The sequence below is a fragment of the Schistocerca cancellata genome, chromosome 2, assembly GCF_023864275.1.
Source record: "Schistocerca cancellata isolate TAMUIC-IGC-003103 chromosome 2, iqSchCanc2.1, whole genome shotgun sequence".
In the NCBI taxonomy this organism is placed as follows: Eukaryota; Metazoa; Arthropoda; class Insecta; order Orthoptera; family Acrididae; genus Schistocerca; species Schistocerca cancellata.
In genome coordinates this window covers 1,009,553,444-1,009,841,801 of record NC_064627.1, presented here as the reverse complement: position 1 = coordinate 1,009,841,801, position 288,358 = coordinate 1,009,553,444, and the positions used below count along the sequence as shown (strand labels likewise).

At 39.7% G+C, this 288,358-nt stretch overlaps 2 protein-coding genes across 4 annotated transcripts; both read right to left on the bottom strand.

Annotated features, from left to right (window-relative positions):
- Nucleotides 1-1,883: 1,883 nt before the first annotated feature.
- Nucleotides 1,884-28,611, bottom strand: LOC126162979 (NADH dehydrogenase [ubiquinone] 1 beta subcomplex subunit 10). Of its 3 annotated transcripts, none has more exons than XM_049919829.1 (4): nucleotides 28,406-28,611; nucleotides 28,107-28,242; nucleotides 14,599-14,738; nucleotides 1,884-2,273 (listed from the first exon to the last, which is right to left on the bottom strand). In XM_049919829.1, exons 1-4 carry the CDS (start codon nucleotides 28,494-28,496, stop codon nucleotides 2,149-2,151), a joined length of 492 nt encoding a protein of 163 aa, XP_049775786.1. In that variant the 5' UTR covers nucleotides 28,497-28,611; the 3' UTR covers nucleotides 1,884-2,148. The 3 variants fall into 3 exon arrangements, with proteins under 3 accessions (XP_049775786.1, XP_049775787.1, XP_049775785.1); XM_049919830.1 differs by lacking the exon at nucleotides 28,107-28,242 and adding an exon at nucleotides 21,922-22,057; XM_049919828.1 differs by lacking the exons at nucleotides 28,107-28,242; nucleotides 28,406-28,611 and adding exons at nucleotides 21,922-22,057; nucleotides 22,221-22,420.
- A 22,415-nt stretch (nucleotides 28,612-51,026) lies between these two features.
- LOC126162977 (meiosis regulator and mRNA stability factor 1) lies at nucleotides 51,027-282,410 on the bottom strand. Its single transcript, XM_049919825.1, has 28 exons — nucleotides 282,283-282,410; nucleotides 281,967-282,113; nucleotides 266,166-266,416; nucleotides 265,829-265,972; nucleotides 255,824-255,984; nucleotides 235,450-235,570; nucleotides 215,233-215,402; nucleotides 214,228-214,334; nucleotides 213,700-213,906; nucleotides 205,248-205,367; nucleotides 203,631-203,797; nucleotides 201,239-201,346; nucleotides 200,812-200,967; nucleotides 182,009-182,184; nucleotides 165,765-165,984; nucleotides 164,863-165,029; nucleotides 162,225-162,400; nucleotides 146,502-146,719; nucleotides 117,501-117,827; nucleotides 108,274-108,429; nucleotides 105,674-105,904; nucleotides 105,314-105,511; nucleotides 99,526-99,790; nucleotides 98,842-98,979; nucleotides 91,435-91,556; nucleotides 90,398-90,493; nucleotides 67,143-67,287; nucleotides 51,027-52,290 (listed from the first exon to the last, which is right to left on the bottom strand). Exons 2-28 carry the CDS (start codon nucleotides 281,983-281,985, stop codon nucleotides 52,241-52,243), a joined length of 4,416 nt encoding a protein of 1,471 aa, XP_049775782.1. The 5' UTR covers nucleotides 281,986-282,113; nucleotides 282,283-282,410; the 3' UTR covers nucleotides 51,027-52,240.
- Nucleotides 282,411-288,358: the final 5,948 nt, after the last annotated feature.

The following is a 288,358-nucleotide window of genomic DNA, read 5'->3' as shown; positions in this document are numbered from 1 at the left end:
CAGGTGTTAGCTATGATTAAGTTATGCTCTGTGCAAAATTCTACCAGACGGCTTCCTCCTCCATTTCTCTCCCCCAATCCATATTCACCCATTATGTTTCCTTCTCTCCCTTTTCCTACTCTCGAATTCCAGTCACCCATGACTATTAAATTTTCCTCTCCCTTCACTACCTGAATAATTTCTTTTATCTCATCATACATTTCATCAATTTCTTCATCTGCAGAGCTAGTTGGCATATAAACTTGTACTACTGTAGTAGGCATGGGCTTCGTGTCTATCTTGGCCACAAAATGTGTTCACTATGCTGTTTGTAGTGGATAAGCATTCCTATTTTCCTATTCATTATTAAACCTACTCCTGCATTACCCCTATTTGATTTTGTATTTATAACCCTGTATTCACGTGACCAAAAGTCTCGTTCTTCCTGCCACCGAACTTCACTAATTCCCACTATATCTAACTTCAACCTATCCATTTCCCTTTTTAATTTTTCTAACCTACCTGCCCGATTAAGGGATCTGACATTCCACGCTCCGATCCGTAGAATGCCAGTTTTCTTTCTCCTGGTAAGCAAGTGTTGGGACCTTACAAAAACTAAATTGAAATTGACATTAAAACCTCTATCTGAAACGCAATGGGAAAGTAGAATCGGAGCTGTAAAAGCGATTTTTTTGTGTGAGTGACCTGAAAAATAGAACTGACGATTCCAAAACTCTTAGCGACTATGAAGGAGTCTTGTAGGAAATGTTAACTTTTGAGTTAACTGTCACAGTACACATGTGGTATGGGATTTTACCATGTGTCAACAATATAAGCAAACTATAGCAACTGGTTCACGCAAACTTGAAAGTCGTTACTGATACTTTACGTTTATTTCGTGACTGGATTCAAGAACTCCGTAACACAGGACTTGAAACTAGCGTTGCAGAAGCTCCATTGTTTGTAGAAATAAAAGCAGTTACACAACTGAGTCTCCGTTTCAAGAAAAACACATAGCACAGAAAAAACAAATGTTTGGTTATGAACAAATTGGTGAACCTATACTATCTGCTGAAATGCAGTACAGAGTTAGCTTTTTTAAAACAATGATAGACGCTGTAACAGTCGACACTGAATGTCGATTCAAAGCCCTCAATGAATATTTTGAATAATTTGGTTTTATTTACGATATGAATTATTTGCAATTGTTATCCAAGGACAACCTTCGCTAACATTGTAATGATTTAGGTGCAATATTTCAAGAAGGTGAAAATAGAGACATACAGCCTTTTGAACTTTATGAGGAACTCCAACTTTTAAAATCCAACCTAAAGGACTCAAAGATGCAAAACAACATATTCAGTACAACTTAGAAAATAATTTGGAAGAAGTATATACAAATCTTTACATAACAATCACAATAATGCTCACAGTTCCAGTCAGTACAGCTTCTGCCGAGAGAAGTTTCTCAAAGTTAAAATGGATCAGAAGCACGATTTACCAAGTAAGACTATCTGCATTGTCAGTACTATCAACTGAAGCAGAAATAGCGGCTGATATAAATTACAATGTAATCTTAAAAAAATTCAGTGATGCAAAAAGCCGGAAGGTTCATCTATTTTAATGTCTTGTTTGTTTAATGTAACTTTTGTCACTGCAATAATCTTTGTATATTATAATAACAAAATGTCTATCATTATTATTAGTGTATAATTCAGCTCATTTAATTTAACATTTTCTTTCTGACTGCAAAGTGAAACGGGCCTCGCAAAGCCGATTCATCGCTGATGTTCTGCTTTCACCTAGTGCTGCCACTGTTTACTGTCCTATATGGTTCTGAGGGCTTTACTAAGAATGACATCAGAACCAAAAGAAATGTTAATACTTTTTTTCAGTTGCAAATGTTAGAATTTATGACAGACTCAAATATCTGTGATTTAATCTGCAAGAACAATACAGCACATACAAACACCCAATCATAATATGGCAACTGTGCAGTCGGTACAAACAGTAATGAGCATAAGGCACATATTTTTCAAAGGTCAAAGTCAATGTAAACTATTGTTTTAGCTATCAAATCAAGTATATTTATTATCATCATTTTGAAAACTCAAAACAACTTTATTAATAATTTACAACAAGAACTACACAACTGCACCAACACATCATTTATGCTGGCACATTTGTTTCTCGCATCCCTGAACCCACTGGTCCATGTCTGCGCTCCCATACCATTCGGTGTTTCTGCTTCATAAAGGCATCCCTGACATCTCCAACGAATCCAAGGTCACCATCTGTGAGGAAGCCAATAAGTGCTGTTACGTACACTACCACAGGAAGTGCTACTGCATTTTGCATAACAAACTACCCTAATTAGCAACTAAATTAACACTAAAACACAACTTATGTCTGATACCAAACAATGAAGAATGTTACAGAAATATCTCTGTATTCATACTGTTTACAGCACACAGATTAACATCATCAGATCAAAGATAAAGATCAAACTGGTAACTCAATAAAATGTACATATTAATAACAATATCACATAATTTGAGTTCTAGGCAATATCCAACTTGTGCACATTTTGTATGCAACTATACAACTAGCATGCATAAATAATGTTAATTTTTCCATTTAACACTGTCTGGCTACAACCACCCAGGAATTATTTAAATAGTTTAGTATGTTAATATGCATACACTACATATTTACTTAATGTGTTATTTTACTAAATTTAAATGAAAACAGGTGTGAAACTTTATTTTTGTGGGCAAGTGCTCTTTGTAGAGCACTTACCCACAAAAGGCACATGTCCCGAGTTCGAGTCTCGGTCCAACACACAGTTAATCTGCCAGAAAGTTTCATATCGGCACACACTCCGCTGCAGAGTAAAAATTTCATTCTGAATACAGGTATAGTGTATTTCACATGTTCCAAACCCATCTCATTACTATGGATCAACAGACTGAACATGTAACCTTAAAGGGAGAAAGAACAAAACTAACCCAAATGACCAAGATATTCAGATTCACAAGTTAAAGAAATACAGACGGCTACCAACTGAATGGAAATCTTAAAATGAAAGGAAAACTTTAAACAAGCTCTTATACGCAAGGATGGCTACAATTGTGAGAGAAGGGATACATCTTGAGGAAGAATGGTGAATAAATATAAATGAAAAGGATAGATTGCTACTCACCATATAGTCGATATGTAAATTCACAGATAGACACAACAAAGAGACTGTTAAATAAGCAAGCTTTTGGCCAAATGGCCATCTTCCCAGTTAGATATCACTCACTCAAAGACACACACACACACACACACACACACACACACACACACACACACACACACACACACACACACACACAAAAAAAAAAAAAAAACCACTGTCTCTGGCTGCCAAGGGCAGTTTGTGCTGATGAGAGAAGCAATCTGCGTGGTAGGATTAATGTGGAGGCTCAGACGGGGAGTGGGATGGATAGCAGGGAAGGGGTGAGGGATGGTAAAGTGCTGCTGCAATCAGGAGGCTGAACAGAGTGTGGGTGGGGGGTGGGGGGCAGAAAAGGAGAAGTAAGAAGACTGTGGGTGCACAGGTGGAACAGAGAGGGCTGTGTAGTGCTGGAGTGAGAACAGGGAAGGGGACATATGGATGAAGGGCAATGATTAACGAAGGGTGAGGTTGGGAAGGTTAAAGGAATGTTGGATATATTGCAGGGAGAGCTCCATATTGGGCAATTCAGAAGAAACAATGTTGTATTGCGCAGTGTGCAGCAACTCGTTGGTCCAGCTGTTTCTTGGCCACAGTTTATCAGCAGCCATTCATGCGGACAGACAGCTTGCTGGTTGTCATGCCCATGTTAAATGCAGCACAGTGGTTGCAGCTTAGCTTGTAGGTCACATGACTGATTTCACATATAACCCTGCCTTTGATGAGACAGGTGATGCTTGTGACCTGACTGGGGTAGGTAATGGTGGGAGGATGTCTCGGGCAGGTCTTGCATCTAGGCATCAGAGATATGAGACCATGAGGCAAGGGGTTGGAAGCAGAGGTTCCATCCCTAAACAACCACTGGAAGATCGCGATGCAAACAAATATATTACTTTAAATGTTTTCAATCCATACTTAGTTATGGCTTAAACCCCGGGAGACAAATGGACAGAATATATTACACTTACGCTAAAAAAAGTGGGGGGGGGGCGTACAAATTATCACAAAAAGCAGCAACAGTACTTATTGCACTGTGTCATTTACCAACTTGACTGTACTGTGTGAATACACTTTGCAATCTGTGATCCACATCAAGAAAGAAATCGACCAGCATGCAATGAACAGGTCTCTACACAAACATGAACCCAGATCCAGCTACCACTTACACCTCACGAGGAAAAACAAAACAAAAACCCAAAATAGTGTGTCACACAATGGATTTAAATCGCACAATGAACTTCCACAATTTATCAGACTAAAGTGAAATACATGCCTTCTGAAATTCCTTAAAAATTAACTGTTAGAAAAATGTTTTTACACTATCAAGGATTACCTGAAATGATAAATTATGTTGACAATTATGCCAATAATTAACTGGTATGATTAAAAAGTATTTCACAACACATGCAACAGAGTAAAATAAGGGAAATATTGGGTAAAAATATGTAACATACTAAAGCAAATAATGAATGTACCTATTTTGTCATCTGCATTTATATACATTCATGAATGTGTGTTTCTGTACTGCCTATACTTGTGTGTTAAGGACATCCATACAAAACTTGTGTGTTAAGGACATCCATACAATTCCTAATGTCTACAGATGTTTGGATAAGCAAATAAATAAATACATAAAATAAAAAATATCTTGTTTAAATTATTCTCATCCTTCATGAACTCTTCCACATAGTAGTAACATTTTAACAAAACCAACTGTATGAAAAGTACTGGAAGGCGATTAAAGAAGATTCTGAATCATGGTGGCATGTAACTTCTTTTCAATGTATGGAATGTTCTTAACTTTTAGGCTTTTGAAAAAGTTTTGTTTGCATATGCTGGGGAATTTGGCAACATAATTTCAAATAATGAAAAGGAAGCATAAAATTACCTTGTGTCATATGAATAACCAAATCAATTTTCTATGAATAACTGTGGTTTGCTGCATAAAATTTTATTATGTCTTAGATGTATAGATAGGGGACTATTTAAAGCTATAGGGTTTCATTAGAATTCCTTGAAAGAGCCTACAAGGCGGCCATGGATGAACAGTACACTACTTTCATTGTTCATTTCGGCAAAATAAATAGTTCCAAATGACAAGTCACCCCAGAATTAGGCTTATTATATTTTTTTGGGTAAAACTCAAGACATATTATTACCACATTTTTTGTATCCAATCCTGGACTTAGTTTTTCAATATAAATAACTTAGAAAGGCTTAGCAGTTAACTGAAATATTAAACTTACTTTACTCAGTAGTATTTTTCTCTAGACAAGAACTTTTTCAGAAATGGATAGTTTGTTTTAATGACATCATAAAATTCACCTCAAGAAAGTTCTGAATTAAATTATTATCCTTTACCCGAAGTTTCACTATTGATACAGAAAGTCTACCCCTTTCTTTCTGCAGTCCAAATGCTCGCCATAATTGAAAAAATGCTCTCAACTAGAGCAGATGCACTTAATATCAACCTTTCCTTTATGTGCACCAGAACATTCTCCAGTACATGTTCATTGTTACTGTCATTACACAATTCCAAAATTTTGTGTTTCTGTTACACATTAACACTAAACAAGCACTTTCATTTGTCAAGAGCTGAACCATGAGACTTAAGACGAATAAGATGAGTTTTGTTGTTAAGCTGCAAAGTGAAAAGTTGTGGTGGAACCAGTAGCCAGAAACATACCCAGAATATAAAACAATAATAAATTAATTAGTAGGTTAAGATATCGACAGCACTATACTGGGAAGTCCTGAATGGCATATAGATTACGGAAGAAGTAGAGGCATTAAGTCGAACACACACATAAAGATTGCACACACGAGTGAGAACATGCATCTACATTCCCTAAATACTACATTGGCAGGATGGAGGGGAGGGGGGAGGTATCCTGGGAGAGAGGCATTGAGAGAATGAAATAGGAATATGGAACCAGTGGTTCCACACTGGCACAAGCAGGGAAAATCACACAGATCACATGAAGTGGAGGAGTTTGATGGGAGGGGGTAACGTATAACAGAGGAGAAGGGAGCTCATGGAGAGAAAAGTGGAAAGGTAGAAGTAAGTGTGAGACATGGGGGTGTATGTGGAGATCAGTATAGTTCAGGGGCTACCAGGGAACAGGAGGAATGAGGAATCAAAGGATGTGTTCTAAGTCAGTTTTTGCCATCATAATTGATGCAAACAAAGAAATTAACTTAAAAAGCTTCTGTGTGAACCTAGATTTGTTGACTCTCCAAATGGTAACTTTGAAAATTTTCTCACCTAAATGGAATCTTACCTATGCCACTCACTTAATGCACTTGAAATCAAAAATTGAACCCTGTGATGATTTCAGCGTGTTTTTGTTGTTGTGGTCTTCAGTCCAGAGACTGGTTTGATGCAGCTCTCCATGCTACTCTATCCTGTGCAAGCTTCTTCATCTCCCAGTACCTGCTGCAACCTACATCCTTCTGAATCTCCTTAGTGTATTCGTCTCTTGGTCTCCCTCTACGATTTTTACCCTCCACGCTGCCCTCCAGTACTAAATTGGTGATCCCTTGATGACTCAGAACATGTCCTACCAACCAATCCCTTCTTCTAGTCAAGGTGTGCCACTAATTTCTCTTCTCCCTAATTCTATTCAATACCCCTTCATTAGTTATGTGATTTACCCATCTAATCTTCAGCATTCTTCTATAGCAGCGTATTCCGAAAGCTTCTATTAGCTTCTTGTCTAAATTATTTATCGTCCACATTTCACTTCCATACATGGCTACACTCCATACATATACTTTCAGAAACGACTTCCTGACACTTAAATCTATACTCGATGTTAACAAATTTCTCTTCTTCAGAAACGCTTACCTTGTCATTGCCAGTCTACATTTGATATCCTCTCTACTTCAACAATCATCAGTTATTTTGCTCCCCAAATAGCAAAACTCATTTACTACTTTGTGTCTCATTTCCTAATCTAATTCCCTCAGCATCACCCAACTTAATTCGACTACATTCCATTATCCTCGTTTTGCTTTTGTTGATGTTCATCTTATACCCTCCTTTCAAAACACTGTCCATTCCGTTCAACTGTTCTTCCAAGTCCTTTGCTGTCTCTGACAGAATTACAATGTCATCAGCAAACCTCAAAGTTTTTATTTCTTCTCCATGGATTTTAATTACTACTCCTAATTTTTCCTTTGTTTCCTTTACTGCTTGCTCAATATACAGATTGAATAACATTGGGGAGAGGCTGCAACCCTGTCTTACTCCCTTCCCAACCACTGCTTCCCTTTCATGTCCCTCAACTCATAACTGCCATCTGGTTTCTGTACAAAGTGTAAATAGTCTTTCGCTCCCTGTATTTTACCCCTGCCACCTTTAGAATTTGAAAGAGAGTATTCCAGTCAACATTGTCAAAAGCTTTCTCTAAGTCTACAAATGCTAGAAACGTAGGTTTGCCTTTCCTTAATCTAGCTTCTAAGATAAGTCGTAGGGTCAGTATTGCCTCATGTGTTCCAACATTTCTACGGAATCCAAACTGATCTTCCCCGAGGTCGGCTTCTACTAGTTTCTCCATTCATCTGTAAAGAATCTGCGTTAGTGTTTTGCAGCCGTGACTTATTAAACTGATAGTTCGGTAATTTTCACATTTGTCAACACCTGCTTTGTTTGGGATTGGAATTATTATATTCTTCTTGAAGTCTGAGGGTATTTCGCCTGTTTCATACATCTTGCTCACCAGATGGTAGAGTTTTGTCAGGACTGGCTCTCCCAAGGCTGTCAGTAGTTCTAATGGAATGTTGTCTACTCCCAGGGCCTTGTATCAACATAGGTCTTTCTGTCAACATAGGTCAACATAGGTCTGTCAGCTCTGTCAAACTCTTCACACAGTATCATATCTCCCATTTCGTCTAATCTACATTCTCTTCCAGTTCCATAATATTGTCCTCGAGAACATCGCCCTTGTACAGACCCTCTATATACTCCTTCCACCTTTCTGCTTTCCCTTCTTTGCTTACAACTGCATTTCCATCTGAGCTCTTGATATTCAAGCAAGTGGTTCTCTTTTCTCCAAAGGTCTCTTTAATTTTCCTGTAGGCAGTATCTATCTTGCCCCTAGTGAGATAAGCCTCTACATCCTTACATTTGTCCTCTAGCCATCCATGCTTAGCCATTTTGCACTTCCTGTCGATCTCATTTTTGTATTCCTTTTTGCCTGCTTCATTTACTGCATTTTTATATTTTCTCCTTTCATCAATTAAATTCTACATATCTTCTGTTACCCAAGGATTTCTACTAGCCCTCATCTTTTTATCTACTTGATCCTCTGCTGCTTTCACTATTTCATCCCTCAAGTTACCCCCATTCCTGTCAATCGTCCCCTAATGTTCTCCCTGAAACTCTGTACAACCTCTGGTTCTGTTAGTTGATCCAGATCCCATCACCTTAAATTCCCACCTTTTCGCAGTTTCTTCAGTTTTAATCTACAGTTCACAACCAATAGATTGTGGTCAGAGTCCACATCTGCCCCAGGAAATGTCTTACAATTTAAAACCTGGTTCCTAAATTTCTGCCTTACCATTATGTGATCTATCTGAAACCTTCGAGTATCTCCAGGCCACTTCCATGTCTACAACTTCTTTTATGATTCTTGAACCAAGTGTTAGCTATGATTAAGTTATGCTCTGTGCAAAATTCTACCAGGCGGCTTCCTCTTTCATTTCTTATCCTCATTCCATATTCACATACTACGTTTCCTTCTCTTCCTTTTCGTACTACCGAATTCCAGTGACCCATGACCATTAAATTTTCGTCTCCCTTCACTATCAGAATAATTTCTTTTATCTCGTCATACATTTCATCAATCTCTTTGTCATCTGCAGAGCTAGTTGGCATATAAACTTGTACTACTTTGGTACGCGTGGGCTTCGTGTCTATCTTGGCCACAATAATGTGTTCACTAAGCTGTTTGTAGCAGCTAACCCACACTCCTATTTTTTTTATTCATTATTAAAACTACTCCTGCATTACCCCTATTTGATTTTGTATTTATAACCCTGTATTCACCTGACCAAAAGTCTTGTTCCTCCTGCCACCGAACTTCACTAATTCCCACTATATCTAACTTTAACCTATCTATTTCCCTTTTTAAATTTTCTAACCTACCTGCCGGATTAAGGGATTTGACTTTCCACACTCCGATCCGCATAACGCCAGTTTTCTTTCTCCTGTTAATGACGTCTTCTTGAGTAGTCCCCGCCCGGAGATCCGAATCGGGGACTATTTTACCTCCGGAATATTTTATCCAAGAGGACGCCATCATCATTTAACCATACAGTAAAGCTGCATGCCCTCGGGAAAAATTACAACTGTCATTTCCCCTTGCCTTCAGCCGTTCGCTGTACCACAACAGCAAGGCCGTTTTGGTTAGTGTTACAAAGCCAGATCAGTCAATCATCCATACTGTTGCCCCTACAACTACTGAAAAGGCTGCTGCCCCTCTTCAGGAACCACACGTTTGTCTGGTCTCTCAACAGATGCCCCTCCTTTGTGATTGCACCTACGGTACGGCTATCTGTATCGCTGAGGCACGCAAGCTTCCCCACCAACAGCAAGGTCCATGGTTCATGGGGAGGGGGATTTCAGTGTACACTTTGGTAAAGATTGCACTAAAGAGACAGAATTTATAAACTTAACAACCAGTTACTGACTGCTTGTAGATAACCATCTACCAACTAGAGGTGATGCCTGCCCTTATACTGCCCTCAAATCCATATAGTTAGGACTACAAGACGACTGTAGTTAACCCAATTATCTATGATACAAAACAATTTAATAAGCAACAAGCTGTTTCCTGGAATTCTAATTATTTATTCATAAAAGGGTCATAAATAAGGTAACATTAATTGCTTTTCAACCAGCACTATCAGCAGTAGCATGGCAGCCCAGACTACAGCAAATGGCATTTAAAGAGTTCTTCCTGACCATAAAAACCAAATTTGACTATATCTATCTAAAGAACATCAAAAAATGTCCTGGAAACACATCAACTGATGTTTCCTTTTAAAAGTTGAATTATTTCTGTAAATATTAACAGTTCCATTTTTACTATAATGTATTCACCTATTTTGATATACTCCTAGGAAGTGATCATGGTAGTGTGTATTATATTCAAATGTTTTATGTTTTTCATGTTATATTTTCTGACTTGTTCCAAATGCACGAGTATCAATTCATCTTTAGGTCTATGGAACAAACACTGAATCTAATCTAATTCATAAATTGAATATAATAGAGGGAAACATTCCACGTGGGAAAAATATTTCTAAAAAGAAAGATGATGAGACTTACCAAACAAAAGCGCTGGCAGGTCGATAGACACACAAACAAACACAAACATACACACAAAATTCTAGCTTTCGCAACCAACGGTTGCCTCATCAGGAAAGAGGGAAGGAGAGGGAAAGACAAAAGGATTTGGGTTTTAAGGGAGAGGGTAAGGAGTCATTCCAATCCCGGGAGCGGAAAGACTTACCTTAGGGGGAAAAAAGGACAGGTATACACACACACACACACACACACACACACACACACACACACACATATCCATCCGCATATATGCGGATGGATATGTGTGTGTGTGTGTGTGTGTGTATACCTGTCCTTTTTTCCCCCTAAGGTAAGTCTTTCCGCTCCCGGGATTGGAATGACTCCTTACCCTCTCCCTTAAAACCCAAATCCTTTTGTCTTTCCCTCTCCTTCCCTCTTTCCTGATGAGGCAACCGTTGGTTGCGAAAGCTAGAATTTTGTGTGTATGTTTGTGTTTGTTTGTGTGTCTATCGACCTGCCAGCGCTTTTGTTTGGTAAAACTAATTCATAAATTCTTATACGACTTCTGATAGAATATACATGGAATGTCCACGAAAGTTTTCAAGAAAACTGTCTATAAAACTGCTGACATATTAACTACGGTAATTAATAAGTGTTTCTCCGTTGTTATTTTCGGACGTTCTGAAACTTACACGGACAGTACCTGTTTGTAAAAAGGGTGACTCAGGCATGGTAGCAAGCTTCAAACAAACCTCAATAATTCCAGTCTTTGCTGAAGTCATTGAGACTGGAATAAAAGACCAAATCCCAAATTACTTTGAAATTAATGAACCCTTTACAGATGCACAGCACAGTTTCTGGAAACACAACTCTTCAACAATAGCAACACAAGGTCTGGTTACTAGGATAAAGCACAGTTTTGAAGAAAAATAATCTTTAACACTAACAACTTCATGACTTAAGTAAGGTGGATGACTGCATTCCTCATACGGTCCTTCTAAACGAACTGAACCTTGCAACCCTCATTTCTTATTTAGAAAACACAAGGCAGAATGTATCTGTCTAATATTATATGCACAGGGTTCAGTAATGGACCATTCTTTTTCCAAGTTTTTGTAAATGATTTAAGCTCTCGCAGACAGTTCTTGCAGTTTGCAGATGACACAATTTTGTACTCAAAACACACCAGTGCTTGCATAGCTCAAGAAGAAGCAGATTTTTGTTTGGTGTGACAAAGGAATGGTTTGCTATAAACAAAATGAAGATCAATGAAGACAAAATCCAAAAATTGGTATGTAGCCTTAGTGGCAAAGGACAACTGAACTGTGAAAGGGCTGTGAATCTTCTGTGCTTTATGGTGATAGTAAACTTTGGCAACGACACACCGAGCATGTGTGTGAAAAACTCTCACAAGTCATAGATCTCCTGAGAAAACAAACATGAGACAACTTATCAGTACCCACTAATACTATGTTATTCACTATTTTGTAGCCATATCAGCTATGGCCTATTGCTATGGGATCAGCTTGATAAGCATCCGTCCTCATCAAACCCACTAACAAGCAACAGTACCACCATTATGACAGCTGCCACCCATTCCATATCAAACGGTCTCTTCCCTACAGCTTAGGTCTTAGTGGCAAACGAATCTGCTCCAGTCCTGAATCCCTGAACCATTACACCAATAACCTGAAAACAGCTTTCCCATCCTGCAACTACCCTCCCGACATGGTATAGAAGCAAATAGCTAGAGCCACTTCCTCATCCCCTCAAACCCAGAACCTCTCACAGAAGAACCCCAAAAGTGCCCCAGTTGTGACAGGATACTTTCCGGGACTGGATCAGATTCTGAATGTGGCTCTCCAGCAGGGATACGACTTCCTCAAATCCTGCCCTGAAATGAGATCCACCCTTCATGAAATCCTCCACACTCCACCAAGAGTGTCTTTCCGCCGTCCACCTAACCTTCATAACCTCTTAGTTCATCCCTATGAAATCCCCAAACCACCTTCCCTACCCTCTGGCTCCTACCCCTGTAACCGCCCCCGGTGTAAAACCTGTCCCATGCACCCTCCCACCACCACCTATTCCAGTCCTGTAACCAGGAAGGTGTACACGATCAAAGGCAGAGCCACGTGTGAAAGCACCCACGTGATTTACCAACTGACCTGCCTACACTGTGAAGCGTTCTATGTGGGAATGACCAGCAACAAACTGTCCATTCGCATGAATGGACACAGGCAGACAGTGTTTGTTGGTAATGAGGATCACCCTGTGGTTAAACATGCCTTGGTGCACAGCCAACACATCTTGGCACAGTGTTACACCGTCCGGGTTATCTGGATACTTCCCACTGACACCAACTTATCAGAACTCCGGAGATGGGAACTTGCCCTTCAATATATTCTCTCTTCCCGTTACCCACCAGGCCTCTACCTCCGCTAATTTCAAGTTGCCACCCCTCGTACCTCACCTGTCATTCAACAACATCTTTGCCTTTGTACTTCCACCTCGACTGACATCCTTGCCCAACCTCTTTGCATTTACACATGTCTGCCTGTGTCTGTATATGTGCGGATGGATGTGTGTGTGTGCACGCACGAGTGTATACCTGTCCTTTTTTCCCCCCTAAGGTAAGTCTTTCCGCTCCCAGGATTGGAATGACTCCTTACCCTCTCCCTTGAAACCCACATCCTTTCGTCTTTCCCTCTCCTTCCTTCTTTCCTGATGAAGCAACTGAATTTTGTGTGTATTTTTGTGTGTGTATCGATCTGCCAGCACTTTTGTTTGGTAAGTCTCATCATCTTTGTATCTAAACATGCCTTGGTGCACGGCCAGCACATCTTGGCACAGTGTTACACAGTCCGGGTTATCTGGATACTTCCCACTAACACCAACCTATCCGAACTCCGGAGATGGGAACTTGCTCTTCAATATATCCTCTCTTCCCGTTATCCACCAGGCCTCAATCTCCGCTAATTTGAAGTTGCCGCCACTCATACCTCACCTGTCATTCAACAACATCTTTGCCTCTGCACTTCCGCCTCGACTGACATCTCTGCCCAAACTCTTTGCCTCTGTATATGTCTGCTTGTGTGTGTGCGCGCGCGCACACACACAAGCAGACATATACAGAGGCAAAGAGTTTGGGCAGAGATGTCAGTCGAGGCGGAAGTGCAGAGGCAAAGATGTTGTTGAATGACAGGTGAGGTATGAGTGAGTATACCCGTCCTTTTTTCCCCCCTAAGGTAGGTCTTTCCGCTCCCGGGATTGGAATGACTCCTTACCCTCTCCCTTAAAACCCACATCCTTTCGTATTTCCCTCTCCTTCCCTCTTTCCTGACGAAGCAGCCGTTGGTTGCGAAAGCTAGAATTTTGTGTGTATGTTTGTGTTTGTTTGTGTGTCTATCGACCTGCCAGCGCTTTTGTTTGGTAAGTCTCATCATCTTTGTTTTTAGATATATTTTTCCTATGTGGAATGTTTCCATCTATTATATTCATATTATTAAGTATTATAATATACTTATGCTAACTTGTTATTGTATTGGAAATGTGCATAATCTCAACTTAGTAACACTGACACAGTCTGTCCAGTCATGACTGAAGAATAGCATAGGTATACTGATAGAAGTTAATAAAAAAAATTCTCTTGGTCGCAGATGGTAGTGGTCATTTATTTGGGTGCCCACATAAAAACTGGGTCTTATGCATCCGTGAAGTCTCCCCTGACCTGGGGGGTTCTCAACTTCACCCCCTTTCCTAAACCTCAACAGCACTTTTCCTTCATCCTCCCTTCCCTCCCACCTTTCTGCCAGAAGGAGCCACTGGCTCCAAAAGCTTCCAAACTATAATACCTTTTATATGTGCATTCTGTCACTGCTTGGTGAGTAGATTTTTTTTATCAATCCAATTACATAAAACAGGTTTTGAGATTGTTTTCTCCAGTTTAGGCTGAAATACATTTCCACTCAATAACATTTTCAAATTGGGCAATACAAAAACAAAAAGCTATGTTCGATGTTAATGATATATTTACTATTCGAGAGCATATTTAAATAAAGTTATGGGAAAGCAGTAATATTAAACTCACATTTAATGAACCAATTTTCTGCAGCCTTGTTGTACTGATCCAGAAGCAGTTTACATTTAGGCACATGATCTGGAGTTTCATAATGCACACAGTCCTCATACCTCTGTCTCAGTATGCTCAAGATTTCACTCTCCACCATTCTAGAAGAAATAATACATTCTTTGTTGAATTTCACATGCCAGACACAGAAGAACGATAAGGTGAACACAAGCTGAGCATCCTTAAAGTTAAATACAATTCCATACATAATTTAATTTAGGTATACCTTTAAACATAACCTTTTATTAATTCCCTCAAAGACCACATACTGTGCCTCTTTTTCAGAACAGAAACCATTATTAAAGCAACTACTCCAAACTGGTGGTGCAACTCAACATCAGAAGGTAGTTCAAATCATATAGTATTTTTAAAATGTTGCTATCTCGCTTTCAGCTGTTTGCATTTTATTTCACGATTGCAGTTGCAGCATTAAGAGATTTTCAAGCGTAAGACTTTGACATGCAGGTTTATGTTACGCCTTTATGTCAAAACCCTGCACCTGAAAATGGCTCAATGTCGAAATTTCACCCATAAAACAAAAATTTAACAGCTAAAAGCAAGATGGCTACATTTAAAAACTTTGTAGAAGTTGTGCACCTATATTACAAGGCAGTGATACATTATTTTAGCATGAGTGGTGATGTGATAACCAAATAACTATGTGCAAGAGACAAAGTAATATTGATAACCGTTACCACCACTATCCATCCATTAGGAAATGCAAGAGCTGACAAAATCATCACAACTTCTCACTTGATTGTAAACAGTGCATGGAATTAAGAGCCTGTTTCAAAGGAAAGCTTTTATACCACACTCTTGCCTCCCAATTGTCCACACTCACTGGCACAGACGGGCAAACAGCTGACGCACAGGCAGTCAGGTCATAGCCCACGCCATCCTCCTGGATTCTCTGTGAGGTAGCCAAATACGTCACATATGTGCAGTATGCATGCAAATGGACTGCCTATACCAGATGCTCCCGCCTGAAGGTGGAATGGGGCCATCGGGGAGTGTCATGCCCTATGGGGCTGTGTTGGAACATCCTGTTCTATACCACACCACAGATTGTGAGATAATAGTGCCACGCCTATGCACTGCTTAATCTTTGCCTTTTGAAAGCTATCACATAATCAGAGAATTGTGTCAGAATGTCACTTTAGAACAAATTATTGCATTTTGCAATATTTTATTCTTTCTTCCTTTAATAGCCTAAAATAATTATTTGTTGCCCATTACCATGATGTGTTGTCATGATTTGTTATTAGGTTCTACATACTCTGTATGTATTTATAGATACCTGTTTCAATCAAGAGATGTACCACTTTTGTAATTTGGTCATGGGTGCATGGCATGTAGACCAAAGGTCAACACAATAAAATAAAATCAAAGAATATGGACCCTGCACGCATTACCTGATTTTTACAAAAATAAAATCAAAGAACATGGACTCTGTGCACAATAACTGGTTTTTAAGGCTTAAATATTATGAAAGCTTGGCACACTGCAAAGTGAGGTAAAACAAAGTTAGTAAATAAATCAACAGGACACAAATGATGTACCCAAAACTCCCCATGAACAACGTAGAACAGACATTTGGAAACATATTGCAGCAGCCACATTTCTCAATTTTGGCCTTATCGTCTATTGTGTAGCAGTTGCTTGCACCCAGCTGCCACATTGCACGTACAATGCAGTAGCAAAAATGTGGAGATGGTTTTGAATGGTAATGCTTCTCACATATTTTAATGCAATCCAGCTGTATTCATGATTGATCACTTGCATTATGGTTCATACAATGGTATTAATTTTCTGGGCTTGCTGATGACAACAGCTGCCGTTCACTTGTTATAATGGAAGAACAGCTCATAGGCACTGACATTTTATTCAAATCACTGTCCTCACAACACACAATAAATTATATGTTGCAGGAATCTTAACACTTCTAACAAGCCTTGTGCCTGCACAACTTTGGAGATGAAGTGTGCTAGAAATCTAGTACTGGTAATTTGACTGTAGTAAAATGTATCATATTCTCACTTCTTACCCATTCTGTGACAGTGACAATTTAGTTTACTTTTAGATAGAATGGAGGACGCTCGAGGTCTTAAAAGTCAGATGTACAGTGGTAACTGGATCTGCATCACAAGAGCATGGAAGGAAACTGGCCTCGCTCTTCTTAAAGAAACCACCCCAACATTTGCCTTTAGCAATTTGAGAAAACCACAAAAAAGCTAATTCACATTGGCCAGAAGGTATCTGAACTTTTTTCCTCCCAAATAAAGTCTAATATCTTAAAACTTCACCTTAAGAGAACTACACTGTGAGTAATGGCGCATAATTATTCTTTTTCTTGTGCCTGTGTTCCATATCCATGCTGGGTCAGCACGGTTATATGAACTGTAGCAGTTACCGCATAAGGTAATTTTAGTGTGAATTTGTGGCAGTGGATGGCAGCCACAACTGTAAGTCAGGTGCGGGCTTGTTGATGATAACTTTGTGCAATGTGAAGTAGCACAGTATGTCGGGCTGACATGGGTGCAAGAGTTGCCAAAATGGCATGCTCAGCAGGACTGCAAGTAACTCTTGCCACAAACCAACACTGAAATCAGCGCACTGGCACTAATCTAATATGTGTCAATACATGACTTGAAGAGGTATATTTGCAAAACGTATGCGCACTGCTAAGTATAAATAGGAGGAAGTCAAGTAATGCCAGTGTCTTTAGTGTTATAGCTCTCATTGACAATGGGGCTGTGCCACATGGGCGGCCACATGAAGCTTCTGATGGGGGACCACAGTTCCAGTCTGTGACAGGACCACAATTCAACCCCAAGATTGCACGGGACTCCAAGCTAGTCAGGAGCAGGCCAGACCAGGTCTCCTAGCAGCTTGGTTGAGTCCTGCCTGTAGGCAGGGGATTGCATCCCAGCTGCTGCAGAGGACATCCATACAACAGCATACACCTTCCGCCATCTCAGAGAGCAGATCAGCAGGGCGTCAGTTCCACTTGTCACTGGAGGCCAGCGTACAACTGCCATCAAAGAGTTCATTGCTGGGGTAGTGTGTCTTGCTGGGGCTGTCGCAACTGGACCACAGGCAATAGAGCTGTATCCTCAGCAAAGTACATCGACCAAACAGCCAAGGGAGCGGAATTCGACACGAGTGCAATGATGGACACCTGTACTGTCTGGGGCAAAAGAGAGAAAATTTTTTACAGATTGGCCCAGCTTCTCTCTGTAGCTGTGCACTGCCCTGTGCCCTGGCCCGCAGTCTACACCCCAGCATCCCCATACCTCTGGCGACTTCAGAATGCATATGACAGGTTATGTTTAAAGGGTGGTCTGGACGCCCTTCCAGTCACCACTTCGATGTTATCCATTACTCTAGATTTTAAAATTTCTAGACAGAATGTAATGTAATTTCTAGACAGCATGTAATGTTCATTTTGTGCCCATCTCATCTTTAGCATTCTCCTACAGCACCATATTTCAGAAGCTTCTGTTCTGTTCTTGACTGAACTGTTTATTGCTCGCATTTCTCTTCCAAACAAGGCTACATTTCAGGCAGATATTTTCAGAAGAGACTTCTTAACTTTGAAATCTATATTCAAAGTTAGAAAATCTCTCTTCCACTTTTCTTGCCACTACCGAGTAGAAGAGCTCATCCACTGTTAGTGTCTCATTTCCTAATCTAATTCCCTCAGTATCACCCAATTTAATTCGACTACATTCCATTACCCTTCTTTTTCTTTTGTTAATTCTCATCTTATATCCTCCTTTCAAAACACTGTCTATTCTGTTTAACTGCTCTTCCAAATTCTTTGGAGCCTCTGACAAAATGACAAGGTCACAGCTTTTATTTCTCCTTACTTGAACTGTAATTCCCTTCCCAAATTTCTGCTTTATTTCCTTTGCTGCTTGCTCCTTGTATAGATTGAACAACATATGGTCTCATTGCCTCCTCTAGCACTGCTTCGCTTTCATGGCCCTCAACTCATAACTGCCATCTGTTTTCTGCACAAGTTGTATTCACCATTTCACTCCCTCTATTTTATCCTTGCTACCTTCAGAATTTCAAAGTGTGTATACCAGTCAACAATGTCAAAATCTTTGTGTGTACAAGTGCTATAAACATATGTTTGGCTTTCCTTAACCTGTTTTCTAAGAAAAGTTGTAGGGTCAGTATGGTCTCGTGTGTGCCAACATTTCTGCGGAATCCAAATTGATCTTCCCCGAGTTTGGCTTCTACCATTTTCTCCATTCTTCCGTAAAGAATTTGCGTTAGTATTTAGCAACCATGACTTATTAAACTGATAGTTCAGCAACACTCAGACCTGTCAGCATCTGCTTTCTTTGTAATTGGAATTATTACTCTCTTGTTAAACCATCTCTTACATCTTGCACACCAGGAGGAATAATTTTCTCATGGTTGGCTCTCCCAAAGATATCAGTAGTTCTGATGGAATGTCCTCTATTCCAGTGGCCTTTTATTGAATTAGGTCTTTCAGTGCTCTGTCAAATTATTATTGCAGTATCTCCCATCTCTTCCTCATATATGTCCTCTTCTCTTTGTTTAGCACTGATTTTCCATCTGAGCTCTTTATGGTCATTAGATGGTTCTCTTTTCTCCAAATGCCTCTTTAGTATTCCTGTAGATGGTATCAGTCGTTCTCCTAGTGACATATGCTTTTATGTCCTTACATTTGCCCTCTAGCCATTCCTGTTAGCCATTTTGCGCCTCCTATCAATCTCGTTTTTTAGACATTTCCGTATCATCTTACAAATGCCAGACAATATACTTCTATTTTAAATCTTCCTAATTTTATCCGTTTTTACTACAGTTTTTGTCATCTTGTTCCTATATCTCTTGCCACCTTTCCAAATCCAAAGTGAAAGAAATCCCAATCCCTTTGTCGAATGCCGGTTCATATTACCAACAGTTGCACGAATTTGACTTGTTCCAGTGAAAATATCTTCTGACAAAGTCTTGGTACTCTTCACCCAGATGAAGCTAAGCTTGTAGGTGGTAAATAGCACACTAGCTTAATACTGACCACACAGAGGGTGATACTGTATAATGGAAGTGGAAAGGTGAATAGCTATGTGATATAGCACTTGCTAAGCTAAATTTGAACACTCCTGATAAAGTCAAGAGAAATTTTATTAGCCTGGTGGCACCTATTTTGCCATTACACAGTAGTGGTTCAAAGTTCCACTTCATCTGAAAGGTTCCATATCGTAATTTAATTGTCATACAGAAATTCCTTGTCAAGTTACATGAGAGAGCTGCACAAGATATTACCAATATGGTACTCTTTCTAATGCTAAAATGTAATTGTTTGGATTAAGACAATACAAGGATATCACCAATGTTTACATAACATGAGATCCACAATTTTAACACACGTTAGTCCATGATCTGCAACTCTATGGTGAATAGTTCAATTTTTTCAGATCGTAACCCAGTTCTCTAGAGCTCCTGTATAAAAATTAAGTAGAAGTCCCAACCTTTGACAGCACTACTGATTTGTTTAAACAATAAGGACCATAAAACCATTCTCTTCAGTTAAGATTACTGTATGGCAACATTGGAGGTTAGCAGTTCCTGACCAATCAATTATTTTGGAAGGAAAATAAATTGAGAAGTGTTTGTTGACATTCTGAGATAAATTTTCAGTATTTTCACAAAGACAAAAATTTAGATACGGTACTCCTTAAAACAATGTGTCGCATTTAAAAGTTCAATTTACTAATAATGTTGTACTGGACTGATCCATGATATTGTATGTAGTAAAGCCAATGAAAAAGATCAATCCCCAAGTGTTAATGTTAAGGAGGGGCGTGTAAGACTGGTACCATAGTATTATTTTTTCAGAATGAGTTAGAAACATATCAGTGAACAAAATTAGTTACATTATGAATTTTGGTTCCAGCTTTAACATGATACCAATCACAGTAATAACTGGCTGTCAATAACTGGAGCATCTTGTCGTTAAGTATGGGGTCCCAAGAGAAATTAAAAGCATGAACAAACAACAATAGTTACAGAAGCTGTCCAAGCGGGCACTCCAATAGCTACTGCAGCCAAAGATTATGGTGGGCCAGTGGGTAACATTGTGATACAGACTGAGTAACAAGTCCCAAATTATTTAATTTTAGTCCTTCAACCATATGGATGAGAATGAAAAAAATATTCCAGTCCAGTAGCTTTTGTCAACTGCAACAGAGCACTATCCAGTAACAAAAGAAATACTGCTGGGCAGTGTACAGCAAATAATTAGTAAAATGAGAGGACAAAATCAATTTACTAACAAAAGACTAGACACAATGGTCACACCATTTTTTGAATAAGGAAGGGAAAAAAAACACATCCCCTTCTAAATGACAAAAATTTGACTACTCCCACGGAAATGTCACTGAGCAACAAATTTGTAACTGGTTTGCAGAAATAGAATAGCCTTTGGGAAAAAATAAAATAAAAAAAACAAAACTTGAGATTTCGATTTAGATTTGAGTGCGCTTTTTTCCTTTTCTTCTTCTTCATCATTTTTTTCCCCCTCCTCCTAAAGGGAGGAAATGATCTCATGTATGAGGAATAAAGTTGTAGACAGTGTTGCTAATGATGGTAACGATAAAGCTGACTACACCTTTAACAGCAAACCTACTGGTAAGCTTGCTCCACTTACAACTGTTATTTCATTTGAAAGAACTGGTAGTGCAACAGCTAACAGCATACAAAGAGGGAGGGGTAGTGGTCAAGCACAAAGCTCTGTTTTGCCCGGAAGTGTCCAATCAGAAGACTCTGTCGCAGAGTGAAAATTCATTATAGAAATAAGTTGTGAATCTTTTAAGAAGTACACAAATCTCCTCACTATACTGTCAAAGTGTGGTGTTTCTGCCTTAATACAGCACATAAATAGGGAGTCTCAGCACGAGGATGCAAATGTTGATAAATTATATTTTAACAATATTATACGGCTATCAATTTACACAAAACACTGGTATGGGTGAAAATACTGATTTGTACAGCTCCCTTTCTCAATTCAACATTATCCAATGACTCCTATTAGATTGTTAGGATGTGTTTCAATGTTACTCAGAATAAGTGTTCCATTCTTTATGTGTCTGGGGTATAGTCTTATTTGGAAGTGAAATGTGGGCAATAAACAGTATGGCTAAGCAGAAAGATAAGCTATTAAAATATGTTGTTATAGAAGAATGCTATTAAGTGTGTGTGTGTGTGTGTGTGTGTGTGTGTGTGTGTAATGCTTTGCGACATACATACTTGTCTCTCTTGAACTGTGCATTAGCCTCTAAGTAGCACACAGCGTCGTCCGTATAGCATTCATCTATTGTTGGGACACGTCTCATTTTACGATGATACCAATAATAAGTGGGTCGATTTGGTTCGACTACCTTTTCTAGAAAAATAAATAATAATTATTTTTCATTATATGGGAAAAACATAAAATTATGCAAAATTTAGTGCTCGTAAATCTCATTCCCTAGCAAACAACGAACTAATCTAACATTATTTGCATTGTTATTAACGTCAAAACAAATGCTCAAGATTATTTCGAATACCTCTAAACCATATTACGGGGCCTTCAACTACTGATGAAACTGCATTAGCAAATCTTTGCATCGGATTTCTTCCTGGTGGATTGTCACCCATTATAATTTGATTTGTGTACACTATCCTACACTTTAACCCGACACCTTCAACTTCCACCTTCACCTACTGGTCTCCTGCAGACGATCCGCAGATGTTACGTAATAATTACACTGTAGGTCCAGAGGTGTTACAAACAGAGTAGTGGCGTTCGTATTTTTTGAGTGCTTGTTTGATAATAAATCTGTCGTATTAAATTCCTTCATTGACTGGAACTTGTATGAATAGAAAACTCTGGAAGTTGATGAGACTAATAACACTGTCTTCTCATATATTTAAAATACACATATTTTTATTTCGAAAACCGTCTTATATGTCGCCGACATATTTTAGTAGATAATTTTGTACACACCTATTCACGGAATTTGTGTGCAAATAAATTGTTTCCAAGATCTCTGCATTTGCAGGACTGGAAGAAATTCATTAAACTTGATTTTGTTCGAGGAAGACTGAATTACACCACAAAGCAATGAAAACTTTAGTTCAAAAGCAATAACCTAAAGTGCCTTACGAGGCCTGCAAGGAAGACAGGCCGCGGCACGTACGTCACGAAGTTAGGCCGAGCTCGCTCGCTCAACTCAGCAGAAAAACTGCGCTTCTATACCTGCTAACTCGTAACTGCATGTGTATGTACAAACAAGAATTGCATCTTCTACTGGAACCCATTATTATGGACCCCGAAACAGTGAAACATTATAAAAACTACTGCACTGTATTAAGAAAAGTTATTAAAAAAGTCCAGAAGCATGTGCATTATGTCTGAGATTAGCACGTTTGATAATAAAATTAAAACAATTTGGAATATTGTTAAAAGGGAAACAGGGCAACCGAGAGCACAGGAAGACTGTATTTCTATCAAACACAAAGAAGTCAGAAGCAGAAAATATTTTTAATAATCATTTTTTAAGTGTTGTAGAGAAAATAGAATCCAGTTATTCATTAGAAAATGCAAGGCAGTGTATGGAAGAGGCAGTTTCTATGCAATTTGATAAAACTGAAATTCAACCCACCTCTCCTACTAAAATTAGGAAAATAATAAATTCAGTCAAAAGTAAAGACTCACATGGAATTGATGGCATTTCCAACAGATTAGTAAAAGCATGTTCCCAACAAATAAGTAGGATTCTCAGCCACATATGTAGTAACTCACTGAAAAAGGGCATTTTTCCATATAGACTGACATACGCTATTGTTAAGCCATTGCATAAAAAAAGAGGATAGATCTGATGCTAACAACTACTGCCCAATCTCACTTCTGACAGCTTTATCCAAAATCCCTGAAAAAGTAATGTATTCAAGAGTAGCATCACATATTTATAAAAATGAAGTACTAAGAACATGTCAATTTGGTTTTCAGAAAGGCTTTTCAACAGAAAATGTACTTATGTATTCACTAATCAAATACTAAATGCATTGAACAACAGAACATCACCCATTGGGATATTTTGTGATCTCTCAAAGGCTTTTGATTGTGCGAATCATGAAATTCTTCTAGATAAGCCTAAGTAGTGTGGTATGAGAGGGACAGTGCACAAATAGTTTAATTCATACTTACCTGGAAGAATGCAGTAGGTCGAAATTATCCATCTGCAAAAATCAACAGAGTCGTCTAACATGGAAGGTATCAAGAATGGTGTCCCACAGGGTTCAGTCTTGGGTCCGTTATTGTTCTTAGTATATATTAACTACTTACCACTCTATATTCATGTAGATGCAAAGCTATTTCTTTTTGCTGGTGATATACGTATAGTAATCACACCCAACAAACAAGAATCAGCTGAGGAAATTGTGAATAATGTCTTTCAGAAAATTATTAAGTCGTTCTCTGCAAATGGACTCGCACTGAATTTTGAAAAAACACATTTTATACTATTCTGTACAGTAAATGGCATGACACTATTGATAAATATAGACTATGAGCAGAAGTGTGTTGCTAAGGCAGAATACTCAAAGTTTCTGGGCGTGTGCATTGATGAGAAACTGAACTGGAAGAAACACATCGATGATCTGCTGAAACGGTTAGGTTCAGCTACTTATGCTATTAGGGTTATTCCAAATTTTGGTGATAAACATATCAGCAAATTATCCTACTATGCCTATTTTCATTCACTGCTTTCATATGGCATCGTATTTCGGGGCAATTCGTCATCAAGAGAGAAATTATTCATTGGACAAAAGTGTGTAATCAGAATAATAGCTGGAGTCCACCCAAGATCACCTTGCATACATTTATTTAAGGAACTCTGGATATTCACTGTGCCTTCGCAATACATATATTCACTTATGAAATTTGTCATTAATAACCTCTCTCAATTAAAAAATAATAACGAAGTGCGTCGCTACAACATGAGAAGAAAGGATGATCTTCGCTATTCTGGATTAAATCTCGCTTTGGTACAGAAAGGGGTGAATTATGCTGCCACAAAAATTTTTGGTCGTTTGCCAAATAGTATTAAAAGTCTGACAGATAGCCATCCAACTTTTAAAAGCAAATTAAAAGGATTTCTGAATGACAACTCCTTCTACTCAATAGATGAAGTCTTAGAAATGAAGTAGTAAAAAAAAAGAAAAATTATTTTGTGTAGAGAAAACTAATGTGAAAGTGACTCATTCCACATCATTACGAAATGTCATATTCATGCTCTATGAAACAAGGATTAATGTATGTATGCATATGGACCCTTTCTGTTATTAGTCCTACAATAATAGAAAGTGCTAAAGCCTACTAATAATTTGTTACAGCTGTACAAGGGTACAATAAAATTAAAATCATTTCAAAATGATTATCAGTTGCATAAGGCACCACATCTTGTATGAAATGAGTACTGTTACGCAAATGCTACAAACAAGCTGTTATACCATTTATGTTGAGAATTTATTTTAAATTTAGTTGTACAAATCACAATCAGTAAGATTCCAGTAGAAGATGAAATTCTCATTAATATGCACATCCCAGTAGTTTTAGGAAAGCATTTTGTCTGCTGAGTTAAGCAAGCAAGCGAGCTCAGGCCTACCTTCATGATGTACCCGCCATGGCCTGCCTTCCTCATAGGCCTCTAGTGCCATAAAAATGACATTTGTTTTATAAGAACCTGGAAATATGTGTATGTTCATGGCCATGGTCTATTTCACGTATAAATTAAGAAAGTTGCCAGAGGAACAAATCTCAGGCTAGCCATGATGCTTACAATGAAAATAAGAGCGGGTACAGAAGACTGATAAAAGGGTGTAAAACTATTTTTTTTACAAAAAGGATGCTGCTACTTCAAATAATATTTCTAATATAACTTGGATTACATGAAAACAAAAAAGTTTCAGCTTTGGCAGAAAGGGGAAACAACCTTACCTAATGATGATAGAAGGAAAGAACTGAGATCCAACTGAACGTCAGTTACATTTTTAATCAGCGTTATCTTAAGGTAATGGACAAACTCATAAATCACAGTAATCGAATAATAGAGAGATCAAATAATATCCCCAGTATGGTAAAAAGTTGTTTTTGGTTTCCAACATAATAAGTCAGAAACAGCTACAATAATACATAGACTACTACCAAAAATGTTAACACCTAGGGCATAACTACAGTGATAGGATCCTGGAACAAGTATGACGTCTGCTCACTTTCCCAGTTCACCAGAATGCTGTCCACACCTCATATTTACATCAGACAGCCAGCCATCCAAACTCCAGTGTCTTACAGACAAACTTAGGAATGGAAGAAAAATATTACCATAGTAGCTAACTTCAATGTAAATGTGAAAAGACATGACTTTATCTCAAAACTGTGTATTGTCTTAGTTCAGAACTCTGGTGTTAAACTAAACTTTTCTACATTCTGCAGAGAAAATGCCACTTCAGCTACTTGTATAAAAAATATGTTAACTAATTACATGCTTGAACAAAGTTATGTTTAGACTTAGAAATTTCTGAACATTCTGGATTCTTTATTCAGGAATGAATAAACCATATGGTAAGTCAGACTAGTACATAAAATAACTTGAACCTGTTCCATGACAAGACAGATGCAATAAAATGGACTGGGGTGTGGTGTTAAGTCAGCATCTGCGAGTTGTGAGGGATGACGGTCATTGTCACTGGCTGTTGCTCGTGTATTGTGTACATGTAGTATGTTGCGACTCATTGCGCGAGGTGATCTGGTTGGCCATAGCGGGAGATGGTGGTTGTTGACATTGGTTGTTACTCTGCTGACAACAGTGGTGAATCATCTGTCAGTGGTGGCTGATGACGAGGCATAATTGGAATTGGTGAGCTACTCAGCATAGTAACTGTCAGAGTAATAGTGAGATCACCTGCTAGGGAGATTCATGAAAATACTTCCATGAAATTCACCATAGTCTCTAAGTGGAAAGTCCTGAAGTGACTAATAGTAAATTGCCTAACTTCTGGCTTGCAGCATGGCATACCTTGCTTCCACCATAGACATTGGTGTCAACTAGTTTGACTGCAACTTCATCTAGTTAGAAATCTCAGATAATGACCATGAGTGTTTCTGGTTCCTTGAGTCACGATCGGGTTTCATGACACTCCTGGATTGTCTTCTGTAAGGGCGTTTGTATCCACCCCAACAACGAGGTTCCCATCAGGTTTTAGTCTGTTAATGGAGACTGTCACAGGGATTCTGTTGATATCAATATCGAATATGTGGCTGCCATGTTTTAATACTCGAAATTTCCATTGTAGGGAGGCTATAAGACTGGCAGAATAGTGATGTCATGGAGCATCACATGTGTGCAGTCCATAGTCTCTTTTGGGTTAATGGGTTTGGAGCCAAGTGTGCTGATGGATGAGGCTCCAGCAGATTGTGGATGTAGGTTTTGACCCAATGCACCATCGTGGGAAGTTCTAGTGGGTTTGGTGTAGGAGTTGGTAAAACAAATTCGGGAGGCAGTATGAGCTACTTGCCGTAAAGATTGTCCACGAGCAAGGCTTGTAACTGGTTTGCAGAAATAGAATAGCCTTTGGGAAAAAATAAAATAAAATAAAAAAATTTACAAAACTTGAGCTTCCGATTTAGATTTGAGTGCACTTTTTTTTCCTTTTTTTTTTTTTTTTTTTCCTCCTAAAGGGAGGAAATGATCTCATGTATGAGGAATAAAGTTGTAGACAGTGTTGCTAATGATGGTAACGATAAAGCTGACTACACCTTTAACAGCAAACCTACTGGTAAGCTTGCTCCACTTACAACTGTTATTTCATTTGAAAGAACTGGTAGTGCAACAGCTAACAGCATACAAAGAGGGAGGGGTAGTGGTCAAGCACAAAGCTCTGTTTTGCCCGGAAGTGTCCAATCAGAAGACTCTGTCGCAGAGTGAAAATTCATTATAGAAATAAGTTGTGAATCTTTTAAGAAGTACACAAATCTCCTCACTATACTGTCAAAGTGTGGTGTTTCTGCCTTAATACAGCACATAAATAGGGAGTCTCAGCACGAGGATGCAAATGTTGATAAATTATATTTTAACAATATTATACGGCTATCAATTTACACAAAACACTGGTATGGGTGAAAATGCTGATTTGTACAGCTCCCTTTCTCAATTCAACATTATCCAATGACTCCTATTAGATTGTTAGGATGTGTTTCAATGTTACTCAGAATAAGTGTTCCATTCTTTATGTGTCTGGGGTATAGTCTTATTTGGAAGTGAAATGTGGGCAATAAACAGTATGGCTAAGCAGAAAGATAAGCTATTAAAATATGTTGTTATAGGAGAATGCTATTAAGTGTGTGTGTGTGTGTGTGTGTGTGTGTGTGTAATGCTTTGCGACATACATACTTGTCTCTCTTGAACTGTGCATTAGCCTCTAAGTAGCACACAGCGTCGTCCGTATAGCATTCATCTATTGTTGGGACACGTCTCATTTTACGATGATACCAATAATAAGTGGGTCGATTTGGTTCGACTACCTTTTCTAGAAAAATAAATAATAATTATTTTTCATTATATGGGAAAAACATAAAATTATGCAAAATTTAGTGCTCGTAAATCTCATTCCCTAGCAAACAACGAACTAATCTAACATTATTTGCATTGTTATTAACGTCAAAACAAATGCTCAAGATTATTTCGAATACCTCTAAACCATATTACGGGGCCTTCAACTACTGATGAAACTGCATTAGCAAATCTTTGCATCGGATTTCTTCCTGGTGGATTGTCACCCATTATAATTTGATTTGTGTACACTATCCTACACTTTAACCCGACACCTTCAACTTCCACCTTCACCTACTGGTCTCCTGCAGACGATCCGCAGATGTTACGTAATAATTACACTGTAGGTCCAGAGGTGTTACAAACAGAGTAGTGGCGTTCGTATTTTTTGAGTGCTTGTTTGATAATAAATCTGTCGTATTAAATTCCTTCATTGACTGGAACTTGTATGAATAGAAAACTCTGGAAGTTGATGAGACTAATAACACTGTCTTCTCATATATTTAAAATACACATATTTTTATTTCGAAAACCGTCTTATATGTCGCCGACATATTTTAGTAGATAATTTTGTACACACCTATTCACGGAATTTGTGTGCAAATAAATTGTTTCCAAGATCTCTGCATTTGCAGGACTGGAAGAAATTCATTAAACTTGATTTTGTTCGAGGAAGACTGAATTACACCACAAAGCAATGAAAACTTTAGTTCAAAAGCAATAACCTAAAGTGCCTTACGAGGCCTGCAAGGAAGACAGGCCGCGGTGCGTACGTCACGAAGTTAGGCCGAGCTCGCTCGCTCAACTCGGCAGAAAAACTGCGCTTCTATACCTGCTAACTCGTAACTGCATGTGTATGTACAAACAAGAATTGCATCTTCTACTGGAACCCATTATTATGGACCCCGAAACAGTGAAACATTATAAAAACTACTGCACTGTATTAAGAAAAGTTATTAAAAAAGTCCAGAAGCATGTGCATTATGTCTGAGATTAGCACGTTTGATAATAAAATTAAAACAATTTGGAATATTGTTAAAAGGGAAACAGGGCAACCGAGAGCACAGGAAGACTGTATTTCTATCAAACACAAAGAAGTCAGAAGCAGAAAATATTTTTAATAATCATTTTTTAAGTGTTGTAGAGAAAATAGAATCCAGTTATTCATTAGAAAATGCAAGGCAGTGTATGGAAGAGGCAGTTTCTATGCAATTTGATAAAACTGAAATTCAACCCACCTCTCCTACTAAAATTAGGAAAATAATAAATTCAGTCAAAAGTAAAGACTCACATGGAATTGATGGCATTTCCAACAGATTAGTAAAAGCATGTTCCCAACAAATAAGTAGGATTCTCAGCCACATATGTAGTAACTCACTGAAAAAGGGCATTTTTCCATATAGACTGACATACGCTATTGTTAAGCCATTGCATAAAAAAAGAGGATAGATCTGATGCTAACAACTACTGCCCAATCTCACTTCTGACAGCTTTATCCAAAATCCCTGAAAAAGTAATGTATTCAAGAGTAGCATCACATATTTATAAAAATGAAGTACTAAGAACATGTCAATTTGGTTTTCAGAAAGGCTTTTCAACAGAAAATGTACTTATGTATTCACTAATCAAATACTAAATGCATTGAACAACAGAACATCACCCATTGGGATATTTTGTGATCTCTCAAAGGCTTTTGATTGTGCGAATCATGAAATTCTTCTAGATAAGCCTAAGTAGTGTGGTATGAGAGGGACAGTGCACAAATAGTTTAATTCATACTTACCTGGAAGAATGCAGTAGGTCGAAATTATCCATCTGCAAAAATCAACAGAGTCGTCTAACATGGAAGGTATCAAGAATGGTGTCCCACAGGGTTCAGTCTTGGGTCCGTTATTGTTCTTAGTATATATTAACTACTTACCACTCTATATTCATGTAGATGCAAAGCTATTTCTTTTTGCTGGTGATATACGTATAGTAATCACACCCAACAAACAAGAATCAGCTGAGGAAATTGTGAATAATGTCTTTCAGAAAATTATTAAGTCGTTCTCTGCAAATGGACTCGCACTGAATTTTGAAAAAACACATTTTATACTATTCTGTACAGTAAATGGCATGACACTATTGATAAATATAGACTATGAGCAGAAGTGTGTTGCTAAGGCAGAATACTCAAAGTTTCTGGGCGTGTGCATTGATGAGAAACTGAACTGGAAGAAACACATCGATGATCTGCTGAAACGGTTAGGTTCAGCTACTTATGCTATTAGGGTTATTCCAAATTTTGGTGATAAACATATCAGCAAATTATCCTACTATGCCTATTTTCATTCACTGCTTTCATATGGCATCGTATTTCGGGGCAATTCGTCATCAAGAGAGAAATTATTCATTGGACAAAAGTGTGTAATCAGAATAATAGCTGGAGTCCACCCAAGATCACCTTGCATACATTTATTTAAGGAACTCTGGATATTCACTGTGCCTTCGCAATACATATATTCACTTATGAAATTTGTCATTAATAACCTCTCTCAATTAAAAAATAATAACGAAGTGCGTCGCTACAACATGAGAAGAAAGGATGATCTTCGCTATTCTGGATTAAATCTCGCTTTGGTACAGAAAGGGGTGAATTATGCTGCCACAAAAATTTTTGGTCGTTTGCCAAATAGTATTAAAAGTCTGACAGATAGCCATCCAACTTTTAAAAGCAAATTAAAAGGATTTCTGAATGACAACTCCTTCTACTCAATAGATGAAGTCTTAGAAATGAAGTAGTAAAAAAAAAGAAAAATTATTTTGTGTAGAGAAAACTAATGTGAAAGTGACTCATTCCACATCATTACGAAATGTCATATTCATGCTCTATGAAACAAGGATTAATGTATGTATGCATATGGACCCTTTCTGTTATTAGTCCTACAATAATAGAAAGTGCTAAAGCCTACTAATAATTTGTTACAGCTGTACAAGGGTACAATAAAATTAAAATCATTTCAAAATGATTATCAGTTGCATAAGGCACCACATCTTGTATGAAATGAGTACTGTTACGCAAATGCTACAAACAAGCTGTTATACCATTTATGTTGAGAATTTATTTTAAATTTAGTTGTACAAATCACAATCAGTAAGATTCCAGTAGAAGATGAAATTCTCATTAATATGCACATCCCAGTAGTTTTAGGAAAGCATTTTGTCTGCTGAGTTAAGCAAGCAAGCGAGCTCAGGCCTACCTTCATGATGTACCCGCCATGGCCTGCCTTCCTCATAGGCCTCTAGTGCCATAAAAATGACATTTGTTTTATAAGAACCTGGAAATATGTGTATGTTCATGGCCATGGTCTATTTCACGTATAAATTAAGAAAGTTGCCAGAGGAACAAATCTCAGGCTAGCCATGATGCTTACAATGAAAATAAGAGCGGGTACAGAAGACTGATAAAAGGGTGTAAAACTATTTTTTTTACAAAAAGGATGCTGCTACTTCAAATAATATTTCTAATATAACTTGGATTACATGAAAACAAAAAAGTTTCAGCTTTGGCAGAAAGGGGAAACAACCTTACCCAATGATGATAGAAGGAAAGAACTGAGATCCAACTGAACGTCAGTTACATTTTTAATCAGCGTTATCTTAAGGTAATGGACAAACTCATAAATCACAGTAATCGAATAATAGAGAGATCAAATAATATCCCCAGTATGGTAAAAAGTTGTTTTTGGTTTCCAACATAATAAGTCAGAAACAGCTACAATAATACATAGACTACTACCAAAAATGTTAACACCTAGGGCATAACTACAGTGATAGGATCCTGGAACAAGTATGACGTCTGCTCACTTTCCCAGTTCACCAGAATGCTGTCCACACCTCATATTTACATCAGACAGCCAGCCATCCAAACTCCAGTGTCTTACAGACAAACTTAGGAATGGAAGAAAAATATTACCATAGTAGCTAACTTCAATGTAAATGTGAAAAGACATGACTTTATCTCAAAACTGTGTATTGTCTTAGTTCAGAACTCTGGTGTTAAACTAAACTTTTCTACATTCTGCAGAGAAAATGCCACTTCAGCTACTTGTATAAAAAATATGTTAACTAATTACATGCTTGAACAAAGTTATGTTTAGACTTAGAAATTTCTGAACATTCTGGATTCTTTATTCAGGAATGAATAAACCATATGGTAAGTCAGACTAGTACATAAAATAACTTGAACCTGTTCCATGACAAGACAGATGCAATAAAATGGACTGGGGTGTGGTGTTAAGTCAGCATCTGCGAGTTGTGAGGGATGACGGTCATTGTCACTGGCTGTTGCTCGTGTATTGTGTACATGTAGTATGTTGCGACTCATTGCGCGAGGTGATCTGGTTGGCCATAGCGGGAGATGGTGGTTGTTGACATTGGTTGTTACTCTGCTGACAACAGTGGTGAATCATCTGTCAGTGGTGGCTGATGACGAGGCATAATTGGAATTGGTGAGCTACTCAGCATAGTAACTGTCAGAGTAATAGTGAGATCACCTGCTAGGGAGATTCATGAAAATACTTCCATGAAATTCACCATAGTCTCTAAGTGGAAAGTCCTGAAGTGACTAATAGTAAATTGCCTAACTTCTGGCTTGCAGCATGGCATACCTTGCTTCCACCATAGACATTGGTGTCAACTAGTTTGACTGCAACTTCATCTAGTTAGAAATCTCAGATAATGACCATGAGTGTTTCTGGTTCCTTGAGTCACGATCGGGTTTCATGACACTCCTGGATTGTCTTCTGTAAGGGCGTTTGTATCCACCCCAACAACGAGGTTCCCATCAGGTTTTAGTCTGTTAATGGAGACTGTCACAGGGATTCTGTTGATATCAATATCGAATATGTGGCTGCCATGTTTTAATACTCGAAATTTCCATTGTAGGGAGGCTATAAGACTGGCAGAATAGTGATGTCATGGAGCATCACATGTGTGAAGTCCATAGTCTCTTTTGGGTTAATGGGTTTGGAGCCAAGTGTGCTGATGGATGAGGCTCCAGCAGATTGTGGATGTAGGTTTTGACCCAATGCACCATCGTGGGAAGTTCTAGTGGGTTTGGTGTAGGAGTTGGTAAAACAAATTCGGGAGGCAGTATGAGCTACTTGCCGTAAAGATTGTCCACGAGCAAGGCTTGTAACTGGTTTGCAGAAATAGAATAGCCTTTGGGAAAAAATAAAATAAAATAAAAAAATTTACAAAACTTGAGCTTCCGATTTAGATTTGAGTGCACTTTTTTTTCCTTTTTTTTTTTTTTTTTTTTTTTTTCCTCCTAAAGGGAGGAAATGATCTCATGTATGAGGAATAAAGTTGTATACAGTGTTGCTAATGATGGTAACGAAAAAGCTGACTACACCTTTAAATGCCTTGCGGATGCCAAGAAGCACCCACAGAAAGGCCTTTGTCTATGTGTCCTCGTGGCACATGAATGCTGTCTTCATCATGTAATGCCATTGCTCTGGGGATGGTATGCTGTGGTATGACAGTGGTAAATGCTCCAGTAGATGCAGAGGACAGTGAAGAGTTCTGATTCAAATTGGTGCACCTGATCCATGGTATCAGTATCTGGGATTCAAATCGTGATATCCAAGCCATAATGAAAGCCTTGCGATGGGTTCTTCCATGATATCTGTCAGCCAAGCCGCTTCTACCCACTGTGAAATTTGGTCAACAATGGAGAGATGGTATTTGTGACCTTCTGACTCCGGCAGATGTCCCACGAGGTGGAAAAGTAAAGTCTTAGACATAAAATCTGGGTGCTGACCAGCCACCACATAGAATAAGTTGAAATCATTCAATTAAGGTGGTCATTATAACCGTCCACCCCTCAGAATTAAAATCCAGTGATAGGCACGATCTGCCAACACTGCATCATGCTGAAGTGTGTGGAGGAAGTGCTGTCACTCTTCCTGAGCTGCTACAGAGCTGTATCCACTCATGGTCTAATGATAAATGTTGCGCAGTGCACATATGAGGTCATGAGATTGAGACCCGTCATTGCATTATTTTTTAAAATTGTATTTCAAGTGTTTGCTAAAGTTCTGTTTGATGCAACCCCAAAAATAATTTGATTCACTGTCTAACACACAAGTAACAGCAAAAATTTACAGAAACTAATTCCACCAAACTGCTTGTGTCTGCACCAAGATGAGAACAGTTCATGCTCAAAAGTTTCCTTACCCTATAGCTGTCATCAACCAACAGCTACTAGCCACACACTACCCGCTGCCTAATGCCAGGCACGTTCCAACCGACTGAACATGGCACAGTGCTGTGAGTGTATTATCAACTGTCATTTTCCGATTTGCAGTTCTAGTATTTATCTTTCAGTTACATAAGGGATTTTGCATGCTTAAAACTTATGAATATCATTCAAGATGTGTAAAATAGTGTCGCAAATGGAAAAACGTCTTAACATTTGAGACATACTCTTCACTATTGGTTTAATATAGGGATGAAGCCAACAGAGGCAATATTGTGTGTGAGGTGAGTGCTTTTGGGAAAACATGCCATTTAAATGTTGTGTGACATTGGATGCTTCAACTCAAAGCAACAAAAGTTGAAGGAATGACTACTGCGGCATTTTGCATGAACATCAACAGTTTGCTCATTGAAATTTCCTATGCAATATTCTTACTAGTGATGTGTTATGATGCAATTATGTTAGCTTCTTAAGAAGAAATTAATGGTTGAGCCCTAACAAAAGACAAATACTTGAGCAAAGGTCTGTCAAACACACTATTTTGCATCTGGTGGTTCAAAAAGGATGTTGTGCACAGCAAACCACTCCATTGGGGCATGTCTATCACAGCTGGTATTTGTTGCCAACAGCTAACACATCTTTCAGCTGCTATGTAGTAAAAACAACCTGCAAAACTGCATCATATGTTGCTGCTATAACATAATGCACTCTGCTGATTTCTCAAACAACATAATCCAGGAGTTTGTTTTAAAATTAATCCCTCATGCACTTATTCTTCTGATATTATACTCTCAAATGTTTACCACTCTTCCTCCTGATTGACAAACCATCACAAAAATACATTTCTGAATGAAACTGCACTTCAAACCTCATTTGATGACATCTTTAACTCAGATCCCTTAAAATTTTACAGATGTGGAATTGGTAAACTACTTGAGAATTGTCAGATTGCTTTTGATAATGCGCGTGAATGATCTGTCGATGATCAATTTGTATCTGATGTAAAGTAATAGATGCTATTAGATTATGCACTGCACTAATACAAATGAAATGTTGCTTACTGTGAAAACTGTATACTGAAAGTTTATAATAATAAAACTTTAGGTAACTGTAACATGAATGAGCCTATATCAGCACAAATTAGTAAGATATTATTTACACTGATCTTCAAAACCGTCTATGTTTACTTGTTGCCCCTTGTCACTCTCAAGTAGTACAGAAATGTGGCAGTTCACAAATAAAATAAAAACAGATAAAAATATGGCCTTCAGCGAGACTGGGGATATGAGCCAAAGCAGACATCACTTCACAAATACCCTTGTTACCATTGAGCTAGCTAGGTGCTTTACTTTTGGGACATGACATAGCTCATGTAACATCTGCAGCATTCTGTACAATATTTACAGGTTATGTCCAAGAAATACAACATGGATATTAACAAAAAATAAAAGAAAATATATAACACATACAAAACTATGGTCTTCTGTAGAAAATACTAAGTACAAAGTAAGATCTATTTGAACAACAAAATTCTAGTGTGAGTGAACACATTCATATCAACTATCCTTTCTGTAAGAAACAGAGCTATATGAAACAACCACCAGGTATATAAAAGCAATGGGAGTCATTAATAATGTAATGAAACCTTTCCTAGTCCAGCACATCAGAATACCTGTTGAGTTGCAGACAGGCATTACAAAAAGACTTATATACATGGAGCTTTCAGCCAGAGCCTTCTTCAGAACGGAAAAAGACACACTCACACAAACAAGCAAGGACACATAACCCCTACCTCCAGCTTCTGCACACAGATGTAATGTGTGTGTGTGTGTGTGTGTGTGTGTGTGTGTGTGTGAGAGAGAGAGAGAGAGAGAGAGAGAGAGAGAGAGAGCTCAATGTGTATCAGTCTTTTCGTTATGCGTATCTGCAACTCAATATGTCATCTTTACAGCGAGTAGCAGTATATCTTTTCATAATATTGTTGATATTACAACTCGTACTTTCTAAGATCATATAAAGGTGTACTCTGGTGTGCTGAATTAGGGAAGATTTCATTACATTATTAATGCCTCCCAGCGTTTTTGTATACCTGATGGCTTTTTGAGATAGGTCTGTTTCTTACACAAAGGATAGTTTATATTAATGTGTTTACTCTCTTTAGAGTTTTATTTTTCAAACAGAGCTTACTTTGTACTCAGCATTTTCTGCAGAATGCCGTAGTTTGTGTGGTATTTTTTCATTTGTTAATGTTCATGTCCCCCCATGGACCATGGACCTTGCCGTTGGTGGGGAGGCTTGAGTGCCTCAACGATACAGATAGCCGTACCGTAGGTGCAACCACAATGGAGGGGTATCTGTAGAGAGGCCAGACAAACATGTGGTTCCTGAAGAGGGGCAGCAGCCTTTTCAGTAGTTGCAGGGGCAACAGTCTGGATGATTGACTGATCTGGCCCTGTAACACTAACCAAAGACCTTGCTGTTGTGGTACAGCGTACGGCTGAAGGCAAGGGGAAACTACAGCCGTAATTTTTTCCCGAAGGCATGCAGCGTTACTGTATGGCTAAATGATGATGGCATCCTCTTGGGTAAAATATTCTGGAGGTAAAATAGTCCCCCATTCGGATCTCCGGGCGGGAACTACTCAAGAGGACGTCGTTATCAGGAGAAAGAAAACTGGCGTTCTACGGATCAGAGCGTGGAATGTCAGATCACTTAATCGGGCAGGTAGGTTAGAAAATTTAAAAAGGGAAAGGATAGGTTAATCTTAGATATAGTGGGAATTAGTGAAATTTGGTGGCAGGAGGAACAAGACTTTTGCTCAGGTGAATACAGGGTTATACATACAAAATCAAATAGGGGTAATGCAGGAGTAGGTTTAATAATGAATAAAAAAAATAGGAGTGTGGGTAAGCTACTACAGACAGCATAGTGAATGCATTATTGTGGCCAAGATAGACACGAAGCCCATGCCTACTACAGTAGTACAAGTTTATATGCCAACTAGCTCTGCAGATGATGAAGAAATTGATGAAATGTATGATGAGATGAAAGAAATTATTCAGGTAATGCAGGGAGACCAAAATTTAGTAGTCATGGATGACTGGAATTCGGTAGTAGGAAAAGGAAGAGAAGGAAACATAGTAGGTGAATATGGATTGGGTCTAAGAAATGAAAGCGGAAGCCACCTGGTAGAATTTTGCACAGAGCATAACTAAATGTCTTGGTTCAAGAATCATGAAAGAAGAAGAACCCTGGAGATACTAGAAGGTTTCAGATAGATTATATAATGGTAAGACAGAGATTTAGGAACCAGGTTTTAAATTGGAAGACATTTATTAGGGGCAGATGTGGACTCTGACCACAATCTATTGGTTATGAACTGTAGATTAAAACTGAAGAAACTGCAAAAAGGTGGGAATTTAAGGAGATGGGACCTGGATAAACTGACTAAACCAGAGGTTGTACAGAGTTTCAGGGAGAGCATAAGGCAACAATTGACAGGAATGGGGGAAAGAAATACAGTAGAAGAAGAATGGGTAGCTCTGAGGGATGAAGTAGTGAAGGCATCAGAGGATGAAGTAGGTAAAAAGATGAAGGCTAGTAGAAATCCTTGGGTAACAGAAGAGATACTGTATTTAATTGATGAAAGTAGAAAATATAAAAATGCAGTAAATGAAGCAGGCAAAAAGGAATACAAAAATGAGATCGACAGGAAGTGCAAAATGGCTAAACATGGATGGCTAGAGGACAAATGTAAGGATGTAGAGGCTTATCTCACTAGGGGTAAGATAGATACTGCCTACAGGTATACTAAAGAGACCTTTGGAGAAAAGAGAACCACTTGTATGAATATCAAGAGCTCAGATGGAAACCCAGTACTAAGCAAAGAAGGGAAAGCAGAAAGGTGGAAGGAGTATATAGAGGGTCTATACAAGGATGATGTACTTGAGGACAATATTATGGAAATGGAAGAGGATGTAGATGAAGATGAAATGGGAGATATAATACTGTATGAAGAGTTTGACAGAGCACTGAAAGACCTGAGTTGATACAAGGCCCTGGGAGTAGACAACATTCCATTAGAACTACTGACAGCCTTGGGAGAGCCAGTCCTGACAAAACTCTACCATCTGGTGAGCAAGATGTATGAAACAGGCGAAATACCCTCAGACTTCAAGAAGAATATAATAATTCCAATCCCAAACAAAGCAGGTGTTGACAAATGTGAAAATTACCGAACTATCAGTTTAATAAGTCACGGCCACAAAACACTAACGCAGATTCTTTACAGACGAATGGAGAAACTAGTAGAAGCCGACCTCGGGGAAGATCAGTTTGGATTCCGTAGAAATGTTGGAACACATGAGGCAATACTGACCCTACGACTTATCTTAGAAGCTAGATTAAGGAAAGGCAAACCTACGTTTCTAGCATTTGTAGACTTAGAGAAAGCTTTTGACAATGTTGACTGGAATACGCTCTTTCAAATTCTGAAGGTGGCAGGAGTAAAATACAGGGAGCGAAAGGCTATTTACAATTTGTACAGAAACCAGATGGCAGTTATAAGAGTCGAGGGGCATGAAAGGGAAGCAGTGGTTGGGAAGGGAGTGCGAAAAGGTTGTAGCCTATCCCCGATGTTATTCAATCTGTATATTGAGCGAGCAGTAAAGGAAACAAAAGAAAAATTCGGAGTAGGTATTAAAATCCACGGAGAAGAAATAAAAACTTTGAAGTTCGCCAATGACATTGTAATTCTGTCAGAGACAGCAAAGGACTTGGAAGAGCAGTTGAACAGAATGGACAGTGTCTTAAAAGGAGGGTATAAGATGAACATCAACAAAAGCAAAATGAGGATAATGGAATGTAGTTGAATTAAGTTGGGTGATGCTGAGGGAATTAGATTAGGAAATGAGACACTTAAAATAGTAAAGGAGTTTTGCTATTTGGGGAGCAAAATAACTGATGATGGTCGAAGTAGAGAGGATATAAAATGTAGACTGGCAATGGCAAGGAAAGTGTCTCTGAAGAAGAGATATTTGTTAACATCGAGTATTGATTTAAGTGTCAGGAAGTCGTTTCTGAAAGTATTTGTATAAAGTGTAGCCATGTATGGAAGTGAAACATGGACGATAAATAGTTTGGACAAGTAGAGAATAGAAGCTTTCGAAATGTGGTGCTACAGAAGAATGCTGAAGATTAGATGGGTAGATTACATAACTAAGGAGGAGGTATTGAATAGAAATGGGGAGAAGAGGGGTTTGTGGCACAACTTGATTAGAAGAAGGGATCGGTTGGTAGGACATGTTCTGAGGCATCAAGAGATCACCAATTTAGTACTGGAGGGCAGCGTGGAGGGTAAAAATTGTAGAGGGAGACCAAGAGATGAATACACTAGCAGATTCAGAAGGATGTAGGCTGCAGTAGGTACTGGGAGATGAAGAAGCTTGCACAGGATAGAGTAGCTTGGAGAGCTGCATCAAACCAGTCTCAGGACTGAAGATCACAACAACAACAACAACAACAACAACAATGTTCATGTTGTATTTCTTGGACATAATCTGTTAATTGTGTACAGAATGCTGCAGTCCATCCTTTGAAGATGTTACAAGAGGTAAATCATCTCCAAAAAGTAAAGCAGTTAGCTCTTTCGGCCAATGAAATGACAGCGGGAGAACTTCTCAATGAGACCATAACAGGTCAGGAGGACACTGATGATAGTGTCAATTCTGCTTCTGTGTGTTAACTGTGACCAGCACATATGCAGTGTTTCAAATATTGCAGTTCAAGATATGAGTTAATGGCTTGCAGAAAATTGATGCAAAGTCACAACACCACTCAGTATTGAAAGTTTCTTACACACAATTCTACTACAACTGGCATTCTGACTACACATAATGAGCCCACAAGTAGCGAGTCTGAACAGTTCGAATTCCTAGTTGTTCGGATAGATAGTAAGCTCTCATGGGAAACCTACATTCAAGATCCTGCTCAAAAACATCAGAACAGCATCTGCAATAAGTTATATTCCAGCACAAAAATTAGGCTACTTTGCTTATTTTCATTCGCTTATGACATACAGCAATATATTCTGAGGTAACTCTTTCCATTCACAAGGCTATTTTTGTCTCAGAAATGGGCAGTCCAACCAATATGTGGTGTTACATCCACGAAGCTCTTGTTGACCCCTGTTCAGGAGTCTGGGAATTCTGCCATTGGTGTCTGCCCCCGGTAGCTGAGTGGTCAGCGACTCTCAATCCTAAGGGCCCGTGTTCGATTCCCGGCTGGGTCGGAGATTTTCTCCGCACAGGGACTGGGTGTTCTGTTGTCCTAATAATAATCATTTCATCTGCATCGACGTGCAAGTCGCTGAAGTGGCGTCAGATCGAAAGACTTGCACCCGGCGAACAGTCTAGCTGACGGGAGGCCCTAGTCACAGGACATCTCATCTCTCTCTGCCACTGGTCTCTCAATATTTATTTTCTTTAATGTCATTTGTTGTTAACAATATGAGCTTATTCCCATGTACTAGCAGCTTTCACTCAGTTAATACTAAGCAAAAATCTAATCTGCATTTGGGTCTCATCTCCTTGACTCTTGTTTAGAAAGGCTTGCAGTATTCTGCTGCATCTACAAGTATTTAAAAAATCCTGACAGTAATCCTCAAACTTCCAAGTTTAAACTGATGAAATGCCTCGTTACTCACTCTTATTCTGTCTGGGAGTTCCTTGTTGATTATGCTAATATCTACTCACAGCTTGTCATCTAGATAGGATTTGGGTACATTTTATTTGATCTATTATTACTCTTCTGATGTTAATTTCATCTACTGGCTCATTCCATGACCTTAGATATTTGCTCCTCAGTCTGGTCTGGACTAGACATGTAAAATAAAATTAAAAAATATATAAATCTGGATGGATACAATAATCGGGTGTGGATCAGTGCTGCAAAGGTCATCATGAATGCTCTGAAGGATCAGAGATGTTAAGTTACGATTGTGGGTTGTCACATCTACTGCAAAATGGGTGTCACAGGTGGCACTGAAGTGTGCTGAGGCTCATATTCGTAAGAGGTAAAGATTTCAGACTGATCTCTCTAGTAGTTGCCCTCTACAATCTATTATTTCACTGCCCATATATAATTACAAGCATTAAAACTGCCTAATATGACAGTGATGACTAAGGTGGCAGAAAAACTGGAGAAGATAAGACAAAAGCAATGGTCTTTATGGATGGCTTTATGATCTGGGGAAACGGAGATTCAGGAACAGCTGGACGGTTGGGAAGAAACAGAAATATGGGATGAAATTTAATGCAAACAAATGAGAGATTCTAGTTACAACTAGAAATAAAGATGGACCAACTAGTGAAATATGGACTGGAGGTGAAGAAATGAAAGTGTGAAGTGTCAAGTAATTGGGAGGTGTGACAGAGGAAAATGGAAGAAATGAGAGAGAGAGAGAGAGAGAGAGAAAGCATGGATAGGCAGAAATATTTCTGAGAAGTATTACGAGCTTGGATAAAGATAAGTAGTGATATATACCGTATTTACTCGAATCTAAGCCGCACTCTAATCTAAGCCGCACCTGAAAAATGAGACTCGAAATAAAGGGAAAAAAATTTTCCCGAATCTAAGCCGCACCTGAAATTTGAGACTCGAAATTCAAGGGGAGAGAAAAGTTTTAGGCCGCATCTCCAAATCGAAACAAAGTTGGTCCATTGTAATATGATAGACAATTTAGGTCGAATGAATGACGATACAGCTACAGTAGTTTGGTTCGAGTTGTAAGCTTAGCAGTTAAGCTTTACCACGTAGCCATTGCTATGCGTCAGGCGCTCCGTCCGTATTTATACGGATACCCTTCCTTTTTCACGTGCTTCGTCTGGTTTGAATCGATTGCTTATTTTGCTTTGATCTGATAAATGCCGTTTTCTTTGTTACAGGTGTTTGCGTCACTCTTAAGCTGAAAATGCATTACTGCACTGTGTCATGCATTGTTTGTCGCATTCTGATAGTGCGTGTTTACGGCCAGTCGCGGCTCGCAGCATGGCTTGCTTTTGTGCGCGCTACCACCGCGGACAATTAAAAAAAAGAGAGAGAGAGAGAGAGAGAGAGAGAGAGAGAGAGAGAGAGAGAGAGAGGAATCGTCTCATTCGCGAAACAATGGCAAGAGACTGCTATTTGTTGTTACTTACACTGCTGCTTTCTTTGATAATGATCAACAAGAATCAAATAATAGACTGCGTATGATAGAACATGTTCTGAACGAGAGTTTGTGAAAATTTTTCTCCGTTTGAAAATCTTTGCGGCCGGTTCTTTATTACATCAAATTCTGCACAGAAATTACAGTCATCTTAGATTTAAAAATCTAGTCACTTGCCGTGCTTCATTTCTGACTGTATCACTATTAGACATAAGAATAATACGAATATAAACATGACATGATATGTATATTCTTTCACGTTTGCTGTTGTCTCACTCTATAGTTTCGTAGTTTATTAGGCAGACAGGATTTAAATGAGATAGCAGCAAACACGAAAGAATACATGGCAAAATGTTTATATTCGTATTATTCTTATGGTGAAGAGAATACTGTATGTGATTCAAATTTCATCAGGTTCCTATTAGCAACCATCTCTTCTCACAGATAGGAAAAAATTCAGAACGTAGTTGGCCATATTGACAAACATCCCAAACAGTCTTGCCAGTCAGATTTTCGTAGTACACTGAAATTGTGCTACATTCGAAGATGAACAATACGGAATTTGTATTTACTTCGTTGGATAATGTATGAAAATCCAGTGGTCGAAACTCGCGGCGGAGAAAAAAAATCTCGTCTTCCACTTTTTAAAAAAAAAAAAAATTATTTACTGACGCAGAGGTTTTGGCGCCAGTATTTATCTTTGTGCCTACAAAGTATGCTTGCGTAGCGCTACATGTATTCGCCGGCAGAAGTTAGTTGTGGCGGCACGTAGGAACATTTTTCATAACTTCCGCTAGCTTTGCACTCGATTCTAAGCCGCAGGCGGTTTTTTGGATTACGAAAACCGGAAAAAAAGTGCGGCTTAGATTCGAGTAAATACGGTAGAAGTTACTAGAACCCAATATTGACCTATGTATCTGAAACATTGCTAATGAAGAAAAGACATGTAAGCGAACTACTGGCATGTGAAATGAAGTTTCTCAGAAATAGGAGTAACAAGGGGAGACAGGATGAGGAATGAAAGGGTAAGGGAAATAGTGAAAGAGAAATCCTTGCAGAGCAGGATAGAAACATCAAGGCTAAGATGGTATGGGCACTTAAAGAGAATGGAAAACAAGAGGATTCCCAAGAAAACACACAAAATGAGATGTGAAGGAAATGGCCAGGAGGAAGACCAAGGGATGGATGGTTGAAAGATGTGGAGGAGTGAGTTGAAAAAAGAAGAGAAGATTGGACCAGAGACTGCAGAAAGATGGGAAAACAGGACTAGATGGTGAGGCTTATGTTCCAAACAGACCCAACCTGGGGCTGGAAACTATTCAAGAGGACGATGACGATATGAAAAAAAGTGATTCTTGCAGTATGATCCCTGTTGTGGAACAATTAGTTATTACATCTGTTTCTTCTGGGAGGTGATAACCATCATAATTTCTTTGCAAAATCAATGAAAAATGGAGGTGGTCAGTGAAGATTATACTCGTTTTCAGATTTTTCCAGTGCCTCCTGTGTGGTTGGCTTAGTATCCACATATTTTCCTCTGCTGGCAGAAAGGACTCATTCTTTCAGAGCCATTGAATTTGAGTTTTGTCTTATTCTTGTCAGTTTTCATGTTTGTCATTTTTTCTTCATTCATTTTTCAGGTTGTAATAGTGATTAAGAAGATAGTTTTACGGTTGGATGTCCTCTTTTTATCCACTGGTAACATTTGGTTCTGAATACATTGTCTTTTGGGATGAAAACACCAACTTGGCCTGCCCCTAATTTGATGCTGGAGAGACAGGCAATTCTCATGCTGTACCAGCCGCAAGGCTCCGGCTTGCTTGTAAGACTGGCAAATCGAGGACTGGGGTGGGTGCAGATCTTTCGAACAATTTTTTTTTTTATTTTTGCTTATTCATAGTTTATAGCAGGTGGTATAAATGATATAAATGATTTTGGAAACATTGGGGTAATTGTGGTAAAATCTGTGAACATAATTTGCCATAATACCAACTATATGCAGGCATTCTAACTTTTTCTTTCCTCAAGATATGACAGGTAGTTATTTCACATTCTTTTATTTTTTATTTCCAATATTGGGCAAACTGGTAAAAGTGGAGGATGGTGTACAGGGCAAGTTACAAACAAAGGCTGTTCACGATGATTGCCATTCTGCAGTGATCTTCCACAGTTCCCAAACTTCTGCTGCTCAGTCATATGACATGCCTAAGCTGTAAACATCAAACACTTCATGGGTGGTTGAATGTGGACACCATAACAAAGTTTTTCTTCAAAAGTTAAGACTAATAAGCCTCTATCTATTCAGTTGTCTGTCGCTCCTTTTTTAACACACGGGATGAAACTTACTCACCACCACTCATAGTGAGCTCATTGCTCTTTGCCTGTCTGAAGTATATGGTCTCTGTGAAAGATAACTCCTTGAATCATATTCAAAATTTTAAGTAGAATAGTATTAACAAGTACGTGTCTCCCAACTTTTCACACATCTGAAGTTTTCTACACTGTGCAGCAGTTGATTCTTTATGCAAAAGAAATTCATTCCATATTTTTCCAACAAAACTACTTCTCCAAATTTATCTTTTATTTGATCCACTAAAATAACTATATAGTCATTGAAAAAGCACCTCATTTTTTTCTAGTGCACAGCAGGTACTAAATAAATTGTTTTGTCATTTTCTTCTCATTGGTCCCTCTTGCCATGGGATAGACAGTATAGGAAAACCAACTGCATTATTTTCTCCACTGAAATTTCTAAATCTGTTAAGACAGCTGGATCAGTACAGCCATTATTCATCTGCAAAACATTGGCCTTGATCCCACCAGCCCTCACTGCCCTTTGCCTTGTTACTATATGTACTTACAACATTTTAAAGAAGTAGTACTTTATTAGTGACAATTCTAAAATAAACTTAGAGGTCTGAAACTATATGCTATTTTAAAAGGTTTGAAAAAACAGAATTAAAATTTTTTGATAGCCAAAATATTTTATTTTTTCATGTACCACAACTAAACAACAACTATTTTCAGACATACATCTTTTTGATTATAGTTTTTAGAGCTGCTACTTCAATTTGTGTGTGTTTCACAACCATAACATGAAGGTGCATTATAAAATACAGTTAAACAAGTTTATTAACAAAGGTGGTGGTTCTTAATGTTTACAAGAATTCATGCATACATAAAGTTCTCATTAGTAAAGAGCACAAACACATCTAAAAACCCATGCACATAACTTTCAAGAAACAATGAAATAACAAGATTTACTTAACAGGAAAAACAAATTAAAATGAAAAATTCTTTGTGGGTGCTATGAAGTCTACTGTGACACAAATATAATGTCCTTAACTCCTCGGATTTGTACATAGAATCAGTTTTCCAGATTTGCATATCTAAGCTCGTATCAGTGATTATTTCAACTACAAAAATTCATACATTCAGACCAATTTCTAAACATGTAAGATTAAAAGGAGCATATCATTCATTGAACGTTTGGAATTTTCTTTCCTTTCACATTCAACAACTAGAAAATGCAAACTGTACTCCACTAAGCTTACATAAAGCAAAGAAATTGCCGTTTCTTTTAACATTTGAATGTCACATACTTCCACTGAACAGATAAATACTTTCCATGAGTATGTAGATTTTATACTGCAAACTGGATCCACCTACAGCCATTTATGTCTCACAGCAGCCATGTTAAAAAAACTGATATGTAGTAGTATTGATTACGAGAAAATAATTTTTCTATTATATTTATTACTTTTTTTCTTCTAGCCCTTGCCAGGAAAAAACACACACTGTATACCGAATTTTCTTACTTAATTTAACACTACGGTGATTCTTATTACAATTCAATGCCTGCTAAGATCAGCTAGGAAGAGCACACGTTAATGCAAAATCTACACCTCTCACTTTCACATTCAAAACCACTGCAGTAGCCTCTTGATACTTCATGTACCAATGAGGCTGAAACAGTTATATTCGCTATAACTGTTCTTATCAACTTGCATATCCGAAACAAAATACAGAGTAGCTTCTTATCTACGATACTATCTCAAAAAGTATTTTGTTTTTGTAGATATGCAACAATCGTGTCAGACGAAATCGCTACTTCAAGTCTTCCAGTGTGATGGTCAGTATCTATTACAGATAGCGATAATTCCATCATTTGCTGGAAAAATGTGCAGTTAAACTACACAACTCCTTGCACATTAATCTTCCTAATCTACTGATCATAACATGCATTCCATTACATAAGGTTGCAGAACAACATAAATACAGTAACTTTTTGTTTAGCCTCTAACAGATCTGATTTCGTGAACACACAAAAAAGCAAGTAAATGTTACATGAGGAAATAAGTCAGCATTTGGTCCATTCATATTTGTATCGTTCACTTACACTTATTTGTCACCTTCAACTTCATGTTACAGCATGAAAAAATTAAATTTATATGAACACAAAGCCAGCTGGTTCACAATTTTGATCAGATGTAACAATGTCAGTACAATGTGTATTTCCTGTCATGAAACTGATATTAAACAGTAAAAATGTCGACCATTTACCTCTTTATAGGATAAAAGGTATAATCTAACTCGTGTACACTGCACACTACTTATCATATATTCTTTTATCAATGAGCACATGCAAAAACATTTCAAAAATGGTTAAACAATCAAACACCAACTACCCTTACACAGTTGTTAAAAGAAAATTGTTTGGTACAAACTACATTCACCTGGTGTTATTAGCAAATACTTAAATTTGAAATGGGATTCCCCTCCCCCCATCAAAAACAATGAACAAATTCTATCCTATCTGCAAATGAAAAGCACGAGAACATTTATCCACTAATCTGCTTTCCAGCAAGGATGTCACTACAAATAAATTAGTAGTACAGCAGAGCCACCGTATTAGAAAACAGTAAGTGGTGCCCGCCCTCTTCAGTCTGTAAACTCATTATTTTATAGTACAAAATGATGAATAAATAACCAAAGTTGTCATGATTGAGTGAGCACACCTAGGTAAAAAAATACTTAACTTTCTACACAAGCTGTCAATTTCAAGAGAGTTGACATTAATTCAAATGCTATGACTAATGGATTATGATTCTTTATGTACAAGCAAGATACTAACTTATATAAAATGTTTTAGGTATTAGACCAATACATACTTCGTAGAAGACTGTTCAATACAGGTAAATTGTGCAACGAGCGCAAATCTTATCAGAAGCGAAACAATGGTGAACAAACTAATTATTAATGAGCAGAGACTTCGATATTATGTCATATGGCCTTTCTAAAACCATAATATTAAATTATTTGTGGTTTTCAGTTGATACAGTTGCCATTCTTACCCAAAGATGACAGCACTGATATGACATTTTTGGTAGAATATCTAATGAAATGCGGGAGCATCTCAGCGATTTTTTGTCCCTGGAAACATATTTGAATTTTTGTTTTGTAAAAATTGAGAAAGATTGTTGCAGTACGAAAATACAGATGGGTTCGTAATGAAATTAGAATATTTCAGCAACTTATAACTGTGTTTAAAGTTTACTAGGGTGGTGCTACTGTCAATTATCTTTCTGTTTAATGGATACAGGTTGGATATTATGTTGTTCATGTTGCATGAAATAAGTTGAAATAAACACTTTTCCACTTTTGGAGACATTCCATCTAGAGAAATAGATACACTTCAACAATTTGACGGCACAGAAGCTTGGACCACACCAAGAAATTACCACCAGAATTGGAACCTGCAGACATCTTGCATTCATCACTAAGTAAACACCGAATATGATCAGCTGTTTGAAGATGAATCTAATGCTTCAAAGATAGTAACAAATTTTAGCAATTTAATAACTGCCGTTATTACCTGGATACTGGTTTTATTTCAGTAATACTTCACCCCATGTGTTGTGTTATTATCAAAATGGTGTATGAGTAATGGAAAGCGAAGTTTCAGAGGAAATTAAAAATGAAGTCTGCAACAAATTTTACATAGCTGAGCTTGTAATGGAAACTACCAAACTCATAACCAATAGCAAATCGAAGTAAAAAGAATACCAGACATCAAATTTGGCAGAACTAACTTCAACATGTACATATATTACTTATACACTATATTTATTAAAGACTGCAGATGCTGGAAAGGGCCAAGAAGAATAATTGAAATAGCAAAATGCATTTTACGGGAAGAATTTAATGAGCAGTGAATAAAGTCTTATTATGGAAAGCATGAATCGGTTTATCATGATATTCACAAAGGTGTGGAAACTTAACAACAGACAAATTCTGCAGAGAAACAGACCAACTGGAAAACCATACTGGTCACTCATCTAGTTATTAACAAACATGTTTTATGAAAATAATCTAGTAAAATTAGCCATAGTAGGAAACAGAACACTTTGTAAATACTTCCTTCACTGTCAGCAGAAGACATTTCTTCATTGAAAATAAGCAAATTATTCTTCAGATGGCAAGCAAGAAATTTCCGCTGTTGCATTCTGTTATCTACTCCAAATAATGACATTTCACAAATGTGAATATAAAATAAATCATTACGTAGATATTACAGGTAGTCATGATTCATGAGCTGTAACACCTTAATTATTAACTGTATTCTAGTCACTCTTATGTTAAAAATGGAAGATTTTATGGACATCATAAGCAAATGTACTTCAGGAAAGGTACACCAGATCCTTTTTATCCATGTCTCTTAAAGCAAGTGCTTAGCAAGGGAATAATAAGGTATAAACAACACAAGAAAGGTTCAAGGAAAAACTGTCATATGTTAGTTTCTTGTGAGACAAACATACAACTGTTTTAACAAAATAGACCACGAGTGTCATTCTGAATTAATGGTGACAAGAAGCTTGAATCTAGTGTAATCTCATTACTTTTACACCATGCTGTATCAACACTGTCCACATACAATAAATTTTGAGTTCCAATTATGAGCCTGAACAATGGCATAGGTGAATGAGTTATGATATGGAAAGGAGGAGGCAAGAACTTGCACCTAGACAAGTGCAGTCTTATAATTAGACTGTCAAGTGCTAAAAATAGGCAAGCACATAACAGGTCTCCCTTACACTATTAATATGTATGATATTATTGGAGTTACTTGAATCTTTTGAAGAATGGCAGTGAAGAGGGAAAAAGGCATCAGGTGTCAATACCAGCAAATCTATACGGAAGTTATAATATGAATGCTACACTTCCATTTGAAATTTTGTGTATTCCAGTTGAATCTATAGTAGAGACTTTCCTTTGTGATGTGAAGGTTGATGGGCAACAGCATAGAATGCCAAACAACCAAAGAGAAATGTTCATATTAGAAGACAGTTCACATGAATATCAAAATAAACACCAAATTCCAAAAGGCAAGACTTAATGCATGTTGCAAGCAGTATAATAATTATAGTCACATAATTACTTTTTTTCTTGTCCCAGTTCACACATTAAACATTCATGTATGCAAGAATAAGGAACTTTGCGTCTGTAAGTTGGTTAAAAGCCACAATCAGTACTACAGGATAACATCTTGCTAAATTCCACCAATTTTCATCCACTCACTACATGTGTAATTATGACAAATGATCAAGTGGAGTAATTTTGATTTATGCTTTGCTGAAAACTGCAATTTTGAAGCAGAATGTAAAGAAAATATCAACACAAGCCTTGGTTTAAATGCAAAACAACAAACTGATTGAATTAAGTAACATGAAAACACCACCTTCTTGTTTAAAATAATGATTGCAGTTCCAGCAATACTGAATGTCTTCTGTAGCAGACAGATAATTCACTAAAACATTTTGTTGTAAGAAAAACCATGATGAGGATAGTTCTACTTATAGTTTCACAGAAAACGAAGTATTTAAAAAAGACACACAATTCCCCAAATGGATTTCTTTCACTTCAACCTGACTAACAAACAAATTAACAGAGAAAAACAGACACAGTACAGAAACAGTTAACTAACAACTGCTATGCAATTCAACAAGTAGTAAACTCGTGTCCTCATGAAATGATCATGAGTACATTCCTAACTAAATCTGGAGCAAAGGTTAGCATTTTTCTAATGAAAAAACTAATATGAACGTAAGTAATGATAAGGTTTAGCTATTTTCAATCTAGCTGTTTCAATGTTAAGTATTCCTACTGAATTCCACAATTAAGTAGCATACACTGAACAAATTGTGTACCTTTTACCTTAATAAAGAGGGAATGGAGAAGTGGATAAGTCAGTATGACACACACACACACACACACACACACACACACACACACACACACACACGCGCACACACGCGCACACACGCGCACACACGCGCACACACACTACTTCACTGAAATACTTTACAATTGGTACAGTTTTAATTCAATGGAAAAATAAACTTCAAGATCAATAAAGACAAATTGTCTATAAAAATATTCATATATAAACATTTCAAAAATTTTACACTCACAAAAAGCTGAATAAATAAAACAATTATTAAAATAAAATTTGTATTACAGAAGTAATGGAATGACTTTAAAAAATTTATTTCTATCTGTGAAAAGACCTTAACAAAGAAATACTGTTGTAAAATCTTGAACTAAAATCATAATATAATTTTACATTCTTTCAAAATAGCTGAAACAACATACAGAATAATTTTAATATAATGCTTGTAAACAGAAGTAATTTTCTGTCCTAAAACCATATAACACAATTAATAATAATGGCTATTAACATAACATTTATGAAATTAACAGTTATGTAGGTTTAAGCCTGGTAATTAGTTGAGAGTTTACTACCGACCCTAAATAATGGCAACAATTATTGTTTACAATGAATCCGAGACCAATGTTGAAAGTTCTGCACTTTCAGAATACAAATATATCAGAATACACAAGTATTTTGCTTACATACAGGATCTACAGCTCTTACGGACACTGAATAACTTTTATATTAATTACCGTTTCCATTTCTGAGCTAAATAAAATGATGCTGACAATAAAGACATGGCTGAATGTGTTGTGCATTAACAATTCAACTTTAAGTGAGAATGGGAGTCAGACACATTCCATACACATCACAAACACAGTAGTGACATGAACCAACACTCTAAAGTTGTCATTAAAACTTTCCGATGATCTAACATGGTGGTCTAATGTGCGGAGTACTTGTCCATCATTGTGCTACAATATTAAAACTTATTGAATACGTTCATATGATATTAAAACAAATGTGTCCACTTCTCAGTAAAAGACAGTGGCTAGGTGCCAACTGCAGCAATACACAAAAACTATGGACATTTGTTTGGTCTTTAAAACTAAATATTAATTTTTCTATCTCATAAAAAGAGATGTTGTGATGTTGCCATTCACTTTATATAAATACTTTGGTATTCTCAAAGATAAAAATGCATGCAGTTCATACATACACAACAGAAACTAACTACGATGGGAGTATCAAAACCCATCTCTTTCTATGGATGGCTGCTTTTTCCTTCTCAGGTACAATGAAACCAGTATACCCACTCATGGCATCTCCAGAGGATTGCTGAACTGTGCTGCCAGCCTCTTCTTGCCTATTTTCAAAACAATAAAAGCAAAACATTACTACCAATCAGAAGGGGAGAGGGGGGGGGGGGGGGGGGGGGGGGAATTAAGTATCATACTACTGACGGAATTGTTGGTCAAGGGGTAACTACATATTGTTGGAAATAAGCTACTGCAATTTCAATGTAAATGCAGTGTTAATTTCTTTCAACAGCAAACTGAAATGCAAAGCATACTCTCATTTACATGCAAAAGATTTTGTATCCATAAGTAACTGCACCAACATGCATCATCAATTAATTGCAGATCTGCCACATGCTAGTCACGTATTTGATGCTCTTTATTTTAGTTAGTGGCTGTGAACTCAATTAACTAAAAATTTTAAAATAGCTGACAAATGGCTTCAGTGTCTTTTGTTTGCTTCAATATATAACGGAAAAACACAAAAACACAAAAATATTTACAAACTTAACCAGGAAAGCAATTTAGACAAAATATCAAAGCTGACTGAAGCAGCATAACTACAGAGTGCCATCACAGTGCACACACGGCACTTACAAAATTTGTGGCTCACAGCTATAGGCATGGTAAAAAGACCAACACTGCACTGCTTCTGACAGTATAGTGAATGTGTTGCTGCTGGACTTCAGCTGCCTGTACAGACTCATCAAGTCTCATGGAGCACCTGCTCTATTTTCAGTGTTTTAAGTTTGCCTCCAAGTTTTGGTGGTATACTACTGGTAATAATTGTGTGCTTATTGCAGAAAGAAAGCTTGAGATCTGTTTTGAGTGGAATTCTCATGAGAGCAGTTAAAAATGTGATTGTCCCAAGAGTTCAGTAATTATCACCAGGTCTTTACTATTTCTATCCATTCGAAGTATACCTCATGCTCAAACCTGCAGCTATACCTCACTTCGCTGATCTCTTCTACACCTTAAACTGACCTCATGCAAGAATTTTGCAATTTGGACACGAAACAACCAAACCCGCTTTCAAGGCCAAAATACCGCAATTTTCACTCAGATGCACCGCGTTCTAAATTTGTAGATTTTTTCTGCAGGCTTGACACCTATTTTCAGCTTTTACGGGAGGTGCCACACCAAATTATAGTTACCTATACTCCCCTTTGGACATCATAATTACACAAGTTCATACTCACAGCACTGGTGACACCCACAATTTTTCGAAGTTCTCAAGACACCTAATGAGCAATACATCCCATACTAAAAATGGCCTTTAAGATATACGTAAACCAGGCCCAGTCTATGGGGCTACTAAAATAACTTAGCTCTTTCTCCTGCCTCTGAGACACACATCTTTCAAAGGACTTAAACAAGTGTAATTTTTCAAGGAACAGGTCGAGCATTTAAATCTTGCATTCAGTGGTGGCTGGAACAGTGCCCATGCAACAGCCGGCAGCCATAAACATGCTATTATAATTACACCATAGAAAGCTTTTGCAAGTAAAATATATTATTACATTAAATCCAAACCCCTGACTGCCACCCGTGCTCATTGTGAAATAAAACTGTAAAGGCTTTGTGCAACAATTTACTATGTCGGCGATTACTTAGATCTATAAAAAATATTCACATTACTTGTTTTTGCAAACAATTACCATCTTCAGATGTGCTCAAGCCACTAAAAGATTCATACAGACACACAAAAATAGTTACCGTATTTACTCGAATCTAAGCCACAATTTTTTTCTGGTTTTTGTAATCCAACAAACCGCATGCAGCTTAGAATCCAGTGCAAAGTAAGCGGAAGTTTTGAAAAATGTTTGTAGATGCCGTCACAACTAACTTCTGCCGTTGAATATATGAAGCGCTAAACAGGCATGCTTTGCAGGCACAAAGATAAATGCTGGCGCCAAAACCTCTGGTTAAAAACAAAAATAAATTTCTTTACAGAAAAATATTAACAAAACAAGGCTTTAGGATTGTTGCACGAGATGATACGCTAGGCCTCATTAAGATATCACATAGTGGCATCTATTGCTTCATAGAATTTTGTGAAGTGCCTGTTGGTGTTAGTGAACCATAATGAAGCGCTTTCATTATAGTGCCAAATTCAAGATGGGAGTTATTTCATTTGCAGAACAAAGGTGCTGCATGTTTGCAACACAGGATTGATGAGAGCAATGTCAGGTGAGGCGACTGCAGAGAGACAAATTATTTAAATGTTAATTAGCAGGAAAGCATTTAGTGGGCCAAAGTGTGGCCAATATCATGAACTAGAAGTGATTTTAAATGAATTTGTTAAGGAACAGCGTCAGAAATTCCTGCCTGTGAATGCCGAAATTTTAAAAATTAAGGCACATGAAATTGCTACAGAGCAAAAAATCAAAATTTTAAGGCTAGTCACAGCTGGACTGATCTGTTTATCAAGCACTGGGGTTTTTCACTTCGGAGGCGAACTTCAGTTGCGCAGAAGCTGCCGAAAAATTATGAAGAAAAACTTGAATTTCAGCACTTCATAATTAGGTGGCGTACAGAAAATCAATACCTTCTTGGTCAGATAGGAAATGCTGACTAAACTCCCATATATTTTGACATGCCGTCAAATTATATGGTTGACACCAAAGGAAAGAAAGACAAGTGCTCTTGCACCAGGGGGTGAAAAACAGCGGATGTCCATCATGCTTGCTTGCACAACACATGAACATAAATTACCCCATTCATAGTTTTCAAGCGGAAGACTTTACCGAAATCTGAAGTGTTTCCAAAAACTTTAATTGTATGAGCAAACGAAACTGAGTGGTTTTCGGAGGACATGGTGCTGGAATGGATTAGGCATGTGAGGAATCGTCGTCCTGGCGCAAAGCTTAGTTTACGCATTCTGTTGGTATTAGATGCGTACGCAGGCCTACAATGCCTGCAGTAAAATGAGAATCGGAGGAAAGCACAACAGACTTGCCAGTCATTCCAGGCGGGATGACGTCAATTCTGCAACCAATTGACTTCTGTCTCAATAAACCATTTAAGGACAAGCTTAAACGCATGTACACCCACCGGCTTTCAAAAAGTGACAGACAACTGACAACAACAGGACATGTAAAACGCACAAGTTTGTCGCAAGTGTGCCAATGGATTTATGATGCATGGAAGTCTAGTTAAACGTTGATTAACTCTCTTTAGTAAATTGATTCCTTAGGATGGATAGGATGTGTGACTGCTTTGTACGGACGCAGGAGGAGCTGGCCACTGTTCGCGAACAGCTGAGCGTGTTGATGGCCGCTGTCAGCCATCTTCAGGCTGCTGCCTCGGAGTGTAGCGGCAGTGGGGAGTCTGGTGCGTCGCAAGGTACACCCCAGGTGTTACATGCTTCACCCACTGTCCCTGCTGTCGAGACATCTTCGCGGGTAGCGGGCGCGGTTGGGCCACCCTCTCCCCAAGGGGAGTGGCGGGTTCAGTGGCGTTCGCGGCGCACGAGGCGGAGGGTCAATGTGGAGGCTGGCCGTGTGGCATCGCCCGCTCTGCCTGTGAGTGGACATGTGGCTGCTCCTTCAGCAAGGTCCGAGCAGGCACACGGGGGGAGGGGTTTATTAGTTATTGGGAGCTCCAACGTTAGGCGAGTGATGGAGCCCCTTAGGGAAATAGTGGGAAGGTCGGGGAAGAAGGCCAGTGTTCACTCTGTCTGCTTGCTGGGGGGTCTCATCCGAGATGTGGAGGAGGCCCTACCGGCGGCGATAGAGAGCACTGGGTGCACCCGACTGCAAATTTATGCTCATGTCGGCACCAATGACTCCTGCCGTCTGGGTTCAGAGGTCATCCTCAGTTCGTATAGGCGGTTGGCGGAATTGGTGAAGGCGGAAAGCCTCGCTCGCGGGGTGGAATCAGAGCTAACTATTTGTAGTATCGTTCCCAGAACCGATCGCGGTCCTCTGGTTTGAAGCCGAGTGGAAGGCTTAAACCAGAGGCTCAGACGATTCTGCGGAGATCTGGGGTGCAAATTTCTCTACCTCCACTATCGGGTGGAGAAATGTAGGGTCCCCCTGAATAGGTCAGGCGTGCACTACACGCTGGAAGCGGCTACAAGGGTAGTGGAGTACGTGTGGAGTGCACATGGGGTTTTTTTAGGTTAGAGAATCCCCTCCATAGGCCCGACAAGACGCCTCCTGAGACGCGGCAAGGTAGGAGTAGGCAAAATGCAACAGGGAATAACAATATTAATGTGCTAATAGTAAACTGCAGGAGCGTCTATAGAAAGGTCCCAGAACTGCTCTCATTAATAAACGGTCACAACGCCCATATAGTACTAGGGACAGAAAGTTGGCTGAAACCAGACGTAAACAGTAATGAAATCCTAAACTCAGATTGGAATGTATACCGCAGAGACAGGCTGAACAGTGAAGGGGGAGGCGTGTTTATAGCGAAGAAGTGCAATAGTATCGAAGGAAATTGACGGAGATCCGAAATGATTTGGGTGAAGGTCACGGTTAAAGCAGGCTCAGACATGGTAATTGGATGTCTCTATAGGCCCCCTGGCTCAGCAGCTGTTGTGGCTGAGCACCTGAAGGATAATTTGGAAAGTATTTCGAGTAGATTTCCCCACCATGTTATAGTTCTGGCTGGAGATCTTAATTTGCCGGATATAGACTGGGAGACTCAAACGTTTATAACGGGTGGCAGGGACAAAGAATCCAGTGAAATTTTTTTAAGTGCTTTATCTGAAAACTACCTTGAGCAGTTAAACAGAGAACAGACTCGTGGCGATAACATATTAGACCTTCTGGTGACAATCAGACCCGAACTATTTGAAAAAGTTAACACAGAACAGGGAATCAGCGATCATAAAGCGGTTACGGCATCGATGATTTCAGCCGTAAATAGGAATATTAAAAAGGGTAGGAAGATTTTTCTGTTTAGAAAAAGTGACAAAAAGCAGATTTCAGAGTACCTGTTGGCTCAACACAAAAGTTTTGTCTCAAGTACAGATAGTGTTGAGGATCAGTGGACAAAGTTCAAAACCGTCGTACATTATGCGTTAGATGAGTATGTGCCAAGCAAGATCGTAAGAGATGGAAAAGAGCCACCGTGGTACAACAACGGAGTTAGAAAACTGTTGTGGAAGCAAAGGGCACTTCACAGCAAACATAAACATAGCCAAAGCCTTGCAGACAAACAAAAATTACGCAAAGCGAAATGTAGTGTGAGGAGGGCTATGCGAGAGGCGTTCAATGAATTCGGAAGTAAAGTTCTATGTACTGACTTGGCAGAAAAATCGTAAGAAATTTTGGTCTTATGTCAAAGCGGTAAGTGGATCAAAACAAATTGCCCAGACACTCTGTGAACAAAATGGTACTGAAACAGAGGATGACAGACTAAAGGCCGAAATACTACATCTTTTTCCAAAGTTGTTTCACAGAGGAAGATTGCACTGTAGTTCCTTCTCTAGATTGTCGCACAGATGACAAAATGGTAGATATCGAAATAGACGACAGAGGGATAGAGAAACAATTAAAATCGCTCAAAAGAGGAAAGGCCTCTGGACCTGATGGGATACCAGTTCAATTTTACACAGAATATTCAAAGGAACTTGCCCCCCTTCTTGCAGCGGTGTACCGTAGGTCTCTAGAAGAGCGTAGCGTTCCAAAGAATTGGAAAAGGGCACAGGTCATCCCCGTTTTCAAGAAGGGACATCGAACAGATGTGCAGAACTATAGACCTATATCTCTAACGTCGATCAGTTGTAGAATTTTGGAACACGTATTGTGTTCGCGTATAATGACTTTTCTGGAGACTAGAAATCTACTCTGTAGGAATCAGCATGGGTTTCGAAAAAGACGGTCATGTGAAACCCAGCTCGCGCTATTCGTCCATGAGACTCAGAGGGCCATAGACACGGGTTCACAGGTAGATGCCGTGTTTCTTGACTTCCGCAAGGTGTTCGATACAGTTCCCCACAGTCGTTTAATGAACAAAGTAAGAGCATATGGACTATCAGACCAATTGTGTGATTGGACTGAGGAGTTCCTAGATAACAGGATGCAGCATGTCATTCTCAATGGAGAGAAGTCTTCCGAAGTAAGAGTGACTTCAGGTGTGCCGCAGGGGAGTGTCGTAGTACCGTTGCTATTCACAGTATACATAAATGACCTGGTGGATGACATCGGAAGTTCACTGAGGCTTTTTGCAGATGATGCTGTGGTGTATCGAGAGGTTGTAACAATGGAAAATTGTACTGAAATGCAGGAGGATCTGCAGCGAATTGACGCATGGTGCAGGGAATGGCAATTGAATCTCAATGTAGATAAGTGTAATGTGCTGCGAATACACAGGAAGATAGATCCTTTATCATTTAGCTACAAAATAGCAGGTCAGCAACTGGAAGCAGTTAATTCCATAAATTATCTGGGAGTATGCATTAGGAGTGATTTAAAATGGAATAATCATATAATGTTGATCGTCGGTAAAGCAGATACCAGACTGAGATTCATTGGAAGAATCCTAAGGAAATGCAATCCGAAAACAAAGGAAGTAGGTTACAGTACGCTTGTTCGCCCACTGCTTGAATACTGCTCAGCAGTGTGGGATCCGTACCAGATAAGGTTGATAGAAGATATAGAAAAGATCCAACGGAGAGCAGCGCGCTTCGTTACAGGATCATTTAGTAATCGCGAAAGCATTACGGAGATGATAGATAAACTCCAGTGGAAGACTCTGCAGGAGAGACGCTCAGTAGCTCGGTACGGTCTTTTGTCAAAGTTTCGAGAACATACCTTCACCGAAGAGTCAAGCAGTATATTGCTCCCTCCTACGTATATCTCGCGAAGAGACCATGAGGATAAAATCAGAGAGATTAGAGCCCACACAGAGGCATACTGACAATCTTTCTTTCCACGAACAATACGAGACTGGAATAGAAGGGAGAACCGATAGAGGTGCTCAAAGTACCCTCCGCCACACACCGTCAGGTGGCTTGCGGAGTATGGATGTAGATGTAGATGTAGAAGTGTGTTCCAAATCAGACTGTGCAACAAGTGTTTAAGAAATGTTCGATATTCAATGCACTAGATGGTTTGGAGGACGATGCACTGTGTGAAGAAATGAGCAACAAAGAATCGAGTGGTAGTGGTTCAGAATCATGACTGATATTTTAAACATTACAGATAAGATGTATTACAAACCTAACAAAATTTTTTTTAAATTTCAGCGTTTAATTTCTAAGTTATTTTCATTCTTATTTTATAAGTGTTGCTACTCTACATTGCACAGGATAGGAAAGCATGGAGAGCTGCATCAAACCAGCCTATGGACTGAAGATGATAACAACACACATTGCATTTGAAGTCATTACTAAAAATCTACTACGAAAATCCGACTGGCAAGACTGTTGGGGCTGTATGTCAATATGGCCAACTCAATGTTCGTAATTTTTTCCTACCTGTGACAAGAGATGGTTGCTAATATGAACTTTTATGAATCTTGAATCACCTGCAGTATTCTCTTAACCATAAGTAATGTAAACATTACGCCATGTATTCTTCCACGTTTGCTGCCATCTCATTTAAATCCTGTCTGCTTAATCAACTATGAAACTAGAGTGAGACAACAGCAAACGCGGAAGAATATACGTATCACGTCATTTTTATATTCTTACTATTCTTATGCTGAATAGTGAGACAGTCAGAAATGAAGCATGGCAACGGACTAAACTTTTAAATCTAAGATGACTAATTTCTGTGCAGAATGTAATGTGTAAAGAGGCAACTGCAAAGATTTTCAAACGGAGAAAATTTTTCGCTAAACTCTCATTCAGAACATCATCTATCATACGCAGTCTATCACTTGGTTCTTGTTGATCATTATCAAAGAAAGCAGCAGTGTACACATCGCCCATCGCTCTCATTATTGATTATTCTATTTTATTATTTTAATTTAGCTTCAATTTAGATGAGATAAGTAACAACATATAGCAGTCTCTAGCCATTGTTTCGCTAATGAGACAATTCCTCTTTTTTTATTATAAGTGGCAGTAGCACTCACAAAAGGAAGCCATGCTGCGAGCGGCAACAGGTCGTAAACACTCATTATCAGAATGCGACAAACAATGCATGACACAGTACAATAATGCATGACAAACACCTATAACAAAAAGAAGTGCACTTATCAGATCAAAGCAAAATAAGCAATCGACTGAAAACAGAGGAAGCACGTGAAAAAGGAAGGGTACTCATAAATAAGGGCGGAGCGCCTGAGGTATAGCAATTGCTGCCAGGTAAGGCTTAACTGCTAAGCTTACGACTCAAACCAAACAACCATAGCTGTTTATTTTTCAGGTGCGGCTTAGATTCGAGAGCGGCTTCAATTCAAGTAAATATGGTAGGCACTTTCAATATTGCCACAGTTATGTTACAATATGTACATTCGTTCAAATGTTAAATGACATTATGATGTTCAAAGTGCCCAACTATATTTGGATGTCTGTACAAAGCTTTTTGTGGGTTAAGCACACCTGAAGATGGCCATTATTTGCCGAAACCTGTAATGTGAATATTTTCTGTACATCTATGTGATCACTGACGTAATAAATTTTTATATAAACATTACAAATGATGCATACTTCCAGTTGGCGATATGCCAATTTTTAAAAGAAACATAGTGAAGGCACTTATTATCACTGGACACCTGATTGCATTTTACTTGTTAATGGCCCCAGTGTTGCACTGGTGTCATTGTCGGAGGACAGAAATTCCAATGGTGCTAGAGAACTTGCGCGCACATTCAAAAGCTTTAATCAGTATCAAATAAATCATTAAAAAGTTTATGGGGGTGGTTTATGTAGTCATAGGTGTAAGCAAGAAAGGTGGGGGAGAATGTGAGGCAAGAGGGGTCACTTGTCCCATCCTGGAATCTTAGATGTAGCCTTGTTCATTACGAATTCTCTTACATTTTTATATATGAATATCTGCAATTTTACAAAACCGTGTATCTAGCACTGAGAAGTTTATTGTTTTCTTTATTGTGAGGAACAATCTATCTTTTTCATAATATGGAAAATTGTGGCTTCAACAAATACTATATAACTTAGGTTTGTTTAGTTGCCAGGTAGTTCATTTTTTTCCCTCGTGAATTTCAAAATTGGTATGTCTTTCCCTTATCATACCAGTGTTTTTGGCACTGTCCAGCAGTCAGGACAGTTATACAGAACATTGCCAAACTGGCTGTGTGTTCTCCCTTTCTTGTACACAGCTTACTGAGGTGCAAGGAGACCATTGCAGCATGTTGCTGCACAGAATCTGGTACCTATTTGTGGCAAAAAAGTAGATGTAACTGTAGTATACTTGTCCACCACTCATTCCCACTTCCCAAAAGCTCACCCCTTCCTCCTGCTGCTGCACAACTTAATCAAAACTGTAATTTGGCCCTTGTCTGCAGTCAAGTGAGACCCTTCAAGACTTTCCTAACTCTTGTTCAATCTTGTGAACTGCAGAGTGATAGTAGTAAGCTACAAAGAACACATTCTTGCTGTACCACGGATTTATCGATCTATGTTTCGTTTATGGACCAAAAGGAATCAAGTGAAAAGCGAAAATACAATTTTCTGTGCAAGAGAAAAAAAGGGAAATTTCAAGGTCAACAAGATCTTCTCACCATTAATTGGGACCTTTGTGTGCTCCATGGGGTATGGTTGATGCCAATATGCAGTCATCTAATTATGAATTCAGCAGTCTAGCAGGCACAGGGCACAATATTGTACAAACTGCACAGACAAGGATCATTTCAATTCAGTCCTAGGCAGCTAAATATTCTTGGATGTGGTGGTGAGGATATGGACAGGAAATCTGTTTGTGGACTAGTTTTGAGGGGTAGTGCCAGTCTACGAAGGCTCTCTTGAGACCTTCAGCATACTGCGCAAGGGAATTCTCGTCACTGCAGATACTTCATTCGTGGTCAGCCAGATTGTATGTGACAGATTTTTTGTGCAGAAGGGATTACAGATGTCAAAATACAGTTACTGTTGGTGGTTAGTGCATTTAAATGATGAAGAATGTGGATGGAGCCATCAGAGAGGTAGAGGTCAATGTCCACGAAGGTGGCACTTTGGACTGACGTGGACCACATGAAGGAGACAAGGGAGAATTTGGTAAGATTATGGAGGAATGAATACAGGGTGCCCTGGCCCTGAGCCCAGATCATCAATGAACCTGAACCAAGGGGTGGCTAGGCAAGTAGGAGGGGTGGGGGAAAATCAGGTTGGATGGTAGTACATACTGGGAGAGGCAGGGTTCAATGTTTGGATTAGGTTGGCTTTTGTTTTTGGGATTAGTGGCAAAGGTGCTTCCATTCCTGGGATTGGGAGAAGTAGATTAGATCTCTAACCAGTCCAAAACGTTTAAATTTGGGTGTAGGACTCAAGGTGAGGCCTTTGGATAGGACAAACTTCTGTGGGCTGAGGATTTTGGCAGAAAGTGGTAAATTTCTATTGATTCCTCTCCGTGGTTGAGCTCTGATGCAAAGGTATTCATTGCTACTGTGCGCAAGATAGAGTGTGGCACAGCCAAAAGGGGGATACTAATAAGGGTGCTAGTATGGAATGGGTTGGGTAGGATAGGTGTTGCGAGGCAGTAATAGGATGTCAGCAGGCTGGATAACTTATAGAGCTCGTGTCTTGAATGCCCTTCTAAGTGCTGGAACACAAGAGATTAGATTTTGGAGATGTGATTGTACAGAAGCAGCATTTTGCTGAGACAGCAGAGATGGTGCTGGGATGCCTGTGCCACGGAGATGGGTATTTGCAGTACTAGATTTATAGGGGACAGGGTCAATAATATTATGGAAAGCATACATTGCTGCTCTCTGTAAAGATGACATGCTGAGTTGGAGACAGGCTCGTGCTGTGTGTGTGTGTGTGTGTGTGTGTGTGTGTGTGTGTGTGTGTGTGTGTGTGTGTGTGTGTGTGTGTGCGCGCGCGCGTGTGCGCGCGTGGGGGGGGCACCCTGTTTTCAACTCCACATGTTTTCTTTATTGTGAGGAACAATCTATCTTTTTCATAATATGGAAAATAAATGATGGAATGTAACAATATTGTTACTTTTCACAATACTGATGACTTTTCAACCTGGTTTTTCCAGTGTTTGAATTTGCCTAGCACTTGCAGTCTACATTCCCCAGATGTTTTTAAGTTGTTACTATTCTCTAAACCATTATTCAGTGCAAATTCTCTCTCCCTTTCTTGTATTTTTGTATCACCTTCCAAACCGTACACCCGTTGCATCTGAGCCACAATTTATCCACGGTCTCATCTGTGCACAACACATTTCTATGTGACTGCATAGATTATTGATGCAGCATCTCATGCCCTAGATTCCTCTCACTGATTATTCCTATTTATCACATTTCCTGCCTCGCCACACATATTTTCAGGCATTATTTTTGACATCTACCTCTGCCGTAAGACCTTGTGAACCTCTACCTAACCATCCCCCCCCTTCCTCTCTCTCTCTCTCTCTCTCTCTCTCTCTCTCTCCCTCCCCCCCCCCCTCCCCTTATCCCAACATGCACTTACTCCTGTAGCTCAGCCGTTTCATCCCGTTTTACTCCCTTGTCAGCTTACAGAAATTCCTTACCTTCAACTTGGCATTGCCATCCTTCGCCAGGTCCCTTCCCTAAGAACACACATGTCAGCAAAAGGCAGGACAGCCATACAATGCCTCAAAACAGGTCTCAACCTAATTGTCCTACCTGCAGATGAAGGTTATAACACAGTGAATAAAATAGAAAGAAACATTCCCCATGGGAAAAATATATTAAAAACAAAGATTCCATGACTTACCAAACGGGAAAGCACTGGTAGACAGACACAATAAAAAACACACACACACCCACACACACACACACACACACACACACACACACACACACACACACACACAGAATTTCAAGCTTTCGCAACCAACGGTTGCTTCGCCAAGAAAGAGGGAAGGAGAGGGAAAGACGAAAGGATGTGGGTTTTAAGGGAGAGGGTAAGGAGACATTCCAATCCCGGGAGCGGAAAGACTTACCTTAGGGGGAAAAAAGGACAGGTATACACACACATATCCATCCACACATGTACAGACACAAGCAGACATACTAAAAAGCAAAGAGTTTGGGCAGAGATGTCAGTCAAGGCAGAAGTGCAGAGGCAAAGATGTTGAATGACAGGTGAGGTATGAGTGACGGCAACTTGAAATTAGCGGAGGTTGAGGCCTGGTGGATAACGGGAAGAGAGGATATACTGAAGTGCAAGTTCCCATCTCCGGAGTTCGGATAGGTTGGTGTTGGTGGGAAGTATCCAGATAACCCGGACGGTGTAAGACTGAGCCAAGATGTGCTGGCTGTTTTGGTTCCATCAGATTCACCTGGTCCTACTCCAAATCCCATGCCACTTTCCTTGACGTTGACCTCCATCTGTCCAATGGCCAGCTTCACACATCCATCCACATCAAACCCACCAACAAGCAACAGTACCTCCATTATGACAGCTGCCACCCATTCCATATCAAACGGTCCCTTCCCTACAGCCTAGGCCTTCGTGGCAAACGAATCTGCTCCAGTCCTGAATCCCTGAACCATTACACCAACAACCTGAAAACAGCTTTCGCATCCCGCAACTACCCTCCCGACCTGGTACAGAAGCAAATAACCAGAGACACTTCCTCATCCCCTCAAACACAGAACCTCTCACAGAAGAACCCCAAAAGTGCCCCACTTGTGACAGGATACTTCCCGGGACTGGATCAGGCTTCGAATGTGGCTCTCCAGCAGGGATACAACTTCCTCAAATCCTGCCCTGAAATGAGATCCATCCTTCATGAAATCCTCCCCACTCCACCAAGAGTGTCTTTCCGCCGTCCACCTAACCTTCGTAACCTCTTGGTTCATCCCTATGAAATCCCCAAACCACCTTCCCTACCCTTGTAACTGCCCATGCACTAACTGCCCATGCACTAACTGCCCATGCACTAACTGCCCATGCACTAACTGCCCATGCACTAACTGCCCATGCACTAACTGCCCATGCACTAACTGCCCATGCACTAACTGCCCATGCACTAACTGCCCATGCACTAACTGCCCATGCACTAACTGCCCATGCACTAACTGCCCATGCACTAACTGCCCATGCACTAACTGCCCATGCACTAACTGCCCATGCACCCTCCCACCACCACCTACTCCAGTCCTGTAACCCAGAAAGTGTACACGATCAAAGGCAGAGCCACGCGTGAAAGCACCCACGTGATTTGCCAACTGACCTGCCTATGGAAAGGCAAAACAGATTTCCAGTGCCATTTCCCTACACAACCCCAATCCTCCTACCACACTCAAGAACCAGCAACAAAGAAGTGGCCCTTTTGTCACCCAATACCACCAAGGATTAGAACAACTGAGCCACCTCCTTTCTCACAGCTTTAATAATAATAATAATAATAATAATAATAATAATAATAATAATAATAATAATAATAATCATCATCATCATCATCCCCCCCTCATGAAATAAGGGGTTTGGTGTTCCGTCACTCACCCTACTTCCACAAAATCCTGGTCAATCCCTATGCAACTACCAATCCCAACCCCCTTGCCACAGGGATCATACCCCTGCGCAAGATCCAGTAGCAAGACCTGCCCACATCACCACCCACCACATCCTATTCAAGACCTGACTTACAGTTTGTCCTACCCCATTAGAGGTTGGGCCACTCATGAAAGCAGCCATCCCATATACCAGCTCCTCTACAACCAATGCACAGTTTTTGTAGTGTATGACTACCAACCAGCTGTCCACCAGGATGAACGGTCACCATCAATCTGTAGCCAAGAGCAAAGGGCACCACCCTGTGGCACAACATGCAGCTAAACATAACATGCTTGATATTAATGGTTGCTTCATAACCCAGGCCACCTGGGTCCTCCCCTCTGCCAACGGCTTTACTGAACTATACAGACTGGAATTATCCTTGCAACACATTCTCACTCTCGAAATCGTCCTGGCCTCAACTCCCAATAATCTATTGTCCCCAGACCCTTCATGCAACGGTTTCAGTTCCCCGTCATACCACCTTCTCCCAATTCACGTCCCCTCACCATCACTGGGATCCGAGTTTTGCTATCGCACCCCCTAGTTTTTTCCCTGCTCTGCTCCTCTACTTTTCTATTCCCCACACCCTCCCTCCCTCACAGCCTCCCAACACTGGATCTGGCAGCCTTGTCTTCCTTCCATCTAGCCCCAAAATGGTCTGCCAGACTGCACTGACTCCTCTCCCTCTACCCCTCTATCTTCCCTACCAAACTCCAGATTGCTCCCTTTTGATGCAACTCCATTGCATTCTGGCAGGAATAATGGTCACATGTGCACGAGATGTGCTTGCTTTCGCGCACGCCTGCTGTGTTTTGTCAGGAATTTGTCATCTTTACAGTGAGCAGCTATCTATCCTTTTTAGATAGATTAAAAAATCTACTCACCAAGTGGTGGCTGTAGCACACAAATATTAAAGGTATTGAAGTATGGCAGAAAAGTTGAATGGGAAGGAACAGGGGTGAAGGAAGAGGATGGGTGAGGATTACGGAAAGGGGTAGAGTTTGGAGAGGTCACCCAGAACCCCAAATCAAGGGGGACTTACCAGATCAGATGAGAAGAGGAAAGAATCCTTTTCCTTCATCCCTCTTCCTTCCCCTTCAACCCTACTGCCAGATGGATGAGCCACTGCCTCCCGTCACTTGGCGAGCTTTTTTTTTTTTACTATCCAGTTAAATTATATTTTCAAAAATTGATTGTTTTAATTGACATTCCAAGCTGGACTTTTCAGAAGTTGAAAGGTGATAGTTCTTGACCACTGTGGATGTAAAATTAATATTTAACCTTAAACAAGAACAAAAAGTTACTTACGCTTTTGTTTTTCAGAAGAATCGTTCTCCTGTAACAGTGTGTCGGCGCGCACAAGGCAAGGTGAGGGCAGAGGCAGTTCGCTTGGATGTGGTGGAACGATGTTCTCTGGCCAGTTGCTGTTTTCTTTGTTGCTTTTATTTCCACCCTGACAAAGAGAGTGCAAACTTTAAAAACTATATAAAAGCAGAATTAAACATACCTGGAAAAGAACAGAATAAACAAGCAATGAAAGAGTGGCAGTTCATGAAAAACAAGGTATTCCACACTATTTTGTTTGCAGTGGTGTCCAGCCCTTATATAGACATAGCACTTAACAATGGAACAAGTCATTTTAAAAAGGAAAAATACATTCAACTTTGCTTATGTGCTGTTATTCAACAAAGCACCAAAATGAGCAAGGAGGTATGTACATCTCAGCAATGACAGAACGCAGAAACAATCCCAGAATTGGCTTTGAGAAATTTTACCATTATAGCTAGGTGAGAAGGCATGCTGTAATGCTCACTACTATTAATTTCTTTGAGTTGCAGTAAACATAACTTAGAAAACTTCAAAATCAGAAGTGCCTTCAATGCATAGGCAAGCCTATTTCTTAGCTTATAATGAAATAAAACAAAATTGGTTGGTGAGTTCACTGTGAGCTGGATCTGTGAGGCTCAATCTAATACCGACATAAGTTACCCAATAAAATAGAGAAAAACCATAACAACCATAGGAAACACTCTAATATTGTGAAACTTCCTGGCAGATTAAAACGGTTTGCCCGACCGAGACTCGAACTCGGGACCTTTGCCTTTCGCGGGCAAGTGCTCTACCATCTGAGCTAACGAAGCACGACTCACACCCGGTACTCACAGCTTTCCTTCTGCCAGTATCTCATCTCCTACCTTCCAAACTTTACAGAAGCTCTCCTGCGAACCTTGCATGAAGGTTCTGGGGACAACAGATTATTGGGAGTTGAGGCCAGGACGATTTCGAGAGTGAGAATGTGTTGCAAGGATAATTCCAGTCTGTGTAGTTCAGCAAAGCCGTTGGCAGAGGGGAGGACCCAGGTGGCCTGGGTTATGAAGCAACCATTAATATCAAGCATGTTATGTTTAGCTGCATGTTGTGCCACAGGGTGGTGCACTTTGCTCTTGGCTACAGATTGATGGTGACCGTTCATCCTGGTGGACAGCTGGTTGGTAATCATACACTACAAAAGCTGTGCATTGGTTGTAGAGGAGCTGGTATATGGGATGGCTGCTTTCATGTGTGGCCCAACCTCTAATGGGGTAGGACAAACTGTAAGTCAGGTCTTGAATAGGATGTGGTGGGCGGTGATGTGGGCAGGAGGTCTTGCTACTGAATCTTGCGCAGGGGTATGATCCCTGTGGCAAGGGGGTTGGGATTGGTAGTTGCATAGGAATTGACCAGGATTTTGTGGAAGTAGGGTGAGTGACGGAACATCAAACCCCTCATTTTATGAGGGGGAGGAGGGAGATGATGATGATGATAAAGCTGTGAGAAAGGAGGTGGCTCAGTTGTTCTAATCCTTGGTGGTATTGGGTGACAAAAGAGCTTCTGTAAAGTTTGGAAGGTAGGAGATGAGATACTGGCAGAAGTGAAGCTGTGAGTACCAGGCGTGAGTCGTGCATCGGTAGCTCAGATGGTAGAGCACTTGGCCGCGAAAGGCAAAGGTCCAGAGTTCGAGTCTTGGTCAGGCACACAGTTTTAATCTGCCAGGAAGTTTCATATCAGCGCACACACTGCTGCAGAGTGAAAATCTCATTCTACTCTAATATTGTGTTATTTAATTTTATGACACACACACACACACACACACACACACACACACACACACACACACACACACACACACACACCTACCTTAACCAACCACCACATTATTACTCACAAAATATTTAACATCGAAAGGAAAGAAGCAGGATCATTTCCGAAGTGCTGACCAAAAGACTTAGGTTTATCTTATCCATTCCGCATGCCAATTACTGGAACCGTTTTACAGTAACGAATGACTGCAGTAAAAATTTTGCCATGGGCTATACAATACAGACAGCATTACACAGAGTTGCTGTTTACCAATAATTACTAATAATTTAACTTCCAATTAACTTCAATTAAAATTTACTAGCTTTATTGAAAGGACTGATGAATTACTTACTCATGCAGGATATCACAGGAAAATGAAAATAGTAGCTGTTTGGCAGTTCAGACTGGCTACTTGACTATACAATTAGTACTCAGATTATTTTTGTTTAGAAGGACATTTTAGTACGAACAAGCCATGTCTATTCTGAATGGGGTAGAGAGAGAGAGAGAGAGAGAGAGAGAGAGAGAGAGAGAGAGAGAGAGAGAGAGAGAGAGAGAGAGGTCATCAAACCATGGCCCGAATAAGGTACTTGTGCAGCCCATGGTTCTCAGCCGTATCTTATAGTAATATACATGTAGCAAGCTGAATCCACAAACATCAACTGCCCTTAAGAGTTTAAGAGTGCACTTTTACAGCTCACTAAAAAAGGAAGACATACAGTAATATTGCAAAATGTGATTTATTTTATTTGACAATTGTCAATTCTGCCACTTATCTCAGGGGTATAGGGTTACATAGTGCAGCCAATACAGGGGTAGAGAATGTGAGGGGGGAAATGTTTTCTTGTCTGTCTTCCAGTACTGAAAACTAACAGCTGTGTGCTACTTTCACTCATCAGTTGCTGTAGTATAAATTTCAGATGGAAGTAACATGGATCTGTGAATGCACATTATTAGGGATGTGTCGTCTTTGAATGTGGTATATACAGGATGATTGTGTGACATTACAAACTTTCAAGGATGATGAAGCATAAACGCATCAACCCAAGATAAGGTATTTCTATGTACTTGAAGAGTTACAGGCACTTTTAGAGAGGTGGGTTTTACAGTAGTGAAGATGATGAAGTGCTCATAGTTCTGAAGTTGTGTTTTTTAGAGCCCATTTTTCCTGCACTTTGTTTCTTGGTTTTGTCCACAGTACCACTTGCGCAAGTTGACTACCCTGTAACCTTAGCACCAACAGTGCCAGTCATGTATTCCACTGTCATAGGTCTTTGAATTATTTTCACTTGTAACAATCGCTCAGTCATTTGCAGACCAGAATCTCTTACCTCAAATTGACACATTTACCCTTCTACATCATTCTTTGAAGTTTGTAACATTGTCATGGAACCACCCTGTATTTGCAGCGAGGAATATAAAATTAAATTAAGGTTGGCGTAATACAATGTAATGGGTAGAAGAAAAAATGACATTCAAAACAAATGTTATCTCTCGTAGCGCATACTGCATTGAAATATAATTAATATTATTTATCAACTATGCATCTGCTCACACAGACAACACAACAATACTTCATCAGTCCTTTACAGTTTTACAACTCTGGAGCTGCTAAGGTTGGCAGGGACCTCCAACAGAATAATCTATCTGAAGTGTTTCAAATGGTGCCAAGTTAATGCTAAGTACTTTGGGGGGTGGGTTGGGGGTGGGGGCTGTTAGCTAACTTATGCTACAAATGCTAGTCTACTGAGGACTCTTGACATACTAATTTTCATACGAACTGATAAATTCTGTTCTTGAACTAAAACTTCTGATGACCACTAAGCTATATGGGTGTATAGGGTAGGGCCCCAGGTATAACATGCTGCAGTCATTCACCCTTATGAGACCTCATTTGTGAGTAATTGAAGAAAAAATTCAGAATTTTACATGATGCTCTAGAACCTTGAAAAAGTACCAATGCACAGACTGGTAGCATAGTGTAATTGTTAAGGTGCATTCCCCACAAGCAGGACAGACTGCCATATGGATGACAGTGATAAGCATCCCTGGCATACAGAAACATCTGAAAGAGTTCAAAATAAATAAGTCACCGGGTCCATATGGAATACCATTTCAGTTTTTCAAAGAGTTCTCTACAGCATTTGCCCCTTACCTAGCTTATCACAAATCTCTCGCCCAGCGCAAAAGTCGCGAGTGACTGGAAAAACGTGCAGATAGCTGCTGTATATACAGGGTGTATACATGGACAAGGAAAAACATTCCCGGATTTTTCCTGGATTTATCGGTTAAAAATACACTTTCTCCTGGGTGTAAACACACTTTTTCCGAGTTAAGTGACAGTATATTTTCCCCCGGAACTGCAAAACTTATCAATCCTTTGAATGGTTATGGTTTTATACACGGGCATAGAATTTTTCAGCACTTCAGAAAACGAAATTAGGGAAGAAGACCCGTTTTGGAAATACCTTTGATGTGCAACAACGTGTACGCTGCGTATTTTCGTATTACGAAAGTATACATTCAAATTACACCTCACCGCACGTTACTTTCCGAATCACTGAAATCGAGATTGCGATGAGCTTTTGTAAGCCAGTCACAGCTCATGTCGCTGTCGCCAGCTGATGACAGCGGATATTTAGAGCATAGGACACATGATGTAGTCAGCCAACAGCAACATCACTGTTAAGTAAGCATGAACACACAAACAGGAAAAGGTTAATGGTTTAAATTAATATACATCGTGTTGCTAAAAGAAAAGAAAAGCTTTCAAATGTAATATTGGTCTCTAAGGTTAATAAGCTGCAAGCTTTCGTATATAATGTTTATCTTTTTGCACATGTTACACTTTCATATATATCACACAAATGTGCCAGTAAAATTTTTATTACTGACATAAATGTCTGATCTTCAGGGTTATAAATTCTTCTAAATGGATCATCATTGATTTTTAAACGAGAGTCAAATGCTCGTGATTTAAGAAATTCATGCTACATTCTTGCACATAGTTCAACTTACGTAAAAGGATATTTCCTTTGAAAGTAATGCCTTTCAAACAAACATTCGCATTTTTTCCCACAAACTGTTAGAAATAGGCTCATTTCAGCAGTTGCCACACAGCGCTGGTAACAGGTGACACGGGGCTTGCACAGCTACGAAGACGCAGAAAGCCCGTATGTACGTACGTGTAAAATGTTGAACGATCATACATTATGTCATAAAAGAAACAAGACATCAGAGGATAATCCAAGAGCATCGGAACTTCGTGAACCACACTAAAATGCGCAAATTTAAATTGCATACTTAAAGTGCATATTCGTATGTCCAGATTCCCAATGAAGTAGACCTCAACCTGATGTTAAGCTTTTCAGTGTGGTTTTCGGGATGTAATAAATTTTCTTGGAGCACCAGTATTGTATCATCTCATGTTTGGTTCTTTATTACTGCATAATGCCACACGTTTGAAGATGAAAACATCCACTTGAAAAGCAGTGAACAGTTTAAACTAGCCAGTACTGTGGAATTAAACATTTCGTTTCAAATACATTGACTACCTCTGTGGAAAAAGTTAATAAAGGTCAAATTTCTTCAGCAAACAGACAAAAATAACTTCCTTGTTCTGCAAGGCGATTAATGCTGGACTGTTAGAACGGTGGAAATGAAATAAAATCTGAAACTAACAAAATATTTTAGCCTTCTGTAATTGTGTGAATGTATTTTAATTCACTTGATAGCTCCTGACGGGAGATTAAATGAAGGGGAAGCAGCAAAATCACTAAATGTATGGGTCACGTGGATACTACCCACTATAACAGACTGCTCTGTGCATCAGCCCCGGATCTATGATATTTGCGAATCAGGTCAATACTAAAAAAATAGAATTTTGAAAAATATGTTCATCTTGTAGCGCACAGCTTTCTGGAAAGTCTGAAACATAAAACATACGTGTTGGAGGACATGTAGGACACGTTATTTGGTCATAAGTGTGCCAAAGTGCAGTGCCACACCTCTTTAAACAGCATTCTTCTATCACACGTCACAGTATTTTGCTCTGTGGAATTGAAATGTGTATTTTTTTTTTTTTAATGGATGCCATCAAACTATATTCAGGACAGTGGAAACTGAAATGTCCTGTGGTGCCTCTCCTGCTCCCTGTCTACCAGTTTGACAGCCTGCCCTTTTTTTTTAAAAAAAATCTTGCAATTAGTAGTGGATGAGATTATTTGTGATCAGGAGAACAAGAACTCTTCAGAAAATTTGCACTCTCTATGGCCTATTAGCTAATGACTTGCTATTTTGTGACAAAATTAAATGTAGGCTACATAAAACCAATAAAGGCAAGAGACAAGCAAGAAAGTACACATTTCTTCAGTCCTTAGCTCCTAGAATTTTTTCTCTCTGATCTTGCTACAGCTTTACATGGCATGCTTCCCTTTCTGTGAAAGAATTTATTACCTCAAAGTTCGTCAAATGTTTTGCTACATGAAAAATCGAAATGCGGTTATCTAATACTGAAAAACCTGTTAATAAAATAATACCCAAGATTGGTGTGGTATTTGATCTGATTAAGTCTATTTTGTCACTGTCTGCTAGATAAAACAAAACAGGCCTTTCTACTATGGTCATCTTTATAACACGACAGAATATAATTCACAAAGTACCAATATCAAATGCCTATTAGGCCTACTACAAGCAAAAAGGTTTATGTTAGGAAATAGTTTCATTCAGACGCACCAGTTTCTGAAGCAGGAGATCGAAAAGTAGTATTACGAAATATTTATATAAATTTGGAATTGTCATTCTTCCATAATTTGTGTGATGTCCCTGCTTCTTATCCTTCCTTATTCTAAAAAACAATCTTGTCATCACCAATTCTGTAGCTATTCCTCACATTGTCAAAATTTGTTTGCTGATTAACTTCACTAAACCTGCCAGAATCACTGGTTTAGTTATCCCGCGATTATACTCCAATTAGGCGTTGTTACATGTTCGTACAACACATTTTCCGTGTTACTTCGAGAATAGAACTTACGCAGCTGCTAGCTGGGGACTGTACAACTGGTCCTTACTAGTGTAGCGTCTGGCCAAAAATTTTCTGTCAAAACTTCATTTTCTTGGATACACCGAGAAGATAATACGTAATCTTTCTCATCTGTTATTCCTGTTAGTCGTTTATTTCCACTCTGGTAATCTGAATCCATGGATTTCACTAGTAATTATAACAATGCTGATCATTCGCAAAATCCAATCAACCACATAAGCAGACAGAGATTGGCATTCATCTGTTCGGCTTTACTCTGCTTAGCTCGTATAGCCCCGTCCCCTTTTGTCTGTGGGAAGTTTATTTCTAGATGCGACAAGGATTCTCGTGACATGAGATATCACGTACACTACACACGCATTCAAAAATTAACATATGATTCATTCAGAAACCAACTTAAAATGTGTTCACAAAAACCAACAGGGATGTGTTTCAAAATCGCATGAATAATCGATAGACATGCGCTGGATGCTAGGTGCTTTGTGAAACAAGTTTTTTTCATCATCAAGAATATGAATTTTGCGCCCCCTTTTTCCGGTAGCATCTAGCTGCTCGCCGTAACTGCTTGCACATCAACAGCCACATTCCTCTAGCCAGAAGTGGGAGAATCTACTACTCCTTAAATGAGACAACTGCGCATACGCATGAGCCCGCTCACAACTGCTAAAATGAATCTAATATAAACAGTTGTGACTTCACAATCATCGGAAGCCATTTTTTGTTATGAAGCATTGCATGGTCTTCCTAAAGCCTCTGACACATTTTGCTGTTGGCAGACTTTTGTATGAGCACTGTGTGTGTGTGTGTGTGTGTGTGTGTGTGTGTGTGTGTGTGTGTGTGTGTGTGTCGTTGCATATGGCACATTTCCTTTGCAATTTAAGTTTTTTTTTTTTTTCTCTCGTTAAAGTTTTATTGCTGAAGTATTATTCTGCAATAGCGGGATACAGTAATAACCTTTGTTAGAGTATCGGTTCTTACCAGTCAAAATTACAAAAATTTAACTAAAAACTAAAACAATAAGTAATTCCCAGAATTCTAAAATATTCCGGGGTTTTCCCTGGTTTTCTACTGAATGAAAAAATTGCCGGATTTTCCCGGATCTCCAGGGTCGTATACACCCTGATATAAGGAGAGTGAAAGAACGGATCGCAAAATTCCAGATAAATATTCCTAACATCTGTCTGCTGCAGAATCCTTGAACACATTCTCAGTTTGAATAAAATAAATGTATTGCTCGTGTGAAACAACTTACACTTTTCTCTCATGATATACTGTGAACTACAGATGAAGGGCAACAGGCAGATTCCCTATATCAGGAAGGTGTCTGGCACAGTGTCCCATTGCAAGCTGTTGAAGGTATGAGCATATGGTTGATTGGTTGGATTAAAAGGACCAAACTACTAGGTCATCAGCCCCTTTTCCCTCGAAGATATAGGTGTACACAACTGTACATCAGAGATGGCCTACCATGCAAAGCCCTCGGGCGGAAACCCAAGGTCTACCAAAGGTCAATGAAGACCACATAAGGGACAAAAAAGAAGAAAGGACGGATATATGAAGAAACAAGATGCCCTATCTAGGGTGGAGCCAGAAGCCCCCAAAACAGAATGCAATGGGGGTACATATATCCCGACCCCACCACCACTTACCAGAGGTAACCACTCAGCAATTGTCTAGGAAAGACTATCAACATGCACAGGGCAAAAGAAGCATACATACATACACAAGATGAACGAATCAAACAGACCATGCAAGAGAGTGGGAGGAAGAGTAAAAGATCAAGTAGGGTGAAGGCTGAGGTGGACCGCCAAGCCCAGACAGCCAAGCCGCAGCCGGCCTGGGCAGAGGAGGTTACAGAGTGTTCTGCCAACTGCTCAATGGGCCAATGAGTTTAAGAGGTCCTCCCTAAAAGGGAGTGGTAAAAGCCCCCTTCACACATAAAATGTGAAACTAAGTCAGACAGTGAGGTATCATCTTCCAGTGCCAAGGGTAGCAAGTCAAAGTCCGTCGCAGGGCAGCTAAATGTGGACCACCGTCAAATGGGAACCACAATGACAGTGGGGGTGGGTCCTTGTGGTGAAGGACTTGATCGCGAGTCAGCCGATGAAGGACTTGATCGCGAGTCAGCCGATGAAGGACTTGATCGCGAGTCAGCCGATGAAGGACTTGATCGCGAGTCAGCCGATGAAGGACTTGATCGCGAGTCAGCCGATGAAGGACTTGATCGCGAGTCAGCCGATGAAGGACTTGATCGCGAGTCAGCCGATGAAGGACTTGATCGCGAGTCAGCCGATGAAGGACTTGATCGCGAGTCAGCCGATGAAGGACTTGATCGCGAGTCAGCCGATGAAGGACTTGATCGCGAGTCAGCCGATGAAGGACTTGATCGCGAGTCAGCCGATGAAGGACTTGATCGCGAGTCAGCCGATGAAGGACTTGATCGCGAGTCAGCCGATGAAGGACTTGATCGCGAGTCAGCCGATGAAGGACTTGATCGCGAGTCAGCCGATGAAGGACTTGATCGCGAGTCAGCCGATGAAGGACTTGATCGCGAGTCAGCCGATGAAGGACTTGATCGCGAGTCAGCCGATGAAGGACTTGATCGCGAGTCAGCCGATGAAGGACTTGATCGCGAGTCAGCCGATGAAGGACTTGATCGCGAGTCAGCCGATGAAGGACTTGATCGCGAGTCAGCCGATGAAGGACTTGATCGCGAGTCAGCCGATGAAGGACTTGATCGCGAGTCAGCCGATGAAGGACTTGATCGCGAGTCAGCCGATGAAGGACTTGATCGCGAGTCAGCCGATGAAGGACTTGATCGCGAGTCAGCCGATGAAGGACTTGATCGCGAGTCAGCCGATGAAGGACTTGATCGCGAGTCAGCCGATGAAGGACTTGATCGCGAGTCAGCCGATGAAGGACTTGATCGCGAGTCAGCCGATGAAGGACTTGATCGCGAGTCAGCCGATGAAGGACTTGATCGCGAGTCAGCCGATGAAGGACTTGATCGCGAGTCAGCCGATGAAGGACTTGATCGCGAGTCAGCCGATGAAGGACTTGATCGCGAGTCAGCCGATGAAGGACTTGATCGCGAGTCAGCCGATGAAGGACTTGATCGCGAGTCAGCCGATGAAGGACTTGATCGCGAGTCAGCCGATGAAGGACTTGATCGCGAGTCAGCCGATGAAGGACTTGATCGCGAGTCAGCCGATGAAGGACTTGATCGCGAGTCAGCCGATGAAGGACTTGATCGCGAGTCAGCCGATGAAGGACTTGATCGCGAGTCAGCCGATGAAGGACTTGATCGCGAGTCAGCCGATGAAGGACTTGATCGCGAGTCAGCCGATGAAGGACTTGATCGCGAGTCAGCCGATGAAGGACTTGATCGCGAGTCAGCCGATGAAGGACTTGATCGCGAGTCAGCCGATGAAGGACTTGATCGCGAGTCAGCCGATGAAGGACTTGATCGCGAGTCAGCCGATGAAGGACTTGATCGCGAGTCAGCCGATGAAGGACTTGATCGCGAGTCAGCCGATAAAGGACTTGATCGCGAGTCAGCCGATGAAGGACTTGATCGCGAGTCAGCCGATGAAGGACTTGATCGCGAGTCAGCCGATGAAGGACTTGATCGCGAGTCAGCCGATGAAGGACTTGATCGCGAGTCAGCCGATGAAGGACTTGATCGCGAGTCAGCCGATGAAGGACTTGATCGCGAGTCAGCCGATGAAGGACTTGATCGCGAGTCAGCCGATGAAGGACTTGATCGCGAGTCAGCCGATGAAGGACTTGATCGCGAGTCAGCCAAGTATGGCTTATGCAGAGGCAGCAAAGGATGGTAGCATCCTTGCAAGAGGCCTGCATGGAGGACCTCCACAGATTTTTAGTGTCCTTTATCAATAGTTCATTTGGTGAAGTCTGAATGAGCCACTCCATATTCAAGATCCCTAAACTTGACGTTTTGTCTGTTTCCAGAATACCTATCTCCAGTGTTGGTTTATTAGTAGCCAGTTTGGCTAATCTATCAGCAAGTTCATTTCCCGGGATCCCAATGTCGTCCAGGGTCCAGGCAGACGTGTTGTTCACGGACATACAGGGGACCCTGGATAGCCATGACCAAGTTTTGGCGCAACGCCACAGTGAAAACACTGCAGCCATACAGCAAGGAGTGCAGTTCAGTATGTCCTGCTTGAGTATAAGCAAAGCCTACATGACCAGCAAACCACTACCTCTGAATCCCAGGATGCACCAGGTATGGACCTCGTGATAGGTCAAGATGAAGCTGTGGCCAAAGGATGCTCCACAGAGCTATACATGAGTGGGCCTGGACGAGGAATGGTAGAGAAACAGCTAGAGTTCAGACAGGAGGGACTGGATGCAGATTGCAATCGTAACCCGTGATCTGGGTCACCATTGCAGGAGATGGATTTCCTTGTTTGGAAAGAGGAACGTTAATTTGGATGCTTAGAGGAGCTGCAAACATGTGTAGCCTAATTAACAAGCTGTTGCTGGCACGTGATCCGCAAGGGAGGAACCCCAACCTCCACGAGTAAGCTGTTCACATGGTCAGTTCAAAACGCTCCTGTTGCAAGTTGAATCCCGCAGTGGTGTACTGGATCCAGTGTCCACCATGCTGAGGTTGATGCCATACCTTGTACCTGACTCCCATAATCAAGACGAGACTGTATCAGGGCTCTGTAAAGCTGCAGAAGGGTAGTGTGATCTGCACCTCTTCGTGAGTTTCACCAAGAATTTGTAAATAACTTTATTGCTCACTATAATGTCAGTGAATTTGTGACAACTGATTCAAATGCACAGAGATTTCAAATAGAAAATAAAGAAAAATGGGAGCAAATAAAAAATTAAAACAATGATTAAAAATAAAAAGTTACATTTAATCTAATTAATAGAATAAAAATGCTGAAAAAATTTATACAGATTTAAAAACAAAAAATTTCAAGGTTCCTGACGTGATATGAACCCGCAAGATTCTGTAATGTAATGTACTTTAACCATTACACTGCACCACTAGTCTGGGTAATACTTCTTTATTTAAAGCTCTCGGAGCATCGCACAAAATTACAAAATATTATTTGTCTATTAGTCGCAAATGAGGACCCACCAGGGCAAATGGCTGCTGGGTGTGATGCCAACATCACCATATAGATGGTAAAAAAACACCCAGATGCCAGCCTTGGGGACCTCTCCTTGCGAGAAAGTTTACAATTCTGAAACTGCCTCATTCCTTCCATATCACTGCGAAATAGCACAATCATGATACAAAGAACATAAAATAAAACTAATGAAGGTCAGTCCAAAATACTGTAATCGTACATTTGTCACTCCAAAGTAAAAGTTCTTACTGTCATAGTAAACCAATACTGTGTTTCAAAGAGTACTGAGTAAGGACTGTAGCATCTTCACCTTCAGATGTAGTAAGTTGGAAACTCACCATCTGTTATGTCTTCTACTCCCATCAATAACATTTTCCCAAATATTTCACTGTATTTTTAATACAGTTGCACAAAAAATTATTAACATATACTTTCATATTGCAAAGTGTTATTTAGGTGAAGTTCTATTTAAATTCATTATCCAGATCATTATATTGAACATGCTGATTTCAATGATGCAGCTAATTTTACTAGAAGTTTTATTATTTGGAAGCGATGGCCAATTGAAGGTTCTACTACAATATACAATGCGCTAACTGGCGCAATCTGAAATATTTTTACAACTCATTTGAAATCAGTATCCCATTCTTTCTGATAATGTACTTTGATACCTGAAACTAACTAACTTGCACGATAAATGCTATTTAAACTTAAGATATCCACAATTTTCCCTTTGGGTTTGTTAGATTCTGAACTTTGACACTATTTTTGTTGCTCTGTTTTTTCCAAACCAGATGGCATCCCTGATTAACTGACCGATTAAGCCACTAATTAAGATTTTAATGTACTATAAAATAAACTCTTCCATCTGGTGAACAAGATCTACGAGATAGGTGAAATACACTCAGATTTCAAGAAAAATGTAATAATTCCAATCCCAAAGAATGCAGGTGTTAACAGGTGTGAAATTTACCAAACTATCAAATTAATAAGTCAAAGTTGTAAAATACTAACATGAATTCTTTACAGACAAATGGAAAAACTGGTAGAAACCGACCTCGTGAAGGATTAGTTTGGATTCCGTAGAAATGTTGGAACATGTGAGGCAATACCGACCCTACGATTTATCTTAGAAGATAAATTAAGGAAAAGCAAACCTACGTATCTAGCATTTGTAGACTTAGAGAAAGAGTTTGACAATGTTGACTGGAATACTCTCTTTCAAATTCTGGAGATGGCAGGCGTAAAATACAGGGAGTGAAAGGCTATTTACAATTTGTACAGAAACCAAACGGCAGTCATAAAAGTCGAGGGGCATGAAAGGGAAGCACTGGTTGAGAAGGGAGTGACACAGGGTTGTAGTCTACCCCTGATGCTATTCAATCTGTATATTGAGCAAGCAGATAAGGAAACAAAAATTCAGAGTAGGAATTCAAATCAATGGAGAAGCAAGAGAAACCTTGAGGTTTGCTGATGGCATTTTAATTCTTTCAGAGACAGCAAAGGACTTTGAAGAGCAGTTAAATGGAATTGACAGTGTATTGAGAGGAGGATATAAGGTGAACATCAACAAAAGCAAAACAAGGATAATGGTTCAAACATGCCTCTAAACACTACGGGACTTAACATCTGAGGTCATAAGTCGCCTAGGCTTAGAACTACCTAAATCTATTGACATCACACACATCCATGCCCGAGGCAGGATTCGAACCTGTGACCGTAGCAGCAGCACAGTTCTGGACTGAAGTACCTAGAACCACTCGGCCACACCTGCCGGCCAAGGATAATGGAATGTAGTCGAATTAAATAAGGCAATGCTGACTGAATTAGATTAGGAAATGAGACTCTTAAAATAGTAAATGAGTTTTGCTATTTGGGAAGCAAAATAACTGATGATGGTCAGAGTAGAGAGGATATAAAATGTAGACTGGCTATGGCAAGGAAAGCATTTCTGAAGAAGAGAAATTTGTTAACATCGAGTATAGATTTAAGTGTCAGGAAGTAGTTTCTGAAAGTATTGGTATGTAGTGTAGTCATGTATGGAAGTGAAACGGATGATAAATAGTTTCAACAAGAAGAGAATAGAAGCTTTCGAAATGTGGTGCTAAAGAAGAATGTTGAAGATTAGATGGGTAGGTCACGTAACCAATGAGGAGGTACTGAACAGAAATGGGGAAAGATGAATTTGTGATAACTTGACTAGAAGAAGGGATGTGTTGATAGGACACGTTCTGAGACATCAAGGGACCACCAATTTACTTTGGAAATTTGTGGTAAGGTCTTATGGGACTAAACTGCTGAGGTCATCGGTTCCTAAGCTTACCCACTACTTAATCTAACTGAAACTAACTTACACTAAGGACAACACACAAGCCCGTGCCCGAGGGAGGACTCTAACCTCCGACAGGGGGAGCCGCGTGGACGATGACAAGGCGCCCTAGACCGCACAGCTCACAAATTTAGTACTGGAGGGACGTATGGAGGGTAAAACTGATAGGAGGAGACCAAGAGATGAATACACTAAGCAGATTCATAAGGATGTAGATTGCAGTAGTTATTCAGAGATGATGAACCTTGCACAGGATAGAGTAGCATGGGGAGCTGCATCAAAATACACTCTGGACTGAAGGTGACGACGACCACCACCACCACCACCACCACCACCACCACCACCACCACAACAACAACAACAACAAAATAATTTTCACAGTGGATGCCATACTATTAAGGTATTTCCAATGTGGCTGCATAAATCTATTCTATAGATCTATCTAAATTTCTTGACTACCCAATTTCTTGTAAATCAAATTTTTATCATGTTTATAGTCCATTCTGAATAGAAAAAAATTAACCTAGCTGATTTTCAAATGACTCTGAAGTTTATGAAATAATTTGTTCACACAGCAGTCTTTAAACAGTTGGACATCACTCAGTCAACAGTCTGTACCCAGTCCCAGTCCAACTAGTAAGCGTGTAACACCTATGCTTCAAATATTGACTCACATTAAGCAATGTGCTGTTTGTTTGCTGAAATGTGTGTACTTACAATGGGGGAAATTAAACTTCGAAGTGATTTCTGTAACTCAAATTAATGAATATTTTGACTTAAATGTGTTTTGTAGAAAGCTTATGCTGTAATTGTCACTTAAAAGAGCTGTTGTTGAACATCCCCCAGGCTGTGGCTAAGCCATGTCTCCGCAATATCCTTTCTTTCAGGAGTGCTAGTTCTGCAAGGTTCGCAGGAGAGCTTCTGTAAAGTTTGGAAGGTAGGAGACGAGATACTGGCAGAAGTAAAGCTGTGAGGACCGGGCGTGAGTCGTGCTTCGGTAGCTCAGATGGTAGAGCGCTTGCCCGCGAAAGGCAAAGGTCCCGAGTTCGAGTCTCGGTCGGGCACACAGTTTTAATCTGCCAGGAAGTTTCATATCAGCGCACACTCCGCTGCAGAGTGAAAATCTCATTCTGGAAACTGTGAAATTAGTTACTGACCAAACTACGTTAACAACTGCAAGGTACTTCTAGTTGAATACTACAGGACAATATGTAAACTGTGGCCTTTTTTATGCAAATATGGAGTGTTTTTGTGCCACACTTTATTACTTTGTTTAGTGACTTATTACTGAAGCATTGTCGAGTAATGAATGGTAGTCTAATAAATATTTTGATTATTTTGCAATTCACATGAGTAATTCTGGCGATGAACCCACAGTTATTTGTTAATGCTGATATGATTGTACATAGTAATATTTTCACAGAATAGAAAAATTGGTCATTGTCCAAACAGTATAACAGAGGCAAATAAAATGTGTGAAAAAGTGCAACCTAAATTGTGGCATTCACTATGAAAAATCAGGTTGGTACTTTACAACATTTGACCACATACGCAAAAAATTTAGAGTGTTATAAAACATACTGAAATATACAACTTTATCATTAATGGCAGAAGTACCTAACGTTTTACAGGAAAATTTAAAACTAATAATATTTAGGAATTAATTTTTTCATTTGTTCAGTTTCAGTAAACTGTGTACTAATCATAAAAATCTTTCCACTTTTCACTATAAACTGCTAGAACTGGCAGTTGGTAATTCTAATCAGTCACTAAGAACAGCAAAGGGCAAATTGATTGAATTACTATTACTTTAAACCACCACCAAAACAAAATATGAAATGTTATTAGCAAAACTATTATGAGCAATTAGTTACACCTTATTTTCCCTAAGTAATCATCACACAATTAACCATCATTTGCAAAACTTGTGTATATAGTAACAGGTCTTTTGGTGAGTACAGGACTATCACAAAATCAGACAGTAATAATGCAGGATTATTTCTCATAATTACTAAGAAAATAAGAATGAATAGCAATGAAGGCATTATCATAGCCAACATTAATATGAAACCACCACAGTAATAAATGTTTAGAAGCAACTAACTCTGCAAACACCTATACACCGAAAGGGTGTATGGAAGATACGGAAACTGAGACTTAAGAGGAACAAAAATTTAACTGTTATGGGGGGACTAGATTTGAGAATAGGAAAATGAACAACATGAAAAATAGTAGGAGAATATGGTCAGGGATAAATGCAATGAAAGAGGAAGTTGCCTGAGAGCAATGATTAAATGCACTCTGTAAAATCATAATACTTTGTTTAAGAACTATGAAAGAAAGTTACACACACTGAAGAGACCTGGAGGTACTGGAAGGTTGCAGATAGATTTATATAATAGTAAGACATATTTTGAAGCCATATTTCTAATTGCAATATATTTCCAGAGTAGATGTAGAGCACCAAAATTTATTGGTTATGAACTACAGATTAAAACTGAGGAAATTCCAGAAAAGTAGAACATTAAAGACAAAAATATGAATAAGCTTAAAGAACTAGAGGATGTTGAGATTTTCAAATTCGAGTGTTATGCAAAGATTGACTGAAACAGAGGTAAAGTACACAACAGAAGATCAATTGGCTAGCCTTCAGAGATGTCACTGAAGTCGGCAGAGGATCAAACAGGCAAAAAGACAAAGCTCAGAAGAAATCCTCGATAACACCAGATACACAATCTAACTGATGAAGAGAGAAAATACAAAAATGCAGCACATGAAGCAAGCAACAGGGGACTACAGATAGTCTTAAAAAATGAAACAGGCATGTACTGCAATATGGCAAAGCAGGAATGGCTAGAAGAGAAATGCAAGGATTTGGAAGCATTCATGACAATGAGATAGACATCTCTGTAGGAAAGTTAGATCTTTGGAGAAAAAAGAAGCAGATGTGCCAAAGTTAAGTGCTTAGATGGCAAGCCAGTATTAAGCAAAAAGAGGGAAAGTTGAGAGCTCGAAGAAATATATAGAGGGTCTATATAAGGTGAATAAACAGGAGGACAATTGTGTAGTAAGTGGAGGTAAGTAAGATGGGAGACAACACTGCAAAAAGAATGTGACAGAGCACTGGAAGACCTAAGTCAAAATAAAGCCCTTTGGATAGACTGCATTCCCTCAGAATTACTGTCTTGCCAAAACCATTCCAAATTGTGTGCAATATATGAGACAGGTGAAAGCCTTGGACTTCAAGAAAAATAAAATAATTACTATTCCAAAAAAGATAGGTGCTTTCAAGTGTAAGTACTAGCAAAGTATCACCATCAATTACTACAAAAGAATGGTAAAACTGGTAGAGGCTGACCTCAAGAAAAATCAGTTTGGATTGCAGTGAAATGTAGGAACACTTTATGAATAACAGACATTATCTTAGAAGATAGGATGAAGAAAAAAAACCTTTGTTTACAGTACTTTTAAGATTTAGAGAAAGCTTTGGATAATATTAAATGGAATACACCACTGCTAAATTTATTATTTTTCCAGTTTAGAATACATTCATGGTTTTGTTCTCTCAATAGGTGGCTACTAATTTTTGATCTGTCACAACACTGTTCAAGTTTAATTTTCCTTAGTGTTCACTACACCTACAAACCTATCCCCTCCTACTCCTCTAAAATATTTGACCACTATCTCCTTTATTTAAATTTGTCTTTGTCATTGTGCCTGTCTTGACTAAACTACACCCAAATCAGAATAACAAAGCGAATGACAGCTAATTGTCTACGAAAGAGCTATCACAGACACAAGAAAGGAATGAGCTTTGTGTGCCTTCTATTTTGCTCGACGTATTCATACCGAACTGCGAACAACAATGATGGCCTCTAATATAACTTGTGGTACTTTTTCCATAATGCGCTTTGTTTCTCTGTGTTGATTTTTTTGTAATATTTAAAAATATCTGCAGCTAATTATGAAGGTGAGCACCAAAGTGTTGAAGCTACAATGTGATATCAGTACTACATGTTACAAGGAAATGCATGAAAGAATTACGAACTGAATTCCACTGCTGTTACTGTTGCAGAGACAGGGGTGAACAAAAACAGCTAACCAACACCACTGCTTTCCATGACTAACTCAGTCACTTTGTTATTGTGACCCAGGTGTACATACAATTTCTTATTGCCTCATAATCCTATCTACCTCTTAAAGGGTCTTCTCCTAACATCTGATACACAAATAACCTCATAATGCCTGATACACGGATACCAGGAATATCACTACCCTAAATCAACTGCCGTCAATGGAGGAGCAATGTGCGTTCCAATTCATACAACATGAAAATTTACAGTCTCACTTGTATTATTGGTATAATAATTTTCAGAGCAAACAGTAAACTAGATCAAATGTTTCTGAAAGAGAATGTTCTGTGAACATTGTACAGAATATATATTATTTCCTTTGTTAATGCCAGCATTAACATGGTTATTCTCCAATCTGGTGTGTGTCACTTTTTATGCCAGTAAACACAAGCTAATGAGAATTCTCTGGTGTAAATGGTAAGCAAGTGCAAGCGAAGAGCATCTAGTGATGTTCACTCGCATTGCTTCTGCTCACTTTGCTTCCTCTGGTTGTCAATCTTTTACCAACCACTAAAGGATGTTCATGTACTCTCTTGACAGCAGTAGCACAAAGTATTCATTTGCTTTGTAAACTATTTTTGTTGTTGACAAGTAGTATGCATGATGGAACAGTCTGAAGAGAATGTAATGTTGGTGATATAAGAATGTAGATATCGAGAGAGAGAGAGAGAGAGAAAGAGAGAGAGAGAGAGAGAGAGAGAGAGAGAGAGATTGCTAGTTGCTGAGGCACTCAAAAGCCCGAACTGGGGATGTCAGAAAGGCAAATTCATTAGTTGCTTGCATTGTGAGAACAGAGTGAAGAGGCACAATCTTTGTATTTCGTTTTATTAAAAAGGACTAGCACCACAAATTTCCTGGAGGGCAAACTACTAAAAATATGTGTTTTATACTGATTAAAATTAAAAATACACAGAAGAGCTGATCATTCTGGTTGCTTTTGTTCATAGTAACTGTAATTACGTAACTGAGGTGCCACCGTTGGTTGCAGATTTTTGATGCAATTTTCAAATAAAAATCTTTTACCACAATCGCACTATATATATATATATATATATATATATATATATTTAAAAACAAAGATGATGTGACTTACCAAATGAAAGTGCTGGCAGGTCGACAGACACACAAACAAATATATATATATTTAAATATGTCTGCTTGTGTCTGTATATGTGTGGATGGATATGTGTGTGTGCGAGTGTATACCCGTCCTTTTTTCCCCATAAGGTAAGTCTTTCCGCTCCCGGGACTGGAATGACTCCTTACCCTCTCCCTTAAAACCCACATCCTTTCGTCTTTCCCTCTCCTTCCCTCTTTCCTGATGAGGCAACAGTTTGTTGCGAAAGCTTGAATTTTGTGTGTATGTTTGTGTTCGTTTGTGTGTCTGTCGACCTGCCAACACTTTCATTTGGTAAGTCACATCATCTTTGTTTTTTAGATATATACACATACATTTAAAAAGAAAGATGATGAGACTTACCAAACAAAAGCGCTGGCAGGTCAATAGACACACAAACATACACACAAAAATCTAGCTTTTGCAACCAACGGTTGCCTCGTCAGGAAAGAGGGAAGGAGAAGGAAAGACAAAAGGATATGGGTTTTAAGGGAGAGGGTAAGGAGTCATTCCAATCCCGGGAGCGGAAAGACTTACCTTAGGGGGAAAAAAGGACAGGTATACACTCGCACACACACACATATCCATCCGCATATACACAGACACAAGCAGACATTTGTAAAGGCAAAGAGTTTGGGCAGAGATGTCAGTCGGGACGGAAGTACAGAGGCAAAGATGATGTTGAAAGACAGGTGAGGTATGAGCGGCGGCAGATACACAAATGTCTGCTTGTGTCTGTGTATATGCGGATGGATATGTGTGTGTGTGCGCGAGTGTATACCTGTCCTTTTTTCCCCCTAAGGTAAGTCTTTCCGCTCCCGGGATTGGAATGACTCCTTACCCTCTCCCTTAAAACCCATATCCTTTTGTCTTTCCTTCTCCTTCCCTCTTTCCTGACGAGGCAACCGTTGGTTGCGAAAGCTAGATTTTTGTGTGTATGTTTGTGTGTCTATTGACCTGCCAGCGCTTTTGTTTGGTAAGTCTCATCATCTTTCTTTTTAAATGTATTTTTCCCACGTGGAATGTTTCCCTCTATTATATATATATATATATATAATAGAGGGAAACATTCCACGTGGGAAAAATATATTTAAAAAGAAAGATGATGAGACTTACCAAACAAAAGCGCTGGCAGGTCGATAGACACACAAACAAACACAAACACACACACAAAAATCTAGCTTTCGCAACCAACGGTTGCCTCGTCAGGAAAGAGGGAAGGAGAAGGAAAGACAAAAGGATATGGGTTTTAAGGGAGAGGGTAAGGAGGGTAAGGAGTCATTCCAATCCCGGGAGCGGAAAGACTTACCTTAGGGGGAAAAAAGGACGTATACACTCGCACACACCCACACACACATATCCATCCGCATACACACAGACACAAGCAGACATTTGTAAATATATATATATATGTATAATAGAAGGAAACATTCCACGAAGGAAAAATATATTTAAAAACAAAGATGATGTGACTTACCAAATGAAAGTGCTGGCAGGTCGACAGACACACAAACAAACACAAACATGCACACAAAATTCAAGCTTTCGCAACCAACGGTTGCCTCGTCAGGAAAGAGGGAAGGAGAAGGAAAGACAAAAGGATATGGGTTTTAAGGGAGAGGGTAAGGAGTCATTCCAATCCCGGGAGCGGAAAGACTTACCTTAGGGGGAAAAAAGGACAGGTATACACTCGCACACCCACACATATCCATCCACACATACACAGACACAAGCAGACATTTTTATATATATATATATATATATATATATATATATGTCTGCTTGTGTCTGTATATGTGTGGATGGATATGTGTGTGTGTGTGCGCGAGTGTGTACCCGTCCTTTTTTCCCCCTAAGGTAAGTCTTTCCGCTCCCGGGACTGGAATGACTCCTTACCCTCTCCCTTAAAACCCACATCCTTTCGTCTTTCCCTCTCCTTCCCTCTTTCCTGATGAGGCAACAGTTTGTTGCGAAAGCTTGAATTTTGTGTGTATGTTTGTGTTCGTTTGTGTGTCTGTCGACCTGCCAGCACTTTCATTTGGTAAGTCACATCATCTTTGTTTATATATATATATATATATATATATATATATATATATATATATATATATATATATATACGGTAGCAGGTGTTTATGAAGTAGTCTATCCGACAGGTTATAAGTATATTTCTCATTTCATTAAGCATATTTTATTGACAATATCTTCTTGATAATACATCACTAAAATCCATGAAGCACTTTGCATATGTCAGTGATCAGAAAACTATTTTAGATATTGTGACTACAGAACTGCTGCAAATGTTTTGGAATTTAAAATCTGGTTTTGAAGACTGTCTTACCATTACATCTTCTACTAACAAATCCGTTAAGTGCTAATAACCAGAATGAAAATGCTAGTCTTTCTTCACGTTATGTTGGAAGCCTGTAATTAGTATTTCACTTTTAAATTTCCTCCTCAACTATAAACAGAAAGTGTCAGCTGACATGTGCGCAGTTTTGGAAGAATGATAAGAAAAGCTGGGGGCTGCAATTGCCAAGGGAACGTGCATGCCAATGTGTGTGTGATAAGTCTCCCCTGACCTGGGGTTCTGGGTGACTTTCCTGAACTGTACCCCTTTCCCTAAACCTCTCCAGTGCTTTTCCTATGCCCCTCTTCCTCCCTCTTCAACTCTTCTGCCAGGAGCAGCAGCCAATGGCTCTGAAAGCTTGTAAAAGTTAAACCCGTGTGTGTGTGTGTGTGTGTGTGTGTGTGTGTGTGTGGTGTGTGGTGTGTGTGTGTGTGTGTGTTTGTTCCCTGCCACTGCTTTGTGAGTAAATGTATCCATTTACAATATATGTCAATGTGAGTACTTTGCAAGAAAAACAGCTAATGCTCAAAAGCTAGTGCAAATGCTGTTTTCTGTTACGTGTTACACTACTCCCTGCACTAATCTGCTATGGGCGATACTTTATGTATTGCTCCATCCAGGAATTTCCATTATTGTTATAAATTATTTTTTTCCTAGACTATTTTGCTTTCTTCATCAAAAACAGTGCTCTGAATATCACAGTTTTGCATCATGGTGCTAATTATGGTTGTATCTAGTGAAACCTGTGGTTATTATTAGCACCAAGAAGCAACAACACAGTCCATATAGCTGTTAACTACGCTCATTCTCTTATGTTTTCTGTTGTTCCCTCCAGTGTAAACATTTGTTGACAGAAATGAATTGTAGTGAAAGCTGGCGACTCATCTGTGAATGCTGGTTTGCATTCATTCGCTCCAGTGTAAGAGACTTCAGATGTAATGTAATATCTGTAGGTTTAAAGCTATGAAACTCTCCACAATGGAAAACTTAATAAAACGCTGTCAACAAACTAACAATCTGTTTTCAATTAGGCTTAAAATAAATCCATTATTTCTTTGAAATATAGCAAATGTTTATTCACACTAAAAAGTTGTTCTGAATGAAAAATTGCAAAAGCATCTGAGTTGCATACATCATTGTCATGTTTAGACAGACTGAGTAGCAGCTTTGACATGACATGTCCATGTACAGGAAATCATTTGCCTCATGTAATTTGTGGTGGTAATAACAGACCTACATTTGGATGGCTGGATGGGGAATAAATTCTGATCCAAATACAAGTCCAACTACTTAAAAGTTCAACTCTGTGTACCTACTAATTTGTGAAAAAAGGAAAGCAGGTTAACAATCAAATGCACATACCTTGTACGGGCTAAATGCTGTATTGAGACAGTATGGAGCATATGTTGGAGGACTCTGTCCACCCCAGGCATAGACAGACTGGTTTGGTGTTAATGTCTGCAGGCAGGGAAGTACAGTAAAATTAATCATGCGTAAGTAGACCATACTAATATGCATGTAGTAATAAAAGTTTGTATCAAAAGAAAAATTATATTGAGGAAACAAATTATGAGCCACAATTGTTGGCCAGTACTTACCAGGAAAAGTCAGGACTTCAGATATACACAAAAATGTAAACACACACACACACACCAGCTTTTGAAATACTAGTTCCTTCCTCAGGGAGGAGAAAAGGATGAAGTGGCAAAGGTTAAAAAGGAAAGGAGGCCAAACAGACCTCAGGATGAGAGGAACCCACCTCATATTCAAGAGGTTGGTGCCTGTCATCCTTGTCATCCTCAGGGCCTTAGTTACCTGCCCTTCCTTTTTAACCTCCTCCAGTTATGGTTTTCTCCTACCTGAGGAAGGAACTGTTAGTTCTGAAAGCTATGGTAGTGTGTGTGTACATTTTTGGGTATATGTGAAGTCCTGACATTTCTCCAGTAATTTTACCTTAATTTTGAACATCGTTAAGTGCAAATAGTGTACATTTACATTAAAGCTGCCGAAGTATAATCTTACATCAAAGTAATCTAGGCAGTTTACTTTCTTCTCTTTTTATTCTTGTTAAATGTTCAGTCAACAAAAAGAGAAACATTAGCATTAATAAATTATTTTATTTATTAGAAGATGTTCTACAGTATGCAGAAAAACTGAAGTATATACATGGTGTAGTAACTGATTTCATAATATCAAGATCAGTATGCGCTTCACAAATCAACATCAGTGATCGCACTTTGGAGGAGTTAATTCTCAACTCTCAGTGCATCACATTCAGATTCAGCCTTTTGTTTTGTCATCATTTCTGAGTATTATGAAAATGAATGAATTTGAACATCGAAGATAATAAAGAATGCTTTGTACATTAGTAGTATCACATAGTAGTAATATATACTCACATAAATATCAGACTTCCTGGTCTCCTTCAGCCCAAAAACATTTTGCAGATTACTGCCCACTTTGTCATTGAGAAGATAGTCTGCTGAGAATGGGGCAGTTGCTTTGTGTGTTAAATCAATATCTGAAAATATTAGCATCTGTAACTAATTTATCACACACAATTTTCACGTATTTTCAAATTCTGAGTACATATGTATCCAGAGAGAAAGGGTATTATTGTGAAGAAAAACAATTGAAAGAAAAATGGCAGGGTGGCACAGTGTATAGTGATGATGATGGAATGTCTGAAACAAGCTGCATAATATTCAGTCAGATCTTGATAAGATTTCAAACTGTTGCAAAGATTGACAACTTTCTTTAAATGTACAGAAATGTAAAAATTGTGCACGTCAGAAAAGAAAAAAAAAGTGATATCCTATGAATATAATATCAGTGTCACTATTGGAATCTACCAACTCATACATATACTGGGTGTAACACTTTGTGGGAATACGAAATGGACTGATCACATAGACTTAGTCTTGGGTGAAGCAGGTAGCAGACTTCAGTTTATTGGTAGACTACTGGGGAAGTGCAATCAGTCCACAAAAGAGACTGCTTACAAATCACTTGTGCGACTGCTTCAAGAATATTGCTCAATTGTGTGGGACCTGTACCAACTAGACCAACGGGGATAATGAATGTATATAGAGAAGGGCAGCACAAATGGTCACACAGCACGCGTGCAGAAACAATTGCTCTTCCTGCACTCCATATGTGAATGGAATGAGACGAGAAACCTGGACCTTATGGTAGTTTGCGGAGTACAGATGTAGATGGGTGCATGCCAGTTACAAATCCAAAAGCCTGGGGTCTTACCCTCAGCCAGTCCTAGGATTTTGATTTGTAATTTACTACATCAAAATTCTAGGACTGGCTAAGGGTAAGACCACAGGCCTTTGGATTTGCAAACTGGCACTTGATTTGTCACTTAATACATCCCCCCCCCCCCCCCCCCCCCCCCCCCCCCCCCCCCCCGTGAACCACAGACCTTTCCGTTGGTGGGGAGGCTTGTGCGCCTCAGCAATACAGATAGCCATACCGTAGCTGCAACCACAACGGAGGGGTGTCTGTTTAGAGACCAGACAAACATGTGGTTCCTGAAGAGGGCAGCAGCCTTTTCAGTAGTTGCAGGGGCAACAGTCTGGATGATTGACTGATCTGGCCTTCTACCTACTAACCAAAACGGCCTTGCTGTGCTGGTACTGCGAACGGCTGAAAGCAAGGGGAAACTAGAGCCGTAATTTTTCCCAAGGGCATGCAGCTTTACTGCATGGCTAAATGATGATGGCGTCCTCTTGGGTAAGATATTCTGGAGGTAAAATCGTCCCCCATTCAGATCTCTGGGCAGGGGCTACTCGAGAGGACGTCGTTATCAGGAGACAGAGAACTGGCATTCTACGGATCGGAGCGTGGAATGTCAGATTCCTTAATCGGGCAGGTAGGTTAGAAAATTTAAAAAGGGAAATGGATAAGTTAAAGTTAGATGTAGTGGGAATTAGTGAAGTTCAGTGGCAGGAGGAACAAGATTTTTGGTCAGGTGAATACAGGGTTATAAATACAAAATCAAATAGGGGTATTGCAGGAGTAGGTTTGATAATGAATAAAAAAATAGGAGTGTGGGTAAGCTACTACAAACAACATAGTGAATGCATTATTGTGGCCAAGATAGACACGAAGCCCATGCCTACTACAGTAGTACAAGTTTATATGCCAACTAGCTCTGCAGATGATGATGAAATTGATGAAATGCATGAAGAGATAAAAGAAATTATTCAGGTAGTGAAGGGAGACAAAAATTTAATAGTCATGGATGACTGGAATTCGAGATTAGGAAAAGGGAGAGAAGGAAGCATAGTGGGTGAATATGGATTGGGGGTAAGAAATGAAAGAGGAAGCAGCCTGGTAGAATTTTGCACAGAGCATAACTTAATCTCTTGGTTCAAGAATCATGAAAGAAGGTTGTATACATGGAAGAACCCTTGAGATACTAGAAGGTTTCAGATAGATTATATAATGGTAAAATAGAGTTTTAGGAACCAGGTTTTAAATTGGAAGACATTTCTTAGGGGCAGATGTGGACTCTGACCACAATCTATTGGTTATGAACTATCAATTAAAACTGAAGAAACTGCAAAAAGGCGGGTATTTGAGGAGATGGGACCTGGATAAACTGACTAAACCAGAGGTTGTACAGAGTTTCAGGGAGAGCGTAAGGGAACAATTGACAGGAATGGGAGAAAGAAATACAGTAGAAGAAGAATGGGTAGCTTTGAGGGATGAAATAGTGAAGGGAGCAGAGGATCAAGTAGGTGAAAAGATGAGGGCTAGTAGAAATTCTTGGGTAACAGAAGAAATATTGAATTTAATTGATGAAAGGAGAAAATATAAAAATGCAATAAATGAAGCAGGCAAAAAGGAATACAAAAATGAGATGAACAGGAAGTGCAAAATGGCTAAGAATGGATGGCTAGAGGACAAATGTAAGGATGTAGAGGCTTATCTCACTAGGGGTAAGATAGATACTGCCTACAGGTATACTAAAGAGACCTTTGGAGGAAAGAGAACCACTTGTATGAATATCAAGAGCTCAGATGGTAACCCAGTTCTAAGCAAAGAAGGGAAAGCAGAAAGGTGGAAGGAGTATATAGAGGGTCTATACAAAGGTGATGTACTTGAGGACAATATTACGGAAATCGAAGAGGATGTAAATGAAGATGAAATGGGAGACATGATACTGCATGAAGAGTTTGACAGAGCACTGAAAGATGTAATGGATCTGGGAGATGTGTTATTTTCTACCAGATTTGTTGATACCAAGTCGAATGAGGGAGGTTGTAAATGTTTTCTTATGTGTTTGTCAGAATATTTTTTTGTGAATTGTAATCTGCCTTATTTTATGCTAATTTGCTTATATGTTTGAGAGTGACAGCATATTGATTAATATTAGTAGATGTGAAGAAGAACATCAAAGAAACTGGATACAAGTGGAAGCTTGTGTGTTGTGTAAAATGTTTTTGACGCTGGAGTCGTCTTTAACCGTAGTCAGTTGGCAGTGAACTCTCGTTGTGTGTGATGGTGAAACAATGTGCAGGTCGCTGTTATAATAATTTGCAAGTGAACAGTAAAAATGAATTATGTTACTACAGGGTGTCTACGTGGACAAGAAAAAAAAATTCCCGGATTTTTCCCGGATTTCCCGGTTAAAAGCACAATTTCTCCCGGATGAAATTGCGTATAAAGCGGGTGAAAATACATCCGGGTTAAGTAACAGTATACTTTCCCTCGGAGCTATAAAACATATCAGTCCTTTGAATCGTAAAGGTCTTATACCGACGGAGGACGTCCCACCACTTTAGGAAACGAAATCCTGGAAAAACAATGCGTTTGGAAAGTTGTTTGATGCGAGACAATTATTTTCGTATTGCGAAAGTATTTACACAAATTACAGCACGGCAGCTTCCGAAACTCTAAAATAGAGATTGCGTTGAGCGCTACACTTTTGTCAGCCAGTCATAGCTCATGTCACGTGACATCGCTAGCGAATGACGGCAGTTATTCAGAGCACGAGGCCTACGAGAAAGACAGGCCGCGGCACCTACGAGAAAGACAGACCGCGGTGTACGTTACGAAGTTACGCCGAGCTCGCTCAACTCAGCTAAGTGCGTTTCTACACCGGTTAACTCGCAAGCAGATGTGTATGTACTAACGAGAATTGCATCGTCTATTGGCATCCACTGTTATTAGTCCTACAATGATAGGAAGTCCGTAGGCCTACTAACAGGCTCTAATTTGGCAATTATAATCGTGCCAAAATGATTATCAGTTGCGTAGAAAAGTCGAAGTGTTCTGGCATGAAGAGACTTGTGACATTGCTCAGTAACACATTATGCACATTTTTTTGAAGATCAATTACACTTTTTGGCATCGATTGCATAATTTTTTATCTATGAAAGAACAACATTAAATATGAAAACTAACCTGAAGCTCGGTCTTTTTTTAGCGTGCGTTACATGTTAAGTCATATCAAATACAAATGTGCCGGTAAAATTTTAAACAGTGGCATAAATGACTTTATCTTCTGGGCCCGACATTTTTCAAATAGTTGATCCTCAAAGTGTTACGTTTTGAATGAGAGTTATAAAGCCCTGTGATTTAAGAAATTCACTGCACATTCTCACACGTATCATAAATCATCTTGCATGGAAATTTACTTTGAAAGTAACGCATCTCAAGCCACTATTCGTAATATTTTCTGGTGATCTGTTAGAAATTTATACAGTTGTGACGTCACGCACATTGAATGCACGTTAGTTGTTACTGACGTACTGCATAATCTTCGACCTAAAGCCTTTGACACTTTTCGGTGTCGGCAAACTGGTCTGTGCATTGAGTAAATTACCCATTTTCTATCCAACTAAACTTTTATTTTGGTGTTATTCTCTGATTTATGTTTCACTGCTGCAGTATTATTCAGCAGTAGTGGACTGAAGTTCTTTGTCAGCGTATCTGATCTTACACGTCAAAACTACAAAACTAACTGAAATCTAAAACAATGAAAAATCCCGGAATTCTAAAATTCCCGGGTTTTTCCCGGATCTCCTGGATGTCCCGGGCCGTATACACCCTGTACTACTTTTTTATATAAACAACAAGAAAGAACCACATTCGAAGAAACGGTATTTGGGGCACCAAAAATGAAGCAAACGCATTGAACCAGGTCATTTCTGCAGCCGATGAAACAGCACTGTGGAATCATACTTTCACTAGACGACTGAAGCCAACACAGAAAAGTCAAATATCATCTCGTAAACATTTCACGGAAAAGTGAGTACTGTCACGAAATATGCTAAATTCAAGTATATAAAAATAGCGAGCATATTTCAAAGACCTAAGTCAAAACAAGGCCCCGGAAGTAGACAACATTCCATAGCCCCGTGAGTAGACAATATTCCATTAGAACTACTAACAGCCTCCTTAGGAGAGCCAGTCCTGACAAAACTCTACCATCTGGTGAGCAAGATTTATGAGACAGGCGAAATACCCTCAGACTTCAAGAAGAATATAATAATTCCAATCCCAAAGAAAGCAGGTGTTGACAGATGTGAAAATTACCGAACTATCAGTTTAATAAGTCACTGCTGCAAAATACTAACACGAATTCTTTACAGACGAATGGAAAAAGTGGTAGAATCCGACCTTGGTGAAGATCAGTTTGGATACCATAGAAATATTGGAACATGTGAGGCAATATTGACCCTATAACTTATCCTAGAAAATAGATTAAGGAAAGGCAAAGCTATGTTTCTAGCATTTGTAGACTTAGAGAAAGCTTTTGACAATGTTGATTGGAATACTCTCTTTCAAATTCTGAAGGTGGCAGGGATAAAATACAGGGAGCGAAAGGCTATTTATAATTTGTACAGAAACCAGATGGCAGTTATAAGAGTCGAGGGGCATGAAAGGGAAGCAGTGGTTGGGAAGGGAGTGAGACAGGGTTGTAGCCTCCCTGATGTTATTCAATCTGTATATTGAGCAAGCAGTAAAGGAAACAAAATAAAAATACAGAGTAGGCATTAAAATCCATGGAGAAGAAATAAAAACTTTGAGGTTCGCCGATGACATTGTAATTCTGTCAGAGACAGCAAAGGACTTGGAAGAGCAGTTGAACAGAATGGACAGTGTCTTGTAAGGAGGATATAAGATGAACATCAACAAAAGCAAAACTAGGATAATGGAATGTAGTGGAATTAAGTCGGGTGATGCTGAGGGAATTAGATTAGGAAATGAGACACTTAAAGTAGTAAAGGAGTTCTGCTATTTGGGGAGCAAAATAACTGATGATGGTCGAAGTAGAGAGGATATAAAATGTAGACTGGCAATGGCAAGGAAAGCGTTTCTGAAGAAGAGAAATTTGTTAACATCGAGTATAGATTTAAGTGTAAGGAAATATTTTCTGAAAATATTTGTATGGAGTGTAGCCATATATGGAAGTGAAACATGGACGATAAATAGTTTGGACAAGAAGAGAATAGAAGCTTTCAAAATGTGGTGTTACAGAGGAATGCTGAAGATTAGATGGGTAGATCACATCACTAATGAGGTGGTGTTTAACAGAACTGGGGAGGAGTTTGTGGCACAACTTTACCAGAAGAAGGGATCGGTTGGTAGGACGTGTTCTGAGGCATCAAGGTATCACCAATTTAGTGTTAGAGGGCAGCGTAGATGGTAAAAATCGTAGAGGGAGACCAAGAGATGAAGACAATAAGCAGAATCAGAAAGATGTAGGTTGCAGTAGGTACTGGTAGATGAAGAAGCTTGCACAGGATAGAGTAACATGGAGAGCTGCATTGAACCATTCTCAGGACTGAAGACCACAACAACAACTTACTACATCCTCAACTTTGACAATGACTTGTTACTGTGAAAATGCCGAGTTGCACTGTGGTTCTGAGTCTGTATTAAACTGCAAGTTAATCCCAGCCCCCACATAGCTTGATGAGTCAGTTCCAAGGTCAAATACAAGGAAAATACCACCACCTTCAACAGGACCACAATCAGTGGAGAACAGAGATTTTTTTAAAAAAAGCATTTGAGCACTTGACTGTTTCACTTTCAAGAGCTGAAGCACAGTATGGTATTTTTCTTGTAGACAAAATACATTTTTCACAATTTATGACAAACCCCAAAGGTTCTGATTCACCGTCACCAAAACTGACCGTGTTTCTGATCTCAAAAGTATCAGTTTAGAATCATCTGTCTTTATAGTTTCAACACTAAAGATTTGGAGATCCTGCACAACAAATTTTAAATATCTAATAATACTAAAGTCTAAGTCATGGCACTATTGATTCATGACCCACAAGTCAGTTGCTCAGTGTGATATGCTAAGCACCAACATAAGAGTTTTATACACAATTTTGAATGATCTACTCATAAAATAGGGCCATTTGGAGGAAATGATCCCAACATATGTAACACAGGAATTATAAAAAGCTGCAGCATCTAACAGAATATACTGCTACCAACTGACTAAAAAATGAAGCCATAAGTACACACACACACACACACACACACACACACACACACACACACACACAAACCGAAAGTAAAATTTTTGTACAAAAGATGATGCAAGTGTACAGATAGAAACAAAATGTTTATCAGTAATATATTCTGGATCAAAGTGATTTATTTATTTAGGACATGCAAGGGAAGGGGTGAGGATGGCACACATGGGTTTCTTTTTATATCACAAACAGCCATTGTTCTGCACACTGAGATCTTAGAAGACAGAACTATAATAGAAAAGGGGTGGGAGGAGTCATCAATATTGACTAATTACTGTACAAACTAACACCACTTACTGGAAATTTGAGAGACTAAGTCTTGGTTCCCAGCTGATGTGGTAGTGGCACTAAATGAATGTTTCGTGCTTGAAGAATCAGTTTGTTCTGAAGTCGTAGCTTCCACAGCAACTGGCAGTGATAAAGGTAGACCGACTTCTGTAAAATGACAGTAATAAAATCTTATTTTTATGTACAGCATTGTGAGGAAATTCAGAAGGTTGTTGAAAATAAGTTACTGCTTCCATCAAATAGGCATTAGGGTAGTTCTGAAAATCTGTTGACAGCCCAACAAAAAAGATCAGCAAGCATGGTACTTGCTTCTGAGGTGTGAAATGTGTATAAACCAAGATAATGCTCTAGCTTTACTGTTAAGTTCCACTAGTTTCTTTCTTCAGCCCTGCAACAGTACCTGGTAGAGTACATAATAGGAAATACTCCAACCAGCCAGAAGGTTGTTTTTTTGTTTCTTTGTTTTTAATGAGAAGGAGGGGTTTTTAGGATGTAAGTACAATGCACAGAGCATATTTTAGTGTAACTATGTAATCACAAAAACCTTTGTTATATTTTGTGACACAAAAGTAAAACTTACAAAGAAGTCAACACTACCAATTGACGGGCTCACGTCCGAAACTAGTAATATATATGATTTTGGCTACAGTGTTAAAATCAGTTTACAGATTATGATCAAAATGCTGCACTTGCCTGCCAGCTGAGGATTTACTGCGATGTAAGGATCATTGTTGCAGTCATTTTCATATTCCAGAGTCAGAACATCACCGGCAGCAATTATCAAAGAATCAATGCTTGAAAATCCAAGACTTGCTGCTTGGATGGTTGAGTGATATGTTGTAAAGTACAACTTATTAAGAGATGACAATAGTAAACGACCACCGCTGCCTACCACCAACCAATACACACGCCTTGCAAATTCATATACAGGCTGCAGTATTACATGTCCATTCTGCACCTGGAAAAAGGTATATTTTGAATTCCAATAATCAAGTAATATATATTCTAGAATACTATGAAACGAACATTATGGTTTACATAATTTTTTTTTATAAGAAATGATGGTGGGTACTGAGGGGGAGGGGGGGGGGGAGAAAACCATCACCACCATCACAACATTCTCTGCCCATGGATGTGCACTTTAATGAATTTCAAAACATCATTTATGCACCATATTTCTTGACATGAGTCAATACGTACATCAAAGAGAAAAGTATTGAGAATTGCTGTAGCTTATTTTGCTTAGTGAAACTAAATTTAACACAGTAAAATTAGCAGAAATGCAATTAGTTATTACACAGTGTGGAGATTTTTGGCAGAAGTGAATTCTTACAAGGGGTAATCAAAAGTTTAAGCTACACCTCAATACAATTAAGATGTATAATTAATTTTTTGGTTGTTTGCTGGTACACATTGAAATCTCCACACCACAGTATCATAACAAGCTGCTTCAAGAGCCAAAACAAAACACTGCAGCCCATCACCACTTTAGTAAAGGGCTGCACCATGTTGTTTGGCCTCCTCCACCAGTGTGCTATAGTGCTGTGGTACAGAAGATACTACGAGTACCAAGACTGCAGACGTGTCCTTGCAAATAAAAAAATAATTAAAATTTTATGACTTTCCCTTGACTCCTCTTTTACTGTTATTGTTCTCAATATTATTTTTATGCTGGCATTTAATGAATCCAACAAATTTTGTACGTTATGATTAGAAACTGGAAAATGTAGCATCTATTTCCGGCGAAATTAATATTTAAAAAAAATTTTTTTTAGTGATTATAAGCACACATTTAGAAATGAAGACAAAGCATTAGTTCTTTGAAACTTACTTTAAAAAAGTCCTGGTTTAGAGCTTTGTGACTGGAATGTTTGCTTTTGCAGAACTTCAACACCTTATACTTCCAAAATGACCTCTGTTTTCTTCTTTTGGCTGTATTTGAGCTTTCAAAAATGACTGATCTGTTGAAATACAGCAACATTTTCCCATGGGGGAAATGAATGCATCTTCGGTTCAACATGTTTCTGGACATTATCTGTTTCTTCCTGACCAATTTGATGATTACAAAAACTGCAGACTTAATTTCAACCTTTTGTGGACTTTCATAGCCTTGCGACCCATATTTGACAACACTACAGACAGAACTGACAAGGCAGTTAGCAGAGAAGTAGAACCGAACATATAACTATTTTAACATTAGGGGAAGAATTTTGTTGCAGTCAAAAAACATTACAGATTTTGTTTTCCAATCACTATACTGCAAAGTGTGAGCACTATAAGCTATAATGGCAGATGGTTGCAAGTATAAACAAACAAGAATTTTGACCACCAAAAGGGACAGCAGCAGTGCAGGGAAACAACCCCACCTCCCTTTCGCAGAGCAGCAGCCTAAAGTAGAACTGACACATTGTCACAGGGATAGCCCATCTCTTCTAGTGTTTTAAGGGTTGGAATTGAAGTCCAGGATGGATCATGATGAGCCACTTCACTATTTAAAAATAATAAAAAACTGTGAGTACTGCATGACACAAAGCATTCTGAACGGTTACTGCCCAACTACTTGTTGAGGTTAGCTGAGTACTGTTGATGATTTTGTTCAGATCCGATCTCTAGCAGTATTCAATGCAACCACATTCGAAACATCCACCATCTAATTTGCCACGTTAAAAGTGCCTGCATTGGACTGCCCTCTGAGCTTTAGCTAACAAACATGCGTGTTTCTTTGTTATACAAATGCTAGGTCCCACGGCTGCGTACTACATTGGATTACATGGCGTGTATCTTAAACAGACCATTTAACTGTCCACAATTGGCATGGCATCAAACCATTCAATACATTGATACGTCACTGCATCCATACAGTTTTTATATTGCAAACAGGTTCTTATGCATATTATATTTCCAAACTGGGCTTCACCATATCGCTTACAATACAAGGAACTGAAAACTGTTTACATTTTCAATATTTAGATGCAGAAAATAAAGCTATTTCAAACTCATTCTGATAAAATAGTTCATATGGATAAAATTTACTACAAAACAGCATCTATTAAGGGGAGTTAGAGCGGAAAAACTTCTTTCACATTTTTTGATTTTTATTTCATTATAAAATTTGCGATTTTCTGAATAAAATTATATCACTTATAAACTCACATGGGAAGTATTTTATTTTATTTTTTTAAAAATATAATCTGCACCAGTTGAAAATGTTAAAATTTTTACATGCATTACTTCAAGATCTAATAAAACCAGTAGTTTTTTATGTAGAAGGCTGTGGATTGCTGTGTTGTACAGGTTAACAATGTTGGTCATGTCCAGAAGAGGATGGGAACCAGGTTGAGGAACTTTAAACCAAGTTTGAGAGACAAGAAACTTTCTTGTGGTAAAACCACAAGAGGCAGGCTGACAGACAAAATGATTGATGAACTACAGCAGTATTATGGGAAGGCCATTAGAAATAATACTGAGGATTTGTTGAAAATGAAGCAGGCACTATGGGCTACCTTCTTCCACAGACTGTCAACTGATGAAAAACCAGTACACCGCCTTTGCTTCCTGGACCTGATTCATGGTGCACTTACCGCAATGCCCAGTTCTCAAATGGTTCATGCAGCCATAAACATTCAATCCCAGCATCAGTCATGGATATCATAAAACCTATTTACAGAGACCTGGCAAATACCATATTACTGAAGAAGTGTCTGCATGGTCAGACTCAAAATCCCAATGAGTCATTCAATAATCTTTTATGGACTCACTCACCAAAATATGTTTTTGTTGGAATGAAGACACTAAAGTGTAGGGTCAGTGATGCTGTTATTGCTTTTAATGATGGAAACATTGGTAGGGTGAAAGTGCTACAGCATATGGGAATTAATCCTGGAGCAAACTGCATCAGAGAATTTTAACTGATGGACAAGGTTCACATTGATAAAGCAGAGTATGCAGCACAGTTGACCACCAAGGAGTCCAGATAGAAGAAAAAACTCTGGAAAAGATCAAGAGGATGATATACAGTATGGTGCAGGGTGCTTCTGAGTGACTAAAAACAAAAAACTAAGCATATATTGAGTTACAGCCTTTTGAAACTTTAGAAGCCATTCCTGGAAATGTACATTTTCTGTTGCATTTTTCCCTAAATCTCGGAAACCACCTCGAGTAGAGTATTCATATTTTTAGGCAGTATTACATACATATCCTGAGTCTTCTGAACTGAAAGAAGAACATAAAATTATGTATAATTCAAATTATTTAGGATAATATACAAAAGTACACAAAATTTTAACAGTGTAATTAAAAAAATTGTATTTCCAAAAGCAGTGGCTAAATGCAATTATTGTAGTTCAATAGACTCAGAACATAGAGTTTAATGTCCTGTAAAAGTCTCATGTTAATGACTACAGCGGACCCCGAAATACAGGGAAGCCAAGTCACTAAATTTAACAGTCGGGATAGGGCATTCCAACTCCCCTTAAGTAATTGAGTGTATTTGCATTTTGAGGTAGAAATCACACTTGTTTTGCATTTGTCCCAAAAAAGTTTTCTGGGCCCTCATTATGATGTATCCCACGACATAACTGACATGTCCAATTTGCCAAACATGGCAGAACAATTCTTTGTTCTTTAAATATTACTATTTCCTGTATTTTTGCATTTTATAGTGTTCCTCACACTTCATTAATAAATAACTACTAATTTTTTTTACACAATTATCTATGTAGTTTAAAAATATTTGTAGATTTCATCCTTAAAGTGGACTCACGGTGTTCTGGTTTTGTAATCAGGCATTCATCTTAAGTGTCAGTCAGGAAAATTTTCAGCGTTTATATTACACTCTCCTGCAAATCTAAGTCTGAACACTTATCACCCTCCTTTACATGCATACTATGATCCCTACTAGTAAGACCTGACAGATGCTATCCTCGAAACTGGATGTCATTTGGAAGGCGGACCAGTTCAAAAGGCATCTCCACAGTTCTCTCATGCTAAGCTTAATGGATGACTACATATACTGTACTCAAAAGCTATTTGCAAGAGTCAATACAAGTCAAGAAACCAAGAGATTTCAGTCCAGAAAAGCAATCATTAATAAAGTCCAGGAGACGCATTTTGGCAAAGACACGTGGTTGTTACTTTCCTCGCATACTAAAATTGTGTGCTGGACTGGGACACAAAACTGAGGTAGGTGATGATGGGCAGATGTAAAGCTGTAAGGGTGGGCTGAGTCATGCTTGTCAGTTGGTAGGGCATTACTCCACAAAAGGCAAATGGCCCAGGTTCAGATCCCAGACTGGCATAAAGTTTTAATCCACCATGAATTTTCAAATCAGTACACACACTGCAGCAGAGTGAAAATTCATTCTGAAACAAGGTGTGTATGTAGACAAGAAAAAAATTCTCAGATTTAACCTGGATTTCCTCATTAAAATCACACTTTCTCAGGTGAAAATACATGTTTTTCCTGGTGATAATTCACTTTTCCCCAGGTGAAAGTACATTTTTCTGGGTTATGTGACAATGTATTTTCCTTTGGAGCTATAATCATCACACATTCTCATACGTAACCTAATTCATCTTGGGTAAAAGAAAATTTACTTTGAAAGTAATGTAAACAGTTGTGATGCCACACACATAGCAACAAGGCCCATGGGAAAGATACATCAACAGCACTTTGTTGTTACCAAGTATTGCATAGTCTGATGTTTTGCTCTCAGCATACACTTGTGTGTGCACTGTGTTGTTTTGTCGTAAATGGCTTATTTTCCCTGCAACTAAAGTTTTATTTCGGTGTTATTCTCTCATATGTTTTATTGCTGTCGTGTTATTCTGCAATAGTGGACTAAAGTAAAACTATTTGTTTAAGTATCAGTTCTTACAAGTCAAAATCAGATAAATTTAACTGAAAACTACAAAATTCCTTAAAGTGTAAAAGTTCTCGGTTTTTCCCAGATTTCCCAAAGGCGTGTACACCCTGTGAAAAGGTATATGGCTGTTCCGGGAGACAGAACCTACAAGATCTTTATTCTGTCAGAGCTTATTAGGAAAGAATGTTTTGTAATTTTCTATCTACAATGCTTTGCTTTAAAGCCTTACAAGGAGTAGATTTTGGGCAGCTGGTGATCACAGTTTAACACATTTGGTGTGGTCTTATATGCAGTATGATTATTAGCTTCAGTTTATGCCTACAGGACAAATCACTGAATGTATATACACTGTTAAATACATGGCACATTGTCGGGTTTTTGAGTGAACAACAGTTATGAGAGATTTTTACCATGGCTATACAAAAATTTCATTCTACATACTTTCCTGTGCATCTGTTGATAGTGAATTAATCCCAAACATGTCCAGGTGTTAAGATATTCGTGCAGCTATATGGTATTTTTTAAGATGTTGGATTAAAATTGGATGAAACTGCTTTGAAATTCAATACTATAAACAAATAAGTAATAACTACATTACAATTTCGTTAGCTACTAACCATCAAAAGAACTGCAATGTCTGCAGTCTGCAAATAATCTTCAGATACTGATATGGAATAGAGTTTGGTAAAAAGCTTCATGAATTCTGGTATCCTCATCATACCATCACTGGTGTTAAGTAGAATGCGCAAAACACGAAGTCTCTCAAGATTGGCAGTGATCTGTCCAGCCAAGTATAGCCGTAATCCAGGAAGAACCTGCAAAAATTTGGATAGGCACATATTACTGTTATTCACACGCTACCCTGAAAATTCACAATACTAATCCCGTAACTAAAATGTGCACACACACACACACACACACACACACACACACACACACACACAAAGCTTTTATGATATTATACATCTGCCACGAACCTTAATTGTGGGTATGAGCAACGAAACCAGCTGCTCAATACTACTGCAGTTGAAATCTTCTGGTCGCAGTGTATGGCCAAAGTGTTGGAGATATGCTGATGGCAATTCTTTCAGTGGTAAAACAGCAGAGCCACTACTGCGCAGGAGTTCTGCCACTTGGTTTGTCAGCACACGGACCGCTACAGGTTGTGTTAACATCACACGTCGTTCACCATCCCCAGCATCCTCCACCTTTTTTCATACGGGAAAAAAGATAAAAAATAAAGATGTTGACACACATGTAACGAAGTGAGCTGCCAATGTGAAGAACACATTGTCTTATGCATTGTGTTTAGTACAACATCATTTAATTTTTCTATTAGGACATTGGTGGCCGAGGATGCAGGCCTTTGGAGGAAATGGATAGTTGTTTAACAAATTGAGATCCAGAGGACCGCAGCGCATTCTGCTTGTGTACATGCACACTCCCTTTTTTTATCAAGTCTCTAGGCTCACAATTTTTTTTCTCTCTCTAGAAGGACAAGTCACGTGAAAACCATAAATATTTTTTATATGTGATTTATTGGCTGAAAGAGGAACAAGAGTGTAATGTTTTTTGACTGTCTCCCTGACAAACACTTCCTCCAATGCCCAGCGTAAAGGTGGTGTATCTGATTGCATGCTGAAGATCAATTTTTGAACAAATCTGAATATGGCACACTGATGGCATGTAGTGTTGCAAGGTAACACTGCCTTCATCCCAAAAGAGTGTTAGTGTAACATTCCCTGCAGATGTTTTAGTTCTGAAGTCAAATGTGATGGCACTCAACTTGCACACACTTTGTATTACCTAAGCATATCATGAATAATGTGATGTGACGAGACATAGCTAATGCTCAGATTTATATTTATTTCATCCAACATCACACAGATATCATCCATGACAATGGCTTCAGCAGCTGCATTACACTGGTGTCACAACACAGAATGTGTGACCTATGAGGTGAGCAACTGCTACTAAGTCACACCGTTTCTGAACCTCTACTCCACTTGCTGTAGTGATAAACATGCCTCACCATGCAGCACTTTCATTTCCTGGTGGATTTCAATAGATTTTGCATCTCCGCTGCTCAACAAAATTTCATGATAAAATAATGCTTTTGGTTGGTGCATGTCATGAGCAGGGCTGCCACTGAAACTGGTGTTGTGATAACATTTTACTTTTCTTCAGTATGTTGCCATCTGTTGGGCATTCTTTGAAGTGCTGGTGACTGTACTGTGAACGTACAGAACAATGGCATAAGAAATTAGTGTTTATTACATTTTCAAGGTTTTCACTCAACTCCTTTTATCCAACATTTAAAACTCTCAAGAAAAACCACCATGGATCACTTTCATTCTCTACATTAATCACTTTTCCAAACTGATGTAAGTTTTCACAATTGCTTTTCAGAAACAGTTCCTAACAGACTAACATTTTCTGCATGATCTTAAACATGGCCGCAAAACAGCAACTGTGTAATTCAGAAGAGACTGAAAAATCAGCCAACCAGTTACAAATAAAGGGTTATTATCCATTGACTATGGTTTCTATATTTGTAAAAATATCTTCTTCAGAACTATTGGCCTTATTACATCACATGATACAATAGGCGTCACAAGATAAAATATTTCCATGCTACATGTACCTTAAGTCAGACTAAGGCCAACTGCTCGTCAGCAGGTAGTCTTTTCTGAAAGTATTTGTATGGAGAGTAGCCATATATGGAAGTGAAACATGGACAATAAATAGTTTAGACAAGAAGAGACTAGAAGCTTTTGAAACGTGGTGCTACAGAAGAATGCTGAAGATTAGATGGGTAGATTATGTAACTAATAAGGTGGTACTGAATAGATCTGGGGAGAAGAGGAATTTGTGGCACAACTTGACTAGAAGAAGGGATCGGTTGGTAGGACATGTTCTGAGGCATCAAGGGATCAATTTAGTACTGGAGGGAAGTGTGGAGGCTAAAAATCGTAGATGGAGACCAAAGTATGAACACACTAAGCAGATTCAGAAGGATGTAGGTTGCAGTAGGTACTTATAGATGACGTTTGTGTAGGATAAAGTAGCATGGAGAGCTGAATCAAACCAGTATCTGAACTAAAGACCACAACAACAACAACGCCAATCAACTTTTCCACTGTTTCAACTCCCATTGAATTCTATATGAAAGCATACTTTCTATAGATTCTTAAGCACAATGATACTGATGCAGGCCCCCACTGATGGAAGTTATTTTTTATCTTTGACAGTGAGATAACTTATTCGAAATTTGCCATCCACTCAACTGCATACTGCATTGGCTGTCTTAACCAAATACTCTCACACCTTTCCCTTACTGAAGTTATCCAACCCATAAATATGTTTTTATTATCCTTTATCAAACTTTACAATTTAATTATTGACTGGTACTTTTTGAATAAACAAGCATATTCTCTCTCTAAGCCAACAGGAAAAAGGAAATCAAAGGTCTAACTTTTGATGTTTTTTATTTAAAATATTTGATATAATACACTGATCAGTTCGAGTAATTTACTAATTTACTGAAAGCAACATGCTACAGTAGCCACAAAAATACCTTGATAACTTCCGGAATTGCTTCCAATAGCTCTATAAGCTTTGTAAAACCAAAGTCAGCTACACGGCACTGGCGTCCAAAATGGTGGTGGTAGGCAGGAATCAACTTGTTGAACATCAGCTGACATTGTGGTGCATGGCTCAAGAGTTCCACAACCTGATAACACAAATCTCTTAACTACAAATTCCAGAGACATTTTATTAGAAGTTGAAATATCACAATATCCAGTGGGAAGTAAACAAAATTCTGAAGTGGTTGTAAATGTCCAACTGACAGCTCCTTTGATCCGTGTTAATCTTAAATTATTCAGACATTCAAATGCAAAAATTGTTCTGGGTATGTAACAGCTAAAATGTAGGTCATTAATTGGGGTGCACATATGTTCATTGCCAATCGTTCAGGGAGAAAAATTGCAAATGCCTGAAAGTTGGGGAGGGTGGAGGGTGGGGGGAGAGATTGAAGACAACAACAGACTTCCAATTTTAACATAACAAGGCTTGTTGCATGGGAATAAAAGATGGGGTAGACTGGGGAGAGGGCCAGGCTGACTACTAATCCTTTAACTACAGTTGACTTCAGCAGGTCCACAGTAACCAGGACCTGCAGATTATGGACTGCTTTACAAGTCAGCTGAGAAAAAAAAAGAGACATTCCCTCCAGTGGGCTGCTGTCGCAGTCCAGCCTGCTCTGCATGTTCATGTTCACTGTTTTGCTAAGCTACACTGTTGTGGAGGCAACATCCTTGGTGCTATCTAGTGGGCTTCCTGGAAATTTTTAGTGCAATATATAGCTGCTAGATACCAGGGGCTTCACTTAGCATTGAGGTACATACAAAGGATTTTGAGCATTCAGTTAGCAGTGTGCTGTGAGCTGAGCACATTGTTGTCCACACACTCGTCGTGTATGGCCTCCTCTGGCTGCACACATTTCTGTGTAAGATTTTATTTTGAAAACTAGTGATCTTTTTTTTCAGCTGAAAAGCCTTTAAGCTGATATCAGACAGCGATTTTGAGGTCAGCACTGAAAGTGAATCTGACAGTGATTCATTACCACATTCAAGTGCTTCAGCACAACAATCAACTTCTGCAGACCAACTGATGACTTCAGACATACTGAAGTCCTCAAGCACATAGGTTTTTTCTGGACCATTAACAGTACAAGATCTAGCAAAATCTGATGACACAAAGAAAGCAAGGAGGAGAACAAAGAAGGACCCCACCTCACGAGATAGGCATTTGTCGGTCCTATGATTTTATAGTTCAGTGATAATATTGTAAAAACAAAAGACATTTTGGATCACTTTCCTAGTGTTTTCAAACAAACTTTACATCCATTTCAAAACCTATGTGTGGATGATTGTCTCCTGTTCAAAGTGACACAAACTAAAACACTATGTTCCAGCGAAGTGAAATTGTTTTGGAATCAAACGTTTTTTGATTTGTGATGTTCGAACGAATTATATTTAGTATTTTATCATTTGCTATGGTAGTGACAAAGATGTCACCAAACAAAACCTCTGGTCTGTGGAGGAGTCATCATAACTCTGAGCCATATTTGCATAAGGGGCATACATTATTTTGTGGTAATTGGTACACAAACTCAGTACATTTCTGTTGACTGTATGATCTGACAACTAATGTGTGTGGCACTACAGAAAATACATCCCAAAAATAGCAGAGAAACTGTAAAAAGAAGAACTGATATTCATGTCTGTTACAGGACTAATGGTGGAAATGAAATGGTGTGACAGAAGGGCTGTGACTTCTCATTCAGCAGACATGCAAGAGAACTCTAGAATGGACTCTAGACTACAGAGAAGGTGTGAAATGTATGAAATCTTTGGTGATAACTGAACTGAAAGTTTTCTTCCACCTAATAGACAGGACTTTGTTCAATGTTTTTGTCTGTACAAACTGTCATCTGATAAGCTGCCTTATGTGAATTACCAGTTGGGGGTGTGATTAAGGAAATATTTGTAAAAACACAATCAACAAAAGAAGTTGAACTGGGGGCTGTAGCCGAACTAGCAGCCTGCAAAGGCTGACTGCTGGACTTCATTCTCCTGGACAACAGCCAAAGTACACAACAGGTATACTTGCAGGAAAAAACATAGCAAACGGAATCGGACAAGAATTTTCTGTAAAGCCTGCAAGCACACATCGTGTGAATTTTCCTGTTTTGCTACGTATCATAAAGTCAAAAACATATTCCCTGGTGCTGACACACAAGTTATAGCTTTTTTTTTTTTTTTTTGTGGTTTTAGGGCGCACAACTTCAATGGTCATTAGCGCCCTGACTACTCTAAGAATGCACCGCGAGGCACAAGTTGACAACAACAACTAAAAGGGAAAACACGATAAAAGACAGACTGACAGGCATAGGATTAAAAAACAGCATCATCAAATGTCCTTAGCGAGGTTTGTCAAATTGATAAAACGAAGAACACGAGCAGCTGCTCGTGGGTCATCCGCTAAAATGGCATCGAAAGTATTTGGCAGGTTAAGATCGAGGCGCAGTGTGTAAAGATCTGAACAGGACATTAAAATGTGTCTAACCATCAGCAAGTGCCCACATGGGCAGAACGGCGCCGGCGCAGCCGTCAGCAGATGGCGATGGCTGAACCAGCAGTGTCCAATTCTTAACCGGGCTAAAACGACCTCCTCCCGCCGAGAAGGGCGTGAGGAGGACGTCCAAGCCACGGGAAGAGGTTTTAAGGCCCGAAGCTTGTTGTCGGTAAGTGCAGCCCAATCGGCATGCCACAGCGACACAATGTGCCGACAAATGACCCTGCTAAAATCAGACGAAGGGACACAACAAGAAGCTGTCCGAGGCTGGAGGACCGCAGCCTTGGCCGCGGCATCTGCAGCTTCGTTCCCAGGGATACCGACATGGCCAGGAACCCACATAAAGCTAACCGGAGAACCGACGTCCACCAGCTGCTGAAGAGAGCATTGGATCCGGTGTACGAAAGGGTGAACCGGGTACGGATCACTGAGGCTCTGGATGGCGCTCAGGGAATCTGAGCAGATGACATAAGCAGAATGTCGGTGGCGGCAGATGTAAAGAACAGCATGGTAGAGGGCAAAGAGCTCAGCTGTGAAGACCGAACAATGGCCATGGAGCCGGTATTTGAAACTGTGTGCCCCGACAATAAAGGAACACCCGACCCCGTCATTGGTCTTAGAGCCATCTGTATAAATGAAAGTCATGTTGATGAACTTCGAACGAAGTTCCAAAAAACGGGAGTGGTAGACCGAACCGGGGGTGACCTCTTTTGGGAGCGAGCTGAGGTCAAGGTGAACGCGGACCTGAGCCTGGAGCCAAGGTGGCGTGCGGCTCTCGCCCACTAGAAAGGTTGCAGGGAGTGAAAAATTAAGGTGTTGAAGGAGGCGACGAAAGCGAACTCCAGGGGGTAGCAGGGCAGAAACATACAACCCGTATTGACGGTCAAGAGAGTCGTCAAAAAAGGAACGATAAGACGGATGGTCGGGCATTGACAGTAGCCGACAGGCATACCGACAAAGCAGTATATCGCGCCGGTAAGTGAGTGGCAATTCGCCAGCGTCAGCATGAAGACTCTCTACGGGACTGGTATAAAATGCTCCGATCGCAAGTCGTAAACCCCGATGTTGTATGGAGTTGAGGCGGCGTAAGATGGATGGCCGTGCAGAGGAGTATACGAAGCTCCCATAATCCAGCTTGGAGCGGACGATCGACCGATATAGACGAAGTAGGACGGTTCGATCCGCTCCCCACGACATACCACTGAGAACACGGAGGACATTTAAAGAACGGGTACAACGGGCGGCCAAATATGACACATGTGGAGACCAGCTAAGTTTCCTGTCAAATGTAAGGCCTAAAAATTTGGTTGTCTCCACGATTGGGAGAGCAACGGGACCGAGTCTTAAGGACGGTGGGAGAAACTCTTTGTAGCGCCAGAAGTTAATACAGACCGTCTTCTCGGCAGAAAAATGGAAGCCATCGGCGACACTCCAGGAGTAAAGACGGTCAAGAGAACGCTGAAGACAGCGCTCCAGGACACGTGTACACTGCGCGCTGCAATAGATGGTAAAATCGTCCACGAAAAGGGAGCCCGATACATCAGTTGGGAGGCAATCCATTATTGGATTGATCGCGATGGCGAAGAGAGCGACGCTCAAAACTGAGCCCTGTGGCACCCCATTCTCCTGGCGAAAGGTGTCGGACAGGACAGAATCCACACGTACCCTGAACTGTCGATCCATTAAAAAGGAACGAATAAAAAGAGGGAGGCGACCGCGAAGGCCCCATGTATGCATGGTGCGGAGAATGCCCGCCCTCCAACAGGTGTCGTAAGCCTTCTCCAAATCAAAGAACACAGCCGCGGTCGGGCGCTTCCGCAAGAAGTTATTCATAATCAAGGTCAACAAGGTAACCAGATGGTCAACAGCAGAGCGGTGCCTACGAAATCCACATTGTACATTGGTAAGTAGGCGCCGAGACTCGAGCAGCCAAACCAATCAAGAGTTAACCATTCGCTCCATCACTTTACAGACACAGCTGGTAAGCGAGATAGGTCGATAACTGGAAGGCAAGTGCTTGTCCTTCCCCGGCTTAGGAATCGGGACAACAATAGACTCGCGCCAGCATGCGGGAACATGTCCCTCAATCCAGATGCGATTGTATGTACGAAGAAGAAAACCTTTACCCGCAGGAGAAAGGTTCTTCAGCATCTGAATATGAATAGAATCAGGCCCTGGAGCGGAGGACCGTGATCGGCCAAGTGCGTTTTCGAGTTCCCGCATGGTGAATGGGGCATTATAACTTTCACAATACGAGGAGCGGAAGTCAGGTGGCCTAGCCTCCTCTGCCTGTTTGCGGGGGAGGAAGGCAGGGTGGTAATGAGCGGAGCTCGAAACCTCTGCGAAAAAGCGGCCGAAGGCATTGGAGACAGCCTCAGGGGCCACAAGGACTTCATTCGCGACCTTCAAGCCAGAAACTGGGGAGTGGACCTTAGTGCCAGATAGCCGGCGCAGGCTACCCCAGACAACAGAAGAAGGAGTAAAACTGTTGAAGGTGCTTGTGAAAGCAGCCCAGCTGGCTTTCTTGCTTTCTTTAATAATACGACGACACTGAGCACGTAATCGTTTATAATTAATACAATTCGCCACTGTAGGGTGGCGTTTAAAGGTGCGTAAAGCACGTCGACGAGCACGTAAAGCGTCTCTACATGCTGCAGTCCACCAGGGGACCGGTACGCGACGTGGAGAAGAAGTAGGGTGAGGGATGGAATATTCAGCAGCAGCGAGAATGACTTCCGTGAGGTGTGCGACCTGACGATCGCAGCTTGTGAAGGTTTGATCCTGAAAGGTCGCCCTGGAAGAGAAGAGCCCCCAGTCTGCCTTGGAGATGGTCCAACTAGAGGAGCACGGAGAGGGAGTATGCTGCAGGAGATGGATAACACACGGGAAGTGGTCGCTCGAATATGTATCAGCAAGTGCATACCACTCAAACCAGCGTGCAAGTTGGAGAGTACATATAGAGAGGTCTAAATGGGAATAGGTGTGAGATGTGTCCGAAAGAAAAGTAGGGGCGCCAGTATTGAGGCAGACAAGATTGAGCTGGTTGAAAAGGTCTGCTAACAAGGAGCCCCTCGGGCAGGATGCTGGTGAGCCCCAAAGGGGATGGTGGGCATTGAAGTCTCCAGTTAACAAAAATGGTGCAGGTAGCTGAGCAATAAGTTGTATCATGTCTGCCCTGGTAACGGCAGATGACGATGGAGTGTAAACGGTACAAAAGGAAAACGTAAAAGTGGGGAGAGTAATGCGGATGGCAACTGCCTGCAGGCCGGTGTGCAACGTGATGGGATCGTAGTAAATATCATCCCGGACCAGCAACATAACCCCTCCATGAGCTGGGATACCTACCACAGGGGGTAGGTCAAAACGCACAGAGGTGTAGTGTGCCAAGGCAATTTGATCGCATGGGCGTAGCTTCGTTTCCTGGAGGGCTACGACGAGCGGACGGTGCAAGCGGAGCAGCAACTTCAAGTCCTCTCGGTTGGAGCGAATGCTGCGAATATTCCAGTGAATAAGTGCCATCGTAAGAAAAGGCAGATGAGAGGAGGGGTCACCTCGAAGGCCGCTTAGGGCCTGGCTTCGAGCGAGCACTGCCGCCGCTATCAGTAGGCGCACAGTCATCGTCCATGGGGTCTATAGGGTCATCGGCCATCTCGGGAGGATGGCCGGGAGGGGGAGCTTCCTCCGCCAGTGAACGGCCAGATGTACGGCTACCAGCGGTGCGGCCAGGCGAAACGGATGACGGCCTGGGGCGGCAACCGCTGGGTGGCGCAGGAGAAGAAATGCGCCGTGGCAGAGAAGGAGAACTGTGCTTCCTATGCGCCTTTTTGGAAGGACGTTTGGTGGAAGTACCGGTCGAAGGCTGGGAGGTCGAGGGACGGAGGAAATCTGCACGGGATGGTTCCTTCTTGAAGGCCCGTGCATCTGACTTCGGGGTCTTCGACTTAGCAGAAGCTGAGGAAGGGGCTGGTGTCTGTGGGGTGATGGGAGGAAGAGGAGACGTCGACCGCGCGATCTTAGCACTGGCCGAACGGACGACCGTGGTGCTGAAGGTCAGATCGCATGTCTGGGTTGCTACCTCCCGGGTAGTCCGAGGAGAGGCGAGGACAGTACTGTATTTCCCCGCTGGGAACAGCGTGGGCTTCCTACTAGCCAATAGCTTGCGAGCAGCCGAGGTGGACACTTTCTCTTTGACCCGAATTTCTTGGATACAGCGTTCTTCCTTATAGACAGGACAGTCGCGGGAGGATGCGGCATGGTCACCCTGACAGTTCACACAATGAGGAGACGGAGGTGGACAGTCACCCTCATGGGCATCCCTGCCACAAGTGACACATTTAGCCGCATTGGAACAAGACTGTCGAGTGTGATTGAAACGCTGACACTGGTAGCAGCGCGTAGGTGTCGGGACATAGGGGCGAACAGAAATAACCTCGTAGCCCGCCTTGATGCGCGATGGCAGCTTAACACTATCGAAGGTCAAGAAAAGTGTCGGGGTCGGTACAAGGTCATTGTTGACCTTTTTCATGACCCGATGGACAGCCGTCACGCCCTGCTCAGCGAGGAAAGATTGAAGCTCCTCGTCAGTCAATCCGTCGAGGGAGCTAGTATAGACTACACCACGAGACGAATTCAAAGTTCGATGGGCCTCCACCCGGACAGGGAACGTGTACAGGAGGGTGGCCCGAAGCAGTTTTTGTGCCTGAAAGGCACTCTCAGTTTCTAGTAATAAGGTGCCGTTACGCAACCTGGTACAAGATTTGACAGATCCGGCTATAGCATCTACGCCCTTCTGAATAACGAAAGGGTTGACAGAGGAAAAATCCTTTCCGTCCTCAGATCGAGAAACTACGAGAAACTGTGGGGCAGGTGGTAGTACTTTTGTCACTGTTGGCTGGTCATGTTTCCGTTTTTGGGTCGAAGTCGAGTGAGATGGAGTAGAATCCATTGCGGAGGAATCCCCCATGATTGCCAGCGTCTCCGATGGCGCGCTCCTTCCTTGTGGGGACCCTCTCAGAGGGCACTCCCGCCTTAGGTGAATGTTTACACCTCAGGTCACACCTCCCGAGAAACAGATGGAGGGACCAATCGGCATGGTCAGAAGGTATCAGCTCAGGCAATCACCTCTCCCCGGGCCTGGCCTTTACCAGGGGGTACGCGCGTGCCTTACATGTCTACCCAGGGCGGGGACTTACGCGTTACCCCGTCACCGGCTACGCGTGCGAACGCGTGGGTCGGCCTTCAGGCACGCACAGGGAGGAAGGAAGAAGAGGAAAAAGAAGAGAGAGAGGGAGAAAGAGGACAGACTGTCTCAAACGCCAAGGCGGAGACCAGAGAAGGCAAGGAGAAGAAGGCAATGAGAAGGCAAGGAGAAGAAGGCAATGAGAAGGCAAGGAGAAGAAGGCAATGAGAAGGCAAGGAGAAGAAGGCAAGGAGAAAAGGCAATGAGAAGGCAAGGAGAAAAAGGCAATGAAAAGGCAAGGAGAAAAGGGCAATGAGAAGGCAAGGAGAAGTCAAGGGAAAGAGTAAGGAAGACAGTGAGGTGGAGAAGAGCAAAGAAAGGAACCAACAAAAGGAAGGAAGAAACGAGAAGTGAAAAACCAGAAAGACCACAATTAGAGATCGTGGAACCGTCCGTCTCCGGACGCAGGCGCTAACTACCCCCGTGAGGGGGATGGACTCCTTTTAGTCGCCTCTTACGACAGGCAGGAACACCTCGGGCCTATTCTAATCCCCGGACCCGCAGGGGGACAAGTTATAGCAACACGTGTGTACAAATATTACACCTATATCTGTGTATAACAACCAAAGGTAAGCAGCAGCCACTGTGTTTGTTTCAGCATTGTCAAACAATACATCACTATGTGAACAACGTGAGTAATCTTACTGCAGGAACTGAGTTCATTGCTAATGTGTCAATTCACAAATGGGGTATGTAATACACATACCCATTGTTTGTTTGAAATGGAAACAAAATGAAAATGTTCATTTTCGCAAGTTGCGAGATTTCTTACGCTTTGTGGAAAATGTTGTACTTGATACTGATTCAGCAATAATAAAATGCGTGTAGTATGTAATTTAATTTAATTTTTGATAGTTTTCAAAAAGAAAGCATAGAAGTAAGCACAAGAATTATGTTTATTTCTGTAATATCATTGGTTTCACAACAAACAGTGCATCATGTCACTACAATTTCCACTCCATATTTCTGTGGTACTAACGCAAGGACAAAATAAACAGTGTGGAATTATAATTTAGCATTTACAGTGGTGAAAGCAATAATCTATAACAGAAATATTAAATGTGACCACTATAAAAGACCCAAGAACCAGCAATCAGTGTATACATCAGCAATTATGATGGCAAAATCAAACTGGGCAGTACACGGCAGAGATCCACCTCTTTCTGGCCAGCCAGCCGCACCTCCCATCCGCAAGGTCATCCACTGTACACTCAGACCCATTATTAAAGGGTTAAGGAAACAATGCAACAAAAAAGCTATGTGCACATGTCTATAAACTTAATAGTGACATCCAGATAGAATTGTGAAGCTGGTAGAAAGCAGAGATTATTGAATTCTGTACCAAGTGATTTACTATACAGGAACAAACCTTTCTAAAACTAATCCAAAGCAAATTTCAGTACCTAATAAAGGTTGTCACATACCTCTGCAGCAAATTGTTTAGTTCTTTTAATTTCTTCAGGTGTCTGGTCTCTTCTAGGAAGTGCAACTGTTGCCTCTCCATCTGCTGACTGCTGCATAACAATGACATTTTCTGCAACTTCACTGAGTAGATCTTCGAGCTCACATACACCATAATCTTGTACAGCAAATGGTCGTCCTAAGGTACGTGAAAAATGTGCTGGTAACTCTGACACCAAAGCTTGCTTGCTAGCTTGCGACTTAAGGACACGTAGAAGATCTGAAGTAAATCGTCTTATTTGAGCTCTGTGTGCCAATGTAACTATGCGGCGAGAGCCTTCTCCCATTACCTGTCACAAATAAAGCTGACATTACTAAATAAATACAATGAAACTGTTGAGACAACCACCTTTTGAAACAGTAGGTTTGCAGCCAAATATCTTTTTTGGGGTTAACAAACTAATTTCTCTTACCATAGAGAAGACAACACAAAGCTGATTGTATTAATAGCAATGAAGAATGGTAGAGAAATGTACATGAAAATTTAACTGTACACCTTTTCAGAAAAGTTCTTGCATGACCATCATGGGTTTTGCAGAAATTGTGTGTGAGAATTCGCACATGTTCCCAGTAAATACTGGTGAATTTTTACTTTTGCCAATTTAATACTTGTGGAGATCTAGGCATTTGTTTGACCACATAGTGCAGCTATCAACAGTGCAACCATGAGTTTTCAGCAGCTTTAAGACATAATACCTTCAGTAATATTTTCTTGAAAGAAGCATGACTAGGTCATCTTGTAAAAAAAATTGTGCTGTCTTAAGCAAAGGAATAAAAAGAAGATTTCCTGAGAAATTTGCATTTTGATAATTTGAAGCAAAGCTGCCCAAAAAAGACACACTAACCTGAAGTTAAGCTTTTTATATCTCCGCAAGTAATTGTGTGATATACCTGAAAACATGCATTCTAATAAATTACCAATATAAGATCTTACAAAATAAAATTTAATTCTCCTACAGGTTTCCAATAGTTTATAAATTTAGGACAAACCAGAATATTTTTCCAAAACTTTGAAAAATAGATATTTTTAGTGCACTTTCACAAAAATTCTTCTTCTGCAAACACTCAAACCATTTTAATTAGAAAGATTACATTCTAAACAACTTAAAACCTTATACTTGGTTTTCCAATGGGAGCATATAAGGCCCTAAAAACAAGGTGAAAGTGCACTGGAAAAAAAAATATGCCCCCGGTACTCAAATCTAATATCTTTCATTATGTTCTACAATTGTTTAGTACTCTCAGGAAAATAATATCAGAAGTCCCAATGACTTGGAAATGAGCTTGAGACAGAAAAACTACAAGTAAGGTTTTCTTTTTTTTTTTGCAGCTCCCAGTTCTACAAATTTCTTTTCATAAAAAATGAAATGGAATATGGAATCCAATAAAAATAACTGTTCTCTCTTTTTGTGGCTCTAATAATAAGCCGTAATCACATTTGAAAACTTTAATTTTTTGTTCTGTCTCATTAAAATTTCTTCCTACACAATACCATGAGTGACAATATGGCCGGCAGTACAGATTTCCTCATGACATTCTACAGCAAATTAATGAAACCTGTAGAAAAAAATCAAGTAGCTTAGGATTTTAAAAGACACCTCTTCCACCTTTGGCCTCTGATGATTATAGAATTGTATTAGCAGCTTGGGATTGTGTGTCAAGAAAACCATATCAGATTTGGAAACCTGTCGTAAAGTAACTTGCCTGTGACTTCTGTTGCACAGTTATCCGACATGGCCTCTACTCGATGGGGATACTTGCTTTCTCACTTTTAAAGGAACCAGCAGTGGTCAAGCCATCTTGTACAGAACAACATTTACACAATCTTCCATGAATATTAATTGAAAAGTATGCTAACACAAAGTACACATTATACCTTACACCAGAATTAAAGTAGCACATAAACAGCATTACACAATGAAAAGACATACTAATAATTCTCTATAGCATAAGCCCATTCCAAAAAATGTCACGAAAACCTGCAGTGAACTTCAACAAATTTTACAGAATGTGACAGTGTGTAAAACACACAGGCTGCTTACACGATGTGTGCTGCAGCTATTATGTAACAATTTTACCATCATGATCTTCACTGCCCTGATAACGCACAGTCAAAATCTGAATGTTTATAACCAATTTGATTCTGTAGTTATAGCAGAAAAATAGGCCAATATATGTAATGATGAGTTGTGACAAACACTTTGAAATTTTTTGAGTTATCCAGACTTCTCACTTCCTAGTCGTCAAGACTTGATATGGCCTTCCCCAGAGAACATAACAAAAGCTGTCAGATTTGAGTACCAGCAGAATATGCGCCCCATTTTCAATGCACCTCCATCTTGTCACACTGCACAACCAAATATAATTTTTAGGTGTTTTAGAACATGGTCTTCCTAACAGAAACAGTTTAAAAGCATTTGTAGAAGAATTTTTTGTGGAAGTGGGTCAAATATAGTAACTTTTGGCACTGAGAAATATTGTCAATTTTGCCCTCAATCTGTAACTACTGGGAAGCACGAGGAGAGTAACATTTTATATTCTAAGATGCTGTATTACTAAGCTATTACATGCAAGTTTTCAGATGTATCTTGCAATTACTTCCATAGATGTATAAAGGTAAACTTCGTATTTTTTTTCGAGCATCTTTCCTCCTCTCCTCCAGTCAGGACATACAAATTTGTTTCTGAAGTTAACATTCTTCGGGAGCTCAAGGATAGTGCTCCATGCACTGTGTCCATTTCTCTGTTAGTCTTCAGAGAAATGAGCACTGCAGAATTTGCAGTCAGTGTCTTCTTCAGATTGCGCGTCCTCAAATTTGTACCACACTACAAATAACGAAAAAAAAAAATTCCTGCATTGTTCTCTTTTTCTTTCTTAAAAAAGAGATTTGCTTGTGTCCTTCGATTTCACTACAGCTTTTGTCTCTGAATTGTTTCAAACATTCCCTGTCTGGAGAGGTTAGTTACCTAACATATTCAGAACACCCTGATTTTACTGGACCTGTTTGATCTTTATGTGGCTTGCTGATTTTGGGAGCTGGCCAGATGCCAATTGGACTCATTTACTCCACTGTTTTCATATTGTATGTCAAACACATGGTCTTTGCAAAACTGTTGTCCCTAAGTATATGCCTGTTACTTGGGAAGAGACTCGTGTTCCAGAAATCATTTATTGCATTTTCCATTGTTACTGCTCAAGTAGATCACACTAAACAACCTTGTAACAAAAAATGAGGTTGCTACTTGACCTGGGTTGTTCATGCTCCACATTTCTATTTATTGGGGATAGTGCGCTTTAAATGGTCCCATGAATTCCACACAAGATGCTGTATTTTATGTGTAGAATGGGGTGATAAGTAGATGATCTGGATGCAGTTTTCTCTTGCTTTGTTTCTCATACAAATGTGGTATGTTGCCCATCAAGTATTAGCACAACAGGTTCATCACTGCTGTATCCTATAACTAGTGCACGTTAGTCTGAATGTACCAAGTATAGTGTTGCCCCATAAGTGTGCCTGCGTGCACGTGTGTGTGTGTGTGTGTGTGTGTGTGTGTGTGTGTGTGTGTGTGTGTGTGTGTGCGCGCGTGTGCGTGTGCGCACGTGTGTGTGTTTAAATTGGCCGCCAACTGTATCAGCATGGTCCGGCCACTGGAGGCCACCTGTGGGAGCGGTGCATGTGGTGCGGTCTCTGCTGCATCGTTTGCCAGCGAGTCGCCCATCTATAAGCATGGAGCAGCGGCAACTGACTCTTCTGTCCTTCCTGTGTACCATTCATCAGAATTCTGTGTCTCGTTACTGGGGATCCAAGAGTGTGTTTTCTGTTATTGTTCAGAGGAGCATGAATAAAGCCATATTTGTGTTATTTGGACCAGTACTGTATTGTGTATTACTTGACGACTACAATCATCAGACAGCTTCATGAAGTTCACGAAATTGTCAAATCACTTAGAATAAGTATGAGTCTGATGCCAGCTACTAGGGTGGCAAGATGAACATCAAATGATGCACTGAGTCCTAATATGTGATAGTCATGTATTAAGGTACTATCTTTTGCTAGAAACAAAGCCCGAGTTATGCTGTTCAGTTTGAAGGACAATTCATTATAGTGAATGAAAGAGTACTTTGTAATGAATATAACCATAAAAATATTGTTGCAACAGTTACTCAACCTCAGATATCAAAAGCACGCACACACACTCAAACTTGAAAGTCGACACTTTTAAAATGAAGGATTCCTGAAAATATCCAGCTCCATAATGGTCTCATTGTCACTTCTCCATGCTTCAGGAACTGTGAAAATTAAGTTCCGATACCTCCCAACAGAGCTCAGGACTTTGGTCAGAATTTACCTTTCTCAGGTTACTGTACTCTCCCATAACTAGCACCTTTCCTCTACATTCAAATAATTTTAGGTAATGATAGCGTCTTTTGGGTAAATTAAAAGCAATATCAAATCAGAACATAGTCATTTTCTCAAATTAAATTGTACTTGCAGAAAGGGAAAGAGTAGAGCATTCAATCATTTGGTGTCTGCAGTTTTGTACCGACAGACCACTGACATTATCAAGCTCAATTTTCCTTTGAAGGCTATGGTGAAATGAATCACTGGAAAACTATATTCTACACTTTCCCAGCCAACTGGAAGTTTGTACAGTTTTATACCTGATTATCTCTTTTGGATAGTTACCGACACCTAACTGGATTTTAATAAACATTGTCTGACAGAATTAGATGTCTTATTCAGACCCATTACTCTGAATAGCTGCAGTTATTTTTTCCAGCATACTTGCAATTTGACTGAGAGCAAAATTTATGAGCTCATTTTTAAATGTGTTTTCTCTTAACGATTTTTCCTTCTGGATCTTCTTTCTCATTCTGCCTGCTACTGAATAGTTTTATGCACACAGACAAAACTTTCTATTTAGCAACTTAATTTGGATCTGACTTTCCAAAATTTGGAGTGATAATGAATTTTAGTGTTCTTGAATGAAAGGGCAAAAGGATTGTTGGTGAGTTTGGCACTTACATTCAAGTGCTCAATGTCACAAAAAGTAAATCCTGACCAGTTTCATTTGTCCCAAATAATCAAATAATTATTTAAGTAATTACTCTATCTTACCTCTGAAATATGAGCTTAGCACAAGAAATAATTTTGCTAGATTTATGACTGATCTGAAATCAGTTACTCCTCAACATAAGAACATTCTCCCATTGCTATACAATGAATGCCCTTAAAATAATTTGGATAAATTCTGTTTAATTTTTTTTTTAGTTTTTTGATATAATTTTCTTTTGCCCATATTACAATATTTCTCTTAAAGACTACAAATAATATCCATCAGTGTTTTACTCATCAAGACAAGAGAAGCTACCGGACTGGCCATTGGCACCTTACACAGTGGAGACATAAAAAAAATTCGCCAAATGGTGGAACCAAACTCAGTTTAAACGAGTGACAACCAGACACTTTGACCATGCACTACTTGCACAACAATGCTAACATCTCCTTCGGACTATGTCTAGGGCTCCAGGTCAAATCACTATACATTTCACAATCACTGTCAGTTTTCTATACTTAGGTTTATAATGTTTAACTGATTAATTTCCAATCTGGAGTACAGTACGTCTCATTGGTACGATAACATTTTCCTACTACAACACAACACGTGCACCAACAGGATGTAAGTACACATTGAGACTGCCCGATGTGGGCTAGCTTTTCTCTTCTCACTTTATAGTACCATCACTTCTAAAAAATTTTACCTTTCATCAGAGGCCTATCACCTCTAAAGTTGCCATATGTTCTTCTTTGCATCTGCTTGCTGTCATTGTTTCAGCAACAAACAACTTCACATCTTAAAACACTTCACTAAGCTTTAAGTGCTAAAAGGACACACAGAATATTTTATCATCTTCCTCTTTCACCTTATGGCCACTACATACATCTTGCTACCCTTTATTTTTGCATAATATTTTTCAAAGACTGTCAATTTCCACAACATATTACACTGCTTTCTTACCAGTTAATTATACCATATCATGAAATCCTGCATAGTTTATCTTTCTAATCATCATCATCATCATCATCATCATCATCGTCATCGTCATCGTCATAATCCTGACAAAAAGCAGCTTTTCACATGGTAGTTCTCCAGGCTGTCCAGTCTTCTGCCATCCTCTTCAAGTCTGCATAATTTCCTCTTCCCTTTATGTTATCTATCATCTTGTATCTCCTCCTCCCTCTCAGTCTTCTCCCACAAACCAATCCTTCCGAAGCATTTGCAAGCAAGCACTCCCTTCTCAAACAATGTCCCAATGAGTTCTCTTTCCTTTCTCTTACAACCTTCAGCAGACATCATCTCACCAACCTTTTCCAATACTCTTTAATTACTCATTCTCACTCTTTCCATCCAACTTATTCTCGCCATTCTCCTCCACATCCACATCTCAAATGCTCCTAACCTCCTTTCATCCTTTCGTCTCAGCATCCATGTTGCTGCCCCATATACTGCCACACTCCAGACAAAACATTTGCCAGCCTTTTCCTTACACCTTCATCTAACTTGCCACATAAGTGTCTCCTCTTTCTGTTGAATGCTGCCTCCTTCGCTATGGCAATTCGAGTTTTCAACTCCTGGTGACATCTCAGTCTTCAGTTACTGTGCTTCCAAGATTTTAAATGCACTTACTTGGCTAATGGTAGAGTGTCCTATTTTAATATTGGACAGTCTGCATCTAGTACTGATAACTATACTCTCTGTTACTGCTGTGTTTATTTGTATCCCATATTCCACACAAGCTTCATTCAGATCTTTCAGCATGTTATTCACTGTCCGCTCACTTTCTGCCACTAACACCATGTCATCAGCAAATCTTATATATTCTATGCTCTTCCCACCAATACATATTCCTCTTTTCCCATTTAATCCTTTTGCACATAATCTCATCAAGGTATGCGTTAAACAACAGTGGGGAAAGGCAAAAACCTTGTCTAACACCTCGTCCAATGCTGCTTCCTTCTGACAATTCATTTCCAATCCTTATCCTTACTTTCTGATGTAAATATGGATTCTGAATCAGTCGTCTCTCTTTCCAATCTACTCCTTTCCTCTTCAAAATACCTATCAGCTTGTCCCACTGAGCTCTGTCAAAAGACTTTTCTAAAAACAGCAACGATTTCTCTACCTTTTTCCATACATCTTTCCCCTATAGCTCTTAACAGACCTATAGCATCTCTTGTTCCTTTTCCTCTTCTAAATCCGAACTGCTCCTCTGCAATCCCTCTATCCAGCTAGCCATATAGCCTTCTATTCAACACTCAGCAAGACTTTAGCTGCATGAGAAATTAGACTGACGATCCTAAGCTCTTCACATTTTTTTAGCGTTTCTCTTTTTCTCTATTGGTATCATAAATGTTGCAGGGAAGTCCTCAGGCCATTCCCCTTTGTCATATCTAGTTACAGAGGTAGATTATTTCTTTTCTTGTCATGTTTCCCAGACTCTTTAACAGTTCTGCCGACAAATCATCACTTCCACCTGCCTTCCTATTCTTCATCTGCTTCAATGCCTTTTCTACTTCTACTTCCAAGATGGTGAATCCCTTTCCAACTTCTGACACATATTGCTCCTATTTCGTTTTTTATTTCATCCCCCTTATACAGACATCCAATGTATTCTTGCCATCTGTTCAAAACCTCCTGTGGTTCTGCTAGAGTACCATCAGCTCTTCCATGTTATTCCTCTTTCTTTTACATTCAAAAACTATCTCAGTAGCCAGTCTATACATCATTTCATACTTTCCCTCTTTCTCCATTTTCTCTATTCCATCGCATTTTTGTTTGATCCATTTTTCCATTGCTTCTTCAGTTTCTCTTCTTAATTCATTGTTCAGTTTTCTGTACCTCTTTTTGTCCTCTTCAGTTTCTACATTTTTCCACTTTCTCTGCTCTCCGTATTTTTCAATATGTTTTCTGTTTACCATTCTTTCCTAGTACTTTGGGATACTCTAATTCCTAGTACTTCTTTGGCAGAGTCCATGAGTTCTTCCCTCATTTTTATCCATTTGTCATTAACACCCATCAACACTACCTCTTTCCCATTTTTCCATAAATCTGATGCCTTTCCTACCTCTTTGAATCTTTCTATGTTTAGTCTTTCTTTTGCTTTACCTCTCCAGACTTTTTTCAACTTCACTTTTATTTCTCCCACTAGTAGGTTGTGGTCTGAATTTATATCCGCTACTCAATAAGCTTTGGCATTCTTCATACAGTTCCTAAACATTTTTTTTATCAGGATGTAGTCCAACTGATATCTTTCCCTATTCAAATCTGATATCCATGTGTAAGGTCTCCTTTTGTGGTGTTCAAATAATGTGTTACTCACCGCTAATGAATTTTCTTTACAGATACTAATTAGTCATTCACCTCTCTCAGTTCTTATTCCTAATCCAAATTTTCCTACTGTATCTTCATCTTCTCCTTCACCCACCACTGCATTCCAGTGATAATGCTGAAAAAATATTTTTCTTGACTACTGCTGCTAAACTGTTTGCCAATGTCAGTGAAATGGCTTCTCCTACTTTCACCTAAAGCTTAATTCTCTTCAATTCCTTCTCCAGTTTTTATTTTTTAGTTGCATAAAAAACAATTTGGGCAAAATAAACCTGGTCCAAAAAATTTACACAGAAGAGTGATGCATAACTGACCACTGTTAATGAACTAGAGAGCTACCCATAACAAAGTGCTTGAAACAGAGATTTAGATGCATCACTTGGTTGCTATCACATGTCTGCACTTTCAGATCTCCCTCCACACTTCTCGACAACTTCACTGTCTCGTTAAGTTTTAGTGAGTGAGAGGAGCATATGTGTTTAGTGACCTGCTCAATGCAGCACAAAATGGTGCTCACAATAAAATGACAAGTTTTCAATACAGAGTGCTAAGCAAAGCACAATTTGAGGGAAACTTGCAGATTTGTTGGGGCAAGAGTTAAAAACTAAGTGTTTTGGCAAAACCTCCATCTAAGTGTTTTGGCAAAACCTCCATCTAAGTGTTTTGGCAAAACCTCCATCTAAGTGTTTTGGCAAAACCTCCATCTAAGTGTTTTGGCAAAACCTCCATCTAAGTGTTTTGGCAAAACCTCCATCTAAGTCTCCAGTTCAAAATTTAGTGGCAAAATGATAGAAAACAGACTCTGTAGCAAATAAAAACTAACTGTTCGAAAAGAGTAACATTAGCAAAACAGTGCTTGAATGAAGGAAAGCCTGAACCAAAGCCCAACAAAATCTCTATGCCCTTTAATTGTGCACGTGGGAATTAAGAGATGATCAAGTCCTAACATTATAAAAAAGAAAACCTCTGCATCTATAGTCTTACAAATTTATTGTCATTTACGAGTTAATGCATCTAGACAAACTTTACTTTCAGGTGTTTAATTCTGCTGGCGGGTTCTGACTGAAGTGGAATCAGGACTTAATGGATCCTAAGTCTTTCATTTCTTCGGATGAGTTCTGGTTAATGCTAACCTGTATGTCAAGAAATTAATCCATATGTGGATCAAGTCACACAAGATTAACAACTGAATAGCTATTTTCAGCAAGATTGAGTAACATCATACACTACCTTGACAATGTTGACATAAGGGCATGAGGTTTTTGGTGAGGAGAGGACAACCAACAGAGACAGCACAATCTCCTGGCCGCATCTATCACCTTATTTCTCTCAATGATTTTTATGTGCATGGCAAATTGAAGGGTGATGTGTACTCAATTCCACACACCGGAAAACTTACAGCAGAGCACTGAAAAGTGCTACTGCTGCTATCCCTCAAGCCGAGTTGCTAAGTATGTCTATGTTGCACTACTGCTGCTATCCCTCAAGCCGAGTTGCTAAGTATGTCTATGTTGCAAAGTTTGATAGATGAAGCACAGTGCTGCATCAAGAGGTCACTTACAACAATATGTAATGTTGATTAATAAGGGTAAATCCTGCATCACTCTTATCGTAAATACTTTCAGGGCCAGGGTTATTCTGTCCCCTGTACAAGTTACCTAACAACTTATTTTCTTCAGATCCACTTCATCTTCTATATGACTACCATGAACTTCATTTAACTATCAAAGTAATATTTCCAAATCCTAAGCATTACATGAACAGCCTCATCTCTCTAGGCAGCTCATGAACTGTTCTTCAAAAACCAGTAGCCTTAATTTCAGTTTTTAATAACCAATTTCCATATCTGAAAATTTATTATTATGTTGAGTTGCAGACAGGCAAAACAAAAAGATTGATACACATTTAGTTTTTGACCAAAGCGTTCTTCAAAGAAATAAATGTGCACGCACTCACGCACATTCATTTTGTTGTGCCTGTCTGCAACTGAATGTGTTATGTTTACAGTGAGTAGTAATCTATCTTTTTCCTTGTTGTTGTTGTTGTTGGTGGTGGTGGTGGTGGTGGTGGTGTTGTAGTCTTCAGTCCTGAGACTGGTTTGATACCGCTCTCCATGCTACTCTATCCTGGGCAAGCTGCTTCATCTCACAGTACCTACTGCAGCCTACATCGTTCTGAATCTGCTTAGTGTATTCATCTCTTGGTCTCCCTCTACGATTTTTACCCTCCACGCTGCCCTCCAGTACTAAATTGGTGATCCTTGATGCCTCAGAACATGTCCTACCAACCGATCCCTTCTTCTAGTCAAGTTGTGCAAATATTGTTGATATTCCAACTTGGAATTTCCATTGATTTATTATTATTTTATTTCTCATTAGTGCCATCAATGTCAAATCATCGCACCATTCTCCCTTCTCCATATTGACAGATATTTCCCTCTTTCTTTGATTAAGCTCTTTGCTCAGTTGACTGAAAATTTAAACTTAACCAGCAGCTTTTTTGTTTCTTATTTCTTTTAGTAAAACTGGAAATCCCATGCAATCACATATGAGTTCTCCTCCCTCTTACCTTTAATTGACATCTAGGTGATTCTTCATTATAAACAGTTCTGCATAATTTGACAACTTATGCATTGTTTTGTTATTTCCATATATTCTTCGACAACCCACTTTGTTCCACATGATGTTATTTTTTTCAGTCCAGCTGATTATATCTCAGTACATCAAATTATACTACCCTTATCTTTCCTTTATAGGTTACTTTACAATGGAACTAGAATTAAGCTGTGTGCTGGATTTGTACTATAACTCTCACACAACAGTCTCCAATGGGCAATGCTCTTGCTACATTGTGAAACCACCAGTTTAAGATTTATCTCGTCACCTTCATTGTTTTTTCATGTCACTAAAATGAACCATCTGAATACACTAGGTTACTTAAAGTGTGCATCTCAATTCTGATTTAAGTGAGCTGTAAACACAGTGACTACGACAAAAGAGAACAATGGTTATTTCTGTTTGTGCCTGTTTCTCATTTTGATAATGAGTAAAGGCAGCTGTAGCTGTAGTTGTAGCTGTAGCAACTGGAATTTGTGGAAAATTTTGGAAATACGCTGTTTGTTTCATCGCAGCAAAGGTAGGATTACTACGCAACCACTTGCTTAGCTATGCTTGATAGTATCTCCTGCATAATACTTAGAAATACCTTTTCTTAATTTTCTTTCCTAAATGCATTGTAGTGAATTTTTCAGAAATTTTGTGTCATAACATTTTGTGCATCACAGTAGTTGATAAATAACACTTGACACGTAAATCACATGTTTAAATTTACAAAATAATATATTTAAATTTTCTGTTTTCCAAAAATTTTAATTGTAATATTCAAACAAAAATGGCACAAAAATCAGTTTCTATTATTGTTGACAATGGCGAAAGCACAATGAGCCAAGATGGCGTACAACTGCAGGATAGAACATCTGAAGTACCAGTACACAATTAGTCGTATTAAATAGTTCAGAGATGAAAATGACGGAAATGACAAGTGCTAGTGAGCTTTCACAGAGCTCTAACTTTAATGATACGTTGATGATAATAGATGAAACTACATCACGTATCTCTGTGAGCAACGTTCTGTTCACACAGGAAAACACAGAAAGCGCAGATATCATGATTTTTGACGACACTTTACTGTCACCCATCACACGAAATTCAACCACATAAAACAAGAGCAAAAACCAGTTTTAAGAGATTTTCAGGATACAGTCACACAGCAGATCAGTGATTTGGCAAAGAATTTTCGCGAGGAAATGAATGTAAAATTTAAAGACACGGAGAAACAGCTAAAACAAGATGGACTTTCTGAAGTAAACAATGACATTACGAGTATAAAATAGAAATTAGACACTCTTAACGAGCAGAATGATACTGTAGAGTAGCAAATAAAAGCGATGAAACACACACACACACACACACACACACACACACACACATACACACACACACACACAAACCTGGAAACTACACAAACACAATTAACTTCCACAGTAAAGAACATCTCTACTGTAGTAAACAAACTGCACAAGGATTACGCAAATATACCAGCAGCGATAGATGAACTCACTTCAAAAGTAGCATCACTTGAAATCTAATCAGTCTGTGCCAAAAAGGAAAGAGACAAAATTAATGAAAATTAATCTGACATAATATCAAAAGCTGAAGGAGGTACTTTAGACAAAACCAGTACTGCCGTGGAAAAGGTAGTGAAGGAATGTAAATTAATGAATGATGTAGTTGAAAAAGTTATTCAGCAAAAGGAAAATGACATTATCGACAAAGTGAACAATTTGCAAGCTACAGAGCACAGGATACGCAACTACTTAGGTGAAACTGATACAGAGACACAAGTTGTAAACATAAACAAAGTGCCAGCCACAGCAAACAAAAGTAATGTATGCACACAGATCACTGCAAACCCTACAAACAATCCCAATAGTAATGACAGACCACCAAGTGTAAGTTTACATGGCATGACACCAGAACCAGTAACTACGAAAAATGTAAACAATTATGACAGATATATAAACAGCACAAAATGCACACAGCTTTCCACTATATTTGCTGACAAAGGTCTACTGACACCGTCAATTTCCAACATTTATGAGTGAAGGTAAGAAGATGAATCCTGTTGTGTTTATTGGAGCTTTTCGACATGTGTTTCCTAGAAACTGGACGGAAGCACAAAAGATCAGGTTTGTTGTTGGGAACATGCAAGGCGATGTACTTTTGTGGGCGACCGAGGTAGCTGAGCGTTGTACCACATATTTACAATTTGAACGGCCATTTCTTGACAAATATTGGTCAGAAGCTGTACAGGAGAGATTTAGGCGAGGTTTTTAACCCGCCCCTTTTAATAGCAAATATGGTAGCTTGCGAAGATATTTTGGGAAGTATCTCAGCAAAACACGTTTTTGGAAGAATCCTATTTCTCATGTGGATGTTTTAAATATTTTAGAAAGTCGTTTGCCATCACACATTCGTGAAAAATTAATTACTACACCTGAGCACGCCAAAGAATATTTTCTATCCATTTTAGATTCAATCGACCTAATATATGAAGAGAAAGTAGTAACAAATAGGGCGTCACACAGCCAAACACCACAACAATATAACTTGAATGGTCAATACAAAAAGCCAGACACGAACACACAGCAAAGCTGGCAACTGCATGGATACATTAATCATGGTAATGGATACGGGAATGGAAATGGTACGAACAAGAGATTTAAACAAAACTTTCCGTATAACAGGAACGATCACCATCCCCAAGCTAATTTCAATCCCTCCTCTCAAAATTATGCACCACATGTATATGGAAACAGTCAGCCGCATCGGTGGCCGGTGCGTGGCAACAACAATAACGTACAACACGCCGTACCGCAGCCAACCTTTGCGCAGCAAAACCACAATACCGCAACATTTCACAACAGCCATATGAACACACAAAAAAGCACATTGCGAACTGGAAATGACACACATTGGAGAAACAATCACACCGTACAACTGACAGAAGTTGTCCCGTGTACCGAAGTAGATCAGACTACACCGCAGGAAAACCCAAACTGGTCATAGTTGAGCCCCATACTATAGACCTTGTAAGTGATGGGGGCAAACCAGATTTGCAAACATGTTTCGTACAATTCGATGAACAAGGAGACATGAAAGATGATCTATACCAACATTAACTAAAATCGGCGAAAAATACACTGGAAGAACAAGTACGAGTAGTAATCAGAGTGAAAATTTTTGGTATAGACACACAGTTAATACATGATACAGCGTCCATGACTAATTTAATGTCTGAAGCATTTTTCACTGAATTAAGAAGACTGAATGAATTTCCCATTCCGCCAGTGCAAAACTGTGAAGTACAAACCGCTACATGCGGCAAAACCAAATTAGTAAAGCACCAAGCTCTTATCACTGTGAACATTGAACAATTCTCTGTGCAGTGTAATTTTTTAATAGTAGACAAACTTATAGCCAACTGCTTGATAGGTATGGACACATTCAGAACCTACAAAACTCAAATAGACATAGGTAATGGCAAGTGCCATTTCTTTGTGAAGGACAAAAGATTTTCCATCAGCGTGATTACCACACTGGAGCGGTATGACAAAGTAAACCCAGAACCCCGTCACTGTACAGTATTCATATACCACCGTGTATTTTGTGAACAGGTGGGATAACTAACACAAGACCGACACTGAAGTTAACCAGGAATTAGTAGAACAAAAATTGAATGAATCAAATATTCTAGATGCTACACAACAAGAGCTTTCTGACTGACTTTTTGAATATGCAAATGTTTTTAATAAGAATCCAGGAGTAATCAAAAATTATGAACATAAACTTAATGTCTATCCTCACAAAACATTTTATGTTATGTCTTACCCTATACCGTGGGCAAAGCGTGAAGCAGTTAAGCAGGAAATCAATAGAATGTGCAAATGGGGAATCATACAGCCATCATTTTCTCCATATTGCAACCCAATACTACCAGTTAGCAAACCCAATGCATCAGTATGTCCAGTTTTAGACGCTAGAAGCATAAACAAAATCCTATTACCAGTAACAAAAAGCCAGTTATTTAGATGAACAATGGCTAAAATTTCATAACACCAAATATTTCAGCACCCTTGACCTTAAAAAATCTTGCTGGCAAATAAAGTTACATGAAGAGAGTAGAAAATACACAGCATTTGTCTGCAATGGCAGGGGTTATGAATTTCAAGTTCAACCCTTTGACTTAAACACAACCCTTTGACTTAAACATTAGCACAGGCACATTTGTATCAGCCTTGGACAGGGTCTTAGGACCTGAATTGCTCAGTAAAGTTACCATTTATGTTGGCGATATGTTAATAGCCACATCAACTTGGGCACAACACATCAGTATAACAGAAAAGGTATTTCATAGATTTACAAAGTACGGAGTAACAGCAAATCTAAAGAAAACTAACTTGGGAAAAGAACAAGTGAAATTTTTAGGACATATCAGAACAGGGTATATTACCAGACCCAAAGAAACTAGATGCTGTACATAATTGCCCACCCCCAAGGAACAGAAAACAATTGAAAGCATATCTAGGACTAACTTCCTTTTTCCGAAAATTTATATCACAACAGCTTATGAATAGCGATGCCCTACTTAACCTGTTGAGAAAGAATAAGCCTTGGTTATGGGATGAGAGATGCCGGGAGGACTTTACCAAAATTAAAAATGCATTAATATTACCGAACATTTTGAGTCATCCTGACATGTCCAAAGACTTTTGTTTAAGCATGGATACTGTCTTGAGGGCTGGGGGCATGTTTGTTCCAGACACAAGAAGTAGAAGGAAAAACCGTACCAAAGTCATCAGCTTTGTCAGCAGAACTTTATCAGAGGCAGAAAGATCATATTCCATATCAGAACTGGAAAGTTTAACAGTAATTTAGGCGTTTAAGAAATTCGAGTATTTTCTAAGGGGTTAAAAAACACTAAAGTCTATTGTGATCACCAATCATTATCTTTTCTCTTAACATGTAAACTGTTACACACGAAGACTAGCGAGGTGGTGCTTGTACCTGCAGGAATTCAATTTTGAAATAATATACATAAAGGGCAGTCAGAATGTTATTGCAGATGCATTATCCAGATTACCGCAGGGTTCAGTGAACTGTCTGAGCACGATTCAGAAATCCGTACATTATTGATGCAAAGTAGTACACAAAAATCAGATTACAAAGAATTTTGTAAAAAAATGGGAATATTTCAACAGCAAGACAACAGGTGGAAAAAGGTAATACAAAATCTTTACCGGAATGCAAACCACAAGGTAAAGAAATGGTATCAGTTACGCTAAGGCGTTTTGTTTCACCGGAAGCATGAAGTTCTAACCATTGATGTGTATGCCTTCCAGAGGAATATATCTATGAATTTATCAAACACACACACACACACACACACACACACACACACAATGGGGATGCTACAGAGTAACAGACAAGATTTCCATACTTTGTTACTTTCCTAATATACGACGATGTGTTTCACAGATATCAAAAAACTGTGCTATTTGCCAAAGAACAAACCCATCCAGTGTGTCAAAGTTTACAGAACTACACCCCATACTAACCAAAGCTCCACTGGAAATGGTTTCTCTGGATATCGTAGGACAATATCCTAGAGAAAATGGTGGTGTCGGATACATAATAGCTCTTTATGATATTTTCACAAAATACATCAAACTCTATGCTATCAAAACCACTACAGCCAGTAGCATCGTAAGGAGAACTGAAGAGGATTATTTACAAAGAGTAGGGAAACCCAAAGTCATGTTAACAGACAATGTAGCCTATTTCGTAGGAAGAAAATGGAAACCATTCATGAGTACACAGGGCATTAAACACATCTTGGTAAGTGTTTTCCACCCAGAAGCAAGACCCGTGGAGAGGGTGTTTAAAGAATTCAATAGATTTATAAGGACTTATGCTCATAATAAACATTCACAATGGACTGAATAGTGACTCCATTTATGCAAACAGTAAACAATCTCCCCCACAAGTTTCACTCCTAATGAACTACTTAGTAACACCAAGCAAACTGATGAATGGAAATCACCCATGCCAAAATTACCTACTAAAGAGTTAATTTCACAGGATAAAATCAAACAAGTAGTAATTACACTAGACAATAGAGCAGAGTACAGAAAGAGAATATACAACAAAAAGTTAAAACAAGTTACACATTTTTTCGAAGGGCAATGAGTCCTCTTGAGAACACATCCCAAATCGACAAAGATCGGTAAGTTGAACAAAAAAATGGCAATTACTATACTCAGGGCCCTACATTATTGCAAAAATACCTTATCCTGGAACTTATAGATTAGTATATGAAAGAACAGAGCAAGACAAAGGTCTTCATCCTCACTAAAGCTTTTCACGAGTACTGACAATGTCACAGCAGTTTTGTGAGAAATTTTATTATGTGTATTTTAAATGAAATGTGTATAAACTCAATTTTCTTGTTTTGTAAGCAAAGACAAACCTTTGTTTGGGAGGAAGTGAAAAAACACAGCTTCACACGAAGCAAAATGCAAACTGGAGCAGCGTATGACTCAGCTGTGAGCGCTCAACAATGCATGTTTACGTCAGTACTAGGGAAGAGACGTTCACCTTGCGCAAGTGCAACAGGGTAACTTGCGGCACAACCAAATAGAAAAGCAAAGCTGCACAAGTATTAAGCCCAATTTCAAAATAAATAATAACATGTAACAACTATATTTACTATCAGGGAGCGAAGGAATATAATATTACATTTATATCAATATGCGAAGTTGCGCCAATACTAAAATATATACATTGTAACTAGAATTAAAAGAAATCATTACAATGAAACATACAGGACATGGTAGCTAACAAAAGGATAAGATACCATAGGAGGTGTCAAAGTAACTTTCTTGGCAGGGTAAATGAATAAAAGGTATACAAATGCAAGTAGATAAATACATAAGCCAATAAGAATGAAATATGAAAAACGTCTGCAAACGAATGTGATGACCAAGTATATGAGTAGCCTATGAGCTACAAAACACAATTAGTTTTTAAGCTAGTTATAAGTTTTTTTATATTGCAGCAAACAGTGGATTGACATTGTGCAAAAGAAGAGATTTATGACGGGTGTTATAGGTACCAAATGAAAAAAATAAGCCACACCTCAAGGAAATGATTTAGTTGTTAGTATGTCTATGGGCATATTTTGGTCATGAATCAAATGAAGAATAAGAATATACATCGTCGCAGTGCAAATACAAAACATTTACCCATACCTACTGACTACAAAGTGCATTTGAAGACGGAGGCATGTTATGTCAAATAAAACTAATCATTCATATCTCGTCACATGCGAATATAAAGATGACATTTCCACATAATCGTAAAGAGGTAAGCATGACTTAACGCAGAAACTTTTGCGTTACAAACACAAAGCTAGACGTAAACAATTATAAGCAACACAATGGTATATAGTACATGAGTCGTCAATATGTTTCAGTTCCATGAAAAGGGAGTTCCCTGATAAGTGACGTAAGAAAGGACAAATAGCATTTCCTTAGAAATCCATAAACCAGTAGAATAGTATTCCTTGTTCCCTCCCCAATGCAGCAGGCGGCAGCAAAGCATAGTTAAGCCAGCAACGCGTAAACTAAAATCCTGATGTAAATGTTTTTCTGTTTCTCCCTAGGGAAATATTAAACTCTCATAACTCATGTATGCATGACTGGAAAATAAAATGCGGATGCATTAAATGCACTTATAGTAACACGATGTAAAGGAATGTAAATAAATTACTTGTATTTATGTACAAAGGAATTATTATTATTATTATTATTATTTCTTTCTATTCTGAGACGTTATGTCTGGTCAAAAATGGACAGTGACGCGGACCTTGATCAAGCGTGACTTCCTTTTAACTGTACGGTATATGTTATACTGCATTTAGGAACTTTCGGGTCATTGAACACGTATCAATAATTACAGATTTTTGTAGTTGTATATATATATGTATATGTCTGCTTGTGTCTGTATATGTGTGGATGGATATTTGTGTGTGTGCGCGAGTGTATACCCATCCCTTTTCCCCCCTAAGGTAAGTCTTTCCACTCCCGGGACTGGAATGACTCCTTTCCCTCTCCCTTAAAACCCACATCCTTTCGTCTTTCCCTCTCCTTCCCTCTTTCCTGATGAGGCAACAGTTTGTTGCGAAAGCTTGAATTTTGTGTGTATGTTTGTGTTCGTTTGTGTGTCTGTCGACCTGCCAGCACTTTCATTTGGTAAGTCACATCATCTTTGTTTTTAGGTATATTTTTCCTTCGTGGAATGTTTCCTTCTATTATATATATATATATATATATATATATATATATATATATATATATATATATATATATATATATATATATATATATATGAGAGAGAGAGAGAGAGAGAGAGAGAGAGAGAGAGAGAGAGAGAGAGAGAGAGAGAGGGGGAAACATTCCACGTGGGAAAAATATATTTAAAAAGAAAGATGATGAGACTTACCAAACAAAAGCGCTGGCAGGTCGATAGACACACAAACAAACACAAACATACACACAAAATCTAGCTTTCGCAACCAACGGTTGCCTCGTCAGGAAAGAGGGAAGGAGAAGGAATGTATGTTTGTGTTTGTTTGTGTGTCTATCGACCTGCCAGCGCTTTTGTTTGGCAAGTCTCATCATCTTTCTTTTTATATATATATATATATATATATATATATATATATATATATATATGGTTATAATAGAAGGAAACATTCCATGAAGGAAAAATATACCTAAAAACAAAGATGATGTGACTTACCAAATGAAAGTGCTGGCAGGTCGACAGACACACAAACGAACACAAACATACACACAAAATTCAAGCTTTCGCAACAAACTGTTGCCTCATCAGGAAAGAGGGAAGGAGAGGGAAAGACGAAAGGATGTGGGTTTTAAGGGAGAGGGTAAGGAGTCATTCCAGGCCCGGGAGTGGAAAGACTTACCTTATGGGGAAAAAAGGACGGGTATACACTCGCACACACACACATATCCATCCACACATATACAGACACAAGCAGACATATTTAAAGACAATATGTCTGCTTGTGTCTGTATATGTGTGGATGGATATGTGTGTGTGTGCGAGTGTATACCCGTCCTTTTTTCCCCATAAGGTAAGTCTTTCCACTCCCGGGCCTGGAATGACTCCTTACCCTCTCCCTTAAAACCCACATCCTTTCGTCTTTCCCTCTCCTTCCCCCTTTCCTGATGAGGCAACAGTTTGTTGCGAAAGCTTGAATTTTGTGTGTATGTTTGTGTTCGTTTGTGTGTCTGTCGACCTGCCAGCACTTTCATTTGGTAAGTCACATCATCTTTGTTTTTAGGTGTATATATATATATATATATATATATATATATATTTAAAAAGAAAGATGATGAGACTTACCCAACAAAAGCGCTGGCAGGTCGATAGACACACAAATAAACACAAACATACACACAAAACTCAAGCTTTCGCAACAAACTGTTGCCTCATCAGGAAAGAGGGAAGGAGAGGGAAAGACGAAAGGATATGGGTTTTAAGGGAGAGGGTAAGGAGTCATTCCAATCCCGGGAGCGGAAAGACTTACCTTAGGGGGAAAAAAGGACAGGTATACACTCGCACACACACACATATCCATCCATACATACAAGACACAAGCAGACATTTGTAAAGGCCTTTACAAATGTCTGCTTGTGTCTTGTATGTATGGATGGATATGTGTGTGTGTGCGAGTGTATACCTGTCCTTTTTTCCCCCTAAGGTAAGTCTTTCCGCTCCCGGGATTGGAATGACTCCTTACCCTCTCCCTTAAAACCCATATCCTTTCGTCTTTCCCTCTCCTTCCCTCTTTCCTGATGAGGCAACAGTTTGTTGCGAAAGCTTGAGTTTTGTGTGTATGTTTGTGTTTATTTGTGTGTCTATCGACCTGCCAGCGCTTTTGTTGGGTAAGTCTCATCATCTTTCTTTTTAAATATATTTTTCCCACGTGGAATGTTTCCCTCTATTATATTCATATATATATATATATATATATATATATATATATATATATATATATATATATATATATATATATGGTTATAATAATATGTCTGCTTGTGTCTGTATATGTGTGGATGGATATGTGTGTGTGTGCGAGTGAGTACCCGTCCTTTTTCCCCCCGAAGGTAAGTCTTTCCGCTCCCGGGACTGGAATGACTCCTTACCCTCTCCCTTAAAACCCACATCCTTTCGTCTTTCCCTCTCCTTCCCTCTTTCCTGATGAGGCAACAGTCTGTTGCGAAAGCTTGAATTTTGTGTGTATGTTTGTGTTCGTTTGTGTGTCTGTCGACCTGCCAGCACTTTCATTTGGTAAGTCACATCATCTTTGTTTTTAGATATATATATATATATGTTTGGATGTAGCTGTATTGCGTTGATGTACTGGTGGATATTGTGTGGTATGACTCCTGTAGTTTATAGTATAATTGGTATAATGTCAATTTTATCCTGATGCCACATGTCCTTGACTTCCTCAGCCAGTTGGATGTATTTTTCAATTTTTTCTCCTGTTTTCTTCTGTATATTTGTTGTATTGGGAATGGATATTTCGATTAGTTGTGTTAATTTCTTCTTTTTATTGGTGAGTATGATGTCAGGTTTGTTATGTGGTGGTGTTTTATCTGTTATAATGGTTCTGTTCCAGTATAATTTGTGTTCATCATTCTCCAGTACATTTTGTGGTGCATACTTGTATGTGGGAACGTGTTGTTTTATTAGTTTATGTTTTATGGCAAGTTGCTGATGTATTATTTTTGCTACATTGTCATGTCTTCTGGGGTATTCTGTATTTGCTAGTATTGTACATCCACTTGTGATGTGATCTACTGTTTCTATTTGTTGTTTGCAAAGTCTGCATTTATCTGTTGTGGTATTTGGATCTTTAATAATATGCTTGCTGTAATATCTGGTGTTTATTGTTTGATCCTGTATTGCAATCATGAATCCTTCCGTCTCACTGTATATATTGCCTTTTCTTAGCCATGTGTTGGATATGTCTTGAGTGATGTGTGGCTGTGTTAGATGATACGGGTGCTTGCCATGTAGTGTTTTCTTTTTCCAATTTACTTTCTTCGTATCTGTTGATGTTACGTGATCTAAAGGGTTGTAGAGGTGGTTATGAAACTGCAGTGGTGTAGCCGATGTATTTATATGAGTGATTGCTTTGTGTATTTTGCTAGATTCTGCTCGTTCTATAAAGAATTTTCTTAAATTGTCTACCTGTCCATAATGAAGGTTTTTTATGTCGTCGAATCCCCTTCCTCCTTCCTTTCTGCTTAATGTGAATCTTTCTGTTGCTGAATGTATGTGATGTATTCTATATTTGTGGCATTGTGAACGTGTAAGTGTATTGAGTGCTTCTAGGTCTGTGTTACTCCATTTCACTACTCCAAATGAGTAGGTCAATATTGGTATAGCATAAGTATTTATAGCTTTTGTCTTGTTTCTTGCTGTCAATTCTGTTTTCAGTATTTTTTTTAGTCTTTGTCTATATTTTTCTTTTAGTTCTTCTTTAATATTTGTATTATCTATTCCTATTTTTTGTCTGTATCCTAGATATTTATAGGCATCTGTTTTTTCCATCGCTTCTATGGAGTCACTGTGGTTATTCAATATGTAATCTTCTTGTTTAGTGTGTCTTCCCTTGCCTATGCTATTTTTATTACATTTGTCTGTTCCAAAAGCCATATTTATATCATTGCTGAATACTTTTGTTATCTTTAGTAATTGGTTGAGTTGTTGATTGGTTGCTGCCAGTAGTTTTAGATCATCCATGTATAGCAAATGTGTGATTTTGTGTGGGTATGTTCCAGTAATATTATATCCATAATTTGTATTATTTAGCATGTTGGATAGTGGGTTCAGAGCAAGACAGAACCAGAAAGGACTTAATGAGTCTCCTTGGTATATTCCACACTTAATCTGTATTGGCTGTGATGTGATGTTATCTGAATTTGTTTGGATATTAAGTGTGGTTTTCCAGTTTTTCATTACTATGTTTAGAAACTGTATCAATTTAGGATCTACTTTGTATATTTCCAATATCTGTAGTAACCATGAGTGGTGTACACTATCGAAAGCTTTTTGGTAATCAATGTATGCGTAGTGTAGTGACCTTTGTTTAGTTTTAGCTTGATATGTCACCTCTGTATCTATTATCAGTTGCTCTTTACATCCTCGTGCTCCTTTGCAGCAGCCTTTTTGTTCTTCATTTATAATTTTGTTCTGTGTTGTATGTGTCATTAATTTCTGTGTAATGACTGAAGTTAATATTTTGTAGATTGTTGGTAGGCATGTTATGGGGCGATATTTAGCTGGGTTTGCTGTGTCTGCTTGATCTTTAGGTTTCAGATAGGTTATTCCATGTGCAAGTGTATCAGGGAATGTGTATGGGTCTACAATGTAACTGTTAAATAATTTAGTTAGATGTGAATGTGTTGAGGTGAACTTCTTTAGCCAGAAATTTGCTATTTTATCATTTCCAGGGGCTTTCCAATTGTGTGTAGAATTAATTGCTCGGGTGACTTCATGTTGCAAAATTATCACTTCAGGCATTTGTGGTATCATCTTGTATGTATCTGTTTCTGCTTGTATCCACCGTGCATGCCTGTTATGTTGTACTGGGTTTGACCATGCGTTGTTCCAGAAGTGTTCTATGTCTGTTATGTTTGGTGGATTGTCTATTTTAATGTGTTCTAAGTCGTTTGGCCAATGCTTGTAATTTCTGCTTCTTTTCATCTAATTGCTCTATTGCTTCTTGTTGTGAGATTTTACCTAACCTTTTTCGTTTTTTGTCTGATATTTCATGTCTTATAAATTGTGTTAGCTATCCGATGTCTTTTCTCAGTTTTTCTATTCTGATCTGTAGCCTGTGTTGCCATGCTGGTTTTGTGGGTTTCTTCTGTGTGTTGGTTTGTTCTGATCTCTGCCTAGTGTGTATATTTAGTGTAGTGAGTGCTCCTATATAAATCAGTAGTTGTAACTCTTCCATAGTTGTATTTTCATTTATTTTGTTGTGTATGAGTGTGTTGATAGTTTTTATTGTTGTTTTGACTTGTGGGTTATTTGGCGGTCTATGCAAGAATGGTCTAATGTCTGTATTTGTGTCTTTGTATTCTATATATGTCAGCTGAAATTTCTCTTCTATATCTAACACGTGTGTCTCTTCGTGTTCTATTTGTGCTTGTTCTGGTGGCTGTCTTAAGATTTCGTTTTCCTCTGATTGTTTAATTGATGCGTGTTGGTCTTAGTTTGTTTGCTCGGGGATGTTTGAGTCCATTACTGCATTTTCTTCTTCTTCTGATTGCACATTATTTTGTTCCAGTATTTGTTGTACTTGTTGTTTGATGTTTTCTAATTATGACTGGGGTATCCTGTTATTTTTTATTATTACACGGATCTGATCAGCTAGTCGTTGTTCTGTTAAAAATTTTAATTCCGGGTATCTGGTAATAAATGTTGTGTATACTTGTGATCTGTATCCAGTTGTGTTGGTTCCTAGGTTTGTTGCTTGGTAATAACAGAACATGAGGTGTCGATTAACTTCATCTGACCATCTCATCCTCTGTCTTTGGTTTCCTTCTAGGGTGGTTGCAGGAAGCATATCCAGCAAAACACCTCTATTTGGATTTAAATCATTTTCCAGTTGGCTAGCAGTGTCGTTACCATTGTGGGCGGGCATAGGGTTCAAGCGTCGTCCCCAACCATGACGGCGCTTGTCCAAGGCTTCTTTAGTTCTGTCCTGAACCAAGTAATCACACTAAAAGGGGGGTTAGCCCTATTAGTGGTTTGTTCTTTTCGTCGCCTTTTACGACTGGCAGAACATACCGGAGGCCTATTCTTTTCCCGGGCCTCCACGGGAATTATTATTATTATGTTAAGTTAACAAACTGTACTATGGTTAACTGTAATTGGAGAAGGAATTTGTAATTTTTTAGTATTTAAGAATTTTCTACATTTGATAAAAATAATGGGTGTAGTGTCAGCCTTAGATGTAAGCCCTTGTAATATGCATTGTTATGTCAAAATGTTTATGCGAATTTTATGTATATATCAAGCTATATGTAAAAGATGAACTTGAAAAACTAACAGAAAGGGGAAAAACTCAAGGACTAAAAACAATTCTCATGCCAAAGCGGACGACGAAATACACTCCTGGAAATTGAAATAAGAACACCGTGAATTCATTGTCCCAGGAAGGGGAAACTTTATTGACACATTCCTGGGGTCAGATACATCACATGATCACACTGACAGAACCACAGGAACATAGACACAGGCAACAGAGCATGCACAATGTCGGCACTAGTACAGTGTATATCCACCTTTCGCAGCAATGCAGGCTGCTATTCTCCCATGGAGACGATCGTAGAGATGCTGGATGTAGTCCTGTGGAACGGACTGCCATGCCATTTCCACCTGGCGCCTCAGTTGGACCAGCGTTCGTGCTGGACGTGCAGACCGCGTGAGACGACGCTTCATCCAGTCCCAAACATGCTCAATGGGGGACAGATCCGGAGATCTTGCTGGCCAGGGTAGTTAACTTACACCTTCTAGAGCACGTTGGGAGGCACGGGATACATGTGGACGTGCATTGTCCTGTTGGAACAGCAAGTTCCCTTGCCGGTCTAGGAATGGTAGAACGATGGGTGCGATGACGGTTTGGATGTACCGTGCACTATTCAGTGTCCCCTCGACGATCACCAGTGGTGTACGGCCAGTGTAGGAGATCGCTCCCCACACCATGATGCCGGGTGTTGGCCCTGTGTGCCTCGGTCGTATGCAGTCCTGATTGTGGCGCTCACCTGCACGGCGCCAAACACGCATACGACCATCATTGGCACCAAGGCAGAAGCGACTCTCATCGCTGAAGACGACACGTCTCCATTCGTCCCTCCATTCACGCCTGTCGCGACACCACTGGAGGCGGGCTGCACGATGTTGGGGCGTGAGCGGAAGACGGCCTAACGGTGTGCGGGACCGTAGCCCAGCTTCATGGAGACGGTTGCGAATGGTCCTCGCCGATACCCCAGGAGCAACAGTGTCCCTAATTTGCTGGGAAGTGGCGGTGCGGTCCCCTACGGCACTGCGTAGGATCCTACGGTCTTGGCGTACATCAGTGCGTCGCTGCGGTCCGGTCCCAGGTCGACGGGCACGTGCACCTTCCGCCGACCACTGGCGACAACATCGATGTACTGTGGAGACCTCACGCCCCACGTGTTGAGCAATTCGGCGGTACGTCCACCCGGCCTCCCGCATGCCCACTATACGCCCTCGCTCAAAGTCCGTCAACTGCACATACGGTTCACGTCGACACTGTCGCAGCATGCTACCAGTGTTAAAGACTGCGATGGAGCTCCGTATGCCACGGCAAACTGGCTGACACTGACGGCGGCGGTGCACAAATGCTGCGCAGCTAGCACCATTCGACGGCCAACATCGCGGTTCCTGGTGTGTCCGCTGTGCCGTGCGTGTGATCAGTGCTTGTACAGCCCTCTCGCAGTGTCCGGAGCAAGTATGGTGGGTCTGACACACCGGTGTCAATGTGTTCTTTTTTCCATTTCCAGGAGTGTAGATAGTGGTATCCAAATGCGTGTGCAGTAGTGCAACGAATCATACATGGTAATGTCATGCTACGCAATGACTGATACATTAATCAGCAAACTAAAATTGTGCAAGCGTCACTACCTTGACGTTGGGTGTTTATGAGCAGTGTTCACCCCACTGAATTACCAACTTCATCCTCACCCATAATTACTTCACTTTTGAAGGCCAGACCTACAAACAAATCAGGATGGCTCCGTCCTATGCCAACCTCTTCATGGGCCGCGTGGAAGAGGCTTTCCTGAAGCCCCAACAGCTGCTTCCCCTGGCCTGGTATGTGTTTATAGATGATATCTTTGTGGTCTGGACTCATGGTGAAGAAACACTCCTTAATTTCCTGCGTAACCTCAACTCCTTTTCGAATCTGAATTTCACCTGGTCCTTCTCCAAAACCCAAGCCACCTTTCTGGATGTTGACTATCTTGTTGAAGCTCACATCCACACCTCTGTCCACATCAAACCCACAAACAAATAACAGTACCTTCACTTTGATAGCTGCCATCCATTCCATATCAAACACTACCTTCCCTACAGCCTAGGTATTTGTGGCAAACTTATCTGCTCCAGTGACGAATCCCTCAACAATTACACCAATAACCTGACCAGCGCTTTCCTCTGCTGCAACTATCCTGCAGACCTTGTCCACACACAGATATCCTGAGCAATAAATTCCTCCCTGTCCAACAATAATGTTCCTACCCCCAGACCACACAGAAGCATTCCCCTTGTACCCAATATTATCCTGGCCTCGAATACATCAACAAATTACTCCGCCCTGAAATGAGATCATCCCTTGACAATATTCTCCCCACACCACCCAGAATTGGCTTTCTTCGCCCCCCCCCCCCCCCCCCAACCTCCGTAACATCCTTGTCAAACCCTACAATATTCCTAGACCACCTTCTCTACCCAGCGGTTACTACCCCTGTAACTCTGTAACTGACCCCACTGCAAAACCTGCCCCATGCATTCCCCCCCCAACCACCTACTCCCCGCTACTGGTAAAACACACACAATTCAAGGCAGGGCCACGTGTGAAACTACACATGTCATTTATCAGCTGACATACCTGCACTGCACAGCCTTTTACATCGGTATGACAACAACTAAACTGGCTGAGCGCATGAACGGACACAGACGAACTGTCCGCCTAGGAGATGTCCAATACCCGGTAGCGGAGCATGCCCTCCAGCATAATTCTAGGGACCTAGGAACCTGCTACACCATATGTGCCATTTGACTTCTCCCACCCAACACCAGTCCCTCTGAACTGCGGAGATGGGAACTTGCACTCCAACACATCCTTTCATTCCGCCATCCCCCTGGACTGAACCTACGTTATCCAACCTCACTCCCATTTGCTCTTCAGTCTTCTCTTCTTTCCCTTTCCTCTTTAGTCATACATCTTTTCATCCTACATAGTTGTGTTTATCTTTATACTGTATACCTCTACTTCTGTATGCATCCTCTTTGGTTTGAAGCTGGCACAGTACTTACAGTAGAATATCTCTGGCTTCCCTCTGACACCCATGCCCTCCATCTTTGCTACCCTCCCTGTTTACCTTTCCTTTGTTGCTTCATAATCTGGGTTGTGAGTAACTGAATCCACTTGCCCTTCTTCCTCTTTTTCCCCCCTCTCCTCCCTGACAAAGGAACAAAGTTCCGAAAGCTAGGATATGTAAATTTTCTGTGCTGTTTTGTGTATCTATCGGTTGTACTGAGCTGAGGTAAATACTGGCCAGCCCCTCTCTCTCTTTGTTAGTATTTCACATCTTTATATGAGATTTTCCATTACTCATTCTTATTATTGTTTTATATTTATATGTATACACATATATAAATTTGCACAGTTACTTTATGATGGAACTAGAATTAACCTGTGTGCAGGATTCGTACTATAACTCTCACACAACAGTCTCCAATGGGCAATGCTCTTGCTACATTGTGAAACCACCAGTTTAAGATTTATCTCATCACCTTCATTGTTTTTTCATGCCAGTGAAATGAACCAGCTGAATACATCAGGTTACTTTTTAAGTGAGCTGTAAACACAGTGACTACGACAAAAGAGAACAATGTTTATTTCTGGTTGTGCCTGTTCCTCATTTCGATAATGAGTAAAGGCAGCTGTAGCTGTAGCTGTAGCGAATTCATGCACCATTCACAGACCTATGTTAATGGTAAAGTACTTTACAAACTTTTGAGCATCCACTGCCACATATAGCCAATCACATGCACAAAGTCTTGGTCACTTACGTTAATTTAATTCAAATAAATAAGTCATTACCTGTACAATGGAGGGCATGGCATCAAGAAGTTCCACTAGTTTTGTGAAACCATAATCTGCAACTCTTATCTGCCGACCAAAATGATGATGGTATGCTGGTACAAAACGTCCGAAGGGTAACTGACAGCCAGGTTGTATCTTCAGTAAATCTACCAACTCTCTGCTCAGTAGTGCCAAGTGGTTGGCAAGTGGTGGGCTCACACTTTTCTCTGGTGCTTCTGCAAACATAAAAAAGAAACTTCCAACTGGAGAGTAATATATGCAAAATTGTCCTGAAAATTTTATGATGTTGTATTGCACATCTTACAACCCTAGAAAATAAATTAGAGCACAAGCTGGAATGTGCGAAAGCAAAAATTTATCTTCCATTTTAGTAAGAAATCCTATCAACAACTACTAACACAACTACAAATTGGCCAAATAACAATTTTCACTTAAAATTGAGCAACTAATAAAGCTATAAACTGAATATAAAATGATAAAGCATATGTCACATACAAAAACTAAGTTAGATGAAACAATAGATTTCATCTTGCTTTTACACACTGTGGTTGAATGCACTGGGCCCACAGCTGTGATCTTCCCTGCACAAAGGACAGAAGTTTCACCATGATACTAATAAATCTGTTTATGTTGGAGTAGAATAAAACTATTACCACATAAATTAATATTTATTGATAGAAAAACTGCTTACACCATTAAAGCAGAGAAAACAAAACCTTTTTTACAGAACAAAGTCTTAATTCATCATTGTCTTTTCAAGCAACCTCAAAGATAATCTATTTTTTCTTTTGTTATGTACTTTCATTTCTTCTATTTACATATGTGAATTTGCCATTAAAAAGATCTTTGAATATACTGTCCCTAGATAACAAAAAACTTTCATTTCTGGCATGGACATCCCTTGTCAATGGTCATACAAAGAGTACCCAATAAGAGTGTGTATTTCTGCCCATGTGTATAACTTGGAACAAAGTCTTTCTTTGGGAACAAACGAAAACTTTGAATCCTATCGCACGTAAATGACTTACACAAGGCATTATACCTGTCCACAATTCATAAAACATTTTTTTCGTACTGTGGCTATTTGTAACGATTTCCTACATACGCAGCAGTGTACTTCAGATCAGACCATAACTCTTGGGTTAACTGCATCCTAGCAACCGTTACCCTACCATATCCAGAAACATTCTATTGAGGTATTCAGCTATAATATTTTGCTCTGGTATACATGTCATAGTTAGTTAATGTCAAAATCCCTCAAATTCATAGAAGAGTGACCATTTTCTTGAACAGAATTCTAAGTCATAACAGTGCAGTTGACCCACAAGTAGTCCCTGGTTTGTTTTCCTGTTCAAATCTTCCATTTTTTAATTGTTCATATACTTTATCCTTTTTTTTTTTTGAAGGAAATCACAAATATTTATCTGCTTGCATCAGCCATCATACTCATTAAAATATCTGTAGCCTCTCAATCTCTTTCTTTCCTTCAAATTTTTCGTCAGTTTTCAGAAACGGTCTTCTTGTCAGTCACGGGGGTTCATTTCACCTTTTTCATAGCAATTCCAGGACTGTGTCCTTTTTATTCATGTTGCTGATTGTACATCACAAGTCTAGTGATTTTGTGTTAAAACTTATTTCTCAACACGTTTACTGATGTCTGCACATGACTACTTATTTACATAATATGACATTTGTCGAGTTTTAATGAAAGGTCTTTCAGAATCATCTTAGATCTTGCAACCTTCTTTATTGAAAATAAACTTTCTATTGTTTTCAGTGATCTGCCTCACAGATGAAACAGCATGGTCAATCTTAGGCTCAAGTAGTTATTTTTAACTACAAAGTTTTTAGACAAACCTTAGTTGTGAATTGTTTGCCCTTACTGCAGATTTCCCCATGGCCTCTGTTTTCCTGCCCAGCTAATGTTACAATTTGAACTAAAATATTTTTTTTAACAGCTGAAAAATAATTTCATTTGGAACCATGTGATGAGATGTCCTGGAATCCACTATCCACTTATCATAGGAAGTACTCCTAACTGCACCTTGTTGCTTTTGTTTTAACTTTCGCCTTTTCAGAGCACTTTCTGGATATGTGACATTCTCTGACAGCTGTAACAAACTACAGTATGTTTTTGTGTTTCAGCTGTAACAAACTACAGTATGTTTTTGTGTTTCTTCTTTCTCCATTTGTTCCTTCTCTTTGTCCTGTTAAGTGACTTTCAGTACCTTTGATAACTGGTATTATCTTTCAAGGACATCTAACTATTTTTATCTTCATTACATTCATGACATCTAGCATCCTCAACAAGCAGACTCCTTTCAACTGTAGCACATTTAAAATTGTTTTCTGGCAAATTGCACAAAGCTGTAACTACTGCACTTCATTTAACCAGAAGTTCTTACAGAATAGTCACTGCTAGAGCTTCATCTTCAATTTTGTCACCATTGTTTGCTAGATCTGCTACAGTTTTATTTATAGCCTTGGATAATTTTCCGTGGATTCACAATTTCTGGCTTACTTGCACGGTGTGCTACCCTTTGGGGCTATAATTTTTTTAAAGTTCTTCCCAGACTGTTTAGGGCCTTGTCAAACTTTGTATATGCATTTGCTGCTCATTGCAATGTATAAAGTACAATTTTTGCTAGCACTTTACCTTAATGTAATATATATATTACATTATAGGCATATATGCCTTTTCATCTGTAACTGATGCACCTTCATCAGGCTCCATTGTAGTCCACTAATCAGAATCTACTAGAATTTTCATTTTTACAGCTAGGAAGTGTAATTCACTCCACTTTATCAATGTTGTTCTCCATTGTCTCTCTGTATGTCACTAATTGTCTTACTATTTTTAAAAGGACACTTTCTTTCACATGAAACTGTTGAAAACAAGGCTTTTAACTATCTTCAAAGATAATTCAGCCATGCCACAAGAATAAAATAAACTAGCTCTAGTCCACCCATTAACTTAATGGGTTACTATGTTTCAGGGAATTTTAATTCCTTTTTTAGCACAAAATCATTCACCTGAGATTGTGCAGCTAGTATACAAAAGCTAGGTCAGGGCACTTCCTACCAGCTTATACCAAAGATATGGCATGGAAGAACATAAAAGCAGATGAAACACTGATGGCTAATCCCAAAAGTCTGGTGATAAAGGTTGATTCCTCCTCAGGAATGCTTCAACTTTTGTCTGGAACTTTATCTCAAGCAACAGTATATTGTTTCACAGATAAGGGGGTTAAGTAGTCAATCTTGGGCCATCCAATTACAATAATATGTTTGTCAGATAGAACAAAGATGACGAAAGTACAGCACCTGCCTAACCAAAGGTGTGAGTAAAGCACTCACCCAACCAAAGGTCTGATGCGATCTCTACTGATGGGTGTGTGACACATAAGAAGTGTTGTGGACAGAGTGTCAGGGATATCAGGTAACCTCCAAGAGTAATTAACCTCATACCAGTGAGGGGCTCTGCTGTTGTTGACTAGTGTACAATAAATGCTCATGGGACCAAAAATGGAGAATACTGCAGTGAATTAAGAAAGACTTTACATACAAGATATCGCTAACATTCAACTTTGGGCACTGATCCAACGGAAACTGTTCAACTGTATCAGAGGTTAGACCAGTCCAAGAAGTGGAAAATATTACCAAAACATTTGACCAGCTGAAGCTTAAAGTCTTGTCTGAGACAAAGAGGACCCTCAGAGGACAAAGGAAAGAAGAATATACAGAACAGCTTCCTAAGATCAAATGTAGGGAATTAAAAGGTCTTGAACCAAAGTCCTCCAACAAACTGGCTCACATTGAAGGAAGTAAACCAACCTCATCTACTTCTAGTATGATGAATACAAAATAAAGAACTTCATGTTTTCAGGATGAACGAATCTAGAAAAAGCTGAGGCATGACACAGGATAACAGACCTACAGTAGTGCAGTCTCACTTTTTAGGATGGCAATAACCCAAGAAGAATGGAAATTCCTGGCTGGAAAAATATATCAGATAAAGGAAAGGCAACTAGTTAGCATACTGTTTTTTCAGTCACTCCTTTTATGTATGTCCTGACCATCCAACTATGAACCACTGCTCCTTCTACTTTCACAAATTTCGAAAACCCTCCTTTGCCCCAGCAGAACTCAAAACATACATCCTCTTTGTGAAATCTTGTCTGGCAAACTGTATTTGCCGAATGTTGTTACCATTAAAATTGGCACCTCTGGCTATCACCCACCTTACTGCAAAAACTTTCACCTTTTCCAATTCAATCAGTCCCACCCTCACCAAGTTGGTCCTTCAATCACACAATTCAAACTGAAATCTCATTTCACGGCCGCAATGACTTTCAAGAAAATCATTGTACTCTACAGCTGCAACTTTCTTAATTCTACTGTGTATGTGTGTGTGTGTGTGTGTGTGTGTGTGTGTGTGTGTGTGTGTGTGTGTGTGTCCTTTATAGGTAAGTGGTTGCCTTTCCCTTATTTTAAGTATTTCAACAAGAATACCCTCTTTGAAGTACCACCTTGCAGTGCAAGGAGCTAGTCCAGATGGCTCTCTGGAAAAACTGATAAGGATGCAAGTGAAGGCTACAATTTTTTTTTAGGAGGGCCAACCAGGACAAGGGTGCTCTAATCTGCCTGAGGGATGGGGGGACAGTGGATTGGCTAAAGGAGATGGTGCTCAAGGTATCTCTGTGGGATGAAATGAAGCTGCTGTTTAAGAGCAGTGGAACTATTCAAGACAACTAAATATCCGAGCACAAGAGTACAGAAAACTACTCAATGATGTTCCTCCAAAGACTCACAATAGAAAGTCTCAATAGAGAATTGGAAGCTCATTTAATAGAAGGTTGAAATTTACTGCCGAAACCTGATGGTAGTTAGAGAAAAAGCCCTGCAAGTATGGCAACAGCAATACCCAACAGTATTTAGGGTTCTCACAGGTTACTGCCAGTATTACCACGGACATTAGGGAAGACAATGGCAGCAAGTTAGTGGCTGGAAGCGTTGCAGACAAATCTACAGCACAGTACAGGGACAAATGCTGCCTTTTATCACCTAGGAAGACAGTATGTGGACATGGCCCTGATCCCAGGACACTAGTTACGTAAAGAGGGATGTATCAGACCTTGAAGGAACTGGAGGCAAGTTTATTATGTCAAGATCGAAAGCCCTCAAACATGCATATTTTAAGAACGGACTTTCATTTCTGCCAATGGAAAACTTATTTCCCAGAGATAAAGTGACCTAAATGAAGCAGCATATTGGCCTCAGCATACCTTCCTTACCATGGCAGTACTGCTCCTACTCAGGAAATGAAGAGACCGGCAAACAGCTGCTTGCACCTAAACAAACAACTGCTTGAAACTTCCTGGCAGATTAAAACTGTGTGCCCGACCGATACTCGAACTCTGAACCTTTGCCTTACGCGGGCAAGTGCTCTTCCGTCTGTCTCATTCTGGAAACAACTCCTTGTTGGCCCAAAATCTGGTATGGGGAAGCAGCAACAGCAGAGGTAAGTATCTACTTGAATATCTATTGGCAGGGGTAAGGAACGTACCTTCAGGAATAGAAGGAGGGAAGAAGTAACAGACCCGGGGTTCTGTGTGACTTTTCCGAATTATACCCATTTTCCTAAATCTCACCAGTTATTTTCCTTCGCCCTTCTTGCTTCCCCTTCAACCTTCCGGCCAGACAAAGGAGCCACTAGTTCCAAAAGCTTGCAAGCTGTAATACCTTTTACACGAGTGTTCTCCTGCCACCACATTATACCTTATCTACCAACACCCAACCTATAGCTCCAAACATCAGGAGTTTCTTATATGCTGACGACCTTGCTCTAGTCACCTAGAGTACAGATTTTGAATCAGTGGAGAACAACCTCACAAATGCCCTTGATCTATCCAGATACAACAACACAAACCAGCTTAAACCAAACCCTTCAAAGACCGAAGTATGTGCTTTTCATTTTCGAAACAAGGAAGCCACTCGCGAGTTGAAAACAGTATGGTCGGGAGGTCGAACTGGAACACTACAGGACTCCAAAATACCTAACAGTGACACTTGATAGATCTCTCACTTTCAAAAAGCACTGCATGAAATGCACGTCAAAAGTTTCCACCAGGAACAATCTTCTATGGAAACTGGCTGGATCACAGTGGGGTAGTCAACCTGAAAAATCTGAACATCTTCAATGGCACTATGCTATTCTGCGGCAGAATATGCCTGTCATGTTTGGTATAATTCAACTTGTGATAAACAGGTGTACGTAGCTCTCAATGAGAACTGCAAGAATTATAACAGGTTGCTTGAAATCCTCTCCAGTTGAATGGCTATACCAACTCGCAGGAACAGCACCACCACCTGTTCGAAGAGAGATGGCTGCAAACAAGGAAAGGAAGGCAGTGGAACAGGAAATTACCCAGCCTCTGCATGGGCATGAACAACATCGGCAACAACTGAAGTCAAGAGAGAGTTTCCCTAGGGTATCAAAGGAACTCAGAACCACTGCTGAAAAAGCTAGGTTACAACTATGTAGGGCTACGACGTACCTTCCCCCGATTGGAAAAGAGTTGTTGAAGCTTAATCTCCAGACCATGATGGGGAACGGACAATTTCAAAGTCCCTGAATAGACTGAGATCCGGAATTGGGAGATCAAAAGTGAATTTGGCAAGATGGGGACACACTGATCCAAATGATATTCGGTGTGACTGTGGAGAAGAACAGAAAGTTCAGCACATGCTTCAGTGTCTATTGTGCCCAGTCTCCTATATAGAAGATGATCAACAAGTAATGGAAAATGCACAAACAGGAATTGGAAAGAAAGCAAGTGAGAAGACTATTTAACTTTGCAAGAAGGAAACAACAATCGGCAAAATATTGGGAAGCCCTTGCTAAATAAAATCTTGCTATTAGGCAAGCGAAACAATCATCCTGGATTGTACTCTGTGAGGAGATGGAAGGTACAGCTCCCAGAGCCAGCCTTCACAAAATCCTCACAAGGATAGTACCAAATCCAGCACACACACTAAGGAAGGAGGATGTTGAGTATACTAGGTCAGCACATGAGACTGGATGAGCTCCTCAAGACTCACTTCCCCAATGGACTCTAGCACATTATTCAAAACAAATGTCAGCCCCTGTGAGGTAATTTTTTTATGGGTAACCAATGGGAGAACTGGGAATCTGCCAAAGAATGTGTTGATTTCAAAAAATCCAGTACGCAATGACAATGTTTCCTCCATTCAGGTCACCAGGTCCAAACGAAGTCTTTCCAGGTTTGCTGCCAGAAGCACGAGAGCGATTAGATTCCTCTGCAGACTTTTTACAGTCTGTCTAGCTGCACGAGTCATTCCTAATGCTTTGAGAACTGTGGGGGTTCTTTTCATTCCAAAGCCAGGAAGAACTTATCATATCTATATATAATAGAGGGAAACATTCCATGTGGGAAAAATATATCTAAAAAGAAAGATGATGAGACTTACGAAACAGAAGCACTGGCAGGTTGATAGACACACAAACAAACACAAACATACACACAAAATTCTAGCTTTCGCAACCAACGGTTGCCTCGTCAGGAAAGAGGGAAAGACAAAAGGATTTGGGTTTTAAGGGAGAGGGTAAGGAGTCATTCCAATCCCGGAAGCGGAAAGACTTACCTTAGAGGGAAAAAAGAACAGGTATATACGCGCGCGCGCACACACACACACACACACACACACACACACACACACACACACACATCCATCCGCATATACACAGACACAAGCAGACATTTGTAAAGGCAAAGAGTTTGGGCAGAGATGTCAGTCGGGGCGGAAGTACAGAGGCAAAGATGATGTTGAAAGACAGGTGAGGTATGAGCGGCGGCAAATTGGAATTAGAAATTAGCGGAGATTGAGGCCTGGCGGATAGCGAGAAGAGAGGATATGCTGAAGGGCAAGTTCCCATCTCCGGAGTTCTGACAGGTTGGTGTTAGTGGGAAGTATCCAGATAACCCGGACAGTGTAACACTGTGCCAAGGTGTGCTGGCCGTGCACCAAGGCATGTTTAGCCACAGGGTGATCCACATTACCAACAAACACTGTCTGCCTGTGTCCATTCGTGCGAATGGATAGCTTGTTGCTGGTCATTCTCACATAGAACGATTCACAGTGTAGGCAAGTCAGTTGGTGAATCATGTGGGTGCTTTCACACGTGGCTCTGCCTTTGATCGTGTACACCTTCCGGGTTACAGGACTGGAATAGGTGGTGGTGGGAGGGTGCATGAGACAGGTTTTACACCGGGGGCAGTTACAGGGGTAGGAGCCAGAGGGTAGGGAAGGTGGTTTGGGGATTTCATAGGGATGAACTAAGAGGTTACGAAGGTTAGGTGGTGTCTTTCCGCCGTCCACCTAACCTTCGTAACCTCTTAGTTCATCCCTATGAAATCCCCAAACCACCTTCCCTACCCTCTGGCTCCTACCCCTGTAACCGCCCCCAGTGTAAAACCTGTCTCATGCACCTTCCCACCACCACCTATTCCAGTCCTGTAACCCGGAAGGTGTACACGATCAAAGGCAGAGCCATGTGTGAAAGCACCCACGTGATTTACCAACTGACCTGCCTACACTGTGAAGCATTCTATGTGGGAATGACCAGCAACAAACTGTCCATTTGCATGAATGGACACAGGCAGACAGTGTTTGTTGGTAATGAGGATCACCCTGTGGCTAAACATGCCTTGGTGCACAGCCAGCACATCTTGGCACAGTGTTACACCGTCCGGGTTATCTGGATACTTCCCACTAACACCAACCTGTCAGAACACCGGAGATGGGAACTTGCCCTTCAGCATATCCTCTCTTCTCGCTATCCGCCAGGCCTCAATCTCCGCTAATTTCTAATTTCAATTTGCCGCCGCTCATACCTCACCTGTCTTTCAACATCATCTTTGCCTCTGTACTTCCGCCCCGACTGACATCTCTGCCCAAACTCTTTGCCTTTACAAATGTCTGCTTGTGTCTGTGTATATGCAGATGGGTGTGTGTGTGTGTGTGTGTGTGTGTGTGTGCGCGCGAGTGTATACCTGTTCTTTTTTCCCCCTAAGGTAAGTCTTTCCGCTCCCGGGATTGGAATGACTCCTTACCCTCTCCCTTAAAACCCAAATCCTTTTGTCTTTCCCTCTCCCTCCCTCTTTCCTGACGAGGCAACCGTTGGTTGCGAAAGCTAGAATTTTGTGTGTCCTTTATATATATATATATATATATATATATATATATATATATATATATATATACCTAAAAATAAAGATGATGTGACTTACCAAATGAAAGTGCTGGCAGGTCGACAGACACACAAACGAACACAAACATACACACAAAATTCAAGCTTTCGCAACAAACTGTCGCCTCATCAGGAAAGAGGGAAGGAGAGGGAAAGACGAAAGGATGTGGGTTTTAAGGGAGAGGGTAAGGAGTCATTCCAGTCCCGGGAGCGGAAAGACTTACCTTATGGGGAAAAAAGGACGGGTATACACTCGCACACACACACATATCCATCCACACATATACAGACACAAGCAGACATATGTCTGCTTGTGTCTGTATATGTGTGGATGGATATGTGTGTGTGTGCGAGTGTATACCCGTCCTTTTTTCCCCATAAGGTAAGTCTTTCCGCTCCCGGGACTGGAATGACTCCTTACCCTCTCCCTTAAAACCCACATCCTTTCGTCTTTCCCTCTCCTTCCCTCTTTCCTGATGAGGCGACAGTTTGTTGCGAAAGCTTGAATTTTGTGTGTATGTTTGTGTTCGTTTGTGTGTCTGTCGACCTGCCAGCACTTTCATTTGGTAAGTCACATCATCTTTATTTTTAGGTATATTTTTCCTTCATGGAATGTTTCCTTCTATTATAACCATATATATATATATATATATATTTAAAAAGAAAGATGATGAGACTTACCAAACAAAAGCGCTGGCAGGTCGATAGACACACACACAAAAACAAACATACACACAAAATCTAGCTTTCGCAACCAATGGTTGCCTCGTCAGGAAAGATATATATATATAGAGGGAAACATTCCACGTGGGAAAAATATATTTAAAAAGAAAGATGATGAGACTTACCCAACAAAAGCGCTGGCAGGTCGATAGACACACAAATAAACACAAACATACACACAAAACTCTAGCTTTCGCAACCAACGGTTGCCTCGTCAGGAAAGAGGGAAGGAGAAGGAAAGACAAAAGGATTGGGTTTTAACGGGATTGGAATGACTCCTTACCCTCTCCGTTAAAACCCAATCCTTTTGTCTTTCCTTCTCCTTCCCTCTTTCCTGACGAGGCAACCGTTGGTTGCGAAAGCTAGAGTTTTGTGTGTATGTTTGTGTTTATTTGTGTGTCTATCGACCTGCCAGCGCTTTTGTTGGGTAAGTCTCATCATCTTTCTTTTTATATATATATATATATATATATATATATATATGTCTGCTTGTGTCTGTATATGTGTGGATGGATATGTGTGTGTGTGTGCGAGTGTATACCCGTCCTTTTTTCCCCCTAAGGTAAGTCTTTCCGCTCCCGGGACTGGAATGACTCCTTACCCTCTCCCTTAAAACCCACATCCTTTCGTCTTTCCCTCTCCTTCCCTCTTTCCTGATGAGGCAACAGTTTGTTGCGAAAGCTTGAATTTTGTGTGTATGTTTGTGTTCGTATGTGTGTCTGTCGACCTGCCAGCACTTTCATTTGGTAAGTCACATCTACTTTGTTTTTAGATATATTTTTCCTTCGTGGAATGTTTCCTTCTATTATAACCATATATATATATATATATATATATATATATGAAGATGGTATCTGTTCTTTCGGGCATTACGGGAATCGGCAGAAAGCCGTGAGTAATGAATATAATGGGCAGGAGCACTATCAATATAGTGTGGGATAACAAGTTGGGAATGTGGGTCTCACGGGATGCGTGCCAGAGATAAGTCCCTGCAGTTGCACTATCCTCTGTGGCTCAGATGGATAGATCATCTGCCATGTAAGCAGGAGATAACGGGTTCAAATCCTGGTCAGGGCACATATTTTCAATGGTCGCTGTTGACATATCAATGCCTGTACACAGATAGGGATATTCATTTCACTGTAATAGTTAATGTGCACATTGGGGGATAGGGGATATTCCTCTGCACACTCAATCACACCAATCATGTGAAACAGCACTTCAACTTGGGAAAGTAGAAAAAGCACTACACCTTTTAGGAGACCTCTCCATCTTCCCAGATACTGAGGGGGCTTCTATTAACGAACCTTCATATCCATGTTTAGAGCTCAGAAGAACACTATATGTATGCAGATTAAGACCATGATGAGTAGACAAAAGGTAGAAGCTACAATAATGGATGTGGAAATGATCAACATCACTATAGGGCATCTGCAAGGTGGATTTTGTTATGTTTCAAGAGCAATAGGGACAGAAAGGTTACAAAATCTGAAATCCTCAGGAGAGTGAATATCTTACACTAATATAACAACTGTGGTACACATAAGGATGGTCAGGAAAATGCCAGCTGACTATACAACTTCCACTTGCTTCAGTACACCTTTCAATGTAAGAACAGGAAGCAGGCATTATTGGAAGAAACCGTTTAGATGAAAGTTGGAGTTAATGATGGGCTGAAAACAGACAAAGCTGCTGAGGGTGGGATACACAAGGTACAGTGTAGACTAAGGAGTGGAATCTCCCTCAAGAGCTGACTATAGTATGCCAGGCAGATATATTTGCTATCCAAGCACGTGTGGAGGAGAATCTGCATAGGTGTTACAAGGATTGTAGCACCTACCTTCATTCAGCCGCCAAACATTTCAAACCTTTATGAGCCTCTGTAATGGGATCGAAGATCATTGCAGAATACCATGAAACTCTTTTTATGCTAGGGGAAAGCAGCAGGGTAAACCTACTGTGGGTCCCTGATCACTGAGGTTACTATTGGTTTGTTACTGATACTGATACTCCAACCAGGACAGGGATGATGACTATTTGCATGTGGAACAGGAAAGGAAATGACTAGTAATGGTACAAGGTACCCTCCACCATGAACTATATGGTGGTTGGCGGAGTATATATGTAGATGTAGATGAAGATTTGTTAGAATGGAAACTACTCTACCTGTCACTAAGACAATGGTAAAACATGAACTATGTAGCTGGATCGGGAGACAGCCTGTTAAACAGTGGATTAGAACTCAAAAAACCGTTTTTGAAGAGAAGTTCTGTAATCCTGGACTTGAATATGACGCAGATTAAAATCATAGGAAGTGTCATGACTGGAACTTCAGAAAACATCTTTACACGTGGGAATAGAAAAAGAAGCCCTAAGTGCAGACTACATGGTATGGGAAATGAAATGTACCACATTTAATCTTTCAGTGCAAAGTTCTGGAAGCTGAAGACAAATTATATGTGCCACTAATACCTGAAGAAATTGTGGAAGAGACCTCATAAAGAAACACTCACTATTCTTTAATAGTAATGGTTGGCTTTATTAGAATGACGGAGAGAGATACTCAACAATAAAAACTTCCTGCTTAAATCAAATCAAGACCTTTAGTCGCATGTGAACAGCAGAGGATATCCACACTATTTGCACTTTTTTATGATAGAACACTGTCCCAGACAGAGTGTGTGTGTGTGTGTGTGTGTGTGTGTGTGTGTGTGTGTGTGTGTGTGTGTGTGTTTTGCTTGCTAAAGAAGGCTTTGGCCAAAAGCAATAATGCGCAATAGTCTCTTCACTATTTATTGTGCCTATCTGCAACTCAAAGGGCCATCTGTACAGTGAAGAGTAATTTGTCCTCCTGCTAATATTATTGATTTAACAATCTGAAGTGTCCACTGTTTGTAAGAGAACACAGGATGACTTAGACAAAACTTCTGCTTGGTGTGATAAATGGCAGCTTGCTTCAAATGCAGAAAAATTTAAGTTAATGGAGATGAGTAGCGAAAACGATCATAAAATATTTGAATACATTATTTGTGGTGTGCTGCCTGGCACAGTCACATTGATTAAATATTGAGGCACAACAAGGTAAAGCAATGTCAGACTGGTTGCAGGGAAGGAGAATGGTCACTCTGGTTTACTGGAAGCATTCAGAGAAAATGTAGCTCATCGAGAAAGGAGAAAGGTTATGAACACTTATGCAACCAATTCTTGGGAACTGCTCAGGTGTTTGGGGGCCCTGCTACATCAGATTAAAGGAAGACATCTAAGCAATTCTGAAATGTGCTGATACACTTGTTACCAGCAGATTTTACATGTGATCATTACAGAAATGCTGCTTGAACTCAAATTTGAATACCTGGAGGGAAGAAGACATTCTTTTCACGAAACACTATTGAGAAAGTTGAAAGAACCAGCATTCATGATGGACTGAAGAACAACTCTACTGTCACCAATATACATCTCAAAAAGACAAAATAACAGAAACCATGGCATGTCCAGAAGCATATAGGCAGTTGTTTTACCTTGGTCCATTTGCAAAAGAACCTGTTCACCTAATGCACCTTGAGGTGTTTCCATAGCTCACCAGTCAAACAAATTAAAAATTTAAAAAATCTGGTTCAAAATGTGCCTTTTTGCCTCTGGCTAGTCTGGAGAGAGAGAGAGAGAGAGAGAGAGAGAGAGAGAGAGAGAGAGAGAGGTAGGTTACAATTTGGTGGACAAAGGTTGGTTCAATAACTCTTGTTGCTGTAATTTTTTTCAAATCATGTGCATACTCTCTATGTAACTGATGATTTTCCAGAACTCCTTGTTGACTTGTTCTGCAAGTTCACATACCCTAATTAAAACAACCATTATTCACCAGAACAAAAATTTGTATTTCAATATAAACCTCTTAATTTGGCACAGATTGCAACATCCAGCTTTACTGCCACTACCCTGTAAGTTTGTGTGCAGCTCCGAGTAGATACCAGTCTGAAGTGCTAACTGACACACTGATTTTTTTGGGCATCTTGCCAAGAGTATTCTCAACTTCACTAAAACCGATACACCACTTGCCCAAGTGCAAGGGATGGCCTGAAAGTTTGTGCCAATCAAAGTCCACTTCCCTCTAGGTCATTCTTGTGCAACTCTGGACATGGCACCAGTATTTCTACATCTACATCTCCATCCATACTCCGCAAGCCACCTGACAGTGTGTGGCGGAGGGTACCTTCAGTACCTCTATCGGTTCTCCCTTCTATTCCAGTCTCGTATTGTTCGTGGAAAGAAGGATTGTCGGTATGCCTCTGTGTGGGCTCTAATCTCTCTGATTTTATCCTCATGGTCTCTTCGCGAGATATACGTAGGAGGGAGCAATATACTGCTTGACTCTTCGGTGAAGGTATGTTCTCGAAACTTTGACAAAAGCCCGTACCGAGCTACTGAGCGTCTCCCCTGCAGAGTCTTCCACTGGAGTTTATCTATCATCTCCGTAACGCTTTCGCGATTACTAAATGATCCTGTAACGAAGCGCGCTGCTCTCCGTTGGATCTTCTCTATGTCTTGTATCAACCCTATCTGGTACGGATCCCACACTGCTGAGCAGTATTCAAGCAGTGGGCGAACAAGCATACTGTAACCTACTTCCTTTGTTTTCGGAATGCATTTCCTTAGGATTCTTCCAATGAATCTCAGTCTGGCATCTGCTTTACCGACAATCAACATTATATGATCATTCCATTTTAAATCACTCCTAATGCGTACTCCCAGATAATTTATGGTATTAACTGCTTCCAGTTGCTGACCTGCTATTTTGTAGCTAAATGATAAAGGATCTATCTTTCTGTGTATTCGCAGCACATTACATTTGTCTACATTGAGATTCAGTTGCCATTCCCTGCACCATGCGTCAATTCGCTGCAGATCCTCCTGCATTTCAGTACAATTTTCCATTGTTACAACCTCTCGATACACCACAGCATCATCTGCAAAAAGCCTCAGTGAACTTCCGATGTCATCCACCAGGTCATTTATGTATATTGTGAATAGCAACGGCCCTATGACACTCCCCTGCGGCACACCTGAAATTACTCTTACTTCGGAAGACTTCTCTCCATTGAGAATAACATGCTGCATCCTGTTATCTAGGAACTCCTCAACATGAAACATACTAGGATCAGGTTACGAAGACAGCTAGCAAAATGACTGTGAAAGCAAAATAAGAGAAGAAAACAAGCCTATAGCTAAGCACTGAGATGAGACGCAGTGGAAACTAACACACACACACACACACACACACACACACACACACACACACAAATCCACTAAAAACTGCAAGAAGGTAGAAAATACAAAAATAAAAATACAATTTAAAATAAAAGGGAGAAATAAGGCAATAATAAAAAATGAGAAAATGACAATACTAATTCCTAGGAAGTTTTAGACAAAAAACAAATGGAAAGTACAGCCCGAAATTGACTAAAGAAAAAAGAACAAAATGCAGTGAAGAAAAAAAAATTCATGGAGAGAAAATGATAACTGCAAGGAACTCAAAAGACTCAATAATAAAGCTTTCCATGAACAAATACAGTCCTATCATGCTAATAACAACAATAACATCCCAACAATAATTTTACTGCTTAAAACTAGAAAGGTCCTAAGCAATTAATGACAGAAGGGAGAAAATACTTCATTGATTCATGGAATATTTGACAAATGTAAAATTTACATGTAACTAATATATTTATTACCTTGAGAAAAAGAAGAATCTGGCTGCAAATCTGGAGACCAAACCAATTTTTTGACACATCCTGGTGGGCCAGGAATAATCTTCACATCGTGCAGACAACTAACGAGATGTTCCAAAGGTACTCCAGTATCTGACACTTCCAATTTATCGAACACTGCTAAATAGCAGTATGGCAAGCTGCAATTACCAACACTGTCAATTTACATTAACTAATAAAAACATACAGAAAATAAGATTGGAGCCCATGTTTCAAAGAAGCTTATAAGCGTCAGGAACAAAAAATAATTGCAATCTTTCCAGACTGCTGTAGCAGAAGACAGTAAAAATAAGGGAATGATGGGGAAAATATCTCAAATGAAAGAGGGAAATTTGAAGAGACAAAGAAGAAATTAAAAAAAGTAAAACAAAATAAGTAGGTTAAATAAAGAATGAAACAAAATTCCAAATTTACAGAGCAAGGAAATAAACTTTACTGGTTGCAAATTAAAAGTTTTACTAGATCATTACTGACATTAAAGACTGACAAAGGATTGTTGCTGTTTGTTCAGATGTAAAATTCTGATGGAGAGTGTCAGCAAATTTGATATGAAATTATATGAGGGCAAACCAAACAAAACAGTGTTTTGGTTTTCACATGAATTTAAACCCCCCAATCCTATACAACCCCCTCTCACTCTTGAATGGAACAATGGATAAAATAGAACTTTTCTGCAGTTTCTTTCCAACAGTTCAGATTATGAAGTATTTCATGCATATTTTATGTCTCTTAACAGAAAAAGCAACCGAATTCCACAGGGTGTCTACGTGGACAAGAAAAAAAAAATTCCCGGATTTTTCCCGGATAAAAACACAATTCCTCCCGGATGAAATTACGTATAAAGTGGGTGAAAATACATCCGTGTTAAGTAACAGTATATTTTCCCTCGGAGCTGTTAAACCTATCAGTCCTTTGAATCTTAAAGGTCTTATACCGGCGGAGGACGTCCCAGCACTTTAGGAAACGAAATTCAGGAAAAACAATGCGTTTGGAAAGTTGTTTGATGCGAGACAATATGCACAGAGTTTATTTTCGTATTGCTGAAGTATATACACAAATTCCACAAATTACAGCACGGTAGCTTCCGAAACTCTAAAATAGAGATTGCGTTGAGCGATGCACTTTTGTCAGCCAGTCATAGCTCATGTCACGTGACCTCGCTAGCGAATGACGGCAGTTATTCAGAGCACGAGGCCTACGAGAAAGACAGGCCGCGGCGCGTACGTTACGAAGGTAGGCCGAGCTCGCTCAATTCAGCAAAGTGCGTTTATACACCGGTTAACTCGTAAGCAGATATGTACGTACGAACGAGAATTGCATCCTCTATTGGCATCCACTGTTATTAGTCCTACAATGATAGGAAGTCCGTAGGCCTACTAACAGGCTCTAATTTGGCAATTAAAATTGTGCCAAAATGATTATCAGTTGCTTAGAAAAGTCGAAGTGTTCTGGCATGAAGGGACTTGTGACATTGCTCAGTAACACATTATGCACATTTTTGTGAAGGTCAATGGAACTTTTTGCCATCGATTGCATAATTTTTTATCTATGAAAGAACAACATTAAATATGAAAACTAACTTGAAGCTCGGTCTTTTTTTAGCGTGTGTTACACGTTAAGTCATATCAAATACAAATGTGCCGGTAAAATTTTAAATAGTGGCATAAATGACTTATCTTCTGGGCCCGACATTTTTCAAATGGCTGATCCTCAAAGTGTTACGTTTTGAATGAGAGTTATAACGCCCTGTGATTTAAGAAATGCACTGCACATTCTCACACGTAACATAAATCATCTTGTGTGGAAATTTACTTCGAAAGTAACGCATCTCAAGCCACTATTCGTAATAACTTCTGGTGATCTGTTAGAAATGTAAACAATTGTGACGTCACACACATCGAATGCATGTTAGTTGTTACGGACGTACTGCATAATCTTCGACCTAAATCCTTTGACACTATTTACCCATTTTCTATGCAACTTAACTTTTATTTTGGTGTTATTCTGTGATTTGTGTTTCATTGCTGCAATATCATTTAGCAGTAGTGGACTAAAGTTCTTTGTCAGCGTATCAGATCTTACACGTCACACCTACAAAACTTTAACTGCAATCTAAAACAACGAAAAATCCAGGAATTCTAAAAAATTCCCGGGTTTATCCCGGATGAAAAAATTCCCGGGTTTGTCCCGGAATTCCCGGGCCGTATACACCCTGTTCCAGAACTGGACATTTAATGGTTGGTTGGTTTGGGAGGTAGAGGGTTAGGTGTGTCGTTCAGTGTCTATTTGGAGTTGGTAACATTAGCCAAACATTTGAGCTAATTGTTATTTAGGAACAATGAAATCAAGGCATTTAAAACACTAATCCCAGAGATGATAAAAAACTGAAAGACAGGTAAAAGTATATGGGTCAGGTCAGTCTGCAGGTCAGAGGGCAAACGAGGATTCACCATGGCTCAGCTGCAGCAAGGGGCACCTCCTCTACATTTGCCGCCCCCCCCCCCCCATCCCCCCTGATATACACACAACTGTGTGTTTTATGTTCTTTGTTATCAAACAATATAGCAAGTAATTTTACTTGATACAATGAGTGAGAACTTACCTTGGTAATGGAAGGCTGCCTCCATGCGACAGCAGCAAGGCCTTAATACGATTACTCAGAAGCTTCAGTCCAATATTTACAGAAGGTAATGCAGAAAGCTCCTGCTCTGCCCACCCTCTGTCTGGTTGTGGTTTCATTGCATGCAGAACACAGTATGGCTGATTTTCCTGCAAACCCGAAACACCAAGTTAACTTTCCTAACACACTAATACAAAGGTATTAATTCAACAAGAAATTTTTCCGGCAAAAAAATATTAAATTTGTGACAATATTATGAAAAGGATACAAACAATGGAAAATCTGCGCATGTGTGCATTTCTGACGAAGGCCTTATTGGCCGAAAGCTCACTTTCTGACAGTCTTTTTGTTGTGCCTATCTGCAACTCCACATCTCTGGTGTAAGGTGAGTGGCAACTATCCTTTTCTTAATACAGTTTTGAAAAGTATAGGTTGCTACTCACCATACAGTAGAATGGTTGAGTCACAGACAGGCACAACAAAAAGACTGCTGAACAAGTAAGATTTGGCCAAGAAGTCTGGCCTCGGCAGCCAGAGACAGTGGTCGAGCATGCGCATGTGTGTGTCAATACTGCACGAATTTTTGCTAATGAGATATTATGTAAACTTCAAATGACTCTGTATCCCTAATCATCACTTACTAAAATGGGCCAGTTAAGAGGAGACATAACATTAAATACATCTCAAGGACAGAACGTTAGGGTTTAAGGTCCTATAGACACAAATATGTTTCTGTCAAATTGTCTTAGCTGTCATTTACACTCACAATGAAAGAATTTTACTAACAGAAAACCGTCATGGCAATTTCTAGTCAACTCAACAGAAAATTTACTAATAGCATATCATTTGGGGATACATACCAAATTTAGTTATACAGAGCTTACCTGTCCCGATACCAGGCACGGAGATGGCGTATGTCGGTGATCTGGATTAAGTGTCACCATCCTTCCATTTGGTCCATCTGAGACTACACAGACATCACGAAGTTTGTAGATATCTGAGACACTGATTGATGCCAAATATCGTTTCTCAAACATCTCTCTGAACTTGAAAAGAGGTAATCGATGGTCTGGCACTTCTAGAAGAAGTGTAATGACCTGAGACCTGGAACAAAAAACAAAGACAAGTGAGATCTCAGCCATTGCAGGAATTAACCTGAGTTGTATGATGTAGAAAGAAAAATTGAATTGTGAGTGGAATACTAAAATATCTACTGCAGAGCAGAAGTAAAAACATGAATTACAGTTAACAGAAATGCTATGATACAGCTGTTAATCTGACACCATGAATTGTAAGTGGAAACAGCAATCTGTGGAATCCTGGCAGCTTTTGTTTTACTGGGAAAATTTTGAAATAGCAATAACTATTGAGAGAAGCTTGAACAGATCAATGGTACAAAGTGAGTGGCAGATCACAACTGTTACGTGATGGTGAATTCTGAAATGGGCATTCAATAGTGGAGTAATGACAACTCATATGAAAATCTCTCTATATTTTGGAATTTAATCTGGTCACTGCAAGTAACTGAACAGTTGGTAAAAGTCAAAGAAAGGGAAAAATACAATACGTCAGTACTGAGGAGTGATGTTGCCATCAAGATGACTATTTGTTACTGCTACAACTGCTAAGATAAAGATTCTCAGGACACTCATAGAATTTTGGACACAGGCATTTTTGTTATTAATACTTGCAAACACATTAAGAACTTTAAATAATATTATGTACAGAAAGTTAGGGTTTACAGAGGGACTCAAATATAATTATGAAATACCTAATGTATATAAAACAGACTGATGACATCTGTTGGCTTCACAACTGAACAACAAACAATAACCTTTAACATAAGACCCGGGCTGTCCCACAAATTATCCAATCATTACAATCTTTATTTCAGATGAAGTAGTGCCAACACCGATTTCACTTGTCAAAAAATGTCAGTGTTCCACATTTCAAGGAAGTGCTAAAACAGTGACAAATTTGGTTTAAAATTTTAAATTTAGACTACAAGTTCATTTTTAAAATCTGATTGACTCTCACAGAATAATACAAAATTAAGACCTCACTGTGAAGCCTTCTATATATCATTTGTTAAAAATGCATACATTAAAATAACAATTTGTCCATTATATTTGGACTGTTGAGCTCCGTGGACGTGGATAATGATATTTCACTGTAAAAATACAGCAACCAGCCTCTTTTTAATGCGTTTTATTTATGCCAATATGCATTTCGGGTTTGCACCCATCTTCAGCTGGCAAATTACATGGATCTTCAGTTACTACAGCAGTACAATCTCGACAGCAGTTTGGATGCTGCAGCAGGCCTGTGCAAAAGCAACGATTCCAATCATTTACTTCAATTTCGCGAGTTTAAAGTTACGCACTATCAGTTGTTCATTTTACTTACATTCTCCTCTCCTTGTTTTTCTTAGCTTTTCTTCTTTTTTGCAACAACACAAACACTTTTTATCATATATTTTACACAGGCGCACTGCATTATCCGCCATTTTGTCGACTGACAGTTTTTGTTCACATACAAACGGTTTATCTATGGACAGAGTTACATTTTTCTAAAGTTTTGAGGTTATAAGATAAGCTACTGTTTTCTAAACATTGACTTGGGTGACAGAAGTATTCTAAGTACGATGTATACAATTTTTTTTTTTTGTAGTATTGAAGATAATAAACTAACATAACACATTTATACAACGCAGTAATTCATACATTTACAATATAACAAAGATAGAATAAAGATTTTTATGTTTTATACTATTACTTGCATTTGTTGGGTTTATATTAGATTATGTTATTTCTTAATTGTGCTTAGTAAGTGGTTTGATAAGTAGAGTGTGGAAGTTTTTCAGAAATATTAGCTTTGGTAGCTCTGTTTGGTCGTTAAATATGTCAGAAGGGGATGCATGTTTATGTGAATAAATTTCAATTTCTTCTAGGAGGTTCATTCTTTTTCCTTTGTTGGCTAGGTGGAGAACTTTTAGGTTATGGGATATGTCTGTTACTTGATGTTCTTCTTCTGCTACATGTTGGGCGAATGTGGATTTATTTAAGTTTTTTAAACGAAGAGCATCCATGTGTTCTCGAAACCGTATGCTGAAGTTTCTCCCTGTTTGGCCTATGTATGTTTTTGGACATGAGTTGCAGTTAAGTTTGTATATTCCTGATTGATTGTACGGTTTGGTATTATTTTTAATGTTATGGATAGATTTGTCCTTTATTTTGTTATTTGTATAGTAGCTGATTTTGATATCTGTTCCTTGGAACAGCTTTGCTATTTTAGATGACAGCTTTCCTACAAATGGCAAGCTTACATATTTTTCTTTTGGCTGTGTTGTGGTATTCTTTAATGTTTTGTTATTGTATTTGTTTATGTGGGGATTTATCTTAGAGTTTAGTTCATCTATTAATTTTGGATTGTAACCATTATTGTAAGCAATTGCTTTGATGGTGTTTAGTTCTTCTATTTGGTCAGCTGGTTCTAGTGGTATTTTGTGCATTCTGTTTAGCATTGCTCTGTATGAAGCAGTCTTATGTTTATCCGGGTGACAGGATGATTTATTAATTGTGTTATCTGTGTATGTTGGTTTCCTGTATACTTGAAATTTGTGTTGTTGGAGCTACTTATGCAGAGATCCAGAAAATTTAAACCTACTTCTGTTTGGTGTTCTACAGTGAAGATGATGTTCTGATGCATTTTATTCATTTCTTTTGCAAGGTTATCAATTTCTTCTGCTGTGCCATCAAATAAGATTATTATATCGTCAACATACCTTTTGTAATAAATTATCTTGTTTACTATCTGGGGGTTTTCTTTAAAAAATTTACATTCTAAGTTATTGATGAAAATATCTGCAAGCAAACTGGCAAGGCAGCTACCCATAGCCAGGCCCTCTTTCTGCTGGTACATTTTGTTATTAAAAGAAAAATAGTTGTGTGATAGTACTAGTGTTACTAGATCAATGAAATCATATTTCTGGTAATGCCAAATTTTTATGTTTAAGTAAATTGTTTTTAATTATTTCTATTGTTTCTTTGACCGGTATGTTTGTGTAGAGGTTTGTGATGTCAAGTGATGCAAACCTAGCAGTATCAGGAATCTGAATTTCCTTTAGACAATTAATAAGTTCATAACTGTTCTTTACTGAGTATGTCTCTTCAAATTTGAATGTGTTGCTAAGGATCTCATTCAGTTTCTTGCTGATTTTATAAGTTGGGCTGCTCCGAGAATTAACAATTGGACTTATGGGACAGTTAACTTTATGGGTCTTGGGTTGTGCTCGTAGACGTGGTGCATAAGGGTTCATAACAGTGCATTCATGTGTATCTTTTGCATTTAAGAGGAAATCACTTTTTTTCATCATATTTTTAAGTTTGTTCTGTAACTTAAGAGTGGGATCAGATTGAATTTCTACTATATTATTGTTACTGAAAAATTCAATGGTTTTTCTTACATATTCACTTTCATACATTACAACGATAGCATTGCTTTTATCTGCTTTTACTACTAAAGCTTTATTGTCGCTTAGTTTCATATTAACACTTTTAAGTATTGTAGTGTCATGGTGCTTTATACTATTATTATTATGTGCTTTCTCTATTTGTTTGGTGATAAAATTGTTAACTTTGTGGCCTATGGCAATCTGATCATTCTGAGTTAGTTTTGCAGTATCACAGGCTATTTTGGTACCTACTATTAATTCTTTAATATTATTTTCAGTCAGAGATAGGGTGATATTATGTTGAAGCCCTTTATTCAGCAAACTTACTTCTTTATCACTGAAGATGATGTTTGTTGAATTTACTAATCGTTTGGAGAATTTATGCTTAGTGGAAGGTACATTGTCATTCACCTTTGGAATTTGTGACATAAGCTTTTTCAACTTATTGTTATGCCTAAATCTGACTTTATGCTGATCTTTCATAGCTATTATACTGACAAAATCTAATGCATGGTTGAATTGTGTGGGAGTAAGTTGTTTACCTAGCTCTAAATGTAATCTATATAACTGGTGGTTTAAAAACTGCTTCTTTCTGTGTTGGTTTCGGATTTCGGATTGTAGCCATATAATTTCACTTCTTTCTTTAGCTATTTTCGCTGCTTTGCTTTGACTGTTGATGTTCACTTTGACATATTTTGGAGTTACATTCGTACTTAAACACTTTTTATTGAACTTGATACTAAGAATTGTTCTTTCTAACTTAATTTTGTACTTTCTGAAGTCATGAAAAGCTCTTAGTAACTGGCTAGGTAGTGTCAATAACAATTTGTCCATTATATTTGGACTGTTGAGCTCCGTGGCCGTGGATAATGATATTTCACTGTAAAAATACACCAACAACAAATGCATGTAATAGTATAAAACATAAAAATCTTAATTCTATCTTTGTTATATTGTAAATGTATGAATTACTGCGTTGTATAAATGTGTTATGTTAGTTTATCATCTTCAATACTACCAACAAAAAAAAATTGTATACATCGTACTTAAAATACTACTGTCACCCAAGTCAATGTTTAGAAAACAGTAGCTTAGCTTGTAACCTCAAAACTTTTGAAAAATGTAACTCTATCCATAGATAAACCGTTTGTATGTGAACAAAAACTGTCAGTCGACAACATGGAGGATAATGCAGTGCGCCTGTGTAAAATACGTGATAAAAAGTGTTTGTGTTGTTGCAAAAAAGAAGAAAAGCCAAGAAAAAACAAGGAGAGGAGAATGTAAGTAAAATGAACAACTGATAGTGCGTAACTTTAAACTCGCGAAATTGAAGTAAATGATTGGAATCGTTGCTTTTGCACAGGCCTGCTGCAGCATCCAAACTGCTGTCGAGATTGTACTGCTGTAGTAACTGAAGATCCATGTAATTTGCCAGCCGAAGATGGGTGCAAACCCGAAATGCATATTGGCATAAATAAAACGCATTAAAAAGTGGCTGGTTGCTGTATTTTTACAGTGAAATAGCATACATAAAAATATTAAATTACAAAATTTGGTTTGGCCTCTAGTTAAATGAAACTATAACAGAACTGGTAAGTATACACTAAAAGCTCTGCTACTAATTTAGACAGGAAATCAAAACTGTTTCCACTTTCAACTTATTACCAACTAGACTGAAGAGCCAAAGAAACTGGTACACCTACCTAATATTGTGTAGGCCCCCCACGTGCATGAAGTGCATGAAGAAGTGCTGCAACACAATGTGGCATGGACTCTACTAATGTCGGAAGTAGTGCTGAAGGAAACTGACACCAGGAATCTTGCAGGGCTGTCCATAAATCCATAAGAGTACAAGGGGGGTGTTGATATCTCTGAATAGCATGTTGCAATGCATCTAAGATATGCTCAATAATGTTCATGTCAGGGGAGTTAGGTGGCCAGCAGAAGTGTTTGAACTCAGAAGTGTTCCTGGAGCCATTCTGTAGTAATTCTGAATGTGTGGGGGTGTTCAATTGTCCTTCTGGAATTGCCCAACTCTGTCGGAATGCACAATGGACATGAATGGATGCAGGTGATCAGACAGGATCCTTACACACGTCACTTTTCAGGGTCATATCTAGACTTACCAGGGGTCCCATATAACTCCAACTGCACACACCCCACACCATAACAGAGCATCCGCCAGCTTGACCAGTCCCCTGCTGACAGGCACGATCCATGGATTCTCGAGGTTCTCCTCATACCCATACACGTCCATCTGCTCAATACAATTTGCAACAAGACTCATCTGACAAGGCAACATGTTTCCAGTAATCAACAGTTCAATGTCGGCATTGATTGGCCTGGGTGAAGTGTTAAGTTTTGTGTTGTGCAGTCATCAAGGGAAACACAAGTGAGCCTTTGGCTCCAAAAGCCCATATCAATGATGCTTCATTGAATGGTTTGCACGCTGACACTTGTTTTTTCTGTTGGAGATCTGATGTTTTACCGGATTCCAGATATTCATGGTACAGTCGTGAAATGGTCATAAGGGAAACAACCCACTTCACATCACTACCTTGGAGCTGCTGTGTTCCATTGTTTGTGTGCTTACAATAACACCACATTAAAACTCAATCAAATCTTGATGAACTACCATGGTAGCAGCAGTAACCAATCTAACAACTGTGCCGGACGCTTTTCTTATATAGGCTTGCCAACCAAAGTGCTTTATTCTGTTTGAATATGCATGCCTATACCAGTTTCTTTTGCACATCAGTGTCTATTGGAGGGCACATTAGATGTTTAATCTCTACTATGATATAAAGACAAGTTTTAGTTTAACATAGTTACCAAAAATCTTGAACCAAAAGTTCTTGACCAATTTACTTCAAATTTTTACAAGATACTGCAATAAACATTCAGACAGACATAGGCTACATTCTTTAAAATGTATGTGGTATATTGTAATATATAAAGAGGAAACGTTAGCAACAATCTCAAAAAGTTCTTGAGTGTTACTTCAAATTGTTACACAAACTATTGCTGCACTACGAATACGTATAGGCACTGATTTGGGGAATTCTTGAAAATTTCGCACAGCTATTGCAAGAAGAAAGAAGTTAAGGGACCAAGGAACACACTGTGAAGTGGGCACTAACAATTTTGTTGAAAGCAAGTGGTTCTGCAAGGCAGGTTTATGACACCTCTCGCAGGTGAGGAAGCGTGGCCTAGCAGGCACTATAAACAAGTTTGGAGATGGGTGTGAAGTAATCAGGCACAACACAGGGCACTTATGTGCTATGAAAAATCCGTATGTTGCAGTTACAACAGCCCCTAGTAACCTGAACGTGGGGACCGAGGCGGGCTAAAAGAAGCTGAGAAAAAAGCTGACATCATAATTATTAAGAAACACTTCATTCATTTCCTCCAGAGGGACTATGCCAGAGGCATATGAAAAGAAGAATAACTAAGGGACCTCAGAGGCTCAAGGTAGGCAGTAGTGTCTCCATTCTGTCTGCATCCAGAATCGAGAGAATGGTGATTGTGTACGTTTCCAGGCAACCATGACAACCATCTGGTGATGAATTTTGGCAGCAACTGGCCTGTTGAACTGACCACCAAGTTCTGCTGAACAGAAGTGCCACAGTCCTGACAAGTTGGGTCTGAAACTTGGTGCTGCATGGGTGTGGGCAGCAGGGAGGCAGCCAGCCTCAGCTCTCTGAGTGACGATGTCTGACGGAATGCAAGCTGCCATCCACAAGGCTGCAGCTCCAGGGTCTGAGGCTGTCCTCAATCACAGACATAGTTGCCCTGGGCAGGTGACTACCTCTTGAGGCTCTAATAGAATGATGGCTGCTGGCTTTTTTTTTGTGGTTTTAGGGCACAAAACTGCTAAGGTCATTAGCACCCGGTCTATGACTTAGGAAACAGTAAAAAAAACGAAAACGGAAACTAGCAGCAATGGGAACGAAAGTCATAAAATTGGAGAAACTAAAAGCAGAAGGAAGCCTTAAAAATTCACTACAGAAGGGGGTTGGTTGTCCCAAAAAAAACTTCAAATGACTGACGACATTTCACTGGCACGAATGAACTCTAGAACGCCATCGGCCGATCGCGTGTCATCTGCTAAAATTGACGATATATCAGGCGACAGCTGTAGACGGGCGCGTAACGGAGTAAAATAGGGGCACTCAATTAAAAGGTGTCTTACCGTCCACAACTGAGAGCAGTGGGGACAGAGAGGGGGAGGATCGCCACTTAAAAGATGTCTATGGCTAAAAAGACAGTGCCCTATCCGGAGTCTAGTTAAAATTACCTCCTCCCGACAACGCATTCGGGAGGAAGAGGTCCAAGTACAAGGAAGAGTTTTCACGTCCCACAATTTATTTTGGGGAAGTGTCGACCAGTGCTCGTGCCATAAATGAACAACACGACGACATAAAACGCGCCGTAGATCGGCGATGGGAATCGATGGAATAGCTGGCCGAAGAAGAGAGACTGCAGCCTTGGCTGCAATATCGGCCGCCTCATTTCCGCAGATACCAACGTGTCCCGGGAGCCAGAGGAACGCCACCGAGACACCCACCAGGTGGAGCAAGCGCAGACAGTCCTGAATCCGGTGGACCAGAGGGTGCACAGGGTAAAGAACTTGGAGACTGAGGAGAGAGCTGAGAGAATCGGAGCAGATAACGTACTGTATCCGCTGATGGCGGCGGATGTAGTGGACAGCCCGGAGAACAGCGTAAAGCTCCGCAGTATAGACCGAACACTGGTCGGGAAGCCGAAAGTGATTTGGGGTGTCGCCAACAACATAGGCACTCCCTACACCTAATGATGTTTTCGAGCCATCGGTGTAAATAAATGTGGCTTCCGTCATTTGTGCACATAGAGCAGCAAATGCCCGACGATAAACAAGTGGAGGGGTACCATCTTTGGGAAATCGACAAAGGTCACGGAGCAGGCAGATCCGGGGACGGAGCCAAGGCGGTGCTGTACCCCAAGTTGTCAAGAAGGTTGTAGGAAAGCGGAAGGAAAGAGAATGGAGCAGTCGACGGAAGCGGACTCCCGGTGGTAGTAGGGAGGAGGGGCGGCCTGCATACCCTACATCAAAGGAGGCGTCGAAAAATATGTCATGGGCTGGATTAGCAGGCATGGAAGACAGATGGCTGGCATAACGGCTCAGAAGGACTGCTCGCCGATTGGACAGCGGAGGTTCAGCAGTCTCAGCATAAAGGCTTTCCACAGGGCTGGTGTAAAAAGCTCCAGACACTAAACGTAATCCACGGTGGTGGATAGAGTTGAGACGCCAAAGAATAGACGGCCGAGCAGAGGAGTAGACTATGCTTCCATAGTCCAATTTCGAGCGCACTAAGGCGCGATAGAGGCGGAGAAGGACCACTCAGTCCGCTCCCCACGAGGTACCATTCAGGACACGGAGGGTGTTGAGGGATCGCAGACAGCGAGCCGAAAGATACGAAATGTGGGAGGACCAGCATAGTTTTCTGTCAAACATAAGACCCAAGAATTTAGCGACGTCCGAAAACGGAAGGTTGACAGGTCCTAGATGTAAGGAGGGTGGAAGAAACTCCTTTCGTCGCCAAAAATTAACACAAACGGTCTTACTGGGAGAAAAACGGAAGCCGGTTTCGATGCTCCAAGAGTGGAGGCGATCGAGACATCCTTGAAGACATCGTTCAAGAAGGCTGGTCCGTTGAGAGCTGTAGTAGATCGCAAAATCGTCCACAAAGAGGGAGCCCGAGACATCAGGAAGGAGACAATCCATAATTGGATTGATGGCAATGGCAAACAGTACAACACTCAGCACAGAGCCCTGGGGTAGCCCGTTTTCTTGGGAGAAAGTACGGGAGAGAGTAGTGTTCACCCGCACCCTAAATGTGCGCTCTGCCATAAATTTGCGAAGAAAAAGGGGCAGCCGACCTCGAAAGCCCCAAGAGAACAGTGTGCGGAGGATACCTGTCCTCCAACAGGTATCGTATGCTCTCTCCAGATCAAAAAATATTGCTACTGTTTGGCGTTTCCGGAGAAAATTATTCATGATATAAGTGGAGACAGCAACAAGATGGTCAACGGCAGAACGATGCTTTCGGAATCCGCACTGGGCAGGTGTTAAAAGACCGCGGGACTCCAGCCACCACGCTAGACGGTAATTCAACATACGCTCCAAAACCTTACAGACACTACTCGTGAGAGAAATGGGGCGATAGCTAGAGGGGAGATGTTTGTCCTTTCCAGGTTTCGGAACGGGAACGACGATAGCTTCCCGCCATCGTCTGGGAAAAGTACTGTCGGTCCAAAATCGATTATAAAGGCGAAGGAGGTAATGCAGACTATGGGTTGATAAATGCAGCAACATTTGGACGTGGATACCATCCGGTCCTGGGGCGGAGGAGCGAGAAGAAGAGAGTGCATGTTGGAGTTCCCGCATGGAGAAAACAGTATTGTAGCTTTCGCGATTTGGAGAGGAGAAAGCAAGAGGTCGCGCTTCCGCTGCACGTTTCTTCGGGAGAAACGCTGGCGGGTAATTGGAAGAGCTCGAAATCTCAGCAAAGTGCTGACCCAATGAGTTAGAAATTGCGACGGGGTCCACTAATGTATCATGCGCAACAGTGAGCCCAGAGACCGGGGAGAAACTAGGCGCGCCTGAGAACCGTCGAAGCCGACTCCAAACTTCTGAGGAGGGAGTGAAGGTGTTAAATGAGCTAATAAAGAATTTCCAGCTTGCCTTCTTGCTATCGCGGATGACGTGACGGCACCGGGCACGGAGCTGCTTATAGCGGATACAGTTGGCCAAAGTAGGATGGTGACAGAAAATGCGAAGAGCACGTCGCCGCTCACATATTGCGTCACGGCATACCTCGTTCCACCAAGGAACTGGGGGGCGCTGGGGCAATACGGAGGTGCGTGGTATTGAACGTTCCGCAGCTGTAAGAATAACGTCGGTAACGTGTGTGACCTCATCGTCAACGCTGGGAAAGTGACGGTCATCGAATGTCGCTAGAGACGAAAAAAGTGTCCAGTCGGCCTGGGCAAACTTCCAGCATCTCGGACGCATATATGGCAGCTGAGGCTGCAGTCTAAGGACACATGGAAAGTGGTCACTCGAGTGTGTATCATCAAGGGCAAACCATTCGAAGCGCCGAGCCAGCGGAACAGTACCGACCGCAAGGTCCAAATGAGATAAATTTGTCGTGGAGGCAGACAAAAATGTAGGGACCCCAGTGTTGAGGCAAACTAGATCCACTTGGTGGAAGACGTCTAGCAATAGTGAGCCACGTGGAAAAGGATGTGGAGATCCCCAAAGTGGGTGGTGGGCATTGAAGACCCCAACCAGCAAATAGGGGGGTGGAAGCTGACCAAGAAGATGAAGGAGATCAGCTCGTGCCATTGGTGTGGACGATGGAATGTATACAGTACAAAGAGAGAACGTGTATCCGGAAAGGGAAAGACGGACGGCGACAGCTTGGAAGGAAGTGTTTAAGGGGATTGGGTGATAATGGAGAGTATCATGGAGAAGAATCATGAGTCCTCCATGGGCTGGAGTGCCTTCAACAGAGGGGAGATCATATCGGACGGACTGAAAATGAGGGAGAACAAAGCGGTCATGGGGACGTAGCTTTGTTTCCTGAAGACAAAAGATGACCGGCGAGTAGGATCGTAAGAGGATCGACAATTCATCCCTATTGGCTCGAATGCCGCGGATATTCCAGTGGATAATGGACATGGGGTGAACAGAAAATGGAGGAATGTGACCAAAGTTGCTGTCAACTCAAAGACTGCTCGGAGCTAGCGACCGAAAGCATGGAATGGCATTCAGCCGAAGGCAGAAGATCCTGATCCATAGGTTGGTCAGGAGCAGCTCCTGCCACCAGCGATCGGCCGGTTGACCGGCCACCAGCAGTGCGCCTCGGCGACACCGAAGACGGCTGAGGGCGATTTCCGCCAGGTGGTGCTGTAGATGGGACACGCCTTGGCGGAGAAGGAGATGAACTGGGTTTCTTTGTAGCCTTCTTAGAAGTATGATGTTTAGATGAAGGAGGAACCGATGGTTGGGAAGTTGCGGTACGTAAAAACTCTTCACGAGTATGCTCTTTTATGGAAGGCTTGGTGTCTGACTTTTGGGCTCGAGATTTAGCAGAACCTGATGAAGAGTGAGCCATAGAGTGGGCAGGCGAAAGTGGTGAGGTTGAACGGGCGATCTTTGCGCTGGCCGATCTGACGACCGTGGCACTAAAGGTGAGGTCGCAAGTCTGCGTGGCCGCCTCCTTTGTTGGCCGAGGAGAAGCAAGGACAGTGCTGTATTTTCCTGTCTGAGGCACGGTGGGCTGGCGACTGGCGAATAATTTTCAAGCAGCGAAGGTCGACACCTTTTCCTTCACTCTTATTTCCTGGATGAGCTTTTCGTCCTTAAAAACGGGGCAATCTCGAGAGGAAGCAGCGTGGTCACCCATACAGTTGATGCAGCGAGGGGATGGAGGTGGACAAGCACCCTCATGTGCATCCTTGCCACACGTAAGACATTTGGCCGGATTGGAACAAGACTGGCTGGTGTGATTGAACTGCTGACACCGATAGCAACGCGTAGGGTTTGGGACATAAGGGCGAACGGAAATTATCTCATAGCCTGCTTTGATTTTCGTTGGGAGTTGAACTTTGTCAAATGTCAAGAAGACAGTGCGGGTTGGAATGATGTTCGTGTCAACCCTTTTCATAACTCTATGAACAGCCGTTACGCCCTGGTCAGACAGGTAGTGCTGAATTTCTTCGTCAGACAATCCATCGAGGGAGCGTGTATAAACGACTCCGCGCGAGGAATTTAAGGTACGGTGCGGTTCCACCCGGACAGGGAAGGTGTGGATCAGAGAAGTACGCAGCAATTTTTGTGCCTGGAGGGCACTGACTGTTTCTAACAACAGGGTGCCATTCCGTAATCTGGAACAAGACTTTACAGGACCTGCAATTGCATCGACACCTTTCTGAATAATGAAAGGATTGACCGTGGAGAAGTCGTGACCTTCGTCAGACCGAGAAACAACAAGGAACTGTGGCAACGATGGAAGAACTGTCTGTGGCTGAGACTCAGTGAACTTACGTTTGTGAGCAGACATAGTGGAAGGTGAGGAAACCATTGCAGAAGAATCCCCCATGATTACCAGCATCTCCGATGGCGCGCTCCTCCCTTGTGGGGGCCCTCACTGAGGGCACTCCCGCCTTAGGTGATTGTTCACACCTCAGGTCACACCTCCCGACAAACGGACGGAGGGACCAAACGGCACTTTCGGAAGGTATCAGCTCAGGTAATCACCCCTCCCTGGGCCTGGCCGTTACCAGGGGGTACGTATGTGTCCTACCTGTCTACCCGGGGCGGGGAATTACGCGTTACCCCGTCACCGGCTACGCATGGAAGTGCGTGGGTTGGCCTTCAGACACGCACAGGGAGGAAAAAAGAGAAAGAGAAAGGAAAGAAGAGGAGTCTCAAACGCTGCAGCGGAGAAAAGTGCAGTGAGAAGCGGGAAGGAAAAGAGAAGGACAGAGGAAGGACGAAGACTTGCAAGTATAGAACGCAAGGAATTTGTAACAGTTTAGAGCGTCCGTCTCCGGACGTAGGCACAAACCATACTCCCAGAGGGGGAGAAAGAGAAGGAAAGAGCCAGAGGTCAGGGGGGGACGAAGATGGGGGAGGGGGAACGATGAGGAAAGGGAAGGTATGCAGCCCGGAAAGGAAGGAGGGCCACATTAGCTCGGGGTCCCGTGCTCGCTACGCACGTGTCCACAAAAGAGGTGTGAACCCCCTGGGGGGATGGCTGCTGGCTGTTAGTCTTTGGTGCTCTACACGGTAACCATCTGGAATACTTGAGGGAATAGCCAGTTGCAACTGAGAGGACAGGTGCAGGTCTTCCTGCTCAGATGACAAATTGATGGCCACACCATCCGAGCCAGAAGGAGGCACTACGTCAGAAGGGCAGAGCAGCCAGATGCTGTAGCAGCATTTTCCAGTTCTGTTGTTAGGGATGGCACAGATACACATGCTAAAACAGGTGGAAATAAATGCTGTGAACACAGGAAACTTGACGAGAGCAATAAAATATGCTGTAAACTGCGGAAAAATGTTTATTCCAAGAACGTAAAAGCAGTGTTATTTTGTACATTAAATTCCAAACAGTTAACATTTGATTTTCTTCCTAGAAAGATGTTTGATGAGCAGCAACATGTACACTGCATATTTTCATATTATGAAAGCATAAATTCGAATTTCACCAAACACCGGACGTTACTTTCCGAGGTATTGAAATCTAGACTGTGATGCACTTCTGTAAGCCAGTCATAGCTCATGTCACGCAGTCTTGCCAGCCAATGACAGCAGATATTTGGAGCATATGACATGATGAAGTCAGCCAATAGCAAAATCACTGTAAACTAGCACGAACACACAAATAGGAAAAGTTAATGGTTTAAATTAATATACGTAGTATTCCTACAAGAAAAGAAAAGCTTTCACATATAATATTGGTCTCCAAGATTAATAAGCTGCAACAGAAGCTAAGCTTTCACATATAATGTTGATCTTTTTTACGTGTGTTAGACTTTAAGATACATCACACAAATGTGCCAGCAAAATTTTTAACGACGACATAAATGTCTTCTAAATGGTCGTCCTCAAAGAGTTGATTTTTAAATGAGAGTCAAACTCTCTCTGACTTAAGAAATTCATTGTACATTCTCCCTCACAGTTCATCTTGCATAAAAGGAAATTTACTTTGTAAGTAATGCTTTTCGAACAACCATTCGCAATATTTTCTCACAACCTGTTAGAAATAGGTCCGTTTCAGCAGTTTCCAGAGAGCGCCACATAACATGCGTCACCGCGCTTGCACAGCTGCGTTGATGCAGGAAGTCTGTATGTTTGTACATGTAAAACATTGAAAGATCTTACATTGTGTCATAAAAGAACCAAGACATTGGAGAATACTTCAAGAGCATCAGAATTTCGTGAACCATACTAAAATGCATAGTTCGATTTAAAGTGCACATTCGTATGTCCAGATCGTCTCAGCAGAAAAGATTAATACTAGCCAGATTTCTTTAACAAACTGAAAAAAATAACTTTGTTGTTCTGCAACGAAATTAATGCTTGACTGTCAGGAAAGTGGAAATAAAATCTGAAACTAACAACATATTTTAGCCTTCCGTAATTATGTGAATGAATTTAATTCACTTGACAGCTCCTTTGTTTTCTTATGGCGCGGGAGCAATACACAAAGAGGAAACAGCACAATCCCTAAACGTAAACATGAGTCACATGGAGACTACCCACCTCCCCACTACAACTGAGACTGCTCTGTGCATCAGCCCTGGATCTACAATATTTCTGAACTGGGGCAATACCAGATAGCTGCACACCCCCCTGTTTGTCATTTATTTCCACTCTGGTAGACTGCATCTAGTAATTATAACAAAGTTGATCATTTACAAACCCAGTCAACCACATAAACAGCGAAAGCCATTCACCCGTTCAGGCTTTATTCCGCTCAGCTCGTATAGCCCCGTCCCCTTTTGTCTGCAGGAATGTTTTTCTAGACACAATGGAGATTTCCCTGGCTGAGACATCATGTACACTCTGCTGGCATTCAAAAATCAGCTTTTGATTCATTCAGAAATCAACTCAGAATGTGTCTAAAAATGTTCAAAAACCAACAGGGGTGCGTTTCAAAATCATATGAATAATCTTTAGACCAAAGTGCACTGGATGATAGGCGTTTTGCGAAACAAGGTTATTTTCCTCAAGAACATGAATTTGTTGCCCCCCTCCCTGAAACTGCCGACCGGTGCAGATACCCCGGGTTTCCCCCACCCCCTAGATCCTGGCCTGTTGCACAGGCATGAATCTGGCAGCTTATGTGCGCCAGTAAAATTTTTCTGGGTAGAATGTGGTTGCTTGCTGCTATTGCTTATACAGCTAACTGCCACACTTCTGTAGCCAGAAGTTGGAGAAGGTACTACTCATACACAACTCAAATGTGCATGAGCTCGCTTGCAACTGCTCAAACAAATCTAATGTAAACAGTTGTGACATCACGCTCATCGGAGGCAATTTGTTGTTATGAAGCATTACATAGTCTTCCTAAAGCCTTTGACACATTTGCTGTTGGCACGTGTGTATGAGCACAGTGTTTTGTTGTTTTTTATATGCCGCATTTCCTTTGCAACTTAAGTTTTTATTTCGTTTTTGTTTCTCTCGTTTATGTTTTATTGCTGCAGTATTATTCTGCAGTAGTGAGATACAGTAATACTGTAAATAGTCTTCACAGGTTTGCCACCGGATCATGTTGTGCAGAATTTTCAAACCTGTGACGACTATTCACAATATATCCGCCGGGAAAGCTTGAAGAGTCATATCTACAGTAATATTCTTTGTTAGAGTATTGGTTCTTACCAGCCAACGCACAAAAAATTTAACTGATAACTAGAACAATGAAAAAATCCTCGAATTCTAAGATATTCCCGGATGAAAAAATTCCCAGGTTTTTCCCAGATCTCCCAGTTGTCCTGGGTCGTATACAGCCTATTTGAATGCAAAGCCTGTTCTACACACTCCAAAAAACAACCTGTCACTTTACAGATCTTTACACAATTACACCATGAAACCAAATACAAGTTCTCCAACAAATTACTCACCTAATTATCTGTGGGCTAGGACCACTCGTATTACCATACGATATTAGTATGCGCCTGTATCCAATTTTGTAACGGTGGAACAGAGAGATCGCAAGTTGAGCATCAGAAAGAGTTGGAACTTTCACAAAGGCCATGATATTCCCATCTGTCTGTGCTATCACTGATACACTGCATACCTGCCCAAAAGTAATTAACACACTTTAGTAATACATTACACATTAAAAAATTTCATATACTCTGCAACCTGGCTACACACTAATTAATATAAAACTGAATTATAAGCTCAAGATTTTATACTAGGTATATTGAAAGATATAGAAATTGAAAATTCAACAGTTCTGATCACTCAGCATGGAAAGATGTTTAAAAATATATGAATATTGTCTTACAAGTTCTTCATGAAATATAAATAATGGAGTAAAGTTAACTCTCTGTAAAGCTGATGCAATAAGTAGTTGATAAGACACAAAAACAAAACTGAACACACAATCTTTCAAACAACATCCTCATGAGCGCGCACACCCACGTGTAATTTCAACAATAATACTCCATGATGCACAGTGCCTCTACTATTGTGTACGGCAAAGGAATTTGAGGAACATCTCCATTAGGCTCTCATGCTTAGTAAATGAACCAGTGAGCTATAGAACTGTAGAAATCTTAGTATTTTATTTAACAGTATGTTTTCAGAATCACTCAAGCTGAAGTTTTAGTCTAGCAGAATGTCTAAAGCAGCAATTCAATGGAAAAAACCTTATCTAATGAGCCAGGATGCCTACAGTGCCACTCAAGATACACACCTAATTGCTGCTAGTCAAAAGCAGGTGAAGTGTATTTTAGAACTTTTTTTACTTTGTAAATATACAAGACAATTAAAAATTACAACGTCAACATCAATAGCTACAAAGTTGGAAGTGGTACAGACAAATGGTGAATAGTGCTCAAGATATATAAAGAGACTAGAGAATAAGTGTGCCTGGAGCTTACAGGTGATCAACATTGAGGTTATCAGCAGCCTTAAACATATTAAAAGAAGTAAGCAGAAGTTCTGAAAAATGTTGGTAAGTGCCACCACAAATAACTTCTGCCGTCCAATATATGTAGCGCTACACAGGCATGCTTTGCAGGCACAAAGATAAATACTGGTGCCAAAACCTCGGGGTCAGTAAATAAATTTAAAAAAAAAAGGTAGAAGACGAGCTTTTTTCTCTGCCCCAAGTTTCGGCCACTGCATTTCCACACATTAAACCAATGAAGTAAATAGAAATTCTGTATTGTTCATCTTCGAATGTAGCAGCCTTTCAAATATTCGTAGCAACAAAAATAAATTTCTTTACAGAAAAATATTAACAAAACACAAGGCTTTAAGATTGTTGCACGAGTTGATATGCTGGGGGGCTCATTAAGATTTCAGGTAGCGATACCTATTGCTGCGTGGAATTTTGTGAAGTGCTTGTTGGTGTTAGTGAACCATAATGAAGCGCTTTCATTATAGTGCCAAAATCAAGAGGGGAGTTATTTCTTTTCTGGAAAAATGTTCTAAGCGTGCTGCAGGTGTGCGATACAGGATTGATGAGCAACGTCAGGCAATGGCAACTGCAGAGAGACAAATTATCTGAATGTTCAAGTAGCAGGAAAGCATTTAGTGGGCCAAGTGTGGCTGATGTATTTTAAATGAATCTGTTAAAGAACAGCGTCAGAAATTCCTGCCTGTGAACGTCAAAATTTTAAAAATTACGACACATGAAATTGCTACAGAGCAAAAAATCGAAAATTTTGCATCTAGTCGCAACTGTATTGATCTGTTTATGAAGTGCTGCGGTTTTTCACTTTGGAGGCGAACTTCAGTTGCACAGAAGCTGTCGAAAAATTATGAAGAAAAACTTGTGGAATTTCAACACTTCATAATTAGGCAGCGCACAGAAAAGCAATACCTTCTTGGTCAGATACGAAATGCTGACCAAACTCCTGTATATTTTGACACGTCGTCAAATTATACAGTTGACGCCAAAGGAAAGAAAGACATAGGTGTTCTTACATCAGGGGGGTGAAAAACAGCGGATGTCCATCATGCTAGCTTGCACAGCACATGTACATAAATTACTCCCATTCATAGTTTTCAAGCGAAAGACTTTACCGAAATCGGAAGTGTTTCCAAAAATTGTGATTGTACGAGCAAACGAAACACTGTGATTTTCGGACAACAGGGTGCTGGAATGGATTAGGCATGTGAGGAATCATCGTCCTGGCGCAATGCTTGGTTTACGCATTCTATTGGTATTAGATGTGTACGCAGGCCACACAGCACCTGCAGTAAAATTAAAATTAGTTGAAAGCAAAATGTACTTGGCAGTAACTGCAGGCGGGATGACGTCAATTCTGCAACTACTTGATGTCTGTTTGAATAAACCATTTAAATACAGGCTTAAAAGCATGTACACAGACTGGCTTTTGAAAAGCGACAGACAACAGACACCAGCAGGACGTGTAAAACGCACAAGTTTGTCGCAAGAGTGCCAATGGATTTATGATGCCTGGAAGTTGTAACATTATGTGATTGTCTTATCATTTTAAATCATTCACTAATCAAGCAGTCGCTCGGCAACAGCTACAGTTAGCAAATAATGTTGCGAGAATGTAAAAGGTGAACGACCTGTGACGTAACTTGTTTATTGTCGAAGCACCGTCAGAGATGCAGTGAGTTATTGACTTCGAAAACCGCGGCGCGAAAAACGGACAGAAGAAGAACACTTTTATTCCATTTTTTTTTGAGGTACGAGATATTCTCGATGAACAGTTACTCATTCTTCTCTTGTCTCTTGTGTCGGACGCGCATGTCTTGCCGCCGTATTATTATCGTTAAAAATAATATTGTTTTAGTGAAAAGTGAATGTGTAATACTAAAAGTGCCTAGCAGTAGATTTATTGTGCGACTTGTATGTGAAAACGTCGAAGGAATTGTTTTCATTAAGAGAAGTGCCAGTCAAAACGGCATCCATGTTAAATCCTTCATTGCAGTGTAAGTTCGTCTATTAATTGCCATAAATTCAGACTTAAATGGAACTGGTGTATGGACTATTTATTTAATATAGAATCTATGTCTCACTCCTTCATGAAGTTATTTAATTTTCTTTATGTTTCTGCCAAATAGAGAGTTAACAGTCACGAATTCTTTCGTCGAGTTCGGACAGAAGTTGCATGCGGCGAAATACTTTCTCCGCGCCATATTCTACTGGTAAATGCATGATAAACTACGGTCCCTTAGGAAATTCATGTTGAGCTATCCAAAATAATTATATTTTGAATAGGCATTTACTCTCCTATGCAATGCAACTTCCGACTGATCAGACAACGAACGGGGACATTTATAACTGTATGTTTATGTATACACATTATGTAATCACATCGTTATAATTGGCGCCCGAACAGGGACTTTGTTAAAGAACACAGCTGTACATCCACCACATAATGTTACAAAGTGTGTTCCCAATCAGACTGTGCAACAAGCATTTAAAAAAATGTTTGATATCCAATGCACTAGACAGTACAGAGGACAATGCTCTGTAAGAAGAAATGAGCAACAACGAATCGAGTGATAGTGATTCAGAATCATGATTGATATTTTAAACGTTTCATATAAGATGTATTACAAAACCAATAAAATTTTGTTTTAAATTTCAGCGTTTAATTTCTAAGTTATTTTCATTCTTATTTTATAAGTGTTGCTACTCGACCTTGCACAGGATAGAAAAGCATGGAGAGCTGCATCAAACCATTCTACGGATTAAGACAACACACACTGCATTTGAAGTTATTACTAAAAATCGAAAATCTGACTGGCAAGACTGTTTGGGATTTATGTCGATATGGCCAACTCAACGTTCTTAATTTTTTCCTTCCTGTGACAAGAGATGGTTGCTAATAGGAACTTTTATGAATCTTGAAACACCTGCAGTATTCTCTAAACCATACGAATAATACGAATGTAAACATTAAGCCATGTATTCTTCCACATTTGCTGCCATCTCATTTAAGTCCTGTCTGCCTAATTAACTACGAAACTAGAGTGAGACAACAGCAAACGCGGAAGAATACAGATATCACGTCATGTTTATATTCGTATCATTCTGATGCTGAATAGTGACAGTCAGAAATGAAGCACGGCAACTGACTAAATTTTTAAATCTAAGATGACTAATTTCTGTGCAGAATGTAATGTACTAAAGAGGCATCTGCAAAGATTTTCAAACGGAGAAAAAGTTTTGCTTATCTCTCGTTCAGAACATCATCTATCATATGCAGTGTATTATTCGGTTCTTGTTGATCATTATCAAAGAAAGCAGCATGTAACAACAAATAGCAGTCTCTTGCCATTGTTTCGCTAAAGAGACAATTCCTCTTTTTTTTATTGTAAGCGGTGGTAGCGCGCACAAAAGCAAGCCATGCCGCGAGTGGCAACAGGTCGTAAACACTCATTATCAGAAAGCGACAAACAATGCATGACAGTACGATAATGCATTTTCAGCTTAGAATGACAAACACCTATAGCAGAGAGAAGTGCACTTATCAGATCAAAACAAAATAAGCAATCAATTCAAACCAGATGAAGCACGTGGAAAAGGAAGGGTACCCGTATAAATACAGACGGAGCACCTGACGCATAGCAACCTGCTAAAGCTTAACTGCTAAGCTTACGACTCTAACCAAACTACTGTAGTTTTATCTTCATCCATTCAACCTTAATGTTACAATGGACCAACTTTGTTTCGATTTGGAGGTGTGATCTAAAACTTTTCTCTCCCCTTTAATTTCGAGTGTCAAATTTCAGGTGTGGCTTAGATTTGGGAATTTTTTTTCCTTTATTTTGAGTCTCATTTTTCAGATGCGGCTTAGATTCGAGTAAATACAGTAGCGTCCAGTTAGCCCTGCTGACCATCCATTTTGGCAACTTCTGTTCAAGCAATCCTCCATTCAGTAGGTGGATCCACAGTGGAAAGTCATCACTGGAATAAAGGTCATGAGTTGACTACCAGTCTGCAAGGGCTGGAGAGGAGGTTGATGGCCAAGGACAACCCACTAGTAGCTGAGAAATAAATGGGCTGCCTGTGTTGAAGATGCACAGCTCCTGAGAAATCATGAGGTTCTCCATGCTCAAACCCAGGTGCGAGTACAGGTCAAACCCTGCGATACATTATGAGCACTGAAACCATCCAGAATGAGAAACAGGCAGGGGAGTTGTGTTGTAAGGTTCGCGAGAGTCTCAAAGTCTATCACATCCTGTGGAAGTAAGTACATAGAGCAGATAACGATCTTCTTACCCACATGAGCAGCACCAGCTACAGCTTGTAGGTAAGTAACCAAGAAGAGAGCAGATGGATGGTGTGTGTTTCTGACAAACACAGCACCCCGTCCCTTGGCTTCTTTCCCAGTCCAGAGTATATTCTCTTAGCACAGGGGCATCAGTGACTATCAAATGTGTTTACAGGAAACACAAGCAAAGGTGATGTGCCTGTACTAAGAGTTTCAGTTCTTCTACACAAGTACTGAAACCATGTATGTACCACTGTAGTATGGGAGCCATTTACTATAGGGCTTGCACTTTCATCCCGTCTTTCCACTGGGGTGGGGAGGCCTGCAACACGTGGAGGTTCAGCCCTTGGGCGAGATAGTTGCCCAGGACAGACTTTGTAGTCCACTGGCTCTAAAGCAGAAGCAGCAGAGCCATCAAGTCAATTACATTGACATGGTCTGATAATTTACCACCTCCTTTCACCTGCTGTGGAAGCTTTTCATTTGCTTTTTGGTCCAGGACGACTTGGTAGGAGCTACCGCAGTAGTGGAGGAGACAGTATCACATTTTTGATCAGGCTCTGCCTTTGGAGGTACCGGGAGGTCCACAACAGTGGCAACTGTTTCTTTATCTGATGTTCTCTGGAGGCCTATGGGCTCTGAAACAACTCCAGTTTGAAAACTGAACTGACAAAAGTAGGTACTAGTGCTGACACTAGTGACATAGAAGCACAGACTGTTTAAACAGGCTTATTAATAGCCAAAGCAAAAGATGTAGTGAATGTGGGAGGCTGCGTTACACCTTATGGATCTTCTTGGCTTCACCATATGTGTGATGGGTTTCAATGTTTTAATCTCTTTTACCTTCCTTTCTTCAAGAAAGACACTACAGTCCCAACTTCAGACTGAGTGATCCCAGAGCAATTTACACACTTTGAAGGGGAGGAGCAACCAACTGCACCATGGACAACCTTGCCACATTTTCCACAAATGGCTTCAATCTTACATCATAAGGTGGAATGCCCAAAGTGGTAGCAATTTGAACAGCACACCGAGTTTGGAACATATGGCTGTACTTTTAGGCCAAAGAAATCTACCTTGATATGGTCTGGGAGTTTTGTGCTATTGAAGGTATGGATGGAGTAGTCTGATTGTATGAGATCCCAATCCACTCTTTTCAATGTATTTTGCACATCAACAGTCCCTTGCTGAGCCCACTCATCTTTCAGTTCCTGCTTGGGAGTGTCAACCAGATCTGTACATGCCAGCATCTTCGCCATAGTTCAAGGTATTGTGGAGCTCCATTTCTATGATGATGATATTTGGTTCGTGGGGCACTCAACTACACGGTTATCAGTGCCCTTATAAAGTCCCAATCTTTACACAGTCCAGTCTCACCACCTTCACAAATGAAGATGATATGATGCAGACAACACAAATACCCATTCTCCAAGCAGTGAAAACCCGGGACAACGTGATTCACAGGCAGCAATGTTAGCCACTAGACCACGAGCTGTGGACAATTTCTACAGCATATTGCCCAGGACAGTTAGCTTTTCAGAGGTTGGTAGCTTGCTGGGAACTACCAGTTTCAACCAAACGTGTGCCATTACCCAAGTGCTTGACTAATGTCCTCTAAACCTTTTTTGAATTTAAAAGGTGAAATCTTTTCAAAGCTGCCCTCTTTTTGCTTCACAATCAAAAACACATTCTGATCAGTAGCAAGTGTTCCGTTACTGTTCAATGACAAATTCTGTGTAGGCCCAGAGCCTTTAGCACTGGCTACACGAGCCCTCTTATTTCCCAGTGTTGATAGCTACAGCAGCCCGCCCTTCCACTGGAGGGGGGGGGGGGGGGGGGGGGGGATAATTTAGCAGGTTCCATTTCAGTATCACAAGCACTTAGTGAAACATTATGTCCACCTAAACAGAGCCCCGTGTGCTTAAGTAAGCCTTATAAAACTAAAGTGCAGGAGAATCCTCAGAAGCTGGCTCCTAATGACTGTTCCACCTCACAGCCAAGCACCTCTGCATGCGGCAAACCTTGAGACTGAAGGGTCTTTAGAGGCTTTTACCATCCTCATGACTCAGGTCAATCCAAGATCTCCATTCCCTGTGACACACAACGTTTAACTACCGTGCCTCACATGACGGTTGCTCAAGTATGCCCGGAGCTTATGGTGACAGAAAACTGGTGGTGCTTACTAGTCCCCAGCTCAGCAACTGTGGGGCCACCAAGCATGTACCCAGCAAGTGAATGCTGAGTCCAAAGGAGCTAGAAAAACACCTAATTTTCATGAAAAACTAGCAAGGAGGAAAAAAACAATGGAAAACCCAAGATGGAATAATGACATTACTAAAGGATAGACAGCTACTCACCACATAGCGGATATGCCGAGTCACAAAACAAAACAACAAAAAAGACAGCTAAACAAATAAACTTTCAGCCACATGTCCTCCTTTTAAAGTAAGTAAGAGTGTGTGTGTTTTTGTTTTGACCAAAAGCTCAGTTGTTTAACTGTCTTTTTTGTTGTGCCTGTCTGTGACTCAGCATCTCCACTATATGATGAGTAGCAATCTATACTTAAAAAGAAACTTTTGCTAACAACTTCTCTCAATTGAAATGTGACATGCCTCAGTGCCGGGATAATTTAACATTGAGAGAAACTAACAGCAAGCTTTATTCACCTCAAAAGATGATTGGGATCTAAGTAACACCCGTGTTTTCAAATCTGAGACATGACAAAGGTCAGTCTTATATTTACATGGCTCTTTCAGTCCGTGTCTAAACGTAGACTTTTCATGGTTTAATGGTAGAATACCAGGAAAATGTAATCAGTTTGCAAAGGAGAGTGCTTACAAATCACTCGTGTGACCAGTTCTAGATACTGCTCAATCGTGTGGGACCCCTACCGAGGAGGACTAACAGGGGATGTTGAATGTATACAGAGGACAGCACAAATGGTCACACAGGCTTGTCTGACTCGTGGGGATGAGTGACATATACTGAAGAAACTGATCTGGGAAACTACGACAACCCCACAAAAGCCTACTTATGAAGTTCTATGAACCAGCTTTGAAGGGTGACTAAAAATATACTACAACCACCTACACATCACTCCCAGAGGGATTGTGAGGACAAGAATAGATTAATTACAGCATGCACAGAGGCATTCAAACAATAATTCTTCTTGCACTCCATATGTGAATGGAGAGGAACATATCCCCCGCCATGCACTTCACAGAGGTTTATAGGATATAGATGTACATGGGGATGTCATGAGACCCATGTGTCAAGTACTTTATGTTAGCATTGCTGTCTTTTACATATATCACATCAATTCACTACTCATATAAATAAAGAAATAATTTTACAAAGGCGACCCTGACAGCCAATCCAAAATTTTACAGGCCTGATACCGTGTTACAGGAAGTTAAAATTGTTCTCCGCATTTAGTTTTCTTTCATTAGAATTTTTAACTCTTAGTTTCTTTTTATTAAGTCAGCAACAGCTAATTATTAATACTGTGAAATATGAAACACTGTATGGTGAGAGACAATCTCCAGTAGCCAGCAAGGGTATTGCCAGTTTTCAACCATGGGGTGAAAACAGTTGCCGCAACACTGCGTGGAAGCCATAGCTGGCCAACACTGTGGCAATACTGAGACACTGCAATACAAAAGCGAACAAGATGGCTTCAGGTGAGTTGTCATGCCAGACATGCCATGCCCACTTTAATTGTCAGCAATCTTTTCTTGGAATATTGCTCTAGGCAGTAGTGAAAGTGGTAGCTAAAGAGCATGTAAGGACATCTCTCTCTTCATATTTTCAGCATTTTCCTCACTTTATCCTTTAATTTTAATTCAGCAAATATTTAGCTTCAGCTCTATCTTTAGAAGCACCAAGGCTGTTTAAAGTAACTCCACTGCTTTAAACACTATTTTAATTCATATTTTTGATACATGTACTGGATAATGTAATAAAATATACAATTATTGCTTATCAATTTGTGAAGCAAATTAATCTTCAATGGCATGAAACAAAGCACAGAAAATTGATATCAATTCTCTTGGCAGTAACAGTAAGGCATCCAGCTTTGTGTACCAAACACAGTATCTGCAAACAGTATCAGCAACAGGTAGCTATCCAGTAATCATTACTTATTTACGATGGTACTTAGGTGACAGCCACAGTAGGAATGACAACAGCACATGTTTCCAAAATCAAAGGTGGAATGAAATCTCATTGGCATTTAAGGACTTCGAATTAATTATGTACAATGAGAGAATTCACGTTTCCACACTGGACACCACTTTACTACGGGGTAGTCAAAGAGTACTACCATAAGCTGCTTCAACTCCGAGTAACTACTGCAACCTAGGGCCTACATCCTTCTGAATCTGCTTAGTGTATTCATACCTTGGTCTCCCTCAACAATTTTTACTCTCCACGCTTCCCTCAAAAACTAAATTGGTGATCCCTTGATGCCTCAGAACATGTCCTACCAACTGATCCCTTCTTTCAGTCAAGTTGTGCCATAAATTCCTCTTCTTCCCAATTCTATTCAGTACCACCTCATTAGTTATGTGGTCTGCCCATCTAATCTTCAGCATTCTCCTGTATCACAACATTTAGAAAGCTTTTATTCTCTTTCTCCTGATAACAATATCCTGAGTAGTCCCCACCTGGAAATCCGAATGGGGACTATTTCACCTCCGGAATATTTTACCCAAGAGGATACCATCATCATTTAACCATGCAATAAAACTGCATGCCCTTGGGAAAAATTATGTTTGTAGTTTCACCTTTTTTCAGCCCAAACAAACCTAATACAACTTTTTAGCAGAGTTTCAAGTTTCACATGTACACGACCTTTTTGTTCACCAAATTATTCTTGTATTTTACAGTTTTTCATTTAGTTCTCCTCCTTTGAGATATCACAAACTTAAGTACGTAATTTTAGATACACAGCTTTCAATACAGTGGCATTAAATGTTTGTTAATTGAGTCTTCAGGTAAGATCAAAGATTTCTAAATCATTGCCAGCTCAACAAGGAAGACAATCTCAAGCTTACAACTGGTAGCTCAAGCCTCTCAATTTCATCACTGACTCCAACATAATAAAGATGAACTTTAAAACAGCAATGCCAGAAGCACACTTTGCAACAGTTTTCTTATGAGTAATCAGAGAATTAGTAGCTTTTTACCTTTTTCATAGTATTAAAAAGTGTCATTATGATACTGACCTTCCAGAACACCTACATCAATAAAGAAAAATTTAATTTGTGAATGAAACAATGGAAAATCCACATAGGTATATCAACAACATGGGGAAAGATGCTACTTACTCTAAAGAAGTTGCAGATATGCACAATTAAAACACACTTTCACAATGCTGTTGGCCACAACCTCCATCAGCAAAAGACATAGAAACACACCATTCACACACACAAGCAAGCACACCTCATGCACATATGATTGCCAACTCCTGCAGCTCAGGCCAGAATGCAGCTATCATGTGGGACGGCAGTAGCAATCTGGATGGGGGTGGGAAAGCTGAAAGGATAGTAGTGTACATGTGGGGGGACACAGGAATGCTGTCTGGTAGAGTGTGCAGGGACTAGAATGCAACAGGTGCAGTGTCAGGAGATTGTGGGGCGAGGAGGTGGGGAAAAGGAGAGAAGCGGAGAAAGGTGGGTGGGTGCATTTGCAGAGGGTAGCAAACGAAGAGGCTAAGATACGAGAATGGGGAGGAGATGGTAGGACAGAGAGGGTGGAAACTGTTGGATGGAGGGTGTGGTGGTAACATGTTACCATAGGTTAAGGGCAGGATAATTATGGAGGGGGGGGGGGGGGGGGAAATCTGTTGTAAAGATAACTGCCACCTGCATAGTTCATAGTTCAGAAGGGCTGCTGGTGGAGGGGAGGATCCGAAGGGCTTTGGTAGAGAAGCGGCCACTGAAATCGAGCATGTCGTGCTCAGCTGCATGTTGTGCCACAGGGGGGTCTACTTTGCTCTTGGCCACAGTTTGGCAGTGACAATTCATCCTGGTGGACAGCTGATTGGTTAAAGTGTGTTCCATTATCACCCAACCTCCACAACATACTAGTCCATCCCTATGTCAATCCCTTCCCAACCCCTTGCCACAAGGTTCATATTCCTGTTGAAGACCCTGGTGCAAGACTTGCCCAACCCAACCACCCAGCACTTCCTATTCCAGACCCATCACAGGTTTATCTTACCCCACCATGGGCTGTGCCACATGTGAAAACAGCCATCTCATTTACCAGCTCTGCTGCAACCATTTTACAGCTTTTTATTTTGGTATGTTTGTTTTTGTGGTTTTAGGGCGCACAACTTCAATGGTCATTAGCGCCCTGACTACTCTAAGAATGCACCGCGAGGCACAAGTTGACAACAACAACTAAAAGGGAAAACACGATAAAAGACAGACGGACAGGCATAGGATTAAAAAAACAACATCATCAAATGTCCTTAGCGAGGTTTGTCAAATTGATAAAACAAAGAACACGAGCAGCTGCTCGTGGATCATCCGCTAAAATGGCATCGAAAGTATTAGGCAGGTTAAGATCGAGGCGCAGTGTGTTAAGATCTGGACAGGACATTAAAATGTGTCTAACCGTCAGCAAGTGCCCACATGGGCAGAACGGCGCCGGCGCAGCCGTCAGCAGATGGCGATGGCTGAACCGGCAGTGTCCAATTCTTAACCGGGCTAAAACGACCTCCTCCCGCCGAGAAGGGCGTGAGGAGGACGTCCAAGCCACGGGAAGAGGTTTTAAGGCCCGAAGCTTGTTGTCGGTAAGTGCAGCCCAATCGGCATGCCACAGCGACACAATGCGCCGACAAATGACCCTGCTAAAATCGGACGAAGGGACACAACAAGAAGCTGTCCGAGGCTGGAGGACCGCAGCCTTGGCCGCGGCATCTGCAGCTTCGTTCCCAGGGATACCGACATGGCCAGGAACCCACATAAAGCTGACCGGAGAACCGACGTCCACCAGCTGCTGAAGAGAGCGTTGGATCCGGTGTACAAAAGGGTGAACCGGGTACGGATCACTGAGGCTCTGGATGGCGCTCAGAGAATCTGAGCTGATGACATAACCAGAATGTTGGTGGCGGCAGATGTAAAGAACAGCCTGGTAGAGGGCAAAGAGCTCAGCTGTGAAGACCGAACAATGGCCATGGAGCCGGTATTTGAAACTTAGTGCCCCGACAATAAAGGAACACCCGACCCCGTCATTGGTCTTAGAGCCATCTGTATAAATGAAAGTCATGTTGATGAACTTCGAACGAAGTTCCAAAAAACGGGAGTGGTAGACCGAACCGGGGGTGACCTCTTTTGGGAGCGAGCTGAGGTCAAGGTGAACGCGGACCTGAGCCTGGAGCCAAGGTGGCGTGCAGCTCTCGCCCACTCGAAAGGTTGCAGGGAGTGAAAAATTAAGGTGTTGAAGGAGGCGACGAGTGCGAACTCCAGGGGGTAGCAGGGCAGAGACATACAACCCGTATTGACGGTCAAGAGAGTCGTCAAAAAAGGAACGATAAGACGGATGGTCGGGCATTGACAGTAGCCGACAGGCATACCGACAAAGCAGTATATCGCGCCGGTAGGTGAGTGGCAATTCGCCAGCGTCAGCATGAAGACTCTCTACGGGACTGGTATAAAATGCTCCGATCGCAAGTCGTAAACCCCGATGTTGTATGGAGTTGAGGCGGCGTAAGATGGATGGCCGTGCAGAGGAGTATACGAAGCTCCCATAATCCAGCTTCGAGCGGACGATCGACCGATATAGACGAAGTAGGACGGTTCGATCCGCTCCCCACAACATACCACTGAGAACACGGAGGACATTTAAAGAACGGGTACAACGGGCGGCCAAATATGACACATGTGGAGACCAGCTAAGTTTCCTGTCAAAGGTAAGGCCTAAAAATTTGGTTGTCTCCACGATTGGGAGAGCAACGGGACCGAGTCGTAAGGACGGTGGGAGAAACTCTTTGTAGCGCCAGAAGTTAATACAGACCGTCTTCTCGGCAGAAAAACGGAAGCCATTGGCGACACTCCAGGAGTAAAGACGGTCAAGAGAACGCTGACGACAGCGCTCCAGGACACCTGTACACTGCGCGCTGCAATAGATGGTAAAATCGTCCACGAAAAGGGAGCCTGATACATCAGCTGGGAGGCAATCCATTATTGGATTGATCGCGATGGCGAAGAGAGCGACGCTCAAAACTGAGCCCTGTGGCACCCCATTCTCCTGGCGAAAGGTGTCGGACAGGACAGAACCCACACGTACCCTGAACTGTCGATCCATTAAAAAGGAACGAATAAAAAGAGGGAGGCGACCGCGAAGGCCCCATGTATGCATGGTGCGGAGAATGCCCGCCCTCCAACAGGTGTCGTAAGCCTTCTCCAAATCAAAGAACACAGCCGCGGTCGGGCGCTTCCGCAAGAAGTTATTCATAATGAAGGTCGACAAGGTAATGAGATGGTCAACAGCAGAGCGGCGCCTACGAAATCCACATTGTACATTGGTAAGTAGGCGTCGAGACTCTAGCAGCCAAACCAAACAAGAGTTAACCATTCGCTCCATCACTTTACAGACACAGCTGGTAAGCGAGATGGGTCGATAATTGGAATGCAAGTGCTTGTCCTTCCCCGGCTTAGGAATCGGGACAACAATAGACTCGCGCCAGCATGCGGGAACGTGTCCCTCAATCCAGATGCGATTGTATGTACGAAGAAGAAAACCTTTACCCGAAGGAGAAAGATTCTTCAGCATCTGAATATGAATAGAATCAGGCCCTGGAGCGGAGGACCGTGATCGGCCAAGTGCGTTTTCGAGTTCCCGCATTGTGAATGGGGCATTATAACTTTCACAATTCGAGGAGCGGAAGTTAGGTGGCCTAGCCTCCTCTGCCTGTTTGCGGGGGAGGAAGGCAGGGTGGTAATGAGCGGAGCTCGAAACCTCTGCGAAAAAGCGGCCGAAGGCATTGGAGACAGCCTCAGGGGCCACAAGGACGTCATTCGCGACCTTCAAGCCAGAAACTGGTGAGTGGACCTTAGTGCCAGATAGCCGGCGCAGGCTACCCCAGACAACAGGAGGAGGAGTAAAACTGTTGAAGGTGCTTGTGAAAGCAGCCCAGCTGGCTTTCTTGCTGTCTTTGATAATACGACGACACTGAGCACGTAATCGTTTATAATTGATACAATTCGCCACTGTAGGGTGGCGTTTAAATGTGCGTAAAGCACGTCGACGAGCACGTAAAGCGTCTCTACATGCTGCGGTCCACCAGGGGACCGGTACGCGACGTGGAGAAGAAGGAGGGTGAGGGATGGAATATCAGCAGCAGCGAGAATGACTTCCGTGAGGTGTGCGACCTGACGATCGCAGCTTGTGAAGGTTTGATCCTGAAAGGTCGCCCTGGAAGAGTAGAGCCCCCAGTCTGCCTTGGAGATGGTCTAATTAGAGAAGCACGGAGAGGGGGTATGCTGCAGGAGATGGATAACACACGGGAAGTGGTCGCTCGAATATGTATCAGAAAGTGCATACCACTCAAACCGGCGTGCAAGTTGGGGAGTACATATAGAGAGGTCTAAATGGGAATAGGTGTGAGATGTGTCCGAAAGAAAACTAGGGGCGCCAGTATTGAGGCAGACAAGACTGAGCTGGTTGAAAAGGTCTGCTAACAAGGAGCCCCTCGGGCAGGATGCTGGAGATCCCCAAAGGGGATGGTGGGCATTGAAGTCTCCAGTTAACAAAAATGGTGCAGGTAGCTGAGCAATAAGTTGCATCATGTCTGCCCTGGTAACGGCAGATGACGATGGAGTGTAAACGGTACAAAAGGAAAACGTAAAAGTGGGGAGAGTAATGCGGATGGCAACTGCCTGCAGGCCGGTGTGCAACGTGATGGGATCGTAGTAAATATCATCCCGGACCAGCAACATAACCCCTCCATGTGCTGGGATACCTACCACAGGGGGTAGGTCAAAACGCACAGAGGTGTAGTGTGCCAAGGCAATTTGATCGCATGGGCGTAGCTTTGTTTCCTGGAGGGCTACGACGAGCGGACTGTGCAAGCGGAGCAGCAACTTCAAGTCCTCTCGGTTGGAGCGAATGCTGCGAATATTCCAGTGAATAAGTGCCATCGTAAGAAAAGGAAGATGAGAGAAGGGGTCACCTCGAAGGCCGCTTAGGGCCTGGCTTCGAGCGAGCACTGCCGCCGCTATCAGTAGGCGGACAGTCATCGTCCATTGGGTCTATAGGGTCATCGGCCATCTCGGGAGGATGGCCGGGAGGGGGAGCTTCCTCCGCCGGTGAACGGCCAGATGTACGGTTACCAGCGGTGCGGCCAGGCGAAACGGATGACGGCCTGGGGCGGCAACCGCTGGGTGGCGCAGGAGAAGAAATGCGCCGTGGCGGAGAAGGAGAACTGTGCTTCCTATGCGCCTTTTTGGAAGGACGTTTGGTGGAAGTACCGGTCGAAGGCTGGGAGGTCGAGGTACGGAGGAAGTCTGCATGGGATGGTTCCTTCTTGAAGGCCCGTGCATCTGACTTCGGGGTCTTCGTCTTAGCAGAAGCTGAGGAAGGGGCTGGTGTCTGTGGGGTGATGGGAGGAAGAGGAGATGTCGACCGCGCGATCTTAGCACTGGCCGAACGGACGACCGTGGTGCTGAAGGTCAGATCGCATGTCTGGGTTGCTACCTCCCGGGTAGTCCGAGGAGAGGCGAGGACAGTACTGTATTTCCCCGCTGGGAGCAGCGTGGGCTTCCTACTAGCCAATAGCTTGCGAGCAGCCGAGGTGGACACTTTCTCTTTGACCCGAATTTCTTGGATACAGCGTTCTTCCTTATAGACAGGACAGTCGCGGGAGGATGCGGCATGGTCACCCTGACAGTTCACACAACGAGGAGACGGAGGTGGACAGTCACCCTCATGGGCATCCCTGCCACAAGTGACACATTTAGCCGCATTGGAACAAGACTGTCGAGTGTGATTGAAACGCTGACACTGGTAGCAGCGCATAGGTGTTGGGACATAGGGGCGAACAGAAATAACCTCGTAGCCCGCCTTGATGCGCGATGGCAGCTTAACACTATCGAAGGTCAAGAAAAGTGTCCAGGTCAGTACAAGGTCATTGTTGACCTTTTTCATGACCCTATGGACAGCCGTCACGCCCTGCTCAGCGAGGAAAGATTGAATCTCCTCGTCAGTCAATCCGTCGAGGGAGCTAGTATAGACTACACCACGAGACGAATTCAAAGTTCGGTGGGCCTCCACCCGGACAGGGAACGTGTACAGGAGTGTGGCCCGAAGCAGTTTTTGTGCCTGAAAGGCACTCTCAGTTTCTAGTAATAAGGTACCGTTACGCAACCTGTACAAGATTTGACAGATCCGGCTATGGCATCTACGCCCTTCTGGATAACGAAAGGGTTGACAGAGGAAAAATCCTTTCTGTCCTCAGATCGAGAAACGACAAGGAACTGTGGGGCAGGCGGTAGTACTTTTGTCACTGGTGGCTGGTCACGTTTCCGTTTTTGGGCAGAAGTCGAGAGAGATGGAGTAGAATCCATTGCGGAGGAATCCCCCATGATTGCCAGCGTCTCCGATGGTGCGCTCCTTCCTTGTGGGGACCCTCTCAGAGGGCACTCCCGCCTTAGGTGAATGTTTACACCTCAGGTCACACCTCCCGAGAAACAGACGGAGGGACCAATCGGCATGGTCAGAAGATATCAGCTCAGGCAATCACCCCTCCCTGGGCCTGGCCTTTACCAGGGGGTACGCGCGTGCCTTACATGTCTACCCAGGGCGGGGACTTACGCGTTACCCCGTCACCGGCTACGCGTGCGAACGCGTGGGTCGGCCTTCAGGCACGCACAGGGAGGAAGGAAGAAGAGGAAAAAGAAGAGAGAGAGGGAGAAAGAGGACAGACTGTCTCAAACGCCGAGGCGGAGACCAGAGAAGGCAAGGAGAAGAAGGCAATGAGAAGGCAAGGAGAAAAAGGCAATGAGAAGGCAAGGAGAAAAAGGCAATGAGAAGGCAAGGAGAAAAAGGCAATGAGAAGGCAAGGAGAAAAAGGCAATGAGAAGGCAAGGAGAAAAAGGCAATGAGAAGGCAAGGAGAAAAAGGCAATGAGAAGGCAAGGAGAAAAAGGCAATGAGAAGGCAAGGAGAAAAAGGCAATGAGAAGGCAAGGAGAAAAAGGCAATGAGAAGGCAAGGAGAAAAAGGCAATGAGAAGGCAAGGAGAAAAAGGCAATGAGAAGGCAAGGAGAAGTCAAGGGAAAGAGTAAGGAAGACAGTGAGGTGGAGAAGAGCAAAGAAAGGAACCAACAAAAGGAAGGAAGAAACGAGAAGTGAAAAACCAAAAAAGACCACGATTATAGGTCGTGGAACCGTCCGTCTCCGGACGCAGGCGCTAACTACCCCCGTGAGGGGGATGGACTCCTTTTAGTCGCCTCTTACGACAGGCAGGAATACCTCGGGCCTATTCTAATCCCCGGACCCGCAGGGGGGTTATTTTGGTATGATACCAACCAGCTGTCCACCAGGATGAAGGACCACTGCCAAACTGTTTCCAAGTGCAAAGAAGACCACTCTGTGGCACAACATGCACCTGGGCATGACATGATCGACTTCAATGGCTGCTTCACTACCCGAGCCCTCTGGATCCTCCGCTCGACCACCAGCTTTTCTGAACTGCTCAGATGGGAGTTACCTTTGCAACACATTCTGCACTCCCCTAATTATCCCAGCCTCAACCTATGGTAACATACTGTCCCCAAACCCTCCACCTGTCCTATCATCTCCTCCCCATTCTTGTCTTCCAGCCTCTTAGTTTGGCACCCACAGCAAATGCACTTGCCCATCTTTTTCTGCTCCTCCTCTTTTTACTCCTTTTTTCACCATCTTCCTGCCCCACCACCACCTGACACTGCACCTTTTGGCATTCTAGTCCCTGCACACTCCACCAGATAGCGTTCCTCTGTACCCCTACCCGTACACTACTATCACTTCCCCTTCCCTGCCCCCTCCATACTGCTCCTGCTTTCCCACATGATAAGTTACATTCTGGCTTGCACTGCCAGAGTTGGCGGTCTTGTATGTGAGGTGTGCTTGCTTGCGTGTAAGAATGGTTTTCCCTTTTGCTGTTGAAGGTTCTGGGCAAAAACTTTGTGTAAGTTTCTTAATTGTGTGTCTGCAACTTAACATGTCATGGTTATGCCAGGTAGCACTATCTTTTACTACATTTTTAATTTCTGAATGTGTGTGCACGCATGTTTGCCTATGTGTTCTGAAAATTCAAGCTCTGAAGCTGAGGTGCTGAGTCCAACTGTGTTTATATGCCCACCTACCGATAAATGCTTTTTCTATAAACTAAATTATTAGATGAACTCTTTCTGATACTGTTACAATAATGGAACACAAACATCTCTAGAAGTTATCTGGATCTACAGAACATTATGAATGTTCATTGTGCATTTTTTCAACTTACCGGTACACGTTCTTTGAATAAAGAAGTCAAAATACTTTTTATCTCCGAAATGCTTAGATTCTGATCCAAATTTGTTACATGCAGTTCAACAGGGAGATCAGCTGATGAACCACTGAACTGAGTTTTCCCTGGCATTTGTATTGGATGGAAGAAACACTGTTGGAAAAATACATAACAGCCATAGTAGAAAAATTTGATGCAGCAATATCTTCTCTATAATTACACAAAAATTGTGAATCAAGTTGTTACTAAAATTGTTGGCAATGAATATTTCACATAAACAAAGGGAGACAGTATTCTATATAGTAACTATTGTTTAATGATCACTTTTAGTACACCATAAATATTTATAAAGCAGTATCTCATTTTTTTTTTATAGTTTTGACAAACATTAAGATTGAGTGTTATTGAAAACTGAATTAGTTACCTCTGGATTACTATGTGAGCGCTCATCCAAGGTTTTTATTTGATGTGGTGTTATGCTTCTGGTTTGGCTTTGTCTGGATGGAGATGGTCCCTTGCGAACTGACGAATTCTTTAAAGAAAAAACAATAATATACTAATTTGTAAGCCACAAATTTCAACATCAAAATCATTTCCTTCTTTCATGTCTAGAGGCTGGATTTCTGACAACGTCTCTCTCTTCAAAGATATATTTAATCTCTCATTCTATATATTTCCTGTCAGTTGCCATCGTTTCATGGTAACTGCTCAAACACAGCTGTAAATCATATCAATTTATTACTCTGGAACAAATATTAAGATTATTGCATGTAAGGGTACTATGTCTTTTTTCCTCATTCAAGTAGTTTTATTTTATTAACACTAAGCACAGAATTACCTTTCATTCACAAACATATTAAATTTTTTGTTTGCATTTTGAAAATTAAAAAACATTAAAATATGAAAAATAGGCAAATAAAAACTACCTGTAACAACTTTAACATTGTTTTTATCAAAGTTGACACGAAATTTGTCAACTTTCCATGAACATCGAGGTCCTTCGCAAATGACCCAAGCTGTAAGTGCACAGTGATAGGAAAGGAAATTGGCCTTGGCTGTGATTAAACAATCATCCTTTGACTCGAGTGATTAAGACAAAGCTCAGAAAACCTAAATCAAGATGTTCAGGGGAAGATTTGGATCTTGCTAGTTATGAGCATCAGTCCGAAGTCTTAATCACCGCATCATCTCACATAAGTTCGTCTGGTTCCGACTGTGGTAATTAATCTTCAATATCTTAAGACAAACCAGAAAACTTTATTAGTAACGCAAAATGCAGTACAGAGGGTTAATAAGTGGCTGTGGAGTTTCAGATGGCTGTAGGGAAACTACAAGGCATATAAGGAAAGTGAAATATCAGTGGATATAGCACCTCTCCAATTTTAGATTCTGAATACAAACCATGACATAATTGCAGAGAGCACCAATACGCGACACAATGAACAGGTTTTCAAAGTGGGCCAATACCATCACACCTTTCCAGGCAGCAATGAGTCACACCCATGTGCTGTTCCAACCGTGTTGATGTCTATTGCGGCTGGGACACAATGCTCTAACCACTTGTGTAATTTTTCAGTATGTCTTTTTTTTAATTTTTGCAGTCATCTCAAAAACTATTCCTAAATACGAACATGTGTTTCTATAGCTATTACTGTTACACGTGTAAACACCCTTTGACTGATTCCTAAACAGAAGCACTATGAGCACCAACTGCCTCAAGCATTTTTTATTTTTTTTAATTTGACAATTATTCTGATAACCTCATGCGAAAATAATTCTGTAGTTCAGTATGGTTCAACCAAAGAACACTGTCACTTTGTAACAATAATATAGTAAATTAGAATCCTTAATTAATTGCAAAGCCAAGCATCTTCTCAAATGATACTGAATAGCCAAATAATACTTCCATGCCCTAAAAAATGTGTCACACTACATATTCCACTTGCCTTGCAGTAACCCATAATTAACACAACGTGTGTCAAATTTAAGATCTCCACTATCCAATCCATCAGTAACAGAATCTCCACCATAACCTCTAATAAAGCATATATAATCAAGATAAGGCGACTCACCACCAAGCTATCAGAACAAACAGCCAAAGGCACAATAATTCTGTCAGTTTGCTGTTCAATAATACTGCAGGTAACTACATAATTATTCCACTATAGGGAACATTTTTTCTACAATACTCTATGTGATGTTACATATGTATAATGTTCAGAACCGTATGATCTATTTGTGCTGTGTATATGCAATCTGGAAGTAGAGCATCACACACACATCACCTTTTTGTTCATTATTTTTTATTTTGCAGTATTACTCTTATTTCCCTTTCCACTATCAGAGACTTCAAAATCTATATTTACTTACACCTATTACACCATTGTGGAATGGAGTCTTCAGATAAGATCAAAGCTTTCTAAATCATTGCCAGCTCAACAAGGGAGACAATCTCAACCTTGGAACAATTGGCTCAAGTCTCGAAATGTCATCACTTACTCCAGGTTGGTAAAGATAAAGACAGTAAAAGACTTAATGTTAACTTCGCAATACTTCGATATAGTGTGATAACAGTCAATATTCTAAAAGGTGGTAGATTTTACAACTTACTGGGTAATTCCAAATACGACATTTTATATGACCTGTCTACAAATCAACAGTTTGAACAACGTAAGTAAACAGTTTCAATGACATAAGCAAACAGCGTCTCTTAGAATACTTCTGACTTACAATTATAAATGTTAATTTCACTGTAAATTATCAATGAATGAGTTAAATACCAATTTACAAATGGATTTGTTTATGTATTTCTGTACCTGAATGTTATGTCTGACTGCTGCTACCGGATCTGGTAAAGACATCATACAAGATGCTATATTATTCACTGGAGAAGATGTGCGGCAGCGCTTTTGGAAACCAACTGATTGAAGAGCAGACACTGTAATATTTTGGTCATTTTGTTCTGCCTTACCACTCTCACTCACTGCATAAAAACAAATATAGCATTATTTTATAAAACTAATAAAAGCAATATTATCAATAAATTTTTATGCATGTGGAGATCCTCCATCGTCCAATAATGAAAGAATAATATAGTGACTTTAGATTAAGACTCAAAGAAATTATACTTCCCACAATATTTTAGTGCTATTCATTAATATCATTTAAGTGTAATGAACATGGTTTACATTAATACTGTGGGCACACTTGAGAAATAGCTTTATTCATCTTCACTGATCTTCCCAAGTTTTGGCATTTTCTTGTTCCTTAATTTAAGGGTGTTTGTAACTGCAGCAATGTGAAAATGTACTTTTTATTATACCAATGTTAATTTTTGAGTGCAAGTCTCCACATTTGTCAACAAGCACAATTTGTCTAGTCATTATTAAGTGGATTATGAGGTGCTACATGGGCATAACTGATATTGCAGTCATGGACCATAAACACTTAGGGTGGCATACAAGGAGATGGGGACATGAATATTCTATTAGCACAACTGAAGGTGAATTTCATACCTGATACCTGAAAGAGTCTGGGACTTAATGCTATATTTTTCACTTGCAGTCCTAAACTGTGACATCTTTCTGAACTTCAATGAAATGTGAAACTTTGGTTTCTCCTAGCACATAAAACATTCAAACAACAAATGTGATACCTCTGACAACTGCCTGTATTTCAAAAGATGCACATCTTGTAATTTTCAAAGCACAAATGCACAAAGAGCACTGTCCAAGGGAATTTAAAACCTCGGTATGCAGTTTACTGTATTTTTAACAACTGACTGATACATACTGTAAGCACAAACTCTTCAGAAATGACACTTAATAACTAGGATGAAGCTTTAAAATAGCTGTGCAACAAAGGAACAGTAACAAGATACTGAAGCTCAGGTAGTATTTTCACTCATGTTTTCCTGCTTCAAGATGAATATAGCTAGAGCTTCAAAGATGCACAAACTTGGGGCTAATTCACTTTAACTCTATGAGTGTAGTAATTCATAGACTTAGAAATAGAAAGCACAGTGTGGTCCTTGCCTGAAGTGGAATCAGAATCTCTGAACAGCATCAAAAAATTGAAATAAAGAGAATTTAAGTAGGATTTTAAGATAAGCATGCAAACACTAAACCTAATTGATAGAAGCAATGAAAAGCTGACCAAAACAGATGCATTACAGTGTCCACAAATTTCACATCTGTATCAACAAACAATACTACTTTCCTAGCCTCTGCTCAAGTGGTGCTCATTTAAGCAAAAATGAGATTTATCACACAAGTAGTAACAATGATTATGAAAATACAGAATTAATAGTTCCTATTACTAATCCAATTACAAATTTTTGGTCATTAATTCAAGATGTTTTATTTCTCACTATTTTAAGACTTGCCAACAGTCTGAATATACAACTTAGAGCCAATACTGCAGAATTTTTCTACCTTTGTGTGTTCCTCTGATTCGACGATAACCTTCAGGTGTTTTAAGATTTCCACCGCTGTATGAGACTGATTTGTGGGCTGTATTAACATTCATTACATACTTTGGCCAAACAGAGCCACCTAAAAAAACAAATCAAGACATTAGTACATGCTGCCCATGTTCCAACTATCATTCATTCAAAAATGTATTCTGGAATATATGATATTCAATATAAAGTTCAAAATTTATGATTACAGCACACCATACATTTTCTTAAGAGTGCATCTGAAAATTTACTTTTTAACAATATAAAAATTAAAATTATTAAGTAAAAACAATATTATGAAAATAGATTGCTAATGACCAAATAGAGGAGAGGCTGAGTTGCAGACAGGCGCAACAAAAAGACTGCTATACATTTAAGCTTTTGGCCAAGACAAAAAGGCAACATTCTAAAGTAAAAAACACATATGACTGCTATATGTGGCCACTGCAGACAGAACGCAGCTATTGTGTTTAACAAATGCAGCAATACAAAGTGCAACTGGGAAGGTGGAGGGACGGCATGGTATGGATGGAGGAGAGAGGAGCACTTTCTGGCAGAGTGTGCAAGGACTAACTGGCAATAGGACAAGGCTGCCAACTGCAATGTCAGGGGGATGGGGAGGGGGACAGGGAGGGGGAGGGGGGGATAAGGAAACGAAAATGAGATGATCAGAGAAAAGGGAAATACCAGTTGGTGCAGTGGCAGAGAATGGTGCACAATGAGGGTGAAAGGACATGAATTGGGAATAGGTGACAGGGCAGAGGGGGGTCATGCGCACACTGTGGAGGTTGTAGGGACAATAAGTTACTATAGGTTCAGACCGTGATAATTTTGGGAGTGAAGAATGTGTTTTAACGATGACTCCCATCTGCGCATTTCAGAAAATGCTGGCAGTACAGTAACAATCCAGATGAATCTAGCACATATTGCCCATAATTTTCCTGCCTCGCACATTATCCAGTGCCTGCAATTATGAAAACAGTGTTTATTCAATTTGTCTTGCTGGTGCTTTCAGTGCTTGTTAAGCTAACTTTATGCATTAGCATTAAATTTAATACTGTGTAATCGACCAATGGATAATCCAGGATGGAATAATGATTGTATTATTAAAGGTAACAATGTAAATGGTTATAATAGAAGGAAACATTCCACGAAGGAAAAATATATCTAAAAACAAAGATGATGTGACTTACCAAATGAAAGTGCTGGCAGGTCGACAGACACACAAACGAACACAAACATACACACAAAATTCAAGCTTTCGCAACAAACTGTTGCCTCATCAGGAAAGAGGGAAGGAGAGGGAAAGACGAAAGGATGTGGGTTTTAAGGGAGAGGGTAAGGAGTCATTCCAGTCGAATGGAAAAACTGGTAGAAGCTGACCTCTGAAGATCAGTTTGGATTCCGCAGAAATGTTGGAACACGTGAGGCAATACTGACCCTAGGACTTATCTTAGAAAATAGATTAAGGAAAGGCAAACCTACATTTCTAGCATTTGTAGACTTAGAGAAAGCTTTTGACATACTCTCTTTCAAATTCTGAAGGTGGCAGGGGTAAAATACAGGGAGCGAAAGGCTATTTTCAATTTGTACAGAAACCAGATGGCAGTCATACGAGTCGAGGGGCATGAAAGGGAAGCAGCGGTTGGTAAGGGAGTGAGACAGGGTTGTAACCTGTCCCCAATGTTATTCAATCTGTATATTGAGCAAGCAGTAAAGGAAACGAAAGAAAAGTTCGGAGTAGGTATTAAAATCCATGGAGAAGAAATAAAAACATTGAGGTTTGCCGATGACATTTTAATTCTGTCAGACAGCAAAGGACTTGGAAGAGCAGTTGAACAGAATGGACAGTGTCTTAAAAGGAGGGTATAAGATGAACATCAACAAAAGCAAAACGAGGATAATGGAATGTAGTCAAGCTAAGTCGGTTGATGCTGAGGGAATTAGATTAGGAAATGAGGCACTTACAGTAGTAAAGGAGTTTTGCTATTTGGGGAGCAAAATAACTGATGATGGTCGAAGTAGAGAGGACATAAAATGTAGGCTGGCAATGGCAAGAAAAGCGTTTCTGAAGAAGAGAAATTTGTTAACACCGAGTATAGATATAGGTGTCAGGAAGTCGTTTCTGAAAGTATTTGTATGGAGTGTAGCCATGTATGGAAGTGAAATGTGGATGATAAATAATTTCGACAAGAAGCTAATAGAAGCTTTCGGAATATGGTGCTACAGAAGAATGCTGAAGATTAGATGGGTAGATCACATAACTAAGGAGGAGGTATTGAATAGAATTGGGGAGAAGAGGAGTTTGTGGCACAACTTGACAAGAAGAAGGGACCGGTTGGTAGAACATGTTCTGAGGCATCAAGGGATCACAAATTTAGCATTGCAGGGCAGCGTGGAGTGTAAAAATCGTAGAGGGAGACCAAGAGATGAATAAACTAAGCAGATTGCAGTAAGTACTGGGAGATGAAGAAGCTTGCACAGGATCGAGTAGCATGGAGAGCTGCATCAAACCAGTCTCAGGACTGAAGACAACAACAACAACAACAACAACAACAACAACAACAACAAGATCAGTTCTCTTTAGTACGCACTCTATGCTACAAGCATTGTGTATATGCTGCGAGAATAAAAGTATTCATACTAAGTGATGGCAGTGCGAGTGATTATTTTCGTAATTACCACACCCACTCCCCACTACCCATAGGTTAATAGGCTGCAAGAGAAGGTAAGCTTTCACATAAAATGTTGATCTTTTTTGCCTGTGTTACACTTTAAGATACAACACTCAACTCTGACTGTAAAATTTTTAGTAACGACATAAATGTGATATTCTGGGCTCAAAATTCTTCTAAATGGCTTATCCTCAGAGAGCTGACTTAAATGAGCGTCAAACGCTCTGTAATATTCATTGTACATTCTTGCACATATTTCATCTTGTGTAAATGGAAATGTACTTTGAAAATGATGCTTTTCAAACCACCATTTGCAATATTTTCCCGCAACCTGTTAGAAATGGATTCATTTCAAGTAGTTGCAACAGAGCGTCAGATAACAGGCATCACCGCGCTTGTGCAGCTACGACGATGTAGGAAGCCCGGAAGATCGCAGGTGTCAAACGTTGAAAGAACTTACATTATGTCAAAAAGCAACAAGACATCAGAAGATCATCCAACAGCAGTGGAATTTCGTGAACTATACTAATATGCATAATTTCGCTTAAAGTGCACATCTGCATGTCCAGATTCTAATGAAGTAGGCCTCAATCTGATATTAAGCTTTTTAGTGTGGTTTTTGGGAAGTAATTTTTTTTAGAGTACCAGTATTGTATTATCTCATATTTGGTTCTTTATTATGGCATAATGCCATATGTGCTAGAAGATTAAAACGTGCACTTGAAATGCAGCAAACAGTTGAAACTAGCCAACATTGTGGAATTAAACCCTTCATTTCAAATAAATTGACTGCCTCAGTAGAAAAGATTAACAAAAGCCAAATTTCTTTAACAAACTGACAAAAATAACATTGTTCTGCAAGTAGATTAATGCTTAACCATCAGAAAAGTGGAAATAAAATAAGGTCTCAAACTAATAACATATTTTAGCCTTCCATAATTATGTGAGTGTATTTTAATTACCTCGATAGCTCCCGGCCACAGAAATCCGTTCTGTTTTCATTTGACCTGAGAGCAATAAATGAAGAGGAAACATCAAAATCACTAAACATAAATGCACATCACGTGGAGGTTACCCTCCTCCCCACTCAAACTCAGACTGCTCTGTGCATCAGCTCCAGATCTACGATATTCCCGAACCGGGCAATACTTTATAGTGGCTAACCCGCTTTCCTCGAGCGAGGACACCAAGAATCTAAAAATATGACTTTTCAAATATGTTCATTTTGCGGCACATATCTTTGTGAAGAGTCTGATACATAAAGAACATATGTTCCAGGAAATTTAAGACATCTTATTTGGTCCTAACTGTGCCAAAGTGCAGTGCTATGCCTCTTCACACAGTATTCTTCTATCCACATCACTATTTCACTCTGTGGAATTCAAGTATGTGTATTTTGTAATGGATGCCATCAAACTATATTCAGGACAGCAGAAATTTAAACATGTGGTGCCTCTCCTGCTCCCAGTCGGCCAGTTTGACATCCTGCCTCTTTTTTAAAGAAGCTCACAATTAATACTGGATGGGATTATTTGTAATCAGGAGAACAAGAACTCTTCAAAAAATATGCACTCTTTATTGCCTATTAGCTAATAGCTTGATGTTTTCTGTGACAAAATTAAATAATAGGATACATAAAACCAGTAAAGACAACAGACAAGCTAGACAGTACACTTTCCTTCTATCCTTAGGTCATAGCATTTTTTCCTCTCTAATCTTGCTACAACTTTACATGACGTGCTTTCCTTTCTGTGAAAGGATCTATTATCAAACTTCGTCAAACGTTTTGCTACATGAACAATCTAAATGTTGTTGTCTAATACTGAGAAACCTGTTAAAACAAATAGTACCCAAGACTGGTGTGATCTCTTGATCTGATTAAGTCTATTTTGCCACTGTCTGCTAGATAAAACAGCCTGTCTAATATTGCAGCAACTGTAACACACCAAATAAGACTGTTTTGGCACAAATGGTCATTTTTATAGCACGACAGAATATAATTCACGAAGTACCAATGTCAAATGCCTATTAGGCCTACTGCAAGCAAAAAGTTTTATGTTAGCAAGTACTTTCACATTTCATTCATACACTCCAGCTTCTCAAGCATGAGATCAAAAAGCACTAGTACAAAATTTTTATATAAGTTTGGAATTGTCATTCTTCCATAATTTGTGTGATGTCCCCATTTCTTTGTCTCCCTCATTCTAACAAACAATCTTATCATGACTAATTCTATAATTCTGCCAGTGTCATAGCTTATTCTCTGGTTAATTTCACTGATCCTGCCAGAATCACCGGTTTAGTTATCCCACATTTATTCTACAGTTAAGTGTTATTACGTGTGTGTACACCACATTTTCCACGCTACTCCCAGAATAGAACTTGGCTGCAGCTGCTAGCAGGGACTGTACAACTGGCCCTTACTAGTGTAGTGATCTGGTCAAAAATTTTACATCAAAATTTCATTTTCTTGGGTACACTGAAGATTATATATAATCTTTCTTACTTGTTATTCCTGTTTCTCTTTTATTTCCACTCTGGTAATCTGAATCTAGTAATTATAACAAAGCTGATCATTCACAAACACAGTCAACCACATAAACAAACAGTGAGCGGCATTCACCCATTCGACTTTATCCCATTCAGCTTGTATAGCCCCATCCCCTTTTGTCTGCAGGAAAGTATTTCTAGATGGGACGGGGATTCCCTGGCAGAGATATCACACATGCTATGCACACATTCAAAAGACAACTTACGATTCATTCAGAAACCAACTTAGAATGTGTTCAAAAATGTTCAAAAACCAACAAGGATGCATTTGAAAATCATATGAATAATCGAAAGACCAATGTGTGCTGGATGCCGGGTGCTTTTTGAAACATGGTTTTTCTCCTCAGATACGCTGGTTTGCCCCCAGCATGAGAATGAAGAATCAAAATAGTGATTAATATGGTCAAGTTCGTTGTCAATTATAGAAGATGGGCAAACTGGAAAAGATACTAGTTGACTAATGCAAGTTTAGAATATACTGTTTAGTACAATATTTGTAGCCCAGTACTAGTTGCTAGGAAATGAAGTTCCTGAAATTTTACTTTCGGAACAGTACAATAAAAAAAATCTGAAGCAAAGGGCAATCTTCACTTTCTGAACATGGACACACACACACACACACACACACACACACACACACACACACACACACACACACACACACACACACACACAAAGTTCAAAATAACATTCAGCAATATGTTAAATGCAAAAGAAAGTGTTTTACATAATAAAGGAAAAATCAGTAGGGAATCAAAATGAAGGAATTATGGGACAGTTAAGAGATCATGTATCATTTGCTTTGGTAACAGAAGACTGCAGTCTGCATATGAGACGACATTGTCTGCAGCATGTCATCTCATAACATACTGCCTACAGCAGGTCTTCTCAAGTCAAGGCGCTGATGCATGATCAGAAGTAATCAATAACTTCAACAAAATTAATGGACCAAACAATGAAAGTACGAGGCACATAAAAACATCTCAGTATTTCAGTTAATCTGTAATGATATCATCCTGCAAACAGTGTATAGGACTGGCTCTGAATGGATAAGATGAAAATGTTTCATAGACTAAATAAGTTTTCCTCACACATATGCTCATGATAAAATTACTATTACTTAGAATTACTCTCAGGATGTACTTACTGCAAACCATTTCATGTATGCAGACGACATAACAATACTGATCAATTAAAACAATGTGGAACAACTTTAGAGAAGATGATATATTCCTGCAAACATCACAGCTCAATTGCTCATGGAAAACAAACTGATTTTAAAACCTAAGAAAGACTAGGTGTGCACTGGTTAAAAACAAAGAAGACTGTGCTTATGGGTTTAGAGGTGGATGATATAAAGGTGGACAGAGTAAAATCCACTGTATTCTTGGGTATTACTGTGGATAATGAACTGAGAAGTGAACAGTTCATAAATTTTGTAATAAAAAAATTCAGTTGTCACATTTATAATAAAGCAGCTATCACAAAACACAGGCAACCAGCTTCTGTGCACATATACCATTGGCTCTTTGAACCGTACTCGCAATATGAAGTGACTGTGTGCGAAAACTGACAATCAAAAAACAGCGTTCATGTAAAATAAGTTGTTAAGATCATTTTAAGGACTTCTGAAAAATGCAGAAACTGCTTCAAAAATCTAGGTATCTCAACTTATGTCTTTATACATATATACATCGTAAAACAATAATGCCACAAAAGATAGTTCGAAATGGATTACAAATGCAAGTCTACACATCCACAATACAGAGATGGAGGACAAAAGATACCCTACTGACTGACAGTACTGTCCATCATGATCAGTGAAGATGGAGAGTCATCAAAATGGTTCCTCCTTAAGAAGCAAGTTAATATTAATGTTTTCTGTTTTTAATGTGTCCTATATTATAAGCCCATTGACTGTAGACTGAGAATTCTAACAGGATCAAAAAAATTCAGTTCAATTTCCTAATGTTCAAGATTCTGTCATGAATTTTCTTGTGTGTGCATAATCACACAAATTTTAGTTTTACTATGCTAATGACAGAGTGACAAAACACAAACTACTATGCTACATTTACTTTATTATTAAGTAAAACAAGTCACTACTTGTTTTGAGTCTCCACTCATTGTCAGAACATCATTCATAAAACAGACAAAGAGGAATATTCAATGCTAGTCAACTGCTTTGATCAGTGACCTAAAAAACAACCAACATCTCAAACAACATGGCAACTATATCATATTAGTGACAATTTTTTTTAATGGGCTAAGCTATGGTTTAGTCTTTTTGTATCCATATTTGTTTGCTTCCAACAAGCGTCCAAACTAGGAAAATATGTACCAAAAGGTGAAATCACAACAGCCATTAATATGTCACTGGTCAAAGCCAATGACCAGTGTTGAATATTCCTCCTGACCCCATGAAATGTTATGGTACTATGCTCAACCAAGATTCCATGTGAGTCTCCCTGATCTTGTAAACTGTTGTTTATATTTCAATCCTGTTGTCAAAAACAATTTGTCTACTGTTAAGTCAGATAGTATAGTCCCAAGCTCTCTAGCATCTAATGTAGCAGTAGATTATAAAAACTCTGATTTTTTTTCAAACAGTGATCATGTTTTACACAATACCTGTAGTTCAGTACTACCATAATTGCTGCAGACTTAGTCTAGAGCATGCTTTCTGAAACCTGAGATGGTTATCATGTAGAGAGAAATGTCATTTAAATATTGACTTTTCAACCTCTAAACATTAAAACCCATTTCCAGCAAGTAAAATTACAAGGGGAGGGGGGGGGGGGGAGAAAGTGTTCATACAATAAAAGTTTTTAAACATTTCTCATTTGCAGCCATTTTATGCGACAGGAGCTTGCTCAAAAATTGCATCTGGCTTTTCATGTTTAGTCCTACAATGCTGTCTCAGGAATTCTGAACCCACTGTTTATAATCTCATTTACTTAAAAAAAACCACCTGCTTATATACAGTTTTAAAACTGCTATACTTGAGAAAGGAAATTACTCTCATTTAACGATCCTTTCATGATCACAAAATGCACACCGATGAACTTAGATTTGTTGAAAATTAAGTTTTGTCTGATACTCCTAATTTCTAGGATTTAATTTGTTTACACATTTAACATCACACGGACTAAGTTCTATTAGTGTAGCAAGATTGATTCTACAAATGAAAAAAAAGCATACCTGTAGCGTGAACTGGCAACTGATGGTTTCCATTTTGCTGCAGCACAGATGCACGATTAAATAAGGAACTTCCTCCCATCAAGTTAAGACTTGTAGGTACAGAGTTATACACTACAGATGGCTGCCTTGGCCCTTGTTTATAGTAAAGTGATGACATGGTACCTTGTATTCCAGATTCTTTACTTGCCACCTGTCTTGTGTTTCGAGCTACGAGACAATGTTCCAGTACATCAGATGGCTGTAGCATTACACTAATTACAAGCCATATTAAAATTACACTACTAACAGAACTGGAAAATTCTGTCCTGTCACTACATAATACCACTTGTTTCCATAAATTATCAAGTTTACTTTTGGGAAATACATAGTAATAATTTATACAAAAGTTGTTAATTCAACCATAGAGAAATCATTATGAGAACTAGACCAGACAAATTATTTGCAGGAAACGGAAATAATTATAAAACAGTATTTCACAGAAAAATATAAATAGATGCATAATAGTAAAACAACTAACTCAGAAGTTACCTGTCTGAGTTTTGATTGGTGAAGAATCTCTTGCTTCTCCTATATCTGAACAAGTCACATGTATCTTATTTCCATACACATCTTCTCCATCCATCCGTTTCTGGGCCCTGAAAATTTAATAACAAGTAGTCTAATCTAAACTATTATAATTTCACAAAGCACAAAGACAACCTTTATCTCTTTTTCCATTACAACAAAATCCACTGAAACATGTAAGGAAAATAAAATATTAAATCAAATCACTCACCTCACATTTCAAAGTACTGCTAAATATAATTATTTGTATTTACTAAACCAGAAGCATAGCAAAAGATTTCAACTAAGAAACTGCTCCTATGGTTTCACTATAGCAACAGACCTCACATAAACACACACACAATCCTAGGGTGCATTTAACTGCTTCTGCATGAACAACACAAGGAAAACACACATAGGTATGTCCTTTTCAGTCAGTGGATCTATGCTTTACACTCAACAACATTATCTTTGATTTAGATCTATTATACTAGGACATTTCAGTTCAAAGATATTACTTATATACTTAGTTCTTTCCATCTTTCTTGGCATTTTCCCCTCAATTCCAATAAGATACCAAAACTATCATTCTCATAGTAAAATAAAGTCTATATATTAGCATACTGGAAGTGTGATTGAATCCAAAAACAGTGCAAAATTTTAATTTCTGTTCACATAAAATTATATCTGAGTCAAATGATGATCTTACTGAATATGGATAAAATATCTTTAAAGCCCACAAGTTAAAAAAAAGTGTTCGGAAAGGTAGAAACAAATTCCTAACTAATATTGTCAGAGTTTTCATTTTTACATGCTAGGACCAAATGATATGTTTAGAAAATCTTTTCCCTTGATATGCAAAATTTCTTCATTGTATTTGTCATCCATCCAAAATTTTAATGGAGACACATCACATCAATCATTATATATCAAATTTTGAGACAAAAACCACTGTTGTGAAATAAGGTACTACTTGTGATTATAACATACCTGTTAGCAGTGTCAGCATTAGGAAAGCGAATTGTGGCTGTTGTCTTGTTGATAGCAGCAATTTTTCCACCACAGTTATCCGAGAGTCGCCTCAGGCGATTTCGTATAAGATTCTGTTCACAACCTTCAGGGAGATTGTTAACAACAACTTGCACAGGTTTGCTTGGAGGCTACAAATGTTGAAAAAAATAATAATAAATTTGCAACCATACAGCTGGTATTATGGTATGGTCCAATTGCTTGGATTTTAAATGCAATATCCACAGTAGGAATAAATGTTCAAGAGTTCATTCCCCATCAATTGTCAAGGAAAACTGTCATGAATGGCATTTCAGTGTGTGCTGGTGAGTCAAAAAAATTGTTAAAAAAACTAGCCACTAGTGATAACCTGCTTATGTAATGAACTTTGGAATTTTTAAAAATAAAAGTGAAAAATGGTGAGCCAATATAAATGTTAAACAGAAACTACTGTCTTCTCTCTTTGCTCAAATGCCACGTGGGCCACAAAGCAACACTACATTGCTCTCAAGAAATCACTGGTGGCATATCACCCAAAAGGCACACACATGAACTATTACACATTCCACTAGCCTGAAACATTGCATTATATATGAAGATTTGACCGTCTTTTTCTATGCAGATGCAAAAATCCACGAGTAATAAGTATAATGGGCAGGGGCACTATTAATATAGTGCAGTACAATAATTTGGGAATGTGAGTCTCACAGGAGGTGTGCTGGAGATAAGTCCCTGCAGTCACACTATCCTCTGTGTCCTCGGTGGCTCAGATGGGTAGAGCATCTGCCATGTAAGCAGGAGATCCCAGGTTTGAGTCCCGGTCGGGGCACACATTTTTTACTATTTGCCATGTAAGCAGGAGATCCCAGGTTTGAGTCCCGGTCGGGGCACACATTTTTTACTGTCTACGTTGACATATATCACCACCTGTCTGCAGCTAAATGTAGTGATTTCATTGTAATTACATTGCATTACGTTTGGCTCCAAAGCAGACACTGAAAACCACTGCCAGTGAACTACCTTTAATGAGATTCTTATTTTATGGCAATAATGCGTCTGCATTTTGATTTATCAATATTCACAGTATGGTTGGACATATTTATCCATCTTTTCAAGAACAATAATTGATTTTTTTTAGAAACTCAAAATACACCATGAGAAAATAAAGATATTGCACTTGAGCTTGTAAGTAAATCATATCATATGTTAGAGTTATGAAAGGTCCCTCTAAAGTTTGAGAAGTCGTTTGTTCACCTGCCTCGACGTGCACAGACACTGCTTCAATTTTACATATGACAGATCTCTTTTTGGATTTAGCTTCAGAAAAAATATTTACTGTGTTGATTTTCATTGCATAACTATGGAAATTTCTATATCAGATACTTAGATGGATGGATGGATGGATGGATGGATGAAGTTGAATAATACTCTTCTCGTGAATGGACCTTTTTGTCTTTAATTTTTAATTCTTGAAGTTACGTAAAATAAACACAAAGATGAACAGCATGCATTTCACACTAGTAATGCATTTTTTACTGAAAACAATACAAGTCTACATTAGTATCTGGAAGTTTTCTGCAGTATGAAAAACACTGGCACCCATTATAACATTTTATTTCCAGGGGTGTTTGTTGAATATTTTAAGGTTCAAAATTTCTTCTGGTTAGCCATCGTTATGCACTGAAACTATAACGTTCAGTAGACAAAAATAAATGTTCTACAGCTCTTAATTTAGTGTCAATATTCTCACTATATCTCAATGAGGCTGGGTAAACTCTTGCTGCAACAATTTCTCACAGCAGAACAACTGGAGCAACAGGTATCAATCCAGGAGTTGGGCGAGCGATCAGTTAAGTACTCAGCCTCAAAAGAAATAACCGACTTTCCCCCTTGAACACTGTATGGCGGTCCAGCTTGCTACTATGATTCTTCATGAATAGACGTCCACATATATGTGACAGTCTGCTGCCACAATGAATAAAAATTCAAAGCGTCTTGTCGTTCTCCATATGCTGCACAACTGTGAGGTAAGTAGGATGCATATTTAGAGATGAGACATCAACTAGTTCAAGAAGTGCTCTCAGTTCCCAACATTAGTTCAGAGCATTATAAAACAACATACAAAAGAAATAAATTACTGTAGCAGGATTTTTTTTTAAATATTCTTGCAACTTTCGTAGCGAATACTATGAAGAACATCCGAATGCTTGAGAACAATACACTGAAAGTTCTCCATTTTTCTTTCAAAAACACTTCTTGCACAAACTATCAATTAGTTCCTTGTGGTTTTACTTACAAAACAATTCAGCCACCAACACCAAATCACAAGGCATAATAATATAATCAAATGCTGTAACAATCACACTCAAATTCAGTAAACAGAAGTTTCAGAGGCACACTTCTGTCTTTTACCATTCTGTATCAGACCACAGACAATGATTTTCCAAGTGGTGATCCATTCCATCATCACACTGTGCCTTGATACAAATAGCCTAATACTGTGTAGTGTCCACAGTTAGTGATAAGTTGTTGCTTTATAATTACTGTAAAATTTGTATGCAAGTTACACACTGGTCTTACTTGGCAACAGAGAGAAAGATTCGCACAAGACAGCATCAGTAGAGAGACGAGGGTTAGAGATGCTAGTGTCATTACAGCAACTATCATTACAAAAGTTAATCTACCAGTCAAGAAGACTAGAAAAGGATTTCTGCTAAAAAGAGCAGATAAGCAGTTGTTAGCACCTCACTTAGAAAATGAACTGACATCACTTAGTTCCAGTAGGATGGACATAGAGGAATTGTGGGCAAAGTTTAAACAGATTATAAATTGTGGTCTAGTAAGTGGATTAAGGACAAAAAAGTCCCACCATGGTTGAACAATGAAATTCGGAAAATGCCGAAGGAGCAAAGGCCATTGCAATCTTGGTTCAAAAGAGAACATGCAAATGACAACAGAAAAGGCTAGCAGAGATTCATGCACCTGTGAAAAGATCTTAAAGCGTGAAGCAGACAACAGCTACCGCAATCATACCTTAGCAAAAGATATGCCCATGAACACGACAAATTCTAGTCCGACATAAAATCACTAAGCAAGGCTAAGGCTTCCATCCAGTCACTTGTTGACCAGTCTGGTGTGGCAGTTGAAGATACCATAACAAAAGGCGAAGTTTTAAATTTCGTGTTTAAGAAATCATTCACGCTTGTCAACAATACAAATGCACCATTGTTTCACAATCAACCAGACTCCTATGGGGATGACATAGTAATAAGCATCGCTGGTGTAGAGAAACAACTGAAAAAGTTGAAAAGAAATAATTCACCTGGTCTGGATGGAATCCCAATTTGGTTTTTCAAAGGGTACTCTACGGCATTGGCCCCTTACTTAGCTCACATTTTATCGTAAACCTCTCATCCAGCACCACCCAGTGCAAAGTCCCAAAGTGACTGTAAGAAACTGCAGGGGGCAAAATCCCAAGCAACTGGAAGAATATGCAGGGGAATCCTGTAAATAAAAAGGGTAAAAGAATAGACCCAGAAAATTACAGACCAATACCTCTAACATCAGTTTCCTGCAGAATCCATATTCTCAGTTCAAATATAATAAATTTTCTTGAGACTGAGAAGCTTATGTCCACAAATCAGCATTATATTATAAAGTACTGCTCATGTGAAACTCAGCTTGCCTTCTTCTCGCACGATATACTGTGAACTATTGATGAAGGGCAAAAGACTTAACAGAGGAACAAGCATATGGAATAGGTTCCTAGATATGCGAGTGGCTCAAAGACTTCTTAAGTAACAGAACCCAGTATGTTGTCCTTGAGGGTGAGTGTTTAACAGAGACAAGTGCATCCCCTGGATTGACCCAGAGAAGCGTGATACGACCACTATTATTCTCCACATACGTAAATGATTTCGCAAACGGGGTCAGCAGCAGTCTGCAGTTGTTTGTTGATGATACTGTGATGTATGGGACAGTGTTGAAATTGAGCAACTGTAGAAGGATACACGACGACAGACAAAATTTCTGGTTGGTTTGATGACTAGCAGCTAGCTATAAATGTAGATAAATGTAAGTTAATATGGCTGAGTACGAAAAACACTACTACAGTTACAGCACTAACAGTGTCCTGCTTGACACGGTCACATCATCTAAATATCTGGGCGTAACACTGCAAAGTGATATGAAATGGAATTAGCATTTCAGGACTGTGGTAGGGAAGGCAAATGGTCATCTTTGGTTTATCAGAAGAATTTTGTGAAAGTGTGGTTCATTTGTACAGGAGACTGCATATAGGATACTACTGCAACTTATTCTTGAGACCTGCTCTCGTGTTTGGGATGCATACCAGGACAGATTAAGGAAGACATCGAAGCAATTCTGGGGCAGGCTGCTAGACTGGAGATCAGTAGGTTCAAACAACACACAAGTGTTACGGTGATGCTTCCTAAGCTAAAGTGGGGGAACAGTGAAATGCTTTTCAAGGAACACACTTGTGAAAATTTAGAGAATTAGTATTTGAAACTGACTGCAGAATTGTTCTAGTAGTACCAACATACATTTCGTGTAAGGACTGCAATGCTAAGACACAAGAAATTAGGGCTCATACAAAGGCAAATAGTGTTTTTCCCTTGCTCTATTTGCAAGTGGAAGAGCAAAGGAAATGACTAGTAGTGGTACAGGGTACCATCTACCATGCACTGTACGGTGGCAGTTGGAGTACATATGCAGATGTAGATGTCATGTTGAATGTCTACAGTGGACAATCTTCATTCCTGGATTTATCTGCTGTAACTTAACTGTTTGTGAAGAATGAGGAGGAAAACATGAAATTTATCAGGCAAAAAAAACTTGAGTTTACACACCAATCCAAAACTGCTACAAAGGTTGACACAATGGACACTGTATTGTTAGATCAGCAGTAGGACAGCGACTGTCTCAAGGCCCCAAAATACAGTAGTAAAAACCTGGCATTTACTGTTATCCTGCTAAGACAACTAGGCTCAAGGCTCATCTATATCTACATACATCGATGAGCCAAAACATTATGACCACCTCAAGCAATTCCCACAAATTGCAGGATGGTGATTTACGGTAACAGCTGGTGAATGATGTGTGTTCCATTGGATATACAGGGCTATTACAAATGACTGAAGCGATTTCATAAATTCACTGTAGCTCCATTCATTGACATTTGGTCACGACACACTACAGATACGTAGAAAAACTAATAAAGTTTTGTTCGGCTGAAGCCGCACATCAGGTTTCTGCCGCCAGAGCGCTCAAGAGCGCAGTGAGACAAAATGGTGACAGGAGCCGAGAAAGCGTATGTCGTGCTTGAAATGCACTCACATCAGTCACTCATAACAGTGCAACGACACTTTAGGACGAAGTTCAACAAAGATCCACCAACTGCTAACTCCATTCGGCGATGGTATGCTCAGTTTAAAGCTTCTGGATGCCTCTGTAAGAGGAAATCAACGGGTCGGCCTGCAGTGAGCGAAGAAACGGTTGAACGCGTGCGGGCAAGTTTCACGCGTAGCCCGCGGAAGTCGACGAATAAAGCAAGCAGGGAGCTAAACGTACCACAGCCGACGGTTTGGAAAATCTTACAGAAAAGGCTAAAGCAGAAGCCTTACCGTTTACAATTGCTACAAGCCCTGACACCCAATGACAAAGTCAAACACTTTGAATTTTCGGCGCAGTTGCAACAGCTCATGGAAGAGGATGCGTTCAGTGCGAAACTTGTTTGCAGTGATGAAGCAACATTTTTTCTTAATGGTGAAGTGAACAGACACAATGTGCGAATCTGGGCGGTAGAGAATCCTCACACAGTCGTGCAGCAAATTCGCAATTCACCAAAAGTTAACGTGTTTTGTGCAATCTCATGGTTTAAAGTTTACGGCCCCTTTTTCTTCTGCGAAAAAACGTTACAGGACACGTGTATCTGGACATGCTGGAAAATTGGCTCATACCACAACTGGAGACCGACAGCGCCGACTTCATCTTTCAACAGGATGATGCTCCACTGCACTTCCATCATGATGTTCGGCATTTCTTAAACAGGAGATTGGAAAACCGATGGATCGGTCGTGGTGGAGATCATGATCAGCAATTCATGTCATGGCCTCCACGCTCTCCCGACTTAACCCCATGCGATTTCTTTCTGTGGGGTTATGTGAAAGATTCAGTGCTTAAACCTCCTCTACCAAGAAACGTGCCAGAACTGCGAGCTCGCATCAACGATGCTTTCGAACTCATTGACAGGGACATGCTGCGCCGAGTGTGGGAGGAACTTGATTATCGGCTTGATGTCTGCCGAATCACTAAAGGGGCACATATCGAACATTTGTGAATGCCTAAAAAAACTTTTTGAGTTTTTGTATGTGTGTGCAAAGCATTGTGAAAATATCTCAAATAATAAAGTTATTGTAGAGCTGTGAAATCGCTTCAATCATTTGTAATAACCCTGTAGATTAGGCACATTTGCTGGCCAAGACATCAACGTGAGTTCACTGTAATGCCCCCCCCCCCCCCCCCTTCCCCAAACCAATGTAGCACAATTCTGACCTTGCAATATGGTTACCCTGCTGGAAGATGTCATCACTGTAGGGGGATACTTCAAGCATGAAGCGACGCAGTTCACTGCTATCATGAAGCCTTCGATCACCACCACAGATCTCATGGAAGCCCAACTCAATGTACTCCGTAGCATAATACTGCCCTCACTGGCCTGCATCTGTGGCATGGTGCATGTTTCATGCAGCCATTCACCTGGATGACACCGTGTAAGAAGCAAACCATCGAACTGGTTTAACAAGAAATGGGATTCATTTGACAGATGACATGTTTCTATTGATCCACACTGAAAACTCAGTGATGCTGTACCCAATGCAATTACAACTGATGAGGTCATTGGGTCAACATAGAAACACGTAGAGGTTGTGTGATGTGGATGGCATTTGAACGGTGTGCTCCGAAACACTTGTGCATGCACCAGCCTATAGTCTGTCATCACGCCACAGATTTCTGTCTATCCTAAATTACACAATGTGTGATCCTCTGGCCTCTGTTTTGTGAAGAGATGTGGTTGTCCAACACCATACAGCCTACAGCAGTACACCAACAGGCAACCAGCTTCGCCGTTTCAGAGATTCTCATTTCCAGCTGCAGCACCATAACAATGTGCCCTTTGTAAAAACCACTTATCAGTGGATTTCCACATTTGCGGCCCATATCTTCGCTATAATGACTGTCCATTTGTCTCTCTTCTGCTAACATTCTTTCCTTACTGCATCATGTGCCCGCAACACCACAAGAAGGTATTCCACCTTGGGATGGGTAGTGGTCATAATGTTTTGGCTCACCTCTGTACATAATATGCAAACAAAGGACAGCTGAATGGAATGGATAGTGTTTTGAAAGGAGGATATAAGATGCACATTAAGAAAAGCAAAACAAGAGCAATGGGATGTATTTGATTTAAATCAGGTGATGCTAAGGGAATCAGATTAGGATACAGAGACATTTAAAGTATTAGATGAATTTACTTATTTGGATAGCAAAATAACTGATGATAGCCAAAGTAGAGAGGATATAAAATGTACACTGGTATGGCAAGGAAAGCATTTGTGAAGAGGAATTTGTTAACACTGAATATAGATTTCAGTGTTAGGAAGTCTTTTCTGAAGGTCTTTGTCTGGAGTGTAGCCATGTATGGAAGGGAAACATGGATGATAAACAGTTTAGACAAAGAGAGAATAGAAGCTTTCGAAATGTAGTGCTACAGAAGAATGTTGAAGATTAGATTGGTTGATCACATAACTAATCAGGAAGAACTGAAGATAATTGGGGAGACAAGAAATTTCTGACAATTTGACCAAAAAAGGAATCGTTTGACAGACACTGAGACATCAAGGGATCACCAATTTAGTACTGGAGGAAAGTGTGTGTGTGTGTGTGGGGGGGGGGGGGGGGGTGTAAAAAATCACAGAGGGAGACCAAGAGTTGAATACAATATGCAGATTCAGGAAGATGTATGTTGCAGTAGTTATTTGGAGATGATGAGGATTGCACAGGATGGAGCAGCATGGAGAGCAGCCTCCAATCAGTCTTGAGGACTACCTCTAGATTCTTCACTCAATACTGGGCCTTGAAATTTTGCGAGTCCACTTTAGTGGGATAACTTCATCTATTTTTCAAGAGTGCCAATTCACATCTTTCAAGATTTCTGTGACACTCACCTGTGAGTCAAACAGTCTACAACCACTCGTGCCACCCTCCTTTGCCCATGTTAAGTATGTCCAGTTCGTTGTATGTGGTATGGCTCCCAACCATTTAAGCCATAGTTCAACATGGAACACCCAAGCGACTTGTCCGAAGTCTTGGTTGTAGACTGAATATTTCTTGTATCCTGCCAATGAACTGAAGTCTGCCATCTTTTCTAGCCACAACTGAGCCTATGTGATCATTGCATCTACTATCCCTACGGACTGTTACATCCAGATTTTTGCATCAGCTGAATTAATTCAACTGTGAATCAGTATTGTACTTTGAGGATACTGTGTTTATTTTGTTCTGCAAGATGTGCAATTTCACGTTTCTGTAAATGTAAAACAAGTTACCAATCTTTGCACCTCCTGGGAATTGTATCAAGATTTGATTGATATTTCTGTAGCTTTTTTCAGACAGTATATCATTTCTGATATCTGCTAGCCAACAAAAAAACCTGAGGTGGCGATTAATATTGTCTGCATGTTATTAATACATGTCATGTATAAGGGTCCCAATAAACATCCTGCGACTACCTTGCAGTTACTTCTATTTCTGTCAAGGATGCTCCATCTGAGAATGTGCTGTGTTCTAACTTCCAAGAAATCCTCAACCCAGTCAAATTTTGTCATATAGTATAGCTTTTTTTAAAAAAAAAAAAAAAAAAAAAAAAAGAGTACAAAACTGTAGCCTAGATGAAATGTGTCAGGATCATAATTTCTCTGTGCAGCTATGAAAAATAAATTGTGTCCATAAGAGTAATTCAGTTGCAGCTAAGGTCATTCACTTTGCTTCTTAACAAAAAGGGAGTTGGTGTTTTCTGTAGTCTCCATTATCAAAATCAAATAATGGGATACAAGGGGGAAGGAAATAAACAGCTCATCTCACAACCACACAAATTGCAGTCCATTTTAATTTTCCACCATTCCTTTTCAAAATTTATGAACATAATAAATGTACACGAGTAGTATACCACAAAAAGGTTTAATTTTTTTTATTTTAACATAATTCTCATTTTTCAAAATTATGGAGATAAAGGTGTTTCTATTGTAATATAACATACATCCACTATGTGATCAAAAGTATACAGACACCCTCAAAAACATACGTTTTTCATATTAGGTGCATTGTGTTCCCACCTACTGCCAGGTACTCAATATCAGCGACCTCAGTAGTCATTAGACATCATGAGATAGCAGAATGGGGCACTCTGCGGAACTCACGGACTTCGAATGTGGTCAAGTGATTGGGTGTCACTTGTGCCATATGTCTATAGGAGAGATTTCCATACTCCTAAACATCCTTTGGCCCACTGTTTCCGATGTGATGGTGAGTGGAAATGTGAACGGATGCGTATAGCACAAAAGTATACAGGCTGACATCATGTGTTGACTGACAGAGACCGCCAACAGTTGAAGAGGGTCGTAATGTGTAATAGGCAGACATCTATCTATGCCATCACACAGGAATCTCAAACTGCCTCAGGATCCATTGCAAGTACTATGACAGTTAAGCGGGAGGTGAGAAAACTTTTATTTCACGGTCGAGCAGCTGCTCATAAGCCACACATCAGTCCGGTAAATACCAAATGACGCCTCGCTTGGTGTAAGGAGCGTGAACATTGGACGATTGAACAGTGGAAAAAACTGTGGAGAGACAAATCATGGTACACAATGCAGCGAGCCGATGACAGGATGTGGGTATGGCGAATGTCTGGTAAACGTCATCTGCCAGCATGTGTAGTGCCAACAGTAAAATTCAAAGGCAGAGGTGTTATGATGTGGCCGTGATTTACATGGAGGGGGCTTGCACCCCTTGTTGTGTTACATGGCACTATCACAGCACATGCCTACATTGATGTTTTAAGCACCTTCTTGCTTCCCACTGTTGAAGAGCAATTCGGGGATGGTGACTGCATCTTTCAACACAGTCAAGCACCTGTTCATAATGCACAGCCTGTGGCGGAGTGGTTACATGACAATAACATCCCTGTAATGGACTGGCCTGCACAGAGTCTCGACCTGAATCCTATAGAACACCTTTGGAATGTTTTGGAATGCCAACTTCATGCCAGGCCTCACCTACCTAAATCGATACCTCTCCTCAGTGCAGCACTCTGTGAAGAATGGGCTGCCATTCTCCAAGAAACCTTCGAGCACCTGATTGAACGTATGCCTGCGAGAGTGGAAGCTGTAATCAAGGCTAAGGGTGGGGCAACACCATAATGAATTCCAGCACTACTGGACACCACGAACTTTTAAGCCAGGTGTCTGGATACTTTTGATCACATAGTGTAGCTTACAAACATGGTCTAAATAATGACTTCATTTATTTACGTAATAATGTCACTGCAAAATATGAACAAGTGTATTATTTAGAAAGCTAACCAACTCCTAAAGATGAATGAAAGAGAACCTTTAAGAACTCAACTCATTTTTAAAATCCCACACATTTATGTTGCTTCCATCTCCAATTTTAAACTTAAAACTCATTATGTAATTATCAATACTCACAGTAAAGAACTATTGTTTATAATTTTTTTTAATTAGCAATTTACTATACCATAAATACATCTATTACAAACATGTCAGGCATTTTTTCATTTCCATACCTCCATCGCAGAATGCATTCTATTATTGTTAACTATGAACACAGTTAAGTACAATTTCTCATGAAAACACACTCAGTGACAAGATGAAATTAAAAATGCATTTTTCTTAAATTTTGGAACTAGTTGCATTAAACTGAACAAAGTGATAAATTACTAAATGCTGCCAAAGAAGGAACTTCCGCGCGCGCGCGCGTGTGTGTGTGTGTGTGTGTGTGTGTGTGTGTGTGTGTGTGTGTGTGTGTTTTTTCTGTCAGATCTGTCTGACGGAACAGACATCACACATATATACGACAAAGTTAATCATCAAACTTGGACTGAAAATGTTAGTCTGATCTTTTATACCTTCACCTCGATGCAGCAGTCATTGAGGACTTTTGCATGTGGCACCTTGAGAATATTATGTACAGATTTTCTGTCTGAGGTTACGTTAATTATGGAACAGACATGACAAAGGATAGCTACTATACAAAAAATTTAAATTAGGCAGAGAAAATGTCTGTTCAAAAATAAGTATCAAAATAGTCTGTTCCAGGAAGAAATTTGGGATGATTCTTGACAATCTAATCCAAAAATCCTCTGAAGTGTTTCCCCATGGCTTAATAGAAAGCTATGGAAGCAGGTAGCTACAATGCAGGTTTGCAGCCACTTAATTTATTGTAATCTATGAAAGGTAAATCTTACTGATATCTATAGAATTTGCTAACAAGAATTTCAGAGCAAAGCGTTATAAAAGAAATACCAGACTCTCAAATGATCACACTAGAGCAGAAATGAACTACTGCAAAACAAGGGCTTATATATTTTCAATGAAGGACACTATATTTGGGCCACCCTCCTACTAAATACACACCACCACATTTCACAAGACCATAACGTACAACTAAACACATCGTTCACTTCTGTCAGATATAGCTTTCTGACATGCACTGTGCTTCAATATATTTGTGCTTGAGGCTGTATAATAGTTATGCAAGCATATGAGGAGCTTTATGTAAACTGCAAGAGAATTGTCAGGAAGAATCTGTGTGTAAAAAAGTAAAAATTATGGCTGTTTGAAGTTCTAAGGCCACAGATACTGTGACGTTATTAACACAATAAGCAGTTCAGTTTAAGAGGAATTGGACATTCCTAAAGGAGGCAATCACAGAGGCTGGACAGACAAATATTGGTACAAGGAAGGAAATTGCAGAGATATCTTGAGTAACGAAAGGAGGAACTCAACAGATCAGGTGAAATGGCCACTGGAAAAAGTGTAGAAATTTTTATACAACAATATACCAATAAGATAAAAAATGTACAACAACAAAGAAGTAGTAATAAATACAGAAGAACAGCTGAGAAGTGCTCGGATTGAAAGGGGTGTTTCATAAGGATGCAGTCTTCCTGCTATACTGTATATTGAAGAAGCATTGAAGGAAGTAGAAAGGTTAAGGAGTAGGACTAAAATCTATGATGAAAGAATATTGATATGATCTGCTGATATCATTGTTTCCCCAATGGCAGAACATGCCACAAAGCAAAACAGACTCAATTTCAATAGCTGCTGCCATAATGCACCCCGTTTGGATACTTCTCTCCAACAACAACTTCTCTGAACTATGCTGTTCTTGTGACATAGCCTTTGGTCCCATAATCCTCCTGACCTCAATCTCCATTAGCCCTTACCTCACACCTGCCTCCACCTGCCCCAGGACCACAGCTCTACTCATCTTGCATACACAGCTTCTTCCCTGCACTCTTCCCGTCCTCTGTTCTATTAAACTGTAACAATTCACTCTCCCCTATCATCGTGCACTGCACAAACTCGCTGATATCCATGTCGCATTCATTTCGCATGCACTTCTACATACCCCCCCCCCCCCCCCCCCAAGCATCTGCTGCCTTCTTTCATAGCAGATGTACAACAATGAAACTTCTGGCAATCACACATTAAACACAGGCATATGCAGGGATGCCAACAAAATTTCGTTTTAACACACTATTGGCACGAAATTATGAACAGACCTCGTATTTAGCCAGCACAATGTAGCCGTTTAGTGTGTGCACGTGCACGTGCGCCCGTCCCCTAGCTCAAAAAATTATTCTCCACAAAGCTAGCAAAGTTTTCAGACTGCTTGTTTATGCGCTTGTCGATGATTCCACAGTTCTATTATTCCACGAGTTATTCTCTATGTAACTTCATCTCACCTAGCACTTCCGAAGTGTGTGGCTTCAGTACCACAGAGAAAAATCAGTACAGCGATATTTCATCAGACAGTGAAGCATCACATTATTTCTTTGTTATCAACTCCTGACAGGTACAGCTGTATGTACCATTTCTACACTAAAATATGAAACATTCATAGTTACTAATAATGTTTACATTTGATAAGATGCCACACTTTCATTTGGTACATACAAAGAAAAAATGCTGAATGCACTAGAGCAGAATATAAACATCTCTGAAGAAAAATTCTTTCCCTGCACATAATTGACCTTCTGATTAAACTGTTGGTCAGTTTTTAAAAGAAAATTAGGGATACTGTGAACATATTTTCCTTATTCCCTTAAGTTACCACTACTGACTCTTCCTGTTCCAAGTGATGCTTAATTAGCAGTAATTTCAAAGTACCAAATAAAAATTTCAGTTTTAACCTAATGCAGATGTGTATTTAAAAAAAGTATTTTACCACAGTTACTAAAAGTTGTGTTTCTTATAAACAATAATTATATCATCTAACAGCAGCTGTTGCACAACATGAATTTAACTGCAGACCTTTTACACAAACAATACAGAACAGAACCATTTCATTACTGACATGATACAATAGATGGCTTGTTTTAAAAACTATTCTGACAAACAGTTTTTAACTTCTCAATAATTTTGTCATCAATACTCTTTTGCTGCATTGATACTTGTCTTTATAACATTCAGTGACATATTTCTCCAATACTGTAGAAGGAAAAGGGTGGAGGGGGCGGGGGTATCAAAGAACAGCCTACGACCTTGAAAGGCAAAATATGTCATTTTCAAACAGAAAGAAAACTGGGAGAATCTCTCCTTCCTCCATCCACCCTCCTCCCCCCCTCCCCCCAGCCTCTCCTCTTACATTGGACTATAACTTCTCAATTTTAATAAAAAAATTATCTTAATGATTCATATGCCACAATAGCACATTAGAACACTGTGTAAAAACCCTTAATTCGACAAATGCTTCCCGCAATTTCTTCACTTTGTTAAATTTTTTTAATATTTGCCCACAGCTTTTGGAACTCCCCACTCTCCGGTACAACCATTACAAAAACGTGAGAGTAACTGATGCCATTTTGAAGATCAGAACCACAATAAGGTGTGCACAGAGGTGAATTTTGTAGTACACTGCCTACAAAACACAGATGTCCAGATTCGAGTTTATGTATATCACTCAATGTTAACTCATCAAAAAATATTCACCACGACTATAGCCATTAATTAAAGCTCTTCCTCACCCTTCCTTCTAGTCCTTAGACCATTCTAGTAATTATTTTTATTATTGCTTATGCAGCTACATACAGGAAACAATGCCTTGTCAGAAAAGCCCCAATTTTCTATTACTAGATAATGTTACAGTATTTGAAAGCAGAATCATTTTCATGAAACTAAAAAGTTTAGCTTAGAAATAATTTCTGTGCACTTTTAAAGCCTTTTGACTGACACCACAATATCACAGGAAAATCAGTCAAACAATCCTTTGAATGTATGGATCTCGCAAGTGCTAGTTAACTGGTTAAATGTAGTTCCAATAGGAGGGGAAAAAAACATGGTTGCTCATTATTTACAGTGACACTGAATCTTGTCATGAGCAGGTATGGGAAGACAAATTCTCTCATTCCATCATTTTTAAATTAATGTAGGGCAGTAACAATTCTTCATTCACTGAGCAATTAAAAGCTAGCAGCTATGCAGAAATTGTATTAGTGTCACTCCAAATTTTGCATCAACCACCCAAGAGCAAAAAATTGACTTCGTTGTAGGAATTGGAGAATGAAGCACTCCTGTAGCTAAATATGTAAGTCTTAATGACCACCTGACTAGCAAGAGTCAGATATTTTGAGATTACATGATAATTTTTCAATGAGTATAACTGAAAGCTGGTATAATTCTCCTCATAAAAATGTTAATTTATTTCTATATCCTATATCCATTTGGCTAATGAAATTTTTTCATATCCATTTTGTCTTTAACCCTGTGGCGCATAGTGTCCACTACTGTGGACAGCTGTTAATGGTTGCTTCTTTGGCATTTTCAATCAGTCCTAAGGCTGAAAATTCACACAGTTCACTGCAGTGGGCACTCCCTACTGGTGTTGTGTCCTGCATGCATTTGCAGCCTCATGACTCATTGAAACCACCAGAGAATTGACCATTAAAAGCTGTCCACTGCAGTGAAATTCATGCACCACCAGGTTAATGTAAGCAATCCATTATGTCCATGTACTTCTTATGAACTTCTTGTTCTTACTTTTGATGCCAACAGATGGTGCAGTGTTTTATATACTTTGTCTCTTCTTTAATTGTTCTTACATCTGTTTTACTTTTATCACCTATTTCAAACCTATTTTTCATTTGCTTGGACATTAACTATCCCTGTATGTTTTACTTTATTCTTATTTACTGCACTTTCAAAGATGTAAATGCCGCCTAGAAGAGCTTCTGTCCACTGTGACGGCAGCATCTTGCCTGCCAGTCTCATGTAGAGTAGGCACACACAGTCTTTATTCACTGTCACTATGTTTTGTACACAAATATCTGTGTCAAGATTGGAAGTGTGGCCCTATCTGAGGACAGCTGCATGCCTTCACCAAAGGCGAACACCAAAATTTTGACTATTTATGACTAATGTGTTACCCACAGTTCTTATTCAAATTCTGAAAAAAAAGTGAAACACATCAATAAAGCTTGTGCTGTATGTGCAACCTAAACTGTTTTTCCTACTGAAAATATATCAAGGTTGATGCACCATGGCCATAGAGTGAGAGGCTTTATACGGAGTTCCACATTCAATTCTTAGTACTTTCAGGCATTTTCCTGCAGTGGGAGGACTGGAATATGGTGTACTTAGCCTTGTGATGCCAACTGAGGAGCTACTCGAGTGAAAAGTAGCAGCTCCAAGATGTGTGAAACTGACAATGGCTAACAGAACAGTGTGTTGACTCCATGCCTCTCCATACATCATCTCAGTAATGCCATTGGCATAGGGCGAAATAGCAGGTAGTCTGAACTGGGTGGTCCATCAATGAGGAGCTGGAATAGTCTCAGAAATAATAAATTACTGTCCAACAGGGAAACATTATGTAGACAAAGGAAAATGTGGAGAGACCAGGAAAGCATTTAACAATTTGCAACAGTCATAAATCAGGATGTAATGCATAAAAATCTCAATAAGGCTGACACATACTAAACCAATGAATATAAGTAATTTATTTGCTTAAAGATTAGGGGATTTTAAACCATGCATGTAGAAAACAATGTAAAACAACACACAAAATACGACATTCCAAACAATGCTATAAACATCATTTGCACGAAAAACTTTACCAAGTGTGACTCGTATTTTCTGTATGCCTCCGAAAATCCTACAGCAGTAACCATGATAAGGAAACTGTATAGTAAGTAATCAGATGTATTATTACTCTTATTGTTAATGTCACTTTCAGTGTTTCTTGTGTGTGAAAAGAGCTGTAACATTTGACAACCCACAAAAAAAACGTGCAATCATATTATGATCCCTCTGGCACCCTTTTTTCCTACTGACAACTATCTCCTCCAAAAACAAGTTGAGTGTAGTGTTATCTTGCACTCCATTTTGAGCCACCACCCTCTACTTCTATTTGTATGTTTGCAAGTCAATTTTACACTGAAATGAAATATCTGCTATAAAATTAACAACGAACATTGAAAACATTGTATCTCGTTACACAACAATATGCAGGTGTGGCAGCAGCTGCAAATAGTATTGCTGAAGTTATAAACCAAACTGTATGACTTAGGAGCTCACTCAGATGTAATACGTGCACTGCTCAAGAGTGTCAATGATAGGAAAATTTGGCAGCTGTTGCATTAACTGTTAGTTCATATGATAAAATCCTGTGATTTTTTGTTTGTTTTAAATATCTGTGAAATTCTGAGGCATTAAGTAAAGACTAAATAGGAAACTTATCAATAAACATCTAAAGCCCACCCTCAAACCTAATGACACGGTTCCTTTCAGAGGAACTTCATGATTTATTATGGAATGAGCAGTTTCAGTGCCCACACCATCATCAGGTTCAACAAACATTAAATCATCATACTATTTGATAAAATCAGTAGCATCAAATAATAATAATCTTGAATTCGTCACTGGATTTTATAATTTGACGGCTGGTATGATAACGTAGATGTTTTATGAACATGATGATGGCCCACAGATCAGAACTATTTCAATTAAAAAATTTTAACAGTAGCTGTTGGTGGTAAATTATGACATTCTATAAAAATTTGCAAGCTAAGGGGTACCATCTACTTCAAATATCAGACCTGTAACATATTATTCTTAAATGTGCAATTGTAAGGATAGATTGGTGAAACAGTACATGTGAGTTTACATCACACCTCAAATTCCACTTGTCCTTGTCATGATACAAACACTTCAGGTGGACATTCATTCAAATACAAGTACTCTGAAACTATGAAAAAGTCTATGTTATGAACAGCAGCATCTGCCTAGTGGATCAGATGAAACAGCAATTTTAAATACTCGGCGTATACAGTCTCTGTACACAACAAAGCTTGAAAAAGACATTTTGCAGAGAAGCAATTAAAATCTACAATATATGGCTGTAAATCCCTATTTAAGAGCTCAATAGAGAATACTGAATCTGAAACATTATTTCCTATTGTAAACTAGTACTTTTTGTCACTTACTGGTTCTTTCACCTCTGCCAGTAATTTGTTAATGCAAAAGGTGCTAGAACGCATCATGATTTTTTGCTAGATAGAATACAGCCTGTAACCTTGGAAGCAGACTCACTCTCACTAGTACAAGTGATTGAATGTGTGCCCTAAAGAGGAGCAGAGACGTGTAAACACAAGATTTTTTACGCCCCACTTTGACTGCCCTCACAAAAACTGTGCTGTGGCATTAGTATTGGCCTGCTTTATTAACCTGTTTTGCAGAGGATAAATGTGCGGATGGGCGTAGATATAGGAAATTTGAAATGGAGGGCAATGAGGAGACAGGCAGACTGGAGGTCAATGAGGAGACAAGCAAACTGTGGGGATCAATGAGGAGGTGAGAAGTCGGGGGGGGGGGGGGGGGGGGCATGAGGAGATTGGCAATGGGGAGACTTGGGGTGGTGATGAGGACCGGAGGGGGAGGGTGGGTGGTAATGAGACTGACAGAGGGGTGGAGGATATTGACAGAGAGATGCGGAAGTTTGAGATGGTCAGAGAGAGGGGGGGAGGGGGAAATAGGCAGTGCGGAGGTGGGGAGGAGATGTGTGCATTGTATGTGTCCAATAAATACCCACGCACAGCCACAGGAGAAGTATTATAATATACTTGAGAGCTTCTGTAGAGGCTGCAGCTATCTATAACGAAATACCACGTGAAAAAAAGTTGCACCAATATCTAGGCAAATCTTGGTAAGATAAGTGGTGCAAAAACTGGCAACTTACTTCCAATGTACAAATATATTATAGGGTACTTCACAATACTCAGAATAGTAGTATCCTACAAGTACAGCATCAATTAGTGCCAAGTACAACATCAATTAGTGCTAACTGGAATCAGTAACTCTTGCAAATACTCATGTGTAACAATTTGTTGGGGGATATGAAATGACATTACGAAATAGGCTCAATCATAAGTAAAGCTTGTGGGAGACTGGTTCATCGATATGATACTATGAAAATGCAGTCAGTTTACAAAGGAGACTTGTGAAAAATCATTTGCATGTTTCATATTAGAATACTGCTTCAGTGTGGAACTCGCAGCAAAAAGACTAACACAGGACACTGAACATATACAAAGAAGAGCAATAGAAATAATCAGAAGTTAGTTTGACACACACAGGGCAATCACAGAAATTCTCAAAAACCTGAACAGGCACACCCTCCCATACAGACACAACATATCCAGGGTAATCCTGCTTACAATATTATGGAAAGGTTACTTGCTACTCACCATACAGTGGGGATGCTGAGTCACAGATAGGCACAACCAGAAAGTGAGCTTACGGCCAACAAGGCCTGCAGTGGAAATAGGCAACATACATACATACATACATACACACACACACACACACACACACACACACACACTCACAAACGCAACTCACAAACACATGATTACAGTCTCTGGTTGCTGACAGTCTTTTTGTTGTGACTGCCCGCAACTAAGCATCTGTGCTGTATAGTGAGTAGCATGTATCCTTCTCATAATATTGCTCATTCTGTCCTGGATTTTCCATTGTTTGAAATCCTACTTACAAACTTTTATAACTGTTCCTTCCTCAATTAGAAAAGAGGGTAAGTTGGAAAGATGGAGCCTGCCTTTTATAGGACAAGGGGACGCAAGGATGAAGAGGGAGATGTTAGAGAGTATGAGCTACAAAATCCAAGACAGTACTTTGGGGAGCACTGTGTCAACTCCAGCCAGGTATGATAGGAGAAAACAGTTAAAGAACCAGGAATCGTCTCTTAATCTGCTTCGTGTCTATCAGCAGTGCTCTAATTTCAGTTTCTCAAGATAAGTTGTAAGAGACCTACTAAAATCTGAAACATGTAGACACTTTCTTCATTCAAAGACTGATTTTATTCAGCTCTCCACACCCATCTATTTAATGCAAGTCTCCATCACTACACAACTACTGTAACCCATGTCCATTTGAACCTATATATTGTATTCAAGCCTTTGTGTTCCTGTACAATTTTCTCTTCTATATTCCATCCACTACCAAATTAACCATCTCTTGATACCTCAGGATGTGCCCTATCAACCTCCCTCTCTGTCTGTCTGTCTGTCTGTCTGTCAAAGCACACGTCTCTTGAACACTATTTTCTACATCTTCATTCATTACCTGGTCCATCCATCAAGCTATGGCCAACCAATCCCCCACTGCTTATTAACAAAAGGAGTAAACAAGAGATGGTGTGAGTATAAAGAAAAGACTGCAAATGTTTTAGGTTTCATTTAACAACTTACATATTTAGAAATACTGAAACTGACAGAAATTTGAACTTAAACTCTTAATATCTTACAATGAAGAAATTAGAAATTCTGTGACCACAGTAATTCAATAAACATGTTAGTACCTTTATTGCCCGCAGTGGCAATTCTTCAGCAAGTGCGGAAAAGCTGTAATTTTCATTAGCAGACAGGATCAAAGCTTCTGATGTGTTCCTTCTGTGTAGTAGGATTACATGGATTTTTTTCCTGTAATTAATCAACAACATGGTAAGGAAATAAACTAAAAATGTTTTTAAAGACTTAAGACACCTAAAAGACTAAATACAAGTTAAGTAAACCCTCACCAACTTGGACTTCAATAATATTCCATGATAACTTGGAATTAAGTGAAACATCATTTGTGCCCAGCTAATTTATTGCAAAATTTTGAAGTCATCTGCTCCCTTCTCCATTCCCCTTAAGCATACACCAAACTCAAATCCTGCTTAGTTCACTTACAGAAGCCACCATGATGAGAGGTGTTAAATTATATCTCTGTGACTGATTACAATTTTAGTACAATGAGTGTTAGGAGTAAATATAAATCAGTAAGTTTAAACGTACTTGACAAAATCCATGCCAGTGTTTCTGCTGAGACAGTTGCATGACAGAGTTTGGTAATAATGACTTTTTATGACATTAAGAAAAATGGCAATACAACTTCAGCCAGATGAAACATCCAAAAACCAAAACCACACACCAGACCCAAAACTGACCACCACTGATGATGCCACACTGTCAACTCCCATTAAGAAGAGTCAAATTGTAGATTGCAACAGAAAGACCTACAGGCGAATTGCGCAAAACTGGTATCAAGGATAGTACTGTAGGGATGTTTAGATTTCATAATCAGAAAATATCAGATTTCATAATCAGAAAATATCTCTAACACAAAAGCATGTGTAGAAACAGATGTTGTTGAATCATTTGACGAAGTATGAGGTGTGATCAAAAAGCAACAGGATTACTTTAATTTTGCGGGCTTTATACAACAATTTTAAAAACTATTTTTAATCTTTTTCGTACACGTATTCCTGAGTATGTTTGCATTTTCAGCTGTTTTGGGCATTTAGTTTATTGCTGACAATCAAAACATTTACATGTTTTCATGCGCTGGGCAAATCTTTACTTATAAAGAAGATTGATCAAAGAATCTGCATTACACTCTGCTTGAAAAATGGAATAAAGTGCAGCACCACACTTGAAATGTTGACCTTTACAAATGTCTGCTTGTGTCTGTGTATGCGCGGATGGATATGTGTATGTGTGCGAGTGTATACCTGTCCTTTCTTCCCCCCTAAGGTAAGTCTTTCCGCTCACGGGATTGGAATGACTCCTTACCCTCTCCCTTAAAACCCACATCCTTTCGTCTTTCCCTCTCCTTCCCTCTTTCCTGATGAAGCAACTGTTTGTTGCTAAACCTTGAATTTTGTGTGTATGTTTGTGATCGTTTGTGTGTCTGTCGACCTGCCAGCACTTTCATTTGGTAAGTCACATCCTCTTTGTTTTTAGGTGTATATGTATATGTAAATAAAGATGATGAGACTTACCAAACAAAAGTGCTGGAGATATATATATATATATATATATATATATATATATATATATATATAAATGTAATAGAGGGAAACATTCCACATGGGAAAAATATATCTAAAAAGAAAGATGATGAGACTTACCAAACAAAAGCGCTGGCAGGTCGATAGACACACAAACAAACACAAACATACACACAAAATTCTAGCTTTCGCAACCAATGGTTGCCTCGTCAGGAAAGAGGGAAGGAGAGGGAAAGACAAAAGGATTTGGGTTTTAAGGGAGAGGGTAAGGAGTCATTCCAATCCCGGGAGCGGAAAGACTTACCTTAGGGGGAAAAAGGACAGGTATACACTCGCACACACACACATATCCATCCGCATATACACAGACACAAGCAGACATTTGTAAAGGCAAAGAGTTTGGGCAGAGATGTCAGTCGGGGCGGAAGAACAGAGGCAAAGATGAAAGACAGTGAGATATGAGCGGAGGCAAATTGAAATTAGAAATTAGCGGAGATTGAGGCCTGGCGGATAGCGAGAAGAGAGGATATGCTGAAGGGCAAGTTCCCATCTCCGGAGTTCTGACAGGTTGGTGTTAGTGGGAAGTATCCAGATAACCCGGACGGTGTAACACTGTGCCAAGATGAGCTGGAAATATCACTTTGCCACGAAGAAAAATGATCCTAATCCTACTCCTAATGATCCAACTCTCCAGGACACTATCCAAATTGAACCATGCCTGGAACAGTTCCGTCCTCCGTCACAGCGGGACCCACCTCCTCTTCCTCAAAATCACCCTCTCCTAACCTTCCAGAAATTTCTGACTTCCAGCCTTGCCTCTCAATCCTTCTTAAAAAACCTTAATCCTACTCCCAACATCACCACTGCTGAAGCCCAGGCTATCCGTGATCTGAAGGCTGACCAATCCATCGTCATTCTTCCGGCGGACAAGGGTTCCACGACTGTGGTACTTGATCGTCGGGAGTATGTGACTGAGGGACTGCGTCAGCTTTCAGACAACACCACTTACAAAGTTTGCCAAGGTAATCCCATTCCTGATGTCCAGGCGGAGCTTCAAGGAATCCTCAGAACCTTAGGCCCCCTACAAAACCTTTCACCTGACTCCATCAACCTCCTGACCCCACCAACACCCCGCACCCCTACCTTCTACCCTCTTCCCAAAATTCACAAACCCAAACATCCCGGCCGTCCCATTGTAGCTGGTTACCAAGCCCCCACAGAACGCATCTCTGCCTACGTAGATCAACACCTTCAACCCATTACATGCAGTCTCCCATCCTTCATCAAAGACACCAACCACTTTCTCGAACGCCTGGAATCCCTACCCAGTCTGTTACCCCCGGAAACCATCCTTGTAACCATTGATGCCACTTCCTTATACACAAATATTCCGCATGTCCAGGGCCTCGCTGCAATGGAGCACTTCCTTTCACGCCGATCACCTGCTTCCCTACCTAAAACCTCTTTCCTCATTACCTTAGCCAGTTTCATCCTGACCCACAACTTCTTCACTTTTGAAGGCCAGACATACCAACAATTAAAGGGAACAGCCATGGGTACCAGGATGGCCCCCTCGTATGTCAACCTATTCATGGGTCGCTTAGAGGAAGCCTTCTTGGTTACCCAGGCCTGCCAACCCAAAGTTTGGTACAGATTTATTGATGACATTTTCATGATCTGGACTCACAGTGAAGAAGAATTTCCTCTCCAACCTCAACTCCTTTGGTTCCATCAGATTCACCTGGTCCTACTCTAAATCCCATGGCACTTTCCTTGACGTTGACCTCCACCTGTCCAATGGCCAGCTTCACACGTCCGTCCACATCAAACCGACCAACAAGCAACAGTACCTCCATTATGACAGCTGCCACCCATTCCACATCAAACGGTCCCTTCCCTACAGCCTGGGTCTTTGTGGCAAACGAATCTGCTCCAGTCCGGAATCCTTGAACCATTACACCAACAACCTGAAAACAGCTTTCGCATCCCGTAACTACCCTCCCGACCTGGTACAGAAGCAAATAACCAGAGCCACTTCCTCATCTCCTCAAACCCGGAACCTTCCACAGAAGAACCCCAACAGTGCCCCACTTGTGACAGGATACTTTCCGAGACTGGATCAGATTCTGAATGTGGCTCTCCAGCAGGGATACGACTTCCTCAAATCCTGCCCTGAAATGAGATCCATCCTTCATGAAATCCTCCCCACTCCACCAAGAGTGTCTTTCCGCCGTCCACCTAACCTTCGTAACCTCTTAGTTCATCCCTATGAAATCCCCAAACCACCTTCCCTACCCTCTGGCTCCTACCCCTGTAACCGCCCCCGGTGTAAAACCTGTCCCATGCACCCTCCCACCACCACCTATTCCAGTACTGTAACCCGGAAGGTGTACACAATCAAAGGCAGAGCCACGTGTGAAAGCACCCACGTGATTTAACAACTGACTTGCCTACACTGTGAAGCGTTCTATATGGGAATGTCCAGCAACAAACTATCCATTCGCATGAATGGACACAGGCAGACAGTGTTTGTTGGTAATGAGGATCACCCTGTGGCTAAACATGCCTTGGTGCACAGCCAGCACATCTTGGCACAGTGTTACACCGTCCGGGTTATCTGGATACTTCCCACTAACACCAACCTGTCTGAACTCCGGAGATGGGAACTTGCCCTTCAGCATATCCTCTCTCCTCGCTATCCGCCAGGCCTCAATCTCCGCTAATTTCTAATTTCAATCTGCCGCCGCTCATACCTCACCTGTCTTTCAACATCATCTTTGCCTCTGTACTTCCGTCCCGACTGACCTCTCTGCCCAAACTCTTTGCCTTTACAAATGTCTGCTTGCGTCTGTCTATATGCGGATGGATATGTGTGTGTGTGCGCGCGTGTATACCTGTCCTTTTTTCCCCCTAAGGTAAGTCTTTCCGCTCCTGGGATTGGAATGACTCCTTACCCTCTCCCTTAAAACCCGTATCCTTTTGTCTTTCCTTCTCCTTCCCTCTTTCCTGACGAGGCAACCGTTGGTTGCGAAAGCTAGATTTTTGTGTGTATGTTTGTGTGTCTATCGACCTGCCAGCGCTTTTGTTTGGTAAGTCACATCATCTTTGTTTTTAGGTATATATATATATATATATATATATATATATATATATATATATATATATTATATAATAGAAGGAAACATTCCACGTAGGAAAAATATACCTAAAAACAAAGATGATGTGCCTTACCAAATGAAAGTGCTGGCAGGTCGACAGACACACAAACGAACACAAACATACACACAAAATTCAAGCTTTCGCAACAAACTGTTGCCTCATCAGGAAAGAGGGAAGGAGAGGGAAAGACGAAAGGAGATATATATATAAACCACCTTCAGCCCCACTCGCAGATTCAACCAAACAGCCCTCTCGTCTTCCACCTTTTTTTTTTTTCTTTTTTTTTTAATTTATTTACTGATGCAGAGGTTTTCGGCGCCAGTATTTATCTTTGTGCCTGCAAAGCATGCCTGTGTAGCGCTACATATATTCGATGGCAGAAGTTAGTTGTGGCGGCACCTACCAACATTTTTCAGAACTTCCACTTACTTTGCACTCGATTCTAAGCCGCAAGTGGTTTTTTTTTATTACAAAAACCGAATAAACCGGAAAAAAAGTGCGGCTTCGATTCGAGTAAATACGGTATATGTCCCTGTTTAGCAGTGTACCCTTTCAGTCCAGAAATTTGAGACTATATCAAAAAAACATTAAGATGTTTGTTTTAATGTTTCAGCCTACCTCCAATGAATATGACACACACAACACTCATACAACCATCTGAAACTGTCAGAAAAATCCTTCTTTTGGATGTTTTTTTGACTCTTACATCACAATGGCTTTTATATATTATGTCATCAAAGTTTTGACTCTTTGTGTGAATTTCTGCATTGTGTCTCATAACCAATGATTTGGTCCAGAAAATAATTGTCTGCATTCTCCCCTTCAATTAAGTCACAGCAGCTGTCGATACATCATTGGTTCTCTTCTGTGTAGGGCCACCTTTGCACACAATTTTCTCGCAATCAAAACATTCTGGAGAATGTCTAACACTTTATTTAGAGTGCTGCTCCATTGTAGTCAAACGCCCACTGCGTAACACTGCATGCTCCCAACGGACTGGTCGAATACTCATTTTTTATTTACAGTTGTTACTTTAAATTGCCACTAATTACTGTGTTGACATTGCTGTGTCAGGAATAAAATCACTCTCTGAACGGTTTGGATGGTCAGTGTATATACAAAAGATTACATACCATTCCAAAAGAATGATGATTTGTATTAAGTGATTTTTCTGTTAGCTGTCGTGCCCATTTTCAAAAAAATGTTGAAATGTGTGTGAAATCTTATGGGACTTAACTGCTACGGTCATCAGTCCCTAAGCTTACACATTACTTAACCTAAATTATCCTAAGGAAAAACACACACCCCTGCCTGAGGGAGGACTCTAATCTCCGCCGGGACCAGCCGCACAGTCCATGGCTGCAGCGCCTTAGACTGCTCGGCGCCCATTTTCACTTCAATTTTTCATCTAAATTTCATATCTACGATGCTTTTACAGAAGTGTGTCACAACACAACAAGTATTATGATACATAGGATGGGTAGCAACCCTCAAAAAGCTTGTTTCTGTACACCATACTAATAATTAATAGGTAAAATAGAAGACTATTTCATGTGAACAAAATAATGTTGCTAAGCAATCTATCTTCTACATCATAGACAGCAATATTATTTAAAAGAAATGGAAACCATACTTGTACAAAAAAAACACTGCTATTGAGATTAGGGCACTGACTGACTAAAATTAATTTCAGAAATCATTCACAGTACCTCACCAAACCAAAGAAATCACCGTCTTTCAATAATGAGGGCATACATGGTGATTTGAACTTTCCTAAAAGTAACTACGCTCTAAATATTATAAAATTCCCCCACAGCATTTTTCTGTGTACATGTTTCAGCTAATCTAAGGAGCTACTGCAGGGATTTTGATACAGGTTTTGCTAATAGACAGACTGATTCACAAAGAAAGTTTGTGTGTATCATACATATTATAAACAAGTCATCCGGCTGTAAATATTTAGTGCCGCCTGTGTGAAGCTGAGGTGGCTCACTACAGTCTGATTAAAATAACTTGATAGCTGACAATTCACGAGTTGGTGTTGGTTTCCTCCAATCAGAGGCTTCGACATCATATCCGAACCATTACCTATGGTCAAACTGTCACAAAAATTAGTCATTTCACTTACAATTTCTTGTCCCACTTTTTTTCTTTGTGTGTTTGGATCCTGAGTCTTGGGTTTGGCCCTTTTATTTTGTTTTCGTATTTCATCACACATGATACACTACTGGATCCTTCCGCACAAGACACAATTTAGCATCAAATTACAGTTATTATAATCACAGAGATCAGCTTACGTTAGATAACCTCTGCACAAAATTCCGTGAAGCTGAAGTTCTGAAGGCTACAATTCATCTTTGCAACTGGGTATCAGTCAAATACAACAATCTACAGTAGAATAGTAGCAAAGCGCAGTGGTTAGCATTCAAACCTGGTATGTAGAAGGTCATGGTTCGAATCTCGTCAAATGTAGTTAGATGTTTGCTTATTTCTAAATCTAATCAAAAGTCTTCGATTATTATTTTTCTTCGATTCACTGGTTTAAATGTTTTATTTCTAATACTTTGTAGCAACATTCCAATTGTTGTACTGACTGTTACATTTGTTCTTATTTTTCTTCCTATCATTCTTTTTCCATTTAGGATCTGTCAGTGTCACCTATAATCTGTAACCAAGTGCCAACAAGACTCCTCATCATTTGGTAATGCAGCAGCTCATGCAGCCAGTGTGAGGGTAGTTTCAGGTAACCAAAATAGCAAGAAATTACAGTTTGCTTCTAGCACTGAAACTGAAATTTTTCTGTCTTGAGTTTGCTCGTAGTTGTTATCTTTAACCTCCATAAACAAAGAGGTTGGGATTTTAATTCTGCCTCAGATTGTTGGCCGTAGTTTTCTCAGATACACTGCACGTCATGAGGTTGTGGTTAGGTTAGGACGAGTTTAAATTCAAGACCATAAAACACTTTGCCTGCCACTGTTCAGTCACTGATCATTTAAAATTATTTATTAACAGAGCAGCTCACATTTCTGCCATACCTCATGGACACTGATTCCAACATTGCTCCATGTTGTACATTAATAACATTTGTTAAGCGACCTGCCATGTTTGTGAGCCACCTACAACTGAGCAGCAGCCAGCAGCCGATGTGGCAACACTGTAGTGGCAAGCGACATGTCAACCATCAAGTAATTTTAATTGGACTATAGTTTTAAACACACCTGTTACATTGTGGGAAAGGCTATTTTAAAAGCTCAAGATTCTTTAAAAATGAGTAATCTTGTCAGTGCTTTAAAAAGAATCCCTCCCCCTCCCCCTCCCCCTCCCCCCCCTTGTCTGAAGAGGTGAAGATTTTTCTACTTTATTTGAGTCCACTAGCAGTACTAGAAAGTTTACCCCTTCTCTGTTTCAACCGTCTTGGTGCTATGAGAGAGAGAGAGAGAGAGAGAGAGAGAGAGAGAGAGAGAGAGAGAAATTCAGGTACAGGGTCTGACTTATCATAATTATCGTAATCTATACAAGTGTGATGCCGCACCAGACCTACATTCATTACAGTCAGAAACACTCAAAAAAATACACTTTTACCACACTGTGAGGAAAAAGGTCGTTGTACGCATGGGAAGAAACCACCTCCAACTAGCAGTTAAAGATACCACTCTGGGATGGATCTCACAACCAATAAAGCCATATCACTTTTCTATATGCCATACTCAGGACTGGCAGTTTTCATATTGATCTAAATGTGTTAGATGACAAACTGTTACATAACAGCAAATTACTTTGTAAAATGAACACTCAGTTTTTTTGTATATTTCCAGATGTATATTTTAAGGTTACTAGTGTTGTGGAATGTCAGATCCCTTAATCGGGCAGGTAGGTTAGAAAATTTAAAAAGGGAAATGGATAGGTTAAAGTTAGATATAGTGGGAATTAGTGAAGTTCGGTGGCAGGAGGAACAAGACTTTTGGTCAGGTGATTACAGGGTTATAAATACAAAATCAAATAGGGTTAATGCAAGAGTAGGTTTAATAATGAATAAAAAAATAGGAGTGCGGGTTAGCTACTACAAACAGCATAGTGAACGCATTATTGTGGCCAAGATAGACACAAAGCCCATGCCTACAAGAGTAGTACAAGTTTATATGCCAACTACCTCTGCAGATGATGAAGAAATAGATGAAATGTATGACGAGATAAAAGAAATTATTCAGGTAGTGAAAGGAGACGAAAATTTAATAGTCATGGGTGACTGGAATTCGTCAGTAGGAAAAGGGAGAGAAGGAAACATAGTAGGTGAATATGGATTGGGGGGAAGGAATGAAAGAGGAAGCCGCCTTGTAGAATTTTGCACAGAGCATAACTTAATCATAGCCAACACTTGGTTCAAGAATCATAAAAGAAGGTTGTATACGTGGAAGAATCCTGGAGATACTAGTAGGTATCAGATAGATTATATAATGGTAAGACAGAGATTTAGGAACCAGGTTTTAAATTGTAAGACATTTCCTGGGGCAGATGTGGATTCTGACCACAATCTGTTGGTTATGAACTGCAGATTGAAACTGAAGAAACTGCAAAAAGGTGGGAATTTAAGGAGATGGGACCTGGATAAACTGAAAGAACCAGAGGTTGTAGAGAGTTTCAGGGAGAGCATAAGGGAACAATTGACAGGAATGGGGGAAAGAAATACAGTAGAAGAAGAATGGGTAGCTCTGAGGGATGAAGTAGTGAAGGCAGCAGAGGATCAAGTAGGTAAAAAGACGAGGGCTAATAGAAATCCGTGGGTAACAGAAGAAATATTGAATTTAATTGATGAAAGGAGAAAATACAAAAATGCAGTAAATGAAGCAGGCAAAAAGGAATACAGACGTCTCAAAAATGATATCGACAGGAAGTGCAAAATGGCTAAGCAGGGATGGCTAGAGGACAAATGTAAGGATGTAGAGGCTTGTCTCACTAGGGGTAAGATAGATACTGCCTACAGGAAAATTAAAGAGACCTTTGGAGAGAAGAGAACCACTTGTATGAATATCAAGAGCTCAGATGGCAACCCAGTTCTAAGCAAAGAAGGGAAGGCAGAAAGGTGGAAGGAGTATATAGAGGGTTTATACAAGGGCGATGTACTTGAGGACAATATTATGGAAATGGAAGAGGATGTAGATGAAGACGAAATGGGAGATAAGATACTGCGTGAAGAGTTTGACAGAGCACTGAAAGACCTGAGTCGAAACAAAGCCCCGGGAGTAGACAACATTCCATTTGAACTACTGATGGCCTCGGGAGAGCCAGTCATGACAAAACTCTACCATCTGGTGAGCACGATGTATGAGACAGGCGAAATACCCTCAGACTTCAAGAAGAATATAATAATTCCAATCCCAAAGAAAGCAGGTGTTGACAGATGTGAAAATTACCGGACTATCAGTTTAATAAGTCACAGCTGCAAAATACTAACGCGAATTCTTTACAGACGAATGGAAAAACTGGTAGAAGCCGACCTCGGGGAAGATCAGTTTGGATTCCGTAGAAATGTTGGAACACGTGAGGCAATACTGACCTTACGACTTATCTTGGAAGAAAGATTAAGAAAAGGCAAACCTACGTTTCTAGCATTTGTAGACTTAGAGAAAGTCTTTTGACAATGTTAACTGGAATACTCTCTTTCAAATTCTGAAGGTGGCAGGGGTAAAATACAGGGAGCTAAAGGCTATTTACAGTTTGTACAGAAACCAGATGGCAATTATAAGAGTCGAGGGGCATGAAAGGGAAGCAGTGGTTGGGAAAGGAGTAAGACAGGGTTGTAGCCTCTCCCCGATGTTATTCAATCTGTATATTGAGCAAGCAGTAAAGGAAACAAAAGAAAAATTCGGAGTAGGTATTAAAATTCATGGAGAAGAAATAAAAACTTTGAGGTTCGCCGATGACATTGTAATTCTGTCAGAGACAGCAAAGGACTTGGAAGAGCAGTTGAACGGAATGGACTGTGTCTTGAAAGGAGGATATAAGATGAACATCAACAAAAGCAAAACGAGGATAATGGAATGTAGTCAAATTAAGTCGGGTGATGCTGAGGGAATTAGATTAGGAAATGAGACACTTAAAGTAGTAAAGGAGTTTTGCTATTTAGGGAGTAAAATAACCGATGATGGTCGAAGTAGAGAGGATATAAAATGTAGACTGGCAATGGCAAGGAAAGCGTTTCTCAAGAAGAGGAATTTGTTAACATCGAGTATAGATTTAAGTGTCAGGAAGTCGTTTCTGAAAGTATTTGTATGGAGTGTAGCCATGTATGGAAGTGAAACATGGACGATAACTAGTTTGGACAAGAAGAGAATAGAAGCTTTTGAAATGTGGTGCTACAGAAGAATGCTGAAGATAAGGTGGGTAGATCACGTAACTAATGAGGAGGTATTGAATAGGATTGGGGAGAAGAGAAGTTTGTGGCACAACTTGACTAGAAGAAGGGATCGGTTGGTAGGACATGTTTTGAGGCATCAAGGGATCACAAATTTAGCATTGGAGGGCAGTGTGGAGGGTAAAAATCGTAGAGGGAGACCAAGAGATGAATACACTAAGCAGATTCAGAAGGATGTAGGTTGCAGTAGATACTGGGAGATGAAGAAGCTTGCACAGGATAGAGTAGCATGGAGAGCTGCATCAAACCAGTCTCAGAACTGAAGACCACAACAACAACAACAACAACAACAACAACAGTGTTGTTTTGAATAGAAGATAACAAAATTGTGATCCTACCACCTAGTGACAGAAACAACCCAATCTATGGGACCCCATTTCACCTCTGCAAACTATGAGTAGAGTCATCGAAGTAGAAGTTGTATAATAAGTGACCAACCACACTTAGTAAGATTATTACACATTACTGTTAGAAGCAGACGGAGTACATTACGCCATTATGCATCTATTAACATATTTTGAATTGTATAAAATGCAAAAACTATTTAGAGACATGAAGCAGTTTCTGACGTTTCTTTCAAAACGGATAAAGTGATGAAGTATACTAACAATTCAATAATACCTGTTTACATGAAGCCAAAGCAAATGGGTAATTTACTGAATTTAATATACTGAATCTTTATTACGTGTGCCACAAATCATCCTCGAAAATTTAATCATAGAACTGCACAGAGTGAAAATATTTATATTCAATGACATGACAAAAAAACAGCCAAATATACCGAGGTGACAAAAGTTGTGGGATACTTTCTAATATGCGGTCGGACCACCTTTTGTCCAGCATAGTGGATCACCTTGACATAGCATGGACTCAACAAGTCACTGGAAATCCCATGCAGAAATATTGAGCCATGCTGCCTCTGATCTTCAAACAAGCCATGAACAACTGTGGCCTGGCGACATAGTGCACAGCCATCCATAAAAATTTCATGGTTGTTTGAGAACATGTAGTTGATGAATGGTCTCCAAGTGTCCAAATATAACCATTTCCAGTGACAACCAGTCCATTCCACATAAACACAGCACAGACCATTATGGAACCACCAGTTTGCACAGTGCCTTGTTGACAACTTGGGTCCATGGCTTCATTGTTGACAACTTGGGTCCATGGCTTCGTTGTTGACAACTTGGGTCCATGGCTTCGTGGGGTTTGCACTATGCTCTAACCATACCATTAGCTCTTACCAATTGAAATTGTGACTCACCTGACCAAGTCACTGTTTTCCAGTGATCTAGGGTCCAACCGACATAGTCACATGCCCAGGAGAGGCACTGCAGGTGATATCGTGCTGTTAGCAAAGGCACATCTACCATTTGCTGTCACTGATTTCTGTGGTTATTTCATATGGTATTGCTTGTCTGCTAGCACTGGCAACTCTACACCAACACCACTGCTCTCAGTCATTAAGTGAAGGTCTTCAACCACTGCGTTGACCGCGGTGAGATACAATGCTTGAAATTTGTTATTCTCATGTATAGGTTGACTATTACATAGAAGATTACAGCAACCAGCCACTTTTTCCAATGCTATTTATTTATATAAATAGTGCCATTACAGGTTTCTAACTGAAAGGTTCATCTTCAGATGGCTAATTCACATTTTACATTAGCTTTCGCCTTTTCTCACCACGCTCTTGACACTCTGGATCTCAGGAGATATACTTCCCTATGTACTTCCCTAATGATTTGAAAAATGGAATGTCCCATATGTCTAGCTCCAACTACCGTTCTGCGTTTAAAGTCTTAATTTCCATCATGTGGCTATAAAGACATCACAAATCTTTTCACAAGAATCACCTGCGTACAAATAACAGTTCCACCAATGCACTGCCCTTTTACACCCTGTGTACACGATACTACCGCCATCTGTATACCATATTTACCCGATTATAAGATGAGAGTTTTTTCACAAATTTGTCATTCGAAAACTATGTTGCTGAGATAAATGTTTTTACAGTATTTTCACCTTCCATCTACAAATGAAGCTTTGGCAGGAGAGATTTCGTACCAACTTATTTTGAAGAGTTCCAAAGGGTAGAGCTTAGCAAACAAGGCATCCATTCGAATAGACTCGAGGTTTCCTGATATGCACAAGCACTTCATATAGTATTTATCTTGTTTGATCTGTCACATGACATTTGACTCGTGGTGCTAGTACAATTGATGGATATGTGAGAAACTAATGAACTATGGACCACAACAACAGTCTAATGTGCTGCTTAAAAAATTGGCAATTTTGTGAAACATAGGAGGAAACAGCATTAGTTGCCTGAGACTGTAGTCATGCATGAGAGTTGATCGCGCGCATGTGAGTTGCGTGCGTGCGTGAGATGTGCGCGCACATGTGTGTGTATTGTTGATGAAGGCCAATGTCCGAAAGCTTTAATTGTGAATGTCTTTTTGTTGTGTATCAGCCACTCAGCATCTCTGCTATACGGTGAGTAGCAACTTTCCTTCTCATAATATTGTAACATTTCATCCTGGATTCTCCATTGTTTGATTAAAACTTCTGTTGTATTTGAATAGGTTTGCAATAGAAGTTCTCATACATGTGTGGATACCACGTACAGACATTTATGCTGCTTTTTAAGTAAAGGTAACATTCAAAAATGAAAATCTTGTCCTTCAAAAACCATAAAATGATTCTGAACCCTAGTCAGTTTTGACATGGTTATGAGGAACTAATGATTTATGAAGTGCATTGCAAATGAAAATTTGGTTGTTCATACATTAGAATACTGGGGGAAAACACCACTGGCTTTTAATCAGCTTTAGAACAAGATGATGACATTCAGATGAAATGAGAAATAAAATTAATCTGGAATCAAATGTCTAACAAACTAAACAAATCACAGTAAGCTGACTTCAGTTGTTATTGCAAGAATAAATTATAGCAGAGACCACTTTGTGGAAATATTACCAACAGACAGCATAAGATCGCGGGACAAGCGAAAGTTCGAGGACTGGACTGAATTGTGACTGCTGTCTTTTATTTATGTATTAGTCGCTGTTGTTACATATGAGCTGCACCACAGAAGACATAGCTGTCTGTGTTTCACTGTTGCTCAAACACAGCACTATGGGAGGTTTGGAGGGCGTACAGTGACATGAGCTAACTATAATGAGTGTGTGGAAATGAATGGAGAGGGGCAGAAAATTTTGTCTTGTGCCAACCATAGGCATGTACACTTAGTACTTTGGCTTTTTAAGAACATCTACCATGTTTAAACCGCAGTTTGCCTGAATCCATTTGTACTCGAAATCGAACTGACTTTAAAATTGGCCAAATACTCAACAATGTCATACACTTCTGCAGGAGACACTAAAAGTCTAGACTGGGGCCAGTGGAGTACTTATGAGTTTCAAGCAGTAATGTTGCCGACACTCGTCATGAGGTATGATGCAAATGAAAGGGGATGTGTCAGCTGCTGGTTCTACTCTGCCGATGGAAGAGCAGTGCACAGACACTATGTTTTTGTAGCAAAATAGACTGTAACACTCTCATGTCAGTATAGAAGCAAAGTCTGCTGTGTGTCCAAGAAAAATATCATATTCAGAAGAAACAGCCAAATATTTGCGACAAAGAAGGCACAAGTTTCACAATTGCCCTGTTAGGATGATGACGACAACAATTAAAAATAGCAGTACCACAGATGACAGGCTAAGTGAAAGAGGCTGTGAAGATAAAAATTAATGTAAAAAGTTTCTTTTTGTTTATTTTATTTCTCTTTGTATTATAAAAAAGTAAACAACCAATAAATGGTATAAGTTTAGAATAGGTGTAATGGTAACTGTTTAGGCAGATACTTTACATTAATAAATGTTTGTAATTTTTCGGAAGAGACCTCTTACAAAAGGGTGGGTCACCTTAAACTCGCGTAAATTAGAGATGGGTCGTTTGCGAACTAACGGGTCCAAAGGAATGATTCACCAAGATGAACAGAAGGCGCGAGGAACAAATCGTAAGGAACTGTCTCTCCTGTCTGTCTGTCTCTGTTTCCCTGGGCCGGTCTCATCTTCATCACTTGGCCAATAGTCGCAGTTGTTGTCCGTACAGTTCGCTGCGCACGCCCATTCTAGATCTGTTTCAAACTTCTCTTGAACTCTGGACTTCTGGTTTTTTTCGTATTCTATTCAGCGTCCACAACCGCCAATTAAAATGTATTTTATAATTACATAAATTATATAAAAATTATGTCGTATGTAATACATACATCTTTCCATGTAACAAAAGGGCACACCCGCTTACTTCATTATTTCAATAAGCAGCAGAAGACATACTTATAAAAAGAAAAGTTTTTGTTATTACACGTGCAAAGGAAGTTGGCACGAGACACGTGCGTTGCCATTTTCCGTCTCTTTTCGATCTAAGGTAAAACAGCATGTTCATTGTTATGGAAGACAGACCAACATACAACTGAATGAAGCCCGTGCTCCATAATCAAGTGTCTGGTCTCATATTTTGTAAAGCGAATATGACACCTTCAACATTATAATTTCTGTGGTATAGTGTGGTGCACAAAAAAGTGGCCCAAGTACTAGAGTGCTCACTGTCGCCCATTAATCGTCATCTATTGTTTCGAGGTTCTTGTTTGCATTAGCTCATTTGTTATTTCTTTACTGCCTTATTATTACATCTATTCTTCTTGCAGTGATCACCAAATTGTGCAAAATTGGCGAGCAGTCTACTCGTGCACCACCTTATATTATTTCACTGCGATCAGCCACATAACGCTACAGTTGGCTAAACCAAGGAAATTACTTCTACAAGTGTGTGAGAATTCTGTAATGAATAAGAACTCTGTACTCCAGGGGAGGAGGCAAGTGCCCCCTCTTGGTACCTTCCATCCTTCACTCACCTATGCTACTAATTTTAAAATTTTCATAAAAACCATATACCATCCACAAATGAACGGTGAACGAGTAAAAATGAACGGTTCCCAAAAAACAGCAATCACCAGTGAACTAGTTCCCAAGGATGAACGAGTTTGCCCATGTCTAGCGTAAATATGGTTTCTGCGTGTCACTATCCCATGACTTTTGTCGCCTCTGTATATGCTGAGGTTATCTAGATTCTTTTTCTAGATCTGTTCAAAGCTTTAATTTCTTTTTCTTCATGTGCTTGTATTATGGATGATTGTTACCAGATGCTATGATTTTACTTTATGTAGCAGCAAGTGTTTGGGGCCATACTCAGTTCCAGTGATAGGTTCATCCCCAACAGTCCTCCTATCAGTACTACAATATTATTAAAAAGATAGACTGCTACTCACTGCATAGAGGCGACACTGAGTTACAGACAGGCATACTGAGACTATCTGCAAACCAATGTCTTCTCCATATGGTGAGCAGCAGTCTATCTGTTTTCATAATATTGTTGTTATTCCATCTTGGATTTTCCTTTTACCTTTTCTCTGGTACATCAGGATACTGAGACATGCAAATGCAAAGCACATGTAAGCACTTACCACTGACTCTTTTATCCCTCGAACTACGCAATTATTTTATTACAAAGAATCGCTCTAAACTTCTAGGAAAGAATGAAATGTTATTATGCTGTGTTGGAGTCTTTAAAACATTCTCGTTCACATTATAAGCATTTATCAATGCCTTAGACCACTTTCCGATGTTGGCACTACGTGCATCTCACGTGAAACTTTTTGCGAATACATCACAGGCAGACAAAGCTACTTCTGGGAAGTCAAAGTGCTGCTAACCAACATATGGTACAGCACTTGCCCATGAAAGGCAAAGGTCACAAGTTTGAGTCTCAGTCAAGTGCACTGTTTTAAACTTCCTGGAAGTTTCATTCTCTTTCACTGTTAATGGTGAGAAAATCACAGTGGCCAGGACTTCAAAGTAAGTGCACAACAGTCAAAGTTGATGTCTTCAGGAAATGCATGTTGTCTCTTATTACGTGAGCTAAATTTCACAACAGAATCTGATCACAAAAAGACATCTTGCAAAGTGGCACACTGGTTAAGACATTGGACTCCTTCGGGAGAGCTGTGCTTCTTATCTTAAAATCTCCACCCATTCTGAGGTTTTCAGTGGTTCCCTAAATCACTTAAGGCAAATGCGAGAACAGTTCCTTTGAAAACATACAACCTATTTCATTCATCATCCTTCGACAATCTTCACATTTCTAATGGCCTCATTGTTGGCAAGGTATTAAACCTTAGTCTTCCTACCTACCTACATTCCTTCCTTCCTTCCTTCCTTCCTTCAAAGGCTAACACTTGGGCCTTTTGTCTGGGAGTGTGGAACTTTATTCACCTGCAGGGAAAGAAATACCCTGCTTGTCCACTTGCTTCACTATCTTCCCTTTTGTTGGGTCACTTGGGAATATTTGGGGATATGACTGCTAATTTGACTAGGTAAACTAATTCATTCATATATTGTTGGTATCTAGTATCCTGAAAATACAGTGAAACCTCTTTATAACGTTCCTCCATATAACTTTCCTCTATGTTACATCCATTTTATTCGGTCCCGACTAACAGCCCATATAAACTACGTTAAATTTTCCTCTTTACTGCGTTTCCTCTATATTACAATTTCCTCCATGTAACGCTCATATTTTTGGAACCCTCGTCAATTATTTACCTCTTTATAACATTTAAGTGACTGAATGTAGTCGTATCATTTTCTGTTCTGTGGATTCACAGTCGGCACCGGCTTGGAAAGCCCGCACTCAGAGTGTTTCATATGTCAGCGGCAGAACCTGGTCATGTGATACGTGATGCACATTCTGCTTGTGCTGCTGTTTGTGGACAGATGTGTGGCACATCCACCAGACGTATTCTTTCTGAGAAATGTGAAAGTATTTTACAGGCAATGAATTTAATTATGTACTTGTGGAGGGAAGTCAGTGCTGAAACTATTAAAAACTGTTTCACAAAAGCGGGAGTCTGTGAAAATGAGATTGCAGCTCCTGTGAAAGATGTTGCAAGTGATTTGCAAAAGTTTCCGGAATTAATAGGCTGTGATTCTGTCACTTTTGAGGACTTTGTGGTTGTGGATGACAAGGTGGCAACCACAGGAGTACAAAGTATTGAGGAGCTGACTGCAGAGAGAAGCTTGGAGAATAATAGTGTAGTGAAAGTGACAGTGCCCTCATATACTGAGGCAGCTGAAGGCTTTGAAACATTCAGGAGATACATGATGGCCGACAGACTTGAGGACGGAACAGTAGTTCAACTTGCTCATTTGGCCAGAGTGTCTAGGAGAAATAGAAAACAAACATGCTTACTTGAATATTTTAAAAATCATAGGTATGTGATTTTCAGATTGCATGGGTTCCTAGAGTTTTGTGCAAATTGAAGTTCCATTTCATAATTTAATTATTAAAGTAATTTTTTTGTAACTAATTCTTTTTTAATCTGTACCATTTACTGTGTTTTTATGTAATATGTTCAGCATATCATAAACAAAATTTGGCTCATATTCTATAATTGGGTCAACTGAAGAACGGGATACCACCTGTCAGCTTTGGACAATGATGTCATATCTTAAGAATCTGTTATAACTTTTTACAGTACAAACTGATCCATTTCCTTTCACCCATCCACCTACCGGGCCCCATGTTTTAATTAGAAAAAACTAATCATTTGATACATTGATCATTTGCAATGAATATCATATTACAGTGTTGTGAAAATTTAAAATGTTATCTATGGCACCATTTGTCAAAGCTGATAGTGGTATCCCGATCTTCAGTAATGCCCTATAATTATTATTTAGAAGCCTTCCTCTTTATAGTGTTTTCCTCTGTACAGTGTTCAGAATTTGTGGTCCCTTGAAAAACGTTATATAGAGGTTTCACTGTAGATTCTGAGCCAAAACTTTAGTTTCCTGACATGTGATATATATCCAGGAGGGGACTGCCACGAGGGAGGTGACCATGGGAAAAAGACTGAATAACCAACAAACGGGTAATCTTCTACGAATAAGGGCCCGGAACACCAGAAGTTTGAATGTTGTAGGAAAACTAGAAAACGTGAAAAAGGAAATGCTAAAGCTCAATCTAAACATAGCTGGTCCCAAAGAATTGACACCACATATATAATTAAGGTTACGACAGCCAATGATCCCTTCAGTGCAGATGCACACCGAGCTCTAACTCTTATTGGAATCGGCGAGATGCCACGAGTAGTGAGGCTAATGAGCAGGGGCACTACATCGATAGTGTGTGATAGAAGGTGAGACTCTGTGTCTGACAGGAGGCATGCTATAGTAGTCTGTGCAGTTGTGCAAAGCCACTGTGCCAGTGTGGTGTAGTGGTTAATGCCTCTGTGTAGAGAGCAGAAGACCCATGTTCGAATCTCGGTGTTGGTACAAATTTCCATTCGTCACTTCCGTCTCCATACACACATCACAGATATGTTCGGAACCAGACAGTGCCATTTGATTCAAGCACCTACACCTGGGTTTCAGGTGACTCCTCTGTTTCATCCGATGCTAAGGTGTTATCTAAATACAGCTGGAAGGCGTATGCAAAGCTGTTCCAAGTTTGGGGGAAACACCAAGTGGGCTGACATGAATGGGAATTTGGACTGAGGAGGGAAGTGTAACAGGGTAGTAAGTGCAGTTGTGCATATCCACTGTGCCACTGTGGTGTAGTGGATATTGCGTCTGCCTAGTGAGCAGGAAATCTGGATTCAAATCCCAACCTCAGCATAAATTTTCATTTGTTGCTCCAGTTCTGTATATATAAATCATAGACATAGAGAAAAGTGAGGATAACTTGTTACCTTTACCATTTGAAGGAAGGAAGATACAGATTTTTATGTTCCCTCTATGAGTCCTCAGTGTCCTCAATGAAACCATCCTGACATTCGTCTTTAGTGAAATGGGGAAACTACAGAGAATATTAAGCCATCACCTCAAAGTGCAAGAAAATATTTTAAAACTGGTTTACTGGACAGGGAACTTAACTCCACTGCTGCCAAATGGAGTTCAGTGCCTTAACAGTTACACCAGCTCACTTGGATCTACCATTTGACCCCAATTAGGGAAGTAAGAATCGATCTGAGAACAAAATTAAAATAAAATACAAAGAAAGTAGGGTGGACTTGAAATGCCTGAAGTTCATATTAAATTAAAACTACATCTACTAACAAGACTACATTTTTCCATACAGAGGATAAAATTACCTTTATGTGACACTGGACTTGCAGAATTCTCTCTCTCTCTCTCTCTCTCTCTCTCTCTCTCTCTCACACACACACACACACACACACACACACACACACACACAATTAAACATTACCTGTGTCTTAAATCAGTTATGTCTGGTGCGAAATTTATATCCCCTGATATTAGAATGATACATGCAGGACTGCCATGTAAGTCAGCAAAGCGCCGAATAGACTGCCGAAGTTTCTCATCTGCTGCATTTTTACATGTAGATGCCACATGGATCAGGTTCACCTAATGCAACAGACAAGAACATATATGTCTGAGAAACATAATGCATAACTAAGGAATTTGTCACAGGCCATCATTTCAAAATTAAAGTAAAATGATTCATATCATTAGAATAGTAGTTGTTAATCAGAGCTTGCTTCAACTAAGCTTGGAAATCAAATATGGAAAGGTCATTTAAGGAAAAAGATACCACCACCCTACTCAAAAAGTCAAGCAAAGGCCGCATCGGACTCTGAGGGGAGCCAACTAGGAGGCAGCAACGATTCTGAATGTTTGCAATCCAATACTCACTGACACATAAAAAGTAGATTCAACACAATCAAATAAACTACATAGAAATGTGCAATATAAATTCACTACTTAAGACTGCAAAATTCAAGAATTTCACTTACGAATTTAATAAACCAAATTTTAACATGTTGTGTGGGGTGTGTGTGGGGTGTGTGTGTGTGTGTGTGTGTGTGTGTGTGTGTGTGTGAAACACAACAGAAGGCAAGTTTACATCACAAGGATGCAGAATTCATAGTGGGACACCAGGACAGAATGTTATGAAGGAATGTCCCCAATAAGGAACAGAATTTACAGCAAATATAAAAATAATAGATTCAAAAATTGATTTTTAAGCAACATTGCCTAGAATTTCCAACATAAATTTTAAAACAATGAATAAAACTTACATAACAATAAAAGCTCATGCTCCTACAAATGAAACAAAAATGAACAAAAACAAATTAATTTAGGGACCTTTCGAACAAACTGAACAGAAGAAATAAAAGGAATGAAAAAATGTTACTGGGAGACTAGCGGTCAGTTGGGAAAACAAAGGAAATATAAAGATATAACTAAAATTCAGAGTGCACATAACTTGGCAACCAAGAATGCCAAAGACTTTTAGAGCTCCTGCAGAGAACACAACCTTATATCTAAACCAACGTAATTCACGAGGAAGCCAAATAAGTTTAAAACGTGGAAACATCCAAACTGGAGGAAGGAAGAATGGCAGCTAGACTGTGTCTGTATATTTTGAATGAAATGATCCACACTTTCTGCAAAATACTTTTTATTATATGTCACGAGTGGTTTCACATTCATTGAAGATGCGTCCTCAGGTGATTAACAAGTCATAGTGGAAAGGTAATGCCTTAGAGCTACTCCTTATCATTCACGTCAATTTATAAACAAATACCACACTAGAAGCAGTAGTTCGTAGAACTGCCTTGTCTGTTGCCATTCAACCATCTTCCCTACTCGTGGCACAATTCTGCTATGCCCTCCATTTTAACAATGGACTTTAAATTAGCTATTTGTTTATAACTTGACAAGAATGATGGGGAGTGGAGCTAAGGCAGTGACCTTTCTTCTATGTCTTGTTAAAAAGAATCTCTATCACCTGAAAATGTGTCGTCAATTGACACAAAACTGGTCATGAGTTGTAATAAAAACTATCTTACAGATAATGTGGATCATTTCACTCAAAATTCAGAAACTTGGCTGCGATTGCCTGCAATTTTAAATAACATGCAGGTGTGTACAGAAAAAAATTTTTCATAACGAAATTTACAATGTTTCTTGAGAAGAGTAGAGACAGGCTCAGATCGCTAAATGGTTAAAATTAAAATCAAAACTACATTAAAGAAAAAGAATGGAAAAAATCAATTAAACAAATAAGAGTTTCAGCTTCTATCAGCTAATTAAAACCAACCATTAGGTTAACACGTGATCTAGAATAACTGGTATCAAGTCTCAAACACAAGCCAAGAAACTAGCTCCCTTGAAACAACGAACAAAAAAGTCACAGTGCCCACCAGAATTCCATGAAGAAGGATGCCAACCAGGGTTAAAATTTTCAGACACACAAAACAGAAGAAAAGGGCATAAACCTAAAAAAAGAAATGAAAAAATTCACACAAAATGTTAAGAGAATCAAGAGAGGATTTCATAAAGATAAAATAAACTGTATAGAAAATAAACACAACAAAACCAATTCCAGGAACTATTACAAAAACTTGGAAAACAACTACGAAAGTAAGAGCCCTCATGCTAATACTGAAAGATGAAGATGGAAAATGGTACACAGTAAAAAACAAAATGCTGAAATTGTGGCAAAGGCATTTAATGAACTTTTGAAGTGCAAAGAACAAACAATTCTTGCAGATAAAAGTAAAAACCCCAATAAAGCCAAACCTTACAAATTAATCCCACCAACTTTGCAAGTAGTAAAAAGGCACACTAACAACAACAAAATTAAAAAATGTGGAGAAGATCATGTTTCTCTTGAAATTTGGAAATATTCAAAGTGACAGTCAAAACCGTCTTACCCATGGCGTTAAAAAAATTTGTACGACTGAACCATTACCTGAATATTAGACCACAGCCACCATTCCATCCACAACACTAAAAGGGGGGATAAGAGAAAGCCACACAATTACAGAGGAATCTCTCTCTTAGACTGCACATGCAATATTTAATCCAAGATTCTACAGAAAAGAATGAAGGAACGACTACAACAGGAATTTGGGGAATACCAGGGAAGGCCGGCCGGAGTGGCCGAGCGGTTAAAGGCGCTACAGTCTGGAACCGCACGACCGCTACGGTCGCAGGTTCGAATCCTGCCTCGGGCATGGATGTGTGTGATGTCCTTAGGTTAGTTAGGTTTAAGTAGTTCTAAGTTCTAGGGGACTTATGACCACAGCAGTTGAGTCCCATAGTGCTCAGAGCCAATACCAGGGAAGTTTCAGACCATGGAGAAGCAGTGTAAAGCAGACCATTAGTTTAAAATTAATTAATACATACTACACAAAATGGAACACACCTCTGGCAGTAGCATTTACAGACTGTAAGAAGGCATATAATTGTCTCCATAGACCTTCAGTACTAAAAATTCTAAGGACTGTAGGACTTCACCTAAACTACTAATTAAACTAACAGAGGTTATTCTAACCAACAACAAATCAAATATCAAGTTTAGAGGAGAAATTCTCGAGCACCTCCTCATAAAAACGGGCTTCTGTGCACTGAAATATATAATGAGAGAATGGTACAAGGTTAACCCAATGAACATGTGAACTGGAAGTGCAAAAAATAACTTTGAACTGCTGGGATTTGCTGCTGATCTTGCCCTCTCAGCCAACAATGTTAAATAAACCAGACAAGAAGTTAATCACTACAAGAAACAGCAAAGAAAATCGATCTTAGAATACCGTTTGAAAAATCTTGTTCTCACAATCTCTATGGGAGCAATAAGTAGGGGACAGTATATTCCTTGAGTCATCATTTAAAACTGGTTCTTGAAACTTTCTTAGTAGATTTTCTCAGGATAGTTTAAGTCTATCTTGAAAAAATCTGCCAGTTCAATTCTTTCGGCATCTCTGTGAGAAACACCCTTGGGACAGACAGATCTTTACCATTTGTGCTGCCTTCTCTGGATGCATTTCAATATCCCCTGCTAGTCCTATTTGGTACAGGTCCCACACACATGAACAGTATTCTAGTATGGGTCACATGAATGATTTGTAAGCAGTCTTCTTTGTAGACAGATTGCATTTCCACAGTATTCTACCACTAAACCGAAGTATGCTACCTGCTTTACCCACTTGGAAGCAAATTTACAGTAAAACAACAGGAAATCAAAACTATTGAAAAATTCATATATTTAGATGAAATCATGAAATACAACCTAAATGAGAACCCAACATGGACATTAGAATGAAAAATTGAACAAAGTAAGTTATGTTACCTAAAACACACAATTAAAAAAATGCATTAGTAGCTGCAAAATTAAAACACTGTGAAACAGTTACACAACCAGAAATAACATATGCAACTGAAACTTCTTCAAAACAACAACTATAGCAGAAACTGACAATAATCAAGAAAGAATAATAATTAGAACATGTACAAATAAACAATATTAAGTAAATTAGCATTGGAGAATAGCTTCAAATGAAACAGTACACATGAAAATAGAACCAATAAAGAGCATGATCAGGAAGAAACACACCTCATTCTTTGGAAATATAATGGGAAAGCAGAGAACATAACTAGCACAAAAATTATATAAAAAAATTGTGAATAGTAAAGCAACAGTAAATAGATTACAGAAATTAAGGAACAATAAGATAATTCCAAATTACTGTATATGACCTAAAAAACAAAACAGTCAAAACCAAAATACTGCAAGATGCACAAATCAGACTATAAAGACCAATACAAAGACTACAGGAAATGAAGAAAATGAAATTATCTAGAAGAATCAAATATTGGACAGACAGGAGAGTAAAAAATCATTTATATAATTAAAAATTACAATAATCCTCTTATAAGCACTGCATTCTTTAACTGTATTAATGAATTATTATTTAACTTAACTGTATTATTGAATAACAACTCCTTTGTATAACAGGTTCGAGTTGTCACATACATGCCATAAAATAAATAATAATGTAATAACAGGACCATATGGGTAAATAGAACAATGACAGGATGCTTCAGCAGTCACCACAAAGGCAGTAATAAACCAACAGGAATGTTCTCTTACTATCTTTTGTTTTTATACAGTAAACAGTCTGATTTATGTCTGCACCCATGACCATATTTCCTGCACTCCTGCACTTCTAGTACAGCAATCAGTTACCAGGAAATCAATATCATTACTACTAGCAATTTTTCTAAATAATTCATCATTATTCTCTCTTGCCTTTCTTCCATTTCTTATTCCCAGTTCTCATATCTGCAAATTATTCATATTTTCTTTTCTCTTGTCAAAACTATCTTCCAATGGCACCTTGAAATTCAGTCAGCCAAGCTTCACCTAGGATCATGCTGCTCTTACCAATTGTTTAGAAAAGTTTCTTGTCAAAAGAAACCCATACTCTCCCCCAACGTATTGCTCTGTCTTATTATCTACCCCAACAACCCTACTGCAAATTTTACGAGCTCTGGTAGCTACTTCTCTTTTCAGAAGAATACCCAACTATTCCAGGACTACCCCTCACTCACCACAATAGCATGGTCAGTTCTGCATTTTCCTTTATCACAGTATTCTCTTACTCTGATAGAAAATTCTATTTCTCACTCTCGATAATGAATATCTTCTTCCACATCTTAAAGAACATTACACACAAAGAAACCATTTACCACCGAAATATCTCCCAGGAATTTGCAACATTTTCCAAGTCATAACTTTTGTGAAAACTAGGCAACGCTCAACAATTAAACCTCCAAAAGCAAAAAATGAAATCATGTTTGTACTAAAAATAATATTTATGTTTCAATCAATTTATTTTTGCATAGTAATGATCTGATGATATCTGCATAGAACACACCCGAGGATGGGCACTAGTGATGCTTTAGGGCAGAGGCATTATGTGCTTCCCACACAGTACAGCCTCAATGTAAATGTACATATCCCATAATAATAATAATAATAATAATAATAATAATAATAATAATAGTAATAGTAATCCGTAACAACTTTAAAGTCTTTGACATTATCAGTTTTTGTACATTTATAAAGATATTATATACCAACACACATTATATACTATTCTGTAAACCTTTACCACCATTAATATACTGAGGTATACAAAACTAGAATTTTCAGTAACGGAGCTCAGAAATCTGAGTATAAACATTTTTCAATTCACAGCTGTTTCAGTTTTCATTTAAAAATATTTCCTTGGATGTATTATTTGGCAAGCTGTGATCTGTAGCTCTTATTAGTCAATACCTTATGATAATCATATCTGGTTCATGTATTGTAATTATGAATGTCCCTATTCGTTATGCTCGGTTCATCTTTCTCTTTTACAACAAAAATAGTCATAAGGACATATAATGAATAAACAGTAAATAAATTATATTTTTTAAGTAGTCTCTCAGGACTGGCATTTACTTATATTGGCAATTATCCTAACGGCTCTCTTTTGGAGCCTGGATATCCTATCCCTGTCAACTGTAGGGGCCATTCCCCAAATTGCAATCCCATACTGCAAATGCAAGAGAATTAATCCGTAACACACTTGTTTAAGGACAGGAGGATTTATATTTAAGAGACGTTTCCGTAAGTAAAAATTGCTGCTAATCTTAACAGATGTAGCTGATATGCTCTTTCCATGTAAGTAGTTTGTCAATCGCAATGCCTAAAAACTTTTGTTTATCAGAAGTTTCAACTGGAGAGAGTGATTCATCAGTATGGCATTGATTATAATTCAAAAAGAACTTCATTGCAACAGTCTTGTCCTTATTCAACGTAAGGACATTAATTGTTAGATATTCTGTGATTAGTTCAGAGTTCTCTTTATTGCTTTGTAATGCTAGCTGATCAGCAAGGCCCAGCTACTAAATGACTTTATCATCAATGTAGTTCACTAGCTTTATGTTTCACAGCTGTGTTATGTCATTAATATAGGCAATACACTAAAATGGCCCCAAAATACTTCCCTGGGGAACCCACAGTCGAGAGTTTTGTATGCTGATTTTACTGTTGGGATTTTGCTTGTATTCTTACAACACAGTTTAGTACACTGTCTTCTATCTCAGAGGTACAGACTTAAGAAGTTAAGTGCTACTCTTCTTACACTGGAAGTTTCTAATTTGGATAACAGTACTGCACAATTCACAGAATCAAAGCAGGAAATTCCCAATGACTGTTTCTTTTATCCAGTCTGACTATCAGTTCATGGATGAAAGTTGCTATTGCTGTTATTGTGGATCTCCCTTTTCAAAACCCATGCTGCATGTTGTTTAATGAAGAAAGATTCCAGCTGGTCTAGAATTACTCTTTCAAGCAACCTACTGAGTGTTGAAGTCAATGACATTCGCCTGCAGTTATTTATATCAGTGGCTGCTCTCTTTTTACACACTGGGCATACATGAGCAATTTTTAAATGTTCTGGAATGGTCCCCTGCCCAATTAAACTGTTTATTAAGTGTGTTCATTGTTTTATTAATCCATTTTTGCATTCCTTAAGTAATTTAGAAGATATATCATCCCAGCCACTAGATGTTTTTATTTTGAGTTTTACGATTATTTTCATTACCTCATATTCTGTTACACTCCTTAGGAACAGCGAATTACTATTTTAATTTGGTTTATTTGTAGTATTGGTTCAATTTCTTGTTTACTTGCCTTACTAAAATGTCTTAATTAAAGCTTCACATACTGTCTTTGGCTCACTCACCAACATTCCATTTTCCTCTAGTGCTATATTACTGCATCTTGGACTCTTTTTTTTCACATTCTTAGTTTACTGCATTCCAAGCTTTTTTTCTACATTACTGGATTCACGTACTTGTTCAGCACAATAACGCACTTTTAGAGTCTTCAGGGACTCCCTGCATGTTTTTCTGGTGTTGCTGTACTTTCTTGGGAGGTACTGAATTTTCTTATCTCTGAACAGCACACACAGGTGTCCATATTTTCCTTTAATTTGTGGATTTCGAAAGTTTGTGATTCTTTGTTTACACTGATTTTTTTAATTTTATTTTATTATTTGACATGCCCGATTAAAACTATATGGTTATTTCTCAGAAATGGCCCCACTTCTACTTAATATCACCTGATTTGTGTATCTTCTACCAGTCTCTGTGTGCAACGTCCTCCCTAAGTTTATTATAGTCAGTGTTTCTTGTATAAGTGAGCAAGTCATTTTGTGGAACTATTTTGTCATTTTGTGGAACTATTTTGTGGTCTGCCTTAAACTCAATGGTCTTCCCTATGTACATTTGTTACAACATGGCCAATGCAAGATTGAGTCAAATGTTATTGTAGTTGGTAACAAATTGATGTGGATATGGTTGTAGCAATGTAACAAGTCTAAATACCTAAGACAATTTACGTTATATCTAAAGAGTCTATGTTTACATCTACTATTATTATAAACTGTTTTTCGTTTGTTGATAGTTTATCCAGAAGTTGTTCTAAATGGTAGAAGAATTCATCTACATCACTATATTTGGTGATCTATATAGGTCTAAAATTATTAAGCTGTTTTTGCCTAGCTTTACTTTTACTGCTGTTGGATCAAAAGACATATCTACAGGATACATGTTATGGTCTAGTCTCCTCCATTTGCCATGTTGATAATGGATGAACACAAAACGTATACTGATAATGACTACATCCAAGAGAACCACGATTTAATGTCAGTTTAATCCCACACGGAAGTGAATGTCTCCCTATATTACTGGGTAGATCACCTACAGATGATTAATTTTTTCTTCCTCTACACACATTCTTAATACAACATACATATTGAGAGCATAAATGATTAGAATATACGCAGTTCATTTACAATTAGTCTGTAAAATGGGTGGTTTGGACTGGAGGCCAATATCCATCTCAAACTCCTACCAGTAAAAGCTACCTTGCATAACTAATCCAGCATTTAAATCCATATGATAGCAAAACTATTTAGTGTTAATCTTGCCCAGGTAAGGCTTGCACAATTCCAGCAGGTATGGGATATTACAAGGTCAGTCAGAAGTTTCTTTGCATCAGTTCACATGATCTCTATGGATTTAAACCTAGACACCTTTTCACACCAACCAAGTAGCTCTAATATGAACCATTTCCAAAACTAAGCTACAACATCTACAGATGTAGGTTGGCAGATAATTTGGCTGACTTCGGTACACAATATGTACAGTATCCTCACACTGGGTAACTGACCACTCAATAGTATGAAGAAACAGATCACAATGAGGGTACCAGAATTATACTGACCGATACCCTGATATTCACGCGCAGAATGAGACAAATGCAACAATTTCACATGCAAGCACAGCATTTCTTGTAAGTCTGTCACTGGGTGTGGACCAATTCTAGATGTAGGGAAAGGCAACTGAAAATTATTTCTATCCATCTTATTATCACTAGTTACAGTAAGAAAATCATTGTTGAACAGTGACATATGCTCCACAAAAAGTACACTCTCTAAGATCCTCATGTTAAGGTTTTAAACCAGCAAAACATATTCCCCAGCGCAAACATCCCCAATCACTGACAAGTACCCTTTTCAATCATTTATTTCGAATAGTTAATCCAATTCTGTATTATCCAAAGTCCTTCAATAGCGACAAATAATTTCACAACTGCATGGCCAGATCTCAGTACCCAACTTCATTACTGGTGTGTAATTTTGTCATCAATTATGCCAAACAATCTGGCCTCAGCAGCCACAGACTGTGGTCTGGTCGTGCTTTGTGTGTGTGTGTGTGTGTGTGTGTGTGTGTGTTCGACGAAGGCCTTGTTGGGCGAAAGCTCACTTTCTGACAGTCTTTTGTTGTGTTTTATCTGAAACTCAGAATCTCTGCTATATCGTGAGTAGCAAATATCCTTTTTCATAATATTGTTACATTCCATCGTGGATTTTCCGCTGTTTTATATGGCTTTGGTTGGTTGTAAAGTGTGGCTTTGATTTGTCCACCAAACATAAGGCTGTCATACCACAGCTTAATTATAAACACGCAAAACCTGTATGACCATTTAACATTCACACTCAGTTTTGGGTATCAGTTGTTCCTGACTAGTGAATGCACTAGGTGAAAAATGGAACAGCAGTGAGCTACAACTCTCAAAGTGGTTAATAGCACTTTGGTCACAGCTGTCATGAATGAAACTCGGTTAACATTCTGAGTGCGGACACATGTTCCCATTTTCCTACACCATAAATTTTATTTCAATTCATTTTTAACTACAGCATATATTTTTCTCTCTCTCTCTCTCTCTCTCTCTCTCTCTCTCTCTCTCTCTCTCTATCTCTCTCTCTCGATTCCTTATTTCAGAGATACTGACAAATGACAATTCCTGAAAGCAGAGAAATTTCAGCAGATATATTTACATTACCTGGGCATCATTAAGCTCTTTAACAATTTGATTATTTTCTTTCTTGACATCACAAACAACTAGGAACTCCGCCTCTCTGTAACCTTTGAAGAACCGGTCTCTAATGACCTGCACCACCGCCACTGCTGAACGACCTTTTGGGACCTGAAACAGGGATTCAAAGATGGCAATACTGAAGTGAAATTTATTCTTCAGGGCTAGCTAGGCCCACTGCAAAACTATCACCTTGAACAGTTGTTACGTTCAGTAGAAGTTGGCCGTATACAGCATTTAACAAGTAACACTACTTCATAACCCTTACAGTAAGTTAACAACACATACAATAAATACAGCCCACCTGGCAATTTTCAATGTCCCAAAAGACCCCAACAGGTGGCAGAAAGCGAGGGATAGCGTGCAGTGGCACCATCTGATAAGCACGGTGCCTACACGGTAGGGGCGATGCTGGGCCTGACGAGTCATCTGAGTCCTGACTAAAGCACAACGTTGCACTGGCTGACACCGGTCGTAACCACTGAGGACCTGAGGCTGCTTCAGCTGCTCCATCACCACCTTCATCCAGGCACAAGGACTCCTGCCGAGGTTTAGCTGCCGCATATAAAAGAACAGAATAGTGTGAATTGTTTCAGCCTCCTACAAATTATAACAAAATATTGATTACAAAACATTGGAGGAAATTCTGTGAAACATTAGAAAATATCATTAAAGATTTGTTTTATACATGGGCATGAAAAAAAAAAAAAAAAAAACAGAAAATGGCACAATGGACATCTGACAATGGAATAAAGTTACCAGGGAAACAGAACAACCCTCACCCACAGAGTTGTGTTGTTTGGGGGAAGAGACCAAACTGGAAGGTCGTCGGTCTCATCGGATTAGGAGGTTGTGCCCTTTCAAAGGAATCATCCCAGCATTTGCCTGGAGTGATTTAGGGAAATTACGGAAAACCTAAATCAAGATGGCGGGACGTGGGCTTGAACTGTCGTCCTCCCGAATGCAAGTCCAGTGTGCTAACCACTGCACCACCTCGCTCAGTCTCACCCACAGAGGAGACTAGAGTGTAGCAATAGAACTGGTAATATTTAGGATGTAATATGCCCCCCCCCCCCCTCTCTCTCTCTCTCTCTCTCTGAAGTGGAACCTCCAAGTCGTCTGGAGGTACATGTTCCACCTATTCTTCAATGTTAGAAGAAAGATGATCATGTAAAATTGAAGTAGCTTAGAAGTAGTTGGGAGCATCCCATTGTTTGAGGTTGTTTTATAATTTGTACATAAAATCCCTGAAACAAGGTGCATTCAGAATGTCCACAAGGCACAACGGCACCCTAGTAGACCTACTTGTTTAATTGTGTTGTTGTGTTGTGTTGTGACTACTTGGAGTTGTTTTGGAGGTCTCAGGGAAGAAGAGCCACCAATAAATGCAAAAACAAAAGAGAATTGAAAAACAATTTGTTCACTCATTACTAAGTTGAACATTGGTCACTAGACTTCTGCCCAAAATTAAAGTAACAAACTGAAATTTTGGAAGGTTGCACTTAATTTGCTACACAACAGTATAAACAGTTGATGGTACAGTAGAAATACTGTAACGATTACAGAATGTAAACAACTGCAACATGCGTAATGCTAGACAAAAATGTTCTCAATTTTTTCCAACTTGACGGATTTGTACACACATTCCGACAACTGGTTAACGGGTCCAGTATGGGGTGCGACCACCTCTGGCAGAAATACAGGCCTGACAACGATAGGGTATCCTGTGAGTGATGTCATCAATTTCACATTGAAGCAATAATGCCCATTCTTCCTGCAGAACTGCTCACAACTCTTGAAGAGTGGTTGGTGGATGCTGACATGCTGCATCCTGTCTCCCTAGTCCATCCCAGACATACTCTGTGGGATTCAAATCGGGAGAGCGAGCAGGCCACACCATGCGTGCAATAGCTTCCATTTCTAAGAAAACATCAACCACCCACGCTCTATGAGGTCGAGTATTATCATTCATCAACAGGTCGAGTATTATCATTCATCAGCATTTCACAACAACTGCACATGAGGCCCCAAGATCTCATTACGATGCCTGACAGCACTTAAAAATTGCCAATTCACCAACACAATTTGATGAAGAGGTATATTGGAACAAATAAGCCCTTTGTACTGACTGGAAGAGAGTCTCGTTGCAGCCCTTGTTCACAGTATGAGCAACCCTTAGCGGCTTGCCACCTCACAACTGTTCATGACATCGCCTTTCCGACTCAGATCTTTTTTTGAAATATGTGACTTTTAAGTACTGCATCTTTTCCAGTCAGTACAAACTTTACTTTTATTAATTTACTAGATACCTAATATGTTTTAGAACAGTTAGTCTAATTCTGAAGACAGCGCTCATAGTAGCGTCGAAACCAGGTCAATTTTGACTTAATTTTTGTGACCGAGGGCTTATGTGTTCCAATACAATTCTGACACGGTCACTGAACCTTAGCAGCTATGTTCAAAGTTTCATGGAGAGGTTTTCAAGTGGTCAATATAATCCTTGACTACACCATTAGGGATCCTCTTTGATGCCGATCTCTTCCCACATTTGGGTCCCGAAATCATGTTCCATGTTCCCTCCAGATGCGAGTACATCAAGAATCACTCTCCAGACCAAACCAGGACTCATTGGTGAAAAGCACATTCGCCCACTGTTCGAAAATCAGGTGACATATTGGCGACTCCACTCTAGATGTTCCCTTCTGTGAAGACGTGTCAGAGGTACACATCAGAAGGTGATCGTAATTGAGAAGAATTCTGGGTAAAACTTAAGCAAACTACCAAAAGGGGACAGAACCTTAACACCATTATCAGCATTAATATTACATATCACAAGGAGAAACAATGCAACACACATGAATGGGCTGAGATATTAAACTGGAAGAGAAGAGAAAAGTTTTTTAGGAAAGAAGCAACTGAAGTGAGGTTAGCACACACCCAATCAAGTACAGAAAATAAACTGCAACTTTCGGGGAGGGGGGGGGGGGGGGGGGAGAGATACAAAATTCTTAGATATCTACTACTACTATTTATGCAAAGTAATGGCTCCTCTCAAATACAGGGTGTACATAAAGTCTGGCAACAGTTTCAATTATTTATTGCACAAGAACCAAACATTGTACAGATATCATACATATGTCATTTTGAAGAGGAACCCTGAAAGTTTTTTTCCATATATTCCGCCACAGTGTAGTTTCGTAGTTTGCTGATAGTCAGCACTAGTCGCAAACATAACGGCCATGCTACAGGAGGGGACAGCTCTAACAGTCAGTCATTCCAACTTGCTATAGGAGTACCTCAAAAGGACGACAATAAGTCCCATCAACAATCTGATATTTGCAGAATGAACACAAGCATGGACAGTACGGAGGGAATGTAAACTGACCACATCCTTAAGCAAGTTATGAAAACCTAACTCTGGCTACCAGAATAGGCTTCAACTTCACCTTTCCTGAATAATAATGCATTGCCTTAGGCCTGGACCAAACAAGTGTCTACAACTTTTGTGTACAAGATTTGGATCTGGCAACTGGTGAATGTATGATAGTAATAACCTGAAGAAATAACTTTACTTTCCAAGTATACCCTACAGTGTCCAAATACACTGTCACCAAAATTTGGAAAGACACTATATGAAGTTCGAAATTTTAAAAAGATTTCCTACCAGCACATGTCTAAAATATGACGAGAAGCTGACAGAAGACATTGATGAGTTAAATTCTTGGGATAACAACTTGATGATAGAATCGCTTTTTGGTGTAACTCAAAGCCACATTTATATTTTCTCAAGTTCCAAAGCTTGTAAAACACATATGTAGAGTCAACTCAAGAACATACAGCAGATGCTTGTTCAAGGGACTGGGGATGGTAACCATTGATTCCCAACATATTTATTCCTTGAAATTTGTCATAAATATATTTTTTTCAAGCAACAACTCTATTCATTTAAACAACATTAGAAATATGACCAAGATTTTATATCACTTTGCTCCATAAATGTATAACTCAAACACACATTTTCAACAAGTTACAAGCAGCCATAAAAAAGTTTACCTTCTAATAAAACTTTATGAGGATGTTAATGGATTTTCTGGTGGCAACTGACAATTTTTCTCCCCTAGAACTGACTGATGTAGCATATATTATATTAATAATGTCAAATAACATTAGCAGTAGGTAAAATCTGAATTCTATGTATGTTTGGCACAATAATGTGATCACTGTAAAGAGAATGATTTTCTGTCTGATAATCTACTGCTACAATAGCCTTGGAATTGTGCCAATCTCACAATATTACACACTTACATTATTACTTCTTAAATTTAAATAAGTTTAAGATTCTTTTTAGTTATTGCACATCCATGAAGATTTGTGGATCATTAGAACAGCGAGATGTCTATAGGAGGGGGGGCCAGGAAGTGAAATTCAGGCACAAATGTCTACCATGTGTAGCAAACACCATACAGCATTATGTGCCCATGTGTTTGTGTGAAATAAATGATGCTGAGAAAGTCAGGTGTTACTTAATGACAGCAGTTGGCCTGGACCCCTTCTGTCATTGCCGCAGTGGATGTTACCATCAGAAACTACAGATGACAGATGGAGGAAGACATTCAGCTCATGTTGGACATTAGTCACAGTACCACTCATTCCATCATGACAGTGCACCTGAAATTCCAGACAATCTGTGCACAATGGGTTCCCCATTGCCTAATGGAAGGGCAGAATTTGAAGAAAATGTCAACATAACTGCAGCACCTGGAATGGTATTGCAATGAAGAATATCTTTTCTAGCTCATATTGTCACAGGAGATGAAACATGGTGTCACCATTTTGAGCAAACTAGCAAGCCTCAGAACAAACAATGGATGCATGTAGTTTCATGTCTGCCCAAAAAAAAAAAAAATCCAAAGCTGCACATGCCAGCTCTGGAAACAATGAGTTTTTCCTTTGACTGCACATCTTGTGTCTCTTTGAAACAGTGAGACCATTCACATAACACAATCACTAGTACTTTTAAGAACACTGTTTACCATTTCTTCATTTGTTGTATGTAAGCTCTGAATGATAACAGTACTAGTGTCATGCACAAAAAGAACTAATTCTGCTTGTTGAATATTAGAAGATTGTTTATATACTAATAGCAATAGTTGTACTATACGTAAGGTCACCGTCAACGACAGTTAGCTAATTAGTTTTTGTTCCACAGGTCATTCTTTTATCAAAATGTGGAACATATCATGTGGTATAGTCAATGCCCACACCGTGGCGCCTGCAGCTGCGTGGCCGCAGTCTTTACGTCATAAAGCCAACGTCCGGCACGCCCCGCTTATGCGCAGCTCTGCACAGTTGTACAACGCAGGCCTCAAACACCGAGTGCCTCCGCACTGTCATGGCAACCTCGGCCGGCGTCCTCCTGAGAGAGGAGGCCGCGCCGCCAATCATAACAGGACACGACAAGCGGACTCGGTTACGGCGGGCATATTCCTCCGCCACTCACCCTATATAGTAGAGATGGGGGATCCGCTCTTGAACTAATTCATAGAGTTGAATCTTTCAAAGGAATGAACAATCAGTGATTCAGAAAAAAAGAACGGTAGCTCCAAACGTTTCCCACGGCAGAGAGAGAGAGAGAGAGAGAGAGAGAGAGAGAGAGAGAGAGAGAGAGAGAGAGAGAGAGAGACGGAGCATATCAGCAGCGCCTCTGCTGGTCAGAGCACAGTGCACGCCACACAACACAGCCAGCGCCGGCCTCTGCCCTGCTTCTACCTTGGCTGCCTGCATTGTGCAGTGCCCCATTGGATTTTGTGTTTCACATATGCCGTGCCGTCTCTGTGCGTCGTCTGCCGCGCACAGTGTCTGGCGCAGCTTAACTTCGCATCGCACTCTGTTGGCGATCGTTTCAGTCGCACGTCCTGCCCTCTGGGCAGTTGATGCGAGCAACAGGACAGAGAGCCACCTAGCGGATAACATAGGAACTACTTGCAACAACCTGCTCGCAAGGGAACGGACGATTTGTCTCGGAGCGGGTGAGTTCACCGCTCCCCTCCCCCCCCTCGGAACTCGCCCGCTTAACGCTTACCCCACTGTCTCGACTCTAGCCAGAGCGTTGAGCAAAGCGACTCAGGTGTCACTGTGTTCTCTGCAGTCTCAGCTCACGCAGTAATACAGCTCGCGGCTCGACCTGCTCGACTCAGCGCCTCTGCATCGGAGTTCGCCCCTACTGGATATTGTTCTTCGTAGTAATACCGCTATGTATATTACATTATTATGTTATGTATACATCAATTGTTTTTATTTTACTTTTATTTGTTTAAACTGATTAGATTAAGTTCCTGATGACTCCTCTTACTATAGGATTTTTATTATGGACACTCGACTTTACGCTTTAATTACGAGCGAACCGATAAACGTATCGCAAAATGTGATACACCAATATTTTCCTTGTTTTATTCTGCGTAAGGCTATATGCAGCACTTTAGTCTTACAGTCAAATTTATATTTTTTTTTCTTATTCTGGTACGGATTTTGTGATTTTAGGCGTCTTTGGAAGGAAACGTTCGCTTTAAAAATATATGGCTTGTGATGTATTTATACGATGTTAATGAAATTTTAATACATTATAGCCAAATACATTGCTAATGTGAATCTCAAGTTACAATATTTTCGATCACCCAAAAAACCACGATAGTGCAAAATAAATCAATAATCAAAAACTTTGCCATATCGTGGAAATTTCAATAAACAATACAAAATTCTTACTCATTATCTGTGTTACTTCAAAATAGGATCAAATAAGATCAAAATACAGGTATAGTACTGGAATAAACCAAGTTTAAAGGGCAATGTGCCTTCCATTTATTTTCTATTGTAAATGAGTGGTGTCATGAAAAAGAGCTAATTCATTTCAGGGAGTGAACAGTTCTGATCCAATCTCTGAAAAGAACAGTTTTGCCCATCTCTACTATATAGCCGCCACGCCTGGCAGGCTGCTACGTCGACGTTGCACCCAGGAACGACGCTACACTGTGCTATGACTGTTTACCATACTGGACTTGGACTCTGCAGCACAGTCGCTGCTCTTTATCAAGCATCAATTTGCGTTAGTATTGTGTAATTGTTGGCAATAAACAGAATTTGGAACTCACGCCAATTGTCATTTGTTGTTTCTCCAATTACAGATACAGTTTACACGATAAGTATACAACACCAGTGTTAACTTTAATGACACACACTTTTTAGTCCTACTCATGTCATCACACTTAAAAAATAGGTTTCCCCCTCTACATCATATAATTCTCATCCTCTCCATATTCAATTTAGATGAAACTTGGCTGACCATAAATCATCATCATTGGCTGACTTTTATCATTTTGCACTACTTGCTGCTTTTCGAAAATAAATCACAATTATTTCCCAATTATCATTCAGTCTATGCAACAGTTGGTAGTTATATACTTAGGGATTGTAATATATATAACTACACTCAACACAGCAAGATAAAATGTATGCTTACATTTGTAGTTTTATTTTGTAAAAAAATGTTTAAAAACAACAATTTATTTCTGAACTACAATGAATACAAAATGTAAGTCAAGTGAAAAGGGTAATCCCAATACCTCCTTCTCTTCGCAGAATAATCCTTATAACTAGGATTATCGGAAGAAGAAAAAAAAAAGTGAAATTTTTTTCTTTTTACAGTATTTTTCCTGTTATACCGGAAATTTTTGGTCAGTTTTTTATTCAATTGTTACATACACTGTTATATTCAAATATCAGATAAAAATTTTAAGACTTATTATGTTTTCAGGCTGGATTTAAAAATTACTTTTTTAAAAACCAACGAACAAATAATAAGTAATAGTTCGCACAATAGTAGCAACAGTTTCTGACTCATGAACTCTTAAAAACTACTTGCACAAATATGAGGTGCTTCACTTCGAACTTTATGCACTTAAAGAGAATTAAGACCGGCATTCAGAAATCAAAATCTCGATAATTATAGGAAAACATACAAATAAAAGTTTCTTTGCATATTTAAGTATCAGAAAATGTTACTATATTAGAAAATGCAATGGAGGGACAGTGGGAGGGGGGACGACACGGCAGATACTAGTTTGAGAAGAGAGCTGAATACGAATGATGCGGTATGCAGATGGGGAAAGTACAATATGAAAGAAATAAATGATTTTTTTAGACATTTAATTTTGCTTTATTTAACTTAACACTGTGAAATCAACATGAGATTCAATGAATTTTGTTCACTTTTATACAAATTTTGCATTTTAGCAGTTGCTAATGGTACCCTCTCAATGTGTGTGTGTGTGTGTGTGTGTGTGTGTGTGTGTGTGTGTGTGTGTGTGCGTGCGCGCGTGCGCACCAGTCATTCATGAGGACATAATTTTACTGACAGTGAATCACATTAGGAAAACTATAAAGGTCTCAAAAATGCTATGGCATGAAGTCTCAACCCCATGCATCAAAGCTACAGCACTGATGAATACTCTCCATAATAAAAATTTGATAAATTTCTGACAAAAAAAGGAAAACTGAGGGCATGAAAGCCCTGAGCAATCAGTAAATTTCAACTAATAGCACACAAATCAAATATTCTGCAAAAACAGCTGCCTTTACTGAAGGCGTGCGTGTACACAGGAAAAGCTGGTTCACACTCTTGCACTGCAAAGTCACTAAGTAGTAGAAGGCAATTATTAATGTAAACAATGGCACAGTATCAACGGACTCAGAAAAATTACTTTTCTTATTCCGGAGGAAGGGTGAAGATACCAATGGACATAGATTCCTGCTCCCTACATCCTATTTTAATTAATCTAAAAAAACAGAGGGTGTAATTTTACGTTTGTGTCATGTCTGATATATAAAATTCAAGAACTGTGATGATTTCATCAAAGAAAAATACTCACACGTTACACTATATTAGGGGTGGATGTGCAAGCCAACAAAAAATAAATTTAATTTTATGAATCTATGTCTCCACAAAACAATTTTAGATCACTGTTGGCTGAGTGCTCATTCTCTGCAATTAGCCATGGAGAAACAGTATGGTAATATACATGAGGAACAGTTAAAAAATACACTGCTGGCCATTAAAATTTCTATACCATGAAGATGACGTGCTACAGATGCGAAATTTAACCAACAGGAAGAAGATGCTGTGATATGCAAATAATTAGCTTTTCAGAGCATTCACTCAAGGTTGGCACCGATGGCGACAGCTACAACATGCAGACATGAGGAAAGTTTCCAACCGATTTCTCATACGCAAACAGCAGTTGACCGGCACTGCCTCGTGAAACGTTGTTGTGATGCCTCGTGTAAGGAGGAGAAATGTGTACCATCACAGTATAGACTTTGATAAAGGTCGGACTGTAGCCTATCGCAATTGCGGTTTATCATATCGCGATATTGCTGCTCGCGTTGGTCGAGATCCAATGACTGTTAGCAGAATATGGAATCTATGGGGTCAGGAGGGCAATACAGAACGCCGTGCTGGATCCCAACGACCTCATATCACTAGCAGTCAATATGACAGGCATCTTATCCGCATGGCTGTAACGGATCATGCAGCCATGTCTCGAGTCAACAGATGGGGACGTCTACAGCAAGACAACAACCATCTCCATGAACAGTTCGACGACGTTTGCAGCAGCACGGACTAACAGCTCGGAGGCCATGGCTGCGGTTACCCTTGACGCTGCATCACAGAGAGGAGCGCCTGCAATGGTGTACTCAATGACGAACCTGGGTGCACGAATGACAAAATGTCATTTTTCAGATGAATCCAGGTTCTGTTTACAGCATCATGATGGCCACATCCGTGTTTGGCGACATCGCGGTGAATGCACATTGGAAGCGTGTATTCGTCATCGCCATACTGGCGTATCACCCAGCGTGATGGTATGGGGTGCCATTGGTTACACGTCTCTGTCACTTCTTGTTCGCATTGACGGCACTTTGAACAGTGGACGTTGTTACATTTCAGATGTGTTACAACCCGTGGCTCTACCCTTCATTCGATCCCTGCAAAACCATATATTTCAGCAGGATCATGTATGACTGCATGTTGCAAGTCCTGTACGGGACTTTCTGGATACAGAAAATGTTTGACAGCTGCCCTGACCAGCACATTCTCCTGATCTCTCACCAATTGAAAACGTCTGGTCAATGGTGTCCGAGCAACTGGCTCATCACAATACGCCAGTCACTACTCTTGATGAAGTGTGGTATCGTGTTGAAGCTGCATGGGCAGCTGTACCTGTACACGCCATACAAACTGTTTGACTCAATGCCCAGGAGTATCAAGGCCGTTATTACGGCCAGAGGTGGTTGTTCTGGATACTGATTTCTCAGATCTATGCACCCAAATTGCGTGAAAATGTAATCACATTTCAGTTCTAGTATAATATATTTGTACAATGAATACCCGTTTATCATCTTCATTTCTTCTTGGTGCAGCAATTTCAATGGCCAGTAGTGTACTACCAACAAAGCAAAGCTCACTAATCCCTTTACAAAGATTACCTGTATCAGATTTGTTTCAGGTTGGTAATGTTAACAACACCAAAGTACATTTTTATTTTATTTCTGAAGTTTGTGAATCAGACATGTTCCAGCCTTTTAGAATGTTTTGCTCAGCTTCAGACATTTCATGCAAGCAGTATTTTCCCTAACTAAGCTACTATATTAGGAAAGTTGGAAGGAAAGAGGATCAGTAATGACATGAAGCCCACCCCTAAAACAAAGAATAAACTGACATTCCTCGGTGAAAAAATTTATGTTGCTTATAAATATTACAATATGAGGTACTTTGGGATCATCCCTAAAGTAAATACAAGAGATCATGCTGTTATTGTTCTATTTCTCCATATCCTTCATGACCACCATTTTCATTCCATTGCCACGATAAGAGAATATTTGCCCAGTGCAAATTCCTCGTATGTTCACTACTGTTGGACCTCCTAAAACAACTGGAAAAAACTATCAGTTTCTTGAAAAGTATGGCTATTGTAAATTATTTACACTTTACATAGCATGCATTAAAAGAGTGAAAAATCTGGTTTCGATATAGTTATTTCTTTCTTTAAATTTTGTTGTTTCATCCAGCTCATTTTAGCCTATAGGCTAAATCTAATAATGGTCTACAACCAATTAAACTGTCTATTCCCACTTGCTCAGTTCTGAACCATGCCTGCTGATTTTCATTTATCAGTTTTTAAATTTCATATTAGCAGTGTGTAATAAAAATACTACTGCTAATATGACATTTAAAAACTGATGAACAAAATCGGCAGGCATGGTTCAAAACTGAGCAATAATAAAAGTACTTCCCCTCCATGAATCTAGCCGTTGGTGGGGAGGCTTGCATGCCTCAGCAATACAGATAGCCTTACCTCAGATACAACCACAATGGAGGGGTATCTGTTGATGCCACACAAACGCATGGCTCCTGAAGAGGGGCAGCAGCCTTTTCATTAGTTGCAGGGGCAACAGTCTGGATGATTGACTGAGCTGGCCTTGTAACACTAACCAAAATGACCTTGCTGTGCTGGAACTGCAAACAGCTGAAAGCAAGGGGAAACTACAGCCATAATTTTTCCCGAGGCATGAAGCTTTACAACATGGTTTCCGGAGGTAAAATAGTCCCCCAATTTGGATCTCCAGGCAGGAACTACTCAGGAGGACGTTATCAGGAGATATTAAAGTGGCGTTATGCGGATCGGAGTGTGGAATGTCAGAGCCCTTAATCGGGCAGGTAGATTAGAAAATTTAAAAAGGGAAATGGACAGACTAAAGTTAGATATAGTGGAAATTTGTGATGTTCGGTACCAAGAGGAACAAGACTCTTGGTCAGGTGAATACAGGGCTATAAACATGAAATCAAATAGGGGTAATGCAGGAGTAGGTTTAATAATGAATGAAAAAATAGGAGTACGGGTAAGCTACTACGAACTGCATAGTGAAAGCACCATTGTAGCCAAGATAGACATGAAGCCCACGTCTACCACAGTAGTACAAGTATTTATGCCAACCAGCTTCACAGATGAACAGATCGAAGAAATGTATGATGAGATAAAATAAATTATTCAGATAGTGAAGGGAGACGAAAATTTAATAGTTACAGGGGACTGGAATTCTATAGGATGAAAAGGAAGACAAGGAAAAATAGTAGGTGAATACGGAATGGGGTAAGGCATGAAAGAGAAAGCCACCTGGTAAAATTTTGCACCGAGCATAACAATCATAGCTAACACTTGGTTTAAGAATCATTACAGAAGGCTGTATACGTGTAAGAGGCCTGGAGACACTGGAAGGTTTCAGATAGACTATATAATGGTAAGACAGACATTTAGGAACCAGGTTTTAAATTGTAAGACAATCCCAGGGGCAGATGTGGACTCTGACCACAATCTATTGGTTATGAACTGTAGATTCAAACTGAAGAAACTGCAAAAAGGCAGGAATTTAAGAAGACGGGACCTGGATAAACTGAAAGAACCAGAGGTTGTACAGACTTTCAGGGAGAGCATTAGGGAATGATTGACAAGAACGTGGGAAAGAAATACAGTAGAAGAAGAATGGGTAGCTTTGAGGGATGAAATAGTGAAGGCAGCAGAGGATAAAGTAGGTAAAAACACTAGGACTAGTAGAAATCCCTGTGTAACAGAAGAGATATTGAATTTAATTGGTGAAATGAGAAAATATAAAAATGTAGTAAATGAAGCAGTCAAAACTGAATACAAACGTCTCAAAAATGAGATCGACAGGAAGTGCAAAATGTCTAAGCAGGGGTGGCTAGAGGACAAATGTGAGGATGTAGAGGCATATATCACTAGGGGTGAGAGATACTGCCTACAGGAAAATTAAAGAGACTTTTAGAGAAAAGAGAACCACTTGTATGAATATCAAGGGCTCAGATGGAAAACCAGTACTAAGCAAAGAAGGGAAACCAGAAAGATGGAAGGAGTATATAGAGGGTCTATGCAAGGGCTATGTACTTGAGGGCAATACTGTGGAGATGGAAGAGGATGTAGAAGAAGATGAAATGGGAGGTATGATACTGCATGAAGAGTTTGACCGAGCACTGAAAAACCTATGTCGAAACAAAGCTGTGGGAGTAAATGACATTCCATTAGAACTACTGATAGCCTTGGGAGAGCCAGCCATGACAAAACTCTACCATCTGGTGAGCAAGATGTATGAAACAGGCAAAATACCCTCAGACCCAGTTTAATAAGTCACGGCTGCAAAATACTAATACGAATTATTTACAGCTGAATGGAAAAACTGGTAGAAGCCGACCTTGGGGGAAGATCAGTTTGGATTCTGTAGAAATGTTGGAGCACGTGAGGCAATACTGAGCCAATGACTTATCTTAGAAGATAGATTAAGGAAAGGCAAACCTACGTTTCTGGCATTTGTAGACTTAGAGAAAGCATTTGACAATGTCAACTGGAATACGCTCTTTCAAATTCTGAAGGTGGCAGGGGTAAAATACAGGGCGCGAAAGGCTATTTACAATTTGTACAGAAACCCGATGGCAGTTATAAGAGTTGAGGGGCATGAAAGGGAAGCTGTGGTTGGGAAGGGAGTGAAACAGGGTCGTAGCCTATCCTCGATGTTATTCAATCTATAAATTGTGCAAGCAGTAAAGGAAGCAAAAAAAAAATTTGGAGTAGGAATTAGAATCCAAAGAGAAGAAATAAAAACTTTAATGTTTGCCAATGACATAGTAATTCTGTCAGACACAGCAAAGGACCTGGAATAGCAGTTGAACAGAATGGACAGTGACATGATAGGAGGATATAAGGAACATCAACAAAAGCAAAACGAGGATAATGGAATGTAGTCAAATTAAGTCGGGTGATGCTGAGGGAATTAGATTGGGAAGAGTTTTGCTATTTGGGGAGCAAAATAACTGATGATGGTCGAAATAGAGAGGATATAAAATGTAGACTGGCAATGGCATGGAAAGTTTCTGATGAAGAGAAATTTAACATCCAGTATACATTTGTCAGAAGTCTTTCCTGAAAGCATTTGTATGGAGTGTAGGCATATATGGAAGTCAAACACGGACGATAAAATGTTTAGACAAGAAGAGAATAGAAGCTTTCGAAATGTGGTGCTACAGAAGAATGCTGAAGATTAGATGGGTAGATCACGTAACTATGAGGAGGTACTGTATGGAATTGGGGAGAAAAGATACTTGTGGCACAACTTGGCTAGAAGAAGCGATGGTTGGTAGGACACGTTCTGAGGCATCAAGGGATCACGAATTTAGTATTGGAGGGCACCGTGGAGGGTAAAAATGGTATATGGAGACCAAGAAATGAATACACTAAACAGATTCAGAAGGATGTAGGTTGCAAGCTTGCACAGGATAGACTAGCATAGAGAGCTGCATCAAAAGAGTCTCTGGACTGAAGATAACAACAACATTAAAAGTAACAAAACTGGGCATATAATCTCGTACAAAATTACTCTTACGAATATTTGTTGAAATATAAAAGATAAATGACCCATTAAAACTGACCTAAATTTCCAATATAACAGTAAAAACACCATAGTTTAACAAAAACTCCAATAACTTCCTATAACCTAGGACAACCCATGTTTGAGAGATTCTTTTGGAAAAAAATAATTCAAAATTACCCATCTCCCTTTATGCAATATTCGAAGTAATACTGAACTGTTTTCTAACAAAATGAAACATAAAAATGCATGTATAATTTTTTTTTCCTGCCTTGGTGGTTGCTTTAAAGTACAAATCTTCTACAACCAATGAGATGGGCTGATTGACTTGACACGAATGACCACGGTGCAAAAGCTATACATTTTACATATGCTGATGACACACAAAACAACCAATTCACCTTCTGTACTGATATACCTAGACACACTTTAAAGAGCTGATCTTCAGAAAATTTTTTGTAGAGGAAGGGACACAACAATGTGAATCAATGGAGTAAGCCTAAGGGCAGTCATATTGGATTCAGTAAGACTCGTCACACAAGTCTCTAAAAGAAGACAAGCCTCAATCTAACTTCAGACTGCAGTATCAATCTGAATAATTTACACAGTCTTTTCACAGCTTAAGAACATTGATCAGGATTTCATTTGAGTGTGACTGTGTCCCCTTAGAAATCTTAGTTGTGGTTACAAACTAACTAGTAATTACCCCAAGGTCTACATTCAATGTACTATAAAGAAACTCCAAGGTAAATATTAAAAAGCTCTGTAACACAATATGCAATGTGACTCTCAGCTGTTATTCTGTTAGCAGAAGAACCATTCTCAAGACAGTAACCATATTTATTATTAGCTCTACTACCCAATTTCCATGCAACACCTTGGAATTCTATACTCACCGATAACTGATCCTCTCTAGGTGAACATTTACTGTATTTCAAACTGAGGAAGCTACTATCTAAGGTGTTTATATGCTTACCATGATCTACTGCAATTCTTTGCCATGTGGATCAAATATTTAAAGAACTGCATTTTAATGTGAAACTCAAAAGTCCCTTTTCGTTTATCTTCCTTCAAACTTAATTTTCTTTACCAGAACGTTGCTAAATTTTACTTTAATTCATATTTAAATATCTCTAAACGTTTTGTGTACATCATACGTATTTTAAAACAACCACTACAGTTTCAACAACATCGTTTTAATATCTTTATCAATCTAACGTCTTGAAAAAATTCGCACACATGACGAGTCATTGAAATTTTTTGTTGAGTAGGAAGTGATCACAACTATACTGTGAGAAACACTATTCTTAATTGCTTGGACCTTATCTTGGAGCAATGAAGGCATCAAGCACTCCGTACTACGGACAGCAACACTCACTACGGCACAAAATCAATTAATACTAACGATTAGGCAAATTTAGGACTGCTACCAAAAATGCTATACAAACGTACGTACGCGATAAAAGAAATTCAGAGTTGGGGTCGAGCCATTACTATCACAACGTTATGAAATCACTATATATTTCATCACTACTAACACTACCTTCATAGTGATCATACAGTAATAAATATTGCAAACAAAAATAATGGGTCATGACAAGTATTATGCACTCACATCTTGATGTCTTTTCCATAAATCAGTACCAAATTTATGCAAATATATTTTCAACCTCTGGTCACCTGGTTATCAGGTACACAACAAACGTCGGCGCTGACGAAAAAATCTCCACATCTATCAGTCTTTCTGCCACAGCTGCATTACCTACGAACATAGATAGATCTGATTTTCGATTCCGTATAGCACAATGTTTAAACTGCGAGGCTTTCATTGCCTATTTTGTAGATCGAAAGTTCAATGCTGCAAATACTGTTGTTAAATGTTGCGGAACCCTATCAAAACTTTTACATGAGTGATAAATATACACGCTTACACCGCCTGGACATCATGTCCTGTAAGTCCCCCACCATCCCAGCACTTCACTCACTATTTCCACCTTTCACGCCATGGTTTGGGTAATCTGACATGCAATCGATTTCATTACACACATCTCCGCGCCTACAATCCCTGAACAGAGGAAAACACAAAACAGCAACAACGCATTCAAAGATAACGCCAGCTTCAGTGCTACCAACTGTGGCCACCAAAGACTACGAATTCAAATTCCATACCTGCAGTTAGCATTTTAGTGTTTAACCATTATAATAGTAGTTACAATTAATAGTAACTATTTTATACACATAAAATATCTCTGTTCGGTGTTAAATGTAAAGATAAAACTATGTTTTTTCAGTTTGTGACGAACGACTTAAAAATTTGTGAAAAACAGCTCGACCATACGAAACCGGGAATATCTCTCAACTAAGTTGGCTCAGCTGAACTGTAGTTTCGTGAACTATTCCAAACGTCTCGAAAGATAACACGAAGTTCGATTAGATTGGACTCTATCCATTGCAAATAATACTAAAAGTAATGACTGGATTACTACAGGAATTAGAACCTCTCGCCAGAAAAAAGACACCAGCACGAAATCTGCGAGGAAAATAATGTCACAGCAGACAGGTACACTCACTACAAAACATACACAGCAATTTTACGAAATGTCATAAAACTGCAAAAGAATGCACAATGTCAGGTACATAAAAAATTTTACAAGTAAAGTAGAAGCTATGAGCGATACCATAAAAAGGACCACAGAAACCAATGAGGATATTTTCTTGTTATATGACTGTAAAAGGCTTGCAAAGCCTTGCGAAACAGCTAGTATATTCAACAGCTACTTGACTGGAATAGACGAAAATTTAATAGAAACCAACTTTGTAGAAAATCATCAATCAGTGGAAAATAAGATCAACAGCTGTAAGTTATTATTGCTTGTAGATCATGTAAGCAGCAAGGAAACAGTAAATGATGTTACGGATCTAAAAACAACATACTCAGCAGGAATTGATGGTATACCCAGCAGAATCTTACAACTCTCCCTTCAGGGCGTAATTGCCTCACTGACATATGCAACTAATTAGAAAAGGACATTTTTCCTGATCAACTAAGATATCCAAAGTTATTCTTAAATTCAAAGTTGATAAGAAAGATAATGTGATAAATTATGGCCCCATTACAATAACACCCTGCTTTCTAAAACTATTGGAAAAAAATATCGTTAAATAAATTAATGAAGTTTACAAACAGAAATGGAGTATTAACCAGTTCTCAGCATGGTTTCCAAAGTAAGAAACCAACTGCACTGCAATCTATGAATGCACAAATTCTGTTTTAACAGACACTAATGAAACACAGCCAACAGCAGGTATATTTTTAGGCTTAACTAAAGCTTTCAATATATTGACCACAACCAAAAAGTGTGCATTAGACATGTAGATGATAAAATACAAAAGTTTCAGAACACCTATCATAAGAACTTTCAATCACATTTGGGTTATCTCAAGGGTTCCACTCTTATTTTCCTAATTTATGTGGCGTCTGTTTTAACTCGGTCCAACTAAATATCTCGAAAATAAGGCATCATATGAAAAAACTGTTCTTCGTGAAAAGTTATCATTGGTAAAGGAGACATCTGTCTGTGCAACAACTGGTCACTTCCTAACCACCTCTCCTGCTTCAGTTCCCATCAAGATGTTTTGTATGTCACCACTGAGGTGAGTCCCCTTGCCTCTTACAATTGGAAAGACTGATTTCAGTGAATATCTGTGGCAGGTGCGCCTGTAGTTATCACTTCATGGACTTTTAACTTATTATATTGATTGTGGTATGTACTTCAATGGTAACAGCATAGTGGCCAGTGTGAGAGTTAAGACGACTGTATGGAAACATACAGTGAAATCGGTCACCTGTGATTAAATGCACAATGTTTGAAAATTATTCCAACATAAGCTGCACAGGAAGAAAATATCTCGCAACCTAGGATCTACACCTCAACACACTAGGGAAGGATTTTGTAATAATATAGATCCAAGAAACAGTAAGCATTAAACTGAACATGCAGTACCATGCTACAGAGACTATAGCCCTCAATGACAAAAATCACAGACTCTCAAGAAAAAACACACTAAATACCAGGTCAGTGAAATAGTGCACCAGCAGGACAAGAGTAATGATTTTTAGGTCAATAAATCTCTTCACCCATATTACACCACTCAGTGACAGTGTATGTGAGTCATAAAGGCCTCTGTCCCAGATGGGTTTAAATACAGATGAGAAAAATTACCATTTTTGCAATGTTATGTACAAGGATCAGTAAACAAAATATTCGATTTTGAATCACCATCATCCACAAGCGATGAAATAAAACAAAATTACAATTATGTTCTAAAATTAGTTTATCACAATGTGCAATCACGACCAAGCAAACTTGATCAACTCAGTGTTTTCCTTACTGATGACTGGAGAGATGTTTTAATTTTATGCATGTGTGAATATTGGGTGTGCAATGACTATTTACAAAACCCAGAAATTGAAAACTTTAAACTTAGAAGCTCCCATTGCAGAACTACATCAAAATATAGAAGAAGATGTACACATGCCAAATAAAACCTAGATTATAAGACACTGGGCTCTGTTTGTAACACTGCAGAGCAGAGGGTGTTTGAGGTTACAGTCATAGAATTAACCACCGGGAAAGTAATAAATTTGCGCATCTATAGGTAACCAAACAGCAATACGATTGTTTAAAGTATCTTGATCTTTCTGTAAGTAAACTCAAAAGTTATGAGAGAGCTGTAGTACTATGTAATGATTTTCATATCAATTTTTGGAGCAGTAGTACAGAAAGAGAAAATTTTCTTAATGTTATCAAAAGTCACAACCTCTGTGTAACAACAAACTCCCCAACCACTATTACAAAAAATTGTGATACTCTGCCTGACCAAGTTTGTATAAATGTAGGTACATAGTCACCTCAGACATTCAGCATGGGATATAGTGATCATCGCCCACAGTAACTTACTGTGCTCTTCAGCTGCCCTCCATTTGTGGAGAGATTTCTTGTATATAAAAGGATCTTCAGCAAGTCAAATATAGAATGTTTTCTACAGTCGCTAGCTAATCAACCATGGGCTAAAGCTCTTAGTAAGTCTATTAGAAATGACAAGTTCTACCATTTCCTAATAAAATTAAATGAATAGTTTCAAAAAGCCTTCCCTAAAGACAAATGCCAGTGCAGAAACACAAAGAAACTAAAAATCTTGGTTACTGCAGCAATTAAAGTCTTCTGTAACAAGAAGAGAGCTTTATTTAAACTTTCAAAAACGAACAGTGATCTAGAATTTCTAAGCTATTTCAAAAAATATAAATCAGTTCTGAAGCAGGTCACAAAAGAAGCTAAATTAAGTGAAAAGACCAGTATATCAGGGAATCATCAAACAATTCTAAGGTATTATGTAAAGCTGTGCAGAAACTTGCTGGGAAGAAGGCAAGTCATAACCATATTGCTCTATCCCACAATGAAAGCCTTGTTGCTCACTCAAAGTTAACTGCAGCTCTGTTGAATTCATACTTTGCTACAATTGCAAATGACTCAGTGACCAAAAAATTTGGTGGATTAGATATGAAGGACATTCAGACTCTTGAAAATGTCAATATCATCAAAAAAATTAAGTTTCTTGATGCTACTAATCAAGATGAGCTACGAAACATCATAAGCTCATTTAAAAATAGTAATTCAACAGTCATTGATAAGATCCCTGATCATATAACAAAACTGTCAACAACCTTTAATCTCACACTGTTATTAGACATTTCCAATTCTTCACTATCAGAGGGCATGTTCACAGATTTACTAAATACTACTAAAGTCATGCCTCTTTGTAAGAAAGGTGACTCCCAGAAAATTATAGACGAATAGACTGCTTTCTAGCTCTTCCTAGCTCAGGTGACAAAATTTTTCAGCCAGAGTTTTATATTATCCGTAGGCCAGCATGGTTTCAGAGCACAACTTTCCACTGAAACTACTACCTTTCATCTTGTAAACAACATCTTTAGTGTAACAGAAAATCACTCCAAAATTTCAGGTTTTAAGACTATACAAAGGCTTCTCAAGTTACTGGTTATACAATTCTCTTAAAAAGACTCAATGGTTGTGGTGTGCGAGAGGTGCAAATGAGTGGCTGAAATCCTACTCAAGTAACTGATCTCAGGTTACAGAAGTCAAACACAGACATGATAACATAACACAGAACTACCTTTCAGTTTTGTCCTCACTGACACATGAAATACCACAGGGCTCTGTCTTAGGACCATTTGTTTTTCTAGTATATATTAATGATCTGCCTTCATATATTAATGATCTCCCCTCTTGTGTAAAGAATGTTAAAGTAGTACTATTTACAGAAGATATGAGTCTCCTTATTGAAGAGAAAAATAATAAAGATCTTACCACTGCTGTAGGTGTCATCACAGATGAAGTTTCACAATCGCTCTGTAGGAACAGACTTGTCTTGAACCCACAAAAAACAGGTACTCTACACTTACAACCCCAGCAAAATAAATGTACTGAAAAGTCAACTCAGGCGAACAACCATGAAATTCACAATGTCATTGTGACACGACTTCTAGGCCTTTGGTTACACGAAAATCTGAAATGGAACTCGCACAGAGATTTGATTACATTACATTAGATTCCGTTTTCGTTCCATAGACCCAAAAAATGAGATAATTCTCGTGGGTGTGGAACATGTCAGAAGGTATAACATAAAAAACTTAAAACATTTGAATATAGAACTTACTAGCCTGATCATTTGTCAGGAGTTTGTCAAAATAGGTGAATACGTTACAGTAAAGTGGAACTGCAAAATTTACAGAATTAATACACCGTCAGAATGAAACATTATTATGCGCTTTTAATAAATTTAATGTACACGAAATACCTACTCTTGACTGCTATGACCAAGTGCTGTCAAAATTGAAGTCTAACAGACTTTTTACTTAAGCTGGTCTAATAATCTTTGTTCAGATACTCATCTATAGAGCAGAAGGATCTGCCTATCAGAAAGTGTTTCAAACTCTGTTTAAACTGTGCTTTATCTGAAACCTTAAATTTCCAACTCTCTAAACTGTCATATGTAAATGGAGTACTTCCAAGTAATGCAACTCTTGAAACTGTAAAAGTGTGTAGTTTTCTCACATACACACACTATTATGTTTTGGGGAAGTTCCCCTCATGCCTTAACAACATTCAGGAAGCAAAAGAGAATAATTTGAAAAATAAAAAAGCAAATAGTATAAGTTCCCACAAGCCTTTTTTAAAACTTTCCTTCATTTGTAACCTGGAAATTGAGCTCCTCATAAAAAGATAATGATGCAGAAACAGAATATCTTTATACAGCACACTACTGTGCATGAGCGCCATAGTAGCTTAATGGGAAACATTCATGCAAATTATTCCAGCACAAATCTATCTCAAAAAGAAAGTGCATATCACTCTGATGCAACAATCTACAAAAAGCTACCAGAAATTATTGAGAATTCCAGGTATATAAATGTATTCAAAAGGGCTGCTAAAAACTTTTTATTAAAGTCAGTCAGATTATATGAGCAATAAAGTATAATAGTTGCCTAACACTATTTTACTGTAAAATAAGTCCAATGTCTATAATACGCTGCATGTATACAAGATTTACTGCACCAATAAATAAATACACTGCGGAATTTGAAGGTGGCCACTGAAATAACCTATACTTATGGTTCACCACAATAAACTCCTTAGGGTACAGAAAACGTCCATTATCTGTAATACATTGCATATATATAAGATTTACTGGACCAATAAATAAGTAAATTGCGGAGTTTGCGGGTGGCTACTGAAATAACGCATTCCAAGGGTTTGGGGATTCACCACAATAAACTCCATAGGGTACAGAAAACTATGTTACCATACAAGTAGCTTATCTACTAGAAATGCTAATGTCTGGCCATATTATTTGTATTGTACAATCACATTTGCGTCATTCAAGCAACATCTGAAGATCAGTATCAACTATTAGAACACAAATGGT

Bases quoted from the DNA above. Each gene is read 5' to 3' on its own strand.
- LOC126162979 (XM_049919829.1), bottom strand. From the start codon at position 28,496: ATGGGTGACAATCCACCAGGAAGAAATCCGATGCAAAGATTTGCTAAT. The intron at 14,739-28,106 runs GTATGTATGTCG...TATTTCTTCTAG, and splicing joins GCACAGTTCAAGAGAGACAA to AATGGTGGAGAGTGAAATCT. The intron at 2,274-14,598 runs GTGAGTTTAATA...GCTTCCTCACAG, and splicing joins AGAAAATTGGTTCATTAAAT to ATGGTGACCTTGGATTCGTT.
- LOC126162977 (XM_049919825.1), bottom strand. The intron at 182,185-200,811 runs GTAAGTTGAAAA...ACTTTTGGGCAG, and splicing joins TATTCAAAGAACGTGTACCG to GTATGCAGTGTATCAGTGAT. The intron at 117,828-146,501 runs GTAATGACTTAT...TATTTGTGACAG, and splicing joins CCATGCCCTCCATTGTACAG to GTAATGGGAGAAGGCTCTCG.